General features: G+C 40.4%; 1 protein-coding gene across 2 annotated transcripts; it reads right to left on the reverse strand.

Annotated features, from left to right (window-relative positions):
• Window positions 1-69,217: 69,217 nt before the first annotated feature.
• Window positions 69,218-198,185, reverse strand: VEGFC (vascular endothelial growth factor C). Of its 2 annotated transcripts, none has more exons than XM_050945373.1 (7): window positions 197,471-198,185; window positions 123,756-123,969; window positions 120,216-120,406; window positions 97,616-97,767; window positions 85,022-85,131; window positions 84,432-84,765; window positions 69,218-69,731 (listed from the first exon to the last, which is right to left on the reverse strand). In XM_050945373.1, exons 1-7 carry the CDS (start codon window positions 197,612-197,614, stop codon window positions 69,617-69,619), a joined length of 1,260 nt encoding a protein of 419 aa, XP_050801330.1. In that variant the 5' UTR covers window positions 197,615-198,185; the 3' UTR covers window positions 69,218-69,616. The 2 variants fall into 2 exon arrangements, with proteins under 2 accessions (XP_050801330.1, XP_050801331.1); XM_050945374.1 differs by having other exon boundaries at window positions 197,816-198,179.
• Window positions 198,186-288,358: the final 90,173 nt, after the last annotated feature.

Genomic DNA, 288,358 nt, shown 5'->3' on the forward strand with positions numbered 1-288,358 from the left:
TAGGCTCCCTGGGCTGGGACCCAGAGTAGTGGATGGCCCATGCCCCCCACATTAGTCACTGGGGAAGTGGCCTGAATATTGAGCTGTGATACACCCCCAGAAGATGAACTGTTCAGTGGCCCAGCTGGAGAACTGGGGCCAGAAAGGCCAAGAGGGGTGAAGAGTCTCTGGGGAGGCAGCCATGAGGGCACCACTTCACCACCAGAATGGCTGGGACTGTTTGAAGATTGAGAGACTATTTGAAGACTAGCCCAGAAAGGCTGCATGAAGACCAACTGAGGGGTACTGGGATAGGCCTCCTGTTGGACTTATACCTCAGAAGGAGTTTATCTATTTGTTATTTCACATACAGACTGTGTGAGACTTTGCCAAAGGTTTGAATTGCTGAAGATTCACTACAAGGCAGAGAGAAAGTGCAGGCACCCTCACTCAGCCAAGGGGGCGCTTGTGAGAGTTGAGTGCCACCCCGATGCAGTTAGCATGGTGTCTAACACACTGGGGTTCCTACAAACTTCCATATTATTATTAAATAATAAGCCAGGAGTTCTGGCTTCCATCTGATCTAAAAATTAGACTTTGTATTATCTCAAACTTCTGAAGTGATACTACTAGTTACAACACTCATGGTATTTGTAGTTGCACCTTTTTTTTTCCTTACAGACAAAACATAATTCAACATAATTATGACAGATTAATGTGTCTGTACACATCTGTATCAAATTATACACTCTTTTGTTTTGTGACTGCCATCTTAAGTGTAAACTAATGTGCCTGCACTGTTGTCTTTTTGCCTCCATCTTGGATTGCAATTCAGGGAAGAGTCTCATTTCTCTAAGGGGAGGGGGCGGTGATGGTTGTGGTGGTAGGGGCAGCTAGAAGAAGGATCAGTGGTCCAAGAGTATGCCAAGAGCCAGAGACCTTTCCTAGACTCTGCTCAAATCCAGCCATGCTAAGAGTACATGGGATCCATCTGATAGGTGAGATCCAAGTAAAGCAACCTGGTGAGTGGCAGTGAGGCAGGGCTCATCCAGGTTGTAACACTAACTATAGGGGGTATTAAATCAGTGAACTTTGACAAAATATATAATTATTTATTTTGTAGAGCAGAAATATGTTTTGTCTGTTTTTGAGAAAAAAGAATATATAAGAGCTGCATTCCTTACTTCTGCAAACTGCATATTGACTTTAGTTGGAGTCTTTCAGCTGAATAAAGCTAGAAGATTTGTAGTGCTTATGAACTGTTTAAACTTTGAGCACAGATTTAGTTGATCTGGTAATGGAACTGATATGGGAATGCTCACATAACCAGCATATTTCAAAATTCAATCTCTGTTGATCAGTAGCATGGTAGATCTTATATTTTCATGCTGTAATGAAAACCTCTATCCACCAGAATAAAGTCTGTACAACCATGTTATGTGCTTTTAATTTGAGTCTCAACAAGTATTTAAAAGACATGTATTGAGCTATGAAAATTTATCTTAGATTAGAAACTTGTTGTGCTGTGCAAATTTTTAAATGGTAGGTGAAATGTCAGAAGTGTGCATGCATGTCTGAGCTTGCAAAACAGCAGCATTCAGCAATCAACTGAAGCTTGTGGAAAATATTTTTCTAGGACTAAGATATTTTAGTATTAACTGTATTTAAAAGCGACTTGCACAGTGTTTTTTCAAGCTTGTTCATTTTTTCTGTTTGAGAGTGTCATGGAACAAGAAGATCCACTCCTGCTTTTTTTTTTTTTTTTCCAATTCAGCCTCCCCACTCCCATTTGCTATGATTTTTCATGCTATACAACTGCTCTTTCTCTACTTCGCTAATAAGATAGATTGCATTTGGGATGGCATCTCTGGTGCTATAGAAGTATTTCAAGGTAGAAGGGAATTACCACAGATTCCTTTACTAAGCTTCATCCAGGCCCAGTTAGAGGTTTTATATGTTCTGTGTGAAACTGTCTTGACCAATTACAATTTGGATCCAAGCCTTTTGTGGCTAGTGGAAAAACAGTGGAGAATGTCTGGGCCTGTTGTTAATGGGGATCATAAAAGCTGACACGAGGAAGGGCAACTTGTCAGCAACCCGCAGATAGGTAGTGGTGTAGTTTTTCCTCAAGAAACTGTCTTGCCAGTAAATGTTGTTGGCAGCTATTGCCTATTGCTAATCTATTTTTTCATGGTAAACATGATTGAGAAACATGGTGGCAGGCCAACTCCACCTGACATTCTTTGATTCTTTGGATCCTGATAAATTAGGCTTCAGACGTGGAGGTTACATGGAAATCTCTGGTGTCAGTTTAGTATCCCCTTGTGCAATGAGCAGAGAAATGAAATCTCCTTGCTAGTATATCACTCATAGATGTTTTAGCAGCATTCAATATCATGGGCCAAGAAGTGCTGTTGACATGACTCTAAGACCTGTTGGGGTAGAGATGGGATTATTATAAAGTGGTTCCAGTCATCCTTATCCGAGAGTTCTCAGAAGGTAGTTACGGGCAGTCACTCTTCATCCCCTAAGCCCACAGCTGCAGAGTGGTACCAGGTTCACTCTTATCTCTCCTGTTCAACATGTATCTGAAGCTGCTGCAGAAGATCCATGAACTAGCATAGGTTAGTGTCATTGGTGTATTTCAAGACTTATTTTCATTTGATTCAGATGGAGCTGTTTCCTTTCTTTCCAATTATTTGGTAGAGATAAGGACCTGGAAAAATGCCATCTGGTTTAGTATCTGTCCAGATGGGACTGGTAAGGGCAGTGTATTTTGATCAGTTGTTGAAATCTATGACTGCTCCCTCAGTTGATGTCTGCCTGCAGGTTGTCAAACTGATTTGCAACCTTGGTGTCATACTAGATTAATCTCTCTTTCAGTGGCTCCCAGGTAACAGCAATGGTCAGAAATAACTCACCTCCCTGCCCCCCACCGCTAGCCAGCTCCTTTCAGAGGCAGACAGTGCCACAATCACACTTCTTTGATACCTCTTTGCTAAACTATTACATCGTAGTCTAACTGGAACTAACTGTGAAGCACACTTGGAAGCTTAAATTGGTGCTAAAATTGACTGCCTACCTCTTATGGAAAGTGATCCAGTAAAAACATAATTATACCTGTGTAATGATTTAGGAAATCTATATGTGCAGCTTATGAATTCTGGTTCATATTATGAAGTTGTTACTATAAAAAATTGCTGTATCATGAACCTCTATGTGGATTTCACTATTGCTGACTAGGTTGTGTCATGTCTTCCCCAGACTGAGAACAATGGGGAGTACTTTGCTTTGACCACACAATAGTTATGCTAAGAAAGGTGCCAGAGTCGGAAAACCAATTCAGTCAGCTTGGTCTGTACGAGGTCTAGCAACAGTGGAAAGTTACAGCAGAACAATGGGTGGTGGGACATATAAACTAGAAAAACTTGGAGAGAGGAAATTGGGCTGGAGAAAGGAATGGGATGGACTGGCCAAGTTTAGAGTAGCAGAGTTGGGGGACAAGGTTTAATATTTAAGCACAGAAGTGATGCACTGCAACAGAAAGGTGCTGGTCAGCCCCAGATCCTGACCCCAGCCCAAAATATGCTGTAGAGTACTGTGGAAATTGAGTCAGGGAAATGTATGCAGGATTTATTATTTTTGTGCTAATAACTGAAAGTCCATGCTATTGCACAGGTGTAACTCATAAAGTCATGTGCATTAAAAAGCTAAAAATGGCTGAGAACTTAAAAATTGGATGGTAATAGACTAAAAATCTCAGTGGTGATTGAACCTGTTGATAATCTAGACAAAAAGGACTCTTGGCCATTCTTGTAGCTCTTTCCATGACTTCATACAGACTCATCAGATATTCTAGGCCTCAGAGTAATGTTTGGTGATATTGTGTGCGTGGTTGTGCTGTGCTGGGAGTTCAGTGGATATTGAATGATGGGTGTGTGCCACAGTAAGGGTCTGTTTATGTTCTGGGTTCTTACGTGTTGGTTGTACTTATTGTGTGGAAGGTTCTGAAGAACTGTGGTAGTTGGGCTAAGTAATCCACTTTCTGCAGTGTCCCTCATACAACCTATGAAATTGTTCAATGAAAATTAACTGTAGAATAAGGATGGTGATTGGTTGTTGTTTCTGATACCACAATGCTCTAGAACTCTTGGCATGACATAGATACATGTTTTCTTGGAGCTATATACTGTATGGGTATAATTTGTAAAGTCAAAATGGATATTAACAGACCATGAAACCCAATGAAGATTCAATCTAGTGATATTCTGAACAAAAAGAGCCCCCAACAATGTTGGTGGTGTTTCCATTACTGACTTGGACACTTCAGGCTTCACATACTGACATTTATGTAATGTTATTATATAGATCTGTGTGTTTCTCATGTGATTAAAAAGCAGTGGTGTATTCACGTCCTTTGCAAACTGTCTCTTAGTGGTGTTAGGTGCAAATGCTGAACAGTCTTGAAGATATAAACCAGAAGGCTCACCCCATCACGTGGAGTTCTGGGGGTGGGCTTGTTTAAGCTGTGGGGGAAATCTGAGAGGCTAGTGCTGATTCCAAGTGCTGGGCAGTCGACTGCATGGCGTAAGCTCTCAGGATAGAGTGTCCGATAGAGGACCTGCACTTTGAAAGTGTGCTTGGACTCAAAGACCAGCATGGCACCTAGGCTCTGTTTAGACTCTGAATGCTTAATACATAGTATCCAGCAGCTGGGTCTCCTCTTAGTAGTCTGTTGTCATGACCAGGATGTGGGTGGTGTGACCTAGTGGTCGGCGCAGGAGTTGGGAGTCAGACTGGGTCCTATACCAGGAGGTCAACATCTGAAACAGGCCAAGGGCAAAGTGAGAGTCAGACAGGGTCAGTTTACCAGGAGATCAGCAGCAGGCAGGAGGAACAGGTATCCTAATGGAAGCAGTCCAAAGCAGGGAGAATCCAGCTGCATAGCCAACTTCCTCTTCCTGTGCTTGGATTAAATAGTAGCTGGGGGCCAATCAGGAACCCCAAAATTCCATCAATCAGATTCCAGGACTGCAGAGTTCAGCTGCTATTTTAGCATATGTCATCAGGTCACTGGATGGCAAGTTAAGGCTGCCTAATTCCTAACAGCCTTGTGGACTAGAATTTGAGACCCACAGTCCCTGACATCTGGCAAGTGGCCAAGAAAAGGCTGTCAACAGGAGCTGTGAAAACCTGTGATCTACATACAGACTTAGCTACCATCACCTGATGGGTGAAATTCAAGTTGTTGGTTACCATAGATAGATATGTACGGACCAGATTTTGTGGCTCTGCGATGGGGTGTGTAACCCCTGTCTGGAAGCAGTAGAGCTTGGAGGAGGCAAGGAGTGGCCCAGATGTGATGAGTTGTAATTTCTCTGTGAGGAAGCTCTATTTCAGAGAACAGAGGTTACAAGAGTTGGGAGAAAACTCTTCCTAAGATCCTCAAGGAAGCTGAAGGACCCTGCAATGGGTTGAGTCAGGAACAGAAGATCCTGGACGTGGACAGAACTGCTGACACTTTCACTGGAGAGGACTGACTGGAGAAAGCGAACTCTTTTGGTTACTTTTGCTTTCTTTGAACTGTGCTGCAGAAAGCCCCAATGAATTGCTGCTGGGGTGGGGGTGGGAGGGAAATAGCTATTTGGCTGTGAATCATGTAGAAATAGCAAGTGGGAGAGAATAACACTCTTCACTTTTGAACTTGAAAGAAAGGTTTCTTAAATGGACAGATGCTGTTGAAGGAGACGCCTACTGAGATAGTCCTCTTTTCGTCCTTACTCATGATGAGTAGTACTTTGTGAGTAGTCATTAGTGGGACAGCTCACAAAGTAAAGTTAGTTGTTACTTCACTCGTTCTCAAAAGGTTTTGCTCTCCCAGTTTAATTTGGAGAAAAATAAACCCAAAGACACCGATCCAGCTCACTGAACAGAGAACATGAAGATGACTTAGGAAACACTGTAGTGAACAGGAAATTGCAAATCATATGAAAGTGATAAAACAGATATAGTATACCACCTCTTAGTCCGCTTGAGATAACTGACCTGGAAGACCTATTGCAATCTAGAGTCAGATCCATACTTATTTCTATCCTATACAGCCAGTATGACTTGGGAAGTCATCACTCTACTGTCCCATCTACATTCTACCTATGCCCTCCATCTCATGCAACTCAAGTAACAAGGACTGTTTACATTTTGGGCTAAATACTAATCTGTTTTTCCATTGCTGTATTGCATCCTGTGTGAATGAACAACTTAGAGATACAACAAAGCAAGTAATCATTGGAGTATTGAAGAATATACTGTAGAAGTTACAGTCCTGAACTTACCAGTGTAGCCTCTGAATATCTACTATGTAGTGGTGAATATAAGTTATAGCTAGTAATGATTAAGAGATGCTTATGGAAAAGCTATAGCTCAGAGCAACATGAGATAATTTGGATAAGATACTTTGGATCTCTCTACCTCAGATCCATCTTTTAGCAATGTAGCCAAATACACAGTAAAAAAAATGCATTGATTTAGGGGAAAACATTATGTGGTAAGGGCAGGGAAAAAATAATACCCTTATTGCCAAAATATACTGGTTGGGTGGTTGGCTCGAATGGTCCTGAATGCTTTAATTAAGTGCATTTTTCCTGTAAATTCCCTCTAGTGCTTTATTTTCTTTTGTTGATACCATAGCTAACCTGTCTCTAAGACACTATGCTTGGTTTTATTAACTTGTAAGACAGAAGATCATAAAGCATACATCATCTATATGCAGGAACAAGAGACATCTGTAAGGAATTTGGGCAGTATCCATGGGGCTCTTCATTCCCACCTTTCTCCCAGGTCTCTGCAGTTGCTCATAAGACCTGTTCCTGGAGCTCTCACCCAGATGAGTAGTTCTAGTTGTTGCATGAGTAAATGCTTTAGGGTTAAATAGAAAAGTATACAGTATCCTGCTCGGGAGCGGGGGACATACACAAGAAAATGGACTAAACATCTTAGTTTAGGGGGCTTGATGGCTCATAGGATTAATGGCGGTAACTCGTAGGTTTGAATCCATACCAAGCAGGAATTATCTGGAAACCTACCTCTATATAAGTGCTAAGATCTGGAAGAGTGAAGAAAGTTCTGATAAAACCCATGGACTCCATGAGACCCCCCTCTGAGCTGAATGGGCTTCTGGAACAATAGGTTGGATATTACTGGAGTAAATGGTCAGTTTATGATGAATAACTAGAGGATGGACTCTTAGGTCATTATTCTTCCTGACTTACACTGTGTTCTTCATTTTACTTTACCTAATTTACACCTTGTATAAGTGCAGGCTCAGGCCCTTAAGGTAATAGTCATAATATGTATTTGCACCAGCAGCTAAGTTCTCATACTTTCCCTAATGTGAAAGGACACTCTGGGAGATGGAAAGCAGAATTAGGCTTTATGCTATTTTTTTCGACAGTGCCTGCAGCTTTTCTTCCATTAGTGATCGTACTGTAAAAATGTTTTGCTACTTTTCATTGTGTATCACAGGCACTAGGTCAAGTTGAGAAGTGATGGTTAAATTACATTTTGAATGTGTCTAAAAGAGTCAATGTTAGTGTAACTTATGCACTGAAAGGATTACAAGCTGGTGAGACTCTGTGCTTAACTTGCCTCTGAAGTTGGAGTCCTGTATTTTGTGTGTTAACTCAGGGATTTCTGGTAATAGTTAGCAATGACTGGAAAAACAATGCAGAGTAATGGATTGGCAGTTAAATCAGGTTTTGATTACAATATTTAATGTTGTAATAAAGTTTGCTGCCATGTGATAGTTGCTCTTTATTTCAATGTAATACTAAACTCTGCCTATCTCCTTTCCATTTTAAGAGCTAGTGAGTGGCTCCAGCTATCATTTTTGTGACAAACTGGTATATAATTTGAGGAAAAGTTGAATCCATATGAAAATACTCTTTAATGCTTCCCAAGAAAATACAGTATCACTTGAAACTTTATTTTTAGTCCTTAGGTTGTTAAATTTATTTGGAAGGCAGTGGTTGGATGCACATATATTTCAATGGAAATAGGATCTTGTTATTTAAAGATAAATTATTCATAAAAATGCAATCAAGGCAAATCAAAGAAAATTAAGCTTACAAGAGAAATTTTTGGTTTAGGCTATGATGAAAGATGCCACTACTATAATACTGTGCACTTGGAAACTACCATGCTTGTGAGCTGCCAAGCTGTCTTTGGAGTCATGGCTTTGTGGATAGGTTTTTAAGCCATGCCCGCATGATGACACACAAATAGGAAGGCCAGCTTCCTTGGAGGATAGAAATTCCTTTTAACTTGAGAGACTATTTTAACATGACAATGTCACAGATAACTCTAAATGTTATCTTACACTTGATGTCTGTTTCACTGTTTAAGTTTTCTGTCTTTTTGATAAATATGTTCTCCAGGGCTTATTGTCTGCTTGCATCTCATTTATGCATGATTAAAAATGCTGTTAGATTTAGTTTTGATTACACATTTACTTCAGTTTCCTTTGATTCACTGCCTTTTCTATTTGGTGTCTTGCCACAAGTCAGATATTACTGTAGACATATTTTAAAAAGCTGTTATAGATGATTAGGGTGGGTTTTTCTTTTTAAAGGATTCAGTTGACAGATGCTTCATTTAAATAAACAATTACAGTGCAAGAAAATTATTTTAAAATAATTCATACCATTATTTCATACGCCAAGGAAGGACATCATTCCATGACCTCTCTGTTGTTGCCTGACCAGCTTTGGGCAATGGCCTGTCTAGAATTTGGTATTCCTCCACTTCAAGTAGTTCTACCTAAAAAGTAGTTGAAAATATGTTTCTGTTCTTTCCATGTACAGTATATTGTGTCTTGTTCTTAATTTGTGCTGAAAAAATCATTTTCATATACACTTCAAGAGCCTTATTCTTTCAATATTTTTACACTAATGTAACTCAGTAACTTTAGTGGAGTTATTCCTAATTAATAAAAGTGCAGGTGAAAGAATAACAAGGCCTTTAACATATTTTCATATTCCCTAAGTTACACTTCTAGACATCAGCATTGCATTGTATTAACAAAACAGCTAAACGAGTTAATATAGCATTGTTATGAACCTCTATATTGGTTCACTTAAAACTTTGGAGGGAAGGAGATTTTCAGGGGGAAATTTTGATACACTTTGGTTTCAATTTTAAAGAAATTTTCCCCCTGAGTTTAAATATATTTGGTTCAGAAACATCCGAGTTTTAAGAGCATAATACAAATACATTTTGAAAGTTATAGTTCTTTTTTGTCCTGTGTAACTCAAATTCTGTTTTTTATACCAATGTTGACAACTATTTAGTTCTTATAGTGTAAAATAGACAAGTAAGTGGTTCAGTGTATTGATCTAAATTAGACAAAATGGAGTTTCATGGAGATGTGTTTCTGCTTACAGCTGTCATTATGAATTCAATATTGTATATTTTTGAAGTTTTGGAACAAATGTTGAAGGCAAAAGACAGGAAATACGTTATTCCATATTTTGACTTTTCATTTTGTAGTATGCAAATGGAAGGATAATTGTTATTGTAGCTTTGATAATGGAGAGAGAAGGAAGGAGAGACCAACCTTAAGAGCTTAATGTATAAAGTATACTTATGCAGCCTCACTGGACCTTGTGGCTCGTGATTAGCACTGCTCACCAAATTTGTTCAGTAGCTATAAGCATTTGTAATTCAGATTCAATTAGTGTTTTACTTACCTCAGTCCATGGTCTGTCAAGGTTGGAGCAGTGTAATATCTTGTAAGTATGTCTTATCCCATTCTAATCATTGGCCCATCTGAAGTATAGGAGCCTAATACTGCTACTTGCCAATAGTTAATTTAGTTAAAGGAGTAAATGTTTGTTCTCTGGTGCTGAAAGTAAGGGTTCGGTTCCTGATGACAATGCATGTTGCATGGTGTAGCACGTCCAACTTACTCTGGGCCCAACTCTGCAACCCATTATTCTGACTCACCCAACTTATTCTTGCTGGCAAACTTCTATACTTTTGTGGTTTATTTTTGTTTGTGTTTAACTATTTATACACTAATAATGTCAGTTTTAGAAGTAAAACTTAGCAGATTAGAGGCCTGCCATTGTTCCATGAAGTGATCAGTGCTGAACATGACAGTAAATATAGGTGGAGCTCGCAGTGATGCCTGTAGTTAATTACCCAGAAGTTTCCATTACCAGTTCAGGTTTTCAATTGCTTATGACTTTTCCCTTTAACCATTTGGGCTGAAACTTTTCATGCTACATTTCTGCCTCAGGGTGTTTGTTTTTGCTTTAAAAAAAAAAAGGTTTGTTTCTGGGAGAGACTATACATTCTTTTGCCCATATGTGATGGAGTATACAAACCTTGCACTGGCCAGGAAAGGCTTAATATTCTGCTGTGGGCTCAATCAGCCCTACTCCACTACACCTGCAATAGATATCCAGCTTGGAGGCAGCGAGTAAAAGGGAAGAGCACAACTCCGTTGGAGGCTGGCTGGGAAGGAGAGCAGACTCCAGCTCTCACTTCATGATCAAAGCCTGGCTGGAACTGTTTGAGAATCTGCTGCCTGTCAGAACCTCCGTCAGGGAAGGTAGACCGGATGCAGGACTACTCTTGTGATGTGATGCACTACCAATGACTTGCTTAAGAATCAGTGGCCTGCCAGAGACTCGCTAAGAGCAAGCAATTGGCCATGAGCCCAGGGTGATCTTGTTGCACCATCTTCACAAAAATATTTCACAGGATCTCTAGGGTGCCATTCAGTGCATAGGCTGGGCTGTGTTTACAGGATGAATCAGGATTGTCTAGCTAATGAGAGTTCTGTCTGTAGGGTCTCTGCCTCATTTGTTACTGAAGCTGGAAGATGACTAGTGAATGAGGCAGCAAGCTCCAGGGAAATAATGGAAGGTCTCATGGCTAAGACAGTGGAATAACTGTAGAAGATATGGCAATTCCTGTAATATCTTTGGGAGATCTGAATACAGAAAGCTTATGTACCAATATGGGCTAGGGATGGTAAATATACCCCCTCCAGGAAGTAAGAACCGTGGGGATTGATTTGGCAAATTCACTCAGGTTGTAACACCTTCCTCCTGGGGAGTCTTGGGAGTTTAAACTGGATTCTCTAGAGCCCCACAGACAAAGGACTTTTGAAAAAATTGGGGGCTCTGCAATTCTTAGGGAAGGGTTGGGAGGACTGACACTGACCAGAGCCTTTGTTGGAGATGGCTGACAGCAATCTCTGGTAAGCTTTCTTAGCATAAAAAGCATAGAACATACATACATTCTTTTACTGTTTTTAATAGGTTTTCTCTCTAGTGCATTTACCTGAAGAATATATTTATTTATTTATATTTAATAGCATGGAATGGGCTCTTTCTCTCTAGTGCATTTACCTGAAGAATATATTTATATTTAATTGCATAGAATGGGCTGTGTTGTAGCTTATAAGTGGGGGCAATTACAGCTCTTCATAGACTTTGAAGAGAAAGCAAAGTGGAAACTCTGATTTTTTTGGGTGTCTGGGTTGCTTGGGAATTCAGTGTAGGTAGGGGACTCTGCAGCCTGGAAAAACTCTTGTCAGGAGGGAGATATGCATGTCTGTATCCAAGGGTAGTGAGTGCCCCTGCTGGACCACAGAGGGGGAATATAGGTGGTGTTGCCCTCAACTGTGACAATATCATCCTGTAGAATTGGATTCTATCCCTGCCTCTGCCACAGAGTCCCTATGTGATAATGAGCAAGTTAGTGACACCAAACCTTTTGAAGATGTCACTAATTACGGGTTCTGTATTTTCTGTATTCCCGATCTGAGGCATCTAGGCTTGATTGGCAGAAGTGCTGAACATACCCAATTGCAACTGAAATGAATGGAGTCCATGCTCTGAACATATAACCTGCTATAAACACTAGGCACTCTGAAAAATTAGACATTTCTTGTCTCAAAGTGGGCAGTGGAGCTGGAACAATTTGTATAGTGGGGGTGCTAAGAGCCATTGAATCAAACTGTAAACCCTGGATATGATGGAAACCTCTTCAAGCCAGGGGATGCGGCAGCCCCCCTAGTTACAGCACTTATGAAAGTGGGAACCCAAAATCAGTGGAAATGTCTGACAATTTTGTCCTTAACCTCTCTGACCTGTAATTCCTCATCTATAAAATGGGGATGATGATGATACCAGCTCATTTTACAGGGCTGATAAGATGATAAATTCATTTATGTTTGCTAAGCGCCCGTAGTGACATAGAAAAGCCCCTAGAAAATTTACACAAATAATGTGGGTAAAAAGAAAAACCCATTCAGTGTACACCAGTCATCCTGTGCAATGAATGAGGTCAGGAGCGTTGTGGCAAAAATATGTGGTCATGCGGCTAGAGACTATCAAAATGCATCTGCACAGGAAAGATAAATTGAGATTGTATGGACAACCTTAATTTTGGCATTTCTTAACTTCTGAGTGCTTGAATTGAAAGCAGTATTAAAGTTGTTCTTAATGTACTTTTTGTATGTAATATATAAATATGTTGTGGGATTCTTGGAAGGATCTCGAGCTCCTAATTCTCTTATTACCTCTCACTCTTTTAATTCTTAAAACAAATCGACCAAGTAATAAATCTTTCCAAATACTGAGGTTATTGAGTGGTATAGTTGTGCTTTAAACCCATATGTGTGAGAAAATGCAGGAGCTAGTTTTAGTAACTGTTTTTTCCTTTCCTTTCATTCCACCCCCACTCATCCTTCCCGGTCTACATACAGCATAAATAACCAGCATTCCCTATGCAGCCTGTATGTCTTCTCCCTTGCACATATGACTTTTATGATTAGCGTAAGTGATAAATGCACTCCCAGGTCAATTTACCCACATAGCCCAATGATTAACTACAGTACATTTATAAAGGACTTCTAATAGCCTCCTGATTAAGCCATATATATGGAGAAAAATGTTGCCTGATTTATATCTTATTCCCCAGAGTTGTTATGTAATCACAGTTCACCTTCAGCAGGACACAGATAAGAGAGAAATGGGGATATGGGAGAACGGGGACTACACAAGAATTTTTTTAGCCTGTCACATTCCATGCTTTCCAATTTCTGTAACCTCTCTTTGTCCTTGTGTGAATATGGATAGTAGAAATATTTGTGCACAAATGATGGTACTGCAAAGTGTAGGTCTAGCAATTACAAAGTAGTAATTCTCCTGTGGATTTCTTCTGAAGTAGGGAAACTGAGATTGCTCTGCTACAGCAGAAGTAAAAATTATTGCTGCGAGAACAAAGACAATGACCTGGATACCTCAGATGTCCATTTTAGAACCAAACCCAAGCACAAGGGCACTGGGAAATGAGAGGCTCTTAAACACAGCACAAGACCATACTAAAATACAGTAGGTAGTGTTGTAATCATAAGAGCATCCCTTGAATTGGAAATGCTGTCATTGAGAACCAAACTTAGAAAGTACAACAAAAGCGTATATCTTTCTTTCTCATCACCTGAGAATAGTTTGTTGTCGGTAATGTTGTTACAGGTTGCCCAACACTTTTTCAGTTACAAAATATATTTGCAACCTTTTAGAAGCACTCACACATTCATTATTTGCTGCAGGGACATAGATTATTTGCCCTGGGACTAAAAAGTGCCTTTTATTTCTTCCATGAAATTCTGTTCTGGTTTGGCAAAGATGTGCATTTTTGAAAATCACCAATTTGTGTTGTCAGTGAAGTCTTGGCAGAATGCCAAAATGAGAACTAAATATGAATATTGTAGTCTAAGGCTGGTCAGTAGCATATATCACATTGACTAATCCTAGAACAGATAAGGGGTACTTGTGGCACCTTAGAGACTACACATTTATTGTAGCATAACTCTAGGACAGTTAGACTCTCTACGGGGGAAGACAGCCCCTCTGGGTTCCCCCCTACAGCTCTATGCCCAGCGCACAGACCCAGTGGCCCAACCCTTCTTGGAGATGTGACACAGTCATGCAGGTAGAGGAGAGGGGCTGGAAATGACAGAATGAGGAGAGGGGGAGTCCAGCACCACTATTACACCCCTCTGCAGATGATGTATTATACAGCTCCTTTTCGCAGCCTCCTTAAAGTCTGATTAAAGTACCTATTTAGGCCCATTTTAAAACAATGTGTAGGGAAATTGTGCTTTTTACTAACAGCGAATTGAAGATGGGGCCCCTCAAAGAAAAAAATCATTGCGGGGCTCTCTGAAGATACCGCTGAAATATTGCACAGAGTCCAGTGTATGACTTATTTACTTTATAAACAATAGAGCATTTTCACTGTGGTCCCATTCTATTATCTGTAACAGCTGGAAGCCCTGGCCATTCATGATGTCGGGGGAGGGGAGGGCAGTTCAAGATTCAGACTCAGGGTCCCTGAACAGTTTGAACCCATTCCCTAGTACAAAGGAAAGGAACTATGTGAGTTGATTTATCCTAAGCAAGCCATATGTTGTTATGTATGTTTAAATACATTTCTTCCCTCATTAAATGTTCTGTAATAAATCCTAGTTAGACTCTGACACCTGTTGATAGAAGATCACATTAAGTGTAAACATCCCGCCTAAGATCTTTGCTATGGTTTGTGTTTTCCTAACTACTAACATTTCCAGAATTAAGATCATTACTGGACATATCAGTAAAGCGTCAACACTGAGTACATCCTGCCATGTTCTCCAAGGTTTTCCAGTTAGTAAGATCTGGGCACAATATACAGTTACTAGCCTTCACAGATCAAAACTTTTGTCCCTTTCTTCGCAGCTTTCTAGTTCCCTCCTGTGTGTTCCTTCAGGTCTATGTTGTGGTATCTGTTCTTTCCACCTCCACCCCCAATATCCACTTTGATCCCCATTGTATCTCAATAGGCACATTTTTTTTCTAAATGTCTGAACAGTATCTGTTGAAAGACTGCAAAAATGCAAAGTTGATCACAGTTTAATCACAGTAGGACACACTGAATCCAAAATGTGTCCACACACACAGACTGAATCAATGTAAATAAATAAGGCATGAGTTTGAGTTTAGCTAGTTCCTTCTAGTTTGTGTGTAGACAAGCCCTAAATTGTAAATTGCTTCCTTAAACATTAACAAGTTTAACATAATTTGCAGTTTGAGCTGTTGTTTCTTTTAAATTCCTAATAGAAGAACATTGGAAATGAATAGCGTGGAGCCTCAAAAGCATATTAAAATCTGCTACTATTTGGTAGAGATTATTTAAAAAAAGACAATTTCCAGGCCGGGGGATAGGTGATATTTCAACATTCTGTTTTTATCCTCAATTTGAGACAGGCCCAAACCAAACCAAACCAAAACAAAGAGAATAGCAAAACTTTTTGCAGAGCAAAATGTTTTAATTTCCAACATGGGAACTTTTTGAATATTTTGCTTCAACATTCTGAAACAATGTTTTTGTTTTGAATCAGTTCAACGTTATTCTATGTCTACTGAACTACTACACTATTTCATGAGTTCCAGTTTCTCATGTGGGCCAGGCTCCCTGGCAGGAGCTTGATGCAGCCTGGTCACGGTGTGAGGATAAGTTGGTTTCCTGTATCTATATTGTAAGGCTTGAGGCCTTTTTTTGCAGCCATATTAGAAAAGCATCAGCCATGAGCCGAGAAGCAGAAAGTCACATCTTCATGTTCCATCTAAATTACATTATAATAATGTAATATCGTGCTTTTAAGAAGGCGATCGTGTCCTAATAGCACCCACCATCACCAAATAAAGAAACGGATCTTAAGATGGTTAAAGAAAACTTTGTTAGCATTCTGTCTGGCAAGAAATCACTTAATAGTTGTGGTTGTGAAATCTTTACTTCTTTATGGTTTTGTCTTTATGGTCCCCACTTCTCTATTGTTTATCTGTGGGTCTGTCTGGTTTTTTTGATTGTTTCTGCCTGTTGTATAACTAATTTTGCTAGGTGTAAATCAACTATGGAGGTGGGGTATGATTGGTTAAAGAATTGTTTTACTATACGTTATGATTGGTTGAGAAAATTGTTCAGTAGTATTTCAGTAAAATGATTGGTTAACGTACAACTAAGTAACACTCAAGTTTCTCTATATAAACTGGGGTCCAAAAGGAAGTTCTTTGTAACCAGCTCCAGTACACAGGCCCAAGATCAGAGCTCCCAGGCCTCAGCACCTTGCCAATCATAACTGTGCAGAAGTTGGAGTCCCCAGATGCTGACTGGCCATTAATAAAAGTTAATCTGCCTTATTGGGAGTGGTGAGTATTGTATGCTTAGCGTGTGTGTTCTGTTTTGGTGATTGTTAAATAAATAGAGGTTAAGTACAATATTACTGTGTAAGTCTCTTTCACTGGTAAAAGAAACCCACAGAAGATTAAGCCCTGAGTCAACAGGGAATGGGTGTTTGCCTGAATCCCATGGATGGGTAAAGATAGGTACCTTTCACCTGGAGCACTAGGAACTGGGAAAGGGTGGGGTGCCTAAATCAACTGAGTTATGTCTTGAGCCCTAGGAACTAGGTAGAGGTGGGATGTACTAGAGTGTACGGGCAAGAAATTTAAGGTAAAGTTGAGTGCCTTAGAGTGTGTGTACAAGAGGGAATTTTGTGCGGGTAACAATGGGACTCCCCAGTGGAATGCAGCAAGGAGATTGTGTGGGGAACTCATTGCTCCCACACCACCTAAGAGCAATTGCCAATCTTAAGTATCGGGGACTTTTCTCTTGAAATTGTTTTTTAAATTAAAATTGTACGCCTATAGCACTGAAGAAATAGTCAAAAATCATTTCATGATTTCAGTTCCTTGCAATGAAATGTGGCTAGTTATGGGTAACTTTTCTATGGTGTATATACTGTCTGGCAAGTGAGACTTGTAGATTAAATCAGTGCTTTTGGCCCATCTTTAGTGTTCCCATAAGGATGCTTAGATTTGTTTTTGTTTTAAACAAAGAAAAGAAATCATTAAATGATTAACTATTCAGAAAACTTCCATATGTCAGGAAGAGAGATCCAATCCCCACACTATTTGGGGTCTTAATGGATATTATCCCCAGGTAGTTGTAGATTATCCAATTACTGTATAGTTTTGATTTCTTAATGCATGTCTCCAAGCAGATTTTACCTTAGTGGATGGGGGAAAAAATAGATAATCCAGCCCACCCACATTATTTAAAGTTATTACATTACATAACGTAATATGCCAAAGTGAGGAAATGTAATTAATTTCCTACAGGAAATTAAAACAATGAACACCTATTTTCAGATGAGAAAGATGCTATCAGTTTACACAGATGAAAGATCACATTACATTTTACAGTTTTATGGCTACAGAGTAAATTTAATTAGACAGAAAAGGGCCTAGAAACACTGGACCATGCAATCAAACTTAAGCCATTGTACTGAATAATAGATTTGTGTCAAATATTTATCTAATTTCTTTAAATGATTTTGAAAAATCCATATTGCATACTTTGGTCTGTTCATAAATATTCTCTGTGTAAAAAGAGTCTGCGGAGACCTTTCTTAACTTTAGATGTACTCTAGTTTTTCCATTTGATACAAGGTGCAAGTACTGTAACATTTCTTTCTTTTTATTCCCTTCATAATGATATACTTCAGACTTCAGTCAGGTTTTGTATTTGCTGTGCACACACAAATCTCACTCATTTTCCCACTCAATCTCTGCAGTGGATCTTGGATTGACTGGTTTAGAGAAACTAGCAAACAACCTTCTCAAATGACCCGTTAGATGCTGGAACTCTGGATCCTTCTTAGTCAAGCTTGTTGCGTTGGTGTTTGACCTCCTGCTGTCCCTGACAAGTGAAGTACATCTCAAATCCTCTTGCTGACCTCTCTGCGGCATTTGATGCCATTGAGCACCCAATTGCCCAAGATGCTGCAGGAGTGAACAGAAACACCCTGTAATGGTTCAAGTTCTTCCTCCCAGGCCAAACCCCAAGAGTAGTTATGGGCAACAGTTGCTCCAACTCAAAAGCCCTTTGCTGTAGAGGCTCAGTCCTTTCCGCACATATTTTCTACTACATCTATAGGATGCCCTTGTGAAAGGTGCTGTGGATTGGATGAATGAGCACAGGATTGGCCACCAGGAAGTTTTGAGTTCTAATCCTTGCTCTACCACTGACTAAATTAGTCCACAGATTGTGAATGCTCAATGCCCTAGCAGCAAAATATGCCTGCTGTCTTTGGCTGGTCAGAATTTTGAACATCATCCTATCAGACAAAGTCCTGAGACAGCATTTATGATACCTAGCTTTGATTATTGTCACTCATGTTTTGGTAATGAAGCTCCACTGAAGGAGAAAGATCTGTTTGGTTTTTTTTTAAAGTCTGTTTAGAAACATAGGTTGCTAGATCCCCTTGAGCCTCACTCTACACTACCCCACCCCCCAAATTAAGGAGAGGGTCCAGCTCAAAGTCTCTGTCCTGATTTTCAAGGTCCTGCATTAGAGTAGCTACTTGAAATATTGCTTCTCCCTCTGCAGTCATGACCTCACATGACAGTTGTTGTGTTCCACTGGAACAATAAACTTGTCAGATAACTGGGGGAGGCTTGTGAATGCAGGAAACAGAAATTTCACAGGAGCTGGACCTAGACTGTGGAACGAATGCCTACAAGACAAAACTGTGTCTTCAGAACTAACCACTTTCAGAAGCAAACACAAAATTCATTTCAATAATTTCTTGACATAAATAGACACAAGCCTTGTGCTCAAACCAGGCATAAAGAAGCAAGCAAACCAAAAAGCTATAAACTAACCAAGCAATTTCTCATACAGGCTGAGAATGATAAAAGAAAGATTTTTTTTTTTGATGCCATCTTTGAGATTAGATGTAAAACTGAGGTCCTCAATATTCATCAGTAATTGGCACCTTATTTTTTAATAAGACGTGGGTGTTAAAGTTCCTGGCCAATTTGCAATTTGAGTAATAAAATTCTGAATACTTATAGTCTATATTATTTCAATTGGAGATAATCACTAGCTATCCTAAATTGTTGTTTGTTTGTCACTGTGCCCTGTTAGATGGCTGTGAGATTACCTCTCACAGGTTTTATGGTGGTAGAGATTTTACATGTAAAATCTCTTTATAGTAGTAGATTTTTACATGTAAAATCTCTACCAAAACTCTACCATCAGTCAAATTCTGACAGTATATCTGGAGTAACTCCATGTAAGTCACCTGGATTTTCAGTGGCTTCATGGACGTCAGCTGGTGGAACTGTATTCAGAATCTGGGCCATGACTGAATTTCCAGACCCTTTTGCATGTGTCAGTTATGAAGTGTTGTACAGCACCCGCATATCAAGATTGTCCCAAGTCCAGAGAACTTTTAGAAGATGGGTAAAGAGAGACTAGATGCACTAGGAGAACCAGAGGATGAAATTACCCCCAAATAAGGCTCCAATTCAGTTCTCCTTACTGAGCCCTACAACCTGCTGAAATCATTGAGAGATTTGCACTAGTAAAGCAAGAAGGATTGTGCAAAAATTTTAAATATTTTTAACAAATTTTTTTCTTAATTTGAGTCCCCGCCCCACCTTCCTGTTGCGAGATGTAAAAATCTCAGATGTTGTAAACCTGGGACAAAAAGAGTAAGAGGCATATTTGGGCACCACCCTTTAAAATGGTAAGGGAACCAAAACATACGCTCTGCCAAAAGTGATCACCATTACTATGAAATGCTAAAAGTCAGGCCATGTAATGAGTGTCAATCTTACATCTGTTAAATCAAAAACTAAACAATGGAGAGCAGATTTTACAAAATTACTTCAAATTTATACCAGTGTAACTGAGATCAAAATGTGACTCATAATTCCCACAGAAACCACAACTGAACCCTTTTGACACAAAACTAATCTTCCATTTATAAAGTGAAATATTTATAAATCTCTCAGCCAGAAGGACACCAAACTTTTACAAACTACTAAGTGATTTATAAAAATAAATTTATGACTGGATTAATAAGTCTTTAGTTCTGTGGAACAGTTTTGATCCTTTATAGTCATTCATTTCTTTTTCAGACCACCATGCCTGAGAGTCAACAGCAAAACAGAAATTGCTTAAATTGAATGTTAAGTTTACAGGAGCAATACACTCCTCTCTTCATAACAGAAATCTCATCAAAGCTAAGCAAAGAAGGGTGCAGGAGAAAAGTCCCTTTGAACAAACACTAGTCTTAAACCTTTTCATCCTTCATAAGTCAAGTACATGCCCTCTGACCAATTTAATTCCTAATCCAAACAAAATTTACTGAAGGGGTGGGGAAGTAGATGAGTGAAGCACAAAACATCAGTATTTCAGTTCTTAGCTGTTTTCGGGTGGAAAAAAGTATTCCATTTACAAATAAGGACCTTCAAAAGGGCAGAACTTGACCTGTAATGTTTTCCTAAAAGATGTACTGAGTTGCGTTTTTTGACTTTTTTTTTTGCCATGAATCTCTCAAATGATAGCACCAAATTAGAAGAAAAGCCTGTAGACTGTTTTTGTAAAGTGTCTTCAGGTTTGGGCAATCTAACTGCAATAGATGCTTTTTAAACTAGCAAATAGTTACAATTAACTCTGCTAAATGTCAACAAAGCCCTTGGTAGGAAAGATGCTGCTTTCGTCTTGTGTTCGTCTTCACTCTGTTTACAGCAAACCGACGTGACATTTTTGTCTGTTTACAAAGCAGTGAAGAATGTTTATTCAGCAGTTATCTGGTTCCAACAAAGTTGTGTGTGTTGTTTCACATTCATTTTCTGTTATTCCATGCAATGGGAACAGTTTCATTTTATTTAGGCCTTTATTCCACTTGAGATCAATTGATTTCAGAACTGCCCTGCTTCAGAAGAAGGGGAAAGTGTATATGTCATCTTTAGATTCCTTGTCCTTTTCTTTCCTTCCTTCAACAGATTGGAGAATTGTTAGCTGGTGCATAGTGAGCAAGAGGTTAACAGCTTACCTTCTTCTAATATTTGCACAGGTGTTCAGAGAGAGAGAGAGAGACTTACAAGGTTGCTTGGGGACAGAGAGGGAAAGGCAGGATTCTGCACCAGGGTCATAAACCTGTTCCAATCTAGGGTTGTTTTTAGTTATGCCACCTTTGCATATGTTAACTTGTTTATAATCAGATATTAATGCATTATTCTTTAAAGAAAATTGCTTACTTGACTGCACCTGTTTGTTTCTGCTGAGTCAGTCGATCAGATTACATCTGTTTCTCATTATCAAAAACATTGATGCTGATTTCTCCAATCAGCTTCTCTTATCCACATGTGAAGTCTTCATTACCATAAGTCTGTGACAGTACAATTCTTTCCATATAAACAGACCATAAGAATATACGCAGAAGGATTAGAATTTTTTTTGAAGGATCAAATAAGAGAAAAACAAGTTATATAAAGGAGAAAGCTCTATTCAAAACACATTTTGAATGATTACATGTGGAATACAGAAAATTACTGGTTAAGGAAATTGTCCTTAAGATGAATGTTCTCTTCCTTAGGTTAGCACTAGTGTGAAAATCATTATATAAAGTAACACTTTAAAGTAGATGGTGAAGGGGAAAATCAGAGCAACTTCACTTCACCTGCAAGCTCTCCCCTCTCTTTTCTTTAATTTCCTGCTCCGGAAAACAGACTGCTTTAGCCAGAGAGAACAGGTTGCTTTTTTCACTTACACAGATAGCATTGACACCCTTCTTTAAATGAGACTTAATGGACTACGCTTTAAAAAAAAAATTAAGCCCTTTTAGAAGACACCCTTTGAGTTAAAAATTGAGAGCCAAGGATGGCACCTTTCAGACATACAGTACAGATCCTCTGTTTTGATGTAAAATAATATTCTACAGATGAGTAATTTTTTTATAGTTTACAGAATAGTTTGATCAAAAGATTACAATAAAAAGTAGTGTGTGTTTTGTTGTTTTTTATTTTGCCTTTGTTTTTTTGCTGTGAATGGTGATCAATTGTTCTCCATACTCACTGAGGGTAAGAAGTAATCTGCTTAGTTTATGTCATGAGAAATTTAGGTTAGATATTAGGAAAAAATTCTAACTGTAAAGATAGTTAACCACTGGAATAAGTTACCTAGGTACAGTACTTAATTTGTGATGAAAGAGTTGCCAGGGCTCATACAATTTTTTTTTACATTCATAACTGATGCAGCAAGCGGCAGTGTCAGGGCTATGAACTGACAAGCATAGAGGTGCTGGGGCTTAGCCCTAGCAAGCGCTGGCGCAAATTAAACACTGCCTAGGCAGTTTGTGGAATCCACCCTATTGTTGTTTTTTTAAATTAGACAATCATCTGTTAGGGATGGCCTGGGAATACTTGGCCCTGCCTCAGTGCAGGGGATGGACTAGATGACCTCTTGAGGTCCCTCCTAGCCCTACATTTCTATAATTATGACCTTTTGCTGCTGCTAAAGTCATAATACTGGGTGTCAATTTATTATCATTGCCATGATGATCTGCTATAAAAATATTACATTTTGAAAAGCCATCCTTTAATTTTTACTGTAGTTTTAAAGTGGCAAAGGTCCAAGAATGCACAACTTGTTGGTTCTTTCAAAAGTTGTATGCAACTGACAATCCATTGTGTATCTTGACACTTGTGACTAGGTAGTTACAAGTAGTTCTGATTTCAAAGATGGGTCTGACCTGAAGAGGTAAATTGGACAAATTATTTTAATTTCCAGATAAAATCTCGATTACTGCTTCATGTTCAAATAAAAATAGTAGAATGTTCTGCAGTTATCTAAAAATCTACATTTTATACAATAACGACATGGTAGTGATATGTGGTGGTGTTTTTAGAATACTGTAGTATTTTTATAGGGGCAGGATGTTATAATGCAACTCTTCGGATGTTCTTGATAAATCAATGTAGAACTGTGAAGGGCTGAAAAGCTTTGATAATTGATATTTGTTTATTCCAGCAAGCAGTGTTGTTTTCTTCAATAAAATATAAAGTAATGTTTAACTAGATGCAATTTCAACGTTTTGATTCTTGGTTTTAGGCCTGGAATAAAATAAGCTAAAAGGGTGACTGCAAATTTTGTTTTATTTTTTTAATGCGGAATCTTTTAATCTCTGTATTTGATCACAGATTGTATGATGCCCTTGTTCTCTGGATGACAGTAACAGTAAGCAAGTGCAAAAACCATTCTGTGCTATGAAATTAGGTGATTCTGAGGTCTCAGTTTTGGTGCCCAACTTCAGATACCTTAGAAGTGATGTTCAGAGGGTGGGTATTCAGCACTTTCTGATATATCAGGCCCCTTTAAGAGGAGTCTTGAATTGGCCACACAAAAATGGAGGCATCTAAAATCACTAGTCATTAATTATCAATCAGGTTATCTAAAAAATCCTAGATTACACTTGTTAGTAAAGTGTAGCTCAGCTGGTAAGATTCCACTTCATAAGCTAAAAGACACCAGCTGGATTCAACGAGGCCTTGAGCAGATACTCAGTGTTGACTCTGTAGTACCTTAATAGGGATGTTCTGGTAGTGCAATGCTATTAGAGGTGCATGCTAGTGTGTTCATCTGAAAGCCCTTCCTCTCATTTCAGTCACTATCCAGGTAGAAATTAAAGAATTTATATCACTTTTTGATAAGATTAAAGGGTAACTTCCGCATTGGATAACACTCCCTCTCCCAATAAAACAGATTCTAGTGGTCTAGGTAGTTCATAAATCCAAAGAGTTTTAAGCCTAGAAAGGACCATTATGATTATCTAGTCTCCTATATAGCAGGCCATACAATTTTTACAAATGAATCTCGCTTCAAGCCCATAACTTTTGGTGAGTTAAAGATGTCTAATTTTGATTTAAAGACTTCAATTGATGTCCCACACTCCTAGGTAAGTTGTTCCAATGATTAATAACCTGCACTGCCTTCTTTCTAGTCTATCTAGCTTCCAGCCATTAGATCTTTGTGTGCTAAATTAAAGAGCTCTCTGCTATCAGAAGTCATCTTCTCACCTAGCTACATATGGACTATTACCAAGTTACTTAAACTTTTGGGTGTGAGCTATGGCTGAGTATAGAATGGTTTTTGCACTTGTTTACTGTTACTAGACTACCAGTTTGAAGCAGAGAATTGCAAAGAACTATATTGCAGATGCTTAGACTGGGTGAATCTGGTACCTTGAAAAGTGCTATATAAAACTAAAGGCCAAAACTTTAAAAAATGACTAGTGATTTTAGATGTCTCCATTTTTGGGTGGCCAATTCAAGACTCCTCTTAAAGGGGCCTGATATTTCAGAAAGTGCTGAATACCCACCCTCTGAACATCACTTCTAAGGTATCTGAAGTTGGGCACCCAAAACTGAGACCTCAGAATCGCCTAATTTCATAGCACAGAAAAAATAGCCCTTCTTACATGGTAACTAATGGAAATCTGTCTCTTAATATGTATAGGAGGAATAACTACATGGTAAGTGGTGGTACTGTGTTATATCCAAATAGGTGTTGCCATACTTCTGTCTTCAACACTAGACTGTTGATACTTTGGGATATACTGCATGTAATTACTTAGGGATGTGCACAGTCCTTCCCCCACTAAAATATGCGGAGAGAAGCAAATTAAATCAAACTCAGCAGCTTTTCTTCATGTCACTTGTATGATGCATTGCCTCCCTCTTGTCTGATGAGGCTATCAGGAATGTGGAATGGATGGAAGTGGAAGCAGTAAAAAGATGCTGGTTCTGTAGGGTTTGGGGCAGGATTTACTATGAATCTGTTAGGCAAGAAGAGACTTTCCCCTCTGTAATCTATTCAGGCTCCATATAAAATAAAGTCTGTTTCCTGCTGGGCTGCTAGCTATGCTCTATGCGATAAGTTTGATCTTAGTTACATTGGTGTTACTGAAGTGTAAATCTAGACATGTGGCTCTGTAGGGTTATATAAATTGGAGGATGAATTAATGCTGCTCTCAACAGCACTAACAAATCCCTGATTTTTGTGTGTGTGGATTTTCTCCTTGATGGACTCTGCAAATGATTTCTGTGTGATCTTGGGGAAGTAACTTAGCCTCTGTACCTGTTTCCCCATCTGTCAAAATGAATATTACTTACCCACCTTTGTAAAGTGCTTTAAGATCCTTGGATGAAAGGTGTTAAACATGGTGAGAGCTGCTATAGTATTTACCAAATACAAAATTGTCCATAGTTACTATGTAAATAGAATAGTGATGTGATACCAGTGGCATATAACCATTATTGCGGATACTAAACTACACATTTTCAGTGCATTCTGTTACAGCATGGCAAAGGGCACCTTATGGATTCTTTTGTTCCAAGCTGACAAAAATCCAGTTTGGATCCTCATGATAGAGAACTTTCGGTGCAAAAAAACCTCTTCTCCTAGTGCTCTCTGAAGCATGAAAAGGGATGAGGTCCAGTGCTCTTTCAACAGCCTCAAATGTGCTCAAATACAATTGAAAACTCAAACATAAATGGAGAACTGAAACTTTGTTCACTTTTGCAAGAACAAAAGTTGTAAATTTGGTCCACCTAAACTGTAGACACAGGTTAGTTCACTGAAATACTGTTCAAGAACATTTTATCCTTTAAAAGAAATTACTCCCGCATCACTGCCAACATCAGTGAGTGCTTGCTTTATTTGTGTATGAATCTGATGCATCAAGAGACTTGGCCAGTTGGTGCACCTGACTTTTCTAACTAATTGCAATATTTTTCATTGATGAAAACTTAAACTTTTCTTCATTCCCATCTGTCTTCCCCACTTTTCAGTCTATATAATAGCTAGATCTTCCCTTCATGGATGTGAAATTTTGTAATTGCCATTTGCCTGTTACGTATAGATGTGGAGAACAGAGCTGTAATTAGACATGTTAGCTCCTGGCAAGCTCCTAGCAAGCATATTTGTGTCCCACATTTCTGCATTCCATTTAGCACAGAGGTTTTCAAACTAAGGGGGCAATTTGAAAACCCCTGTGCTAAATGAAAGGCAGAAGTCTGAGGGGGCATGTGACTCTAAGTGCCCCTCCACATATCGCCTCTGTCCTTCCGCCCCATTTTTCCACCCCTGCAGCGGCAGTGTGCCCTGGGCAGCTGCCCTGCTCATCCCACCCTCGTTACAGCCTTGGTGCAAGTTCTGTTCCTTGCAGCAGTTATACACACAAAAAAAGATGACTTCCAGTTTGTGGAAATCAAAAAGAAAACTCCTTTCCATAACTCCTTCCTTGCTCCTTACCTTTATTGGGGAGTGGTTCTCCCTTCTGTCATGGGGAAGATGCAGTCTTTCAGTGGGTCTTGCCTGTCGTTCCTATGCAACATACATGCAGGAGTCATCTTGGGGAATGTTCTGCACACCTTACCCCAATGGCAGCACTATTCTGGAGAGTGAGTAGGTAATCCTTTCACAGCAAGGCAAACTCCCTGCCCTTCTCATTTGCAGTACTTTTTATAGTACGCTAATTGCTGCTGTGTATTTCAATTTCACCTCCGTGCCTTCAAATTTTCATTATGCACAAGGCAGCTGGGAAGCCCCAGATCAGGCGAGATTTGGGGATCATCTAGGAATAACATGCTTTCTGGGGAAATAACAGCATAAAGAAGAGTTCCTGCTAATACAAAAGCTAAGATGTTATAGATTGCCTTGGACTCGTGGTACCTCAGAAAGTGTTTGGTTTGAAGAATGGATGACTGTTAAAGAGGTTTATTTAACCGACCCAGTTAGCCTGTAACTTATTGGAAGGAAATAAAAAATATCCCAGGTCAGAATGAACTGTTATGAAAATCACCACTTAGGTAAGTGTTTTTCTAAGTAGCAGAAAACAAATGAAGAAGAAATAAGCTCAATGCAGCTACTGGACCTTTTGGTTTGTCCTGTTGGAGGGAAACAAACAAAATAAAGCCCCTGACATTGCCACGATCTGTTACATTTTGGAACGTTGGGGAAAAGCCTGCTGCCTATATTCAGAAATGCAGGATTTGGCCTTTTGTGATGATTCTTTGTTTTTAAAGTAGTTAAAACTGTAGGAAAATGAGTTTAGCAGCTGTCAAAATTAGTGCAACCCTGGGGAGTAATAAAAAAATAAAATAAAGTGGAAGTTGACACCTCAAAATAACATCCTTGGGATATGGGACAACACCCAATGTGTGTTTTTGCCTGACACACCAAGGTACGTGTGGTAGCACTTGAGGATGGTAATCAAGTTAAAGAGAGACAAACTGTTTAGGCTCCAAAACCATACAACCTTGAAAGGAGAGTAAATTTGTGTGGTATGGCAGGAGGTGGGAGAGAGGGGTGTGTGTGCGTGTATCTGTTTGTCATTATTTAGAAAATGTGTATTTCAGTTTGGACACACAAAAGGCACCTTTCACAGGTTGTATGCACCTTGACTACATTTATGGCTACAGTGCAAGTGTGTGTATTGTGTTGTGTTGTAGCCATCCTGGTCCCAGGATATTAGAGAGACCAGGTGGGTGAGGTAATATATATAACTGGAAGATCGAATAATGAAAATAGAATGAAGTATTCTTCTCTCATTTACTTATACGGATGTATCTCCACTCACTTCATTGAAGTTACCCCTCATTTACATTGATATATTATTTGAGAGGAGAATGGGGTTCAGAGAGCAAGATTCTCTAGTGCAAACTAGCCACATTATGCTGCAGAGGGCTGGAAAATGTCTAGACCTGACAGGCTAAGAGAACCTCCAGTGTGATGGAGCTCTGTTAGGTACATTGGCTCTGCACCAACTTTTGCATGATCTCAACCTGGCTCCAGTCAAAGGGTATGGTGGAGGTAGACAGAATGTGGCTGGTATTGCCTTAAAATATTTGTACCTATGCTAGAGCAGGAGCCAACACACAGCACAAATCTACTGTGGGAATGACGGAGTCATAACATGCTCCCCTGTCAAAGAGCTGTCCCAAGTGGCATTCTGCTGCACTAAGTAGAAGCTCTGCAGAGCAGAGAATCTGGGCCAGTGTGTCTAGGTACTTCAGGAAATCAAAAGAGAATAACAGATCTCTGTTGATTTTGTATCTATTAATTAATGAAATGATTAAAACAATCATATGAATGTATAATAGCTGCTTGCAGAATTTATCAGTTTTTCTCTGTTTCTCTAAGCCAAATTAAGATCCAGGAAATAATAATTTCATTTTTAAAATAATTTCTTCCAAAGAAGCAGTCTTTGAGATCCAAGTCTCTCTTTCATCCTAGAGCGTCTTTGCAGACATGGGGTACAGTACATGCAGTACAGTGTCATCATTCATTCCTGTCCATTGTTTGTTCCTTCATTAAACCCTGCCTGGTCATGTTCCCGTGTATGATGTCCTGCCATCAAGTCAATGATCAGCCTTTAGGTCAGACTGACTTTGGTTGTGTTTGCATTATTTTATTTAGCATTGTATCATCGGCCTATCTTCTGTAGTGACCCCACCATCTTAATCTTGTTGATTAGAGCCAATCCCATACTCTGACTTCACATCATAGTCTCCTATTTTTTTTCATTTTTCTTTAAATCATTCCACTTTAAACCTGACATCTTTTGAAGTACTCTCATCTCTACTGTCTACAGCCTTCTGATGTTTGTTTCATTTAAGGTGTCTGCTTCTAGACCACAGACTAATACTAGTTTGAAAAATTTTCACTTTGGTACCAAATGTAATGTAATACACATTATGTATATTAATATACATAAGAGTCAATTTCTTCTATGACTTTACTGATGCTATATTTCAATACTTTATCTATTGTTCCTTTTTGAGGATGCAACTACTTGGCATTTACTGTAAGTCCAAGTCAACTACACCAGGTGGCAAGGACTATCATCACTGTTTCAGACATGTCTGCCAGTTGTACAATGTTATCCGTAGTAGTATAAGAGCTTAACTCTAGATCATCAAATATCCTTTCAACTTATCTAACTTTCTAAATGTCCAGCTTAAGAACCTGGGGAAAAATGATGATGCCTCTTGTCTTAAGCCAAACTTTGACTTGAAATAGTTAGTTAATTTTCCACCAATTTTTACAGCACTGCAGCTGTCTTCCTGCTTAGCTTTTACAATTACAATTATCGTATCTGGAATTACATATGATTTTGCAACTTTCCATAATGTTTCTCTCCAAATGCTTTTGGGAAGTCAATGAAATCTGTGAATATCTTTAATCTCCATTCTTACTTTTTTTCCATCAGTTTTCAGAGCATGAATATCTGGTCAATGCAACTTTAGCCTGGTGTGAAGCCATACAATTCCTTGCCTACAACTTCCTCTAAAACTGGCCTTAATTAGTAGACAATTACTTTCATCATTATTTTTCCCAGTTCTGACAAATTTATATGTCTAATTATTTGTTTGGATCAGCAGGATCTCCTTTCTTCAAGACTGGTGCAACTATTGCTTATAGCCAATCATCTGGTACCTCTTCTTGTATATTTTTTCCTAATACTTCGATAACACTTGTCCTGCCAGCTTTTAGCATCTCAGTGCTTATACTGTCTATCCCTGCAGCTTTCCCACTTTTTAAATGCTTCACTGCAGTTTCTATTTCTGCTTCCATTCAGCCTTGCAAGCTGCCCTGGCCATCTAGCATGTCTAAAATATGTGCATCTGGATGAACTGCAGGGTTCAGCATTTTGTCAAAACACTTCCATACTTCCAACACTTATTCAATATTTGTCAGTTCACCAGTAGCCTTTTTACCACTTGCATCATTGTCATGATTGTGTTTCCGTACGACTTACTTTTTTCGTGCCTCCTCTAGTTGTTAAACCTCTTCTTTCCAAATCTTTTGTTTGTCCAGTCTTTGATTTTCAGTGCTTTGCATAATGTTTTTACTGCTTCAGCTTCCCTGACTATTTTAGCTTGTTTAGGTTTCTTCTGTAATGTTCTTTAGCCAGATTTTCCTTGTTTGCTTATGTCTTCCAGTAATTTTCTTCACTATACAGTGTATCACTTGAATATTTCCCATCCAGTCTGTAGTGAGATTTCTTCATCATCATAAATTGGTTGGAGGGCATTTCAGGCCATCCTCACATTGCATGCCTTCCTCAAAGAACTATTCTTACCAAGTTCAGATTTGGCTCCAGTTGCATCCATCTTTTTCTTGGACTTTAATAGTAATCTTTCCAATTAGTAGTTCATAATTACTGCCACATTCAGCACTTCTGTAAACTCAAACATCTAACAGTGGCAGGCCAGCATTTTACTGATGATGATATGGTTAATCTGATTTTTTTTGTTTGACCATGTGGCGAGTTCCATGTAATCTTGTGCATGTCTTTGTGAGGAAACCAAATACCCCCAATAATCGGTTGTGAATCTCACAGAAAACTCTACCATCCATATCCCATTATAATTTGACATCCTGATGCTGTGTAGTCCAACATCTACTCATTTGCTGACCATGTTTGTTACCAACCTTTGCATCCATATCATGATCAGGAATTTTGTCTACAATGCTATCCAGCTGTGGATAAAATCCATCTTTCTCTTCCTTTTCTCCTGCTTTGTCTTCTATGCACCTGTTTATACATAACAGCAGATGACAATTATGCATAGTTTATTGTAGACAATAGTAACGCTTGCTATGTCAGTCTGTTCAGAAACTGGTTTCCAGCTGTTTGTTGAAGTAACCTGTTATCTTGGTCACTGCTACAGCAGCCCCAGTTCTATGCTTTGCTTGTCCACTTGAATGTCTGGAGTAGAGGAAAGTGTAATTTCAAACTGTCAACTCTCCTGTACCCAGCCAATGTGTCTTCTGTGTGGCAGCAATAGAAAGTTGTAACTTCCTTAACTCCTTCTTACAAGCTCAGTCTGTCCTGGAGCAAATAGAATTCCAACATTCCAGTTCACAATATATGTAGCTGTTATCCAAAATCTATGACCACTGCCATTTGTTAGGGCTGGGTCAAAATCCATATAAATCAATTTCGCATACTGTATTGTTTGTATAACAAGTGAGTTTTGGATGAGACCCAAGTACCAATCTTGAAATATGGATATATATTGAAGGCTTTAATACTTTGTTTTCAAACTGATTCTTCCAGAAGCCTCAAAATAGATCTAGTGCATGGAATTAATACTCTGTAAGGAACGTACATTTGTGGCCAAGCAGGATGATAATAAGGGCCCCTTTGATTATTTTGAGGCTGGAGATTTAAACTGATATTTGCCTTGGGTTTTCTGGTTGTCCTCTGGTTTGTAGTTGGTTGGTTCTGTCACTGCCTTGCTTTCCGCATTGGTATTGAATATTTAACTTAATTTAATCCTCTCATTAAATACTGCACAATTAGTCCAAAGGCTTGTTTTTATGAAATGTGTGTTTGTAAGACTAAACTGTGCGCTACTGCCTAGGATTTTCTGAAATTTGCACCAGCTTCTCAAATAAAGTATTTAATCTTTGATTGTATCCCTCTCCCTCACCCTCTTCTCTTTTAACTTGCAAGTTATTTGAGGTAGAGGACATATCTTCTGTATGTTTCTGTAAGACCTGATACAGTGGGGCCCTGATCTGATGGGAGTTATCTCTTGGTGGTATGTCAGTGTGTGTGCGCGTGTGAGCATATGCACCAGTGTGAACTTAGTTATGTAACGTCTTTCAGTGGCTCAGTTTTTATCATCTGTGAGTTAAAAACACAACCTACCTCTTCAGGAAGTTGTGAAGCTTAATTCATGCTAATGAAACATTGTCAAGAATTACGGATGAAAGGCATTGCAACTTATATTCTATCAATCAAAGCATTTTTATATATTTATATAAAAGCATTTCGGAATGATCTTTGAGTTTTCCAGAAACTACAATAAGTGTTCCAAATAGGAAATGTGCCCAATTCTTTGTGGGCTTTTCTGTTCAATTTTCTTTAATGTAAAGTACTGAGGGAGGTTCTGCTTAATCTTATTCCCCCCCACCTCACCACCTTATTTCAGACTCCATCCTGACCAAAACCCTGTCCAGAATCACCAGGATGTCCTGATTCTGAGAGCTACATTAGGGTTCCAGCAACATAGCTTTTGGTTTCTGCAGGTCCTGTGCTTTAATTGATTTGTTTCCTTCTCTGCTGATGTAATGAGAATGTTGGAAGACTTCAGCTTCATATTTAATTACAAATATTATAGGGCCACAGCAGTTAGCTAGGGAAATCTTGTAAATGGGCTCATTTGCCAAAATGTGTGTTTCTGGTGTACAACACACCACAGCTCTGGCTTTCTTTTAAATTGTTTGTTTTTAGAGTCACAGTTTAGCAGTAGGCAGCTCTGCACAGCTAACCAGAGGAAGGACGGTCCTTTGGTAACTATGGACTGGGACTGAAGAGAGGTTTTCAATGCCTGGTTCTACCACATGCTTTGTGACCTTGGGCAAGTCACTTTAGGCCTCACACTAGTGAGGAGTTACAATGACAAGAAGTCACTTTGAGGTCAACTGTTCTGAAATGGGGAAGAATTATTATTCACATTTTACAGATGGGGCCTGAGATACAGAGAGACTGAAGGCTACACTTTGAACCCCTTGCTCACACTGGTGAGTGTGTGCTCACATGAGTTGTCACACTAAGTTCAAAATGCTTGCCATCAACAATAGTACTCCTCTATAGCCCAGGAAGCTCTGAAACAAATTCTTCCTTTCTGAGGCACAATGCCTCTGGATTCTCCAGGGGACACGGGCCAATGCCTGTAAGCCACAATTGAACACTTTGTTTGTCAATACTTAATTTTCACAAGTAAGCAAGCACAAGTAACATTCAGTATAGTCTTCCCTCTCCCCGAAACGCTACCTACTGTAGAATTAATTTATTAAGCAAAGGGAGAGACTACAGCAGTCTGCCACCTTGAGAAATGTCAAATAATTGCTTCCAAAATGTTTAACTAATTAACTTAGATTCTTATAGGCTTCTCCCACAACATTGCTCTCACTCACTTCTCCCACAGCATTCCTCTCACTGTCAAAACAGGGAAAAACCCAGTATCTTCACTGGTTTCCAATTTTCTTTCTTTTTTTAAATTTGAGGCAATTGGCATGGCAAATATTTTTAAAACGACACACACTCTTTCTGAGAAGATCTTTCAGCATATGTGAGTAGATCCAGTTATGTCAATTTGTAGCAAAGCTATTCATCTTCTTCCCATAAATGCTTCAATGACAACAGATCAGCATAATTAATCTTGTTAAAATTAGCTTATAGCCAGTTATGAAAAATCTGTTTGTTACAGCATCAATCAACTATAAAATTATTTATTGTATGATAAGAAATTTTAGAGAGAGATGGAGTTTCTCAGGTGACATATCTGTGTAATTGCAGAGTTGTTTACAACATCTTTTTTTTAAATAAGTGTCTCAAGTATTGATGAAAGGAGCTAGGTAGAAAGCCTCCTAGGTATAACAGAGACAGTGTGACTGCTTCACTGCATTTAAGTGCCTCAACCCTGATGTGCATTAGCAATATCTCCCATAATGTAGTCTCTATCACCATTCATCCCTAAGCCTCTGTTGAGACTTCCAGTTATGCCAATTGTGCTGATGGGCTTTGTCAGGTAGACAACAATCCAAAAGGAACTGAACTATTATTGCCAACTAATTTCACATAGGCCACTGCCCAGCCATGGGATGCTGACTTTAGTCAATACACATGGGTCTGATTCAAACTTGTTTCATATCTATCTAATCACTGTTTAGAATTAAATCATTCATAAATGCAGAATTTTCGCTGTGTTGAATAGCTAAAGAAATAGCCGTGTGTGTGTGTGTGTGTGAGAGAGAGAGAGAGAAAGCATAAACAATCTCCTCCTTCCTAGTGCTGAGGAGAGGGGATAAGGAAAAAAACAGATTCCCCATTCCCCCCCTCGCCACGAGCTTGGAGTAGAGAGAGTAAACAGCACCTTCAACACTGTGTGGAAATTTCACTCTCCCAAAAGTAAATGGTAGGTGGAGAAACCGTGCAGGGCAGGGGCTGAGGGAAGTGAGAGAGAGCATGCAGCCCAAACGGTCAGGAGAATATTTACATCTTCTGCAGATGGAAGACAATTCCATTATAGCTTATTCTGGAAGAAAGGTGTGTGACAATGTAAATTGCACAGTTGGTATGGAGTGTCAAAGAAATGAGCTTAGTTCAGTCTTCATCTGAATAAAAGATTGCAGTGGTTCCATAATAGAATAATTTTGTGTAGGAAAAGTCCAGAGGTTACTGGAATATGGACTGCTCAGTCTTTGACGAGATCTGTTGCCTCGATATCGTGGGAATGAGTTTAAGGGAAGAATGATGTATATAAAGATAGCTATGGTTGTCAGAACATGGTGTGCCTATAAGAATCTTTTTCTTCACAGCCACACTTTATTACTTTTTTTTCCTGTCAGAGGTGTTATGAAATATGTCTTGATCATTTGCTTTCTCCCGGTCGTTTTTCTCACATTAAGTGCTACATCAAATTGGGAAAGAGGCGAGTAGAAAAACACTAGCAAAGTTTATAATGTTCTTGGTGTAGTTTTAAACTGTATCATCAGGACTTCTCTGAGTAACAGATTTTATTATTGTATATGTCAGGCTAGCCTGGGATTGGTTTTGAGATTGTGCAATAGTTTAATTCAGTGTCTGTTCGTTTAACAATGATCCTGTTATGTACTGGTTAACTGGGGTACCATGTGCCTGCTGTGGGGTTAGGAAACAGACAATGGACTGTCTTTTAAAACATTGTTTTAGCTAATATTTTATCTTGTACATGTGTCTAAATTTGGAAACAGCTGTGCTGAGAATTATGCTGACATCTTAGTTGGTTAAATCAAGGCCCTGATAGCTCAAGCTTCTCAGCTAACCTCAGCTGCTGTGGTGATACATAGGCAACAAGGCAGTCACTGGAGGACCCAAAACACGTAGGACTTCATAGACCATCAACATCTCTTCATTGCACCCAGAAACAAACAGCAAGTTGCTGCAACTGTTGGAGAAAAAGTAATGTGATCCCTGTGGTCAATATACTTTTGATTCCTTGACTCAGTAGGATTAAGAAAATCTATCAATCTAAGAATTGGGTAAAACTGCTTGGTTGCATTAGTTCATGCTCTTGTCCCACTAATGGACAAAACTGAAAGGGTGAAATCCTGGCTCCACTGAAATCAATGGTAATTTCAATTGACTTCAATAGAAGCATGATTTCATGCTCAGTGTCTGTCTGTTCTGAGTGTTTTAGATTTGTTCTTAATACTGTAAACTGTAAGATTTTGTTGACTGACTTTCAGTCTCTGACAAAGGTGCATGGAGTGCTCACTTTCTTGTTAAAAGCCAAAAGATAGTTATAAAAAAACTGGTTTTGCGTCATAAAGGTTCTTTCTTGCAAGATACCACAGGATCTATATTGTATCAGGTTGAACAAGAGAGGAAACTTCTGAGAGGTTTGGGAGGAGACATGCACTATAATGATTTCACAGTGTGCCACTAACTCCTAGCACACTCTACCATGTCTGACCCAGCTGGAGCAGAATTGTCCATTGTCCTGGATGTGTGGAAGGAAGACAAGTGATGTGGTTTAATTAGGCCACAACTTTATTAACAAACTCAGCTGGGAATTACCCAGGAATTAATTATTCAGTGGAGGTCATGATTCCTTCCTTAATCACTTCTGTTCAGTGGAGGGCTGCCATCAGACCACCACACCTCCACAACTGGTCCCACCTTGTTACTGGGTTCCACCGCCTTCCCCTCCTATAAGGGTTAAGGGGCTGAGGAAAGGGTGTTGATTCTTCACTGTACCAAACATTTGGAACCCCAAACCCATTCCCCAGTGTCTCTGGAGGTGGGAGTGGATTTTGGAGAAGGCATCAATCCCCTAGTTTATGAGGGAACTGATCTACACCCATGGAATGAATATCTGAACACCTACCCCCTGGAGGGACCAGCAATTAACTTGGCTGCCTTCCCCCATCTCTAAATAGTTATCCATTCCCTCCTTAACACTGGCCAACAATATGTATATGCTCCCTAGGTGGAGAGGTATACTCTCATCATCCCTGAATAATTCAGCTACCCTGTTCAATATTTTTGGTGGGTAAGTATTGATACTCCCTGTTCTAGATAATTCACATATCTTTTGGCCTTGTAGCTCACCACCATACATGTGGCTACAAATTTTGATATATCCCTGGGAAAAGATCCTGGACCTGCCCTAAATATCTGTGCCCTGGCTGTCAAAGATTGTGAGAGGGGCATCAGCTTGCCCCAGAGTATGCCCCTTTTATTATGCCAACTCAGATTTCCCTAGCCACAGAGACCCAGTGTGACCCCAGAAGAGAACTGCCTGCCTGCGGGCCAAATGCCCAGAGTTGCAAACATCATGACTCATTCCCTCTCTTCCCCTAACACACCCCTGCTTGTCCATTTTCCAAAAGAACTTGGACTTGGATGAGAGCTAGCTGGCTGCAACTTTATCCAGACAAAACAGAGTTGGAATGGGCGATACAGCTGGAGGAGTGGTTGAGACATATGTTGGCACTACTCACTGAGGGAAGGTAACCACTATTTGTAAAACAGATGCACAGCTTTGTAGTGTTGTCAAATTCCATGCTGCTTGTGGATACAGGCAGCAGTTGTAGTGAGGTTGTCTTTTTTTCCAATTGCATTTGGTGAGAAGAGGGCAATCTTTTCCCTGTGAAGTGGATCTTGCCACAATTATATCTGCCTTTGTCACTTCAAGATTAACTAGCCATTCAGAAGTTGAAGCTCATGCAGAATGCTGCAGCATGAGTATTAACTTAGGTACTAAGTTGGGAGCATGATAAGCCTTAATTCTTCAACTGTCCATAAAAATAACCCACCAAAGAGCAATAAAAAAAACCAGGCAATAGTGCAGCACATAACCACCTTATCCATTGTGCCAATGTCAGTTGCTATTTGTGTATGTTATATGGAGCAGAGTTTTAAACGGTGAGGGTACTTAACCGTTGCAACAACTTATCTAGGGATGTGGTGGATTCTCCAGAAGTAGAATTCTTCAGATCAGGACTGAATGTCTTTTAGAAAGAAATGTTATAGCCCAAATAGAAGTTACGAGGTTGGTAAAGAAATTACTGGATGTGATATTTTTGACCTGTGTTCTGCAAGAGATCAGATTGGATGATCATAATGGTTCCTTCTGACTTTAGAAGTCTGTGAATTAGATTCTTTTGTTGTTGTTTAAAGCCATTGTCATATGCAAACACACAGTTTTGGTTTTATCTAAATTTTAGTTTAACTTTTTTAAAAAAAAGTTTTGTATGAGTTACCATTCCAGAATAGCACAAGTTTGAATTGCATTGGGTATTCTTATTTCAATCTGTATTCCACCACAAAGGAAAAGTTATATAAAGCTCTGTAAAATAAAGTGATCAAGACATCGAGTAATGATTATTTTGTAGAACATTTAAAAAAAATTATACTGCTTTCAAGGCTGAGGAAATGAAATTTCATTCATGTCTAGCATATCATATGCACATCCCATACAGTTCAAAGTCTTGTTTTAACACTTCAACACTGGGAATCGGGATTTCCCGACACAATGTGGTCACGAAAACTGAATTAGCAGTGACGCAGAGCTCCTGACCTGCTTGGCGCCAAGGGGCTACATTTAGCCAATTTCCTGCAAGGAGCTAGGTCAAGGAAAGTTTCTCATTGATGCCTAGTTTAATTTATATGACCACATTGCTTTTTTTTTCCTTTTACTTTATGGGAGTGACTTAAAAAAATACTTTTAACGCTTACTTGAATACCATTCACTGGCCTAAAGTGAGATTAATCCTATTGCCTTTGTGTGTGCCCTGTTTGCCTGTAAAGTCAGACGTTTGTTATTTCAGCAGCCTTCAAACATGTAATAAATAAATTTTCCACTGGGTTGGCACTTCCTCTTTACTTCCTGATGCAGGGGTTGATTGTTCTTTGCAACTCTCTCGGGATTTTATGAGCTTTTTCAGAATGACTGAATTGACCAGAGATTCAACCAGCATAGTTTTCAGACTATGTTCACACAGAAAATCCAATAGAGGCAATTTATAGAACAATAGTAACTGCTGCATATTGTCTGAGATCAAATGCATTCTTGGGTATATCAGGCAATGCAAATAATGATGGAATGTACTTTAAAGGTTGTTGGGAATGGGATCTTAGAGTCAGTTGCAGAAAGAGCCACCTATCTCAAGGGTTATATGAGAATATGCATAAAATAAGAACTTGCCCCATATTTTAATTCTGTGATAATTTTTTAATATGGTCCCTCAAGTAAGACATTCATATCCCTGGCAATCTGAAAGATAGCTGACACTTTGAAGACTTCACTAAGCTGGGAATATGCTACTATATATTGATCCTAATTAGTATCAGGATATAAATACTTATTAGTCACAATATAAACTAACAAAGTAGTGTAACTGAATAATTGAATAAAGAAAAATGCAATGCTAAGGATGCACAGTTAAAGCACAAAGTAAAGAAATGCAGAAGTTTATTTGGCCACATTGCACATCTTACGCTGTATACTAAAATTACTAAATATTTTTTCATTAAACAGAAAAATAGAATAAAAATAGTGCCTACAGCCACCACAGTGGAGTTGACATTGTTTATCTAAGATCTCTTCCTCCAACCCAACCCTCCCTCACAGAGTGTATCTGTGCTGCAGTCTGGGTGTATGATTGCAGCATATGCAGGCATACCTGAGTTAGCCTAGCTTTACGGGCTCTACAAGCCCGCCCAGAACCTTGGGTACGTGGGTGGCTCATCCACCCTCAAGTTCAGGCTGCCATGGCTTCACCTGTAGTGGTGTATACACTAGCTAGATTAAAGCTAGCTCAGACATGCCTACACGTGCTGCAGTCACACTTCCACTTCCCATGTAGACATACCCTCAACAACTTGCTTCTTCAGCAACTCGTCTCTGCCCTAGCAGATTTTCTTTAGCCCAGCACATGGATGGACTTCCGGAGCTTCAAATTCAGGATGTGATGTTCATCTGGCTCTATGAGGGCACAGGCCCATACCAGAGTCAGTTGTAGGATCAGGGCCTCAGTTTGTTTTGTTATCAAACTTTGTAAGCTTCTTGGACAAACATGGGTGCATTTCACTAGCTGAACATCCATGTTTATGTCCACAAGAGAGGAAAATCTCTATTGCTCATGGTCAGTATGGAGTTTAATGACCACGTTTTACCTTTTAAAATCAAGTTGTTTTCAAACCAAGTAGAGGGTGTCAGTGATGATTATATCTGCGCCAATTTCAGAATCTGATTTGAGCTGGGCTTATGCAAAACAGGGCTGAAAATAGTGTGTGTGTGTGTTGTTTTTTTTAAGCAAAGGACCTGGTCTTAGACTTTCTACCAACCCACCAAACATGGAAAAATTCAGAACAATATTTCAAGTTACAAGGAGATGAAAACCAATTTATAATGAAAACTGGTTTGCAACTTTAGCTAGAGTGGTCACTATTCTAATCTCAGCATAACTTTGTTTACACACTTGCCATTGAATATTAAAGAAGCTGCCAAAATAAATGGAGAACATTATTATTTATCCAAGGATGAATTCCCTAAAATGAACATTAACTTCCACTCTTGAGCCTCTGCTAGCTTGTGACCAAGCTCCAATCCCAAACTGGAATTGCTGTGTGACACTGTTAGGCTGCATTTAATGACTACTAATATGCCAAGAGCCCTTTCTCCCTTCACCTGTGGAGTTCTCCAAATTAGGTTATAATGATTACCACTGTTTTAAATGTCTATGAACTTTTCCGAACACATTTTATTTCATATATACCATATGATAATTAAGGATGAGTTAAAGTCAAATTCAGACCTGATATAAGTGCATGCACCTATAGTGAAGTCAGTCAAATTACAATCAATCTGAATCTTCTCACCTCCTTTCTATTTTACCTGAACCACATTTTAAATACTTCAAGTAGTTTGAATAAGAACTCCACCATCCCAGTCTCCCGCCTTAATTTCTGTCACAGGGAACAAAGTTAGTGAAGGAGGCCCACAATCTTCCAGTGGGTTTTTTACTGGTTCTTGGATATTGTTTGAGACCGCACCTCGTGCAGCTTTTCTGTTTTGCGGTCAGTAAAATGAGTTCCAGTAAAGCCTAGCAGAGAGAGGCTACTGCAGGTACTGGGCCCCACTGTAACTGGAACAGGAACACAGAGAGAACATTGCACAATCACTTTGCCTCAAAGACTCCCAGCTTCTAGGAATGAGAGTGGAGGGTGGGGAGGGGGGAGAGAATCAAGCTAACTGGCCTCTTGCCAGAGAAATGCTGCACTTAAAGTATTTCAGTCCTTATTTCCACATGCTCCCTTTAAGTGTGGGGAAAGGGCCTGCCCCCCAGATCTTTAAAGGTTTAAAGTGCCCTAGGAAGGGTTAGTTTTGGAGAGCGAGATAATAGTGGCCTATGGGCAAGGAGCAGGGTCACCTGTTTGACCTTTAGGGCAATGTTTGGTGCCTGTGGCTGCTTAAAGCTGAAATTTTGTTTCTCAGATGGGGTGGTTCCACATCAATTAAAAAAGAAAAATATATAAATCCACGAACAGTTCACCCCCCCGGAGAGAGGGAGAGAGAAAGAAGGAAAGAATTAAGTGTGATAGATTCTGTAACTTAATGCACTATTGAATGGTGCTCAGATCCTGTGCTGATGGGCAGCAGAACAAAATGCCTGTGGCTTCTCAGCTCAACAGGTTACAAAGAACTTCTGCATGCTCTGCAGCCACTGAAACTGGACCTTCGTTTTGAAGGGTCTCTCTAGTGCGGTCACCCTTACGATGCTGCTGACTTGACTAGTACAGACACCACTTTCTGTCAGTGGCCATCAAATATAAGTATCTTAGAATTAAAAAAAAATGCTCATTATCACAGTGTTCCTAACTAGAAACTGTGCAATAGTAATGCCATGACAGTGCTTAGCTTTGGGTACATAACGTCTTGTAAAGTAAATCACAAAAACCCCAGAATGAAATTTATAGCTGCCTAAAGCCAACACAATTATAAGACATGCCAGAAAATTGTCTTGGTTAAGATGAAGAACCTTGGGGGGAAACGGCATGCTGGCTGCTTAGTGTAATGGATTTTACAACCATATGAAGTGCTGAAAGCATCACATAAAATGCATATGCTATTAAACTATTGACCATACTTGTCTTTTGATACGAAGACAAAAATGTTCTTCAAAAAAATTGTAATTCTCCTACATTTCTGGTGTTTTTATCGGCACATGCATTTTTTTTGTAGCATCCTACTATCTAAGGAAGTCCTATCAAATCAAAATGTACTAAAGGTTCCATCTTACAGAATTTGTCACAGGATGCAAAGACCTTTGCCAAAACTTGGCAAACTCAGGTGCCCCAAATTAGGTATCTGAATCCATATTTAGGTGCTTAATGGTAAACATGGATTTATGTGCTTAACTTAACACACTCAATTTCAAACTATTGGCTCTTATATGGGGTATTTTAACTTGGAAAGGAGGGAAGACATTACTGGGATCATATAAACAGTTCTCTGAGCTAAGGTCTGGATAAAATATTCTATTAAAAAAACCAGAATCTTTACAAGTATTTGAATTGTAACATAAATTATACATTTAAAAGTGAACATGATGCTCATTAGGCTCTTCCAGGCAAAATCTTGATCCCATTGCAGTCAGTGGGAAATCTGCCACTGACTTAAATGGACCATGATCCGGCTGTTAGTGCTTCAAGCAATCGGCTAAAATCTACAGCTACTTCTGAAATGCATAGTTTTCTGAATGTCTGAAACAGTCTCCTTCCATAGATGGAGGGCTTGATTCTTTGCTCCCAATCTGACCCTTTTCCACTGTGGTAGCTGTGGAAGGAGTCAGAAAGCAGCCCTAACTCAGCATCCTGGAACTATCTTGGAATGGGGACAAATCTCCACCATCCCTTCTGGGCTCCTCCCTTGCATAGGATCATGTTTCCAATTGTAGGGGGCATGGTATGTCTTTTGCTCTAGTGAATAGCCCCTGGAGGATCATGAACTGCCAGCATACATTGGAGTAGCCCAGTTCCTAACTAGGATTTAGGGATTACAAAGGTGGTATAAAGCCATTGCTGTCCCTAACTTCTTGGGTCCTACACCAAGACAGGTTGACTGGACTTGAAAAACCTGGTACTTAAAAGTCAAATAAATATGAAAATCTGATGTGTTTTATACTAAAATTAAGAGATAAGCAATCATTTTACCTTTATACTGCTCTGTCACCGCCACTGATACCCAGTCATCATAGAGACTACTTGCTCCTTAGGAACAGTGGAAACTGGGTTTTTTTGGTTCATTGGTCTGATAGATTTCAGCCCTTACCTTACTGGTCACTGGAACTAAACTAGATTCTCAGTACACAGTGCCTCCACTTAGTGTCAAGGGGAATATATTAATATACATTAATTTCCCTACAATCTCTAGGACATTAAGAATTAAAAGCAATCCAGGAGCAACTAGTTTTAAAAAGGAGCAAACACTTCAGTTGAGGAAAGGACAAAGTTTAATTAAAGAAATGGAAAAGCTAGGACTTGAAAGAAAAGGAAGAGGCAGGAGAATCAAGGGGAAAAGATGAATGACCAGTTAAACCCACAATGATAATCAGACTCTCCCTCAAATAAAAATATCCCAGTAACTAAAGGTAATCAAAATGCCACACAGAATAAGGAGGCAAGTGGGTGCAACCCCAGAATTTATTCAGCTCTTGGTTGGTCAGTGGCACACAGATGGTCTGTAGGAACACTGTTTTTTGTGCTGCTCTATACCAGTTTTTAACAGTAAAATGATCAAAAGAACAAGGCAGTCCTGTTGCCAGTGTGCAATGTGATGCCACACATCCCTTCAGTTCTAGGTGAGCCTTCAGCTGGCAGAGGGCCCTCACGGATCAGGACTTTCCTCACCCTAGAGCCATTTCCTAACTAAATGAAGTAACCACAATACTCACTATTAAGGCAGATCTTTCATTTTGTGAAGCAGGTCCCCAAGGTATTCAAATCTTTCCAGAGCACTGAAAACTTAAGAAGTGAGGACAGCACACTGTCCTGTCCATCCCACTATAAACTCTAGGGGCTCCTTCTCCCCCTGTTAGGTCCAGCTTGTGATTGGTGATTGCTTGGATGGGTTGCTGGCTTCTTTCCTAATCCCATCCTTTCAACAGGCTGTCTGCTTTAAGGACTGGTCGCCAACGGGGTTCTGGTCAACCAGGCCCCTTTGGCTGAAAGGCAAAATGGAATTCTCTCCCCTACGCAGCAGAGAACCACTGAGACGCTGTGTCTCTTTATGCTGCTGGAAGCCAATCCTCTAACACTAAGTAAATTACCAAAGGGTAAATATCAGGGTTTTTTTATGATATCCATTATCTACATTAACAAGAGCATATCAGTTACTACAAATGACTCATGGAATAAGTATGTGCTAAATAAGGAGAAATAAACTATAATTGTAAAACTTTTCATTCTGTACCCAAGCCTGGCAAATATTCTTAGGGTGAACCCAAGAAATACAGCATTCCATGCAGCTCATAAATAGTGGCAGACATCCAACATTTACCTCTTTTTTTTTTTTTTTTTTTTTTTAAATACTGGATGAAAAAAATGCTTGTACTTAACTTTGACACTCCAGCTTTGCAGGTGAAATGTGACTCAGGTGGATACAGCTCCACTTCCTTTTACATTGATGTTTTGAAAGACAGGAAAGGAAGCTAAGGCAATTGAGGATAGGGAGAAGCACTGAAAATATGCCGAAACATGAAAAGAAGTCTGAACCTGCTTAAGCTTACTTCATGCTTTGTTTCTTTAATCAGTAAATATGTCAAATCCAGTCCCATAGAAAAGAAATCTAAGTAGTTCTTTTATGACCCCAGCATTAATTCCACGAAAAGATCATACACTTTTCTAGGACATAAGGAAGACTATATATTAAATCACTACATATCATTTTTTTAAATCTTACTGACTTAGCTCCAAGAATCTTTGGGTTTTACAGTTATAATTGAAATAAACCAGCTTTACCTTTCCAGATTTTTGAATTGTAGCGGTAGTTGAATTAATGTCAAGTGTTAGTTCTCAGATTCCTAGCGATTAGGAACCTTGGTAACCTTTATGGGACAGTTTGATACTCTGCCCTTTTGGGCAGGAATACATTAGGAATGCAACTTTAGGTCTAAAGCCTGTAAAGACTTGTCCACATGGTTAACTTTAAGCATGTGAATTGTCCATTGATACAATGCTACTAGTTACATACTTAAAATTAAGCATATGTGTAAGTTCTTACAGGATCATGAACTTAATTACCATATATCAGTGTTCAAGGGAACTATTTTATTGCAACAGAAATTGATAAGGCAGGTCAATTTTTAAAGTAAAGTATCTTCAGTGGCAAGATCATCATCTGGTTTCCCTCAAACCTCTGCGACTGCCTTTTTTTCCTCACTTCAAGAACTGTCTATGAAGTCTGTGAATTAGTTCGGACACTCTGTAGTAGAGCAGCAAAGATGAATAAATTAGGAAATATCTTATGACTAGATTTACTAGATGTCTAATTTAGACTTCCTACTCATTTTGACCTCCTATAACAAATCAGAAGTCCTTGTCTGTAGCTACTTGGCATGTATCTGGCTTTGTCTGAATCACCCAGTCAGGTTTATCATTGTAAGAAGTCAGCATTTGCCAATAATTACCACAATGTGGTATCTGAGATTACACAGTTATTTCCTATTTCAAATATGGGGCAAAACTGTGGTAACTTATTTATGACTGTGCAGTAACTGTTGGCAAATACAGTTTGTGTAATGGCGACCAATGAATGTTTTGAGTAGAGACAGAAGTGAACAAACTCACAAACACCACACCGTCAGTGTTCAGGATGCTAACATTAAGAAATGCTTTTGAGTGCAGCTCTGTGCTAGAGATACAAAACATGCATCTAACGTCAACTTAATAAGAAAGTTAGTGTTAAGCAGATAAAATAATTAGCACATAGCTTTTGACTGTCAACCCCTATGTAATGTATCCATTACATAGCTCCTAATCCAGATTGAATATGTTATACGGTCATTCACTTGGTATTTATTATATAATGCAGAATAGATTTTCCATAAAGGATAATACAACTCCTGTTTATGGGAATAGCACAATAGGACTGTAAACCCTAAGCTTTCAGCTTATTCCTGTTTTGCTTTATATCTGAATTAGTGATTTGAAAAATCTTAATTGAAGACATTAATATTTTTGCATAAGCATCCAGTGCGATTTCAATCACGTGGCACTGCCCTTTGCGCTGATTATATTCAGGTAGGTTGACTACTGCACAAATGTTAGACTAATGAACTAAATCTAATGTCATGTAATTTTCCTACATTTCTACTTTAGAAAGAAAACCAGGGCTTTGATCCAAAGCCATCATGTTTCCTGTTTTGGACAACTAGCTGTGTAGTTTTACAGTGCTACGTGGAAAGATGCAGCTGGGGTGACCGAGTTATATATATTGTATAAGCAAACACTCTACAAGCCTGTACCTGGGGAAGTAAATGAGCAGGGAAACACTTTATGAATTACCTTTTTCTGAAAAGAACTGAAGCTCCTTATCAGGAGAGAAGCAAGGTGGGTGAGGTAATATCTTTTATAGAACCAACTTTGGCATGCTCATGTCCTTGGACCAACACTGCTACAATAGTGAAAACTACTTATCAAGGTCCATTGGTGTATCTGTGTGTGGCCTTCGTGTTCTCAGCAAAAATAGTGTTGGTTACCTAGGGCACAATATTAGATGTGTTTTATTTTTTTACTTTGGTTATAATTAAAACATTGGTGTTCTGCACCTAAAGAGAAATGAAAGAAACTGTATGTTCAGCAGAAGCAGGTTTCCTACCTATCCTACGTGAATTCGGGGGCAGACTTTTTGAGGGCTAAATTGATAGGTATAGGGGTTAACTTTTGTTGCTATTTATTTTCATATTAAATGAAGTTATGTGTAGAAGGGTATTACCTTACGGTAATTGCTACGCAACCTGCATATGCAGATCTTATCTTCACTCTACTAAGGTGAAGTTGTGCCAAGTAATTACCAGAAATGGTAGCTGCATGTTTTGAGAGAATTGTGAATATTTGGAACTTGAAATTTCCTCGCTGAGCTAACTTTCTGAGATAATGCTATTTCACTAACAGGGAAACTTGTGTGACATTACATTCAGACTCTCTTTGGTAGACAGCCTAAAAACACACTCTACTACTGGAAGAGGAAGAAAGACTATGGGTAAATTGCAGGTTGTGGTATCAAGACACAGAGTGGTATAGACAAGTGGCAGTAACAACAGTACAGAGTTAGGGAGAAGTTCAGCTGTGCTAGTGGAGGGGAGGTATGGAGTAGTGAGAGAAGCCTGGATTTTCTAAAAGTTCAGTGCAGACAAGGTAGAAGTTATGACAGTAAGGAGAAGAAAGCATTTGGGCAGAGTGGCAGGTTTTGATGTTCCTATTATAATAATGCTAATTCCAAGTATTCCAAAAAGCATGCAATTAAATAATTGGGTTCTTCTAATTTGCCTTCTGGGTCCTGAGCCTTTAAGGTACACTTGGGTCATCTTTTCAAGATTTTCTCTTCAGACACGATGGCTAGAAGCTGAAATTTGTATAGAATTGAAGTATACCAGGAACTGAAGCATTAAGAAAAACAACAAATGTCACAAGACTCACCATAGACTCATGAGAGTTGCCAGCACTGCTATTATTGAGAGGGTACATCCAGGGGCGGCTCCAGGTACCAGCACGCCAAGCGTGTGCTTGGGGCCGCAAGCCACTGAGGGCACTCTGCCGGTCGCCACGAGGGCAGCAGGCAGATTGCCTTCGGCAGCTTGCCTGCGAAGGGTCCGCTGGTCCTGCAGCTTCGGCGGACCTCCCGCAGGCGTACCCCTGAATCTGCAAGACAAGGGACCTACCGGAGGCAAGCCGCTGAAGGCAGCCTGCCTGCCGTGCTTGGGGTGGCAAAATGCCTAGAGCCGCCCCTGGGTACATTCACCCATTGTGAATATAATATGTGGTTGGCTTCTATACCCCTGACTGTACCTGAACTCCATGGTAGCATTGCTTGATAGAAAGGCTTTTCTATCTCCATTTAGTTATGTAACTGCATATACACTGTCCAATGTGGGTCTTGCCCTGGTAATCCAACTTTTATCATCTCCCAGCGAGATTACTGCTATATGCTCAACATGGGGCCACATTTGATTCCCACTCAGAAATTTCAGCTAATGGTGCTTCTTGCTTGCTTTGCACTGTCAGTTATAGAGAACATATAACCTCTTCAGAAGCTTCACTATCTCCTTGTTTCTGGACACAATTCATTCAAATAGGTTTCGATCCATATATTTCTATCTGGTTTCAGTCCTGGGTACCAGGCATAGTGCCTTTCTTACCATCAACTTGGTCTATGACAGAGCAAAAAAAAAAGTCTGAGAAAGGAAGCAGTGTTCTTGGTAGAGGGTTCTGGACTCTAGAACTCAGGTTCTGATGGCCCAGTCAAGGAGCAGTTCTGGTCATCTTAAAAGCAAGGTGCAAGACGTATCAATGAATTCATGCAGATCTTTCTCTGAGCAGGTCAGGGATGAGACTATGGAAGATGTGGAGTTTGTGAGGAAAGAGTCTCTGTAATCTGCTTGACTTTTTTTTTCTTTCTATTGGGTTTGCTTAAGTTTTTTATTTATTGTAGAGAAGCATATTTTATAAATAAAAAATGAATACACAAATAAATGTGAAGCAGTCCATTATGTTGGGCCAAAATAGAGTATTCCCTTCTCTTTCTCCAGCTTGAAATGCAAATCTTTGAAATTTCCTTTTGATCTGAATCTGTTATGGTCTGCAGCATGTACCCATGTTTTCTTGATTATCCAAACCTTTGTTTATAGGGATGTTCCCTCCAAAACATTTTGGAGAAAATGTTGTACTGCAAGCAACAAAATACGTAAACTTTCCTTTTAGTAAGAACATGATTTTTTAGCCTACTTTTAAATAGTGGTTTTGGTTTGGCATGTCTGGAATTCTTACATTTTCTTATTTTGTGTTCAAAGTAATCAGAATCCTAGGTAAATCTATCCTGAAGAACCCTCGAAATTAGAAATATATCATTTCTAAGTTCTTTTTCCAAAACCGTGACCCTTACCAGTTCATATCATGTTTTGAAATTCTATATGGAGAGGTTCCAGAGTGATGCCTATAGACAGTAATCAGTTACCCTATTCGTCTTGTGAATACATAGCTGCTATCCAGCCTGGAAAAAAGTAGATTGTGGGAAAGGGAGAGAACTGGCTCAAGAGAGACCATACTAAGATTCTACTGCCATTGGTGTGGAGGATCAGACTTTATATTTGTTTCCTAAGAACAGAATTACTGGACTTGGGAATCAGGGCTCCAGGGATGATCTTGCAGGGTACTGAGTGCCCTCAACTCCCTCTGAAGTCTGCTTAAGTCCTTGGCCATTAAGGGCACTCCACATGCTTCAGGAGGTGCTGAACATCCCACAGACTCAAACCCTAAAAGGAGCTGCCTTGAACACAGATCACAATCACCTTTGCTAGTTTGAAAAAAGACTTATGCAAGAGCAAGGAGCCATTTCTTGCTATTGTTTTGCTTTTGAATGTGTCTGTTGTTAAAAATCTGTATTTATGTTCTTTGTTGAAAATTTATGAATAGTATTAGACCTATAATTAATCTTAAGTTATATGAAAACTTTGAAATGTTCTTTGCATAATTAGTGGTTAAAACTCTCTAGAGGATAAGCTTAACCTTGTTTTCTGTAATTTACATTGACATGGGAGGAAGATTAGATCTTTAACATAATTATGCAACGTTTGGCAGATTCTGAGAGTAAATTTTAAGTGATTAGAATAAAGGAATAATTCAAACATAAAAAGAGAAAAAATAATCTAAAGGAAAAATTAGTTAAGTACAGATTTATTTGATGCTTGCCCCCTCTTAGTAAGGTATATGGGGGAAGGGGAAATTCAGCCGAGAAAAGTGAATTCCCTACCTGCCAAATAGTCCTCTGTTCAGCAGAGACAACAACTTGGACAAACTGGTGTTCTTTCCATCTATAGACAGTCAAGCAGAAAGACCATCATTGAATTTATCTCCACCGAGCATCTCTCTTTAGGATCTCTTCTTGGAAGATTCTTCAGCTACTATATACAACAGTTGAAGAAAACTTCAAAACTTTGTTCATAGGAGCAATTAACAGGAATGTACATAAAACAAGCAAAGGGTAACATTCTTATAGGGAAACGACAACGTAGGGCCTTTCAGGAATAGAACAAGCAAAGGCTCTAATAGAAACCAGTTCTGGGAGTGTTCCAGATTATATTTTCTCTATAGAAAACTGTTGAAGGTATAAGGAAGTCCCTTTTTTGTGCAGCATTGGATTCAGTTTCAAAAGACGAGAGACATCAATATTAATTCCCATGTGAACCCTCTGTAGATTGGAAGAAAGGCTTGTTTATGTGCCTGCTGCTGAGACTTTACATCCCAAGACAGCATCAGATGAAGACTGTCCTTTTACCTTGTGAAGGCATCTGTCTAGGTAGATTAGACAGACACATAAATGGGTACCCCAGTAGGGGAGAGGCTGCCCTTGTGTAGGATTTGGAAAAATCTGGAAAATCCTATGTTTAGTTTTGAGAATGTACATCCATTTATGAAATCATCTCTGTGCCATCTAATCTGCATTTTAGAAGCCACAAATGATAACTAGAAAGGTTGGGCATGGATACATGTAATTCAACAACAGAGGCTTTCTTTGTTGGGCTCTTGTAACTGGGCTCCCTTTTATGGGCGCTGATTGATGAGCTATTTTTGAACAATGGCATTTGCAGTGGCCACGTATTTGTCGACTGTTGTAACTGGTCATTATCAGTAAGCATTTTAATTTAATTTTAAATGAAGCTTCTTAAACATTTTAAAAACCTTATTTACTTTATATACAACAATAGTTTAGTTATATATTATATAGACTTATAGAAAGAGACCTTCTAAAAACATTACAATGTATTACTGGCACTCGAAACCTTAAATTAGAGTGAATAAATTAAGACACTGCACACCACTGCTGAAAGGTTGCTGACTCCTGGCCTAAGTGATGACTCTGTCCATTGCCCATGTTCTTCAACTTCCTTCTAGTTTGGGATATTTTGGCAATGGGTTTGATCAATGAAGGCTACAAGAGAGAGAACAAGATAATTAGTTTTATAACATAGCATTTGTGGTGGATACAGTGTTCACCATTAAAGTAATCATTTCCCAAAAAACACAGGTTTCCCATATACCTAATATAGGAGGCAACAACGTGGTTTCATTTGGCAAGCACTGTTTTTTTTAAAATATATCTATTGTGTTGTTTGTGACAGTTTTACTATGGGAGGTGAAAATGTTATGTTGACCAGACATTAGGAAACATAAGGAGATCATCTCACTTCACTGCGGAAAAATAGGTGTCTGCCTGGCTTGTGCTGGGACATCGGCACATCTGGAATATTTTAGCTACTACCTATCCCAATGTAGTGCAGTAGCAACTTTTTAAAAATGACATGACTTCCCTTGGGAAGCCATTCAGGAATGCTTCTACTTGTGAGAATGAAGGAAACAGCCCGCCATATTCAGGTTGACAAATTCTGGATTCTAACCTGTTAGAGGGAAGTAATATGCTGACCTCAAATTACACGTTTAAGTATAATATATGCTATTAATGCTGTTGTATAAATGTTATTTTTTGTACTTGGACTTTATTAAAGCCACATTTAGGTACCAATCCATTGCATCCTTCATATACTATGTCTTGAGGCTAGCCATCGTTAAACAGTTTAAAACAAACTGCCAAGCTGTTCTATGTACAGGGTATTTTGGTGTGAAAATTACAACTCTCTACCTGCATAAACTACCTTTCACTTTAAAAATAAGTTAGATGATGGAAAAAATCTGTTGGCTTTTATACTGTGAGCCCGAAGAAGTGTTATTTATTATATTGTTTTTGTTTGCCAGTTATTTTGGTGAGGAGAATGTTTTCTCACAGCTCTTCTTACCTGGTGACAGCAAACCATCCTTGTTAGTGCACCCCAAGTGTGTGTGTGTTTTCAGATCACCATGTACTTTTCCCTTTTTTTTTCCCCCTTTGACATAGCAAAAGCAAATAAACTTTGAAGAAGCCTTTCAAGGGACTTGTGAACTGTTATAAAATTGACACTTAGATTTTAGCAGTTCTTATTTTTTCAGTGTGGTGTGGAATGACTATCCCTCTGATTACTATCTGCATTTTGTTAAGGAAATTATCTTATCAACTGAACTTTCAGCATATAAATACGTATAAAGCAAAACATGCAGCTTTTCTTAATAAATACTCACTTGTGGTTAAAAACAGGGCCTCTTATTTTAAGTTTTAATAACATGTAATCAAAAGGTATTTTACTGCTATTTGTGTAAGAATATTACTGAAGTTGAAATCAGACATATTGTGACTTTTTTTTTTTTATTCAAAGTAGTTTGCTAACTCCCTCGGGCCTTTACCTTTGACATTTATGTAATATGCATTATGAAACTAATACCAGTTCCTCAGTCAGTCAGGCTTTCAGACTTTTGAAAAGTTCCTTAAATAGCTAACTGATAATTTTGAGCCAGATTTTCATCAATCTTCTACATGAGAGGACTGGAAGTTCCAAATACGTGCAAGATCTGACCTCTCCACTCCAACTAGTTCATCCTTCTTGCACTTTATGATCTCTTTTTGCTTGTCACTTGCTTACAGCTTGAGCTGGAATTTCAACAGGAATATTTTGTTTCTAATTTAATCAGACTTTAGTCCAGCTATCATTTTTCTAGCAGGCCATCCACAGCAGACAGGAAGTACTTAAACAAACCCAATGTCTATATGTCTAGCATGTCAGTCAGCTACGCTTACTTTACTGTGCAAAAGATTATTTAAGTATTCCTCGGAAGGAGGCATTACAGGCAGAGATCTAATGGCGTTTGGGGAAACCGCCCCTCACCAGAAATCCTTGTGCCATTAAAATCAATTGTAAAATTCCTAGTGATTTCAGTGGAACCAGGATTTGCCTCCCTGTCCCCTCCCCCAAGTTTGCCAGCCTTTATTCATTTTTTAAAAATTAGGTAGATAAGCCTGTTTTTTCATATTGATTCAATAGATCCATGTCTAGAATCAAGGCTGAGCATAAAACTGAAGCAATGCTTAGGACATTACTAAATCACCCTCTAGTAGTAGTAACTGAAAGATTGTGAGCATGGTGGGATGCTTATGAGGGCAAGGTAGTGGGAAAGAAACCCATGGGAGCATTGGAGGCCTGTGAAATCAGAAGAGAAACTGAGGCTTAGGGTATCTCTGCACTAGAAACATAAGTTGACCTAATTACTGCGGTGGTGTATGTCCACACTATCCTCTTGGGGTCAGTGGTGAGTGTCCTCACCAGGAGCACTTCCACTGACCTAAGAGGGGCAGTGTGGGGAGCAGAGCACACAATCTCTCAACTATGCTGGCAGCTCCCTGCTGGGAACCTGGCTACCTCACAGGCTAAGGGCTCCAAGAGGGCTGCCCCTTCCCTTTGTTCCCCATTTCCCACCAGAAGTTCGGGAGAACCTGCTTGGGGCTTCTTGTCCCAGGGAGCGGGGTCTGGCTGCTTTGGCTTCTCAAAACTGGCAAGGCTGCCCAGCTCCCAGCAGAGTGTGGGCGGGGAACCATGGCTTCTCTTCCTGGCTCCCAGCTGTGAGTGAGGTCCATTCTCCCTCTGCTTCCAGTTGGGAGCAGGATCCAGCTGCCCAGCTCTCCAGTGGAGCCTGAACAGCTGGGCTCTAGCTGCCCAGCTTTCTTGTCAGTTTCACAGTTCCTTCTGTGACATTGACAAGACAGTCAACAGCTAAAGTAAGGGACACAGTGTCTATGCCAGGGGTTCTCAGACTGGGGGTTGGGACCCCTCTGGGGGTCATGAGGTTATTACATGGGGGGTTATGAGCTGTCAGCCTCCACCCCAAACCCCGCTTCACCTCCAGCATTTATAATAGCATTAAATATAAAAAATAAGTGTTTTTAATTTATAAGGGGGTGGAGGGTCATATTGAAAGGCTTGCTCTGTGAAAGGAGTCACCAGTACAAAAGTTTAAGAACCACTGGTCTACGCAGACATGTCATCGCCCTAACTACATCGAACTAAGCCTTATGCCTCTCGTGGAGGTGGAGTTATTATGCCAGTGTAATAGGGCACTTACATCAGCAGGAGGAATGCTGCAGTGTAGACACTAACATAAGTAGGTTGACATAAGCTGCCTTATATCAACCTAACTGGTCGATAGCATAGACCAGCTTTAAGATTCCCAGCTTGAGGATCAGTCAAAGGCAGACTTGGGCTCTTGTGCACAGCTAAATCCCCAACTCTTGCATAGCATTGGTTTGGAAAGTTTGCATTTTCTATGGTCCTCCCATCAGCTAAATAAATTCTCTTGTATGAACAAAGTGGTTTACTTAATGTTCAAAGAATCAACACTATCCCTAACTGAAGATAGGGAACAACAAAGAATTCCAAGCTAAAAAGATATGGTACACAAATGTTTTTTGTTCAGCAGAGGATGAAAAAAGAGAAAGTGAGAACTTGCATGTTTCTTGTGGAAGTAATCAAATGCTGAGCTACTACAGTGATGGGCGTGATGCAAGAACATGGATGAATAGATAGCCTTAATGTTATAATTGTTCTCCTCGTTGTTTTTAGGTCAGTGTCATTCCATTGACTTCAGTGGAGTTACTCCTGATTTACACCAGCATGAAAGGAGAATTGGGGCCACTGGGCTGCATTCCTCTTAACTTTCCTCTGGGAATGGGAGCAGAATTTGACAATACCATCTTTTTACATTTTGTTTCACGGCCTTAGAAAATGTAAAATAAATTCTTCTATTTAAGAATTTTACTTCTGCAGAAGTTGGCTTTGGTAATATGTGCAGGTAGCTTGACTAATAAGGATTACAGCATTAAATGGGAAACCTCTCAGGTTTCTGCCCTGAGTTTCTACTGTGGAACCAATGACAGTCCTGCAGTTAATGCTAGACAGTCTCTTCATATTGATTTTTATAACACATTGCCATTTAGAACTCCAATTTTTTTCCTGAAAGATTTGAGGAAAAGTCAGAGTTAAGGACATGGAGGCGAATTTATACTGTTACTTTCCTGTCTTTAGGACATTTCACTCCATTTGTGTTTAGGTAATAAGATTGTTCCACTCAAAATGTTTTGCATTCTTGAGTCGTTTTAATTATTATGCATAAACTAAAAATCAAGTAATGCTTTTCTCATGGGAAATGCATTGGTCTCAAGAAAATATATAATATTCAATAATGATTATCTACGTCAACAGCTATAAGATAAACCAACAAAGTGCAGCTAAAGAACAAAGTGCACAGCATGTAAAACTAACAGAATTCCTACTTGATGAATGTAGCTGAGTTCTAACAAATTAAATTTATCCTACAAGTTAATGAAACTATAGCAAATATACAAAAAGTTGTACCTTTGCCTGTAATGCTCTGTGGAGGTCATGAATATCTCATGCAAATAAAATCATTAGTCAAAGGGCCAAGGAACATATCTTATCTATTCTAGTAGAGCACTGTGAAAGTTAACAATGGAACTACTCACATGACGTAGACTAACAGGATTTGTTCTTGGATTTGCCACAGCTCTGGAACTGCTGAACAGTATGAAGTTGTCATCTAGCAACATTCAGGACAATGTCATCTTATTCTAAAAGTTACCCAAGAAATTCTGGTATTTACAAAATCATCTTGAGATCTGAATAGATTATAATTTTACTATTGCTAATTACAGACAGTGTAGATAGCGGTGGTGCAGGTTGGTTAAAATTAAAGTGAACCAAATTTCATTTGGATGGGTGAGGGGGAGATAAATGGGACACTGTCAATTTAAATTTTTTAATTTCATCCAAAATTTAAATTAAAACAAAAAAAAAGTACGAAACCCAAGAGCCATGTTGTAAAGACAGTAGGACAACTATTACAGATGTTTCTGTGAGTTTTTAAATTGATAAGCATTGCATTGCAAGCTCGGGTACACAGACCTTGAAAACCTGAAAGTGAACCTGACTATAAAGTAAAATGAAATTGACTTAATTAACCATACTGAGAGAGCCTGATCCAGCACCTGCAGAAATCATTGGAAAGGGTCTCTGACTGTAATGGGTGTTGGATCAGGCCCACATGACAAAAACAGCTAAAAGTAAATTGGAATTCAAAATTCTTTCCAGTGTAGTAAAATAAAGCACTGTTATCAATATAGATTAAAAAACTACATGTTAAACATATTTATCTATCTATCACCTTTCACCTGGCTCTGCACTTACTGGTTTCAATGAAAATACGAGGAGAGAGGCTAGTCTCTCTCTGAGCTACCTTAAACCAGGAAGGCCTTTTGAATTCTGCTGTTTTCTTTTGCAGCCTCTCATGGCAGGGGAATGGAGCATGGAGCAATTGTTCTGTGAATGAAAAGGGCTGGCTATTGGCATTTCCCATTAGCTTGCTGCTAGGCTACTTTTGGTAGCTTCCGAAGGGATCTGGCAATGTTTATCATAGAGGAAATTACTTCTTTTAAGGTAGGAGAACAAGATCAGAAGCATTAGCTGCTTAAGAAGCTAGTGGGCTTCCGTAGTCCTTTGGGAATGTTTGCACAGTTGTGTAAATGATGGCATATACTATAGGTCCAAAAGCGTCTATTTCAACGGAGCTTCCCAAAAAAGCAAATATGGTGGCCAGCTAATTTTTAAAGTATTCAGTTCAGTAGCTCGTTCAATATGAGTGAGTTCTATCTGCTACATGACCAAGCAGCTAGGGGCATGACGAGGATAGCCTACAATACAACAATACTGGGAAGGCCTGGGTCTTCATTCTGCCCAGGCTTTCACCATTCCTCCATTCTGTAGTTTGACACACTTTATTAGTGCTGCCATCAAAGCCTATGCTGCCAAATATCATTCAGTGAAGTTAAACCACTGCTCCAGATGTGGGAAATATAAAAGACAATCTGAGGGGAAACATAGACCTCAGCCAGACCATTTTAAATGACTCCCATTTACAGTAAAATGTGTTTTATGGTTAGTTAATACTTCAAGTGTGGAAATTTAATTGTGTACTACATCTGAATTAAAAAAAAAATTCCATTGTGTTTTTATCAGCTCCCCATAGGCTCTTAGGGCAGGAAGAACTTTTAAAGAACAGTTTGCTCACCAGCCAGCTTTTTGTAAGCTCTCCCAACTCCCTCTCTCTCTTTTACCTGTAAGTCCTTTCCCACAATGTATGCTTTGAACTCCACCAGCGGGGCTCCTTTTGTTCATCTTCCTGAACAGCGGCCCAGAATTTCAGTAGAGACCAATACATTTCATTTTGTGTAAAAATAGTAGTAAAAATTAAATTCAAAGACGATGCAGATGGATAGTGTCACCCAAGTCAGTTCTTCTGGAGAAATGGCATTTTTCCAGCAGCTGCTGTTTAGGATTAGGTACTTGTGGGTCTAATTCTATAACTGAACTCTATACTGGAGATAATATATTGCTCTTTCTCCCTTCTGATTAATCAAACATGCTGGAACAACCTGTATAGAGTAGGATTGTTGGTGATTTTTGCCAGATCTTGCTGTCATGAACATAGTATACAACTGTATTTAAATGATGCTTGATAAATGTTGGTTAAATCACATTCGAACTGATCCTGGATTATAGATGTGGCAGCAAAATGACTACACATACTCTCATGAAAGTAGAAATGTCTCACAGTGAGTTAGAAATACTGTATGTGGTTTATTTATATATGTTATATTCTAAGCTACCTATGCAACTACATTGACTTCATGGCTGCATACACATCAGTGACTCTCTCCCTCACAACCACTTTTTCACATGCTTAAACCTGCTGGGGAAAATTCTTGCATGTTCACAACTTATCTTATAGGGAAATGGTGTATATGCATAACATAGAAATTGAATGTTGCTTTAAATAAAAACAACAAGCAGTCATGCAAATATAAGGAAAATGTTGGATCCAGAGTTAATTTGTGGGTGGGACTTGCCAGCAGAGATTCTTCTAAGGAGAACATGCTTTACCCTGTTTTGGGTCCAACACTGTGCATGTATATTGGCACTTAGCATATTTTCACTTTTGAAGTACACACATTCACGTCGCTTGCTCTGCTCCCATCTGGCTTCATGTTGGTGGAGGGTTTCCCAAAATACTTTCAAGTACCTGAAACTTATTGGACTGATTTATATCAAGAAAGCTCCTTTGTTTTACTTTTACAGTCTTCACTTGAAGTGTTTTGACGCCATTTTGGTCTCCAATAGCCATTGCTGTAGCCATACATCCTTGCTACTCTTTGCATGGCTAATAGCTGCTCTATTTTGTTTCTCTTCTGCTGGAACCTTCCTTTCTCCAGCACCACTTCTCCTCCTGCAGATTGTGTTACTAGTAAGTATGCATAAATCTCTCTTGTTTACTTGACTTGGGCTCTGCTTGCTGCTCAAAACTGCCAACTACACCATTTCTTCACATTAAATTACAACATCATAAAACAATGAAACTTCAGCAATATACTCCTCACTTCAGAAGGATTAAAGGATACCCTTACATCAGGCTGTCTTCTGCAAAAGATTTTCATGGCATTGAATTGCTTAAGGCTGGACAAATAACTTCACTGTGACTCATGCATGAGGCGTAGCACAGAACTTGCAGCTCCCAGAGTGGGGGTGGGGTTACACTGGTTTTAAGAGATCAGTGTGATCTCTTAACCCTGGGCTTCTTAGGGATTTTCAGAAGGCAGCCTTACACCAGTCTTCCTCAGCCCTGCACTAGGAGAATTGTCTCCCAGCCACAAACAGGGTTTTTAGGACATCTATATGCCACTCCAGCCTCTTTACCTGGGGTACAGTTGCTAGAGCAGGCATGTTTACTAAATATACAATAAGAACATATTTACTTGTGATAAACATGTTTGTTTTCATTTAATCATATGACTGACTTAGTTTTTCATATTTTTCAGTTAGCTTTGAAACAGAAAAAAACCCAACATTCTTTCAAAGGACAAAACGCAAGAAACAATAAATCACACACACGAGAAGTAAATAATATAAATACATCATCTCCTGTTTGAAAAGACCACACAAATGAACACATACAGACAGCTAAGTATATGAAAAACAGTAAGCATCTTGTAGCTAATATGTAGTGTAATTTACAGATTATTGGCATTAAAAATAAAACTAGAAGGATAAACCATCACAAGATGTTATTGATATTCAGGGAGCAAGGATAGAGACAACCTTTCAGCATCCAGCTAATCACTTATACAAAATAAGGTCTTTTATTAATTCTTATTATTAAGTGAAAACAGAGAAAAAATTATACATGCCATTAATTAAAATAAGTGTAGTGGGAAATGATAGTGACCGGGAAACCTAGGCCCAGGTCCTGCAACTAGAAGCATATGAGCATACTTCTGCACTTGCGTGGAGTTTCATTTAAGTCAATAAGAATCCACTAGTGCAGGAGGCCACCTGTGCACTGAATTGCAGGATCAGGACCCATATAATAATTTAGGTGGGCAATGCTAATAATTTTCTAATGGGGATTATGAGTTGTTGTTAAAGATATTATGAAAAAAACTGATATTTTACCAAATTGCATTTCAGTTTTTCTTCTATTATGTTGTGAAAACAACTACAATCCTACAAGTTATAATAGAAGTATTTTGCAAAAGGGTACGGGAGATAGTTCCAGTATATTTAAAGAAACATAGTGAACTTTTAATTAAGAGATTCTCAATAGCAATAGTCTCAGAGGTATCCAAAATCTGAATATTTGTAGATTTAATAAAAAGTTTTCCATAAATTCTAAATTCCATAGTATAAGCATATTGTTTTAAGTGAATCGGTAAGTTTGAATGCTGCTATTCTTTAAAGGGTTGTCATAAACAGATAGCTAAGGGTTAATGTCTCTTCCACCTGAAGCACCTGACCAGAGGACCAATCAGGAAACCGGATTTTTTCAACTCTGGGTGGAGGGAGTTTGTGTCTGAGTCTTTTGTCTGCCTGCCTGCTTTCTCTGAGCTTTGGAGAAGCAGTTTCTACTTTCTAGTCTTCTGTTTCTAAGTGTAAGGACAAAGAGATCAGATAGTAAGTTATATGGTTTCTTTTCTTTGGTATTTGCATGAATATAAGTGCTGGAGTGCTTTGATTTGTATTCTTTTTGAATAAGGCTGTTTATTCAATATTCTTTTAAGCAATTGACCCTGTGTTGTATCATCTTAATACAGAGAGCCCATTTGTATGTATTTTTCTTTCTTTTTATATAAAGCTTTCTTTTAAGACCTGTTGAAGTTTTTCTTTACTTCAGGGAAATTGAGTCTGTACTCACCAGGGAATTGGTGGGAGGAAGAAATCAAGGGGAGATCTGTGTGTTGGAGTGCTAGCCTGATTTTGCATTCCCTCTGGGGAAATAGGAAAGTAGTTTTTGTTTCCAGGATTGGGAACAGAGAGGGAGATTCACTCTGTTTGGATTCACAGAGCTTGTGTCTGTGTATCTCTCCAGGAGCACCTGGAGGGGGGAAGGGAAAAAGGATTATTTCCCTTTGTTGTGAGACTCAAGGGATTTGGGTCTTGGGGTCCCCAGGGAAGGTTTTTCAGGGGGACCAGAGTGCCCCAAAACACTCTAATTTTTTGGGTGGTGGCAGCAGGTACCAGGTCCAAGCTGGTAACGAAGCTTGGAGGTTTTCATGCTAACCCCCATATTTTGGACGCTAAGGTCCAAATGTGGGACTAAGGTTATGATAAGGATAGGCTGTGATCTATCATTAGTCTTACAGTTTTGTTTTTTGTACATCATTAGTATGTTCTAAATGTACAAGGTTTTTTTTTTTTTAATTAGAGTCTGAAATTTGTCAAAATTAGTTTGAGGAACTTTTACTGCAGAGAAAAATAATAGTTAGTGGGATCTAAGGAAGAGAATGTGGTGGAAAAATGAGATCAGATTTCTATTCAGAGGAAAGACAGTCCTGAGGTACTATCCTGCAGTAGCTGGAGAATGAATGGGCTATCAAATCTGCATTTTCAGGGACCTTGAGGTATCTTACTGTCTCATCAAAGTGTGCATAATGTTAATGGAATTTATTTGTGTATCAGGGCAAGGATAAATCTCATCTATTTCTATTTACCTTCAATATTGGTTTTTCTGTTATCACAGTGCTGTCTATAGCCTACTGAAAGTGATCTAATACATGGAAGTATTATAGAAATGTGATTAGAATATCTCCTCATATTTATAATGTCTCCAACATACAGTGATGCTACCCTACACAACTTATTTTCCTTATATAAAATATGCTTTTTTGGGAAATGTTAGTTATTAGCCTTAATATAAAATGCACCCCAGGATGCCTTGTTCTTCTGTTTTTGGTACTTACTCTACTAGGTACCTAAGCTCCATTTAATTCTCCTATTCATTTATTATTCTCACCAGGGAAACCTAATAATAGTACAGGAGACAGTAGTGAAATCAATATTTTACTTCCTAAATTTTATCTTAGTAAAAGTAATTAGCTTGGTTTTATTTCAGAAAAAAATTCAAAATCTGTCTCTTTGTGGAGTTAGCAAAGTTGCACTCTGCAGTTTAGCATGGTAATCTAAGAGGGTTAAACATTGACAAATTTTGCAGGTGTATGCATTTTTAAGCAGCAAAGCAATTTGGTATGGTTTTGCTGTTATGTCTCTTTAAACAGAGAGATTTCTTCAATTTTCTGAAGATAAAAAAAGCATGTGATGTAAGTTATTAAAGACTTATGTTTGGTGTTTTAGAAACACAGATAATTTGCTGCAACAAAAATGTCTGAGTTTAAGGAACTGATTTGAATGACTGAAGTCAGTAGCACTATTTAAGTGCAATCCTGGATTGGCGCCAGAGTGCTCATCACCAAGCAGGATTCAGCTCCCGAACTTCAAAGAGGTCATAAATTGGCCTCTAATATTTCAGAGCCATTTTCCATAGCCATTTTTTGGGCAGGAAGTTTTTGATTGCAAGGTTTGCATAGGCAGAAACTAATTTTTGCATGCAAACTGTATCTGTAGGGGCTGATGGGCTTTGTACATATACAATGCGAGGTTTTGAGCCAGTACTTTTAGATGTTGCTTTTATATACAGTTTAAATTATTACTAATCACTTAAAGCTAGACTGTGCACAGTGTGGGGGTGGCTTATGGCTGCCCAGGTGGTAGCAGGTGGATAGAGTGGATTTTGGTAATAATATGCAGGAAAAAATGACAGGGTGTAGCAAGAGCTTTGATGCAAGGAGAAAAGAAGAATGAGGAGTCAAGACTAAAGCAAATTAGCATTGATATGAGAAAGGCAGAAGGAGAGGAAAGAGGGGCAATTGAAAGGAGACAAGATGCTCTCTTACAGAAAAACTGAATTTGAGACAGTGGCCAGATGTCCAAGAAGAAAGACTTTTAAAGTTGTAAACCCTGGACAAGAGGGAGAGGTCAGGGCTGGAGAGAGAGATTTGGGAATCATCTATAGAGTAGGAATGAGTGAAATCATGGGACAGGATAAATTAATCTAGGATGAAATACACCCGTAGCAGAAGTCCAGCACAAGCTGTTAAAATAGGACTTCAGTGGGATCAGTGCTCCGTATAGAGGTCAACTTCACCCTTATACGAGGAGAGAAGGATGGGGACATGCTGAAGGTGCAGTCAGAAAATTAGGAGTGGAACTTGGAAAGCTCTGGTTATAGAAGCTTAGAGCAGAGAGGAAGTGTAAGAGAAGATTAGTGATTAATGATGGCAAAGGCAGCAGACAGATGAAGAATAGAAACAGATTAGTGTCTTTTCCACATCGCTAGGATGATACAAATGGAAATTTGGCCATCTATATTTATATAAAAAGCCAATCCAACTAGAGAGTCATCTCATTCAAAGGGAAGAGAAGAGAAAAGAGTGGAATTTGTGTGTATGTTGTTTAAAATTAGTTTGTTTGCATGATTTAACACACCCTGAGAAAGTTATCAAGTCAATGTGGCATGGCCATAGATGCTGATCCAAATGTAGAAACTGGAATAGAGATGTTACTGAAATTGAGATGAAAGGTCAGTGTGTGTCGAGAATGGATACAGAACTTTCACCCAGAATAAAAATATGAACATATAAACTGTGGTTTAGATGGGGAGTACTTTGCTGAAACAAGACAATAGCGCAATACTGTATGCTGAAACAAGGTAATAGTGCAATAAAATGACTTACAGAAATTTCCATAGAGGTTTGCCAAATGAATGCTTATGCAAGCAGCAAAGCGTTATGTTTTATGATGTAAAACTTTTCATATACTGTAAACCATTGCAATTCTCTAACATATCCCCAAGCTAAATTTAAGTTCACTTTGTAGCTTCAGGCACTGGATAAAATAATATACATCGTTATTATGACAAATTACTGAAATATTATGAGTCATACCACAATCAGATTGGTAACCACTATTGTTCATATTCCATTTCCTACATTTGGAGGTAGGAATACATATGAAATAAATCACGATACATGATATTATAGAGAAGCTTTAAAAGTTTATCAATGAAATAAATTAGAATTTAAAACTAGAAAACTTGATTTTTATCAGTTTTTTTTTTTAAAGCCCATCCTGCATCTTTAATTAGAGAACCCTAGCTTACAGGGTTGTCAAACTTGAGCCTTTCACATGCACTAAATTTATTTATTTTTATTAGCGTTTTGTGCATCCAAAGAAAGTGATAGAAGTGATTTCTATAGCTAGCCAATCTGATTTTGGCAAATTCAGCTGGGCAGCGGAAGATTCTTTTGGATTATCAGCAGGTTATCCGAGATAGAGGAGAAGAAGATAGGAAATTATTAAGGAACCTCTATGCACTACTGCAATTTTTCAGTTGATTCACTGAGGTCAAGTAGTAAATTACTACAACTAAGAGCTACTTCAGATATATGTACGCTTAATAACAGTCTCAATTGATAGATTTCAAACTTCCCCAGCTAGGAATAACCTCTCCTTCCTCCAAATGCTGCAATATGTCCATAATAGTTTCTAGACAGGAAGACTGGCCAGTCTGTCTGTAGAGTACAGTAGCCACACAAATTATTCAGATTTAGGTACAGGTATGAAAACAGTGGTCCTATATGAACTCTTATATGAATAACTCTGCAAGGGAAAGTGTATTGTAAAGGCTTTGCAAAGAATGTCCCGTTACATGATTTATTGCACTTAATTATACCTGTTTTGGAAACAAAACAAGACAAATCTCCATGAAAATGAGGAAAGGAAAACATGGAGTTGAAGGGCACTTGAAGCTGTCACTAAGATACAGGCTAGAAAAATCATAAAGATCATTTGGAGGGTCAAAAGCCCCCAAAATAAAAGTTATATAAGGAGGGCCAGTCAAAGTAACATAATCCAAGAGGGGAACCAGAAGCTTTTATGCTGCTCTTTGATGTGGAGATAAGGAAATTGATATACCAGTTTGTTCGGTATGAATTTATAAGCATAACAATGTGTAGACAACAAAGGACCTAAGGACACATGATACTGTACAAAATCTGTCTCCTCATGAAGAGAAGTTTATTCACAATTCCAGGTGTCTACACAACATGATGATAGCTGCATTAGGTAGAAACTTATACTCTCATTCTCTGTACATTCCTGATGTAACGTGACATAAGCTTAAACCAAGCTGCATTTTCCCTTAGCATTATTTCCATAAATCAAATTTATCGTTTGGTGCTTGAGCGCCATCACTTTTCTGTCTGCATCACTATTTTAACATTTTCAGTTAGACTATGTTTGACATTAGTGTGGAGACACTTTACATAGATGGTTGTGACCTTTTTGTTTAGGGCTGGAGTTGCCAAAACAGTCTGACCTGTGCTTGATGGTGCTGAACCACTTGGAATAAAATCTGCATTGGCCTACAAACTCATCTCTGTCCACCCCGAACACTGCACATTTCATTTTTAACAATAAGTAGTAAGATTAGAATGTATAGTTTATATTTAAACAACGCTATAAAAAAATGCACCAAAGCCAACTGTAATCCATATATATCACCTTCACACAGCAAGAGGAATATGTCAACTTTTATATAGCTTGCACTGCTCAACTAAAAACAAAAACAAAAACAAAAAAAACACACACTCCAAATTTTGCATCCTTAAGTAAACAGCTACCGTAAACTTCTTGAAACACTGGGATATACGAAATTACATTTTATAAGAAAGAATGGAGATCAGCAGGCTAATGCTAATTCAAGTAATTACTGCAAGCCTATAATTATAGTAAATGAAAAAATATTTTGTTTGAAACAAAAAAACACATTTAGGACCTGACTTCCAAAAGTTGCATTCTGGTGCTAGAACATAGTAATGCTGATTTATCTGCACATATGCATATCTGGGAGAATGGCCACTTATTCATTTGCATATACAAATACCTAATTTGTGTACATAGTAATGCTAATTGCACATGCAAATTAAGCATACATGTATTTAGGTGCCAGATCTTTTAAAAATCAGGCCCTTGCTTTTGTCAAAATTTTAAAAACTGCATTTTAATATTTTTAGTTGAAAAGGAGATTTGGCACTTGCTCACAGATAATGAACCACAATATATTTGAGAAGCTAAACAACTTGAATAATTGCTTGCAATAAATGTTTTATTTTTGACTATTAATGTTTGTTTTAAAGTTCTGTATTCTCATTTTCTCACTTTCCCAATCTGTGAGGACTATGTACTGGAAAATGGTGATCACTGTATATACAGTATGTCCAATTGGAACTCAAAATGTCTGCTTGATTACTATTCTAGTTAAACCTTTTTATCTGGCTTTGACATGTTCACAGTGCTGCACTTGTTCATGTGCAAAATGAGTATTTGTATAGCTATGATTTCAGTTGACCTTCTTTATTGGTATCCCTTAGCAGTGTACAATGGGATTGTTATGACCCATATAGAGTTGATCGTTAGAATTCCTGGCACTGCTTTGTCTTCTTCCGTATTTCCAAGCTTTTGATGATAATCACATTTCACCTCAAGGATAGAATTAAAATCTATTATGTTTTGGCTCACCGCAGCCTCTATTCTAGTTTTTTTGACCTGTATAAGAACTGGGAAATTTATATTGTAACACTGTGTAAAATTTTGTTTTACACAAATCAGTCAAGTAAAATTGTATTTCATCATAATTCGTTTCTAACGATATTTTCTGCCTGTATGACTGATTGCCTGATATTCCTAAATGGGTACCCAGTTCTCTCCAACTTTTTTAGCAATACCTATATTATCAAAATTACATTAGATGTGATTGACTTTGACAAATTAGACCTTGGTGACTTAAAATCACCATTAGTCCAATTGACAGGAAGTTGTGTGTCATACTGGCTCAAGGGTGCACTTTGATGCTGATCTGTCATCAACCGTTCTCCACCCCAATCTGAGATGAGATTCATTGTTTTATTATGTTACTTCATCTCCTTAGTATTTGTATGCTTGATTTCTATCCAATTTGGGTGATTACAGCTGGCCTCGTAGGAAGAACTTTGGGAACACTAGAACTCACAAATTCCACTGCTTATCATTTTTCCAAGAAACATCAACCTATCATCCCTCTTGCCTAAATATTACACTAGCTTCATATTGCCCCATGGATTGAATGAGTACAAGGTGCTTTCATTCCATTTTGTGAACTCTGATATCTGAGCATCCCATGGTCTAGGGAAAGTACAGTAACATTTTAAAAACATGCATTGACTTTCTAAGGAACATGGAGATCGTAATATTAAAATACACAAACAAAACAAAACAACAACAACAAAAGAAACAACCTGAAATGGAGCCATTTAAGTGTAAAATGTATGTATTGCTACATGATAGATTATCATTTCAAGGAGTGCTTGTTCCTATGTGTATTCCATATTTGGTAGCACATGTGGTCAACAAACCTGAGACTGAAAGGTTTTTGGTAGCCGTGTCTGTTGCTGGCCAATTGTCACTCTAGTTCCTTCTCACACCTTTGGCCGAAGACAGTGCGCTCATGTCCACACCTAGCTGTACTCTTGGATAGCTCCTTTTTTCTTGTACGTATTTATGTTATTGTAGTTTACTATAGTTTTAACCTTTTCATAGTTAATTAGAAATAGTTTAGTTTGGTAGAGGGGTCTCAGGTATGGCGGTTATATCCCGTCTCCCTCCTGCTTCCTGCCACCATGAGCCTGTGGATTACACCCAAGACCCCTGGTTTCAAAAACTGTGGGGTCTGTCTGAGGCCACTGCCTTTCAGTGACAACTATGATGCTTGTTTACACTACGTTGGAGAGACTCACATCACCTCCAAGTGCAGCATCTGCCATTCCTTTTAGTGATGGACCAGACAGGAGAGGGAGATCTGTCAGGAGAGGGAGGTCTGTCTGAAAATGTTCCCCGTGGACAGAACCATAAAAGTAAAGGCTGATCCAGACCCAGGGGATCCCCCGCTACATTGGCTTTAGGAGTCCAGGAGTGCCCTACTGAGGTCAGCTTCAGTTGGTTCCAGAGCCTTTAACATCAAGCACTTAGATTCCTGTAAGAAGCTGGGAAAGAGTGAGGAGATGGGATCTAGATATCCCCCCCTCCCAAATATTAAGGATAGATCTCCCACCAAGTCATTGTTGTCTTCAAAGAGAAGAGGACTATCTACATCCCACTCTAAAACTTTGGAGGCCTTGTGTCCCTGGCGATGAGAAGTACAGATGGTACCGCTAAGGGGCCAGCACTCTGTCCAAACTGAAGACACAGATGGTGTCAAATACTACGAGGAAAACCAGCATGCCATCAAGAGAAGGTTCTTATACAAAAGGTGGAATCACTTCCCGACCCAGGAACTACAGAACCAGGCCCCACTCAGCACATCTAGAGAGGCTTCTATTCAAGATAGTTCCTTATCCCAAAGACAAAAGGCTTATCCTGGACCTAAGGCTTCTAAACTCTTACATTCAAAATCTGACCTTCAGGATGGTCATCCACTCTTTAATAATTCCATCCTGGGATCAAGGCAACTGGTTTACAACTCTTGATCTAAAAAATGCTATTTTCATAAAGACATTCATTCAACATACAGGGGATTCTTGATGTTTGTCACAGGTATAAACCATCATCAACACAGAGTGTTTCCATTTGGACAGCACCGAGTGTATTCATAAGGTGTTAATGGTTGTGGTAGCCCATCTATGACCTCAGGGCATTGCAGTCTTGCTTACCTGGACAACTGGCTCATCAATGGTCAATAATACCAGAGTGTACAAGAGGCCACACACATGGTGAGGAGTCTTTCAACATCTCAGCCTCAGATTAACACAAGCAAAAGTCTGTTTTAGCCCTGACACAGAAGATTGAATCTGGTCTCGATTCAACGAATTCCATCACTGCAAGGGAATACTACTACTTCAAGTGATGTCACTGGGGGTGCTCCATTTCAGGTGTCGGTGCATCCCTGGGCTGTTGATCGGAGAGGTCTCATGGTGGATCCACCATATACTGTCTTTCATCATGATAAAGTGTCCTTGAGGCTCAACCCTAAGTTCATTCTGAAGGTTGTCTTTGGGTTCTATTTGAATCAGGTCATTCATCTTCCTGTGTTTTATCCAAAATCACATAAAAACAGACAAGAATTTAAGCTATACTTGTTAAATATATGAAGAGCATTGACTTTCTATCTAGACAAGGCTGAACTGTTCAGACGGTCTCCCAAACTGTTCATTTCTTTTAATGAAAGGTAATGCTGTTTCTACCCAAAGACTGTCCAAATGGATCTCAGGATGCATAACCAAATAAGGTTTCAGTTCTTGTGGAGGCATATTCAAAAAGACTCCAGACAGCATCTGTGGCTGTGCTCGATAATGTCTCCATCCTAGATATCTGCAAAGCTGCAACATAGGGTTCTATAAAATAACTTCTCTCAGCACTACACATTAGTACAAGCATGTGCTTCAAATGATGCTGTGGGTACTCCAAGCACCCATCTCCTGACTGAAATTATTGCTTAGAAGTCACCAGTAGTGGAATTCACATAGGGACAAACACCTGAAGAAAGAAGTTACTTACCTTGTACAGTAACTTGAGTTGTCCATATATTTTACTACCTGCCCTACTTCCCCTCTGCTCAGAGACCCTTTTTCAAGGTTAAGTGGTAGAGAAAGAACTGGAGTGGCAGTTGGCCAGCAGCACCCTTTATACCCTCAGCAGGGAGCATTAAGGTGGGGTAGGGCCTCATATGCAGGCCAGCAGATGCTACCAGTGAAAACTTCTCTATCTCAGACATATTGAGTGCATGCATAACCAGAAGTGGAAATGAAATGATTCCTTGATTACAATTAGACTATCTCATTCATATTATTATTTTATCCAAGTTAAAAGCTTACCTCTTTTTCTAGAGTTTGAAGATGTTAGATTGGAGACTTTCCATGTGAAAATGCTCTGTAACAATTGTTTGTACAGAGATTACCTTGTAAATCCAGACTGGCTTGTTGAAAGTCTTTTCTGGTGCCCAGTGGAAAGAAAAATACCTTATTTTCTCTTAAAAGCATCTGGCATACAAGAGACTTTAGATCACAATAATTTGGCTTACAATATGAAATAGTAAAACATCAAATAATTTTAAACTATTTTGTTTTGAATTTTAGGGCACAATCTTTAAAACTAAATAAAACAGCATAATTGATATTTCCATATGTAAATATTTTAATTTGATTTTAATTATTATACCTGCATAAACACTTACCATTTTAATATTTTGAATATATATTGGCATGCATGTATGTGACTACTAATAGCTGCTGCTCTCCTTTGAACAAGCTTTGTTCCTGTGCAATAGAGAGGACTCATAATAGTTTTTATGAAATATCACCCATGCTTAGCTAGTTGGTCTACATAGTAAAATATCACTGGACATAGATGTTGTAAATATAACTTTTTTTAATAGCTCAGCCTAGATATTTTAAGCAGATACAAAAAGTTCACTGCTGTCTCTCTTACACTTTCTTTCATAAAATCACTTATTTTTATTGGATAGGAATTCTAGCTCTGGATTTCAAGAAACTATTTTAAGAACCACCATTCACATTGTTGAGCTGTGGTTGGTTTGTACAGACTGGGTCATAAAATAATCAATTAAACATTCTCACCAGTATATAATACAATTTTCATTTTATTTAAACATATTTGGCATAATATAAAAATATTGATCACAGTGAGCTTTAACAATTGTTACTGCTATAAACAGGAATGCTGCACAATGTTTTTAGTGGAAATAAATTATATAGTCATTATCTCTTTTAAAAAAAAATCACAAAGAGGAAAACCAAGACTGTTTTGTCATTGGCAGAAAACAAGTCCTTAGTGAGTTCTTTACACAACATGAGCCCCATTATTGTCTACATGTGCTTTCCACATTTCTTGGGGAAAAAGCACAATGTGTTTGTCTCTGTGAATCCCACAGGGTCTCTGGTGCACAGTTAATTCCAATGTTAACGCAGTTGTTTTTTTAATGGAAAAATGTACACCAAAATGAAAAGTAGTGCTTTCTTCACTAATTAATAAGCGGTCTTTTCCAATATGTGGGTACGCAACGACACACTTCTTCACTATAATAAAATCCAGGCTCACAGCGTTTCGTTCTAACTGTACACGGTGGTCTGTAGCAGCTGGAGGAAGGAAACAAAAAAGCCATTGGTAAAATGGGGCAGGCACATGAATCAAAGAGAAATATACATCTGACTATGTACAATTATGCTGCACTTATACCAGTGAACACTTAAATCCTATAAAGATATATAACGTATTACATATGTGCATGAATATTTCTTATCTTCCATTTCTGTGAACTGTCTTGCAATGAAAAGCAAATAAATAGGGTTACAAATACTGCTGAGGTGACTCTGTGGTTTTATTCATATGAATATTCATTAATACTCTCTTGAAATACTTACTAGCTCTCATTACATTCTAAGCTAGAGTACACGTTGGTATATTATTCTGGCAAATACTTCTAACATTTTTTTCTAGTAGGCAACCCTGTTTAGAATGCCACTACTGAATGTCTCCTAGCTTGAGCCAGCATTCCCTAACGAGTTGATGTTACAGGCCAGAATGCTTAATTTTTTTCTGTATATTTATCAGCTATTTGCATAATAGAAAAGATAGATTTTCTATACTATGACCCTGATCCTGCACTGAGAACTGCACAGGGAAAACCCATATACTTCCACAGATCCCCAGTGAGTTCAGTGGGAGTCTGTTTGCCATATTGCACTGTGTGATTTTTATTGTAGGATCCAGGCCCATAAGTGTATGGTAAATTTTAAAGGAGAAGAAAGGGTAACAATAACAATAATATTAACTGAAATAACTTTAATGCAAATAGATCATTAAACTACAGATTACATTTATAAACAAGATGTTCCTCATTAGTGGATATTTGCTTGTACAAGGAGTTGTACAAAGCTAATTCCTTGGCTTCTCTCCCCCCACCTCATTTTTTTTTTAACGGCTTGACCTAAAATAACCTTACAATAACAATGCCAAATAACCTCTGGTGTGTAATGGAGACAAAGTACTAGTCTGTGGCTTTTTCAGACATTGGCAGCGACTCAAGAGGGAAAAGTATATGTTTCAAGTTTCAACAGTTATATTTTAAACTTGTCTTTAAATAATGTGTCTCTGTTTTATGAAACATACTGGTATAATGTTCTATTGTAATAATTCTTGCTATATATTTCTGTTTACAGATACTACACGATATACTATTGAGGTACTTTTAATATTCTCTTCCCCAGGCAATTTTTTTCTGTTTTTAAACTATGCGTACTCTAATTATCATTGCAGATGGTTTAGCACATCGCATGCTTATTTTGGACATTGACTTGCCACTTTACAGTAATGTGTTTATAAAATGAGATCTTGGATTACAGTTACATTATTGCAAGCCAATTAATTAAACCAATGAACATGAATATGAAGAAATCAGTAAAGAATGAGGAAGACCCTGCAGTAATGGTAGTTATTGACTAGCCATATCTTGTTCAGATATTTCAATGTAATTTGTCACAGTGGTCTGATTCATTAGCAGGTTTTATGTAATTCCAAGGTTCATGTTATATCATGTCACTTAGGACAAACTCTAGAGCTATCTTGGAAAAATGTAACAACCTTCATGGAATTTCTGTAAAAGATCACGTTGATCCTTTTGCCTAATGCTAAACATTTTATAAAATATACAACACCTGCAGTTTGGGGTAGGGGTGTTAGTGTTGGAAAGGTGTTGAGGATGCTGAAGCAAGAAAGAGGCAGAGCTGACCCCTAACAAAAATAATGTGGATCTTTGATAGAAATGCACCTATTCTCCTGCATACTATCCCTGATAGTGCCAGCAAAAGAAGAATCAGGAGTAAGTTTGGACTTGGAAAATTAATCTTCTGTGGATACAAAAATGGGGGTGGAGTGGATGTAGAATTTCCTTCGGAGCTGTATGTTACAATGATGTTTGTCCTTCTACAGTGCCTTTCATTTAAAGATTTCAAAGCTTTTGTCTGAATCCCACTAGAAGGTCATACCATTTGAGGCAATGATCTTTAAGGCAAAGCCAAAAAACTTACCTATTTGGATGTTGTATTTCCCAGGATGCCTAACCCTAGCAAAGCAATTAGGCAACATAAATTAAAAAAAGAAGTAGAAAAGGGTTGTCAAACAGACTGGATACTGCCATCTGGATGCTTTCATATGACCCACAGATCTCTCTGCTCTCATCAAAACAATCTGTCATTAGGCCTGGTCTACACTTAAAAGTTAGGCCAACATAGTCAGTCAAGGGTGCGAAAAATCCACAACCGTGACCAATATAGCTATAGTGACCTAACCTCCAATATGGATGGAAGAATTCTTCCATTGGTGTAGCTACTATTGGTTAGGGATGTAGTGTTCCTACCCCAATGGAAAAACCCCTTCCATCTGTCTGTTACAGCTATCCCCCTACTCCATTTTGTTTCTTACAGCTGTCCCCATACTCCATTTTGTTTTTGTTCTCCTCCTGTGGCCGCCCCTCCCTGGCTGTTAAGTTGTTTACCAGGGCCACTGCCTTTCTCAAAGGGAGGGCCCCTTAAGTTGTTTACCAAGAGCCATTGCCCTTCTCAAAGGGATGGCCACTTGTGCTGCGTGCTAAGTGGGACCACTGACCTGTTCAAAGGGTTGGTCCTGTTATCATCTTGTTAAACCTGGGCTTTGTGTAGGGTAGGCAATGTCCAGAGCTGCAAGACCTAATGTGTTTTTAAGATCCTGGGCATGAGTCATAGGCCTCATGTGCTTTTGACACCTATTGTTCAGGACTCTGCCCAGGCACGTCTCTGTGCTCACCTGCAGTTTTTCCCTGTGTCTCCTCCCCTGTGACAGAGGGAGCCTATCAGGATTACTGGCGGGAAACTGCCTGAGTCTGCCTTTAAAAACAGGCATTTTTAAAACAAACATCGGAAAGGTTCCTGCATTGCTGCCTGGTCTGATCAGCCAGGGGCTCTGGGGGGTCCTTTCTCTGCTCTCGTTTTATTTTTAAGCGTACCCTCGTTTTTAAAAAAAAACACTCCCCTCCCACAAAGAACGAATTGCTGCCTGAGAGATCTCCTGATTATCGAGACCGTACCGAGCCCTCCTTGCTTCTTCTGATGTTGCTGCTGCTTCTGCCTTTGCTGCTACCTTGGGGACTGATAAGAAACCCTCTGTGAAACTTTCTATACTTTTATTTTATTATTTTAGCTGCTGGCTCTGTTTCCCCAGCACACAGACTCAAGCTAAACCTTGGTCTGTGTCTTAAAACCTCTCTTAAACTCCATGGCACTTTGCCGCTAAAAATAAGTTTGTGCCGCCGCTAAGCTCTGCTCCTGTGGGCTTTGCTTCGGGGCTCACTGCTTTCAGCCATATCCACTGCTGCAGCCACCATCCCTTGGCTTCCTTGGGAGCTGTATCCTGGGCACATACTACTCTGCCCTCTATGACCTCCCCATAGCATAAGGTGCACCATAGGTTTTGCTTTTTAGTTTAATAAGGCATAGTTTGCTAAGATTGTAGCGCCTGTAAGTTTCACCTGCCTTGCTATAGTTGCTGTTTTGTTGCTCCGTATAGTTGCTTGTTATAGTTTGCTTAGAATTGTGATATTTGTTGTTTTGCCTAGTCGTTGGTTAAGATAGATTTAAAAAAGCCATTGCCTGGTCGTATTCTGTACCTGTTTTGTTACTTTGTATAAGCTGCTTGTCATTTTATATAAATTTGATTAAGTTAGACGATAGATAAGGTTTTTGCTGTTTGAATTCGTCTTCCCACTGTCCCAATCTCTCCCTGAACTTTCCCGTGTCTGTTTTTCCCCTGCTCCAATCTCCCCCTCTGTGTACTTCCCCGTGTCTCCCTGTTGTAACCCCTTGCTGCTTCTCCCCCTGTGTAACCTCCCAAACCCTTTGCCGCTTCTCTCCCTTTTTTTTTTGGGTGTCCCTCCAGCCCTTCCTTACACCTCTCTGCTGCCTCTCCCTGAATCCCCTGTGTTCGTGCTCCCACTTCTCCGCTCCCCTCCCCTACCGAAGATCGCCATCACACTGCTCCGTTTGTCTTCACCCCACTGCTCCGCAACTTCCCTGAAGTGCTCTCCGCTGCTGCAACCTGTTTCTTCCCTCAGCTGTCTCCCCCATTCTCCACGTGCCTTCCCATCGCTTGCACGTTCAACGTCCTCCCCTCTTGCTGCTCCCAGACTCCCCTTAAGTGCGCTCCAGCTGCTCTTGTCTCCCGTACGTCCAGCCTGCAGGCTCCTGAAAACTGCTCTGGGCTTCACTCCGCAGGGCTTCAGAGTCTCTCACTGCTTGCAGCTGCACTCTCCTCTCATCAGTTGCCACTGATCATTCACTCCCCTCCCCACTCCTGTTTCTTGACTCAGCCTTTAGGTACACTCTTGCAGATTATCTGCTATTACAACCTCACAAATTAAGTCATTAATTTTCTTCTATGCTGTTACATTGCATAATTTCACTTATCACCCATATTGTATCATTGCACTGTGATTCACATCTTACTTGTGGTTATAACACCCCATTGGTCGCCTCCACTTTTCTAATATACTTTGTATTTGCATTGATGCCACTGTGTTACCTTATATATATAGCTATTAACCACTTAATACATTCTATCTGAGATTGTTGACCATTTCATATAGAAGCTACCATTTTACTTTGCATTTCTTTTTGGTACATTTTGCATTCCACACTGTATCTAGAGTTGTTCCTATATAAAGTTGAGTTGCTTATTGACTGTACTGTATCCCATTGTGCTGAACCTGACTTACTGCACGAACCCCCTCCATCATTGTCTATTGTAAACACCCTATACATCCCATCCCATCGTATTTCATTGTTAAATTCCCACCACTTCCATTTTCCTTTAATAAAGAAATTAATTGGCACCCCACCTGTGTGGTAATTGCTCCCCAAGATCCCATATACCTGCGGGCAGGGACACCATCATTGTTGGCAGTGTCTAAACTATGTGGTTTCTGGCATAACTACGGGAACCTCGCTATGCTGATACTCTGTATAGGTAAGAGTGTGAGGGAAGAACAGTTAATTATAGATGGGGTTGATACTGTTACCTGTTGTTAAGGTTGAGCAATACTTCTCATTCTAAGATGGTGCTTTCAGTTCCTTATAACTCTGTCAAACTTTAACCATCTGGACTGATTTTATGTGTCAAGTGTCTGCCTCAGCCTGACTCTTTCAGAAAATTTCAGCCAAAATGCTTCAGCCATTTCTGAGAATGAGACTAGAGGCAAAAAACTTTTCCCCATTTAAAAAAAAAAAATTCTGGGGCCTTCTCTTTCAAGCAGCTCTACATATCTCCATGCTTTGGAGCAGGTCCTAGCACATGGGTCGGCAACCTTTCAGAAGTGGTGCGCCGAGTCTTCATTTATTCACTCTAATTTAAGGTTTCACGTGACTGTAATACATTTTAACGTTTTTAGAAGGTCTCTTTCTATAAGTCTATAAACTATTGTTGTATGTAAAGTAAACAAGTTTTTTTAAATGTTTAAGATCTGCATTTTAATTAAATTTTAAATGAAGTTTCTTAATCAGTTTAGTGCAGTGGTTCTTAACCTGGGGTGTACACATCCCCTGGGGCAGGGCTGGTGCAAGGATATTTTGCACCCTAGGCAAAACTTCCACCTTGTGCTCCCTCCCCCCACCTTTGCACCTCGGTTCATTGAGGGGCAAATCCCAGCGAGCCTTTATAGACCTGGGGGCCAGCCATGCCCAGGGCCTGCTTCTCAGACCAGGTTCCCCCTGAACTCCCCTGGAGGGTGCACAGCCCCCCCGTGAGCCCTCCCCACCCCATTCCGGTGGCCCCAAAGGTGGCACGTGTGTCGTAGGTTGCCGACCCGTCCTAGCAATTTGCCGAGGGAATCACCTTGTGTCAAGGATGTGCCTTTTGCCAACCCCATTATATTCTGCCTATATCATTCCAAGTTACAAGCCTTAGAAAAATCATAGCAGACGCATGCCCAGTAGAGTCTTGCCAGAAGAGCACAACTAAAATCTCAGAAGATTCTGTCCTCGTGGAGCATGTTTGGTCCTTTCACAACTTCCAGTGCTGACCAGACTGCTCATGTGCCACCATCCCCACAGAGTGACCAGGCCTGCTCCAGTCTACATTTTTACAAGGGCAAAGCCAGATTTTCCCTGTAAATGCTGCTTCCAGCTTCTCTAAGCCGGGAGATTGGGCCTAAGCTGTGGAATTAAGAGAAGGAAGCCCAAATTTCCTGTACCAGGCAGCATAGAGGAGGGGTCTGGTTAAAGTGCAGAGGGGCCCAAAGCTGAAGCAAGGGGAAGGGAAAGGAGTAAATTGGGACAAGGAATCTCGTGAGACTGGGACTGGAGAGGGGAGGCAAGGTGGGACTGAGTGGGCAAGGAGACTGGAGCTGGGAGGAAGAGGCTGCAAATAGGACTTGGGCAAAGAGGCAGATTAGGAACTGGTGGGGACACAGAGCTGGGAAGGGAAACAGAGTGATACTGGGAGCCAGTTGGCTGGGGGAATACTGAGATTGGGTGAGGGGTAGGAAGACAGATGTGACAAGGAGGTGTAGGGGGGAGAACTGGGACTGATTGGACAAAGAGACTGGGCCAGGGAGTGGAGGTGAGAAAAGAAGTATCAGGTGAGAAGCCAGGAGTGGGGAACTGGGACTAGCTGGGCAAGGTGACTAGGACTGCAGATGTGGAGGAGAGAGACTGGTAATTGGGACTCTGATAGTGCAGGGATACCACCTCCCGCTCCTCTCCTTACAGAAATGTTCAGAAGCACTAGAATACTATAGTGAAGAACACCATAGAAAAGTACATGAGGAAGTGAATAACTGTTTTCAGAGCAGAGTTTGAATGGTATGCAGTAAATAAGGCACTAGACAATGGGAAGAAAACAAAATATTAAATCGCTGCTCATTAACTGAGAACTGTCCAGCTTGTGCACTGAACAAGGCAGGAGTCCTCTGGAAAATACAGTATGTGACTCTACAGTTAAAGACTGTATCATATCATATCACTGTATCATAATGCACATGCACAAAGGGGTTGCACAGGCAAACTTAATTCTGGCATTTTCTAACTTTTGAGTACTTGACTTTGCAACCTTAATCCTTTAATGTTGTTTTCTGGTGCATAACACTACTAAAGAGGCACATTCTGTGGCTGGAGAAGATCACTAAATGTATCTCTTACCAGTGAACATTATTCCTGTGGTGCATGGACCACAACTCAAAAGTGTAATTTGCACTGTACCTCAGAAGGAATTTATACTAGACACTGATGACCTCTAGTCCCCATCCTACAGGGTGCCAAATGCCTGGTGGTAATTGCCCTTATTTCCTATTAAGTCAGGGACGAGAGGTGGCCAGGAGCTGTTGCTGAACATAAAATGGAGGGAGTAGAGATGTACCATGTGAACTGTATTTTAATATGTTTGTCTATATTTGATTGTGTGTCTTGTCATTTTAGATATTAAAATTTTCAGGGCAGGATCCATATTCTGTTCTATGTCCACCAGTGCTGTTTGGGGCCTTTTAGGTGCTGCCAGAATATTTATAAATAAATTACAATGTTAATTTTGTAACCATTTCAATGGTTTTAGGTAGCTGAACAAATATGTATCTCATACTATGAATATTTACTATTATTACTACTATTAATGAACTTTGTGATCTTGTTTCCCCAAGCAGTGTTATCTGAGTTATATCTGCTTAGCTTTACTTAAAAACAAAGACAGTTACCTGTTCCATAACGGGCGTTCTTCGAGATGTGTTGCTTATGTCTATTCCACAGTAGGTGTGCAGGCTCGCCACGTGCACCGCTGCCCAAAGTTTTTCCCTTAGCAGTACCTGTACGGGGGGAGCACCGCTGTGACCCCTGGACTGGTGCCTCTATATCGCACTGTAAGGGGAGCTGTGCGCTCCCCCCAACCCTCGGTTCCTTCTTGCCAGACAACTCCGACAGAGGGGAAGGAGGGCGGAACGTGGAACAGATATGAGCAACACATTTTGAAGAACACCTGTTACAGAACAGGTAACTGTCTTTTCTTCTTCGAGTGATTGCTCATGTGTATTCCACAGTAGGTGATTCCAAGCTATATGTATTGGAGGTGGGCAGGAGTTACGAGTTCCCAGGATGCAGAACCGCCCTGCCGAACCTGGCGTTATTCCTAGTTTGGGAGACCATCGCATAATGCGAAGTAAACGTGTGAACTGAGGCCCAAGTAGCTGCCCTACAGATGTCCTGGATAGGGACATGGGCTACGTAGGCAACCAATGAGGTCTGAGCCCTCATAGAGTGCGCCCTGATGGTCAGTGGTGGGGGGAACCCCTGCCAGATCATAGCACGTGCGAATGCACAAGGTGATCTAGCGGGAAAGACGCTGGATGGAGACTGATTGCACCTTCACACGCTCGGCTGAGGGAACAAAAAGTTGCGAGGATTTCCTGAACGGCTTCGTCCGATTCAGATAAAAGGCCAGAGCCCTATGCACACTGAGCGTGTGAAGGCAATGTTCCTCATTGGAGGAATCAGGCTTAGGACAGAGCGTGGGAAGAAAGATGTTCTGTTCCATATGGAAGGTGGAGACCATCTTCAGGAGAAATGCCGGATGACAGCAAAGCTGGACTTTATCCCCATGGAAGACCGTATATGGGGGTTCCGAGGTCAGGGCCCTGAGTTCCGAGACACGATGGGCCGAAGTGATTGCTACAAGGAAGGCTACCTTCCGTGAGAGATGAGACCAGGAACATGTAGCCCAGGACTCAAAGGGAGGCCCCGTGAGGTGAGACTTCACCAGGTTTAGGTCCCATTGCGGCACAGGGGGTCTAGCATACGGGAATGAATGGCTAAGGCCCCTCAGGAAGCGGGAGGTCATAGAATGAGAGAAAACAGAGTGCCCTTGCACTGGCGGGTGGAAGGCCGATACAGCCACCAGGTGTACCCTGACAGAGGCAGGTGCTAAGCCTTGGGTCCCCAGGGACAGAAGATACTCAAGGTTGAGCTGGAGTGGTGTGGACAATGGGGAATCACCTCAATCCCCCACCCACCTGGAGAATCTGGACCACTTTGCCAGGTATGTCCGGCATGTGGACAGCTTCCTACTTTCCAGGAGGACCCGCCTGACCTCCTCTGAACACCTCACCTCCTCGTCTAGCCACTGAGCAGCCATGCTGTCAGGTGGAGCGTGGCCAGATTGGGATGGAGGAGGTCCGAGTGAAGTGGCAGCCTCCTCAGAGGGGCTGCCAAGAGGTGCAGGAGGGTCCCGTACCAGTGTTGGCGGGACCATGCTGGGGCATAAGGATGACATGCGCTTTGTCTGTCTTTACTTTTTGCAGGACTTTCCTGATGAGGGGAAATGGTGGGAAAACATAAAAAAGCTGTCCCGACCACTGCAGGAGGAAGGCGACTGAGATCACGCCCCTCCCTACTCCTCCCCGGAGAAGAACCGGGGGCAACGCCAGTTCTGGCGGGTTGTGAAGAGGTCAACCTGGGGAGCTCCTCACTCTTGGAAGAGATGGTGAGTGACCTCCGAATGGAGCGACCACTCGTACTGGGGGGAGAAAACCCTGCTGAGGTGATCGGCTGGCGTATTGCGGATGCCTGATAAGTGGAATGCTCTCAGGGAGATATCGTGGGCTATACAAAACTCCCATAGGCTCAGGGCTTCCTGGCAGAGTGCCGAGGAACGAGTCCCACCTCACCTGTTGATGTAGTACATCGCGGCGGTGTTGTCAGTCAGGACTCTGACCACTTTGCTGTGAAGGTGCATGTTGAAGGCAACACATGCCAACCATATCGCCCTGAGCGCCTTGACATTTATGTGGAGGGACAAGTCCGAGGTCGACCACGTCCCCTGGGTTTGCATGTTCCCTGTGTGAGCTCCCCAGCCCAAGGCTGATGCATTGGACACCAGGTCTAAAGATAGGGTCACCTCCCGAAAGGGAATCCCTTGCATCATATTGCGCAGGTAAGACCACTATTGTAGATAGGTAAGTATCGGGGACGGCACTGTGAGAACCTTGTCTAGCCCATCCCGGGCCTGGGAGAACTGGGAGGCTAGACAGAGCCTGGCGGGGCCTCATCCAGAGCCTAGTGTGGCAGACCACATACGTGCATGCCGCCATGTGCCCTAGGATCCAAAGGCACGCTCTTGCCGTTGTCACCGGGAAAGCTGTGACTGAGGTGATGAGATCTTTTAGGGCCTTGAACCTGCTCAGCAGGAGAGAGGCTGTAGCCCTTGAGGAGTTCAGAAACACCCCAGTGAACTCTATGCACTGCACTGGAACTAACCTTGACTTGGTCTCGTTCACCACTAGGCCAAGATCGACACGTGGACAGGAGCAGTTCCACCTGGGACCGAGAGTTGTCATTGAGAGCCAATCATCCAGGTATGGAAAGATCTGTACCCCCTCCCGTCTGAGGTAGGCCGCCACCACAGCCATGAAATTTGTGAAAACCCTGGGCGCTGTGGATAGGCCAAATGGGAGGCCCGTGAACTGGTAGTGTTCTAACTCCACTAGGAAGCAGAGGAAGTGCCTGTGCCCCTCAAAAATATGAATGTGAGAATACACGTCTTGAAAGTCCAGGGCCGAGTACCAATCCCCTGGGTCCAGGGAGAAGATAACAGAGGCCAGGGACACCATGCAAACCTTGGATCGGACCAGAAACTGGTTGAGATCCCGCAGGTCCAGGATGGGCCTGAGGCCCCCTTTTGCCTTTGGGATCAGGAAATATTGGGAGTAAAAACCCTTGCCCTGGAATTCTACTGGTACTCACTCCACCTCCTGCCCTAGGAGGTGGGCATGCTCCGGGTCCCCTGGGCCCATCAGGGAGGGGGGTGGTTGGGTGGGCATGAGCTGAACTGCAGCATGTAGCCCCTGGAAATGGTGTGGAGGACCCATTAGTCCGAAGTTATACAGGACCATGCCATGTGGAAGGCAGACAATTGGTTGCAGAATGCAAATTTTATTAATGGGGAGGGGTCCTCCCCTCTGGTGCCCCCCTGCAAATAGTCAAAACTGCCTCTTTCCCTGCCTCTTGCCCTTTGAGGGTGCTGGCTGCGGGGCAGAATGGGACTGTAACTTCTGGTCTCTTGGCCTCTTGTACCGGGGGTTCATATCTGCTCCTTGCTGGTTGAGCCAACGGTTGTGGTTTTGCCTTGTCCTTAGCTGGAGGGATGTAAAGTGGCACGGGAATCTTTCATCCTGTGCAGCCTGATGTCTATCTGATCTGCGAACAGAGCTTTTCCATCAAATGGCATGTCCTGCATGAGGGACTGGGCCACCGCCGATAGCCCGGACAGGAGGAGCCATGACACCTTGCGCATAGATATTGCGGACGCCACCGAATGGGCGGCCACGTCCGATGCTGCCTGAAGGGCCGCTTTGGCTGCCGTCGCCCCCTCATCCACCAGAGCCTTAAAGTCCTTTCTCTCCCGCTCTGGGAGAAGTGGTTGGGACTTTGGCAGGGAAGCCCATAGGTTAAAGTCATACTAGCTCAGCAAGGCCTGATGATTGGCAACCCTGAGCTGGAAACTTTCAGAGGAATAAAATTTCTTACCAAAGGAGTCCAGTCTTCAGGCGTCTTTGTTCTTGGGAGTGGGTGTGGGCTGACCACGTCACTCTTGGTGGTTCACAGATTCCACCACTAGCGAGTTAGGTGCTGGGTGAGAATAGGCCTTGGTTGGCACGAGGTACTTCCTCTCAGCCTTCTTGGAAATCCGCACCAAGGAGGCGGGAGTTTGCCACAAAGTGTTGGAGATGTTGGCTATCCCCTGGTAGAGGGATAGTGCCATGCGGCCCGGGGCCGAGGAAGACAGTACATTTAAGAAGGAGTTGGATGGGCTCTCCGTCATTTCGGTCTGCAGTTGGAGGCTGGATGCCACCCGCTTTAGCAGGTCTTGATGCGCCTTAAAATCCTCTTGCGAGAGAGAGGGCGGGAGTGCCGTTATGGTGTCAACCGGCACCGGAGAGAGAGCTGACACAGAGCCATGGGCCTCCTTTTGCCCAGGGGATTGACCTCCAGGTCGGAGTCCGGGCACAGAGCTGTCAACTCGTGACCTGCCAATTTGTCCCTAGGCCGAGGTGGGTTCCTGTCTGGGTGGGCATTGGTGGCCACGATGACCTGCCACGGGGCCCCTTGCCACTGTCCAAGTTGAGGGCCCGGTGGCGCTGGCTGGTTTGGCTCAGCCCGGAGATGGGGGGCTGGGTGCCGAGGCTGAGGTCACCATCGAGCCCACGGTCCCATAGGAGCGGTAGGAAAGATGGTGCTTGCGACGCCGTCTTCCACGGGACTGGGACCTCGGCGTCAAGGACCAGTACCCATCAGAAGTGCTGCTTCGGTACTTGCCTCGGCACCGGGAGCTCTGATGCTCCGATGCCGGAGAATCGCAAGGAGACTCCCATGTGCAACGTCTGGCAGAGTGGGAACTTGAGCGGAAGCATCGACGTTGGTCGCGCTGAGATCGGGTATGGTAACTGCGCCGCGAGGAGGAGGAGAAGCAGCGTCACCAGCGCCTGTCTCAGTGCCTGCGCCTACTACTGCATGGCATGGAGGGACCCCAAGAGTCATGCCCGGGCAGCAAACCGGTTAGCCTGGTTAGTGTCGAGGGTGGGCGTGAGTTGATTGGCCGCAGTGTTTCGAACGAGGCAGGGAGCAGTCCTCGGAGTGGGAGCTGTGCAGCGCTGGGGACGTCTGACGATCACCCAGTGGCGGCTTGCCATGGGACCGAGGGCCCATCACTGGCACCACCCTGGGTACTGGTAGGCTCAGAATGTCTCATGCAGCCTGTAGAGCCTCCGGTGTCAATGGCATCCTGGCCGCAGGAGACGCATGTGTGGATGGTGCCGGGCTCCTCCACTCAGCACGAGTCGGAGATTTTGGGCCCGGGGGGACCGAGGGCTGCTCAACGCGGGACCAGCCTCTCCCCTTTCCTTCTCTTGGTGCCACTATGAGGCGGAGCCCCTTCCTTGCTTCTTGGAGGGGGAGCTGTGCTGGGCGCCAAGTCTGCTCAATGCACCGGAGTTGGGGGCCAGTGCTGATTTCATAAGGAGAGCTCGAAGCCTGATGTCCCTCTCCTTCTTAGTCTGTGGTTTGAATGACCTTCAGATCTTGCAGCGTTCATTCACATGAGTTTCGCCCAAGCAGCGGAGACACTCAGCATGCAGATCACTCCTTGGCATGGAATGGCGACAGGAGTTGCAGAACTTGAAACCTGGGGCACGGGGCATGCACCAAGCCCACTCTAACAACTGAAAACAGTTAACTGTAGTGAACAGTAGCTAACTGTAATCAGCTGAAAACAGCTAACTGTAGTGAACGGTACCACTAAGGAATAGAAAGGCTGCAGCAGAGCTGAAGCACAAAATTCTGACCACCTTCACTGGTGGCAAGAAGGAACTGAGGGTGGGGGGGAGCATGCAGCTCCAGGGGTTGCAGTGGTGCTCCCTCAGTATAGGTACTGCTAAGGGAAAAAGTTCCGGTACCGGTGCAAAGGGCAAGCACGCACACCTACTGTGGAATACACATGTGTGTAATCACTCAAAAAAGAAACAAGACTTCACCGTTTTCAACACTGCAGAATTAAGAGTGTTTCAGCAAAGCAGCCAAACAAGATACGATAGTGACAGGTGCCTTATATATACACCTGCAGTAATTAATTACATCAACAAAATTACATGACAGATCACTGCACTTTAATTGATAGTGATGATGTAGGAAGCAGAAGAAAAAATGATTTTCAGAATTGTGAAATATTTCCAAATTTAGTGGTTAGCCAAGAGAAAAATCTTGTATGCAATATGAACATGATCATCATCAAATTTACAGTCTGCTTGCTGACCAGAATCCCATTCTAAAAGATAATTTGGGCAATTAGGTTGGATATTGGCTAGGACACTGTGAATATTCCAGCTCTAGTGAAAAGTACACTGGGATTTTTAAGGACCACAAATAGTCTGGAATTTGGTTTTACAGTATGTCTCAGCCAAAAGACCTACTAAAAGAGTGTCAATTCATGTTGTTTTCTCTACCTGAAATCACAGTGAACATCTATAGGATCCAAGAATCTCAATGTGGTTTTCAAATACTCATTAACCCTCAGACTGTCCTTTTACAGATAGGCAAGCCATAAAGTTCTCAGTCATAACATAATTCCATGGTGTGACAGGGCAGCCCCACCCCGCACTAGCCCCAGCAGTGTCAGGCCTGTAGCTGTGACGGTAGAAGTCCCGCTCCAGCCCTACTGGGCATGCTCCAAATGCTCAGGGAGTATAAAAGGAGGGAACTCGGCTCAGTCTGGGCTGGCAGCCACAGGGGAAGGACCTAACTGGGAAACTCCTGTGGAGAACCAGCCACCAGCCTGGCAGTTGCTGGGAACTGAAGCTTCTCCAGACTGGCGTGAAGCCCTACTCTGGGAGGAGCCCGAGGAGGTGACCCAGAGACCCACGGAGAACCTAGGGACTCATGGGAGACCCCAACTCTCAAGCCGGTAGGAAGTGACCTGGGGTTGGGGGTGACGGACTGGTACTTTGCCCCGGTAAGCCTCAGCGTGTTTCGGTAGGACTCCCCCACTGAGCTAGTGGCAAGGTCCTACGTCGCTGTTAGGGCCGCGGGCCAGGGCCCGGAGGAGTGGGAGACATACTGCCCTGCAACCAGGGGCGAGTCTATAGACTCTGGCCATTAGGCCATACTGCCCTGCTACCGGGGGCGTAAACTCTCACACATGGCAAAGGTAATCCAACATTTTTAGTCCCTGTCCAGTGCTATAACAATTGGATTACAGAATCTTTTAGTCATTTAACTCACCTGCATGTCTGGTGATGAAACCTTTTTCCTTTTAAGAAGCATTTATTTGGAGATTCTATACATTCACAGATACATTTTGCAGAATTTAGTGGCTGATGTTTGGGGCAGGTTCTTCTACATACACACTGGCACTTGTCTTCATCAAATTCTTTGTTGGGACCACAGGAACTAGGCAAAAGTTTGTTTTTACATGTACACTGGCATGATGTTCTATCTAATTCTTTTTGGGGTCCACAGCTTGAAGGCCGTACACCCCCTTTGCAGACACATTGACAGGTTTCTTCATCAAGCTCTTTGTTAGGTCCACAGATATCATGGAATTCGTCAGCAGTGTCTAGGAATACAGCAAACATAAAAAATTCGGAATCCACACATTACTTTTTTATTAAGGAATTATGATAAATCCAATTTTAAAATAGTGAAAATATAATCCAACACTCAGGATGCATATTAATAATCTAAAAGGCCATTCTGTAAACAAAGAATTACAAAGATTCAAACTGTTTAATTTGCATGGTGTATATTGTTTTCTTTTTCTGTGAATCAGCATAGAACAACTACATTTAATCCTATAAAATATAAGTGCTTACCAGTATCTCCATGATGAGAAGAAAAACTGAAGTCATGCTGCGCCAGACATCTGCAAATCTGATTATTCCAGATAAGATTCTTTGGACAAGTTTTGTTTGCCATGTGACACCTATAGATGACATAGACTGTTTGTTTATTGGCATAAAAATACAAAAGATGACAGGTATTCTCCTGTTAGAAATGTAACTGTTGAAAGCTTTGATTTCATTCACATTGTCACCAGCATATTGCACTTTATACGTTATTTTCTTTTCCATATATGAAAAACTGATTATAAAACACACTGGGTTTTGTGATCCAATTTCATCTAAGCATGTATATATTACTACACATATGTTATGATATAGTGCAGTACACGTAATAAAAATGTCATGATGCTCTGCTTCACTAGAAGGCTGCCAATTGGGAAGACAGGTTCAAGGACAAGTACAGTTTGACTCATTTAAAGTATTATAGGTATTAAGAAAGAAAGGTGTGAGTAATTAGCACTGGAATGACTGATGAAAAGTTTTCAGCAAGTCTGGTCCAGCTCTGTCTTTAACAGGTTCAGAATTCACTTAATCCTAGTTGAGGCTGGAAATGTTTTTCTGTTTTGGAAAACTTCCTTGAATTGAAATCCATCCCTGAACTGAAAATACATGACTATTTGTGATATTTTTTTGACATCTCTAATTTCTTTAGAAAACTAGATTTGTTAAGTCAGAAAAGGATGTTTCAAATTGGGAACTGGGCCTCTTAAAATGTAAAAGAGAATATATTCAAGTATTTGAGAATGAAAAACATTTTCTTGGTTTCCTAAACAACAGGCTGCAAAACTGAATTGAAATATTTCACATTCAGTACTTGTCATTAGACCACTAAAGATAAAATGAAGCTCATTCAGCATTTGCTAATGGCTGATATAATTAGAATAGCACAGCTTTTTAAGGAGGCAAAAATGTCAGTCGAGCACTTACAAGTTATAAGATAAGGCAGCACTTCTACGATTACTCAACATAAAGTCCACTTCTGATATAGGGGAAAACAAATTCCAAACACTTTTTACAAAGAGTTGGTCTCTCTGCATAGAAGACTATTCTGATCTTGTGACAAAACAGCAGCAAAAGTATCTGACCTATTGACAAAAAAGATTTGAACATGTTATTGCAGGGCCACCCAGAGGATTCAGGGGGCCTGGGGTCTTCGGCGGCGGGGACCCAGCACTTTGGTGGTGCGTCCCGGGGCAGAAGGACCCCCCCGCCGCAGGTCTTCGGGGCACTTTGGCGGCGAGTCCCAGGGCAGAAGGACCTCCCCGCTGCCGAAGACCCGGAGCGGAAGAAGCTCCGGGGGCCCAGGCCCCACGAGAGTTTTCTAGGGTCCCCGAGCAAGTGAAGGACCCTGCTCCAGGGGCCCCGAAAAACTCTTGTGGGGGCCCCTGCGGGGCCTAGGGCAAATTGCCCCACTTGTCCCCCCCCCGCCCAGGTGGCCCTATGTTACTCCCAGAGAATCCAAACTCTGGGATTATATACACAAATGGTAATATTCTAATATGTTTAAAGGCTAATGTAATTAATGCAAATCAAACTAACTAGACTTTTTTGAGATTACAAGTCTGATGAATAAAAGTTATAGTGTTGATGTAATATACTTAGACTTCTGTAAGGCATTTGACTTAGTACAGCATGACATTTTGATTAAAAGAATAGAATGATATAAATGTCAGTTTTTAATCTATTCAATGTCTGTGCTAACTGAAAGGTTTCAAAATGTAACTGTAAATGGGGAATAGCCATCAAGTGGGTGTGTGTCCAGTGGGGTCTTGCAGGAAACAGTTCTTGGGCCTATACAGTTTAACATTTTTATCAGTGACCTGTAAGAAAACAAAAAAACATCACTGATGAAGATTGCAGAGGATACAAAAATTGAGGAAGTGGTAAATAATGAAGAAGACAGGTCACTACAAGCAAATTTTTTTTAATGACTAAATGTAAATGTACACATTTAGGAACAAAGAATATAGGCCATACTTACAGGATGGGGTACTCTATCCTAGGAAGCAATGACTCTGAAAAAAGATTTTTTTGGGGGGTAGAGGGTGGATAAACAGCAGAACATGAACTCCCAGTGTGGTACTGTGACCAGTAAGAGTTATTGTGAGCTTTGGATGCATATATAGGGGAATCTCAAGTAGGAGTAGAGAGGTTATTTTACCTCTGTATTTAGTATTGCTGTAATTGCTGCTGGAACACTGTCCAATTCTGATGCCCATAATTCAAGAAGAATGTTGATAAGTTGGAGAAGGTTTAGAGAAGAGCCACGAGAATGGGTAAAGTATTTGAAAAACATGCCTGTGAGGGGTGTCTACCTGCCACAAGGCCTGAGTAGGTAAAAAAAAAAAGAGCTAATTAGTCCGATGACAGGCTGCACCTGGAGGGACAGCCAGGCTTAACCAGCCATGAAGTTTAGCTGGGCAGGAGCAGGCTGGTTCGTATAAAGCTTGGAAGTTGAGAGCAGTATAGAGGTGCAGGGAGAGACTGGAGCAGAGAGGTGGTGAAGAGGAAGCCTATAGGGGAGAATGAGCCCTTGGATCCTAGCCCCAAAAAAACGGTCAAGCCAGAGACATGGGGAAATGAAGACCTGAGAAATGGGATAGGAAGAAGCCCAGAAAAACAGCAGAGAAGAGTGGGACTGTGCAGATCTTGGCTGCTGGTTATAGGGTCTCTGGGCTGGAACCCAGTGTAGAAGGAGGGCCTTGGTTCCTTGGCCAGTCACTGGGAAAGTGGCACAGGATCTGGTGAATTGGAATAGAACACAGCATATGGACAGTTTGTCCAGTGGGAATTTGTTACCTCAGAAGGGGAAAACTATATAATGACCTGGAGCATGAGAGGAACTGTGGGGCAAGTGAGTGATAGAGGGGGATGCTAGACCAGATGAGAGCTGATCCCTAGACCCAGCTAGAACCCTGTTACAATGCTTTATAGTGATAGACTCAAAGAGCTCACTCTTATTTTGCTTCACAAAGAGTAGGTTAAAAGGTGACTTGATTACAATCTAGAAATATCTACATGCAGAACTATTTGATAATGGGCTGATCACTCTAGCAGAGAAAGATCCTATGGCTGGATGTTGAAGCTAGACAAATTCAGACTGGAAATAAGGTGTACTTATTTAAATAAGAGTAATTAATCATTGGAACAATTTACCAATGGTCATGGTGGATTCTCCATCACTGACCATTTTAAAATCAAGAGTGGATGTTTTTCTAAAAGATCTGCTCTAGAACTTATTTCATGGAAGTTCTATGGCCTGCATTATATAGGGGGCCCTGACTCGATGATCACAGTGGTCCCTTCTGGCCTTGGAATTTACAAAAGAAATGCTTAAAATGTATAAGAAATCAGAAGGGGATATTCACTTCTCGGATGATGCCTAATGTAGGTTGGAAATGATGTACATGGGTTTGAGTGCCCACACATCAAAGACTTTGGAAAATGGTAAATTCTGGTGACCATTAACTTTGAAAGCCCACAATACAGAATGAATTTCCCCTTTGACATTATTTCAAACTGCCAAGGATGAACTATTAAGATGACTTATCTGATCACTTAAGAGAAAAATGTGATAGCCCACAGATGGAAATGGCCTGCAATGCAGGTGGAATGAGTCCAAAGAACATGGTCTCCAGGGTCATGGACAAATGGATCCCCTTTGCACAGCATTAAGTATCAAGACTATGCTGTAGAGGGGCTTTCATGCCACCAGCTATGTCTACACTGCAATTGGGGGTGTGCCTGCATCTTGGGTACACACACCCACACTGGCACAGTAGTGCAGATGTGGGGGCATGGGCTTCAGTGGAGGCGAGTGATGCGAATGCAGACCCAGGGTGCTCAGCATACATGTACAGCCTGTGCTGAAGCCCAGCCCACCGCATCTACACTATTTAGCAGCTATGTCTGCCTGAGCTACAATCATACTTCAGACTGCAGTGCAGACACACCCACTTATAAGAATGACTAAACTATGAAACTTGGGAAAATCACAGTATGAAGAAAAATGCAGCCTACAGCATAGTTTTTCACAAGAAATATTCACAAAAAGCGTCCTGAAGTAAGTGGCAATTATGGGACAATATGAACCAAATTAGCTAAAGAAATGTTTATACTTGGGGATGAATATCTTGAAAACAGCTTGAAACAGCCAATATAACAAAAGACTTAGGGGATGAGAGTAGAAGTGTCTAAATAAGAATGAGGTTCGGGAAGGTGTCGCTGAATATAAAAACCTACTGCTACTGATGTGTATTATTGTTGTATCTGTTTCAGTAAAATTCAAAACAAAAATAGAAGCTCTGTATACTGGGTGGAAATCTGTTTTTTAAGCTTTAAATAGGAAGTATGAAACAGATTTGAGACTCCAACTCTGACTTCTCCTAAACTTTCATTACCTAGTAAAGAATATTGTTCAAATTGTAAATATTTAGTTAATAATAAAATAATAAAACACCACCTCTGTTCTGAGAAATTAAAACACCCAGGGCTCAATTCTTTGCTGCACCTAAGGCTATTGGCTGACAACATATTCAATAGAAAGTGCTTGAGAGGTCAAGTCCATTCTTTTATTCATACTGAAGTGTACAGTAATGCAAAATTTCCTGAAAATTAGAGTTAAGCCAGTGTATGATTTGCTTCTTCACTGAACATGTGAGATGGAGAATTGACCTACATTTTGGCTGGGAGTTTAGCATCTAACTCCCTTAGACTCCTTTGACAATGTCAGCCTTTGACTATAAATTCCTCCCAAAAAAGCATCTTAATGGTGTCCTGTATAAAATCCCAAAAGGAATCAAGTTCCAGTTCTTGATAATTTAAAGACATTATCCATACATGCTCAGGAGCTGCATTTAGCACATCTTGTTGGACACGGGTGTATGAACAAAGGTTGCAGCTCTAAGTTGCACCAACTTGTAACTAGCTCCTAGGGATCACAGGAGCACATTATGCTCCAGCTAAACCTCTGTATATCCCTGCACACACCAGAGAAATCCTCAGTCAACTGCTTAAGGAAGCTACAAGACCCCTTTGTGCAGGCTGGGATCTGCCCTAATTATCTTCCTTCTTCAACCCATTTAAGTATGTTTACTGATAGTACGACACTTCTCCCAGTGTAGTTCTGGTCATGGCTCTGACTCTCAAATGTACATTACTCCTTATGTAAAAGGGAGCTACAAGGAGTGAGTTCTAATGATTAGCTGCTTGCAGAATGAAACACAGGTGTCATCAATTATAAAATACCATAGACGTTTTGCAACATAATACATGCTTGTTTTTAATAAGGCATATTGCTATCAAAAGATATTTTGATACAAAGCAAATATTATGATAGCTTTAGAGAGAAACATAACTTCAAATATCACAAGACCAGGTTTTCTACTTACAAGCAAGTGCTAAATCAGTCTGATTCTCCCCTCGCCCCCGATCTACCACTCACTTCTCAATCACCATTTTTACATCTAAAGAAGACAGTCCCTTGATGTTATCAGCACTGCTCCTTAATAAACTGCAGAGATCAATGATATGAGACACTTCTAATGGTTCAATAGATAGCCTCTGCTGCTCCCTCAAATATTCGGAGCCTGAGCAAGAGTGAGACAAAGGAAACAGAGCCAGCCAGGCTCTTTGTCATGGTTGACTGAACTCTGCCAGTATGCCTGCAACAAATACAGTCTACAACAGAAAAACAAATCACTCTCAACCACATAATTTGATCTTCCCCTCTCCTGCAATTTCTCTGTCTTTGCAGATTTTCATAGGCACTCTGGGCACCATCTTAGATTTGGCCTCTCTCTACACCCACCTATACAGGTTGTATCAACTATTTGCTGTTTCTACCTATATAATAATTGTAATGTTCCAACTTTTCTAACTATGAAGACTGCCAGGGCCTTTGTTCATGCTCACCATCTTATCCCTCAAATATTTATCTCATTCTTTTTTACCTTGATGCCAACTTCATTGCTCCTGCAAGTCCATTCAGAAATGCTGCTGCTAGGATCATCATCCTAGCTCAGCAATCCTAACACATCACCAGCCTCCAGTGGGCTCATCCTCCTCCACTGCGCTGAACACAAACTCCTTGTCTTTGTCTTTAGGGCCTCCCATCATTTAGCACCACCCTATCACGTCCACTAGTTTATCCAGGTGTGAATCTCCACCTTCAATTTGCCAATACTGCTTGATCAGATGCTTGTCTGCCTCTCCCTCAGGAACCTTTGTACTTTCTTCCATGTCCTCTCTCCCCCACTCATCCTCCACAGCATGAGGAAAAACTCCCATCCAAATTAATAAAAATTGCTATCTTCTTTTTTCAACTGCTTTTTAAAAAGCATTCCAATCTTGTAGGAGCCAGGATGAGTGGATTAGTCAGGAGAGAAATAAACCAATAACAAAAGGAGAGGATGAAAAGGAGGAGCTAATGACCATTCATTTAGAACAAGATCAGGATGTTGATAACAAAATTAATCAAGGCACCAAAAGAAGAGGAAGGGTCCTAGCATGGGCGGATAGGTAATTAAAGATTTTTATTCTTAATAATGAATTCTTACTTACCTATCCACCCATGCTAGGACCCTCAGTAATTAGCAAGAGAAATTTAAATAGATTATTTATGAGCATAAATTCAACCTAGTGGTATCCTCCAGGCTCTGTATTGGGGACCAATCTTATTCAACATATTCATAAATGATCTGGAAAAACGGGTAAACATTGAGGTGGCAAAATTTGCAGATGATACAAAACCACTCAAGATAGTTAAGTCCCAGGCAGACTGTGAAGAGCTACAAAAGGATCTCTCAAAACTGAGTGATTGGTCAACAAAATGGCAGATGAAATTCAGTGTTGATAAATGCAAAGTAATGCACATTGGAAAACAGAATCCCAACTATACATATAAAATGATAGTCTAAATTAGCTGTTACCACTCAAAAAAGCGACCTTGGAATCACTGTGGATAGTTCTCTGGAAACATCCACTCACTCAATGTGAATTCTGGGAATCATTAAGAAAGGGATAGATAATACGACAAAAAATATATTGCCTCTATATAAATCCATGGAACACCCACATCTTGAATACTGCATTCAGATATGGTCGCTCCATCTCAAAAAAGATATATTGGAATTGGAAAGAGTTCAGAAGAGTTCAACAAAATGATTAGGGGTATGGAATGGCTTCTGCATGAAGAGAGATTAATAAGACTGGGACTTTTCAGCTTGGAAAAGAGATGACTAAGGGGGAATATGATTGAGGTCTATAAAATCAAGATTGGTGTGGAGAAAGCAAATAAGGAAGACAAGAATTAAGGGTCACCAAATGAAATTAATAGGCAGCAGGTTTAAAACAAAAGGAAGTATTTCTTCACACAACATACAGTCAACCCGTGGAACCCTTTGCCAAAGGATGTTGTGAAGGCCAAGACTATTACAGGGTTCAAAAAAGAACTAGATAAGTTCATGGACGATAGGTTCATCAGTGGCTATCAGCCAAGATGGGCAGGGATGGTGTCCCTAGCCTCTGTTTGCCAGAAGCTGGGAATGAGTAACAGGGAGTAGATCACCAGATGATTACCTGTTTTGTTCATTCCTTCTGGGGCAACTGGCATTGGCCACTGTCAGAAGACAGGATACTGGGCTAGATGGACCTTTGGTCTGATCCAGTATGGCTATTCTTATGTAACCTAAGTTGGTATTATTGAAACCTAGTGGTGATTTTCATGTTAAAATCAAAAGCTATAACCTCTTTAGGAAAGATCAAGTTGGCAAAATGGGAGGAGGAGGTGTCATTCTGTCAGAAATGATATTACCTGTTTTGAGTTGCAGACAACTCAGAAGCAAATGATCTTGAATACTTCAGTGTTTATCAGACAAAGCACAAGATGAGCACTAGCTGGTGTCTCCTACAGACCACCAACTCATGAGAGGGAACAAGCCCCTATCTATGATGTGTAAAGGAAAAAAAAAGATGTGTTATCATTATGGACTTCATTCTAAGTGATGTGTCTTGGAGATCTCATTCTGCCAACACTAAAATATCCTCTGAATTTCTAAAATGTATAGATAACAATTTCCCATCTCAAAAAGTATTGCACCCATCATGGAGGAATTTTGTATCGGATCTCAGCTGGAGAGACACAGAAATTGATCACAGAACTAACACTTAGTGCTTGCTTAGGTGCAAGTGATCATGACTTTTGATCTGTTTGCACAGAAGAAACGTAATCAAGTCCAAGCTAGTAATCCATCACGCGCGCTCTCTCTCTCTCTCTCATAATTACAACAATTAGGAGCCAAACCAAGTAGGAGAAAGACAATTCCCAACAATCATTCACTTTTTTTCCTGTTTAAATTCTAAGAATATTTTACTAGATACCCAAAAAGCCACAACTAAGAAAGAAGGCTATACTGGTTAAAAAAAAAATCTGACCTGGTTTAGAGGCAAGTAGCTATAGAAATAATATATAACAAGTGGAAAGAAAAGGAAGTTGATAGCGATGAATAAGGCTGTGATTTAGTCACGGAGGTCACAGAAGTCACGGAATCTGTGACTTCCAGCAGCTTCAGTGACTTCAGCCGTGGTGGTCAGGAGTGGCAGGGTCCCCCGCTGCCTTCTAGGGCAGGAAGCTGTGGGGTACCCTTACTGCCTCTGGTGGCTCCCACAGCTCCCTGCTGACGCATTCAGGGAAACCCCTCAATCTCCCTGCCGCTGGGGGAAGTGGGGGACCCCCCCAGCTCCTAGTGAGTGGTGGCAGGGAAACCGCCCCCCAGCTCCCTGCCATCAGGGGTGATGCTGTGGGGGTGAACCAGTGGGAGGCAGTGAGGAAAGCCCCGAGCTCCCTGGTGCTGCAGCGGCTCCTGGCCCCAGTGGGAGGCAGGGAGGGAAGCCCCGAGCTCCCTTGGGCTGCAGCGGCTCCTGACCCCAGTGGGAGGCAGCGAGGGAAGCCCCAAGCTCCCTGGCGCTGCAGCAGCTCCTGGCCCCTGTGGGAGGGGAAAGCCCCAAGCTGCTACAGGAAGCTCCTAGTCTTGCTGCAGCTGCTCCCCTTGAAATACGGTCGGGATCCACAGATCCTCATTTTGTCAGGGATATTTTTAGTAAAAGTTAGGGACAGGTCACAGCTTCTGCGAATTTTTCTGTTTTCCCCGTGAGCTGTCCGCGACTTTTACTAAAAAAATATCCCTGGCAAAATCTTAGCCTTAATGATGAATATAAATTAAGAGAATGCAACTGTAGAAAACTGATCAGAGAAGCAAAAAGATCCAAGGTGAAATCAATGACCATCAGAGTTAAGGACAATAAGAAGGAATTAAAAAAAAAATATATTAGGAACAAAAGTAATCCTAACAATGGTATAGTCCATTACTAGATGGAAATGCTAGAATTGTTAATAAAAATGCAGAAGGGTTCAATATATATTTCTCTTCTGTATTGGAAAGCCAGGTGAAGTATTCATGTGGTGATGATGAAACTCTTTCCATTCCAATAGTAATTCAGAAGGATGTTATACACAGCTGCTGAAGTTAGACAATTTTAAATCAGCAGGTTTAGATAACTTTAATCAGAGCATTAAAAAGAGCTGGCTGAGGAGCTCTCTGAGCCATTAATGTTGATTATCTCTACGTCTTGAGGAAGTTCCAGAAGATTGGAAGAAAGCAACTGCTTCATGGAATATTTAAAAAGGCTAAACAGGATAATCCAGGTAATTACAAGCTCGTCCTTGGCAAAATAATGGAATGTCTGATATGGGACTTGATTAATAAAGAATTAAAGCAATGTAATAATTAATGACAATCAACATGAGTTTATGAAAAACAGATCTGGTGAAGCTAACTTGGTATTTTTATGAGATTACAAGTTTGATTGACAAAGACAACAGTGATGATGTAATATGCTTAAACTTTTGAAAGGCATTTGACTTGGTACCTTGTAACACTTTGAATAAAAAAAACTAGAATGATATAAAATCAACATAACACACATTAAAACTGGCTAACTGATAGCTATCAAAATGCAATTGTGAATGAGGAATCATCATTAGGTTGGTGTAGTTTGGGAGGTCCTGCTGGGATTGGGTCTTAGCCCTGCACTATTTCAGACTTCTAATCAATTACCTGGAAGAAAACAAAATCATTAAGAAGTTTGTAGATGATACAAAGATTGGGGAAGTGATAAATAACGAAGAGGACAAGTGATGTATACAGAGCCATCTGGATCACCTGATATGCTTGGTCCAAGCAAACAATGTGTGTTTCAGTATGGTCAAATATAAAATCATACATCTAGATTGAAAGAATGTAGGCCATACTTACTGGACGGGGGACTATCCTGGGAAGCAATACTGAAAAAGGTTTTGGGCTCAATGTGATCCTTGGATGTATAAACCGGGGAATATCAAGTGAGAGCAGAGCTTATACACCTCTTTATTTGGCAGTAGTGCGATTGCTGCTGGAGCACTGTGTCTAGAATTCAAGAAAGAGGTTGACAAACTGGAGAAGACTTAGAAAAGAGCCACAAGAATGATTAAATAATTGGAAAACACTACAATAAAAGGTGTGATTGCAACTCGGGTGCACCTACCCATGCTAGCTTTACTTTAGCCAACACAGCTAAAAACAGCAGTGGAGCCATGCGGTGTGGACTTCAGCATGGGCTGTACAAGCCCGCTTGGAAGCCTAGGTAAGTGCTTGCATTCCTAGTCTGCATCGGTGTGGCTTCACTGCTATTTTTAGCTATGCTAGCTAGATTAAAGCTAGCGCATATGTCTACCTGAGATGTAATCACTTTCTTCAACTGCAGTGTAGATATACCCCTAGTGAGAGAGCGAAATCTGATTAGTTTATCAAAGAGGAGGTTAAGGGATAATTTGCTCATAGTCTGCAAGTACCTACATAGGGAACAGAAGTTTGATAATAGATGGCTCTTTAATCTAGCAGAGAAAGGTATATAACAAGATCCAATGGTTGGATGTTGAAGCTAAAGAAATTTAGACTGGAAATAACAAGCAATATTTTGAACAGTGAGGGTAATAAGTCACTGGGACAATTTACCAAGCACTGTAGCGGATTCTCTATTACTGCAATTTTTAATTCAAGATTGAACTAGACTCTAGAGCATAATCTTTTACAAAAACATCCAAACAGGAAGTCCTAGGGCCTGTGTTATGCAGGAGGTCAGACTAGATGATCTCAGTGGTCCCTCCTGGCCTTATAATCCACACATTATATAATTAATAATTTGTATTGTCATAGCAACCAAGAGCCTCAATCATGGATCAGGACTCCATTGAGCTCTGTACAAACACAAAACAAAAAGACAGTCCTTGCCCCAAAGAGCTTATGATCTAAGTATAAGCAAGGGATGACAGATGGATACAGCCAGTTGGGGGGATACAAATAAACAATGAGATAGTATTGGTTAGCATAAGAGGCTGTGGTCTCAGCATGCCAGCAGCCTACCCATGGTCAATTTTTTTGTAGGCATCACAGCAAAGGAACATAGACACCAAGAAGTTGTAATAGAAACGTTGACTGGTGCTTATAGAGCTATGTTAAATGGGTGTCTTGGTTTTTGTGTTCTTTTTTATTTAATTCTTCTTAAATAGGCTATTGTATATTCCTTTTATGGTTCAAATCATTTCTGGAGTTGATCAGCATGATACCACTGTTTTCAGGTACAACAATTGTATTCTGCTAAATTCTGAGATCTATGCTCAGTCTACACTTAGACAAACTCTCACTGGAATCAGCAGGAGTTTGCCTGAGAAAAAAGTGAGTGAAATTCATTGTTTTGTTTTTGTTTACCCACCATGTCTGTAATTTTGATGAGGTAGATTGTTCTGTTACTAATGAATGAAAAATAGTTTTGACTGTTGTTCAGCAACCTGACTGCTTTTGCAGCTCAATGCTTTATAAAGAAAATTATAATGATTATTAAAATGAATAAGCAAGTCCATGATTTGGTTGATTAGGAACTAGTCATAACCCAAACTGTGTGGTACAGTACTTTATGATTTGATCATAAACTGTGGTACAGTACTTTATGATTTATGATTTGATCACATCCAGTCATTTTATATACCAGTTTTATTTTAAATATTAATAGCTGCACTACAACACTGCACTGCAATCCTCCTCTCATGGAAGTAGGGTGACCAGACAGCAAATGTGAAAAATCGGGATGAGGGTGGAGGGTAATAGGAGCCTATATAAGAAAAAGACCCAAAATAGGGACCGTCCCTATAAAATCGGGACATCTGGTCACCCTACATGGAAGTCAATGGCAAAACTCCCTTTGATTTGAATGACAATTGGTTCAGCCCCCTAGATTACATCATTGCTTAAATGTACAGTGCTAACACCAATAGGGTTCCTCCCATGTATAACAATGAAGAACAATATATTTTCCTTATTAGTATATTTCCTAAAGCTATTCTTCAGGGAAATGCATATTAGTATTCACAGTTAACCGAGTTCTATTGCCTGAGTTACCACAACAAATAGTAAGCTATTGTACACAGGCTTTATGATAAGGCATAAGGAAATATGCAACTCATATACTTACTGTGGTTGCGTCGCTGGCAAGGAACGTCTAATGATTGAATGAACTTGTCTGTAAACATCCAGTTTAGACATGCATCGGCAGGATGTATGATTAGCAAAACTGACTGTTACAGGTTTAGGGCCATGAGACAGCGGCACAGTAATCTCAAATAACTACAGAAAGGCAAAAGAGAAAAGAACCACTTATAAATCAGAGTATACTTGAAAAGAAAAACTGTGTGTACAAAATGAAATGTAAATGAGATAAAATCTTGATTCTTGTTCTACATCCCTATTCAGTATTAATGACTTAAAATTACCATTATGCACCTGATGAGTATAACAATTAGGTAATTATACCTTCCATTAAAATAGCACTTTTTCCTGCATTACAAAGTTCTTCACGTCTCTATCATTTGCATACTAGAGTATTTGGGAGGTAAGGAGAAAGTTAAAAAGCAGAGAGTGTATAAAGAACACATTGTTCCAGAGAGAATGACTTGCAGACTTGCTATTTTTAAAACCAAAAATAAATATTTGCAAGGTACTAACCTCATCAAAAGGTTGTGTATTAAGAATAGTTTAAAAAGTGGCACTTTTACAATGTGGAATATTGGCTATGCAATTACAAAGACGTGTAAAACAGTAATACTGGATTTCAGTCAAAACACTTCTGTATGAAGGGAGCATATTTATTGTGTTCTGCAGCATGATTTTTTTTTGGTAGTGTTGTTCACTTTGGATCAGTTTTATGGTAACCTTTAAAGTCCCATCTGTATTATTAATATTTGTTATTGTGATTATAGTAATATTGGACACTTAAAATTGATGTCCCACTTGGACACAAAACATTTCTGTTTTTCTGTAAAACAAGCAACAATACTGAGCAAGACTCTTAAAAATGATACAGGGTGGAATGAGTGACGTTGGGATGAATAACAGGAAAGAAGGGAAAATCATTTCAATTACCTAATCCAAGACTTTTCCTCTGGATGCAGAATAAAATCAGGAGAAGTCATTTGGTCCTTAGTTTTTAAACTCCAATAGTTTCCACTGATGGGATTGTGCAATGTAACAATGAATTAACGCTGTGCTGGCATACACTTGCTAACCCTATGATCTTTTACGTTAAACTGTTTTATACTCCTAACATACAAGCAATGTGAAATGTAGTTACCACTTAACATTTACAGGTTTTATTTTAAAGTTTCAAAACACTTAAGACATATGGAGAATAGGGAAAATTTATCAACTAGTTCCAAGCACAGGAAAGGTCTGGTTCAGCTCCTAAATTAACTGCGCTTGATTCCACGGCTTTTATGTTTTATGCTGGCGTAACACCATTGGTGCTACTCCAAAGTACGTAACAATATAATGTAAAATGGGAGTAAAGTTGCAGCAAATAAAACAGCCTGTGCTTTATCTTCACTAATGTTATTAAGTAGCAGTCTAAGGTAAACCTAGAAATATACTGTTTTATTAAATTAATAAGAAAAGCAAAGTTCAGATTTCTACCATTTATTAGACATTTTCAACTTCAAACATCTGTTATAAACAAACACAGTCATTAATTATAGTAACAATGCCATCCTTAAAGTTAGGAATTTTAAAAATTCAGTTTACTACTTATTTCTGGTGCATAATGGTATTTACTTCCTGAATTTCTCTTAGATTGGCTAGTGAAATGCAGTAATGTCAGTTAACCTTTATGTGTATTCAATTTCACTTTCAGGCTGTTAGTGCTGCAGTGTTTATGTTTCAAACACTTCAACGTGATGTTAGTTAATGATTTAAAAATTGTAGAAATAGTACGAGTGATCTCAGGTTTTAAGGAAGTTAGTTTTTACAATGTGAATTTTGTCCAAATTTTGATGACAGTGTCCCTTTAAAGATATTTGGCAGTATTGGGGCCTTTTGTTGGCAGTCTCATCAGAAACCAAGGACAGAATGAGCAAAGGGATTCTTTTTTTCTATTAGAGAAGTGATCATTTGCAACAGAGTTTCTAAAGATTGTAAATAGATTTGTCTACTGTTGTGGATTAAAAATAAACAAACAATCAGAAAGCAGATTCACTGATCGTCCAACCTGACAAAATGGTCATCTATCTAGGGAGCTGCCATAGGAAGAATGATGTCATCTAATTCAGTGCAAACTAGCCAAACTGTATTAACATTTAGACTCTTGCTTCAGTTGGAAAAAATAACTCTAAGATTTGGTTCACACAGGGATTAGCAGAATAGGTCAAGTCAAAGGACAAGTCCATTTTTAGTTTAAAGATTCGTGCTATTAAAATGAATTCTAAACTGATGTCTGCCTCTCTCAAGCATAGTTATCACCATAGAGACCTCCTGTGTCTTCACTAAGAGTTCAACACAGACCCCTAAAAGGAGGCTTCTTATCAACTTTTTATTAGATTTATAATCCCCTTTGCCTTACGATCCACTGCTGGCCCCTTCCTTATCCTGCCTATTATAGCAGTACTGTCAAATTCATGACTACACACATTCTTACCAGTATGTCACATCCAAAAAAAGCATGTAAAAAGTAATTGTAAGTACACAAATAAAGCAGAGATGTAGGTTTTTTAACTAATCTCATTTTTATATGGCTATCGTGCTAAGTGCCTATTTATTTGTCTAAAAGACATTCACCAACCGCAGACCACGGTATTTGTTTTTGCTACAATACACTACATGTGCAAACTAGTTGGAAGATTGTTCATGTTTGGTTTTCATTAGTTTGCTTGCTTTAGTTTAAAAGACACAAAGGAACAAATTTTCAAAAGTGGCTTTTATTTGTGCACATAGAGCCACACGAGAAGACCTATGCATGTGCGTGCACAAACACACATACATACACATATTAGCTCCTCTTTGTGTCTGTGATATAATTCACACATGAAACCCAGTGGGTTTGATGCAAATTCCAGCACTTGTGTACACCAAGTTGTGCACACAAAAAGCAAAGGCCAGGATGAAAATAAGGACGACATAAAAGGATTTACAGATGTGGAAACAGGTTTATCACATTGACTCTCCTATACACGTGAACTTTTGGAATAAGACAAAGGAGGTTTTCTTCATTTTATATTACAATCACACAGACATTTTTCTGTTTTCCCTATTCTCATTTATGAACATGCACACCACCCCCAAGCCCTAAATGAAACAGTGCTATAGGTAGAACTGGCAAAATCTATTATCTGAACACTCTTTAATATCTGATCTCTAATATCTGAGACCAAGTCTCGGCTGCAGCCAAGCTGTGATTCATGCAGGCACAAGGATGAGGGACAAAGTTGGGTTCAACACATTTTTGTACCTCCTGTATTTTTAGGCCATCTGGCTGCCACTTCTACCCATGATGTAAATTAGACTGTTGCCTTGGATTTAAGGGGTGTGCATACCCCAGAATGTAATGAAGCCAATTGCAACCATATTACGTGCATTCAGCCACCCTAAATTAATAAAACAAACACCACAATTGTTAATTTAAAAACAGGCTTTCAGAAGCAAAGGTTCTGAAAACCCTGGGTAACAAGACTACACTCAGGATTGCTAGGGAGAGCAGTACAGGACTATTCTTGCAGCACTAGGCCACCTGCAGAAATCCTCTTTGCCTCAATTATTCCCCAAGAGCTACTTCTGCCCTATTCATGCTGCTAGAACAGAGTAAACACTCTGGAAAAAACACATCTCAGCAAACATCTAAAAGTAGGGTTTAACAACATTTAGCTGAAATGGAGATGAATACAGTTTGTCCTTGTCTACATTTACATTTAAACCATATTTAGTACCAGTTCAGCAGCAAATGTTAACTGTTGTCATTAGTAGTGCCATTTTATCATGTAAACAAGGCCTCAGTTACACCAGTATAAAACTAGACTAAATCCTTTGACTTCTGTGAACTCTTTCGAACGTATACTGCTATTAACTAAACAAAATTTAGCGGAGTATTTCATATTACCTACAAGCAGATGCTATGCATAGGAAAAGTCAAAATACCACAGTATACTAATCTATGTCACAAACTATATTATATTAGTTATTAAATTTCTATTCCTCGTTTTTGTTAAATGCAACAGGCTGTAAAAAAACCAAACACAGAACACCAATTCTCCTGACTGGAAGGGATACCGTCATCTGCCTTACTGAAGATATTTTGTCTTCCTCTCTCTATTTGTGTCAGAATAGGCTACTAAGAGCTCTGAATATACAGGAAGAGTTCATATTTGTACCTATTTCTTCTTCTAGAAGTGTGTCATTCAACCACTTCATTATAATCAAATTTCTGAAGCATAACCTAGTACTACAGGAAATATTACTACAGGTTGAACCCTCTCTAGTCTGGCACCCTTGGGACCTGACTGGTGCCAAACCAGAGAATTTGCTGAACCACGGGAGGTCAATGCAGAGTGCCAGTGGGTCTCCTTAGGCGCAGGAAGTAGAGGTGGAGGTGTGTGTGTGCTGCAGCATCCCCAGGCTTTGTGGCCAGTGTGGCCCCTCACCCTGAGGCCCCACTGCTACCCGGGATCCCAGCCACCAGCTCCAGGTCCTCATCCGTCCTCCCAGAGCTTGAATGCCATGAATCAGCTGTTTGTGGCACTCTAGAAGTGCTGGGAGGGAGGAGGAGGAGATAGTAAGCATGGGGTTGCCAGTGCACAAGAAGTGCGGGGGGAGAGGGGCAGAGAGGGGAGTTTAGCGCCGGTGGATGCTCCCCTCCCACTAATTTTTCCCTGTGGGTGCTCTAGCCCCGGAGCACCCATGGAGTTGGTGCCTGTGGATGTGGCCGGACCAGGGAGTGCCGGATTAGAGAGGTTCAACCTGTACTGGAAATTGTGTTTAATCAAAGAATTATTTTGTGTATTAATTTTTGAAAATTTAAAATAGATCAAGGTCCAAATTCTACTGTCAGCAGCACCAATGAAATCAATGGAGCTGAAGTGGAAGCAGGATTTGGTCTCACATTGTTCTCGCTATGAATCAATTCAATTAAACAAGGTTTGACTCTTATTAATGTCTCCTCTCTTTTGTTTGCATCTTTAATTCATTTCCTGTTAGTCCTTGCACTCCATCTGATCCAGCAATGAACCCAACATCTGTGGCCACTCTGGGGCATGTTTGGCAGTGTAACAGCCAGCTATCAATCTCTAGTATGGATTTTCCAAGCAGAAATGCAGCATATATTTATGACTAGCTTGTTGGCTGGCTTCTTTTCTGGCACTACTGCTGGCTATCTCATGGACATGAAATTACCTCTGGGACCGGCCAGAGGTCAGGCAGCTGATAGACTGTCTGAACTGTCTTGTTTAGCTAAAGGTTACTTTTATTTTATTCACATAAGGCCAAATTGACCGTCCACCCCCACATCAAGACCAAATTTAATATAGTTGGATTCTGCAGGCAAGAATTCCATCCCTTGCACCCAGTCTCTTTGCCCAGCCAGTCCCAGGTTTTGTCCCACTCACTATAATTCCTCACCAGATCTATCTCCCATCCCTGACCAGCCAGTCCCAGTCTCCCCACTCCTACAGACACACAGTCTCTATTGTATTCCTCCTCAGCTCTCAGGCCCAGTTAGGGTGACCAGATATCCCGATTTTATAGGGACAGTCCCGATTTTTGGGTCTTTTTCTTATATAGGCTCCCATTACCCTCCACCTCAGTCCTGATTTTTCACATTTGCTGTCTGGTCACCCTAGGCCCAGTCAGTCCCAGTTTCCTTCCCCGTAACCAACCTTCAGTCCCAGTCTCCACCTGCAAGCTCCTTGTCCTAATCTTGGCAAAGTTGTAACAACAGGCATTGCTACCAGCACCACGTATACTGTATCTTAATGAAATTCATGTACAACTTTATCATAAATGAAATAATTTCCTCATCCCTGATGCCTTGGAGATATCCTGGAGAATGAAAAAAATAGCAAGGTCTCTGATTTGAGTAAAATCCAAACCCTGCTTATAACATTGAAAACATAGTCCAAATTTTGCCTCAATTCCTATGCATGGGGGAGTTGCATAGTATAAGTGAGTTCAAAGTTTAGTTCCATCTGTAAGCTAGAAGGATATATTTTTTCTTTAAAGTTCCTAATGAAGGTCTCCATGACTGACCATTATTTTTTAAATAATAAAAATAATTATTTTCAAATTTATTTTCTCTTTTCAGTCTATATTTAAGGTAGAAGTTTGCTCATTTTCCAGTCCAGATGCTGATAGAGACAAGCATTTTTTTCTGCTCCCAGCTAGAGATCATGTACAATAAACAAATTTATTTTAATTAGAATAAAATGTAACTTGCTGTTTTGTAAAACTACTGATAAATGTGTTTCACCACCAAAATCATATTTGTTCTTCTGGTTGCATTTTCCTATCTTGCATACTTCAGACAGTAAGTGTTATTTTTATATTTTACTTCTCAAAGCATTTAGATAAAATAGTTAATAATAGCAACTAGATATAGTACTTTGAAGCATTCATTATCAGATAGCTGACTTTCTTGGTATGCTAAGTGCATGAAGTTTTACTTTGAAAAGAAGGCTTTGTTTACAGACACATTATTATAATGTGCACTTTGTTGACCTTTATTGTCTAAATATTTCTAAGAAGATTTCTATAAACTAGCTTTTCATGAGTAACCATACACATTCGTCTTTGTAATTTATAATATACGTTAATTATTTTTGGGTGGAAGCAAACAGACTGGCTGATAACCCCTTATCAAAATTGTTTTTTTCAATTGCACACCACTACAAATCAAATATGTGTGTAAGATAACATGTATAGTGTGTCATAATACTTAATTTTTCACCTTTTAAAAATAAAATCCTAATGTTTCAGCACCAGGACTCTTAATTTTTTAAATAGAAAACAAAGCTGTGTATAAAATGTTATCTGGCTGACTATATTAAGATTTCTAGGAAATCAGCTGAATTAGCCATTGATAAATTATTTCATTATCATTATGGAAAGCTTTCAAAAGTGCCAGACAAATGCTCAATATTTATAGCTATATTTACAAGAATTTACAACTAAGATCTGTACAAATGTAGTTTATAGTAAACCCTCATTGTCTCTCGTTTTTACAGTCATTATTGCCAAAAGAACTGGTAGAAGAGTACAAAAATCAACAAAAACTTAGCCAAATATTTTAAAACATATAAACAAACAAAAAAGTGAAACATAGGGACTGTCACACCAGAGCAGATCATTGATTCATTTAATCCAGGACTCTATCAGATAAAGAACAAAGATCTATATTTGGCTGACCAGGGTTGCCGCCCCTACGTACAGGTCTCTGTCAGTACATTGCTGTCTGTGGGAGGTCCGAGGTAGTGGCCAAAGAACACTTCAGTCCTACCTTTTAGAGCATGTTAAGATCCAAGGGAAACCAGGAACTAAAATACCACAATTCAAAACAGGGTGAATCCAAGAAGCTTTTGGTGGGATCCCTTCCTTCTGTTCAGGGCTTGTCTCTACACTCTACATGTTCAGCTGTTCCCCCTGGGCCTGGCTGTCCCTTCTGGCAGGGGTTTACCCTGCTGGCAAGCTAGCTCACACTCTGGCCTGCAATCAGGCTCCTCTCTCATCAAGAGAAGCTGCCGCTGTTCTCCTTCCTTGTCAGCCCTGAACTGCATTAAGTTCTCCTCCTTTCAGCTCCTCTTGCCATGCCTCACATTTACTGTAGGTGTATGTGGTGGGGCCAACTGGGTCCACAGGCTCTCCTTACCATCTTCTTGTCAGCGTGGGACATACCTGAATGTGACATGCTCACGTGAGCCTACGCACACCCCCACCTCCAAATATACCAATAGTTCTTGATTGTAAAAAACTTTAACATGGGGGAATATTTACCAGTCCCAATCTATTCAAGCCTAGAACGTATGCTGTCAAACAGGAGAGAGATTCCTCTTTTTTTGTAGAGGAATGTTCAGATATACAGTAAGTTGATATATCCTGTATGAAAAGCTAAAGGCCATGACAAGGAGGAAAGTACGAATTGGGTTTGTTTCTGCTTTCTTTATTTGTTGGGTTTTTTTTTTTTTTTTGAATCTGGCTTCCTTTGTTTCTGTTTATTAAGTATATCTGAGTCAAGAAATAGGTAACTGGAATGCTGGACTAAGCTGGTACCTAACTTTTCCCTCAATTAAACTGCTGGGTCTCCCTTCTTAGCTGTCTTACATCACTGGAAATACATGCAACAGAAAGGACTGAACAGCACTCATGCTAAAGCTCATAAAAAGCCACCCAATGCTGCTATGAGACGCTGTTAGACATTTTATGTAAATTCAGAAAGGAACCATTTCAATTTTGAGAGGTTTGCCCTATGACATGCTTCAGGAAGCCTTGGAATGTGAGTTCCCTCACTTTTGAAATACTACCCACATCATTGCTAATAAAACAAAAGCGGATAGCACAGAATGGATCCTCTATTTCATAATATTATCCATTTTCCATATTTCTCCATTTTTGTAAATCTGAGATTAAAATCTCCATTTTAATATCTGGGCTCAAAGCGTATGTATAAAAGCATTTAAAGTTAATAGATGGTACAACATATTTATTCTGGTATTTTTGATAGGCTGGTACTTTATGTACAGTTGGACAAAAAATATCTGGCTTAATTATCAATGTTTGTCTTTTGTTATATTATATTCTCATATGCTTATTTTAAAGCCTACAATTAAAGAATATATCATCATAGTAGTGTATATTCAACTGATTGAAATCACTTCCTGTGAATAGTAGGAGTTCTCTAGATGCTGGTCTTTTTCATAGAATATGAGAGTTGGAAGGGACCTCAGGAGGTCATCTAGCCCAACCCCCAGACAAAGATTTGCCCCAGATTCCTAAATGGCCCCCTCAAGGACTGAACTCACAACCCTGGGTTTAACAGACCAATGATCAAACCACTGAGATATCCCTCTCCCCCCTCACTTGATTGAGATCAAGTGAAGAATAAGTTTAATATTTGATACATCTGCTATATCCTGCAATGGCAGTGAATAGATTTGATAGTCTCTTCCATCTTTAACTTCTGTTATCTTATTTACATATGTAAAGAAAATAAACAGAACAGTTGAATATGTCAAACTACACTTTACTTCCAAAGCATAACAACCAGATAAACAAATCAGAGATTTCTTTCAAAGAATTTGGAGATAGCTCTAATTTGAATAGCAAGTATATTTACCTCAAGCATAATTGGTAATGTGTATTCTGTGCCATAACCCAAATGCAATCCTCACAGCCAAAGCTGGCAGCACTGGTTTGCCTTCACCTAACCCATGCACTCCTGGAGTGTAAGCAGTCAAATTATGGCAGATTCTGCTGTGTGTTTTACAGTTGGAAAGAGGATTCTTGCCTCTTCTCCTTTCCTGCACATTTGCATTGGAGAAGCCATAATTGGGCCTATTAACTTTAAAAGATACAAACATAAAAATATGGATGGTTCAATTTAATTTAATTTCAAAGCTCAAATAAGTTCAAAACCAAGGTGTGGCTGAATGATCCTGTACAAAAAGACTCTGAAGAAACTTTTCCAAAGTATAAATTTACACATGAAAGTAAAAACTTTACTATATACTCAAAAGTTTTACCCTCCAGAATTCTCAGACCCTGTAGGTATCTGATATAAATACACTGAAACACTTTTCTCTTTTTAAACCATCATTTTATCAATCATTCAAGATAGTATGGCTTAGTGGATAAAGCGCTGAACTGGGATTCAGGAGACCTAATTTCTATTCCCAGCTCTGCTATTGGCCTGCTAGGGTATGTCTACACTGCAGCAGACATGGGCCTCCCATCCCATACACATGCTAAAAATAGCAGTGTGATGTTCTAGCTTGAGAACTCTAATCTTGGGGATCAGGTGGGCTTCAGAGCCCAAAGCTCCAGCCTAATCTGCAATGTCCACACTGCTATTTTTAGCATGATCGCTTGAGCCCTGCTAACAATAGATCAAGCCCTGCTAGTGAGAGTTTATCTACCCAAGATGGGAGGATCGCTCCCAGCTACAGTGTAGACATACCCCTGGTGACCTTGGACAAGTCACATCACTGCTTTGTGCCTCAGTTTCCTCAACTGTTAAACTGGAATGATGACACTGGTCTCTTTTGTAAAGCATGTGGAGAGCTATGAAAAGACAACATCAAGCCACAACACACACGTCCAGAGTCACCAAATGACATACTATTTTTAATAATACTTAACTCTTGCAGGTCTGAAATTACAATAAAGAACTTTTGGATGAGAACAAGGGTAAGACTATAATCAGAGAGTCTGTATAACTATCCATGTGATTATAACAGAAATGCTTTTCAAGGAACACAGGTTTTACCCCTATCTGTATAGTTTTTGAAATTCTTGAAAACAAGGGAGTAGATTCTGTACCTGCATCTCTTGAGAAGGTGCAGCTGAGGTAGGCAGGGTAAAGTACATTAATAAAAGGAATCCCCAACTCTCCAGAAAAGCTATCAAAATCCAAATAAAGGCAAAGATTAACATATTTTTCACACATCCATCTTTATTTAAATCTTGAATTTCTGAGTCACTGTCTGGTCAATTCTTTATATACAGACTACCTTGAGATAATGCCATTCTGTCTGGTACATACAAATTAACATTATGACCAGTAATTTCTGATACAAACAGATGAGGACCTCACCTTAAGGCAATGCTTTGTGTAAACTTATCCTTTCCCTCTTGCATGAAGCACCATATTTATGTAATTTGCCTCCCCACATCCCAATTTGTATTATCTGTACTATGTTTTTCTGATGTACTGTGGTTTATTTTGGCAGCTTTCATGCCAAGTAATTGACTCTTGGTTTCCATGACTTGTGATCTGTACACTTCCTAAACTGACACTATAGGGTAAAGTACAGGCCAAGTATTCCAGTGTAACCGAGAGTAGAATTTGGCTAGAAAGCTTTCCAGCAAGAGGACAAAAGTTTGTTTGGTTCAAAAAAAGAAAAAAGAAAAAAAAACAACCCAAACCCTTTCTATACTACAAATGAAGAAAATAAATTGTAATTTGATAGCTGGTGAAATATAGTGCATCCTTTTATGATTACCTAAATTGCCTTTAAGTCACATCCCTCTCTTTTGAAAAATTACATTGAATTTTGTGGGTAATATATAAACTGATAACAGTGAAAAAAATCAAGTCAAATGATGCATTTAACTTCTGTTAATATATTAGCTTTCATTATGCCACCTTCTGCAATTTAAATCATCTTACACTGTAAACTAACATTATCAAACATTATCAAAAGAAAACTAACATTACCAAAAGAAAACTTATTGACTGTATTGATACAACAGCCAATATTAACATTACTTCCTAAATCATTATTTTTGTCAGATTAAACAGAAAAAAATACATGGGAAAAACAGGCCCATAGTTCATAAATGACGCAAGCATTCTTCTGACCCATACATCTCCAAACTGTGCATATGAACATAATATAAATCTCAAATATTGCAAGCAATTTTAAGCTGGTAGCATGTTTCCTGTGAGAACAGTTCCTCTAAAACATATTTCAAACTATTTTGAGAAATGTTTTCCCTTGAGAGATTATTACTGTAGTCATGAAATGAACTGATTTAGAACGTTATGCTCACTTCCACTTCAATGATCAGAGAGAAACCAAGAACTGTGGGTCTTGCCAGCAAAGGCACAAAATGGGGAAAGATGTCAGTAAGGCATGGTCTCAACCTTCCTTGAAGAAGTGCCTTTATGAGCATTGTAGCTGAGATGAAGGCAGCATAGAACTAGGAACTGGTTCCTTTTCCACCAGATTCTGCTATCTCAGTCTAGGGAGTACAGCAATTTAATAGCTGTTGCATCACCCAGATGCTATGGAAATAAATACTTTATAAAATGCATAAATTAATACCAAGTCAGTTTCTTCACTGGACAAGCCACCACCACCAAACTTAAGATGTTACTGAAAGACAGAAATCAGAGAAGGAAAAGGTCTGCTGTATTAAGTTACCTAGTCCAGGGGCTCTCACACATTTTCATGTTGTGGACCACATCTGAATAAAAAAATTGTTTTGTGGACAATCTCCCCTCCCATTTGTATAATCTCCCTGTGCCAACTACATCAATTACTTTTGTGGGGAAAGTGATATCAGGAAAGCATATGCATATCTTTAGCTGTCTTTTAGTCTTCAGTGTCCAGTTATTGGCCCTAAACACTGGAATTCATTTTGCATTGGTCTGTATGACTAATCTGTTTTCTCACGCCTTTCCTGAGTGGCAATGCTAGTTTATCCTCAGGAATACCAATGGGGATCTACTATGGCAACTGGTGTGATAGCTTTTATGGAAATCAAACAATGTATAGCAAATAGAAAAAACGGTTACTCATCTTTTTGTAACTGCTATTCTTCGAGATGTGTTGTTCATGTCCATTCCAACCAAGTGTGTGCACGCTGCGTACACGCCAGCCGGCAGATTTCCCCCTAGCAGCACCATAGGGTCGGCCTGTCCTCCCCCTGGAGTGGCACCTCCATGGCGCCCTGTATGGGGGCCCGCCGACCCTCCACCCCCTCAGTTCCTTCTTGCCGGCACTCCAACAGAGGAGCAGGAGAGTGGGTATTGGAATGGACATGAACAACACATCTCGAAGAACAACAGTTACAAAAAGGCGAGTAACCATTTTTTCTTCTTTGAATGATTATTCATGATCATTCCAAGCAGGTGACTCACAAGCCTGAGTTTAGGCGGTGGGGTCGGAGTTCACTGTGGATTGAAGCACTGCACGGCCACAAGCTGCATCATCTCTGGCCTAGTGCGACGTGAATGTATGAATTGAAGACCACATAGCAGCTCTGCATATTTCCTGTGTCAGGACCTGAGCCAGGAACGCCGCGGAGGAGGCCTGTGCCCTTGTGGAGTGGGCTGTGATCGGCGGGGCAGGCACCTTAGCCCGATCGTAGTATTCATGGATGCAGGCCATGATCCATGAGGAGATACGCTGTGATAAGACAGGGAGCCCCTTCATCCTGTCGGCCACAGCAGCAAAGAGTTGGATCGATTTCCTGAACGGTTTGGTTCTTTCAATATAGAATGCCAGGGCCCTGCGAATGTCTAGGGAAGGCAGCCTACGCTCCATACTGGAGGAGTGTGGTTTAGGATAGAACACAGGGAGAAAAATGTCCTGACCCATGTGGAATTAGGAGACTACCTTGGGAAGGAACACGAGGTGTGGCCTGAGTTGGACTTTGTCTTTGTGAAAAACAGCGTATGGAGGTTCTGACATCAGGGCTCTGAGCTCTGATACCCTCCTGGCTGAGGTGATAGCCACAAGGAATGCGACCTTATAGGAGACATACAGTAATGATCACATAGCCCAGGAACTCGAAGGGAAGTCCTGTGAGGGCAGAAAGGACCAAATTAAGGTCTCAGGATGGGACAGGTTGTTGAGTATGCAGGAAAAGCCTATCTAGGCTGTCATAACTTAGTCCCAGATTTGGACCTTAGCGTCCAAAATATGGGGGTTAGCATGAAAACCTCCAAGCTTAGTTACCAGCTTGAACCTGGTACTGCTGCCACCACCCAAAAAATTAGAGTGTTTTGGGGCACTCTGGTCCCCCCAAAAACCTTCCCTGGGGACCCCAAGACCCAAATCCCTTGTGTCTCACAACAAAGGGAAATAAACCTTTTCCCTTCCCCCCCCAGGTGTTCCTGAAGAGATACACAGAAGCAACCTCCGTGAATCTAAACAGAGGGATTCCACCCTCCCCGTTCCCAGCCTGGAGAACAGAATTACCGAGAGTCAATCTCTCTTCCCCCCTCACCCAGAGTGAATGCAAAGTCAGGCTAGTACATCTAACACACACAGGTTTTCCCCTGACTTCTTCCTCCCACCAATTTCCTGGTGAGCTGCAGACCCAATTCCCTGGAGTTCCTCACTAAAGAAAAACTCCAACAGGTCTAAAAAGAAAGCTTTATATAAAAAAGAAAGAAAAATACATACAAATGGTCTCTGTGTATTAAGGTGACAAATACAGGGTCAATTGCTTAAAAGAATATTGAATAAACAGCCTTGTTCAAAAATAATACAATTCAAAGCACTCCAGCAACTATAGACATGTAAATACCAAAGAAAAAACCCACTTTGTACTCACAACTTGGAATCAGAAGATTAGAAAGCAGGAAATAGAAAAATCCTTCTCTAGCTGAGAGAGATTCAGGCAGAAGACCAAGAACAAAAGACTCACACACAAAAAACCCTCCACCCAGAGTTGAAAAAATCCTGTTTCCTGATTGGTCCTCTGGTCAGGTGCTTCAGGTGAAAGAGACATTAACCCTTTGCTATCTGTTTATGACACGCCCCCCAAATTGCAGACAGTGGGGAAGCTCACTGGCGGCAATTTCCTCCTAGAACTTTAAACTAAGCAGATTAATACAACACATGCACCATTACATATACCACTAAGTATATAACTAACAGACTTGTACAGTTTAAGAACACTTTTTAACTACTGGAGAGACTGGAGAACAGAATTACCGAAAGTCAATCTCTCTTCCCCCCTCACCCAGAGTGAATGCAAAGTCAGGCTAGTACATCTAACACACATAGGTTTTCCCCTGACTTCTTCCTCCCACCAATTCCCTGGTGAGCTGCAGACCCAATTCCCTGGAGTTCCTCACTAAAGAAAAACTCCAACAGGTCTTAAAAGAAAGCTTTATATATATAAAAAAGAAAAATACATACAAATGGTCTCTCTGTATTAAGGTAACAAATACAGGGTCAATTGCTTAAAATAATATTAAATAAACAGCCTTATTCAAAAAGAATACAATTCAAAGCACTCCAGCAACTATAAACATGTAAATACCAAAGAAAAAACCCACTTTGTACTCACAACTTGGAAACAGAAAATTAAAAAGCAGGAAATAGAAAAATCCTTCTCTAGCTGACAGAGATTCAGGCAGAAGACCAAGAACAAAAGACTCACACACAAAAAACCCTCCACCCAGAGTTGAAAAAATCCTGTTTCCTAATTGGTCCTCTGGTCAGGTGCTTCAGGTGAAAGAGACATTAACCCTTAGCTATCTGTTTATGACATAGGCCCCTGAGGAAGTGACCAACCAGTGGGTTTGCAAAGACTGAACCTCTGTCAACTCCTGGGTGGAACGCGGAGATGGCCGCCAAGTGGACCCAAACTGAAGACAGGGAAAGACCCTGCTGTTTCAAATGAAGTAGGTAGTCAAGGATGAGTGGGATCGGGGCGAGCAATGGGGCCTGTCCCTGCTGTTCTGCCCAGATGCAAAACTGTTTCCACTTAGCCATGTATGTGGTCCTGGTGGAGGGTTTCCTACTACCAAGGAGGACTTGTCTAACCTGCTGTGAGCATTGCATTTCTACTGGGTTTAGCCATGGAGCATCCAGGCTGCGAGGTGGAGCGACTCCAGGTTCAGGTGCTGGAGATGGCCTAGATCCTGTGTGATCAGGTCCGGGAGCAGGGGAAATGCAAGGGGCGCGTGTATAGACGTCTGCAGTACCGACATGAATCAATGCTGGCACGGCTATGCTGGCATTATCAGTATGACTCGAACGTGATTCCTGCGAATCTTGAGTACCCTGTGGACTATCAGAATCATAGGGAAGGCATAAGGCAGGCCACCTTCCCACGAGAGGAGGAAGGCCTCCGTGAGAGATCCTGGACTGCGCCCCATGAGGGAGCAGAACCGTTGGCACTTCCTGTTGTCCCATGAGGCAAACAGGTCTATCTGGGGATAGCCCCAGAGATGGAAGGTTGAACATGCCACGTCCCAGCGAAGAGACCACTCGTGACCATGGAATGAGTTGCTGAGAGTGTCCGCTAGGCCGCTCTGCATCCCTGGAAGCTGGGTTCCATTAGATGAATTGCATTCTGTATGCAAAAGTCCCATAATGTGAGGGCTTCCTGGCACAGGGGAGAGGAGCGTGCACCCTGTTTGTTGATATAGATCACTGCCGAGGTATTGTCCATGAGGATGTTAGACCCCCAAGTTGGGCCCCAGGGCCAGACAGTGGGTGCTCCGGCCTCCACCCCCCAACGGAATTTTCCCCCAGCCCCCAGAACTGCCACTGATCACGTAGCTGCTCAGAAAGCAGAACTTGTAACAGGAAACAGCACCTTGCGGTCGGCCGACCTGAGGAGGGGAAGTTCCCCCACGACAGTCGCTTCCTGGGTAGAGATGCTGGGGCCCGATTGCCTCCCTTGTATGGGCATGAGCCACTCGCGACCCCGCAATTGGCTTATCATAAATTATGACGAAAAATTCGTTATATATTGCCGGCCCCCTCCCGGGGACGGGTGGAGAGAACACGAATTCCCGTCGAACCGTATCCAGGCCTGATCACCCTGAAGATCTCTCTCTCGGCTCACGCGTTTCCTGAAGCCTGACTACTTGCCGGCCGTAATGAAACTTTCGTGGTTTGTATGTGTAAGTAGAATTAGCTGTTAAGTATAACTGTGCTGCTAGATAAGAGGCAAAGACTGGTTCCAGCCGCCCCAAGGCTCCTGCTAGGGGAAACCCGTTGACCAGGAACCCTTGAAAGCAAAGGGGGCCAGTCAAACCTCACGACCTGTGTTTAGTGAGATTAGTTGCGGCATTTATGGTTACTAATAGTACCAATATCACTTTTATTAACCCCTGGGACGACCTGCATAATTACTGGGACTTAGAAAAATACCAGGGCCAGCTTCTATTTGTAATTGTAGTGTTTGTGTTATTTGTTCTAGTATTATATTGTAAGCCCAAGTTGTAACTAATCGTGTGGTCCCTTATCCTTATCTGTGACTCATTTAATAAATCCTCAATCTTTAACACTACGACTGATTGCTTGCGTTATCCCCGTCGCTACCCTTGGGCACTTGTCACCCCCCCCAGGGCATCCAGTGATCGAACCTCCGCCCTACTCCAACGCTCATTACCCGGTAGATAACGGGCACCTGGTGGCCATATCGGTGGAGCGAGGGGTGAGAGCAATCTGTAATCAACAGAGGACTGCAACACACCTGCCCGCCAAGCGAGATCTGAAGGTCAGGCAGGCAAAACGCACCACCCATAGCTCCCTGACATTGATGTGCAAGGAGAGGTCCTCTGGGGACCAAAGGCCTTGGGTCCTAAGATTCTCCAGATGCGATGGATCGGGGGGGGAGCAGCACGCGTCTGTTACCAAGGATAGGGACGGCTGGGGGCTGGCGAAGGGTACTCCCATGCAGACCTACCACGGGTCGAGCCACCACCGGAGGGAATCTAACTTCGTTAGGGGAAGCATCACCACAGAGTCCAGCACATCCCTGGCTGGTCGGAACACAGTCACTAACCAGGACTGAAGAGAGCGCAGCCTGAGCCTGGCATGGCTTATCACATAAGTGCACGCAGGCATATGCCCCAGCAACTTGAGGCAGTTCCTTGCTGTGGTGGTTGAGAAACGCCAGAGACCGAGAATGATGTCGGGCATGGACCGAAACCTGGACTCTGGCAGGTATGCTCTGCTTGCGTCGAGTCTAGAACTGCCCCTATGAACTCTATCCGCTGGATGGGAGACAGGGTAGACTTGGCCTCGTTCAGCAGGAGGCCGAGCTCGACGAAGGTCGGTCTGATAAAGACCACCTGAGCCTCCACCTGTACCTGGGAGTGGCCCTTGATGAGCCAATCGTCCACCTGAATTTTGTGCTTGTGCAGGAAGGCTGCTATGACTGCCATGCACTTTACGAAGACCCTTTGGGCTGTTGACAGGCCGAAAAGCAAGACTGCGAACTGGAGATGGGTGTTGCCCACTATGAATCTGAAGTAACCTCTGTGTCAAGGGATTGTCACGATATAGAAATACGCGTCCTTCAAGTCAAGGGTGGCGTATCAGTCTCCTGGATCCATGGAGGGAACGATGGAGGACAGGGAGACCATACGGAACTTGAGTTTCTCCACAAACTTGTTTAGATGCCGCAAGTCCAGAATAGGTCTGAGGCCCCCTTTCGCCTTCAGTATTAGGAAATACCGGGAGTAGAACCCCCTGCCCCTGAGTTCCTGAGGAACTTCCTCCACTGCTCCTACAATGAGGAGGAACTGCACTTCCTAAATTAGAAGTTGCTCATGAGAGGGCTCCCTGAAGAAGGATGGGGAGGGGGGAAGGTGGGGTGGGAGGGAGGAGAATTGGATAGAATATCCCCTCTCTACCGTGCAGAGCACCCAACTGTCCGATGTGATTTGGGACCAGGCACAATAGAAAGGGGACAGATGTGATGAAAAAGTAGGATTGGTAGGATCCAAAGTCCTGACTGGTAGGAGGGCTGTTGTTGCCTCCTCCTGCCACTTCTGCTCCACCTATGTGAGGGCTCCGGGTGGTTCTGGGGCTGGTATGGCTGTGGGGCCGGCTGCGCCTGAATTGCCTGCGCTGGGTGGCTGGAGTGTGCAGGCCCAGCGAGCGTAAGGTAGCCCTTGAGTCCTTTAGGCTACGGCTCCTCAAAGGGGAGGTCCTGGATGGTCTGCTGGACCTCATGTGGAGAGACCTGAGACCTGAAGCCAGGACCTCCCGCCGCATCACCAGCTGAGTGGCCAGCAGGCGGGAGGCTGTATCCACCACATTCAGGGCCACTTGCAGGGATGCATGTGAAATCAGTTTCCCCTCCTCCACCCGAGTGGAGAATTCCATTCGCAATTCCTGGGGAAGGAGTTCAGCAAACTTGGACAAAGCTGAGCAAGTGTTATGGCCATACTGGCTCACTATAGCCTGTTGATTGGCTATGCGTATTTGCAGACCCCCTGTTGAATACACCTTTCTACCAAAGAGGTCCAACTTCTTGGCTTCCCTGTTCTTTGGTGTAGAGCCTTGAAACCCCTGACGTTCCCTTTGGTTGGCCACATCTACAACCAGACAGTCCCGGGGAGGGTGAGCGTATAGGTGCTCATGGCCCTTGGAGGGTACAAAGTAGTGCCTCTCTGTCCTTTTGTCCTTAGGGGCCAAAGAAGCTGGTGTCTGCCAAAGGATGCAGGATGTGTCAGCTATTGTTCTGATCAACGGCAGGGCAACCCTAGACGGGCCCGAGGGAGGAAGGATGTCCACTATCGGATCTACATCCACCTCGACCTCCTTCGCCTGGATCGCCAGGCTCTGTGTGGCACATTTAAGTAGTTGCTGAAGCACCCAGTTGTCCTCTAGAGTCGATGCTCCTGAAGTACCCGCGACCGCCTCATCCGGTGAGGAAGAGGAGATTACTTGCAGGGGACCTTCCTCACTATCCTCAGCCTCTGCAGGGTCCTGCAGCACACGGTACTCTGGTTGCGTGGCTGGTGCAGATGTAGGATGTGGTACCACAACTGGTTCCGGGGTCAATGCCGAACGACGAGGTGTGCTGGGCGGTATCTGTGGCTTCGAAAACATGGCCCCCCTAATTGCGAAGTCTGACTAGGCGGTGCTGGATTCTGTTGTGGCACAATCCTGTCAGACGGCGGTGCTGGTGGTGGAGGCATTTGCGCTGGAGCCACCTACATTGAGGAGACAGACGCAGACCTGGAGCGTGGACCGTGCACCTATCCCAGGGACTGATGGTAGGCCCAGGGAGTCCAGAACGGCCACTGGGAGGGCGGTTGCCACTGCTGCTGCCACGGCGCCAGGAAAGGTCGTTGGCTTGCCTGTGAAGCCGACCTCCTGCTCCTTGATCTACTGGAGTGGTAGGATTCCACCTCCGACTCCGAAGTTTCTGAATACGAAGACCGAAGAGGAGCAGTACCCATTGTTGCCAGCGAGCGGTGCTGCAAGGCTGAGGAATGCTCTCTTTGCACTGTTATTGCTTGAGCGGGGCGGGGACTGTGGCATCATCATGGTTGGCTTGCCCCTTGATTGGATTGGGGGTCGGGCCATCCCTGGCGGCTCTTCCCTCCGGCGCGGGGAGGCCGGTACCGGGAGGCTTAATAAGTCTGAGGCCGCCTTGAACGCCTCCGGTGTCGATGAGAGGCACACATCCTTGCTGCGGTCTGGGGACCAAAACTCTGGACTTGACTGCACCCCCACAGGGGCAGGGGACAACGGGACCTTGGGAGGATGTGGCTGTGGCACAGTTTGTTCCATCACACTTGTGGACCCCTCCGGCCTTTTAAGGTCCTGGTGCAGTGATCGGCTCCTCACCGGCCTCTTCTTTTTCGCAGGCACTGGTGATGGTGATCGGTGCCGCATGGAGGCTGATTTTCTACATCCGGATTGTCTCTGATGCCAGGACTTAGAGTTCTTAGACCGGGCATCCTCTCTTGCTAATGGTGCCAGAGCGCTGCGCACCGAGGATGAGGTGCTGGGTGCCAGGTTGGCAGGCTCGGGATCCAAGTGTGGCCGTAAGGCCGCCTCCATCAGGAGCACTCTAAGTCTCTGCTCTCTGTCCTTAAGAGTCCTGGGATGAAACCCCTTGTAGATACTGCACTAGTCCCTTTGGTGGCTTTCCCAGGGCACCTCAAGCAGGAAGACTGCAGGTCACTCTTGAGCATAAACTTCCCGCGGTCCACGCAGAGTTTAAACCCTGGGGACCCAGGCATGCCCCAGGACAGGATGACAATTACAAGGAGAGGGAAGCCCCCCAACAGCTATTAACTATCTTACAACTAACACTAACTCTAAACTATGAGAAAAAACAAACTATATACACTTAATAGAGACACTGCTAGGCTTGCTGCGAGAGCGAGCAAGTTCCAGCTAACCATCACCAGCATTAAGAAGGAAAGAGGAGTGAAAAAAATGAGACTGGCATCTGAAATTTTACAGTGTGGTCCTTTGAAATTAGACCTGACATCCTTTTGTCTGATGTTCTCTTTGCTCATTCCATTGCAATATAACAACAATGTTGAACCACGGCTGCATAGCTTCAATACAATAATTTTCAAGTGCGCAAAAATGAAAAAAAATAAGCTGTGTTAAGGTCTCTCCCTTTAAAAGGAAGTCTTCTGAAACTCGCTGGTTCTGGAAGTCACAGTACCATTTCTAAGGAATTTTGCCAATGACTTCATTCAATAGGAGGAAGATAGGAACCTAAATGAAGATGTTTGTTGGCTTTGTGGAATAGGTAACCAAAAAAAAAAAAAAAGAAAAAGAAAACCCAGGTCCACCTACCACCATATAGTGCTACCTCTTTTGTCTAAGCAAGGCTTTGTTTAGTTCTTGGGAGCCTACCACCCAAGAGCCTTCTGTTTTTAGTTCTGATATTTTCTTAACTGTTCATGTCAGCTCCCTCCAAAGACATTTATCACCTCTTAAAAGACTACTTTCTTAAGATCTTGAAGAATGAGGTCATTACCAGTATCAGAAATATAAATGATGTCAAACTGATGTAGCTCCACTGACATCAATGGACTGGTGCCTATGTATTGCAGCTGAGAATCTGACCGTGAATCTGGAAATCTGAGCTATATGCCATGACTACATCTGCATTAGGCAAGCTCTTATTCAGGTAAGCAGGACTTGACAAAAGTACATATTTGAGATAGTAGCTACTGAAAGAGTGAAGCACATGTTTCTGAAGTTATAGCAAGGTGAAGATATATCACTTGTATCTCTCAACCAGCTAGAAGAACTGTGGCTTTGAAATAACAGTTGTTTTCTTTTTTTAAACTGTTTGACTTGCACCATCCAAGTGTGGCTGTCTAAAACGCTAGAGTAGCTCACATTCTGCATTGGAAATACTTGGCAGAATGCAGTTTCAGATGAGTATGTTTGAAAAATGGCTTTTAGGACTGGATAAGATTATGAACATTTATCTTTTCTTCACTGACTCATCTTCTCTCCCCTTCCCTAATCCTTTCCTTAGCTGGGCGGTACACTAAGCAGTTTCATAGTAAGGAATCCTACTCGCATCAGCTGCCACTGCACAGCTGCTTCTGCTGTGTTGGGGCTCCAATTGTGCAGTATTTCACCAAAAAGGGAACTAGGTGATAAAGGAAATTATACTGACACTAAAATTAGATCATCCTCATTTAGAGCATCCAGCAAGAAAAGAGAGAGGAAAAAACAGACTACCAAAGGAAAAACACAGACAGTGACAATAGTGAATGACTATTTGGGAGGCTGCTTAACTATGCTGCTCAACGACGGAATGTGTGATTGTTATAATTGCACATAACAGTATTTAATTTTAGCTTTTTTTCCTTTAAAAACCCTAGAAATTACAGTAAAAACCCAACTATGTTAAACAAATGTCATTTCTGTTGGAAAGTTAAGCACTTGAAAGTTGTGTCCATGCAATCTCATTTCTGCCCTCTTGCATGTATTGAGATGATCACATACTATTTTTTCTACAGCACTCCTATCTCATACAGGGACACACCTGAGAATAGGATTAATGTTGCATGGACAATTGCAAATCTGGCATTTCAAAACTTTCAAGTGCTTGACTTTGCAACCTAAATTTTTTTTAGCACAGTGTCTCCCCCCTCCTTATGTCTTTAATTATTATTAGCTGCATGGTATATAAAGGTAACACCGTTCTGGAAACAATGTGTGTTCAAATGAATAATAAATTGAAATAGAAGTAGATTCTGGCATATGTTTTTCATGTAGCAATACATTAAAATGCACAACTATTCATTTACTTGAAATGTAAAGACAACTCAGAATATAACTGGAATAAGAACCTACCGTTTTGCTGATGTAACTTGTGCTGATATTCATACATTGCAGCCCCTCACTATTACAGCAACCTCCACATCTGTAGATGGATACACATGGGGGTTTAAAGAAGGTGTTTGTTGTTGCTCCAAACTCTTTCCCCACATCTACACACACCTCACGTGGCATGCACTGAGTTTTCCTCCATTCATTATCAATACCTGCCAAGTTATAGGGAAGTTCATACATTATAATGCAGCTAGTTAAAAGAAGAACAACACCGCACCATAGATTAACAGCAACTTGCTTATGTTTGGAATCAGACTAGCATGTGACTTCGTGTATTTAGATTCGTGATTCAATTAAATACACATTTCTTTAGAGAAACTGAATTCTCTCTGCAGTAACTTTCCAGAATTCCATGGCAGTGCTGCCAGGGAGCAGAGCCGCAGTGGGGACAGAGCTGTAGTGGAACCACTGGGATCCTAGTAAACATCTCCAAAGTCTAGGCAGATCTCAGGATATCCAAAGATTTCAGAGATTTCCATGTAGAGAGTTTCCTATCCCTATGTAGCAATATCTGCAGAGGAGAATCATCTGGCCCTAGGTAACAAACACTTCAGGATTTGGACCACACTGTATGTTAAAAAGCATGTTTGATTTGTGTCCTGTACTATTAAGGTGACAAATATTTAACTGGATGTTCATTTATGTTCGTTAAATATAGGGTGCTCTATCTATGCTTTTCTGATGCAAGCAAAAAAACAAGTTACAGGGCAATATTTTATACCTTCTTCATTAAACTTAAATTCTAATTAGGCTAGGCCCTTAGACATTGATTTTCTGGCTTGGCATTTCTGCTAAATTGCAATTGTGTAGAGCTGAGACCTCATCACTAAAAAGTGATGCAACTTCCCTCACCACAGCCCCGCTCTTCTGTCTTGGAGCCAACTTCTGTTAGGTTGCTTTCTGGCTCAAAGAAGCACTAACATTACACCTGTTATATAATCAATTCCTCCTGTAACAGTTTAATTCAAACCCATCTACTCTATTGTAAATTTTACTCTTCCTCTTATAAGTTCTACATCTTCCCACCAAAAAAAAAAAAAAATCTATAAAGTAGAGCTGTCGATTAATTGCAGTTAACTGATGCGATTACGTCAAAAAATTAATCACAATTAATAACAGTTTTAACTGCACTGTTAAACAATAGGATATCAACTGAAATTTATTAAATATTTTGGATGTTTGTTTACATTTTCATCTATGTTGTAACTGAAATCAAAGTGTATATTATTTTTTATTATAAATATTTGCACTGTAAAATGACAAACTAAATAGTATTTTTCAATTCACCTCATACAAGTACTGTAGTGAAATCTTTGTCATGAAAGTGCAACATACAAATGTACATTTTTTGTTACATAACTGTACTCAAAAATAAAGTAACATAAAATTTTAGCGCCTGCAAGTCCACTCAGCCCTACTTCTTATTCAGCCAATCGCTCAGACAAACAAGTTTGTTTACATTTGTAGGAGATAATGCTGCCTGCTTCTTATTTACAGTGTCTCCTGAAAGTGAGAACAGGCATTCTCATGGCACTATTGTAGTTGGCGTTGCAAGATATTTACAAGTCAGATGCTCTAAAGATTCGTATGTCCCTTTATGCTTCAACCACCATTCCAGGCGACATATGTCCATGCTGATGACTGGTTCTGCTTGATAACAATCCAAAGCAGAGTGAACCTATGCATGTTCATTTCATCATCATGAGTCAGATGCCACCTGCAGATTTTCTTTTTTGGTGGTTCAGGTTCTGTAATTTCCGCATCAGAGGGTTGCTCTTTTAAAGACTTCTGAAAACATGCTCCACACCTCGTCCCTCTCAGATTTTGGAAGGCACTTCACATTCTTAAACTTTGAGTCGAGTGTTGTAGCTATCTTTAGAAATCTCACATTGGAACCTACTTTGTATTTTATCAAATCTGCAGTGAAAGCGTTCATTTTAAGAACACTTTCACAACGTGCTGGGTCATCATCCAGAGACTGCTATAACATGGAAGAATGCAGGTAAAACAGAGCAGGGGACGTACAATTCTCCCGCAAGGAGTTCAGTCACAAATTTAATTTACTCATTTTTTTTTAAATGAGTGTCATCAGTATGGAAGCATGTCCTCTAGAATGATGGCTGAAGCATGAAGGGGCACACAAATGTTTAGCATATCTGGCACATAAAATACCTTGCAGAAGTGTCATGCTACAAAAGTGCCATGCAAATGCCTGTTCTCACTTTCAGGTGACATTGTAAATAAGATGTGGGCAGCATTATCTCCTACAAATGTAAACAAACTTGTTTGTCTGAGCGATTGGCTGAACAAGAAGTAGGACTGAGTGGCCTTCAGGCTCTAAAATTTTACAATGTTTTATTAAAAAATGCAGGGTTTTTTGTACATAATTCGGCATTTGTAAGTTAAACTTACAAGAGATTGCACTACAGTATTTGTATTAGGTGAACTGAAAAATACTATTTCTTTTTTTTTTACAGTGCAAATACTTGTAATCAAAATTAAATATAAAGTGAGCACTATACAGTTTGTACTCTGTGTTGTAATTGAAATCAACATATTTGAAAATATAGAAAACATCCAAAAATATTTAAATAAATGGTATTCTATTATTGCTTCACAGCGGGATTAATTTTTTAAATTGTTTGACAGCCCTACCACGGAGTAATTTATTTTCAGGCAGAATGATAAAAAAATTATGTTAATGTTCATTAATGCTTCAAGTGGTCTGTTGTAATATTATAAACATACTTTACACAATCAAAATAAGCCACACCAAGGTGTGCATTACTTGGCTACTCCAGATGGTTGAAGATCCTTTGCCATGAGCCTCCCAGTGCATCTGAAGCATGCATCAATAGCTGAATAATGCATGCATTATTCTGAGTTATTGCTTAATTGAAGAAAATGGGGGGGGGAAGACAAATATTTTTTTTTTTCCCCCCTCAGTGGGGATATTCTTTGGGAGTCACCTATTACTGCCTTCTTACTTCCTGCAAAGTCTTCAAAGTCCCAGCATAGCAGATATTCTTTCCAGCTAAGGACTTCTGGATTTAATTTCAAATATCTGCTGGTGCAAACACTTCCTTCTGCATCAGTGTACACCTCGTGCATTCCACTGAGTTCACAGAACATATATCAGAAAAAAAAATAGCCATAAGGATTAGTTTCTTTCATTATGGAAGTGTCTAAAGCGGTGCTTAATTTGTGCCAGAGCTTGCCAGGGCTGAGCCTTGGCACCTGTAGTTTTGGCAGTTCATAGCCCTGGCACCTCTGGACTTGCCACGTCAGTTATGAAAATAAGAAAAATTGCTGACCCCTCGCACCTCTTTAATTACAAATTACGCACTGGTTTAAAGGTCCTAACTTATGCATTAATACAAAGCAAAGGCCTTAGCCATTTTTATTTTCAGTGCTTAGATTTTAAAGTGTTTTTGACACAACTGACATTTCTTCAGATTTTGATTTACAGTATTTAGTACATCTTTTATTTCCTGAACTTACTTTTCAAGATCTCTGCATTATAATGTGCTGCTGCAAATTTTACTGAATCATCTGATCTTGTGTCGAAGCTGGAGTGTTCCCTGTTGTGTTGCCAGCCCCCTTTCCTCAACTGACATTTGAACATTTTCCAGTACTCTGGGTAAAGTACTGTCATGAGTTCATCCACACTGGACACAGACCGCAACTGCTCTTCCAGCTCTTTGCTTGCATGAGCCTGTTAAAGAAACATGCAAGATTAATTACTTTCTGCATTGCACAAGTTTTGCTGTAAATTAGTTTGTTGAACCAGCTAAGCTTTTGTAAAAATCAAGTCTCTCACTTAAGAATCTTCTTGCGAAAAAGTCTACACTGATGTTGTTCTGTAACATCTGATACTGCAATGTCTTTCTCTCATCACTAATTCTTACTCAAACATGTTTCTCAAGATAAGTATTACTCATGTGAGAAAAGAGTTGCAGAAGTAAACCCTTGCACGATACAATTTGGAGGTAAAGGCGATGTACTACATTTTGTGTTATGGATAACCGAATGATTTTTAAATAACATTTTTACTTTTTCAAACAAAATCAGACAGTTTATAATTATATGCATATTGCCTAGCATCATGTAACATTAAAAAGGATGAGATCAAGTAAAATTGTGCATGTTTTCCCAAAATTTCATGAAAGCAAAAAATGATGAAAGTGCAAAAATGGGTGAAAATGAAATTAGAGAATTTTTGAAAACTGTTTTTATAATTTTGTTCATTGTTAGGGACCAATCCTGAAGACACTCGCTATAGAGCATAGTGTTTACAATTTAAGCCAATGAAACTATTCATAGTAGTAAGCACTATATTTGGTAATAAGTTATTGTAGGACAAGCCCTATACTGTAGTTCTTTATTTGTTAAATATCAGTTTCTCCCATCTCAAATATAAATGAGATATGAACAGAGGTATTTAAAAAAAAAATCTTGTTTAGGGTCAATCATGACTATGCCACAAGCTCCATGTAGGAGCCAGTGTGGTTTTCCATTGTCTCAAATGCAGATTGTGAAAGAGATGATGACTATAAATTACATTCTGCCTTGTGATTCCCCTGTGTTGCCAGTGGAACATGTACCCCACCACCATACATCACGCAGAAAATACCTGGTTAACACTCCATCCATTCCCTGCCCACTCTTACCCAGATGTGCAGTGATGGTGGAGAAAACCACACATAATTGTTCTCTGGAAGTTGCTGTCTCCCCAGATGCAACTACCCACAGTATGGATATCCAGTGCAGAGAAAGGATACAACTCCTCATGCATGTGCATGCAGGAATGGACACAGTGTGACCTTTCAATGGTAATATTATAGACAACGTAAGCAGTATTCATTAACTATTGCTTCTGTACATATAAACACATACACATACAGTAACTATTGTCTTCTGTATCCCAGAAAGAAATGGCCACATTAAAAAAAATACTGGTGACAAAACAGGTGGTTTAAAAATAATATAGGCTTATCAGAGTCTAACAATTTTAAGCAGGTCAAATTTATTTTTTATCCTAATCTGCACAATAGTGTATTTCTAAATTTTCAAATATTTTGATATGGATGCTTTTAGGTGTCTATGACAAGAAGTAGTATTAATTTTAGCAATGAATATGGCTTACATAAATTGGTTGCAAGATTTAGTCATGAATTAATTTCTATATGTAAACAAAATAAAAACTATTACATAATAAGAAATATTTTATTCTCTGTACAGTTCCAAAATATTGCTCTCAATGTTGCCAACTCTCATGATTTTATTGTCAGTCTTGCAATATTTATTGCTTTACTTAAAACCCCAGGTCCTGGAGCTGACAAACTCATCTTCCATTAAAAATAAAACAGAACCTTCTAGTCTTCCAGGCAGCAGAGAAAACCCTGAAACGAGCACAATCTAAGGGCTCAGAAATCAAGAAGTCAAATAAAAGAAACCTTTTTTAAATCTTATGATTTTTTTGGAGGCCTGACTCATGATTTTTGAATGACTGGAGTTGGCAAGACTGTCCTATACAATTACTACTAGGACAAATACAAATGATACAAAGATTTCATCTATACTGAAAAACCCTTTGTAGCTGAATGAACGATAACATGTTCATCTTATTTATTCTTCATTACAAGAGATATGACGTATTCTCCCCCTTTCTTCCCTCCATCGGGGACACAGCAGCAGGGACCAGCTCTAATTGCTACATGCCACCAGCCCCACAGGAGCAGCAGAGAAGCCTGAGTGCCCTTAAAGGGGCTGGGACCCTGCTTCTCCTATAATGTAGACATTTTGGACCTCGCAGGATCCTAGAGTCCAGGCTCCAGACTGAGCCCAAATGTTTACATAGCAATTAAACAGCTCCTTAGTGTGAGCCCAAGTCAGCTGATGTGGGACAGCCCTGGGTATCTGCAGTATAGACATACCCAAGGTTACCTGAAATAAAATGGATGCTGTTCTGAAGGAACTCAAGTATGAAATTGTAGAACTACTAACAATGAGTGACATGTAACTTTTCAATCAGCTTCTGTACCAGATGACTGAAGGATATCTGGATGATAGCCAGTTCACCGGAAAATGTGATACCAATTTTTAAAGAAGGGTCCATAGGCAATCCTGGCAACTAACGGCCGGTAAGGCTAACTTCAGTACCAGGCAAATTGGTTGAAACTACAGTAAAGAACAGAATTAACAGACACATAGATTAACACTTGTTGGGGAAGAAAGTCAACAAGGCTTTGTAAAGGGAAATCATGCCTCAGGAATCCATTACAATTCTTTGAGGGGGTCCACAAATATGTGGACAAGGGTGATCCACTGGATATAGTGTACTTGGATTTCCCAAAAGCTTTTGACAAGGTCTTTCATCAAAGGCTCTTAAACGAAAGTAAGCAGTCACGGGATAAGAGGAGAAGTCCTCTCATGGATCAGAAACTTTTTAAAAGACAGGAAAAAAAGGATAAGACTAAATGGTCAGTTTTCAGAATGGACAGAGGTAAATAGTGGTGTCCTGCAGAGATCTGTACTGGGACTACTGCTATTCAATATATTCATAAGTGATCTGGAAAGAGGGATAAACAGTGAGGTGGCAAAATTTGCAGATAATACAAAATTATTCAAGATAGTTTAATCCAAAGCAGACTGTGAAGAGTTACAAAGGGATCTTGCAAAACTGCGTGACTGGGAAACAAAATGGCAGATGAAATTCAGTGTTGATAAATGCAAAGTAATGCACATTGGAAAACATAATCCTAACAATACATACAAAAATGATGGTGTCTAAATAAGCTGTTAGCACTCGAGAAAGTGATCTTGGATTCATTGTGGATAGTTGTCTGAAAACATCCATTCAGTGTACAGAAGCAGTCAAAAAAAGCTAACAATGTTGAGAACCATTAGGAAAAGGATAGATAAGAAGACAGAAAATATCATAATGCCACTATATACATTCATGGTATGCCCACACCTATGTGCAGTTCTGTTCACCCCATCTGAAAAAAATATATTAGAATTGGAAAAGGTACACAGAAAGGCAACAAAAATGATTAAGGGTATGGAACAGCTCCATATGAGGAGAGATTAAAAAGACTGGAACTTTTCAGCTTGGAAAAGAAACAACTAAGAAGGCATATGATAGTGGTCTATAAAATCATGAATGGTGTGGAGCAAGTGAATAAGGAACTGTTATTCACTCCTTCACGATAACACCAGAACCAGAGGGCCACTGAAATTAATAGGCAGTAGGTTTAAAACAAAAGGAAGTACTTTATCACACAACACACAGTCAATTTGTGGTATTTGTTGCCAGCGGATGTTGTGAAGGCCAAAACTACAGTGACATTCAAAAAGGAATGAGATAAGTTCATAGACAACATGTCTATCAATGGCTATTACCCAAGATGGTCAGGGATACAACCCCATGTTCTGGGTATCCCTAGCCTCTGATTGTCAGAAGCTGGGAGTGGACAACAGGGGATGGCTCACTCAATGATTGCCTGTTTTGTTCATTCCCGCCAAAGCACCTGGCACTGGTTACTGTCAGAAGACAGGATACTGGGATGAATAGACCATTGGTCTGACCCAGTATGGGCGTTATGATGTTCTCATGATCAGTACAAGATCTGTCACCAACAAACAATCAGTGATGAAGTACCCAAGATGGCCTGCATCCTGGAGACTTGGCTCTATGACACTACAAGCCCTGTGCTAGCCCGCCTCCTCCCTACTTTCTCCCATTACTTCGTCTATCATATACCAAGACGAAACAGGAAGCACTACATCAAACATCAAATCGGAAAAAGTCGCCTCAGGTAATAAAATGTCTTCTAAATTCATTTCTCTAGCCTGGGGTGGGCAAATTTTTTGGCCCAAGGGCCATGTCTAGGTATGGAAATTGTATGGGGGCCATGAATGCTCTTGAAACTGGGGGTTGGGATGTGGGAGGGGGTGAGGGCTTTGGCTGGGGGTGCGGGCTCTGGGGTGGGGCCAGAAATGAGGAGTTCAGGGTGTGGGAAGGGGTTCTGGGCTGGGGCAGGGGTGTGGGTGGGTGTGTATGTGAGGTCTCCTGCTGGGGTTGCGAACTCTGGGGTGGGGATGAGGGGTTGGGAGTGCAAGAGGGTGCTCCAGGCTGGGACTGAAGGGTTCAGAGGGCAGGAGGAGGGATCAGGATTGGGGCAGGGGGTTGGGGCATGGCAGGGGTTCAGGGATGCAGCCTCCGGGTGGCACTTAACTTAAAGCAGCACCTGGAAGAAGCAGCATGTCCCCCCTCCGTCTCCTATGTGGAGGCACAGCCAGGTGACTCTATGCACTGCCCTGTCTGCAGGCACCTCCCCTGCAGCTCCCATTGGCTGTCGTTCATGGCCAATGGAAGATGCCGGGGTGGCACTTGGAGCAGGGACAGCGTGCAGAGCCCCCTGGCTGTCCTTATGCGTAGAAGCCAGAGGGAGGACATGCCGCTGCATCCAGGAGCCACGCAGAGCCATGGCATGTGCAGAGTGGGACAAGCCCCCAACCCCGCTCCCTGGCTGCAGCACTGGAGCGGGGCAGGCCCCAGACTCCGCTTCCTCACGGAAGCTTGAGGGCCAGATTAAAACGTCTGTAGGTCCGGATGCGGCCCCCGGGCCATAGTTTGGCCCACCTCTGGTCTAGCAGCAGAAACCAGAGCCAAAACAGATTATTTTGTTCATTCACAGACCACCAAAGACCAAAGGATTCAAAAAGGAGCTAACTAAAACCTTGTTGTGAAAGGGTGAGGGCTTCAAATTTACCAGACACCTAGTAGCCAGAGGCTGATATGAAAGATGTAGCCAGAAATTAAGGTTCAAGGCCAAGCACCTCAATAGGAATCCTTGCCCTTCCCATCAAAAGAGCTGCTCATCAGAAAGTTGATCCTGGACTATGCTGCTAAGGTTCCCCATCCCTCATCTTCAGTACTGATCTCAAGCTAGTATGTTTAGTCTTCTGGTAACCTACACAAGTGGATTTCCTTAAACTCTACTAAACCGTTTTGCTTATGAGATAAGTCATAAATTAGGCACTTGTATAGCATTTTAGATCTATGTTGCAAATTGAATTTCTTCATGGCCATACCACTGAGTAAAAAGCTTCATCTTCAAATGGGATTGGAGATATTATATTTCAGCTATTCAACACAGTTGAGGAGGTGGCTTTAGAAACAAGTGTTTGGTCATAAATTTTAAAGTGCTGAAGTTTTATTTATTTGTGATAAGATCAGAAGCATTTATAAAAAAGCAATAGTACTAAGAACAGTTAAAAAGTCAAACATATTCTCCTTACATTACATTATTTCTTCATTTCCAAATCTCCTCTATTGTTCTCGTCTTGTAACAGAGCTGCCAGTGAAGCTGAGAGACCGGGCTCTCAGCTTCCCGCAGTGCCCCTCTTAAGTCAGTGGAAGTGCTCCTGGTGAGGACACACACAAATGACCCCAGGAGGGTAGCACAGACATGCACCAGTGCAGTAATTACTGTGGTGGTTGTAAGTCGACCAAATGTAAGTTGACTTAGGATTGTAGCATAGACATACCCTGAGGAAGTCACCTTGGTTCACTTCCATTCAGAAGTTCATCTCATATCCATACTACTGAGAAAAGAACCTGAGGGGGAACCTGATAACAGCCTTTAACATATTTCAAGACTCTTATAAAGAGGATGGTAACCAACTGTTCTCCAAATTCACTGAAGGTAGGACAAGAAGCAATGGACTTAATCTGTGGCAAGGGAATTTACGTTAGATATCAGAGAAAATTTCTAACTATAGGGGTAGTTAAGAACTAGAACAGGCGTCCAAGAGCTGCTACGGAATCCTCTTAATTGTTTTTAAGAGCAGCCATGACAAATACCTGTCAGGGATGTTCTAGGTAACTTGGTCCTGCGGCAGCACAGGTGGCTGGACTAGATGACCTCTTGAGGTCCCTTTCAGCCCTACATTTCTATGATTCTGTCAAGAGCTAGACATGCAATGTGTGTCTGAAGCTTAAAATCTACAGAAATTGATGGCTTAATATTCCAACTCCACTTGCCAGAGAAAGTTGCATATTCACTTCTGATAAGTATAATTTTCAAGTCCTGATCTAAGATAATGTTGTGAAATATTGTTTTAAAAACACATTTCCTCACGGATTTTCCAGAAGGCCATGTGTACTGTTAATATAACAGTGTTTACAATTTAAAGTATTCATTTAGAGGAGAACATAATAAGCATGAACACATTTTTTCAAATGTGGGCAAAAGGAAAACACAATATATTTATAAGATATAGCACATATTTTCTGCAAAATGAAGTCTTGGTGGAGAAGAAGAAACTATCTTGATGTTTTCTAAGGAAGTGCAACAAGATTATTCCATTATAGTTGCTCAAATTCTAGGAGATTGATTAAAATAGATTCACAGGGAGTATTTAAGCATTTTCAGTATAGCAGAGGAAAGTTTTCTAATGCACTATACCTAGTTTATTCTATAAATAACCCATGAAACTAGGCCTATAATTGTCCTAGTTACAAGTGAATAATTGGAATGATCACTAAATCGCAATTTTTGTTCTTAACAATCACTTGCTATTGAGCTTAATTAATAAACACACTTCCCTTAAAAGCAACTGATGTTTTAAGTCAGGTTTATAAGTACAATGCAGGGTGCCTATTCAGTCACTAGAGGGCTTTTGCTATTTCTTCTCTTCAGCCTGACAAGGGAAGAAAGAATGGAAGCAAGGGTGAATAGCAAGGTACACGTAGTACTAAGTATTGCAACTAGGGTGACCAGACAGCAAGCGTGAAAAATCGGGATGGAGGTAGGGGGTAATAGGAGCCTATATAAGAAAAAGACCCAAAAATCAGTACTGTCCCTATAAAATCGGGACATCTGATCACCCTAATTGTAACCAGAGCCCTCCTAAGCACCATTAAAGATTTAGAGGAGAAAGAAAAGGAAAGTTGTCTATTTATTGCCAGTATATGTCTACAAATGTATTTCAAAATGTGTTGACCTCTCCTTGCTGTAGTCATCATTAACCTGTAGGCATGAATTTTCAACTGTAGCAAATTAGGCAAGTATTTATAACTGGTTCAGGTTGAATGAGACAATTAGAGGCATTAGTGACCTATGTAGAAATTTAATTCCAGCGCAGAAATCCAACAGACACTACTGCCAAATTGTCCACACAACTAAATCTTAATTTCCACTTGATTGAATGAGGGCGTTAACTGCATTTCTAACAATAATTGAGTTGGCCAAGGAACCTTGTGCCGGAATAAACTGCCAGCAACATCTGATAAAGGAAAAAGTACTCAGTATAAAAATAAATAAATAAACGAATTCTTTAGAACCAGAACTGTAAAAGCAGTTCTAACTGATGTCTGGATATTTGCAAAAATCTACTACATATAGTGGTTTTGGTTAATTAATCTAATCAAACTATCTTACTCTTTTTTTAATCTAGGCTCTTTGTTCTGCTTTTGGTTGTACATCTGCTTGTAGCATAGTGCATACCAGAAATGATACTTTTAAATCTCTAAGTTGTTTGGCTTCATGAAAATCAACATCATAACAACTGTTCAGAAAAGCATAACATGAAAAAAACAAAAAGAAACCAAACAAGAATAGAAATGTACTGTAAATTAATGAATAGAGCCCTTATATTTAACAGTGTTATGCTAGATCAGATTAACAAGGTTTGGAAGTGATTACGGTTTGAATATTTGATTACTAACACCATGCTAGTTATTCTCAAATGAACTTTTGGATGTAATCCTAAATTTAAAATAAAACCATTGCATTAAACCTGACAACTGTTATGATGCCATAAAACAACATAACATTATCAAGCTATTTAGATAATAGCAATTCTAAAACAATGAGGGCCAGATGGTGACTTCTGATTAATTAAGCAGTCTGCTGATTTCAATGGGAGCCACTTGCATGCAACAGAGGGTAGAGCCCAGCCCTAGCTTCTAGATGGGAGGGAAGAATGCTACCTATATACACCATGCTTTCCTTTCTCGTTCTACTATGTAAATGAGTCAGTTAAGTCCAAGGAAACATTTCACTGACCCGTCCTAAAATACTCAGGCCAACCCTGGACATAGTTGTGTGATCACACTGACTGGGAGTTGGTTACATTTTGGAGGAAAAGCCTGAACAATTCTTTCACTGACCAATCTTTACAAGATTAGGAATGACTGTGTGGAGTGGAACAACTCCTCAAAAGACAGAAGTGTGAGCAGGAAATCCCACAAGAAGACGCTCACTTCATTTCTTTTCATCTACACAGTTTATTGAGGAGCATGGGAGAAAAGGGCCCTAAATGAATCAAGTGACAAATCCTCTCCTTCTAAATAAAGTAACAAGACGTAGTAAATAAACTATTCCACACACTAAATTACTTACAGACCTACCTATCTATATTTCTATAGTTCTTATCACTCTGTTATCTTAGTGGCATTGTGAAACAAGGAAGTATATGGCTTGATTTTCTTATTCCAAAGCTATTATATAATTACATAAATTTTGGAAAACTTTGTTCCGTAAAATAGATGTATTTCATAATGTGGTATTCCAACTCTGTAGTATGTTAAGTATTTCATAAAATTATAGTTAACAGAAAAACAATATCTGGAAGGTTAAAAACTATGGTTAAATCTATGAACAAAATGAAGTTTATAATGTTTCCTTATTCTTTACATTTACAGTTTATTTTAAGTATCCCTTATATCCTTCTCTATTAAAGTCAAAGGTCAACATACTTAATATTTGGCAGAGACTCTTACACATAACTGATGGTTCAATATGCAATAATAATAATTAATGCATTTGCTGTGATTATAGTTGTCAGCACATTAGATTTTAAAGGATTTTCTTAATAGGAAAATTCTGGCTCTAAAGCAATCCATTTTAATGTACTTGTATACCACATTATTGACCAATCGAAATATATTAAAAAATCATGTAATTAATTTAGCATAAGGAAGCAAACATAGGTAGTGTGGAAATATTGCTAAAGAAAGCTGTGAGTAAACATTTTTCTTGCATAATCTTTTAGAATTATTGTGATTTATATGTATCTTCCTCTAGGATACTGATGTGATTAATGTCAATTAAATGAAAATATTATAATTCCAATGAAGAAAAATCTGAACCATATAGTATGATTAAACATCAACTTTGCTATATGCCACTTACATTCAATCTGAATATGATATGCCTGATTTTGATCTCATCTGTTTAGCACTAGTATAATTTAACTGATTTCCAAAATTGTAAAACTCCTTTTTATTAATTTTAAATATTTACAGAACACTGTAATTTTCCATGGTTCTTTACAGAAATCGGAAGATGACACTGACCCTGATTCTGGTCTCATGCTAATTTAAATCAGGAATAACACTACTGAAGTCAATTGGACTATACTGTGCAGCTGATATGAGTGAGATCAGTACCAGACCCACTGTCCCTGCACCAAAAAGCTTTAAACTACACTAGACAAACAAGAAAACAGAAAACAGACAAAGGAAATGATAGAAAAGGAAGTCAAAAAAGGATAAAATAAATACGATATGATATGAATTATACTGCAAATGAGCTTTATACATTCTGATATTGTAAACACTGAGAATGAGGGAGAGAAAAGGGAAATGAATAGAAGTTAAAGGTGGAAAGAAAAGCAAAATAAATGAATTTGAGAAGGGATCTGAAGAAAGAGAGAGTGAAAGTCTGACACACAGGAAGAAGGCTATAACATCATGTAAAGGGAGGATGAAACAAAATGTAAAGGGCTGCAGAAGTTTTATTTCTAAATGAAAAAGTACACAAATGCTTTAATTTAAAACAAACCAAGGAGACAGCTGATAATCCTGCACGAAACTAATCCTATCCTCAGTTATTTAATTTATCCGCATGTTTTACTTATTCTACATAATTAAGTATCTGAAAAATACAGCTGGTTGAGACATAGAATTTTCCTTTCACAGAAAATTCTGATATTTTGACATTTCTTTTGTCCCTAAGAAGAACAAATATTAGAATTTTTTTAATTTACTGCAGAATGGAAGTTCTGAAATATATTGTTTTGGCAACATTGAAATGACCTAAACATTTTGTTTCAATAAGGTTAAATGTTTTGTTTAAATGTAATAATTTTGTCACACACACACACACACGCACACGCATAGAATATCAGGGTTGCAAGGGACCTCAGGAGGTCATCTAGTCCAAGCCCCTGCTCAAAGCACAGGGGCAGCTCCAGGCCGCCAAGCGTGTGCTTGGGGCGGCATGCCGCGAGGGGCGCTCTGCTGGTCGCCTGGAGGGCGGCAGGCGGCTCCGGTGGACTTCTCGCAGGCACGCCTGCGGAGGGTCCGCTGGTCCCGCAGCTCCAGTGGTCCACCAAAGCTGCGGGACCAGCGGACCCTCCACAGGCACGCCTGCGGGAGGTCCATCGGAGCCGCCTGCCGCCCTCCTGGTGACCGGCAGAGTGCCCCCCGCGGCATGCCGCCCTGCTTGGGGTGGCAAAATGTCTAGAGCCGCCCCTGTCAAAGCAGGATCAATCCCCCAGATTTTTCCCCCAGATCCCTAAATGGCGCGCGCGCACCCCCCCCCCCAAAATGATAAAATCAAAACAAAATATTTCAATAATTTCCTACCAACATTTTTGACAAAATAGATATGTCCCCATTAAATATTTCAAATTGGCATTTCCTAAAAGCAAACTGTTCCACTGGAAAATTTTCAGCCATCTCTATGGAAGAGTTATCATAGTCTGTGAATGTTATCAATAATAGCATCCAAATGCCCTTGAAAGATATCTGGTTTATTTTATAGTTATGTATTATTTTCTCATACGGTGCTGTTTTCATCACGATCTAGATGTAGTCTGATTCTGAGGATAGGAAATTATCAATCACCAAAACCAGAATTTGTTTTAAATTTAGCTATATAAGTGATATAAAGAAGTATTAACAAACTGAAGAAGTGTTGTCACAGTGCTTGAATGCAGACTGATCTCAGTTCTCCTCAGAACACTGACCCCCAGTTTATGACCCTGAGACAAATTCTACTCCTATTTACATCAGTGTAAATCTGATCTAAATTTACTGTGCAGTTAAGACTGACTAAATGAGAACTGAATTTGTACTCCTGTATGCAACATTGTAGGTTGAGATTTTACCAAAACCAGATTTATTGAAATCATACTTAAAATACGGCTTTGAAAATGACATATTGTAAGCTTCTTTTGTTTATTTATTATTGACAGTTATGCTTTCTGTCAATATTTACCGATAAATCATTTTATCACCTATAATATTTTAATTTAGGTAATGTCTGAAGTTATAGCTTTCTGTTGCTTCATGTTATTCTAATTATCCAACAGTGCTTTAAGGGTGAATGTTTGGATCAAATAACTTTGACAGAGAAGTATGTATATATCCCACATGCAGGTGTATTAAGTAATCTTGGGCAAGCAACCTAACTTCTCAGTACTTCAGTTTCCCCCCTCCTTTGTGAATCACTTTGAAATCTATCTATTTCAGTTTTTTTCCAATGTAGGACTCATTGCAGCAGCCATCTTTTCCCTCCCCTACTTTAGTAAACAAGAAAAGTTCTGAGAACTTTGAGAATCATTAGTTACCAATACAGATGGATTCACACTAAGTCTTTTATGGGAGACAAACTTGATATTTTATTTATAAGAATAAATTCTCTAGATGAATGTGTTATCAAGATAGAAGGGTGACTGGATAATGTGAACAATGAGAGCAAACAGTGAGTGGAAGAATTTAATCCACTCTTGTAAAATACTGCACAGTATGTGACAGGCTTATAAAAAAAGATAAGAAACCAAATCTGTGTGTGGAAAATACCTAAACCCTTGGAATTCCTACAAAAAAGAAAAGTCCTGAAGCAAATTCCTTCCATATTGATTTGGAAGCACAAGATGAACTGAAGTAGCTAAATTCTATAATAGTCCTGCCAAATGGTCTGCTACACCAGAAAATACAATTACAGTATTGCTACAATTTTAGATTACGGAGACAGAGAGATTCTTAGTTACAGCGAGGGGAAAAAAAAAGGAGACCAAACATTTCAAGGAAACAAAATTTTAATTTTCCTAGATCTTAGCTAAACCGTACATTCTCACGGGAGAAAGCTGGAGGCTATGAGAGGGGATTTCCCATAAGAAAGCAATGATAGTACAATCCTAAGATTTCACGGTTTTATATCATCTCCATTAGTGCAGTATCTGACCATCTCTCATGTAAAACTGATTAGCAGTAGAGAAGTCCCTAGTGGATGTCACAGAATTTCTGTCTCTTCTCCCTTCTCAGGGTAAAAGCTCTGCTTGGGGTAATTTTTTGTTACTGTTAGTTTCTGTTTCGTTGACCGGGTCTATCGGATGGAGGTAGAAGGGGTATCAGTGTTGCGAGTGTCATTCTGGGCATGCTGAAAAGCCTTCATTAAAAAAGGTAGGTTCTGCAGCATTTCCTAAAGATGGTCAGTCTCTGGATTTGTTTCAACTCTCTGGAAGTTCCTCCCATATTGACCCCCCTGACTGAAGCTGTTTCGTCCCAGCTCTTAGGCACTTCTGTCTGGTCTTTGTGATCTGCATTGTTTTAAAGCAATGTAACTGTCAGGGACATTCCATCACCATTCTCAGAGTTCTGCTAGACAGGAAAGATGAGAATCACTGTAGTGCTGTGCTTATAAAATCTTATTCTCTTGTAAATTAAGGGTTTGTCTACATGGTGTGGCATGCTAACTAACATGCTGCACTCTAACCTGGGTAGACCTCCTGGTATGCTCTAAAAGATACCTACTTTGTGTTAATGCAGTCCTATCATAGTCCAGCTACAACTATGTTAATGTGAACTAAGTGCCTTTTAAATCACGCCAGTAGTGTCTACACACAGGGCAATTAGAGTGCAGCACATTAGAGCACTTTGCAAAGCACACCCCTCTAGCGTGCATTGCCAATGCTGTGTAGATAAGCCCTAAGAGAACCTTAGTAATTAGGATTTCCTTTTATTAGTTTAAATTCTGAACACTTTTCAATAACATGCAATGTTATCCAGCTTGTATTTTCTTTACGACTGTCAGAAATGACTAATAGAATCAGCATACAAGAGTAAACTATTATTATTTGTATTCATGTTGCAATATTACCATCTCTAGCTGAATTCCCTTGATACTATCATTATTTCTGTTAGCAATTGCCAGCTGCTCCACAGCTAAAAGCAAACAAATACGGAGACAAATTAATGTTGTGAATAACTATACTCATGAAATGAACCATTAATATGCTGAAAACTGGAGTCACTTATTATCATTTGACCAGCTGCAATACAGGTGACCACAATGCAAGTTGCTTCTTCAGATTCTCCCATAAATGTTCTCAACAGTTAACTCAAGTGTTTGCAATCTCTAAATGTAAGAACTAATTCTGTTATTTCAATCTGCATGCCAGCTCACTCTTGGATATTGTTTCAGGACAGACTACGTACTATGTGAAGATATGCCAGACTGTAATTAGTAGGGTTAAAAATAAAAGTTCTGGCCATCCATCAAAAGATGGATTATGATAGAGCACGACCCATAGTTTAGCTGGTACCTCTCCAAAGTTGAAACTGTAGAGTGTTATATCTATAGTCAGTCAATGTTGCAAAATTATTACATAAAAGCTTATGTAACAGGTGAATTAATTAGTAGTTGCATATTCTGAAAAAAATATTCCTGAAGTGTGTGTCTTTGGTCAAAAATAATAAAATCAAAATTAGGATTTTTAGCTTAATCTGAAAAGCTACACTGAAATATTCTACTTTAAACAACTTGATAACCCTATGTACTGTATAACTATTTACATGATTCTGCAACTAAAGGAAATTTGGTTGAGACTTGAAGGAAAAAACTCAAACAGGTTTATCGTAAGAAAAATTCAGTCCTGGTTTTAGACAACATTTAGTTTTATACTCAACTCAGTTGTTGCATTTTTGATAACTCGGATGTTTTTATGATGGACATTATTATTTAAACACATCTCGCTTATTATTGTTTATAATGTCCCTCATATTGCTAATAAATCTTCTTTTTTGGCAACTGTTTAAGAATTACAGTACTAGTTATAAAATTCTGCACAAACAGAAGTAAGGTACAGTCTAAATATTTAGCAGCAGGTTACAGAAATTACTTCAACTAATTATACATTTAAAGCAATTCTTGAAAAAAAAATCATTTCCATAGACCATGAAATGACAGCAATTGGGTTTCAAGGCAAATGTTGAACTTTATTCCTAAACAAATGTCTGAACATAATAGGGCATTAATTCTGAACTGTTAAACAATCCTTGTATAGTTTACAGATCTGAACTGTAATATTAATTAGAAGACCACCTACCTTGTCACATTGCCTATTCTAACAAATATTTCAATGATAAACATTATTCACCAATTAAAAAAAATTCATAAAAAGCTAAAGAGTAAGTTAATGGTCCAATTATAACACAGTGAATTTATTAACAAAACAGTTGCTTTAAATAATTCTAGGCACTGTTTCCTACAAATGATAATTGAGAATAGAAATGTAAAGACTTATTAAAATCTCAAGAGTGTCTATGGATATTCCAGTAAAAAATGTTATTCTCTGATTCTTTTTGATACAAATGCCCAAGATTGAGTCTACTTGCTAAAAGTCTTATTAAAAAAAAAATCTCTATTGTACTCTTAAGCCGCACACTGGACTGAATAACAAATCACATGACTATACCACTGATACCTCAATTTTTTACTTCTGACTGAAGATTCCATTAAGAAATAAAAAGCTGGAAAAGCTTTAGTATTTGTGATGTCAAAAATTGGGATCTTACCCAAACACTTTATAAAAAGCTTCTTCATTAGTTTAAAATCGGTATAATTAAAAGATATTTTGAATGTAGACAGAATGTGGTGGACACAGAGAGCAGGGTACTTGCCATCCTGCAGTGTTGTTTTTCCTTGGTTAAAAACAAAACAAAAATTTTGGGGGTGGGGTGGGATAATTTGGCCTGCCCTAAATTGTTATGATGAGGAACATTATTTGGATCTCCTTTGACTTTGTAAATCTACCATCTGCTGCAAAGAAATTAAACAAAAAATAAAGACCACTGAGTATACCTTGACCCTGCAGTATTTTTGCTTTATGCTGCAAAGACAGCCAGTCAGTAGAGGAAAAACACAAGTTAACTATCTAACCGTAAACCCAAAACTAGACTAAAGTGGATGACAAGAAAAAAGTGAATAATATAAGCTATGTACTGAAGCAAAAGGAAAAAAAAGTAAGTTTTCCATATACAGTGACGCAACAGGGAAAGAAGTTTTAATTTCAAGCATCTAAGGAGAATATTGCAAATGAAGGGAACACAAAACAAAAGCAGAGGAAATTTGATTAAAGGCAAATTATTAAATGTAACTAATTGCATTAAACTAATGTTCTAAGCACAGTGGAAAAGTCTGAGTTGGAATGATATATTTCAATTTCTCTCTTGGTTGTTTGATTAGTCCAGGGGTGGGTAAACTTTTCGGCCCAAGGGCCACATCTGGGTATAGAAATTGTATGGTAGGCCATGAATGCTCACAAAATTGGGTGTTGGGGTGCAGGAGGGGTATGGGCTCTGGCTGGGAGTGCAGGCTCTGGGGTGGTGCCAGAAATGAGGATTTCAGGGTGTGGGAGGAGGCTCTGGGCTGGGGCAGAGGGGTGGGGTGCGGGGGAGGGCTCCAGCTGGAGGTGTAGGCTCTAGGGTGGGGCTGGGACTGAGGGGTTGGGAGTGCAGAAGGTTGCTCCGGGCTGGGATGGAGGGATTCGGAGGGTGGGAGGGGGATCAGGGCTGGGGAAAGGGCTTGGAGTGGAGGTTTCGGGCGGCGCTTACCTCAAGCAGTCCCCAGAAGCAGCTGTATGTCCCCCCTGGCTCCTACATGGAGTCGCGGCCAGGCGACTCTACACGCCGCCCTGTCCACAGGTGCCATCCCTGCAGCTCCCACTGGCCACAGTTCCTGGCCAATGGGAGCTGTGGGGCAGCATGTGGAGACCCCTGGCTTACCCTATGTGTAACAGCTGGAGGGGGGACATGCCTCTGCTTCTGGGTGCCACACGGAGAAGGACAAGCACCCAACCCTGCTCCCCAGCTGGGGTGCCAGTGGGATCCACACCCTGGATCCCACTGCCTGGCGGGAGCTCGAGGGCCGGATTAAAATGTCTGGAGGGCTGGATACGGCCCCCAGGCCATAGTTTGCCCACCCCTGGATTAGTCTATCTCATCTGTACACATTCAGGAGGGTCAGTCAGTGGTTCATACTATGCACCTGACAGGGAAGTAAGCACCAACCCCTTACTCCATTTGTGTAAGCTATCCACACTGCATGTCGCAACGTGAAGGAGAAAGAAGCTGCCACAGGTCTGCTGTCCCCTTTCTGCACATGTGAATGAGAACTTGGAAGAACCGTCGCTGCCTCCCCAATATACCATCAATACAGCTTAGCCAGTACAAAGAAAAAAATAACTTGTGCCATGTAAAGGGCTGGTACAACTTACTGGATGTAAAGGGAGACTCTTGGAGAAAGGGGGATCCAAGGACCAATTTGCTTTCCGCTGTGCACCTGAGTCAGCATAGCTATATGCTGCATCTTACTCAGAACTCATGGTAACTTCACAAGCTAGCTCATAATTAGCATTCATTAATATAATGTTAATTTTTGAAAAGTGGTTTGGGATAGACTAGTGCGTCAGTGGTATCAGATATAAGATGAATTTCTGCTGACTAGAAGCCAGGAGAAATTGTGAATGGAATCTTTTAGGGAATCTTTGGCTCCTGAGTTACACTGGCAGAACCCAGAGCTGAATCTAGTCCATCATTGTTTTTTTTATCAATTTTGATAATTTATCATTAAAAACTTCAACAAAGCACTTTGTTTTTGATAAAGTCAAGGCACTTTGCTTCCACTTTATTGGTTCTACTATTGTAGTATGTCTTATTATGATGAGTTTTGAGCTGCCTATAATAACGTGTTAATATTATATATCTATTTGTCTGATTGTTGAAAGGATGTTTACTGTATGCATATACTGAGTTAACTTGTCAGAGGGTTGTCAGGAAATGCACCCAGAAAGGAGGGTCGTGCCTTCTATGCATTTCCTAGCAAACACTTAAGTCATAACTCAAGAGCCTTCTGTTTTGAAGGGCCACATCCAAGATCATGCTGAGCTCTCGGAACTGGTTTAACTAGGCTCAGAAAACACAGAACAATAAGACTGGATAAAGAGGACCAGAGAATGGGAACCCAGACTCTAGAGGTTGAAGTTCTGGGGCAAGTTAGACCTATTGAGAGGATGGTTAGACTCCAGATAAGATAGACTTGTGTGTAGGCCTTTTGTTGTGTTTAAAAGCTTTTGTGTCATGCTTTGTTCATGTTGTTATGATTAAACAATACTTTGTTTTAAGAAGGTTGTCTTGTGATTCATCACTGGTCACAAGCTCCCAATGGGAAGAACTGTAGGTATCTAAACCCAGTTAGCCCTGTTGGGGTAAGCCTGGTTGGTACACTAGGTGCTGTATCTTGGCACCTGGTCTAAGAACGGGAGAATGGCAGATTTCTAGGAAAGTAAAGGCACGAGCATGAACCTTGCAAACATTACATATATGATATATTATAAAAATTGAAACAAAGCTCTTCAACCTTAATTAAATGAAGTACTTCAACCTTAACAAAATGAAGCACTTTCATAAGATTGTTTAGATATTTCTGAAACAAAATTGCTCAGAATTTCATTTTGAGGGGAATCTCAAAAGTTAGTCTTTTTGTTCAGATCTGTGACAAAATGAAATTTTGAAATGTTAGCATTTAAATTGCCGCCTGAGGAAGCCGTACCGGGGCGTACTGACTTACTTTCACCTCTGCTTATGCCTCTATTATCCATTTTCAGTAAAGCTGGTCAAGAACTTTGTGATGAAACACTGGAAAGTGCGGTTTGTTGTAACTGAGATGTTTCTCAAAAACATACAAGTTTTGATGAACTTCCGGCAAAAAATAGGCAGGGTTCAGTCAGAAAGCTGCTTGGTTTCCTGCAGCTCACCTGATGGGTTGCTGGGGAGCCAGGGCACCAGGGTCTGCCACTCTGGGGCAGCCCTGCCCAGCAGACTCCCCCAGGGCCCATGACTACAGGGCAGCCCTGCCACTGAGACTACATTGAAGTTGGGGATTCCAAGGCTTCCAGGATCCATAGCTCCAGGACAATCCTGAATGGACCTTAATTATTTTTTCTGCTGGGTGATATGGAAGAGTGTTAACAGGTGAAATAGTTTACAGTAAGAAAGTTAGCCTTTTGCCACTGAAAAAATTTAAAGCAAAATACCAGAAATGTAATGAAAATTGGCCTGGTGAAAAAGCTGAATATTAGCAACTCTCAGACTTTCTCAGCTCCCATGTACCTCTCATCCTCTATCAGCTCTCTAATGTCCACACTTAAGGAATGTTATTAATATCCTATATAATAATATTAAAACACTTTGGTATGAATATATGATGAAAAATGAAAATAATGAAACAATGTAATTACAGACCTATGGAAGCTTGAAAACTGATTTTCAAAAGTGAAAATGTGAGTGTTTAAAAAAAGTATATTTATTATTTACCACCACAAAATTAGTTTGATTTTTTTAAAAAAATGTAAGTTAGACAAGCATACTTCATCTGCACAATGTAGTGTTTTTAAAAAGTTATATTAAAAATGTAGATCAGTAAAACTACTAACTATAAATTGCTTTAAATCATCATTTCAGAGTTAATGTACCATATCATGACTTATCTGATTTCTGTAACACGATCCATTCACAAACACCCGATCATTCATAGAGTGCAACTGTATAAGAATTCCCCTGCTAAAGAACACAGTTGCAGGGTCCTGGCCTTAATTATTATTATATCAGTTCATACTGAAAGAGTTTTGTGAATGATTCAGTCATTTATCAAGAAAAAAGATTTACACCTGAATACTGATTAGGATTTTTATCTTTTGAGATCCTAAAACTGTAAAATACTTTTATGAACGAGGTCTCTTCAATTTTGTGATTTTGCATGTTACATACGATGAAAAGCAGCAGAGAAATATCATATAAAATTGACCATAATTTATCAATAGATAAAAGTATACTATTCCTATCTTTCTCGCTACGGAGCATGTGTATCTCAGTATGCTATAATGGCTGTGCAACCTATTCAGTATTCTGCTGGTTTGTTTGTTTAGGCAGTGTGAAAATCTGGCTGTGAAAAATGTTTCCATATCTGTGCTTCAGGCAGCAAGATAGTATCCAAATGGTGATCAGAGACACTGATATCAATGTACATGAGATAGCAATGATCAGTAAATTTAAACCCATAGAGCTCAAAAGAGGCATCCTGATTACAAAAACAGCCATGACAGAAAAAGATTCTGTACTTGATTTGTATCATATGTAGAATTTCTATTTTGGGGGGGTTATTAATTTCATTTTTCTGAGTTTATTTTGTTAGCAATTTTTGAGTTTTATGTAGTTGTCCAAAACTTGGTCATTTTCAGGGCTCTCTCAAACAGCACTACATTAGGCACACTAGAAAACCTTTGGTGCGAACCAAGCAGGGTCTACACAGAGCAGACCACTTAATGTGTAACATAATAGTGAGTTTCAGAAATCCTCTTCCCCTCACCCCTAAGTCCACATTATTCTGCATGTAGACAAGGCCTTAGATACAAGTAACCCATCTCCCATGTTTTTCAGGTGTTTTCCAGATGAACACCAATTTCACTGTTTTTCCCTATCTGGGTGTTTTATCAGAGTTTACAGTTAAAACAAAAAATTAGAAATCCTAATCATATGGTAATTTAAACAGCAGGTGAATGGATTTTGACAATAGCCCACAGTGGGCTTTTTATTTTCTGTAGTAAATATTGTTTACTAGGAAATCTACCAATGAGAACTCTTGACATGTCTCCAGTCTCCCTCATACCACCGATGGATTAAAACCAGTAGAACTATTACCTGCATATGAACTGTTCTAGGCTTTAAAAAAACAAGTGGGTAAACTAAGATAAACTAAACTCCATATTCCCTAAATGAGAATTGGGAAAACTCCATTTACTCACTTTTACCCTCAATTATACTACTGGGTTGATCTCTGCAGCTTTGGGAGGAGCAGCTGTTTTGACTCACTCTGTGGGAGAACAGGAGGAACAGCAATTTTTTCCCAGTCAACAGGTCCTGACACAGATCCAGAGCCCCCTGCTCCTCTACAGACAGTCCAAGCTCCAAAGAACTGTGGCACAAATAAGGGCTGAAAACTAGTAGAAACCTAGGCCCCCTCAACTGCAAGCCAGGGCTTGATTCTACTGTGGACACCATCCAGCTGGACACAAGAGCTGCCATCTACACCGAGCTGCCTGCCCTACATCCTGACCTCCGGTTCCACTCGGATTAGCTCTGCGTGAGGATAGTGATAGATGTGAGTCCTGGGAAGCGTGAGGAACTCAAAAGACTATATTGGGATGTGCCAGACAGACATGAATTTTTGGGACAGTAAATGTTAAGTGGGGGAATCCCTGGAGAATGGTTAATGCAAATTCCACAACTCTGGTTATGCGAAACAAAACAAAAAAACCCAAAACCTCAATCCTGAAGAAAGAGACTTTGACTGGTGATTATTACCTGTCTGCAGAGACTGAAGATCAAAGACTCATGCCATATAAAGAAATGCTTGAACTATCCAGTTTGGGTTCTTGTTTTTGATCTGAAAATTGCCATGGATTTGTACCAACAGGGTAAACCCAGTTGGGAGGTTTGAAAGTCTGACACCTACCAGAGCCTAAGAATAAATGCAGCTTCTTTGTGAAGGCTGGTTGCTAACTGGTGTACACTATTAGAGCCCCTGGACAGAGGATAATCACAGGTACTGAATCCCAGTCACACCTGCTGAGGAGAGTCAGGTGCAGCAGGACAGTAAACCTAAACCCCTGGTCTGGAATGGGAGAGAGATACGGGTCTCTGCCTGGAAAGGTGAAAGCTAAGGGTGCCCTCAAGGAAGACATGGGGGAGGGAGGTGAGGGGAAGGTGCAGTTAACTCTTGAAACTATGACTCTGAGGAGAGGTGAGAGTTTATTATATTGATTTTGTTGTGGGCTATCAGTTGTTGCAAGATTGGTTGGGGCCTTGTTTAGTTATCATCCCTAAGACCACTGCCTGTTCCTGTTTACTTTTATTTTATCCCTCTCTTGCCCAGGGAATAAACTTTATTTTTATATGGATGCTGTAGCAGTTTGGTAATATCCAAGTGGTAATCGGGTTGTTAGTCCTTTGTACACCCAGTCACTAGCTGGAACGCTGGTCGCTATAAGCACAGGGCTGATTGGTCCTAAAGGTGTCAGGGAGGAGGAAGGAACAAGGATGATGGAGTCCCTTAGGGATCAGAGGTGCCCTTGGAGGGACATGGAAGATACTTACTCAGGATTATCTATTACATTCAGTAGTTCGCATTATTAGCTACTAAGTGACAAGACTGCAAAATAATATGGTTTGAAAAAACATGTTGAATACCCATCTGTGAATCACTGATGCTGTAATATCTTCTCTGTGCATGTCTAGCAAAGGCAATAGCAAAGGCAAGTTATGTGGCCTCTCAGGGTACGTTTACACAGAGGTAAAAGATCTGTGGCAACGGCTGCCCTGGGCGCAGGCTGTGGAGCTAAAAATTGCTGCGCACATATTCAGCCTCGGGCTGGATCCTAAGCTCTTGGACCCTCCACCCTCACAATGTCCGAAAGCTCAGGCTCCAGCTTGAGCCAGAACACCTACAAAGTAACTTCTCAGGCCCGGAGCCTGAGCCCCGCAAGCTTAGCTTTTTTTATCCCTGTGTGGGCATAGCCTTATACATAGCTACTGCTTGTTCACATGGTATAATACAATCCAATGCTTATGCACATGCCTAACTTTAAGCATTAGATTCACATGCTTAAAGTTAAGCACATCCATGGTAGCAGGCGGGGGGTCCAGGTTGGCTCTATTTTTTTGATGTGTGTTTTAGTATTCAAATCATTCCATTATTGAGTTATCATGAACCCGTCTTTCAATATTCAGACACTAGATCATATCACACTGAACTTTACAACAAGACTAATATAATATTAGGACAACATTTCTAACAATGAGATCTACTGACCTCCCTAGAGAAGTTCCCTTGCTGGAGACTTTTGGGGACCAGAAAACGCAATGGAGAACATAGTATAAGGAAAAATTCTGCACTGGCAATTGTGAATATAATTCTATTGATTTTAAAAGAGCTATGACCATTTGTAGCAGCTGAGATCTGGTCCTCCAATTCGAGTTCTGCTCTGACTTTGTCCTGTGCAATTCCATTAACATCAATGGGATTACATGGGGTGTAAACTGGACCCAGAGGCCACTGTAGCCTAAAGTATATTTACATCATAGTAATTTATAAATAACTAATGTCTGATGAAGTGCTGTAAAGCACTTGGCACATTGTTTCATAAGGTCTTTCAATGGTTTTCAGGGCAAAATCCACAGGCACATTTCCAGCAAACCACAAATTTGGAAATGCAATGATGAAGCTTTAGCTCACTTCCAGATGTTGTGAACTGCCTACATCTCTGCCTTGTCACCAGTAGTAGTCTTTTAAAATGAGCAAAAAGATGTATTCTACTTGAAAAAATAAATCAGTAGCTGAACAGACAGTGTACTATGCTTGAAGACACAGTTTAAGCTAACTATGTTCCCTCAAATCCAAAAATATTTTAACTGCTTATTTCTAGGAACTTCAAAACACACTCTACCAGCTAGAAAAGAAAGAGCATTCATTTATTTTTCCATATTGAAAAGAAAAAATGTTGATTGTAAACTTAAAGAACTGTGAAGGGAGCGATATTTAAATAAACCATTAAATCACATTTTCAGGCAAAGACAACTTTTCATTACACAAAGCCTATGTTTTGTTGTTCTTTGCGGCTCACAGTTGATTCTGCAGTTGAGACTTCAGTGGGACTACTCATGTGTAAAGATAAGGCAATAAGCTTTTACAGAATTGGGGCCTAACCTTACTGAAGTGCTGTATTAAGTAAGTTGCTTTGCGATGCATGAACAGAGTAGCCTTGTCCTCCTTTATGAACAGCATTGTGTATGGTTTTGTAGTATGCATAAAAAAAAACAAGTTCAAGAAGCAGATTAAGATATAAGCATGTATAAGAGTATGCCAGCAACAGCATTTTATCCTAACTAAGCGTAAAACCACTGTGAGAATTCCAAACAACCATGAAAAAAAATACCAAAGGTCACCATGCACCAGTTGTTCATTTGGAGGAACAAAAAAGGCAGATAACAGATGTTGATAAATTCTTACTTACTGAATTTATTAACCAGATGCAGAAATATGCTTGTTGCACTGCATGACCCTGCATACTGAATAAGTGGTTCAATTCTGCTTTACTTTCCCTCCATGTTACATAATCCAAACTACTTACATTATGCAAATACATAAGGTTTTAGATCCTGTTAAGCCATGCATGAAATTTAACAGCATAGTTATTTAGGTACTGAAAGTGAAAAGACAATAAGGAAATGAGATACGTTTAAGGGCTAAATAGGGCAGATATAAATCATGATTATGAGACGGAAATGTTTCTAGGATGCAGATCATTAGATTTATAAGGTACTACCATCACATCACTGCTTTTCTGTGCTAGAAACATAAATCCCTTATTTGAGACCTGGAGTCAAACAAGGAGCCCCGAAAACAGGGAGGAGCAGAAAGGAAGAACAAATTGGTCTTTGAGCCATTCAACAGAGTAAAATACCAATAATAACATAGTAGAAGTTGCTGTACTTGCCATATCTGCAGTCTATTTCAGTAGCAGCTGTAGTGTGAAGCCATGAATAAAGTATAGCAAATATGCATTTCTAAACTGGAAACATAAATAAGCAAACATTTACTAATATTAGCTCAAATAAAGCTGATGTTACTGTGTCAGACTGTAGTAAACTTTGGCACCATATAATTATGATGTCTCAATGTGGTCATAATCCATATATTTTTATTACATCATCATAATTGTTTAAAAAGTTCTCTCTTCAAAGAGACACAAGCTGTAATCCTACTAGCAGTGAAATCAAATGGGAATTTTGTTGTTAATTTCAATGGAAGAAGCATCTGGCACATACTATGTTCAAGATATTACAACAATCATTTTGGAAAGAAATGGTTATAAATCTTCCTTGGATTCCTATAATAAAAAAACTTATTGTTAGTCCAATTTTTCAAGTGGATGCAAATTGGTGTGGCTTCAGATCTGGCCTACTTTCTTCTGATCAGCTGAAAAAATTTATATCCCAGAAATACATCCATCTCTACCTTTAAACTGTATTTCCTTTTTCTAATTATGGAGTTCTAAACTAGTTATCCTTACAGGGAAATAGCCATGTTACAACAAAATATTGTTTTTACTAATATTAGCAGTAATTGTATATGTTGACCATTGCCGATATAATAATAAACTCAAATTTGTGAATAACTATAGGTGTTACTCAAACATAGTATGAGTTTATAGCTAAAGTTAACGTACTACAATTTGAATAAAGAGGAAAAACAATACTTTATCATTGACTAATGCCAAATTTATTTTTTAAAAACAGAGCACAAAATGTATGCACTGAAATAACATTAAATACTTGACATAATACCATAAAAATGAGGAAGTTCTATAAACTGTGTGATTGTTTACTCCTTTGAAATGGAAATACGCATATAATAGGAAAGGTACTGTTGTGATTAAGGTGCTAACATAGGACTCACAAGATCCATGTTATATCCATGGATCTGCCACAGACATCTTATGTGATTTTGGGGAACCAGCTAACCTCTCTATACCTTAATACCACCATCTGTAAAATGGAAATAATACTTTCCTAACTCTCAGTTGTTTAATAAGCTCGGATATTATGGTGATGAGTAGAGCTGAGTGAAATTTGGAATTTCCATCCGGTGAGAAATTCTGATGTTTCAACATCTGTTCTGGTTGTGAATTGGGATAAGAAGCTGCAATTTTTCATGACACAAATTTCAATTTGGAAATGGCAAAATGTTTTGTTTAGACATTTTTGATTGAAATTAAACATTTTTATATCCCCAACATCAAAAATGTTTTGTTTCAGTTTGCTGAACTGAACCCAAATGCTTTCTTTAGAATCAGTTCATCATTAAACTGCATTTCCCAATTGTAGCACATAAACTACAACTGTTATGAGTCCCAAGAGCCTGATACCCCAACTCTCTCCTATTCACCAGACTCCCATTTTCCCTGATGCACCACACAGCTTGGTCAGAGGGAAATTCATGTTGCATTCTGGGAGATGTAGTTCTCCAAACAGCCTAGCCCATAAGAAAGCATAGGGGTCCGAACTAGAAATCCCATGAGGCAACATCATGCTAATAGAGAAGTGTGGTTTAATGTTTTGTGGAACGGATATGAAACAAAATGTTTGCCAATTTAACAAACAAAATAGTCTGATTTGGATCAAACTGACCTTAAATAAAATATATCATTTTGATTTTCTGGAGAGAAACATTTAGCAAAATTGAAATTTTCCTGCATAAGATTTTGATTTTGCTAACTACATTTTCTGTCAGAAAATCATTCTAATGGAAAATCCCAAACCAGCTCTAGTGATGAGTGCTAGAGGGAAACCAAGGCATATTGAATGAAGTATCCCAGAGCTAGCTGTACTTCCGACCCTTTCTCTGGTCCCTCTGAGCGTATCTGCACAGGTGGTCCTTGTACCCTTACCTTTTATTGGGTGGAATCCTGTAATTCTCTCATCCTTAGACAGGGTCCGAGGCTCTAGTACCCTGTGTGTCAACTTGTGCTTGCCCAGCAGGTCTGACTGGGTATGATACTGTGATACTTCCCCATCAGGGCTTTTGACAAACAATGAATACAGTGACCCAAAACAGCCTCTTAAAACAAAGTATTGTTTAATCTTAACAGTAGGAAAAAGGATAAATTTGAGAAAAAGTTTTATTTAATAATACTGATAATAGGTCCTCATGCTTGACTATTGTACACCAGAACCCAAACCTGCGGGAATCTTGATCTCAGTCTATTCCCCCGAAGTCTCTCAGACAGCTGTCCTTGAGGAAACCCTTTTCAATCTAGCCAAAGGTCTTTGTTCTCTCAACTGACAAACTTGAAGCCTATGTACACACTAAACCTTACGCTGGTATAAGTGATGTTGCTCAGAGGGGTGACTAAACCACCCTCCTGAGTGATGTAACTTACAGCGACCTAACCGCTGGTGTGGACAGCGCTATGCTGGCAGGAGAGCTTCTCCCACCAACATAACTACGTCTACTCATGGGGGCTGGAATAATTAAGTCGATGGGAGAATCCTCTCCCTTTGGCTTAGAGCGTCTGCACTAGCAGTGCTACAGTGGCAGAGCCGCATCACTTCAACTGTACCACTACATGATCTGTAGCATAGCCATCGCCCTGGATCTGCTGTCCAAAAACAGTTTCGATCACATATGGTATATGGCTTTTAACTAAATTTCCTTGATTTTGAGGCTTAAACCAGATTCACTGGACCCAATTCTGCTTTGAAATATGCAGACAACTCCAACTAACTGGATGGCGTGTCGCACCTGCTACCATAACTGGATAAATATTTCAAACAATTGCTACTTTTTGTCATTTAATTTACTTAGATGTGGTAGGTGTAACAGTTTTATTAAAAAGACAAAAAAGGAAAACGAAACTGCATTTGATATGTATGAGAATAGATACAATAGACTGATTTTTCATTAAATCCACATTAGATATGGCTAGCCAGCATAATCTCCTTTTTAATAATGAGTATTTGTAATCTACAGAAGTCCATAAATATTCTCTAAACCACCAAACATTTTTTTTTGTATTCCAGTAAAAAGTCAGTCTAATAGAGATGCTTGTAGGTTGGTTCAAGACTATTACACTATGTATATAATATTACATTATTTTTACAGCTCTGTTATAAACTCAATTAACAGAGGTAGTCTAAAATCCTTAATTATAGAAGATCACACTCATAATGGATATTTATATAAATTATGAACTTTGTAACATCATACAAATTAAGTTTGCAGAGTTTGTTATTAGAGCCCAAGGCGTGAAATCCCCTCCACACATAAAGCAATATGTATAAGCATGTATATGAGGATGCACATTTGAAGTGGACCACCCATATGGATAAGCAATTGAAGAAGCAGCATAAATGTATTTTGAATCTAAGCAGATGGAGAACAATGCCTAAGCTCAGAATCAAAGTGAGGAGCTGCTGCATAATCCCATCTTCACATTCAGTGGTTTATTTTCCTGTCCATGGGCAGAAAGAGCAGTCAGAACTGATTGCATGGGTGCCCTGGGTCTGCACAAATGCAGACCTGCTGCCTTTCCCTAAAATTATCTTGCATGATGACACTACCTAGACTGGTGCAGAGCTACCAGTTCCCTGTGCAGCAGCTCAGCGAGGTGACCAAGAGCACAGCCCATGTGTGGTAACGCTCCACATCAGGGATGAAAGATGTCCCCAAACAGGGTGTCTTCATGTCATATGTACACCCTGAGATAAGCATGTCTGTCAAAGGATAAGCTAAATAATGTTTAGTGATCTTTCTTAAAGAAAAATTTCTCATTTAAAATGATCTTTAAGCATCTCCTAAGGAAAACCAAAAACATTTGTTCTACAAAATGTGACAAAGATTGACTATAATTTCTTTATTTTCTGTACTGAGCTATATTATTTTATGATAATGTGGTACGTGTGCACTGAAAACCTTGGACTTCTATCAGTTTAAAAAAACAGAAATCTCACTAAAATATGGTTTAGAAGTAGCTGGTTCTCACAAACAACATGAACATCACCACCGAAAAACTTAAACTTTGAGTTTCTACTTTCAGTGTGTGTAGAATATTAATATGTTCATTCACAACTATTAGCAGAAACATTTGGGAAAGACAACATGTGTAAATATTTTCTTACAGGTAGGTCTAGAGATTATAGACATTTATACAATAAAATTTCCTCTTTTCTTTCTGATATTCTGTGTTCCTTTTTGTGTGTGTCTTACGCATAGGCTTGGCAGAATTCAACTTTGAAGATAATTTTTGATGGACAATATTGATATTTATTTTAAGCAACTTTTCTGTTTTCATCTATTAAAATGTTCACAGTTGAGGAAAATAGACATTGAGATATAAAAAGTCAAAGCTTTAACTGTTAAAACAAAAATTGTAAACATCACATCTCAAAACATAAAGTAGTAAATATCCTTAAATCGAACTCTAATAAGTTCTTGAGTAACATTTTTCTTAGTTTCCCTATCTGTACATTTCAGTCATTATCAACGGAAATCATTTTAGTTGGTTTGTGCATGTTTCATGAGATCAATGTTTACCATATTTAACATACAAATGACACAGAAAGGATGATCTCAGGGTAAAGCACTAGTGTGGAACTCGAGAGCTGCTCCAGTTCCCGGCTCCTCTACAGACTTTGTGTGACTTACAAAGTCATTTGACTTCTCGCTATCTCAGTTTCCTACCTGTACAATACTCTCTGCCACACTTTGCCGATCTTGTCCTTTCTGATTGTAAGATCATAGTAGTAGGTGCTCATAGACTCAGACTCCATCATGATATTCTAGTCTGACCTCCTGCACATTGCAGACCACAGAACCTCAACCACTCACTCATGTAACAGACCCATAACCTCTGAGTGAGTTATGAAGTCCTCAAATCATCATCATTTAAAGACTGCAAGTTACAGAGAATCCATCATTTACACTAGTTTAAACCTACAAGTTTAAACCATGCTCCAGGTTGCAGAGGACAGCAAAAACCAGCAGGGTCTCTGCCAATCTGACCTGTGGTAAAAATTCCTTCCTGACCCCAAATATGGTAATAAGTTAGACCGTAAGCATGTGGGCAAGATCCACCAGGCAGATACCTGGGAAAGAATTCTCTGTAGTAATTCAGAGCCCTCCCCAACTAGTGTTCCATCACCAGCCATGAAGATATTTGCTGCTAGCAGTTGCAGATTGGCTACACGCCATTATAGGCAGTCTCATCATATGATCCCCTCCATAAATTTATCAAGCTCAGTTGAAGCCAGTTAGGTTTCTTGGCCCCCTCTGCTCTCCTTGGAAGGCTGTTCCAGAACTTCACTCCTCTGATGTTCTTGCGTCCACACTGGCACTTAACCAACTCCCCTCTGTCCCTGATGTTTCTCCCTGATGTATTTTTAGAGAGCAATCATATCTTTTGGTTAGACAAGCCAAGCACCCTGAGTCTTCCCTCATATAGTCAGTTTTCCATTCCTCAGATCATCTTAGTAGCCCTTCTTTGCACTTGTTAGTTTGAATTAATCTTTTTTAAACATGGGAGACCAGAATTGTGCATAGTATTTCAAATGAATTCTCACTAGTGCTTTGTATAATGGTACCAACACTTCCTTCTCTCTGCTGGAAAAACCTTATCTGCCTCCTCGGACTGCATTAACCTTTTTTCACAACCTCATTACACTGGCGGCTCATAGACATCCTATGATCAACCAATACAGTCAGGTCTTTCTGCTCCTCTGTCACTTCCAAGTGATACATCCCCATCTTATAGCAAAAATTCTTGGGTTAGTCCCTAAATGCATGACCTTGCATTTTACACTATCAGCATTTCATCCCATTTCTATTACTCCAGTTTACAAGATCATCTTGTATGGCATTCCGATCCTCCTCCGTATTGTCTACTATTGTACATCTGCACAGTGTCTAGTAGATAATTGCTATATATATGTGGGGTGGGAGAACAACAGAATCTCACAATTTACAATAGCAATATTCCTCTTCCATCAGTGACCACGAATATAATGTCCTTCAGAGTTCAGTCCTTGGCATGCTCCTCTGTGTCATCCCCAGTGGCCATTTCCTGTCTGAATTCAATCTTCTCACTGCTATGCAGTTGACATGAAAATCTACATCCATTTTACCTTCTTTTTGCCTGGCTTCACCAGGATAATATCATTCATCCACTATTTTGGCCTCCCTTTTTGATTTATCACAACTGGCAGGAACTTAAGTGTTCACATTGACTCTGAACTCTCTTTTGCTTGCTACATGTCCCAGTTCCTAATATCTCCACAACACAGCCCACATCAAATCATGTTTTAACTATTCATCTCCCAAAATATTCCCTTGTTTGTGCTCTCAAATTTAAATTGGTCCAACATGCAGTTGCTTACTTTCTTACATACTGGAAATAAAAAAAACTAAATACATCTCACCCATTTTCCAGAATCTTCATCCACATCCACATCCAGAAAGTTGGTATAAGAAGTGCCTCTTAGGAATCAATATTCTCATCTCCAATACCTCAACAATATTTCAGAGGTTTCTCAGTCTTAGACTTCATTCTTTCCCCAGTATTTATGTCCACAAAGGGAGATAGCTCACACATCAGGGACTAATGCTTACTGGTTAACCGTTTAATATTTTACATCTCTAGTAGGGACTGAGCCTGGGGAGGGCTGCAGGAAGATAGTGTCTCCAGGGAGGAAGCCCTGGAGATATGGCCCCATGCCAGGGCTGGACTGGTTTAAAAAACACAGACACATCCAACCAAAGGGGGCACTCACAAGAGGTGGGTGCTGCCCCCATTACAACGATGCTGTACAAAAATACGTGTTGAAAGTATCACACGGAGTAAAAACCCACACTTTTCATCTATATATTAATTTCATTAAAGCTTCTGAGACAAATCAGAAGACAGAACAAAGCACATTTTACTACATAAAAAGAAATAGTATTGGATTATAGAAACAGATGAGTCTCATGCTGGCCAACAGTTACCCATGATAGGTGACAACAAGCAAAGTTCTGGAGGAGACCAATAGCTCTTTTAGATCAGCTGAAAGCTGTGAACATGCCAAATCTATATATGGAAGCGTACACAGTTCAATTTAAGCACAGGTATCCTTTCTCAGCTACCTCTGTGTTTTATATCTGGAGGTCCCTGCACCAAGAACAACAATACAGCTGGAGACCTATGGAGTCCTATATGGATTAGAGAAGGACTTGCAGTAGAAGAGGTCAGCTAACAATTGAAGAAAAAGGTATTAGATTTTCAGCATATATAATTATGTATACATAATGCATTTTATATAATACTACATACATCAAAACTGAAAAATCCTTTAGTTTGTTGCATGACAACTACTTTCTACAGCGGTTTGGTCTAGGTTTCTAAAAAAAGAAAGCCCACTACAATTATTGACATATGCTAAAAATCAGTAAAACAGCCTTAGGGCTTCCTTAAAATGTTAAAAGATGTTAACCTGAGTTTATTTAAAGTTCAGAGGATGTGGGTATACAAAATATTATAAGCATATTTGCAATTGCTGTTGGTACTTATTCAGGAAATTTAACTATGGGATACTAATAGCATGTTACCGCAGATTATCTCTCTCTATTTTTTTCAAAGGGAAAAACCAAAACTATTGATAAAAAAAATCTTCATTCTGAATATCTATTTAAATTAAGTATAGAAACTGCAGAAGAGAGAGCACAGAGAATCCAAATTTGTGTCTCATCAAGTTTAAAAGCCAGTGCCCATGCCTCTCTTTTATTATAGAAATTCTGCGTGTATGTATGAAATAATGCCACCACTCTCTTGCTGTCAGCTTTAAGTCATGTCTCTTTTTCACACAGACCTTACCATCAACAGAGGAATCCTATCACTGATTTTGAAAATGCTCCTAGTTAAGAAGGTTGACAAAAAAAGAAAACCAAACAAACAGAATTTAGGGACTGATTTAACTCGCGTTGAAATCAACTGAAAAGTTCCCACTGACTTCTATGGAAGTTCTATCAGACCTATACCTATTTTTCCTTTTCAACATCAATGTTCCAGCACACACAAATGATGGGGCATGGGGGGGGGTGTGTGTGAAAGCAGTCAATCACTGAAAGTGAGACTCACCATCAGGCATTTAAATTAACAAATTAACTGTTTACTCCAGATTAGTAGTTTAAAACAGGAATAAAGAAGTCTGGATTTAACAGCTTTCTTTCCCCTCCAATATAAATTCATAATTTTTTTTAAAAAGGATTGAATTAATGTTTAACAATAATGTGTTCATTTTTAGCATTTTAAATCATAGTGTCTGAACCACAGCAAAAGTGTTTCAAGAGTGAGACACACGAGTCCAATTGGAATTTAATTTTATAGTAAGAAAAATGCATTAACATTTTTCTATCATTATTATGACCTATTATAACAAAACATTCTGAAATATCTCAGCTTCATGTTAAGTCTTTGATCTGTAAGATGATTCCTGAACTTAAGTTATGATACTCTATTTGAGCTCTATCACACTTTAACCTTATAATAAACATCTTTAACATAAAGCTTAGAAACACTTGACTTCTGAAGATAATTCGTCCTTATAATAAGGCCAGAGCATCTGTGCAGTTCTGGTTGAGATTAATAAGGTAAAGCAATTGACTTCAATTTTATAAAAATAAATGATTTTCCTTTTATTCAGACTAAACCATAGACCCTAATACCATAAAGCACTTAAGCTCATGCTTAACTTTAGGCACTTACTGAAAGGGGATGAACTTCAGTAAAGCTCTTAAGCACATACTTACATGCTTGGCTGAATTAGAGCCATAATGAATTCAAATGTTAATATTTTAAATGCATGAAAAGAAACAAGCCTCAATACTGCAAAGGTTTACATACATGCCTAATTTTATGCACTGTTAGTTATGTCATAGTTCAGGGCAACTACATCTGTACTTTCCCTCTACGGTCCACCAAGGGCACCTACTGTAGACTCCTGGTTCCTCAACTGTCACCTCCCTTGGGTGGAGACCAAGATCTCTCCCGTTCCTGAGTGATTTTTCCAGGCTTCACAGTTCCTGCCTATGCTGTGATATTCCCAGCCAGCCAGCATGTGCTAAGATTATGTCATGGAAGTCACAGGAACCATGACTTTCAGAGACCTTCGTTACATTTTCCGCTTCAGCCCCGGAACATTGGGGCTGGAGCTGTCAGCCAGCGGGATCTCCACAGCTCCCAACCACCACGGACAGGCCCCGCAGCTCCGAACAGCTGCAGGCAATGCGGGTGAGGGGGACCTCGGTGCTCTCAGCCACCATGGGCAGCAGAGACACCTGGAGCCACAGTTATTTGTTACAGTTATTTTTAGTAAAAGTCGGGGACAGGTCACTGGCTTCCATGAATTTTTGTTTAGTGCCCGTGACCTGTCCATGACTTTTACTAAAAATAACCCTGACAAAATTCTAGCCTTATTTATGAATAGTGTAATTGCCAGCAGTTACCCCACAGCTCTTTATAAGCAAGCACATTTACTCTTAAGGTGAAAGCATTGCAGAGAAAACACAAAACAAAATAAAAAAGGTCCTATGTGAGTGCTAAAAGCTTACCAAAAGTCACCCATCAGAAGGCCTCAAGTGGAAGGTTGAAGTCCTTCCAATCCTTCCCAGGAAGGACTGAAACTCTGCCTTGGACAGAAGGTCATATTCATTCTAGATCAGAAAGCTGACCCCAAGTCAGTTTAAACTCAGGCTACTTACCCAAAATGTCCTCTCTTTTTCCGTTGGTCTCTAGACAATCCACATCCAGTATATGTGAGCCTTTCCAGGCCATGGTATCTCTCAGAAGGTATTTTTAAGGGAATACTCAGTGTGTAAAAATAAGTAACTGTCTAATTGTGTAGTTTTGGGGCTTTAGCCAGCACCAAAAATAATAATAATCAATAAGCTAATTTGAATCCTATTTACATAATCTTTTTATACAATATCAATTATTTTGTTTAAAAGATTCTAGTTCAGTGGATAATGTACTGGAGAGGACTTAGGAGACTTGGATTCCATTCTCGGCTCTGACACTGAACTGCTGTGTCATCTTGAGAAACTTACACGTTGCTCTCTGTCTCTGTTTTACCTCCCAACATTTGTCTATTTGGTCTATTTAGTCTGTAAACCCTTTGAGGCAGGGTCTGTTTCTTACTATATGTTGGTACAGTGTGCACCACAATCTCTGTTGGGGTCTCTAGGCTCTACTGTAATACACATATAAATATTTTTAATTTTAGTAACAAAGTAACAAAGAGATCTTGCAATCATAACAAAAATACAAATTTTAAAAGGGTTAGACTTATTAGTTCTTGGCGTTACTGCGCTTTCTGATACTGTGGGTGCTGAATAAAACACACATACAAAAATATATACATTGAGAAGCTTTAAACATTTGCCAAAATAAAAATTTTTCACACTGAAAATATTTCTCTTTAAAGATCTATATCCATAACCTGCTGACTGACGTGTATTCATCTTTCTTTTTATTGCACTCAAATAGAGACATAACAATACATTTTGACTGCAAAGCAAGGAAATCTCTATTACCAAGAAAACAAATTTGAGTCAACTAGATTATGATTTATGCCACCTCTTTGCTGCCATTTGCTTGGCAGAAGTGATGACTTTTAGACTTTGGAAAATATCATGCCATTAAACTGAAAACCTTGATGCTGTTTTAGTACTCCTCCACAAGTCAGATCAGCACATCAAATTCTGTGGAAATACTTGTTTCTAGGGATATCCTTAGGATGAACTGTTTTAAAAAGCTTGTTTGTGTTGGTGTAAAACTTCAGAAAAATGCATGAAAAATATTTTCACACATTTTCACAATTTCAGTACAAATCTAGAACTTGAGGGCTCTTGGTGTCCCCCTAGGTTCAAGTCCCACTGATGTCTGTAAGAGTTGAAAATGCTCAGCACCTAGCTCAGAAGTTTGATCGAGCCTTTAATGAATAATCTTTATATGATCTTAGTACAAAAATTCTTTAGAGAGATGTAAAGTTGTCAGAATGTTTAAAGACATGTAAAATGCATCTGCACAGTACATTAGTTACAAAATACAGTTAATCTGAAAAAGACAAATGCAAAACAACAAAACACTCAGATACTATGGTGATGGGAGCCATATAAATAACTACAGTAGAACCTGAAAGATACAAATGCCAGAGTTACAGACTTACTGGCCAACCAGACACCCTGTGGAACTGAAAGTAATCAATTAGACAGCAGCGCACACACAAAAAACCACACAGCCCCCCTCAGCAAATACTGTACTGCCTCGAGGCGTTAGCCCTGGAACTCAGGGCTTCAGCCAAAGAGGGGTGAGGCTCCCTTGGGGCTTCTGACCCTCAGAAGCACCGGGTCTCAGGGCTTTAGCCCCATGGCCCCATTCCCGAGCCCCGGTGCCCCCTGCGAGGCTGAAACCAGGAATGGAGCTGAAACCCTGAGCCCCAGCGCTCCCCCAGATCTAAAGCCCTGAGCCCAGGTGCTCCCAAAGGGAAGAAGCCCTGAGCCCCACGCACGGAACCCCCCATCCCCGGAAGCTGCAAACAGCCCTCCCTCCGCGGCTGAAGTCCATAACCTCTTGTTCAGAGTTACAGAACATTTCAGAGATATGGGCAACCTCCATTTCCAAGGTGTCCACAACTTGGAGGTTCTACTGTATGTAGATAAGATGAGACAAAATAGACTGACTCAACGTGGCTTCAGAAAGAGGTGCTCAAAAATCTGAGGATACAAGAATATCTATAACAGAAATGGAAAAAGAGAGAGAAGAGCAAGCAAGAACACTCAGAATCATAATTAGTGTATCCAATTCTCCTCATTTTATTGCAAGTTTTGTGATAGTAGGATGCTCCAGTTTTTAGGATCTTGTTATTACATGAGAATTTCAGCTTTCACTAAACAAAAAAGTAAGTTTCTAACCCTCATGGTCGCAGAGAAAAACTTGATAACTTGAACCCTAAAGGCTCCAATAACAGAAGGCAAATAAAAAGAACTCAACATTTATTATTTTAAAATCTCATCATTTATAAAATCTCATTTTCACACCAATCATGATTTTTTGGGCCTGGCTCATGATATTTGAACACTAGTGGATGGCAAAACTCAAGGTTTGCAGGGATAAGATTAAGATAACATTATTTTGCTTTTTGGCTAACCAATGGAGTTAAGAGGAGCTTTTACAAATTAAGTCTATCGAGAAAAAGTTGTACTGTACAGAAAGTAGGTCCATTAATGAATGAGAAAGCAGATAAAAGTCATGACTGGAAAAAAGGCCACGATACTGAACGTCTTTTAAAAACTTATCTTCAATAAGAAAGGTATGGAAAATAATTTGGAGTTGAACACAGAAGGCAGATTCTGTAACAAAATCAGCTTTGCAACGTTGAACATATACAAACCAATTTGTCTGAATGACCTGCGGAACAAAGGTTTTATCCTGTTCCCTGAATTTTACACACCCTCCACTTTCCAAAGATTTCCTACGACATTAGGAAGATGGATCTCCATCTATATGTTTTTGCATCACTTGTAAGCAGACATTACATTGGCTGCTAAAACAAACCAACCCCCCACAAAACCTTCCATGGTCACATCTCTCTGTATGTGTGCAATGTCTAACAATTTTATTGTATTTTAACCTTTTATTTTCTCTCAGATGTCATGATAAAAGAATTTGCTGGCAGAAATTTTTAATTTTAATTTGTGATTTTTATGTTCTGTTGAAACACACATGTATCCTCTCATTAAAGTTAATCAGAGTTACAAACACACACAGCAGCTAACACAAAGCCCATTGAAGTCAACGGTAGGTTTCCACTAACTTAAGTAGGTTTTGTATCAGGCCAAAAATCCCACAATCTCTATGTACTACATCAACATAGAGAGATCAAAGGATGTACATTTAGACATACTGTGTATTTACATAAACCTTTTTACTGTAATTCTGAAAGTACACATTAGCTATGACCCAAAGCCAAAACATTCAAACCTGCATGCTTAACATTAGGCACCACTAATTATATATATACTTATATTCACAGACTCATGACTTTCATTGGCAATTGCAGGATCAGAGCATATGAGCATATTTCTTCAGTTTATCTATCTAGGTCAGGGATCGGCAACCTTTGGTACGCGGCTTGCCAGGGTAAGCACCCTGGCAGGCCCGGCTGGTTTGTTTACCTGCCGTGTCCACAGGTTTGGCCAATCGCATCTCTCACTGGCCGTGATTCACCGCTCCAGGCCAATGTGGGCTGTGGGAAGTGGCGCGGGCCAAGGGACGTGCTGGTCACTGCTTCCTGCAGCCCCCATTGGCCTGGAGCAGCGAACCGCAGCCAGTGAGAGCAGCGATCAGACGAACCTACAGACATGGCAGGTAAACAAACCAGCCCAGCCCGCCAAGGTGCTTACCCTGGCAGGCTGCATGCCAAAGGTTGCCAATCCCTGATCAGGTCCTCATATGGTACCAATGATCATGGCAGCTAAGTACCTTAAGACACCAGCTCATTTCCACATTGTGATCCTTGTCCAAGCAGCTGTATTGAACTTTCCCAAAATTTACAGAATTGGCTAACTATAGGGGACAGGAAGCTCCATAGTTCAAGATGCATTGTGGCTTCTGTTTAAAATCAATTTTTCATATATACAGAATAGGCCAATGTATGAATTTCTGAGGTATTGAAAATACCCTTCCTTACATGATCAGAATCACAGATTCAAACCACATATTTCTATGTTCTTTCCTCTGAGTTTGTGAATCCTATTTGAATCTATAGCTCCAAACAGCTTAAGAGAAACTCCCTTTTCCTCAATTTCTAACTGTACATTACCAAGTATTTTTGCTCTTTTCATTTGTCAATATATGGCTACACATTCAAACTTATATTAATCATTTATTAACACGGTACTACACTGAAGTCATGCCCAGGCAGTTAAGTACTATTCTAAATGGACATTAATTTGTACAGTATTTCAATTTGCTTGTACAATATTAATCCAGCTGCAGCTGGCTGGTACATATTATTAAAGAATTAGGAATAAAATTTTCAGAAGGGAAAGTCAGTGAGGATTTAGGATCTCAAGACACTTAGGCCATTCTGAAATTTTTAACCTAAATATTAATTTAAAGGTCAAAAATATCTACAAAGTGAAGACAATATTACTCTATTTTAGCCTACAAGATATATGGCTATACATTAAACCATAAATGTTTTTATGATATCTCTATTACAATTTCATACTTCAAAATATTCTGCACATAAAACGTACTGTACAGTTTATATATTTTTACAAAAAAGTGCAAGGAACATTGACATCTTGTTGATTACTACTTAGGCAAATAAAAAATGTTTTTGTGAGCCAAATTTCTGTGGTCATTAACAGTGCTGCATGCACACAACATAACTAAACAAAAGAAAAATATTTAAATTGAATTAACTGAATAAAAAAAAGTTTGTGCTGAATCACATCAGTCTGCTCATGTTTTCTCCTGGCCAGCAATGCTAACTTCTCAGTCTCTAAGTGAATATCCTTTGCAGAGGAAGTTGTGGGTGCTTTGTACTGCTGCAACCTCCTCCATCTGGAAAGTTAGATTCCAGGCCCTGCTCTGGCCTCTTCTATAGACTGCACCAGTGGGGTATAGGTACCATAAAGAAGCCACAACGGCACTAGGGAGAATTCTCCTGTCCTAGCCACAGATAGGGCTGATGCCTCCACCTCTGCACGTTCCTTCCCTCCCTCTATCTTCCTCTGCCCCTCACAGTTTAGGCACATGCCAAAGATGGGAGGGGCAGTGGCCGTAACAGCTACAGCTATTCTGGTGCTCTAACTTATGCTGTAGGTCACACCAACATCCAAAGCAGGCACAGTACAATAGTTTAAAGTCACCTTTCCAGAAGCTGAATCTTCTGTTCTGTCTCTCCTGAGAAACTTAACACTGAATCTATCCCAGACTTTCTGCCACTGCCTGTTTCCTGACCTACAGAGGAAAAAGCTGATACAATTTTAGAGATATTCCTACCCTTATATGTCTGCATTATGCTCCATGTGCAAATATGTACACATCTGGAAATTTTTAATCTATGTGACAAGGTAAAATGAACTTTATCTGTGTTTTTTATACAGTGCCCATCATGGCTAATTGAGTGCTCCTATGCTACTGGAGTGCCTGGTAACCTTAAAGATGGGCAAATCAGTTTGAAAACTTTAAGTAGCTCTAAACTGGAAATCCAAGCTTGCAACCCCAACTGGGTTTACTATATTTAGACCCATTTCCTGTTCCAGCAGGATCAGGCCCTTGATCCTTACCATAAAATAAAGAGCAACAGTTTCCTTTCTGATTATATGTCTGGTACACATTCAACACTACAAGTTAACAGAGTGTGAAACCTATATGTAGACATTAAGGACCAAATTCTGTTTTCATTCTAATGTAAATATGAAGTGACTATTGACTTCAATGGAATTAATCTGGATGTACAATGGAGTGAGAAGAGAATTTGGCCCTAACTGACTAAAAAGCAATGTTTTTCAGAGTTGTGTGTGTCTTTATGTGTCTTTAATACTGTTAGAACAAATCACAAAAATAAGGGATGATGTATTTTTAATATGCAAATTATATTCTGGATTGCTCTGAATTTGAGAAGAATGTTTAGATTCAGAAAACTAAAAACAAAAGTATAGTATACTATGTCTTTTATGCTCCTGTGTTCTGGACTTTGCTGCAAAAATGACTGAACGATGCATTTTACTGTTATTAATGTTGCCAACTCTTGTGATTTTATCTCAAGTCTCAAAACAGTAGTTATTTTACTTAAAGCCCCAGCTCTTGGAGACCGCTGATTTCGTAAGAATCTCAGCTTTCCTTTTTAAAAAACAAGACCAATGTATGTTTCTAACCCACATTTGCAGAGAAAAGCTTTAAAATAGTAACTAAGTTACAGTTATATATTCTAATGCCATAAAGGATAATTATATCATCTAGTCTGACGTCCTGCACACCAGAGGTCATAGGATTTCACTCAGATACCCTTGTATTGAGCTTAATAACTTGTGTTTGACTACAGCACATTGTGGTTAGATGTTGATAGATGTTTGGCTGGGTGAGTGTATTCCCTCTGTGTGCTATTCCAGCCCTGCGCATACAGCTGGCATGGCATAGCTCGAGTGAACCACTCAATGACCCACAAGATCTGTTAAGGGATGAAGGCACCCAAGCCATGTTTAATGTCGACGAAGCACGGTACTAGTATCCCGCAGACTCTACTGGACCGCTAATACATGTATGCCCACAACAATGGACCAGCTCAGTGAATGGCGGGACTTTCCATTCCTCCCTAGGCTGGACAAAGATACTCTCTTTGAGATATATCTTTATACCCTGATACAAACAAGTTAGTAGTGCCGCTCTGACTTAGTTACTGTAGTTACTTCCCCTTGACATGGCTAGTTATTACTCTTTACCTTGTACATGTTGGTTTGATCAAAATATCTCTATTATGTACTGTTATTCTGACCTTATCATTTAGGAAGGGTCAGAGTGTTCCTGTTATCCTTGGGGAATGTTTTTGTACCAGCCTTCATATTGTAATGTTCTGGTACCCACTTGATATTGGGATGTGTTTGCATGAGTGCTCTGTAACTAGCACTTTTTACGAATGTGTATTTTTGCAATATTAGCCCTGTTCTTGCCAGATTCTGTGAGCAGCTCCTGACTCATACCAGGTTTCTAATACAAGGGCTTATGTCTCAGACTTTCTTCCAACTACACACATCTTCTGAAAGGCATCCAGTCTTAAACTGAAGACTTCAAGAGATGGAGAATTCACCATTTTCCTTGGCAGATTAACTACTGAAACTATCACCCTCATTATTAAAAATGTATACCGTATTTCTAATGTGAACGTATCTGGCTTTAACATCCAGCCATTTGTTTTGTTAAGCACCTTTCTCAATTGTATTTAAGAGCCCTTTTGGTAGCTGATATTTTCTTCCCATGAAGATAGTTATACACTGTAATCAAGTCACCTCTTGATCTTTGGGATGAGGTCTGGTGCTCTCTCAAATTTTTCAACAGCCTTTTAAAAATGCACACACCAGAACTTGACACAGTATTCCAGTATCACTCTTACCAGTGCTATACATAGAGGTAAAAATCACTTCCCTGTTCCTACTCACTACTCCGCTCTTCATACATCCACAGCATCACACTGGAAGTTCATGCTGAGTTGTTCACTATGACTCCTAAATCTTTTTCACTCATGGCTTTCCAAGATACTGTTCCCCATTCCGTAGCACGAAGGACATTCAAAATGAGAAGGCAGGCAAACAAAATCCAATGTGTATCTTCTATTCAAAGTTTTGTTCTCTGTTGCCATTATTAGGCCATATTAAATGCTAATGTACTTTATTACAGAGGCCATAAAAGTAAGCATGCTCTGATACTTGGGCTAGTCTCTTTAAAAGGTAACCATCATACCCAGGGTTCTAAGAAGACATTTTACCCAGTCTGATTTCCTCCAATGCCCAGTGAGGATGGGAAATGTGTGGCTTTACAGAAGCAAAATTTTCATCCTTGATCTGGATAATGACACTTATTGATTTACAATCTTAAATCCAGATAAGTATTTTCATTACCTCATTTCAGTTTTGTCTCCTAATAAAGCTGCAGCCTTTTCCCAGAGAAAACAACGAATGTGCCATATTTTCTAGAAAAACAATCTAGAAAAACAAGACTTTTCATTAATTTCTCCTAGAAACTCTAGATCCTAAATACTCCTAAATTCTTACAGAAATTATTCAAATAGGGCCCACTCCTGTTGTACATGTGTCATCTCAAAAGGTACATAGCCACCTAACTTTTCCTCTTCCCCAGGGAATGATGTTTCCTCTGTACCAGAGTATCTGGGAATGATTTCAGAAAGGCAGTTTGCATGCACCTATGGATTAAGGATATTTGCTTACCTACTTCCCAGAAGAAGCGTTTTTAAAGTAATTTGGAAAGGAAAAATGCTATAACAGTGGGGGCTAAATAATGTTCAAAAATATTATCTGAAAGTACATATTATGGAATCATCAATGACAGTGGGTTTCAAACTTTTTTCTGGGGACCCAGTTGAAGAAAATTGTTGATGCCCGTGACTCAACGGAGCTGGGGATGAGGGGCTTGGGGTATGGGAGGGGCTCAGGACTGGGGCAGAGGGTTGGGGTGCGGGAAGGGGTCAAAGCTCTGGGCTTAGGGTGCTGGCTCGGGGGTGGGGCCGGAGATGAGGGGTTTGGAGTGCAGGAAGGGCTCTGAGTTTGGGGGGGCTCAAGGCTGGGGCACGTGATTAGGGTACAGGAGGGGGTCAGGGCTCTGGGCTGGGGGTGCAGGCTCTGGAGTGGGGCCAGGGATGAGGGGGTTTGCGGTGCAGGAAGGGGTTCCAGGTTAGAGGGGGCTCAGGGCTAGAGCAGGGCATTGTGGTGTGGACTTTCCTTCAGTGACTCCCAGTCAGTGGCGCAGCCAGGGTGCAGACACAGCTGCTTCCCACTTGTCCTGGCACTGCGGACCATGCTGTGCCTTGGAAGGGGCCAGCAGCAGGTCTGGCTCCTAGGTGGAGGCACACAAGTGGCTTCGCACGACTCTCGCCCACAGGCACTGCCCCCACAAGCGCCCATTGGCCGGAAACTGGCCAATGGGAGAGCAGAGCCAGTGCTCAGGGCAGGGGCAGCATGCGGAAACCCCGCAGGCCCCCCCGCCCACCTAAAAAAAATCAGACCCGCTGCTGGCCACTTCCTGGGCGCAGCGCGATGTTGGAAAAGGTAGGCACTAGGCTGCCTTAGCTGGGCATTACCACCGACGGGACTTTTAATGTCCCGGTTGGTGGTGCTGACCAGAGCAAAGCGACCCAGTGCCTTACATGCTGCGACCCGGTACTGGGTCATGACCCACATTTGAAAAACACTGATCTATGAGATGTAGATAATATTTTATGAAACATGTAGCAGATGAAGTTTGACCACACATGGACAACTATTTCCTATACTTAGCAAGTAACTATAGCAAACTATCAACAATTTTCTTTGTACAGTACACAGGTAGTGACTGGGTTTAACATTCCTTGGGGTTCTCTCCTTATAAGAGGAAATAGACTTAAGAGGACCCAGACTTCTTTTTGTGTTCCGACACTGATAGAAATCTTAACCGCAGAAAGAGTTAAAATAAGTAGGATGCTGATTTGTCATTTAAACATCTACCATCAACTGCCACTAATTTCTTAGTTAACCTCTGCTTATTGTTCTTGATAATTATATTTGCTGAATCTAAATGCCTGTAATTGATATTTCCTTTAATGAAGCATTTTGAAAGAGTATCCTGAGAGAATGTAGACAATGAAGGACATATATCAGATGTTTAAGTTCCAGGAGTTTCAGGGGCAGGACTGGACCAGTAATAAAAGTAAGGTTAATAAACTATAATGTGTGCAGTTCAGTTTTAATATTAAATACGCACACATACAGGATAAAAGCAAAATAGACAACAGATATGTAAACATTTTACATTAAAATATGATATTTCGTACCCTTAAAATATCTTTACAGATTCATGGGGTTAGACAGGACCTCAAGGGTCATTTACTCTAACTCCTTCCAAGATGCAGGATTTGTCATGTGTAATACTATGTTTTAGTCACAGGTATTTTTAGTAAAAGTCATGGACAGAGCACCGGCAGTAAACAAAAATTCATGGCCCGTGACCTGTCCTTGACTTTTACTAAAAATACCGTGACTAAAACTTGGGCAGGGGCCACGAGTGCTTGGGGGGGGAGGGGGCGGGCGCAGTCCAAGTCATTCAAATTAGTGAGAAGATCTCTAATGTGTTCTTTACTAATACTGCAGTGCAGATTCCACAAGCAATTAAGAGGAACACAGTCAATGTCTGAAGGTCAAAAATCAGTCTATCTTAAAGTTCTTATAATCTAATGGGGAAAGTTTCCTGGATCCTTTTAAAACATATATATTCTTTAAATATCTGCTATTCCATCACCATAAAATTCAATATTAATTTCATAGTCACTAGTTTTTTAGAACAAAAACAAACAAAAAAGACCAAAGAGAAGAGAAGTTGGCCCAATATGTTTTGACTCCTACTTGTTCTGAAATGGAAATTAACTACGAAATGTTACTTCTAGTGATTTGATGATTTTGTGGTAATTGACTTCCCTCACAGAATCAGAAGACAGACCATGTCAGGGGTTTTTTTTGCATATAATTTTTTACTGCAGGGACAACTAGTAAATTGAGCACGGGACTAGCAGTCAGAAGACTTAGTTTCACATCACAGGTCTACTACTTAACGTGTGATCTTGGGCAAGTTAAATGTAACTTTTCTATTTAAGAGTCAATTAAATGAACTCAGTTAATGTTTTGAAGTTTTTAAACAAATATAAAAACTGAAAGACTAGACATGCAACATTGGATGCTCTTGATTGAGTTATTATGGGGGATTTAAATGAGGTAGGGCAGGCATTCTATGCAAAAGGGTCTCCCCCTCTCATTAAAAAGAGTGGAGCCCTTGATATTAAAAAAAAAAGAAAATACAAAGGGAGCATCAAGGCTGGTAACACTGCTGGGGCAAATAGATTAGGGACTTTATCCAATAAGGCCTCAATCCTGCAAAGAATTAAGCATGTGCATAACGTTACATATAAGAGTAATCCCATTGAAGTCTATGGGACTAGTCATGTTTGTAAAATTATGTATGTGCTATAGTCTTTGCAGGATCATGGCACAAAGGACTAGAAAATGGTCTTAGTGCCTGTGGGAGTATGAGAGAGAGGAAACGAAGTTGACACACAAGTTATGAGCCTCGATGACAGGAAGGATGGTGTATTTTTATCAACTCTTCTGATAGTATACATACAAGGATGTTTTCTAAAGGTAAGCTAACACTATATATGCTAAATTTATTAAACAAGAACAGCCACATTAATTTCAGGCAATGTCAGTTCAATGTTCTAGCCATCCAAACCAGCTGATCACCCATGGGACGACAAAGCTAGGAGGAATGCGAATAGGGAGGTGGCCAAATTCATAGATGGCACAGAGGGGCTTGTAATTTCTTATCCAGGGCAGTCCACTTGTCAGACTTGGGAGCGGATATGTTTTTGGCCAATATTAAAGAAGCCATCAGCAGATGTCTGGAACCTGGCTGAGTAAGGGGGAGAGGCAGCCAAGCTAACTGCTGGTGCCTCCTTGGGGTGGATGTCTGGTGTAGGTACTCTGTAAGGAAGGGATACAATGGTCAGATAAAATGGACTTGTAAAGGATTTAAAGGAGGTATTCTCTAAAGCAGGGGTGAGCAAACTTCTTGGTCCGAGGGCCACATCTGGGTAGGGAAATTGTATGCAGGGCCAGGCCAGGGGGTTGGGGTGTGAGAGGGTATGGCAGGGGGCTCAGTGCAGGCAGGGTGTGCAGTGCAAGCAGGGGGCTTAGGCCAGGGAGTTGGGGGGCCGGGTGCAGGAGGGGTTCAGGCTCCAGGGTGGCAGCGGCGCACACCGGGGCCAGAGTGGGCTCCCTGCCTGCCTGCGCCCTCCCCAGCCCTGTGCTGCTCCAGGAAGCACTGCAGCCCCTGGGGGAAAGGAGAAAAAGGGCTCCGCATGTGCTGCCCTTGCCGTGCCTCCACTTACCTTCCCTGAAGCTACCATTGGCCACAGTTCCCCGTTCCCGGCCAATGGGAGTTGCGGGGGGGGCAGTGCCTGGAGGCAAGGGTCTGGGGGCTGCAGGGACGTCGGGCAGGCCACTGCTGAGAGTGGTGCGGGGCCCGTTGCGCCATGGGGGGCAATCCCGCGGGCCGTATCCAAAGCCCTGAGGGTCCAGATCCGGCCTGTGGGCCGTAGTTTTCCCACCCCTGCTCTCAAGGAGTGGAAATGGGGGCGTGGGGACAGATTCAGGGCTCCTGAATGGGTTGGCTGGGGACCAGGCCTTCCTGCACCCCCAGTATATATTATCTGCACTGTACAATTGTATCTGCCAGGTACTCCCAGACATTTAGGAATAAAGTTGTGACCTTTAATTATACCTCATCCTGTGACTCCTATCCTCCTTCCAGCATAGCAGGACAAGAGATACACTGATCTCCTGTCCTCTCACTTTCTTTCTCCTCACTCTTTTCCTTATCCTTTCCATCTCCTCCCTCAAACTGTCCTATTTGTAACTCATCTCTCAGTAATGGGGCTGTAAATTTATGCAGGATTGTAACATTTAACTTCTCATCCTTGGTCTGAGGACACAGGGACATTTTTTATGGTAAGCACAGTCGTTTCAGCAATTTCTAGTTCAGCAGTGGTGACTGCAACTGAACAGAATTGTTGAAGTAATATATATAAAAGTACATTTAAAAAACCCACTAATTAAAAGTTGCAAAATCAAGTACTTATAGTTTAGGAAATGCCCAAACAGCCTGGGAGCAGAACGTCTCCTGAATGAAGTAGGGTCCTGTAGAAAACTTAGCCTCCAAACATATGATCACATGCTATCGTAATACATACACACACACACACATACACACAAGGAAGCTGAATTAAGGTTTGACCTAGATTTTAGCAATTAAATTCCCTGAAGATTCCATTCACAATAAACATGCTCAAGCCTGGGACTAAGCAAGATTTTCTCTGCAATTGCACCTCTGGGATGCTGCAGGCTGTATCAGGTCTGGGCATCTAACTGGAGGCCAGAGTGGAGATAGACAAATAAGATGAAGAGCTGGAAGAGGAGGAAACTGGTACTGGGAATCCACTGTGGTGGAAATAGGACTGGCTGGGCAAGGAGAATGGGACTGGGCTGAAAAGCCACAGAAGCGGAGACTGGGTCTGGCTAAATGAGGAGAATGGGACTGGAATTTTAAAAAGTGTGGAGAAGAGACAGGACTGGGACAGGTTGTAGTGGACAAGGCAGAAGAGGTTACACTTAGAGGGAATGTGTACAACTGTCTGGGCCCACTAGAGTCTGGAATTGAACCCAAGATCCCAGAGTCTCACCATTCTTCTGCTGTCAGCAAATATCTGTGAAACTCACTGGCAAAGTGTGTATCTCATCCCCCGCTGGTCCACACAGAGGATGACAACCTACTATTGTTATCGGTTACTTTGTCAGCTCAAGTGGCAGATATCAGTGTGGTGGATCTAAATGTTCCAACCCTGCTACTGACGCATGTGGGTGTCAATATGCCACCACATGATAGAAACACTGTTTCAGTTTGCTTTTATAAAAATTCTGAAAATTACACACAAAAAGCCCTATGTTAAAAGATGGATAGGAACAAAGCAATGTACACAGATGGTCACTCAACAGCAGCAACAGACAACAATAGTGGAGGATGAGGCTAATGCTATTCCATATGATCATATATATATATATATATATATGTATACTAGATCGGCATTACCGATATTAGAATTTTTGCTTGAATTTGAGAGAAATCCTCAATTCAGACTTATGGCAAGAGAGGACAAAATAAAACATAAATCCAAGTGAGAGTCATCAGACAAACTAAAAAACAAGTAAAAATAAACAACCTCTCACAAACGTCCAAAACAGAACAAGCAGAATACAGAGAAATGCCTTAGACCATCACAACAGCAACTATTTTGAATTTTAATTTACCTGAAAGAATTGCTCCACAGAAGAATGACCCCACAGCATGAAAATTTACACAATCACTTTTTGTTGCTGGACAAAAAATCTGGCGTTATAGCCAGTGCTTTGGAGTGGAGCCCAGAGCTGGAGGACGGAGCAGCTCCGGAGCAGTGGAGCTGCAGGTTTTTGCCTGAAGCTGGAGCAGAGCCGGAGCACAGCTCCAATGCCCTGGTTATAACTACACATAGACAATATCCCCCACCTCCACCTGACATTCTAGGCCTGGCAGGACAGGCCTAATCCACAGCATGCTTTCACTCTGCCCCCCAGTCCTTCATAAGGTCCTCTTGGGAAGTACTCTATCAGACTCTGTAAAGATTACAGGATGGGTGTAGTCAATGAGTTGCCTTTCCTGTGGGCTGCTCCGTTCCAGACACTACAGATACTGATCAAGTTCTGGTCTGTACTAAAAGTTAGGCTGAGCCAGTGTAGGCAGCGTTAGGTCAATGGACAAATTTTTCTGTCAATCTAGCTACCACCTCTTGGGGAGGTGGATTACCTATCCTGACCCCTCCTCTCAGTATCAGTAGTGTCTATACTGAAGCGCTACAGTGCTGAGCTGCAGTGCTGCAGCTGTGAGCATTTCAAGTGAAGATAAACCCCAAGCATTAATGTTGCTCCAAGAAAATTAGCTCACTGCAGCGGCTATTGTGGCAGGACAGAGAGTTACAGGCATCTGATGCACTGCACTGCCAGGGAGGAAGAGAAGGTAGATGTACATGGTGGAGGTATTCTCAGAACCAGAAACTGGTTTAATATATACCAGCACTAGCAATTAGTTTAATATGGAAAAATCTGCCCTATTCATCCTGATGGTGGAATGTTGAGGAAAAAACCTCAACCTCTGCGTGTTGAAACTTATGGACCTTCTTCATTCTCACGCAAGGTATTTTTGTGCAAGGGAGAACTTAGCCCTTGGGACCACATCATCCATGTAAAATGAGGACACAACACAGTTCATAGATCGGAACAGTGTTGAGGGGATTCTCAGCTACTGAATTCACTTAATTGAGAACATGCTTAATTCAAATAGCATGAACAGAGATGAAAATAAAAAGTAACCAATAATTATTATTTTAATAATTTAATGTAGATCACATCCATTTTAGAATTCTTTTCATGCACCAATACTCTTACATAAAACAAACACTTTTTGGCCAATTACCTCCCATCCCATATGTTAAAATAATTAGCAATAATTGCTCAAAGGAAGTGCGTAGTAATTGTCAGCTTATTTTTAGATGTTTACAAACTATGCATGGATTTTGTTACAGTAATTATCCTTGTTTATTAAAAGTATGTCATTAATCAAATCACACACACATACAGTAATACTCACTACAAGGAAGCCAACATGAAGCTTAATAAATTATCATGAATCACTCCTGGAAGCAGGATACCTGATAAGCTAAACCAGAGGTTCCCAAACTTTAACCACCTGTGAACCCCTTTCACTAAAATGTCAAGTCTCGCGAACCCCCTTCTGAAAATGAATATTTCCAGGGATTTTCTCCTTTACCCTAGTATAAATTATAAAAGCAGTGATCTTGGAAATTTGTTTTTATGACTTTTTTTTACACCACTATTTATTATTAATTATTATTTATCATTACAATAATTTTATTACAATATGAAAATGGCAACACTCTTCCAAGTTCTCACTTTCGTAGCTTGTGTCACTTTGAATAAGCCTGTTATAAGACAAGGCTCCTATGTTTCATCAAGGAGTATCAGATGTGAAACAGCATGAAGGTATTAAAGAAGCCAACTCGAAGAGTTCCTCCTACAGAAGCATTCAGGTCTTGAGTAGTCCAGACAAACAACGCACAACGTTACAACAAAGCTTAAACTTGTTCTTCATAATAATTTTAAAAATAATACTAGCTGCTTATTTAATTTTAAACACAGTAAAAAATATCCACCTCCCTTTCCATTTCTTATAAGGAGTCTTAAAGTTTAAATCTCCTCAGTGTGATAGATATGCTTGATTTGACCTGCTTAGCTCTTGGAAGTCCAGGGGCTTCAGCCTGCTGGCCCCGTGCTGCCCAGGGTCCCCAGGGACAGTTCTGTCTGCCATTAAGAATTTCCCCCCCCCCCCAAGATCTCCCTGTAACATTTTGCGAATCCCAGTTTGGGAACCACTGAGGTAAACCAATGGTATGATCTAGTATGGCAGTTACTAGGATCCTGTGATTTATTAACACCAAATTGTATCGGTATATAAGAAGACAAAGGGTAAAGTATAAAGGGAATGCCTCATTACACTGAAATAGGAAGTAAGTGTATATTTGTATGTAAGCCATCTCTCTCTTCCCCTGTCTCTACTTTTATCCATTGTGGCACCTTGCAGAGACCATAAACAATGATAATTCCCAAGGCATATTTGATTTCATATCTTTGGAGGCTACAAAGACTTTTTTATTCAACAAGCAACCCCTATTTTCTCAATAAATCCTATGTGTACATATTAAATAGAAGTGAGAGAATAGAGAAAATTCTATTGGAGAGAATGCTAAAGCACCCAAAGATTCCCAAACATAACATAATTTAGTAAGGGCTTGTCTGCACAAGGAAATTTACTGGCATACTTATTTCACTATAGTTATAACTAGTGTAGACCATCCATTATACTAGAAAAAAATCCACACATCTGAGCAGTGTAATTAAGTCAACCTAAGTCCCTGTGTAGATAGCACTAGGCCATCAGAAGAATTCTTCCATCAACCTAGCTACCGTTATTCAAGGAGGTGGATTACCTACACTGATAGGAGAATCCCTCTTATTGGCGTAGGCAGCGTCTATGCTGTAGTGTTTTAAGAGTATACAAGCCCAAAGTCCCCAGTCTTATTCAAGAATTAGTGCCTTTTTCCAGTTTAGTTTATACCACTTTCAAAGTGACACAAGTTAAACTAAACAAAGCCACACTTATGCTGGAATAAGGATGTCCACATGGGGAGTTACGCCACTATAATATGTATAATTATGTTGGTAAATTTCCATATGCAGACAGCCCCTAAGTAAAACTGGCTGAAACTCAACCAGAGAAAATGTTGCATTTGTTCTTTGCAGACACAGTTATGCGACCACAAGGACCAACAATCTGGTCTTAAGCAGAGTAACCTTATCCAAAATGTAGACTAAATTTCTCACACTGTAAAACATTCAACTCTGTCACTTAATGGAGACAACCAGGATGCTTATCCCCAGAGGTCTGTGCAGCCACTGTGGTGGTTCTGCTCATAGGAATGCTTTTCGATTTCAGAATGGTCATCACAAAATGTGGATTTTTAAAAGGATTTGGCATATTACTAGCTCTGGCTAGTAAGGGGTTTAAAATCTGCTTTGGCAAGTTAATGATTATAAAAATGTTAGTTTGTTATTTTTCTCTCCTTCAAAATTCCTGCACAGCACACAGCCATTGGCTTTAGAATTTCTGCCATAAGATCAGCCATCAAATCAACACGGTAATAAGATTTCATTTTCACATATTAAATCCCTCAACACTGTAAATTTATAAATTGAGAAAGGGAAATCCCCAACCAAATTATACCAGACAGTTAATGAACACACCTTACTAGGCATCACCATTAAAGTCTTTTTTATAGCTCTCTTGTGAGGCAGTTAAGTTAAAACACGTGAACAGATTGTCTAAAAGCATGATAAACCTTTGCATGAGCAACTGCTGAATGAATAGCATGAGAATTTATCAGGAATAAAATGGCAGTTGCGGGGAATTAATTGGAGACATGATGTTCACAGAAAAAATGTTTGAATCCAAAATCCTTGTTCTATGTACAATTTACAAAACTCTAGTACAGAACATTCTAAATAGTGGCACAAATTAATACATTGCCACAAAGACTGAGTTAAAACAAAACCAATTTTTTTTGTCGATCTTAAGAAAATATGGGATACTTTAACTCGTGAGACTAAGATTACCCCCACCGTATCATGTTCATGTTATTACACACAGAGTATAGACCTTTTCAGTGTAAAAGGAACGTGACTAGTTCAAAACCAGCGAAGTCAAGCTGAAGCACCATTTGTTTCAGTATCTACTATACAGTAGTAGCTGTGCTGGATAAAAGCAAAAGCAAAAATCAAAATGTTCAGAATTTGAACGTTTTTTTAACCTGGCAATTGTTTTCTGGTACAGTAACTCCTCGCTTAACATTGTAGTTATGTTCCTGAAAAATGCTACTTTAAGCAAAATGATGTTAAGCAAATCCAATTTCCCCATAAGAATTAATGTAAATAGCGGGGGTTAGGTTCCAGGGAAATTTTTTTTAAACAATTTAATACTGTACACAGCAATGATGATTGTGTAGGTTGGTTGAGGTGGTGGAGTCAGAGGGTAGAATATTTCCCAGGGAATGCCTTACTGCTAAATAATGAACTAGCACTTGGCTGAGTCCTCAAGGGTTAACACGTTGTTAATGGAGCATGGTAAGAAGCACAGGCTCCTGGGCCTGAGCGTCGGGGCGAGGGGGAGACTGCCACCCGTGATGGGGTGACAGGGGGGACGCAGGCCCACCCACGCAGGCGGCCTGCTGCTGTGTCAGTGGGGATCCTGGCCGCAACACACTGACATTGGCTCTGGTTGTGATGCAGCCAGACTAGGGTCAGCTGTCCCCGGGCTACTTCCAGACTCCCCCTCGGGGCTTACCTGGATCCTGGGGTCGTCCTCTGCAGGGTCCAGGTGAATGGGGTCATCCCGGCCAGGGCTGGGTAGCAGGTCCAGCAACTCCTCTGGAAAGTCAGCCCAGGGTAGCTCCAGCGGCTCCTCCAGGTAGCAGGCACTGGGGAGCTCTGGCGGCTCTTCTGGGTAGCAGGCGCAGGGGAGCTCCAGTAGCTCCTCTAGGTAGCGGGCACAGGGGAGCTCGGGCCACTCTGGGTGGCTACCCTGGGTCACAGGGGTCTCCCAGTCCCGAGCTCCCTGGGAGACATCTGCTCACTCCGGCTGCTGGGGCTTGACTGAGCTCTGAGGGCTCACCTTTATAGTTCTGAGTCGGCGCCTGACCCTTTGCGGGGCGGGCTCAGAGCTCTTTAGCTCCTCCCAGTCCGGCCTCCGGCTGGGCTCTTCGTCATCTGGAGCAGCTGGGAGCCAGGCCGCCTCACTACACACCCAAATAAAGTATTGCAGGGCTTGAAACAAATACCAGACACCAACTAGTGAAGGTACTAAACCAATTCTCTAAAGGCTTATATGAAAAACGTGTATCTTCTCTCTTTCTGCCATTAGAGTTTAGGATATAAGCAGTGACCTGATGAGAAATACACTCATTGTCATAACCCCATGTCCTCTGGTATTTCTAATAGGTTGCTTTCCTTCATACCTGCTCAAGGACACCACCTTCTGTGCTATTACTAATACTGTCCAATTAATGTGGGACTCTCCATGCCTTACCTCCTGGCTGCTGTAAGAGATAGCTTCTCTCTTTCTTCCCTTTCTAGGAATGGTCCTGCCTCTACAATCCCTTTCTGATGTGAGCGAGGGGACTCCTCTCTCCCTCCTCCAACCCTGTTCCTCAGGGCTGGCATTACCATGAGGCGAACTGAGACGGCCACCTCAGGTGCCAGACTGGGGGCGGGGGCACCACTAGGACCCAGAGTGTAGAAAATTGTGTCTGCTGCTGGTGCATATGTACTCTCTCTGCTCTAGATGCACAGAGATGGTGGAGTGCTATGCTGGAGGAAGGAGGGCCCAAGAGACATAACAGGCAGGCAGGAGAAAAGGTGAGAGGGAATAACAGAAAGCAACAGGAGCTGCAGGAAGAGAGAGGAGGAGGAGCTTCTTATGTACCTCTCTAGCACCCCCATGAGCCTGGACAGATTAACATCAGCTTCTCAGGGAGCTTCCTGTTTCCTGCTGCTTCTCCGAACCCACTTGAGGAGAAGAGGCAGTCAACTGAAGCAGTAGGAGCCAGTTAGGCTCTTAAGATGCTGATATCTTCCCTCTCTCAGGACCTGCTACCAGCCTGCTTATTTGTCCCCTTCAACTGAGTGTTGAGAGCCACTATAGCTGGCACAGAACAGCAGTCATGAGTGAAAGAAGAAAACGCCCCTCTGGGACAGCATTCAGAAAAAGAAAGCAAGCAAACGAAGCTTTTCTATCTAAGAAGGAAGGAGCTCTCCTGAGATACATAGACATAAATGTTCACAGTGAGCCTTCCAGCCCCAGTGAGGAACTGAGTGGTGAGGAGATGCCAGATCTTCCAGTTAGTCAGAGTGCAGGTGACCTAGCAGCTATTGCAGCATTCATATCTCCATCACAAATGGATGTAACCATGCACATTCCTGAAGAAAAGTGTAGATCAGAGAAGAGTGTGGTGGAAGCGCAAGAATCAGCTGCTGCTGAGATAGTTCCTTAAGTCTAGATGATCCAGGACTGTGGACCCACATGAGCAGTAGCCTGAGGGACTTCCTTGTACTGCATGGGCCACAGCAAGTGAAAAACGTCATGTTCCCCAAAGACAATGAAAATAGAAGTTTCCATCCAACACATTGCTGGCATGAAATCCTCAATGGTGACAGAGTGGAGAGGCCATGGCTTATGTACTCAAAAACCCAGAATGCTGCATACTGTTTTTGTTGCAAACTCTTCCAGTCTAATGTTCCAGCCACATTGGGTTCTACAGGAACAAAGGACTGGAAAAATCTGGCTAGAAATCTGGCATGCCACGAGAAGGCAGCAAATCACCAGAAAGCATTCCATAGGTGAAAAGAGCTTGAGATGAGACTAAGGTTAAAGGCCACCATAGATGATCAGCATCAAGAGAAGATTGCATCAGAGTCTCTTTACTGGCAAAATGTTCTGAAAAGGCTCATTGCCATTGTGAGAATGTTTGCTACTTATAACCTAGCACTGCATGGCACTTCAGATCAGCTGTATGTGCCAAACAATGGAAATTGCCTTAAAATTGTGGAGCTGATGGCTGAACTTGATGCTGTACTCCAGGATGAGTCACTAACCAAGAAATGTACACAAACCACTACCTTGGAAAAACAATTCAAAATGGAGATTATACAGTTACTGGCAACAGAAGTCAAACAGAAGATTGTGGCAGATTTAGAGTCAGCAAGATATTACTTTGTTATTCTGGACTGCACAGTTGACATCAGCCATAGGGATCAAATGACTTTAATGGTGCGTTCTGTAACAACAGAACCTAGTGGAAATGTCCCTGCAATGGTGACTGTCAGAGAGCATTTTCTAGAATTTATTGACATTGATGATACTACAGGAGCTAGTATGACAAATGTGCTTTTTAAAAAGCTGGAAGATACAGGAATTGCGATAGCCAACATGAGAGGTCAGGGCTATAATAATGGTGCCAACATGAGAGGAAAGAACAGAGGAGTGCAGACATGGATCCGAGAGTTAAACCCTTGAGCTTTTTTTGTCCCATGGAGTTCTCATTCATTGAACTTGGTGGTCAGTGATGCAGCATCAGCTTCTAGTGAGGCTGCTGAATTTTTTAATGTAATTCAAAGCATCTATATATTTTTCTCTGTATCAACTTATCAATGGCAAATTTTGAAGCAACATCTGTGAACATCCTCTCCGACACTGAAACCAGTGAGTGCCACACAATGGGAAAGTTGAGTGGATAGGCGATAAAGCCTATCAAACATCAAATTGGGAAGATAGATGATGCCATAGTTGCCATTATGGAGGATAATACTATGACAGGAACTGTTCGTGGGAGAACAGTGGCAGAGGGAAATGGAGTCACCAGAAAAATACATAACTTCCAATTTCTGTGTGGCTTAGTGTTATGGCATGACATACTGTTTGAAATAAATGTTGTAAGCAAGAGACTCCAAGGTGTTGACCTTGATATATCTGGAGCAATGGAACAATTGAACAAAGCAAAGTCACACCTACAGTCTTACCAGTCAGATGAGGGATTTCAAAATGTTTTGAAGAGTGTACAGAAGTTGGCAGAGAAACTTCACACTGAAGCTATTTTCTCACCCATTCAAGAGAGTCACCGAAGAAGATGACATTTTGATTATAAGGCACGGGATAATCCCATAAGAGACCCCAAACAACAATTCAAAGTTGAATTCTTTAACCAGGTGCTAGATTGTGCAATACAGTCAGCTGAAGAAAGTTTCATGCAACTCAAGGAACACAGCAATATATTTGGGATGTTGTATGATATTCCAAAACTCCTCACTATACCTGAAGAAGACCTATACCAGCAATGCAGGGCACTAGAGTCAGTGTTGACACACGTGTGATATTGATGCGAGTGATTTAGGTGATGAACTTAAAGCCCTTTCAAGATACATTTCAGCAGGATCAACTTCAAAGGCTGTTCTGGAATATATGTGCACAAATAAGATGACCCTCTTTCCAAATGCTTTTGTTGCTCTGCGCATACATCTAACACTTTCTGTAACAGTTGCTAGTAGAGAACGCAACTTCTCCAAGCTGAAGTTAATAAAAACACATCTACACTTCCACAATGACACAGGAGAGGCTGGTTGGCCCTGCAACCATCTCAATAGAGCATGAGCTGGCCCAGACTGGTGGGCCTTCAGGAAGCAGTTCAAATCTTTGCAGCCAAGAAGACACGGAAAGCACCACTTTGATTATTCAAACAGTTAAAAATGCCAGTGTTTACTATGCAGACAAGGAAAGTAACATTTGCAGTTCAGGCATCTGAAAGTTAAGTGTTACTTAAAATTTTTGAATAAGGCATTTTAAGTTATTAGTTCTCCTTTATTGGGGTAGGTAGCAGTATCATGAGAGGAACAGGACAGGAAGAAGGCAGAATTGAGACCTTTCAAAGTTTTGTCCCAAGCAAAAGTGTATGGGGGCATCATTTGAGCTCCTCGCCTCAGGCGCCAAAATGTTGTGGGCCGGCCCTAATGTTCCTGTTGCTAAGAGGTTGTTGTGAGCGTCAAGGGAATACTCTCTTACTATCCTACTACTCTGTTCCTGGATGCTTGGGAAAAGAAGGTATTTGCTATTTCACTCTAACCCTTTCCCCCCTTTCACCATTTTTTTTAGGTCCTCCTCTCTTCTGGATCATAAGTGCCTTTATTGCTGGTCAAATCAGCAGCAGAGTGAAACTGACAAGATTCTTATTAGTTGTAATAAAGACCCAGATCATTTCCACAGCTCCTGATCAGAATGATACAGGCTCCTGTCACTAGGTGGTGCATAGAGAAAGCAAAGCCATGATCCCATCTCTCAAGCCACCTCTTCCCATCCCCTTTTTGTCAGCTAGCATCCAAAAAAAGTCCTAGGAAGGAGCAAGACCTACATCCCTCGGCCACTGCTGAGTGGCCGGGGGTGGGTGGGTAGGTTTAGAAACTACTTATCCTTCCCACTCCCGTGCCCATTCAGGGGCAGCTACAACCTGGCTCTTCACATAACTTTAAAATAAACGAAGATTTGGCTGCACAGTAACCAGATATAGACTGAGCTATTCCAGCACACACACAACCTTCTCATGGATAAATTAAGAAATTACCCTTCTTTCAGGAGAAACAATTCTCTTCAGATAGCTTTTACAAAAACTCTGCTTCCATAAACTTATTTCTTCTTTAAAACGACTCTTGTCAAAAGGATTTTCTTTTTAGGCTTGAGATTTTGTTTCTGCATTTTTTCCAAATGATGAACATTAAAATATTAAAAGGATACATTTAATATAAAAGTAATAGGATAATACTGCAAATAAAGTACTATAGAAATAATACTGCAAATGAACATCTAAACCAGGGGTCGGCAACCTCCGGCACGTGGCTCACCAGGGTAAGCACCCTGGCGGGCTGGGCCCATTTGTTTACCTGCCGCATCGGCAGGTTTGGCTGACCATGGCTCCCACTGGCCGTGGTTCGCCATCCCAGGCCAATGGGGACTGCGGGAAGCTTCATTCTGCCCTCAGAAGTACAGGTGTTCATCGTTGATTCTCCTGTGAAATAAGCTACTCAATATGCATTGCAATTATGTTTCAGAAGACATACGGGAACATACAGTCTCATACCAAGACTTGGACAGAGCCATGAACTGCAATCTTTACTCAAACAAAATGTTGGACTAAGTTTTGCTTGAATAAGGGCATTGAATTGGGCCTTCAAAATGTACCTTATACAATACATCCCTAATGCTGATCAGGTCATGCTGACACAAAGCACAAGTTAAGATAAATTTTAAAAATAGCATAAACAAAGACAAGATACAGCTGACAAAAATAAAATCAAATCACAGTCACGAGGAAAATAAAGTTACCTCTATGTGCCTGAAGAAGCACTGGTTTGAATCTGATGACTACAGTCTGGACCAAGAAACCTGGCTAGATCTTTTGAAGTGTAAAGATAAACAATAAAGCAGTTTACAAAAAGAAGTAGCATAGCATATATTGCCACCAAATCTATATTTTTTCCCATAGATTAAAAACCCAGAGAAAGCTGGAGTAGGGCGAGCAGTTGAAATCCACATTGTCCACACTATTTTTAATCCTGACCATGCACTAGAAGTAGTTAAAGCTACTTTGCGTTATATGTAAATTGGCAGCTCTTTAGGATAAGTTGTTATTAGGAAAGATTTGTCTCAACTGGGATTAAAACTAGGACAAGAGAAAGGGAACTCAAGTTTTCCATGGCAAAAAGAGACTTGGGGGGGGGGGGAGAGAGAGAGAGAGAGAGAATGTCCTGTACTTTATCAATCTAATCCTGTCTGAGTAAAGAGATCGTATTGCTACCTTTGAGTATGAACTTTAGAATTGGCAACAAGTGACAAACTTGAATGTATTTATTCCACTCTAAGGATGAAGCTAAGAATTGTTGCGTAACTGTTGTGAAACTTTTTTAAACATTTAAAGGGCAAAATTCATCTCAGAGCTGAGGGACTTGTATCGGTAGATGAACAAATACTGCCCTCGTTACACGCAGGAGTAAGGTATGTACAGGCCCTTAGTGCCATACAGATAACCCTTCTTCCCAACCTGACCAATTCAGTAGTAAGGCCGATTAGGCCAGAGTGGAAGGAGTGCAAAATAGTATGCGGTACCTCCATGGTTACATCCTGTGGATCTGAGGATGGCAGTGGGAAGCTCATGTGTCATAGGAGTGAGAAGGGGGAGAGGCAGGTGAGGGAGAGGACAGTTCAGGCTTCCACATATCCTTTTCTAGATTCTTCCCTGTGAAAGCTCCACAGAGAACTATAGCAATGATGGGGTTACATCACGTGGAGCTACCACACTAGAAAGAGGTTTAATAAGAGATAGGACAAGAGAACATTTCCCTGTGACTGGATGTGAGGGACTTGGGAATAGTAAGAGAGAATGTACCATCATACCTCCCGAGTCAGACTTCTTCGAAGAAAGGGGAACGGTCATATCACTCTTTTGGAACTGTCAACCAACATGGTGGTGGTTGTGGCTGCAGAGCCTTTTGTAAGAACTTTCATTCATGCATAAGGGGATATGCGTAAACAGAAGAAGACATGACTTAAGAGTTTCTAGGAGTGGTTACAATGAAAGGGAGCTAAATATTCACAGGTAAAAGCTAGGACTTAGTTACACGCTTCAAAAGTATGGATGGTTAAGGTGTGTATGATACATATTAGGGTTGTCAAGTGATTAAAAACATTAATCGTGATTAAAAATATTAATCGGGATTATCACACTGTTAAACAATAACAGAATACCATTTATATAAACATTTTGGATGTTTTCCACATTTTCAAATATATTGACTTCAATTACAACACAGAATACAACGTGTACAGTGCTCACATTTATATAAAAATAAAACAATATTTGCACTGAAAAAAATAGTATTTTTCAGTTCACAATGCAAGTACTGTAGTGCAGTCTCTTTATCATTAAAGCTCAACTTACAAATGTAGTGTTATGTACAAAAAATAATTACATTCAAAAATAAAATAAAGTAAAACTTTAGAGCCTACAAATCCACTTCATCCTACTTCTTGTTAGCCAATCTCTCAGACAAACAAGTTTGTTTACATTTGCAGGAGATAATGCTGCCTGCTTCTTGTCTACAATGTCACCTGAAAGTGAGAACAAGTGTTCACATAGCACTGTTGTAGCCGGCATTGCAAGATATTTACATGCCAGATGCGCTAAAGATTAATATATCCATTCATGCTTCAAACCACCATTCCAGAGGACGTGTCCATGCTGATGATGGGTTCTCTGCTCGATAACCATCCAAGCAGGAAACTACAGAACCCAAACCACCAAAAAATAAAATCAACCTTCTGCTTGTGACATCTGACTTAGATGATGAAAATGAACATATGTTGGTCTGCACTGAACACTTTGTATTCTGTGTTGTAATTAAAATCAATACATTTGAAAATGTAGAAAAACATCCACAATATTTACTAAATTTCATATGGTATTCTGTTTAACATTGTGATTAAAACTGTAATTAATCACGATTAATTTTTTTCAATTGCGATTTTTTTTTAGTTAATTGTGTGGGTTAACTGTGATTAATCGACAGCCATAGTACACATTCATTTTAACTTGCTACCAGCTAAATTCAAATTATGTCAACCTACATCATATTTGCAGAAAGTATCCCAAGACCAGCATTAGTAGATTTGGAGTGTTCTCATCACTGGCTGATTCCCAGAAACATACTGTATTATGACACTGCAAGAATGGACAGAGTTTAAAAAGCCTTTTTAAACCTTTTCTTACACAAAGAAAACACCCACATACTGATTTCACCACCTTCGCAGAATCTAATGTTACCAAATATCATAGTGTAGTTTTATGTATTTATGCTCATAGAACACAGTCATAGAGTTCTTGCTTTGAAACTGTAGTATTTCCTGTTTATTTTGCAGATAGAAATGGATTTGAATAGGTATAATTTTAAAGAAGAATTTGGTTCTCTATCCTTCTTCTTGTGTGTATAGTATAGATTCACTGTACATTATGGATTCTTTTGCTATGTACTGAACAGGAGTAATTCCGTAATAAAATTAAAATCACACAAGATCTTCCTGACAGGTGCTATTGTATTCCTTCCTGTAGGAAGCCAAAGTTTCAAGACATTTGATGCTAGTCAACTGTTTCCCCCTCTGCTAAGAAGAGGTCAATTGCTAAAGCTCACATTTGTTTACTTCACTCCTATGGGAAATGGAATGCTTACAGTTTTTTGAAAAAGAAAATCTCTAGTAATATCTGCTGGATTCCATGAGTGCATGGTTGATGGAGAACAAGTCTGTATGTATCAATAGGTTTTGTTTCAGTGAATAGAGTTTACTGTAGGTTTCAGAGAACATATGGGAATAATTTTGTCAGATAAACCTAGAAGCCATAAAATAACGAAAACAGGTGTAACATACAGAGAAGTCGGAAAACACTACAAAAACCGTTCTAGTAAAATCAAGTGCAAATTTTCAAAATTTGCTTTAATGAAAGTAACATTAATATACATGGGTCAAATTTTCCTCTCAGTTACACCACTGCAACTCCAGTGGCTTCAATGGGGTTGCTCTAACGTAAAGAGAATCTGGTCTCATGGGATTTGCAATAAACTAAGTATTATTTTCTTAGGCCTTGTCTACACTGGCAAGTTTCTGTGCAGTAAAGCAGCTTTCTGCAGTGTAACTCCCAAGGTGTACACACTGCCAAGCCACTTAGTGCACAGAAACTGTGTAGTTGCAGCACAGTAAAAGAACCCCACCCCAACAAGAAGCATACAGCTTTCTGTGCTGAGGCTACAACGCTGTGGTGTCAGTGTAGACACTCTAGTCAATTACAGAGCTGCAATTGGCCTCTGGGAGGTGTCCCGTTCTTGCCTCTCTGGTCATCGGTTTGAACTCTACTGCCCTGCCCTCAGGTGATCAACCGTGAGCCCCACCCCTTAAATTCCTTGGGAATTTTGAAAGTCCCCTTCCTGTTTGCTCGGTGATGTGCGCGGTAGTCTCAGTGCATCTTTCCAGGTGACCATGCCTGCTCCATGGACCTGGCAATCCTCTGCTTGGAGCAATGCCAAGCTGCTGGACCTCATCAGCATTTAGTGAGAGGAGGCTGTCCAGTCCCAGCTGTGCTCCAGCTATAGGAAATATGATACCTACAGATAGATTTCACGATACATGACAGAAAGGGGCCATGATTGGGACACACTGCAGTACAGGGTTAAAGTGAAGGAGCTGCAGAATGCCTGTCACAAGGCATGCTGCTCTGGTGCTGTGCCCACGAGCTGGCGGTTCTACAAAGAGCTGGACGTGATACTCAATGGTGACTCCACCTCCACTGAGAATAGTCCACTGTGGATATTTTGGTGGCTCGCATGCCAGTCGAGAGTGGACCGAGCCAGGAGGAGGAAATCTTGGACGAGGATCTGGAGTGGGAGGGGGACCCAGAGGCAAAGGCCAACTCAGAGGTCAGAGATGCATGCAGCCCAGAACTCTTCTCTATCCCAGAGGAGGCTAGCTAGACACAGCTGGCAAAGCTTAGCGAAGCACAAACAGGTGAGGAGGCCCCTGGTAAGTGGTTTTGATTTGGGAATCACTGAAGCAAGTTGTTGGAGGCAGGGGATTGTAGAAAGTAGGCTTGTGTCTGTGTGATGTACATACCACCACATGCCTAATCTGAGCAGTGGAACAGGGTGTTGATTGACTCCCTCACTTCACGGGAATCTACCTCAGCAATCTCCATGAAACTCTCATGGAGATACTGGGCAATCTACTGCAGCAGGTTCTTTGGCAGAGCTGCTTTGTTTCTTGCCCCATTATGGGTAACTTATGGGTCATCGGTTTGAACTCTACTGACCTGCCCTCAGGTGATCAACCTGAGGTGTTGATTGACTCCCTCACTTCACGGGAATCTACCTCAGCAATCTCCATGAAACTCTCATGGAGATACTGGGCAATCTACTGCAGCAGGTTCTTTGGCAGAGCTGCTTTGTTTCTTGCCCCATTATGGGTAACTTTCCTGCACCACTCTGTCATCACGGGGCAGGAGGGGGGAAGGGAGAGGAGAGGCGACCATTGCTGCACATAGGCAAGCCGCATAAGGGCCAAGGTGGAAGCGGCAGTCTTGTAGAAGACCCTCTCTTGATTCCCTGCTCACCCTCTTCAGTGAGATATCTTCCACAATGAACACAGCCTGGGGAAAATGTGGGGACAGTAATGATTATAAGCCCCCACCCCACACACAGTGCTGGCTCTCCCCAAGAACCACGTGCCCAGTGTACAGTATGGTCCTGGAACACTGACGTCCCCTGTCCCTGTGGTTACTCACCATTTTGGGGGTCTCATGGCTCATATGTGCTTGCTTGGGGTCAGCCAGTTAGTGACAGGTATGTGAATAGTGGCTGTGTTTTAAATCACTGAATCAGTGGTCTCTGTGTTGCAAACAATACTGCTTCTGTAAAAAGTTGCATTTTGGCTTTACAGATATGACCTTAGGAGCCCAGCCTCCCTTTTTGTTATTGCCGGCTGAACAGCTGCACAGAATTAGAAAGCGGCCACAAAAAACTAAAGAGGACTTTCTGCATGATGTCATGATGCACTCTGTGGCCGAAAAACAAGAATTGAAGGAGTGACAGAACAGTGAGAAGGACCAAAAGGAGAATGTGGCACGCCAGAACAAAGCCACGGAGAGGCTCTTAAAGTTTCCCATGTGCCATCCAGACATCATCAACAGACTCTTATCAACCTCCCGGCTCCAGTCTGTACCCGCTGCATTCCACTCCTGCCACATCACAATCCAGCCCTGCGGACTCCCAGTACCCACTGCCCTCAACATCCGTCCCTCTACAGTTTAGCCCTGCTGAAGTAAAGTACCCGCTGCACTGTACTCCAAAGGACAAGGTTGCATGAGATACCCGCATATACACAAATCTTTAACCATCCTGGGACCCCACCTCCTCCTGGGATGCTCCCTTCCCCCATGGTGCAGATGTGTTTTTTTGTTTCTCTCTTCCCTCTGGTTGTTGTTTTTAAATAAAAGAATTGTTTTTGTTTGAAAGCAATCTTTATTCCATTAATTGAAAGCAAACAAACAGAGCCCTGCAAAGCAACAGGCAATTTTCTTAAACCTTCACAGCACACCGTTTGCACCAATCACAATCACCGCCTGGCATTATAAGCACTGCACTCCCAAGCATAGCAACAAATATTAGTGGCTTTCAACTTCAAATTGCTGTCTCAAGGCACCCCTGATCCTTATGGCCCCACGCTGCACTCCTCTAATAGTCCTGGTCTCTGGCTGTTCAAATTCAGCCTCTAGGCACTGAGCCTCAGCGGTCCAGCCCTGAGTGAAGATTTCACCCTTCCCTTCACAAATATTATGGAGCGTACAGCACACGACGATAAGCATGGGAATATGGTCATCGATCAGGTCCAGCCTCCCATATAGGCAGTGCCAGCAAGCCTTTAAATGGCCAAAAGTACACTCAGTCATTTTGCACTTGCTCATCCTGTTGTTGAACCGCTCCCTGCTGCTGTCAAGGTTCCCCATGTATGGCTTCATAAGCCATGGCATTAAGGAGTAAGCAGGGTCTCCCAGGATCAGAATGGGCATTTCGACTTCCCCTATAGTGATCTTCTGATCCAGGAAGAAAGTCTCTGTTTACAATTTCCTGAACAGGCTAGCGTTCCAAAAGATATGTGCGTCATGCACCTTTCCAGACCAGCCTGTGGTAATGCCCATGAAACACCCACAGTGATCCATAAGCTTCTGGAAAATCATAGAGAAATACCTCCTTCTGATTAATGTACTTGGTGGCTAAGTGGTCTGGTGCCAGAATTGGAATATGCGTGCCATCTATCACCCCTCCGCAGTTAGGAAAGCCCATTTGTGCAAAGCCAACCACAATGTCATGCACATTGCTCAGAGTCATGGTCTTTCAGAGCAGGATGCAATTAATGGCCCTGCAGACTTCTGTCAACAGGAGTCCAACAGTCGACTTTCCCACTCCAAACTGGTTAGCAACTGATCAGTAGCAGTCTGGGGTAGCCAGCTTCCACAGTGCAATTGCCACGTGCTTCTCCAATGACAGGGGAGCTCTCATTCTTGTGTCCTTGTGCCACAGGGCTGGGGCAAGCTCATCACACAGTCCCATGAATATTGCTTTCCACATCCAAAAGTTCTGCAACCACTGCTAGTCATCCCAGATGTGCATAACGATGTGATCCCACCACACAGTGCTTGTTTCCAGAGCCCAAAAGCGGCGTTCCACTATGGTCAGCCTCTCCATGAATGCCACAATCTCATGTCATAACTACTACGCGTGGCAAGATCAATGCTGAACTCCTCTTGCCTTTGCAGTTTAAGGAATAACTCCACTGCCACTCATGATGTGTTAGTGAGAGCGAGCAGCATATTGGTCAACAGTGCTGGATCCATTCCTGCAGAACGAAGACGCAGAGAGTGCAGTACACAAACCGTTGAAAGGTGGCGCCAAATGTGGACGGAAGCAAAGGGATTGCTGGGATGCGAAGCAATATATCACAGGGCATTGGGACTAGACCCAGGAAGCCCCACAACCCCCTCCGCCTTTCCACAACTCTTAGCGGCAGAAGAGGAAGAGATGCTCTGTGGGATAGCTGCCCAGAGTGCACCGCTCTGAATACCAACGCAAGTACCAGAAGTGCGAATATGCTATTGCAAAGGCAGCTGACAGTGTGAACACAACAGTGGTTTCCCTTCAGTGCTCTCTGAGCAGTGATGTAATTGCCGGCGATGTAACTCTGCCAGTGTAGACATACTTTGAGTCCTGGTCTACACTACAAGTTTAGGTCGAATTTAGCAGCATTAGATCAATTTAACACTGCACCCATCCACATGATGAAGCCATTTTTATTGACATAAAAGGCTCTTAAAATCGAATTCTGTACTCTTCCCTGACGACAGGATTAGCACTGAAATCGACCCTGCTGGGTCAAATTTGGGATAGTGTGGACACAATTTGACAGTATTGGCTTCCGGGAGCTATCCCAGAGTGCTCCATTATGACCGCTCTGGACAGCACTCTCAATTCAGATGCACTGGCCAGGTAAACTGGAAAAGCCCCGCAAACTTTTGAATTTCATTTCCTGTTTGGCTAGCATAGCGAGCTGATCAGCACAGGTGACCATGCAGAGCTCATCAGCTCAGATAACCATGGAGTCCCAGAACTGCAGAAGAGCTCCAGCATGGACCAAATGGGAGGTACTGCATCTCATCGCTGTATGGGGAGATGAATCTGTGCTATCCGAACTCCGTTCCAAAAGACGAATGCCAGAATATTTGACAAAAAATCTCCAAGGGCATGAAGGACAGAGGTTATAATAGGGACCCACAGCAGTGCTGCGTGAAACTTAAGGAGCTCAGGCAAGCCTACCAAAGAACCAGAGAGACCTAAGACCGCTCCGAGTCAGAGCCCCAGACATTCCGCTTCTATGATGAGCTGCATGTCATTCTAGAGGGTGCCCCTACATCTACCCCACTCCTGTGCTTCCCTCCTCCCTCACCCCTCCAGGCTACCTTGGCAGTTATCCCCTCATTTGTGTGATGAATTAAGAATGCATGAATTTGAAACAACAATGACTTTATTGCCTCTGCAAGTGGAGATCAAAGCAGGGAGGTCTCAGTTGCCTTACAGGGAAGTAGAGTGAACCAAGAGAGCGGGTTTTTATCAAGGAGAAACAAACAGAAGTGTCACACCATAGCCTGGCCAGTGATGAAACTGGTTTTCAAAGCTTCTCTGATGCACAGTGCGCCCTGTTGTGCTCTTCTAACCGTCCTGGTGTTGGGCTGCGCGTAATCAGCGGCCAGGCGATTTGTCTCAACCTCCCACCCTGCCATAAACCTCTCCCCCTTACTCTCACAGATATTGTGGAGCACACAGCAAGCAGTAATAACGATGGGAATATTGGTTTTGCTGAGCTCTAACCAAGTCAGTAAACTGCACCAGTGAGCTTTTAAATGTCCAAAGGCACATTCTACCACCATTCTGCACTTGCTCAGCCCATAGTTGAACTGCTCCTTACTACTGTCCAGGCTTCATGAGCCATGGCAGCAAGGCTGGGGTAGGTGCAACCGCACAGTGCTGCCAACTGGGAGAGCAGCCTGAGGCAGAAGCCTCCAGCTGTCATAATATTCCAGGCAGGACTAATCTCCATCAGATGAAATTTAAAGAAGAGAATGACCTGGAGTCATTCCTGTTTTTGTCCAGCTGCCCCCGACCAACCTAACTGAGGTCAGCCAGGAGCACCCATGGGATAACGATGACAGTTAGCAGTCGTATTGCACCGTCTGCCGTCCACAAGGCAAGGCAAGGGGATGCTGCTGTGTAGCACTGCAGTACCGTGTCTGACAGCAGCACCCAGGAGACATACGGTTACAGTGAGCTGAGTGGGCTCCATGCTTGCCGAGGTATGTCGTCTGCATGAGTAACCCAGGAAAAAAGGTGAGAAGCAATTTTTTGCCGTTGCTTTCGGGGGGGGGGGGGTGATGACATGTACCCAGAACTACCCACGACAATGTTTTCTCCCCATCAGCATTGGGAGCTCAACCCAGAATTCCAGTGGGTGGCGGAGACTGCGGGAACTGTAGGATAGCTACTCAGTGCAATGCTCCGAAAGTCAACGCTAGCCTTGATACTCTGGACGTACACTGCCAACTTAACGCGCTTAATGGGGACACAATCGACTATATCAAATCGACATATTATATCAAAACTGACATATTAAATCAACCTAATTTTGTAGTGTAGACACACCCCTAGAGTTCAGTTCTATCAATACCTCTTTCTCTACAGTTTTAGATCATATTTTTCACCAAGAGACTTTTCTTTTTCTTTTTTTAAACTCTCTTTTGCTCCACGGTGTGACACCTGTAGGCCAGGGCCACTTTTGAATATCAAGACTCTAAATTCTGGTCCCTGTGTTAGAAAGAAAATTATTTGATTATGAATTGAAAATATGTTTCCTGAGCCAGAGCCTGTGATTTTCATCGGAAGTACTTGAATCAGCTTGGAAAGTAGTAAGGGGTTCTGACTTCCCAGCAGCCTCCCACCACTTTTTTTGATGTTTCAGGATCAATTCTAACGTAATCTGAAAGGGCTCTGAGCAATAGCTGCCCCTTTCTTGCTACTACTGCTCAGCAGCTCCCCTGTAGACAGCCTGCTGGATCACAGGGGAGTGAGGAGTGGTGCACAGGCTGCTCCACTGTCTGCTTCTCTAAAGGACTGTGGGAGCCCCAGGAGAAGTAGGATAGGAGCAAAACTTGTTTTGTCTTAACCTAGGGCAGCACTTAGCAAAGAATGGTGTGCCTTCCCCACACAGCCCCACAGAAGAGGGAAAGTGGAGAAACTAAGAACCAACCACCAGTTACAGTTCCCTGATTTTCTGCCATTAGAGCAGTCTAGTGGCTGTTCTAGCTTATCCCAGCTGGCAGTGGTTCCCAAGGGACCATGAGTCAGCTGTGGTTTACTTGAAGCATAACATGCCTCAGGCCTGGTCTACAGTATGCGTTTAAACCGAATTTAGCAGCGTTAAACCGATTTAACCCTGCAACCGTCCACACAACAAAGCCCTTTATATCGATATAAAGGGCACTTTAAATCGATTTCCTCCCCGACAAGGGGAGTAGCGCTGAAATTGGTATTGCCATGTCGGATTAGGGTTAGTGTGGCCGCAAATCGACGGTATTGGCCTCCGGGTGGTATCCCACAGTGCACCATTGTGACAGCTCTGGAAAGCAATCTGAACTTGGATGCACTGGCCAGGTAGACAGGAAAAGCCACACGAACTTTTGAATTTCATTTCCTGTTTGCCCAGAGTGGAGCTCTGATCAGGATGGGTGGCGATGCAGTCCCAAATCCAAAAAGAGCTCCAGCATGGACCGTACGGGAGATACTGAATCTGATCACTGTGTGGGGAGACAAATCTGTTCTATCAGAGCTCCGTTACAGAAGACGAAATGCCAAAACATTTGAAAAAATTTCCAGGCTATGATACAGAGTCCACAGCACAGTGCTGTGTGACAAGCATAACGGAAAGTCAAAGAATCAAATGGACGCTCATGGAGGGAGGGAGGGGGTACTGAGGACTCCAGCTATCCCAGTCCCCACAGTCTCCGAAAAGCATTTGCATTCTTGGCTAAGCTCCCAATGCCTGAAGGGTCAAAAACTTTTTCCCAGGTGTTTCAGGGTATATGTCATCAATTTACACCCTCCCCTCCCCGAAAGAAAAGGGAAAAAAAAACGTTTCTCATCTTTTTTCAATGTCACCCTATGTCTACTGCATGCTGCTGGTAGACGCGGTGCTGCAGCGCTGAACACCAGCATCCCCTTCCCGGTGGCAGACGGTACAATATGACTGCTATCCATCATCATCATCATCCCGTGAGTGCTCCTGGCTGGCCTCGGTGAGGTCGGCCGGGGGCGCCTGGGTAAAAATGGGAATGACTCCCGGTCATTCCCAGCAGATGGTATAGAATGGTTGGTAACCATACTCATCATAGCAACTGGAGGCTGAGCTCTATCAGCCCTCTCCTTTCATGTCTAAAGAAAAGATTCTGTACTGCCTGGATTATCATACAGCAGGAGGCTGTGCTCCTCTTCCCCCCTCACCCTTTAATGTCCTGCCTGGACTATCATAGCAGCTGGAGGCTTCCTCCCCCTCATTTTATCTCACTAACAAGTCAGTGTTTCTTATTCCTGCATTCTTTATTACTTCATCATACAAATGGAGGGACACTGCCACGGTAGCCCAGGAGGATTGGGGGAGGAGGAAAGCAATGGGTGGGGTTGTTGCAGGAGCACCCCCTAGAATGGCATGCAGATCATCATTTCTGCGGGATCTCTGGGGCTCTGACTCGGAGCGGCTGTGCTCTCTGTTCTCTAGTACACTTGCCCCATATTCTAGGCAAGACTGACTCCATTTTTAGACAAAACATAAAGAAGGGAATGACCGGTGGAGTTATTCCCATTTTTGTCCATGCGCCCCCAGCCGACCTCAGCGAGGCCAGCCAGGAGCACCCATGACGCCAGCAGATGGTTCAGAACGACTGATAACCGTCATCTCATCGCCAATTTACAATGGCAGATGGTGCAATAGGAATGGTAACCATCTCTGCTACCTTGCAAAGGCAAATGGATGCTGCTATGTAGCACTGCAGTACTGCATCTGTCAGCAGCATCCAGTACACATACAGTGACAATGACAAGGCAAAATGGGCTCCATAGTTGCCATGCTATGGCGTCTGCCAGGGCAATCCAGGGAAAAAGGGTGCGAAATGCTTGTCTGCTATTGCTTTCACGGAGGAAGGATTGAGTGACGGCATTTACCCAGAATCACCCGCCACACTGTTTTTGCATTGGGATCTCAACCCAGAATTCCAATGGACGGGGGGAGAATGCGGGAACTATGGGATAGCTACCCACAGTGCAACACTCCGGAAATCGAAGCTAGCCTCAGTACATGGATGCACACCGCCAAATTAATGTGCTTAGTGTGGCCGCGTGCACACTCAACTTTATACAATCTGTTTTGCAAAACCGATTTATGTAAAATCGGCATAATCCCATAGTGTAGACATACCCTCAGTCGCTCCCCCTGTGCCAGGGATGTGGAGAGGGAAGCACAGAGGCTAGTTACACTAGCTCTACACCTTCGGGGGGAGGGGCGAGGGGAATCCGTAGCAGGGGACTTGCAGGTTGATTCTGTTTTTGTGATGCTAAGAGAATCTGTCTCAAAAGTACAGTCCCCTCAGGCTGAAAAGGTTGGACACTATTGCTCTAGTTTATCAGTGTCTACTTGCTGCACCACATGTGCTTGAGGCAGCAATATATGAAAAATAACTTATTTATCTATAACTGACATTCAGTTAACTGCAAATGTCTAGGACAAGTTCCAACTTTCATTGTCATCTACATAGAAAACAGTATAGACCTCTGTATAGTTTTATATCAATGAGAACAAAACTATCATAGTAAAAGTTTTTGAAAAAGACAGTGTAGTTTATGTGCTCATCTCAACTTCCTATGTAATAGTAAAGGATATGTAATGTAAAATTAAAATGATTTCAGTTAACCCACACAAATCATAGAATCATAGGACTGGAAAGGATCTCGAGAGGTCATCTAGTCCAGTCCCCTGCACTCATGGCAGGACTAAGTATTACCTATGAAGACAAGAGGCAGTCATTTTCCATGAGTTGAGAAAGTTAAAGTAAATAACGCATATGATGACAACATAATCATATTTTCCTTGAAATAATTATGTACAGTTTATTTATCTAATCTTTTTAAATTCCTTCAGATTCACTGAAACCTTCTCTCATCTCACAGGGAGAAACAGTTAATGGGGACCCAATCCTGCAGACTTTCCTCACCAGAGTAGTCCAACTGAAATGAACATGATTACTCATGAGTAAGAACATCTAAGGTGCCTAAAACTTGCCAGATTAAACTCTAAAGATCGAGGCACAAACACAGCATCTATTCCTATACCCCTCACCTCTAGTCAGATACAAAAATCTTTGCTGTTAATATGATCAACCTGACACCTGCTTTCCTACCCGCTTCCCATTTCTGACTCTTTCTTCCTTCAGTTTCCTCATTGCTCCAAGTTTTCCACTAAGCCCTGGTACTTTTGCAAACTGCAGCACAATGGTGACTATTTAAGATTCTGAAATCACTTTAAAACTTGTAAGAAATAGAATGGATAACCTATAAAATGGGCATGTATACATACAGCAATATTCAACTTTCAGGAGTATTTCTTCACTCTTCTACCAGATGTATGTTGCTCCAGCACTTTTAGAAACCAACATGCTTATTTCAGCATTTTCAATGTAACTATGATAAAGTTCTTTCATGGGTTTATCACGGGGTCATCAATTCAACTCTGAGCTAATAACTGGTTTATACTGTTTAACTAGGAAGGACTGCGTTTCCCCAGTATCAAAAAGTTTTAGAAATAGTGTTAGTGATAAAACCAGTTGATTGAATTTGTGTTCATATTACTTGGATTTAAAAATATTTAACAAGCATTTAGCTCATAATAGAGTTTGACTAATTTTTAGGATTTAAAATTAAAAGAATATAAATTTCTAAATTCCAAGGGGTTATAAAAACATCCAGACTTCGTTAAAGTGGTACAGCATGCACAGTAACTTCTTTCATACAGAATTTAGGATATATATTTAGAAATGCAAAACAAAGAATGCATGCAATACATGGAGTCTACAGCTTGAACATAATATTAGTAAGTAACTAATATGCATTATAAACCAAATATACATAACCAAGTTTTTTCTGTGTCAACACTGTAACATGTTTTATAAGCCTGATATGACCTTATTAAACCTGTATAAACAGTATTAGAGTATATGTTCAATAAAGCTAATTGTGTCAAACAGATCAAAAACAACAACAAACTTCAAAGTGAAGATATATATTCTGTATGTTAACTAATATATTTTGGTCTAGTTTTCCACACTGGAATGAATTAAAAATATAGTGTCATTATTGCTATTGATACGTGTGTCACAACTTGAACACTGCACTACTTAAAGGTAATCTAGTAAAAAGTTTAGAAACTGAAGCCTTCATAGCAATGTCACATGCTTACACAATCATATACTGTATGTCCTTTTTCTGCATTGACAGAATGCTGGGAGCTAGCTGCACAAGACATAGAAGACATAATGCTAGTTCCAAGGTACTTACATTCTAAATTAAAGGATCTGAAGATACTAATACAAATGAATACAAATGTAAGATCTTCTGCAGGGGAAACCAAGAATTTCTCTGAAATTTTAACTGTATGTCTGGGCAGACCTTTCATATTCAAGGGTCAAGTTACACCCTCGCAAACCATGTTGTCCTTCAGTAAATCATTACAGATTTCAGAAACTACAAAAAACAGACCTCCAGAAGATAGAAACAATATGAGGTCTTGTTGTTATTCCTAGGTATTTGCCTCCCATCATATGATTCCCAAACACACCAGCTTCTCGAAATGCACCCAAAAAACTTTACTCAGATCCAAATCAGAAAGTTTCAAGAATCCACATGCATCCACTCCAAGGACACAAATCCACATGGCACCCTGCAGCTTTGCCCTTGACGAAGAAACCTCAAATATATCAGCGATCCACCTCACTACCAACACCAAGCCAACTGCATAACAGAAGATTTTGGTTTGCTAGTGACTAAACTAGATTGTCAATTCCTTGGGGGCAAGAAGTGGGGATACTTCTCCGCTGTACAGGACTGAGGACACTGTACAACCCATATACCAAAGCAACAATAAAAAGTGTGATTGCTACATTCACTTATTAAGTGAGCTGAGCCTCTGGGTTTAATTCTTAATATCAGGTGTCGCCATTTATTTTAAAGAGATCTGTTATCACCTGCAACAATCCACCAATTTGTAAATTTCAAACCCTCCCCCGCCCCAAAAAGCCTAGTGAAGAACCACAACATTAGAAGATTTCCCTAAAATATTTTCCCCTCCCGTAAAAGAACTTGCAAACAAAGTGATCCAGGAGTCACATGCCTCAGAAAGGGGTGTCCCATCTGCGGCAAGGGCACAGAAGTTGCACCTACCTTTGCTTCCCCCAAATCGAGCTTCTCCTCGTAGTAGCCCTGCCCGGATTCATAGGCAGCGGCGGTGGCTGGCTCCCTGGGTCCCAGCAGCAGAGCAGCAGCAGCCAGATAGAAAATCAGAGAGAATAATCCCAGCAAGTGCATTGTGCAAGGATGGCAGGGTGGGTGCGTGGCGGGGCGGGGGGAGCTTGAGGAGTGTACGGGGAATCGTGAGGCTCCTTGGCTTTGTTGGTTGCCTCCCCCCAATATCCAAGGCGGCAGAATCCCTGGGATGGAGAAGATGCAGCAGCACCAGCTGCCTGCAAGGGAGCTCGCAACGTGCCCGGACGCTTTGCAATTGCTCACCGAAGTTAGCTGGAGTTTGCCAGGTGAAAAGCCACCAGGAAACCGGACATCCGAGCCGGGCTCGCTCTGGAGCAGGGAGGTGAGGCAGGGCAGAGCGGCGAGGGAGAGCACAGCTGCTCACACCAGCCCCCTGCCTGCACACACGCAGCGCAGCCCCATGGACTAGGCGAAGCCGGGGCGGGGGGAGAGAGCCGCTCTACTCAGTCTCCTGCCTTGGCTCGCAGGACGCCTGTCAGCGGCTGCGGGGTCCGGGGTGCAGGAGCCTCCCCAACGCGTGGAGCTGAGCGGCAGCAGCGGCCGCAGGGGGCGGACATGGCTCAGGCGCCCTCTGCCTGCGCTTCTGAGGCTGAGCGACTGGCTGGCGGCGGGAGGGCGGGGAGGAAAGGGTGTGAGCCCCCCCCGCTTCCCACAAGCAGCCACTCGCCGTGCAACGCCTGTTCCCGAGGCTGAGGAAATGTGAGACGGGAGACGCGCGCCTGCTCCGGGCAAGCCGGCGAGATGGGGCCACACGCTGCGCCGGTCTCTGCCTGGAGCCGGGACCTGCCTCACGCGGCTGGCAGTGTCGCACCTTTCTGATCCGCCTCCGATTTGCAGCCCCGAAAGTTGAAGGAGGCTGCAGACCAAGCCAACTGCATGGGTACAACTGGTGCTAAGTCTCAAACTGATGCCAGCTGCTAAGCCCCGTGCCGGGATCTCAAAGCGCTTTGCAAACACCTATTAAACAGCCCGCACTACTGTAGCCTCAACCCTGCGCTCCCTTTCTTCATAGGCCAAAGTACCACTGGCTGCAGGACCAAACTGTTAGGAAGTTTATGTATTGTATTTTATTCAGCCTTCAGCAGCAGTCATGTCAGTGCATAGAGTTGTTTACATCACAAATTGACAAATCCCGAAGGCCTTAGGTAAAAGTCCCATTGACTTCAGATCCATTATTAGAAAGGAGTCACTGGGCGTTTTTGCCTAAGTAAGATGAGGAGGATTGAGGGTGCTGTTTGTTTTTCTTTTTTTTCTTTTTAAACCAATGGCCCAAGCAAGATTTTGCCACCTTGAGAAGAGGCACTCACCAATATCTTACTTCTGTGCTGTGCTTCTTCAGACACAATTGGAGCAATTCTTGAACTGAAGCTGCCTTCAATGGGAAGGGTATTGGTACTGTATTTCACTGAAGCTGTGGTTAAAAAATAATGTCTTTTTAAAACCACACATTTCTAATGAAAGTAAGGTGATACATACTTTGCTTAAGTCTTGGGTGCGTGAAAGGAAAGGGTTGTATTCCTTACATACTACTTTTCCCTTGATGTCAGCAGTGTTATTGAAGAGCTACTGACATATGACAAGTTTTGAAAATAACTGAAAGGAATATGTTTATGTAAATATAATCCATCTGTAGGTAAAGGATTTTCTAGTAGTGTTCTAGCATCCTTTGTTAATAAAAGCAAATGCCCTCCTCCCTCCCCCCAAGCTGTACCTTAAACTTGAGCTTTAATAATTGGAAAGAGCTGAAATTTACACAGTTAAAAATTCCAGCGTTCCAAATCATAATAACTTATGTGGGAACAGACCAGGCCTTCCATGGTTACCATAAATTTATTTTGTTGACATATATTTAGATCCAGCTATTCCAATCTCTGAGTCTCAGGCAAGGACCAACTCTTAATTCCCTAAAACTAAGTCAGGACACAACACAACCCATGTTATTCTAGGTTCCCAGCTTTAGAATTTTCCCGGCTCCTTTTACAGTCTCATTTTCTGTCTGTACTTTGACTTTGCAATCAGGACTCCAATCCTCCAAAGACATACACTTGTGCTTAAGTTAATTCATGTGAGTAGTACAATTGAGTTAAATGGGATGACTTCAGAGTGTAAAGTTAATCACATGCTTAACTCTGCAAGATAGAGGCCAAAATTCCTGGACCTTGCAGAGTCCACCAGTTCTAAATCTTACATGTCTTCTCATCCCCAACTGTAGATGCTTTGTATCAGGGGTTCTCAACTTTTGTACTGATGACTCCTTTCACACAACAAGCCTCTGAGTGTGACCTCCCCCCCTTAAATATATTAAAAAGTGTTTTTCATTTATAACACCATTATATATGATGGATGCAAAGCGGGTTTGGGGTGGAGGCTGACATCTCGCGACCCCACATGTAATAACCTTGTGACCCCCTAAGGGGTCCCAACCCCCAGTTTGAGAACCCCTGCTTTGTATCCTTTCTGTGCAGATAATGAGATACGCCACAGGTGATTTGGACTGGCTGCTGAACTGTTCTTTCTCAAGACCTTTTTTCAATTCACGCTGTATTTTTTTCAGCTGAACTAGAGACCATTTTCTGTTATTTGTAAGTTAACATACAAACTTTTAAACAGCTAAATTAATAAGAAAATCTTAAAATACTGTCCTTTTTAGCTAACAATTATATACAGTATTATGTACAATCATATATCATGCTATAGCATGAATAAAATAACTGAAAACCATTAAAAAGTTATATTTTCAGCAAACCCAAGGAAATCTTTTCATCTAATCATCTGAGAAGGATGCATTACAACCAAATATCCAGAGATTTCAGAGTCAGTGATCGATATTTGGTTTACTTTGAGCTGGTCAAGAAAGTCAGACTTGGATCTTGGCTATGGGCTTTTTGCCCAAACCTGGCAACAGATATTGATGTCTAGTAAACAACAGAATAACCCTGTTTTTGCCTGGCATTAAATCTGCCGTGAAAATTCACAAAATCTGAAAATATAGAATTGCTCATTTTGAATATTTTTTGTTGCTATTGAGTATTTAAAAGTATTTACTCCTCCCCTCACCCTCAATCAAGCAAAAAAATATTATAACATTAGTAGGATATCTGCATAGTAAGTAAGGATGAATTTCACTCCTATGGAGTGGACCAGTGCAAGGCCAGTAGCTGATTTCTTTTAATGCCTTCAGTTGGACTTAATAGCACATAGGCCTTGTACTGGCCTTCCATACAGAAGTGAGTTTCATATAATATATAGTAAGATATAAATGAAGGTATACATGGCCATTTTTCAGTCTGCCCACCACTACTCTGTAGCTGCAATACTAACTATGATTAGCAAACAAACAGAATCTTATATGAACCAATTTCAAGCAATTTTCTCAATGTGTTGTTTTAAGTATTAAAAACATCCAAATGTCAACCATCTTGGTGTTTTAATATACCAGGTACATCTGTCAAGCACATTCCCTTACTGTGTCTAGACATACCTGATATGTCCACATGTTCCATCTGAATGAATGGAGATAGAAAACAGTTGTGGAAACATATGCACATTTCAGAAGCAGGATGCCTCAATGATAGGAAATGTCATATGGGAACAGCAATAAGGAAACATGAGCTTAAAGGGTGGGATTTGAGGAAGTCTATCTACAACAGTAGCAGTAAAGTCAGTAGCTTGTTATTATAACTTGGTTTTATGCTTGTGGTTCTGGAACTTATAGAACTAAGAATCTTATGTGGTCAAATTTTCTTTTGTGATTTTCATTTTTCCTTGTGTTTAAGTCTCAACTAGTCACTGAGTTTTTATTTAGATTCAAAATTAAATTGCATGCTGTCTCTAAATAGACTCGCATATTTTATAAATTAAGAGGTATTTCCAAGAGATAAAAAAGACAAATAGTGCTGTTTTGCTTTTGTTCTAATACACAAGATCTTTATTTCTCACTAGCAAGTTTCATTTAGTTTATATATAATGTACAGCTCAACAAAAAAACAGACAGTCCAATTCCTGAGCTCTGCAAATCAAAAGAACCTTGGGGTGTTTTTCTGGAGTTGTTCCAAAAGGTGAAAGTGTTTTTGTAAGACTCACTTCTCTTCCCTCGCCCTCCAGCCACTCTTTTCCTTTGTGTCTATGCAAAGGATTTAAAAAAAAAATCTGGATGTTAGCCAAGATTTTCATAAGTCATTAATGATTTTGAGTGCCTCCTTTCTCAGAGGCCTATCTTGAGATGCCTCAAAGAAGCTTGATTTTCAGAAAGTGCTGAGCACCCAACTTCTGAGAGGGGGGGAAGACCTTTTTAAAAAGCACCTCATGTTGTGCGCCACAAAATCAAGACACTGAAAATTACTTGTCGTTTCACAGTATCTTTCCCTTTGTGTTTGAATGCCCAAAAGTGGGCAAAGAAGCACAGAGAAACATGAAATTCTTTCCTTTCATGTTTCTCTGTGCTTCTTTGCCACTTTGAGAAACATACCTATTACACAGGGGAAAACACCTGAGATGCTGTCACAACAGCAAAGTTAAAGGTGCAGTCTGATGTTCAGTGTGTACTTCTTTGTTCCCCCATTATCTCTTTTGTGTATTTTATAGAAAGGAAGTATTTAAACGTACCGCACCATTTTACTGCTTGTGTGCTTAATGCACTCTCTTTCCTTCTTCACGCTCTCTGATTTAAAAGGGTAGTTTTTTTGGCTGGCTCAGTATTTAGTGTTGCCTTGCCTGTTCCAAGTTAGCATCCTGAGCCTAGTCATTTGAGACCTGATCTCAAACCCTTTGAAGTCACTGAGAGTCTTCTACTGACTTCAGTGGGCTTTGGATGAGGATGGTGTGAAGTAAATCATGCCCAGGGAGAAACTGCACTATGCATCTGTGCTAGTCATGGACTCTAGAATGTAGATTTATCCATTACTCTCCTCTAAAGAAGAAATTGCCAGGATGAATGAGCCTTTTAATTCAATGAGAAAGAAAATATTTTGCAGAAGTGGTATCTAAGATATTTAGACTGATGACTTGGTCTATAATATCTGGGAATTTTATTTATTTTTGTTTTCTTTTGGAAACTTGTACTTGTTTAAAATCACCACAGTGATGATCATTAAGGTTCTGATCCTGCAAGCCCTTGATGTAAGTGATGCTTTGAATTACATCATTCTCTTTAGATTCAGTTCTGTCCTAGTTTTCCTCTTTCTGAAGCTGTCAAAACACCTCTTGCAGTGGAAATTCCCAGTGAATGGTGAGGGTCAGAGGACTAAAGGCACCTGAATCCTTGCCTTACTAAAGGACTGGAGCCAGCTGATGCAACCCACAAATAGGCAGCACTGGCCAGCATAGATCATAGATTCTTAGGGTGGGAAGGGACTTCAGGAGATCTAGTCCAACCCCCTGCTCAGAGCAGGACCAATCCCCAAATGGCCCCCTGAAGGATTGAACTCACAACCCTGGATTTAGCAGGCCAATGCTCAAACCACTGAGCTGCATTAAGGGAAGTGCTTATTCAGCAGAACACTTGGGTAGTCTCCACTCATAGGGCCACTACAAATCTTTAAAGTTGTTCCTGAGCTGGAATCCCTGGGGGAGGGCAGCAATGCAGACACTGATACCCATATTTTCCCAGAGCTGTGTCTGGCCTTGGGTTGTCTTCAGTTGTCCCACAATAGGGGTGGAGGCTTCCCTTTAATGTAGCTTCTCTCTAGAGGTGTCATAAGCCTTGCACAAGCATTGGTATGTGGGCAATATTGGGTTGATTTCCTATAAACTGACTATCTCTGCATGTAATGCTGGTTGTAGTCATAATCTTAAGTCTAAGCAATAAATAGTACTGCTCTTGAGTTTGTATTGCTCCTTAGCTGAACATTCTGTACAGTCTGTGTATAATCAAAGCCATGTTGTTATATAAATAACTTCAAAATCAACAGAAAAATATTAGTAGTCAATAGCACATGACTACCGCACACATCACATTACATATCCAACAGTGTGTTACTCTTCAAACTGACAATTTACTGAGAGAGAGAGAATGCATTCAGAATCTTTTTCCTGCTAGCATTTATAAAATGGATTTGGAATGTAACAGAGGAAAACAAGCCCCAGAATAACTGAAAACAAATTCCTGTATAATTGTTCAACAGATGGCCAAATTCAGTCCTGATGTGAGTAGGTGCAACTCTGATTACCTTTGTTTTTTCATTCCACTTTCCTTCTACAGTGTTTCATGGTGCTTGTTTTAACTGTTGGGTTCTCCAATACTGGTTTTTCTTTAGTTTAAGTTTTCTGTTTAATAATTTGGCATCATTTTTGAAAAAATCAGAATGCAGTAAGTTCTCCCTATGACTTTGCCACTTACATCAGAGGGATAAGGTGTAAACATTACTATATGTGAAAATTATTTTCAGTTTTATTATTGTCAAAGGCAGATGTGCGCTAGTCTTGGGAGGCAGTGGGTTGAAATGGTAGTGGATTCTCAGCTGCGTCTGAGCTGCACTCAAGCACAGTGGTGGTAGTGAGGCTGTCATGGAGCTGGTTGAGGCTCACTGATTCTGAATTGTGTGGCCCAGGTGCAAGCTAAAGCTAGAAGAGAGCAGCTCGAACTTACACCACTGGTCTTATGCCAGTGAAGGATTAGGCAGAGTAGAGCTCTACTGCGCTGCATCTTCCCACAGCACACCCCGGACATGTCTTTGAAGTTATACATACGTTATTTACTGTACAGCTCTTTGGAACCACTGTTTTGGGGATAAATTATAGACATGCACAATTTTAAAAATACATAGTAATAAGACACCTCTAACAACTTTGTCCAGCAGTCTTGTGTACAGACCATTCTGTAAGGGGTGTTGTTTAATGTGACAGACTACTGTTTCTTTCAGACTGTTACAGTCCACCATTTAAGTCTAGGATCTTCAAAGCAGCCCAAGGGAGCTAGGCACCTAAATCCCATTGAATTTCAATAGGAGCTGAACACCTAGCTTTCTTAGGCTAGGATATTCAAAGGAACCTAAGTATTAATCAAAGCCCTTTAAACTAAAGAAAATATTGCTTTAAAGTTAAATGTATGCCAGACTGCTCATTTTCTTTCCTTACTTAGGTGTATACCTGTATTTGGAAATTTTCCCCCAAAAGGCAACAATGGAGTCTCTCTCATTACCTAGGAATATACTTTGAAAATTAGTTACTTAGATTATAAGAATGGGATGAAGGAGTCTATTCTCTTTCCTGCCAGACAGGATTTACATTTTAGATATAAAAATGCATAGAAGGCTACAGAACAGAACTTAAAGTATAACAGGTTTTGTGTTTATTAGGGTGTCTTTCACATGACACATTGTCTGGTAAAACCGTGTTGCAGAGGCCTCATTAAAAAACCCTGCTGAATGCCAGTCAAGGAGGCGGGGGGAGAGGGGAAATCAGGACTTCAGTCCATTCGCAGTCAAGGTCAAACAGAGAGCTGCAAGTCAAGTCCCCCCCACTCCCTCATCCTGCACACACACTACTGCAGCGCATACTTGAGGTGAAAGTTTCAGCATTTCAACAGTTAGTCAGCTTCATGTTTTCACAGCACAAGGAGTATTATAACACTGTTCATTCTTTCAGGTTGACTTGAACACTTGACCTTAGATGTAAACTCCTTTTCTAAGGTGCAAAACTAAACATTGTAATTTTAGCTAAATCAGCTTTTGGTTTATCAACCATGACAAAACAAAGAGCTGGCAATTAAATATTTCAGGGCATATTTAACCTTTACCCTTCTTTGAAGGAGTAGGGCAGCTTGTGTTAAAAACAAACAAAGGGCTACAATTACGTGGGTTTTACCATGCATGGATTTGGAAATTCAGAAAGTTTCTGGTCATTGAATTTCTATCCCAGTTCAGTAGTTGGAGCAGTGTTTGTTCCACCCATGGAAATGACAGTGATTCCAGACTCTGAAATCTATGGAAATCCCACAAATGTCAGGATGCTTCCAGAGAGCAGTTGCCTTGATACCCTTCCAAACCCATGTCTGCACGTAGTGCCTCTTGGAGAACCGGAGGGTTGCAACCAGGAAGAATTAAGTATTGTTCCAAGCAGCGGTGACATGTGGGCGGGTTTTCAAATAGATTATCTGCCACACCCATGGAAAGCAAGCCATATCCAGTGTCTGCATCCCGACTTCTCTCCGTTCCACCCACTCCCAGCCACGGAGTCTCAGTGCTGTGAAGGAGTGGTCATGAAATGTGGAGGTCAGGGAAAGAATGTAGCAGAGTCATGGGATTGGCCCCTAGTTTGGCGCATTTTGCTACCATTTGCTTCACACAGTGGAAGCTAGCAGGTAACTTGGTATTAGAAGCTACATTTTTATCCAGGTTCACTTATGCTAGTCATTCCCTTACCCATCAAACAACAGGAACGTCTGATTGTGGCACCCAATCAAAGGTAGCAAATTTTTGGACCTGCTGGTTGAGTTACTTACCCTTTTATAGCTTAGATTTTTCTCTGACTCCATTCTGTTTAGATAGGCATGTTTTTTAGATGTACCTAAAAAACTCAAACAAACCTGAAAATAAAGGCACAATAAACTACAATTCCTATGAAAAAGGCCAAAAGAGAAACTTGATAGATTTTAGTGAAGGAATGACCAAATCAGTGGATGAAGATAATACAGCAAATATACTATACAAAGTTGAAAACTGGCCAATAGATCATAAATAAAGGATTATGATATATTGCAAGTTATCAACCTGGGAGATATCTAGTGAGTTGCTGCAAGGTTCTGGCTCCATTCTAGTTTTATTTACTGTCTTAATCAGTGCTTTGCAATTAAAGTAAACAACATGTTGATTAACTCTAAATTTTGAAAGATTAATATTAAATAGAGGATTTGAGATTCAGTGAGAACAGAGAAATACAAAGGGGTTTATTTCTGATCATTCTGGGGGACTAATAATCATCTTGTTATTTGTAGATTAGAAACACTAAGGACAGAGAAGAGTTCCTTATGGTGGTATAAGAAGATTTCATGGGAAGTAAGACGATCAAATGAAGAAAAGGAAAAATTTTCTGAGAGAGAGAGAGAGAGAGAGAGAGAGAGATGCAGTAGGCTGCAGAATGGGACAATTAAACTAGTCTGGACAAAGCAATAAAAATGCAATCAAGAGACCAAATATGCTTTGACCAGTGAATGGATTAATTTCTGTGATTCATTAATCCTCCTCCATTCTGTGACTGGAAAAAGTCATGGAATCTCTCCTTGTCTACATGATCTGCTACCTCCCATAGAACATGACAATTATAGCAGCAACAAAAAATATAGTCCAAAAGAAATAGTCCAAAATTATAAAAGTTTTTTTCAAATAATTTATGTTTACATTAAAAGCTATATTAACCAGGAACCAGCTTTCAATACCCTTATCCTGGTCTGAAGCATACTTGCCATGAATATTCATAGAAGGGACACTGAAGGTAGATCTCTACTTATTGGCATCATCGTACTCCATTTCTCCAAATCCCCAAAACTTGCAGGGTAAATACAGCTGGGCATTGTACAAATATAACTCATTTTGAATACTAATGAGCAGGTCAGGGCAACCCAGCCAAGGGACAGGAGCTTTGGTGCCACAGATGGGGCACAGGAAGCAGAGCAATGGGAAGGCAGGAGTGGTCCACATGGTTCCTACATTTATGGATCTCTAGGGCTTCCTACCCTGTAAATACCCTGGATATACAGACTTGGAGGGGGGGGTTTATCCTTTTTCTACTCTGCAGTCCCCCAAATCCCTCTTTCTGAGGTGAATATTGGGAGAAAATTCCCGCCTCCTTGATCATTTCCCATTTTTCCAGGCTGCAGCGGTATTTGTTTGTTTTTTTCCTTACATTTAAAATTTCTGGAGGCATTAAAGGGCCAAAACCTCAAAGATGGGCATCCTTTATGTCTGTTACAGCTATCCCCTATTCCATTTTGTTTCTTACAGCTGTCCCCAGACTCCATTTTGTTTTCTGTTCTCCTGTGGCCGCCCTTCCCTGGCTGTTAAGTTGTTTACCAGGGCCACTGCCCTTCTCAAAGGGAGGGCCCCTTAAGTTGTTTAACAAGAGCCATTGCCCTTCTCAAAGGGATGGCCACTTGTGCTGCGTGCTAAGTGGGACCACTGCCCTGTTCAAAGGGTTAGTCCTGTTATCACCTCGTTGAGCCTGGGCTTGGTGTAGGGTAGGCAATGTCCAGAGCTGCAAGACCTAATGTGTTTTTAAGATCCTGGGCATGAGTCATAGGCCTCATGTGCTCTTGAGTCACCTATTGCACAGGACTATGTCCAGGCATGTCTCTGGGCTTACCTTCAGTTTTTTCCCTGTGCCCCTTCCCCTGTGACAGAGGGAGCCTATCAGGATTACTGGCGGGAAACTGCCCAAGTTTGCCTTTAAAACCAGATATTTTTGAAACACACCTCAGAAAGGTTCCTGCATTGCTGCCTGGTCTGATCAGCCAGGGGTCCTGGGGGGTCCTTTCTCCGCTCTCGTTTTATTTTTGAGCGTACCCCCGTTTTTTGAAGGCCCCCCCCCCCGAAGAACGAATTGCTACCTGAGAGATCTCCTGATTATTGAGACTGTACTGAGCCCTCCTTGCCTCTTCTGATGTTGCTGCTGCTTCTGCCTTTGCTGCTGCCTTGGGGACTAGTAAGAATCGCTCTGTAAAACTTTCTATACTTTTATTTTATTATTTTAGCTGCTGGCTCTGTTTCCCCAGCACACAGACTCAAGCTAAACCTTGGTCTGTGTCTTAAAACCTCTCTTAAACTCCAGGGCTCTTTGCCGCTAAAAATAAGTTTGTGCCGCTGCTAAGCTCTGTTCCTATGGGCTTTGCCTTGGGGCTCTCTGCTTTCAGCTGTATCCACCGCTGTAGCCACCATCCCTTGGCTTCCCTGGGAGCTGGGTCCTGGACACATACCACTCTGCCCTCTGTAACCTCCCCATAGCATAAGGTGCACCATAGGTCTTGGTTTTTTTAGTTTAATAAGTCATAGTTTGTTAAGATTGTAGAGCTTGTAAGTTTCAACTGCCTTGTTATAGTTTACTGTTTTGTTGCTCCGTATAGTTGCTTGTTATAGCTTTGCTTAGAATTGTGATATTTGTTGTTTTGCCTAGTCGTTGGTTAAGATAGATAAGGTTTTTTGCTGCTTAAATTTGCCTTCCTGCTGTCCCGATCTCTCCCTGAACTTTCCCGTGTCTGTTTTTCCCCCGCTACAATCTCCCCCTCTGTGTGCTCCTCCGTGTCTCCCTGTTATAACCCTTTGCTGCTTTTCCCCCGCATCTGCACTCTCTCCGAACTTCCCAACTCCTTGCTGCTTCCCACCCCCCGCGTCTGCATCACCCTCCAAACTTCCCAAACCCCTTGCTGCTTCTCCCCCTGTGAAACTTCCCAAACCCTTTGCTGTTTTTTTTACCTTTGTTTTTGGTGTCCGCTTGTTGCTTAAACCTCTCTCTAGCCCTTCTTTACACTTCTCCGCTGCCCCTCCCCTACCGAAGATCACCATCACACTGCTCCGTTGTCCTTGCCCTGCAGGGCTTCAGAGTCTCTCGCTGCTTCCAGCCACTTGTCTGCATACCACTAATCACTCACTCCCCCCCACTCCTGTTTCTTGACCCAGCCTTTATATTGGTATTGTATTGTTGTACTGTAACTCACATTTTACTTGTAATTATAACACCCCATTGGTTGCCTCCACTTTTCTGATATACTTTGTATTTACATTGATGCCACTGTGTTACATTGTGTATCTAGCTATTAACTCATATAGAAGCTACCATTTTATTTTGCATTTCTTTTGGGTACGCTTTGCATTTCCACACTGTATCTAGAGTTGCTTATTGACTGTACTGTATCCCATTGTGCTGAACCCCACTTGCTGTAGCCCACTATTAGAACTCCCTACACTGTTCAATAAGAACCCCTCCCCATCGTTGTCTATTGTAAACACCCTATACACCCCATCCCATCGTGTTTCATTATTAAATTCCCACCACTTCCTTTTTTTCCTTTAATAAAGAAATTAATTGGAATCCCAGCTGTGTGGTAATTGCTCCCCAAGATCCCATATACCTGCAGGCAGGGACACTTTACATCAAGCCCACTGCAACAAATGGTAGTATGGCCTTCCTCATGGACTGAGTGAATACAGTTTCCTCTTTACTTTTCAGTGGGAGCAATTGCACCAGTTTTTAGAGTGGATAACAAGAGAGAGTGAAATCCTGGCCGTACTGAAATTAATGGGAGTTTTGCCATTGATTTCAATAGATCCAGATTTAACCTTGAGTGTACATTCTTCTTGTGTATCCGAATTCAGAGAAATTCCTGGGAATAAAGTATGTACAAAGTCTAGATCATTGTAAACAGGGCAGTTACAAATGTATATCCAAGCGGAGATCTGAACACAACTAGAGCCTAACACTGCTAGCAGTGATGACCATTGCAGTAGTAAAAGATTCCACTAGGTCATTGAGTATTGTATCATGTGAGAATGTTCTGATCTAGTCCCAAACAGGGGAGAGTTCCAGATAGCATCTCCACTTGATGCATCAAATATTCAATCCTGAAGTCTGCACTTCCAGTTTTCCTGCAGCGAATTTCCAGTCTATAGGGTGAATTCTGTTAAATTGCACTGAGTTCTACTAAAAAAAATCACATCCTTCCTACAGGATAGGTAGGATGTTAAAGCTCCAGGACTGTAAATCAAAGTAGGAATGTAAACAACATATCAGTATTTTGAAGCTCAGCTGGATGTATTACTTCTTTTTAACAATATTATCATCTGTTTAAGGAACAATGACCGACAGGGAGGACATTTTTGGCAGTTAATGATGAGTTGGCAGAGGTGAGGTCCTGAGGTGGAGTCTGTTGTTATAAACCTTTGGAAGTGTCAAAGAGTAATAAAGAAAATTAAATAATTACCTTTTAATGGGCTGGAAAGTTAAATAGTGGTCATTGTTATGGATACAGCGTTTTGTTTACAGCACTTCATTTTCCTAGTGGTTAATAACCAGTACAGTCACCAGCAGGAAATGACTTCATTCTGATCAGTTTAACATTTATTAGTAAATTAATACATATTTTACAATGCCCAAAGAGTCACCTGGTCTAACAGGGCATGGTGTCACTCCTGTCTTCTTCCCTCAGAAACTGCACCAACTCCACCAGGTGTGCACTCACTGACCTTTTATTTCAAGTTCTCTCCACCAATATCACTACACTCCCCATGCAACAGCCTATTTACAAGATCTACAGTGCTTTTTGCTCTCTCATCAGGACCTGAGGGGAATCGAATTCTCCCTTGTCTGAGGCATCTCTCCCACTCTGCACTTCCTTTTTTGTGTCTCTTTATCAGCTATGGGTTCATGGGCTAATTGGATCTTTATGCCCACCACCCTGATTAGATAATTACCCCAATCAGCTTCCTCAGGGGAACTAAATAGCATCTAAGTGATCAGAGTGCAGGTTCACCGGTTCACTCCCTGCACTCTGTGACACCTGGTTTACAGAGCTCCCAAAGTTAAATTTTAGATATGACGTGGTACTGATCTAGCATCAGAAGGTGATGGGGCGAGGAAGGATGAGGGATACGTTACCAAAAAATAAATAAATAAAGGAAAGAAAGGACACTGACCTTTGACTGGATTTTTAAAAAAACTTTAAAAAAAACCTCTCTGTTATAATGTATTTATGTGGTCTCAATGATTTATAATTTAAAGAAGTATTATCCAAAATGCTGTTTTTTTGGTTTTTTTGGCCATGGAACATGGATAAGGGTTGAGCATCGTGTAGTAATTTCTCCTAGGGAATCCAACAGTTCATGCTACAGAAAGTGGCCTTAAAGTATAATTATGCTCCAAAAAGTCACTTTAAAAATGTCATCCTGGACCCATGTTTATTGTTTCTCAGTCACTCCAGATCAAAGTTTCTCATTTTACAAGAAAAATATATGCCTTTTCTAACTGCCAGCGCTGTAAACTTAGACTGGAATCTAAAAGTCAAGCTGGGCTACTTCTAGTCCAAGAATCAGTCCTGCTAAAGATTTTGCAAGTGGAACTTTGCTACAATTCTGTTGATGATTCATGACTCTCATAAAAGACCAGTTCATTCTCCCATGGCTCTATCTTCTGCAGGACTAACATGAGTAAAACACAGTAAAAAGGTATTTTTGTCAAAGTGAGCAGCTGTGACTTGCAATACACACAGGGAGCAGTTCTGTCAAGGAAAAAGATGACATTTTTACATGTCTTTTTTTATGGCAGGCAAAGAAACAATTAGTCTTCTTTTCTACTTCATTTTATGGTTTCACTGCCTGCTAAAAGCCCAACCTACAGATACACATAATGTTTAGAACATCCATTTACAATACTTATAATGTGGATGTCTGGCTTATTGGAGTTTGTGGAATCATAAGGGTCTTGAAAGATTTTTGAGTGGGATTTCTATAGAACTACATAAACATTTTATGCAGCATTTAAAATTCCTGGAATACGTTTGCCAAACAGACATCTTTCTATAATATCATATTTACAGTAGAACATACAACATGCTATATTAGATTACATTTAATGTACATGGCCAAAACCCTTGTCAGATAGAAAAGAGAAAAAGCTACATTTCACAACTATGATTTCATTGCAGATATGAAGGGTATTTCAATAAGACTAGTATTTCAATAAGATGACACCAGAGCTGTTAAAAATAGCTGACACAAAAACCACATCATTTTCCCCCGACAGTTGACATTTAGAGTACTGTCCTCTTTAAAGATCTGGGAGCTGCTAATCGCACCTCACTGAAGTTATGGTAGTGATATTTGAAGATCTGTGGAGCAGGATATATTCCACCCATGAATTTATGAACATAACTGAACTTTTTTTTCCACTGAAAGATAACTATGAGCATAACGTTCATATACATCTGTTTCATTGCAAAATTAGATTTTAAATATGAAAACTGGTGGTCATCTTTGGTCTAGATTCTGCAAACACTAACACACATTATTATTATTATTATTATTAATTTGCTCATCACTAAAACAATATTCCATCACTGCCAAAAATATAGCTATAGACCAATTTTCAAACATGGGTACTTTTTTTTTTTAATTATTATTTGTTGAGCACACACAAGCATGTAGACAGGTTGTCTGCCCGAAACAGTTTCCAATCTAAATCTAAAATTTAAACATTTGCAACTATCCTTGCAAATAAGTGGCCTGATTTTTCAGAGGTGCCACAGTTCAAATTTGAAAAGCACATTTGAAAAAAAGTCAGGGCACTTAGCTGCCTAAATATGAATTTAGGTGCCTAACTTTTGACATCCAATTTTGAAAATGTTGGTTATGTTATATTTGCTTCTACATACAGACTTATTGCAAACGTTGAGCTTTTATTTCAATCAGTTTGTGCAACTGGAAAACCAAAGGCTACACCCATCCATCAGGAGACTTTTGTGGGGGGGGGGGGACGGGAAGGTGAAAAAATATGCTTTCAGTACACAACTGTAGAAAAAGAGGAAAACAAGATAGGCTGAAATAAAAGCAGAGTAGAAAAATGAAGGTAATGATACTGTGATATTGTACACCCGAAGCACTGTACGTTTACAGGATACATTTGGAATGCTGAAGTACTTTTGGTCACTAAATCATAGGAAGCAAAATTTCATTGGAGAGGTATTTTTTCTGAATTTAGTTATAAAATCTTGCAGTGAATTCAGTAACCACACTGATATTTTCATCTACTATACTGTGTTTAATTGAGGTCCTCTGCATTACAAAAATGACTAGACACTAACACACACCAGGCTGCTTTTTTTTTATTATCTGCTATAAAGGCACACCAAGTTTTAATTTAAGACAATAATGAAAATCAGTAAAACCAACATTGATGTCTACCATTTTTTCCTGCACATTTTATAACTTTTACATGATGTAGTACTGTAAGATGTTCAAACAACTGAAATGGAGTATGTACTTAAACTGTTTTGTGACAGTGTTTGTCCTACTTCACTGAAACTTTTAAAAAATGTATCATATGCCACATACTATCAATCATAGAGATTTGAGTCTATCCAACAACTACAAGGAGTCTATAGGATTGGCTAGAGAGCCATTATAAAGTGCAGAGCTATTAGTGAAGCCTTAGCTGCTCTATAGAGCTACGTAATAGAAGTTGTCACATGGGAATCAGCTCAACGGAACCAAGCAACAATAAAAGGGCAGCAAAAGCCTATGGCCTCTGCTCTCTGATTCAGTAATGCAAAGAAAAAGTGGAATGCACTAGGACCTGTCAGCTTTGAAACATCTCAGTTCAACTTTATTTCACTAAAGATCAAGTAGAGAAGGCTAATTTTGTTTTCTAGACACTTAAATCCCATTTTCCCAGGCAGCTTTACCCCCTGGTTTGTTTAAATGTATCTTAAATAGAATATCTTATTCTAAAGTGTCTTTTTTTGAAGTGTGACAGGCACAATAGAACTGAATAAATCAGTGCCATAGTTATTGTTTCCAAAAGCTAGATTAAAAAAAAAAGAGACTGTAAGACATCTATTGAAATCCCAGAGGCTGTCATTAATACCCTTACAGGATACTTACACTTTATGAACATTTTTACTCATTTTAATTTTAGAAATTTTCAGTTTCTGACTTTTACATACAGTTAAATGGCTACATATTAACTACATATCCTGAAAGGGGGAAAAAAGCAACAGCCCTTTATTTGGAAGTATTTTGTGATGGTCTACAAGTTATTGTAGCCAACTAAGTTTGGCTTATGTTTAAATATAAGATTGGCAGGGCTGAGTTTCATTAATGTCTGGTGAACATTTTAACTTGTATACAAGTGGTGTCCTGCTGCTCAATCAGTCATAGGCATGCTACCAGAATACTAAAGCTTAAATAAGCAAACCTTATGGTTACAATTAGTTTAGCTGTCAAAAGAGATTATTCTTTTTAAATTGTGGAACTAGCTACTAAATTATGAGAAATATGAACTTTCCAAAAATGCTGGAAGAGATAAGGTTCTTTTTGTGTTAAAGATGAAATATCATTTGCAATAATCAATAGTGTTCAGATATTTAAAATGCAGTGAAAGTAGTCTGAAATATAACTAGGCAAAAATGGCACCATGCTACTCAACAGATCTGCTCTCTGTGTAATTGAGTTTTATCTGATTCCTTTAGTAATCAAAATGAGATATTACTACTTTCACTTCAGAACTAAACAGTTGAAGGTGAATGAGAATCCACATTGTGCATCACTGTTAGGACTACCTTCTATGTTATACTTTATCAAGAGAAATATTTGCTAAGTTTCAATCAATTGGTTACACTTGTGTAAGTCCACTGAAGTCAAGGAGATTGCACATTTTCCACTTGGGGTGTAATTTGAAGACAGCTACACATATTGAGGTTTTTATGGTGTAATCAAAATCAGATTTAAAAAAATTGCAATTGGTGAAATCCTGTCTGTATTGAAAGTCAATGGCAAAACTCCCACTGATTTCAGTAAGGCCAGAATTTCACGATATGTGTTTTGCTTCTTAAGCAAAAAGTGAGGTAATCAAGAATTTTCTTACACTTTGGATATAGATTTTATATAAAGGATTTCTGTTCTGCATGTGATTTTTTTATATTAAATTGTAAATAGCCCATGCAAAACAGCAACAAAGTTCCATCTCGGGTATTACCAAGGAGTGCTCCTGATTCTCCATCAAGTTCAATCCTGTATGGAGAGTAATGGTAATGCTTTTTTATTTCCAAAGTTGGCACAACTCAACACCATGACTTTAAAATTCTTCATTCTATAGGAATGGAAGTTTAATGTAAGGTTACACATGATCAGGCACATTGGAGGTTTGCTCTATTGTTACAAAAAATGCTCTCTTTTATAAATAAAGAATTTGTATTCTGTATTTAGATCAGGACAAACAGAGCCAAGAATTGAGTGAGATGCTGCCAGTATTTCAACAAATGGCTCCCACAAAAATATTTCTCTTAAACGGTGAGAAACCACGGGTGTGTTGGCTCAGGCAGTAAGAGTGGCTAATTAGTCATTTGTTTTCTTACTAAAAGAAAATTAGTGTTTCATAACCACAACCAATGGAAGAGGCTAGGCTCTGGGCAAACCAGCTAATACAAAGCTGCACATTGCTGGAAATTTATACCCGGTTCCTGAAAAGAATATACTGAGTACTATCTGCAAGCCTGTACTATTGCCCGGATATAATCTATAAAGTCATATGAAGCAATAGTAACTGCTGGAAGAAAATATTAAGCAACTAGTATAAAAACAGAACAAATGCAAAACAAGCACATTGTTAAATTTGCAACTTATGTATGTGTCAGCTTTAGCTCATATCACCCTAACTTAAACATACCCATCTTCCTCCCAGTTGTTTGTTAGATTACTTGAGACATTTGTCTATGTTTTCACAAAATTTTGAACCACACACTTTATTAAGGTTGAAAGCATATAGCTATTTGAATTTTGTGGCAGACAGAACTCAACAGCTTGAGTTCCTGACACATCTTTTTGTTTTGAATATGAACCTTATTTATTTCCAAAGCACATTTCACCAATCTCTGTATACCACTGTACTGATAACATACTCATTGCTAAAGTAGGTTTGCACCAGAGTCTGTCTTTGGACTTTTTAATTTCTCTCTGTGAATGTATTTATGATAATTTCAGATTGAAAAGTCAACCTTTAATGCACACAAAAATGCAAATTCTCTCCCTGCCTGCTCAGACCCAGACTTTACTTATTTTTTCTTCACTTCTAAGATAAAAGAGCTGCCATCCATTTCCTGTTACTGTCTTTACCAAGCAGTAACATTTCTCTGCCTCCTGCTGTTCTGAGACTTCTCTACCTGGGGGACCTGTTGTAATAATTGAGCCTACAAATTTACCCAGGCTGTGAGCTCAACTGTAGAAAGTGAGTGTAAGTCCATAAAATATCACAATAACCTAAAACAACAAATGTTGTACCATTTCCAAAGTGAGTTAGACAGACTGAATCAGTACAAACAAAAAGGCCTACAGATATAACTTAAGGACTATATTAAGATCATGCCTGTTAAACAAGAAATATGTGGAACCAGAAATCAGAATTGGTGTATCAGAAACTAGGCCAAATTGGTGGACAGAATAATCAATGGACAGGCTATTCCACCCAACACTCCCTTTTGGGGTCCCTAAGGGAAGAGACTTTTGGGGGGAAAATGGGCTATGAGAGCTAGTTTCATCATCATGCTGACACACCCACCGTTTCCAGAGACCCCAGACCTTTGTCATCCTGATCCTGAGAGATGTTCTGATGAGATCAGTCCACAGGAAGGATGCTGATGATGTTGCCACCCCTACCAACACTGGCTGAATCCAGCCCACTACCTGAGATGTGAGACATTGTTATCGCCCGGCCCTTGTGTGTTCTTTTCCATCCCCACTTATTTTTTCTCTTTTCCATCCTCACTTATTTCTTCTCTTTTCTATCCTTCTGTAAGCCAGTGGCCAGGAAGATGCAGCTAAATGCAAGCCCTAAACAGCTCAATACTGGTACAAATTTGATGAGCAACAACATTAAAGGAACATTAAGGATGCAAAGTCAGGCAAAATGGCCACCTGTGACAATGCTGGTTTCAGGGACTTGACCAGCATCACAAAGAAACTGTGACAGAGGGCAAGGATAAAATCCAACTTTCCAGGTGTCATTCAGCTGACAACCATGAGGTATCTTCTGTCTTCCTGCAGTCCCCTGCCTCATTCGCTACACACTTTCCAACTTCTGCAACAAATGAGGCAAGGATCCTACAGATCACAGCCATCTTTACTATAGAACCCAGAGCAGATCTGTCTTGTACACCAAAAGAGATGAGTTTTGTGGGAAAAAAATAGTATGTAATAAAATGATGGAAGACTGTATCCTAATGCATACACACATAGGGGCCAAATTAAGGTTTCACAGGCAACCTTAATTCTCGCATTTCCTGATTTTTGAGCACTTGATTTGCAACCTTGCATGTTCTTTTAATGTAGCTTTTTTATATATAAATTCTTTTCAATTACACTAGGAAAAGTATAATTTTTTGTCCCTTACAGTTTTAATTTCTTCCAAGTATTTCATTGCGGAAATTAAAATGCCAAACCCAAAATGTTAATGGATCCAATCCTGCATTCCTTAGTCAGGCAAAACCAACAGTGACTTAAAAGGGAATTTCACCTGAGTAATATCTGTAGACTCTGATCAGACATGTAATTTTTTTCTCTTTTGGAACTTAGAGAAAAAAGGGTTAAAGGCCTTCTCTGACAACATTTGAGACCTTGTTATCTTCTATAAAATTGACTCTTTCTTTAACCAAACTTATTCATTTTATAAAAGGATACTACTAGAGAGCTATGGTGGTAAATAAGCTGTAGCTTACTTATCTCAGTGCTGACTAGAGATGGGTTAACTACTAGCAGCAACTTGCAAGCAGTTTATTTAATTTCTCCTGTAACATCTGTAAGATGACATCATAAAGGGGTGACTGAAATATATGAGGTTGAACATTTGAAAACTCTTCTGGTGGGGCGATCTGTGGTGGGGCATTTTATTCCCCTTTATATTATCATATAGGGGAACCCATAAAATCCTGGTATTTAGAGATGGAAAAGATTCAGTAGGGAGCATAAAATTCATCTCCCTGCAAAGCTGGAAATAACTTCCAATAAATATAAGACAAGATTCTCAGCTGGTATAAATCAGCTTAGCTCCACTGACATCCATGGCACTACATTGATTTAGACGTGCTGAGGATCCAAAATACCAGATATTGAAGTGATAATATATTTGATTTGTGCCTTACTACTTCTAAAGAGATATTTAAGTTATACAAGCATATTTTGTTTTTATCTAAAAAAGATTACAATTTGGCCTGCTTTAGTTTCCAGCTTCAACAAGACCAACCCATGCAATGTAAATAATGATTCAATATATACACAAACTGTATGGGAAGATTCAGCTATCTGATTACTTCGGTTAATTTATAAGAAACAATCTTTTTCTTTAAAATGTACAAGTAAGATAGGAAAGGGTGGGATGATTGTCTTCCAAGTCTATGTCACTTTAAACTTAATAGAAATAGTGCTTTTAGGATAGATCTTCCAAGAGCATAATCCTGTTATTTTTCAACTGTTAATATCTGTTCTGAGAAGGTCTTGGAAAATTGTTGCCGACAGTGTTATAGCAGCACAATAGTTAAGTTTGTGTTGGCACCTTCATGTGGGCCACCTTCATGTGGAGATCCACTCCATTTGGAACCAGAGTATCCATTGTCTTTGATTGGGCTCAAATTCCTGTATTTTCCACTTTTAACAATAAACCTGCCAAAGCTGAAAAGGATTCAGCTCAGGAACACCTGTTTTTTTAGCTTAAAAATGCTACTGAATTACAAAATAAGGCCCCATTTAGGCAAACCCTTATAATCACTTGCTTTAAATCATATTACTAGTTTCAGTGAAGTCAATGGGACTACTCAAGTGCTAAAAGTTAAGCTCATGTTTATTTGCAGGACTAGAGTATGTGTGTGTATAATATAAGTATTTCAACTTTTTTTTGTTCTTTCAAAACTCAAACACAATACTTATTAAAATGATATTTTGCAGGGCCTTCATTTATTAGGTGAAACAGACAGTTTTCTAAGTAGAAAACTTCCAGATAATTAATCCAAAAAAAAAGTCTATTCAGCATGATGAGACAGATTTTTGATGCTGTTAAACTGAATTGCGTGGGCCACCATGATTTATGGCTCCCATATTCTTAAAGTTGGCCTACAATAAGTTCTGTAATATATGTTAAGCAAATAGCCATAATATAGTAATGATTCAATTATTCATGTTATAGTTGAGAGGACTTGCAGTCAGAGGGGATAGACCAGAGAATCTCAGCATCACCAGGAAAAGGCAAGTCTACATGACTGGGGACTCCTTATTGAGAAGAATAGACAGGCCTGTAATCAGAGCTGATCTGGAGAACAGAAGGGTGTGCTGTCTGCCGGGTGCTAAGATACGGATGTGAACCTGAGGCTGAAGAGGATCCTAATGGGAGCAGGAAAAAATCCACTGATTGTCCTTCATGTGGGAACAAATGATACAGCTAGATTCTCGCAGGAACATATCAAGGGTGACTATGCCAGGCTGGGGAAGACGCTTAAGGAAATCAAGGCTCAGGTGATCTTTAGTGGTATTCTGCCTGTTTCTAGAGAAGGGCAACAAAGGTGTGACAAGATAATGATGATCAACAGATGGCTCAGGCAGTGGTGCTATAAGGAGGGCTTTGGGATGTGTGGCCACTGGGAAGCATTCATGGACAGAGGACTGTTCTCTCGGGATGGACTTCACCTGAGTAGGGAGGGAAATAGACTTCTAGATTGAAGGCTGGCACAACTGATTAAGAGAGCTTTAAACTAGGAATTTAGGGGAGATGATTGAAGATGTCCAGGTAATCTCCATGCCGGATTTTAACATTGAGAGGGAAGAAAACTAAGTAAGAGAGGATACAGAAGCGGGTAGGACAATGGATATAAGGAGGAAGGGTAGTGTAGATACCAGTCTAATAGGTGATAGTAGTGCTAGAATTTTTGGGCCTAATCAGGTAAAGAATGTGAGCGAAGCCAAACAGCAAAAATTAAGATGTTTGTACACTAATGCGAGGAGCCTAGGCAACAAAATGGAGGATCTAGAGCTACTGGTGCAGGAAGTGAAACCAGTTATTATAGAGATAACAGAAACATGGTGGAATAGTAGTCATGACTGGAGTACAGTTATTGAAGGGTATATGATGTTTAGGAAAGACCGAAATAAAGGCAAAGGTGGTGGAGTAGAATTGTATATCAATGGTGAGGTAGACTGTAAAGAAATATACCTATGTATAAATATAATTTAATATAGCCATAATCATATGTATGTGCAATATTAAACTGTGGTGATTGAGATGTTTGTGGCATCTGTGAATCTATTGCTTCTTGTATAAATTTAGAGAAGGTACAAACCATCAGGGTGATAGGCACCAAGGGCTTCAAAATAAGAAAGAACCTCTGTGCTTATTTCTTCTAGTAGGCGAGCTTGTTAATTTAGTTGGAAGGGCAGGGGAATGGCAAGAATTCCTTATCTTTGGAGCACTGAAGTCTCTTGAGGTTCTATGGTGTAGCAAGAGTAAGAAATCAATTATCTTATTATTATTCAAGACCTATTTCCTGGCTGCTTTTTGGAGGGGAGAGAAGCGGGGAAGCAGAAGCGGAGCCTGTAACTATGAGTCTGCAGGAAAGGAGGTTTATAGCATCTGAAAATTCAATGCTGGGATTTCAGACACTGTTCCATTACCACTAAAAATACTGTCCTGGAAAATATGTTAATAAATCAATAATTTTTGGTAGTATTATATTAATTGATTTCTGCAATTTTTAGGGGGAGAGGACAGGAAGAACACAAGTCAAGCAGGAAAAGGAACTAAAGAAACCTTTAATTTTGGGCTGTTTCTGATTCTTACCTTATACACGTCTGAGGAACAAAACAGAAATCATGGAACTTGACCCTAGTAATTTCAGGACTATTTGAATAATAAAAAATGGTAATATGCAACTAATCCTGAAAGAAGTTTTAAAAAAAGTGTCCACTTCACTTGGAGATGGAGAATATATGTTTTGTGAATTAGATCCCTAAATCTGTATTCGTCAGGGGGGAGGAAATTAACTTTGGTTTTGAAAGATTACATACTATGTCTAATTAGACCTCACACTCCTGCTATTCCTTATTCTGAATAAATGATGCAGTGATTTAACTAACCTCAGAATGGCTTATCATATATGAAGGACATGGTTCAAAAAGCATTACAAAGAAAACAATGATTTTACAATGTGGGTGTTAGGGAAAAATCATCAGAAATAATGTTAGACTGTTATACATCTTAATGATGGTGGGAGGCAGAAATGGCCTAAATTTAAAATACTTGATACTCTTGGATACTGCCCAAACACCTGCTGATAACATGACTCCAGAATTGCAGTCTAGGTGTTTGGAATTCATATTAAATACCTTAGAATGACTTAGTGAGCTTAAATAAAGTTCCATCTGATCAGTTTTCAGTAGTGCACCGGAAATAAAAAGGATATAAAAAGGTTCTCTATTAATTGTGGCATGGAATTGCTTTCCAATAAAACCATTCTCCGCCACCCTCCACCCAAAAACAAACCAACAAAAAACACCACCAAAACCCATGCATTTGATATGTACTCCTACTGCATCCAAAGTATGTGGCAAGTCTACAATTCCAGTGTAAACTCAGAGATGTTTCAGGTCACATATGCCCCTGAGACTTCAGAACTTAACAGGGCAGTTGTGTAATCAGAGCAGATTTTCAAATGAATTCTTAAGGATAAAAGTTAGACACCTGACTGACTGTGATTGCTGTAAGAATTGTTCTTTGGTAGATTGCCAGACCAGCAGTACCTAAGAGGTGCTTTGAGCCACAACTGACATCTCAGTGACTCCTTCAGTTGACAGTCTTATCTGATTCATGCAGACCTTTTATGATTAACATAATCTTCTGGTGATCTAGAGGGACCTCGGACATAATTCAACACCCAATTCCATTCATGAGACAAGGCTCATAAATTTAATTGCGTTCAAAAGCCTTTAGAGAACTAATGCTGCTAGTGCTATGAGAGCCAATGTGGCTTACAGTTCCTTTTTTCCCTACACTTCCTGACTAGACTGAAAGCATTCTGCTTTGACATGCATTCACCTGCTAGAGATGCGAGGGTAAAAAGAGATGATGTGACCTTCAGCATGTCTGAGGAAGTGTTGCCAGGGGAGGCAACCACAACTGACATCTAAACTTATTCAACTGGTGATCTTATCTGGAAGATTAAGTTCATAAGTGAAGGCCTGCATGTGTCAGATAAGACATTCAGTTGCATTTGTTATTGTGATGTCAGTTGTGACTGCCAGTTCTGGCAACATTTCCTCCTTTCATTTTGAGCTGTCCAATATACAGTGGACACTCAAAGCTCATTTTAAGTATTGACTTCAGGGGATCTTAACATGAAACAGGAAGGCTTCACTAGCAGAGCCTGATGCAGGACAGGGACTTCAGTTTTGCTGCATGTCTGGTGTAAATGTTATTCCAGGCATTTATCTCACTAGTTGGAGAGAGCTCCACAATGAATTTGAAAACCAGAAAAAGGCACAACACGAACCAATGGCTGGAAGCTGAAGACAGACAAATTAGAAACAAGTCACTTAAAAAAAAACAAAAAACCACACCAGTGAGGGTAATTAACCATACGAACAAACTATATAGAGATATGGTGGATTCTCCATCTCCTGATATCTTTTTGAAAAACATGTTTTTGTCAAAACACTATTCATTGGGCTTAATATCTGGATGAAATTCTATGGTCCATGTTAAATGGGAGATCAGTCTAGATGGTCTAATGGTCCCTGCTGACCTTAAAATTTATTAATTTATTAAAATGACATTTATGTATCCAGGTTAAGTGGAATGTTTGCACTATATGAATGTAACATGGCTACTGAAATAAAGAATATTCTCATAAGGGGCTAGAGGCCTGTGTCATAAACAGATAGTTAAGGGTTAATGTCCCTTTTACCTGTAAAGGGTTAACAAACAGGGAACCAAAAACACCTGACCAGGGGACCAATCAGGAGACAAGATACTTTCAAATCTCGGTGGAGGGAAGCTTTTGTTTGTGTTTTTTGGGTTTGGCTTTGTTCTCGCTGTGTCCTGGAAGGGACTAGACGTGCAACCAGGTTTCTTGCCAATCTCCCTGCTACAGTCTCTTATATATTCAGAATAGTGAGTATTAAGTAGAACAGGCGGTTATAGTCTTTTAATTGTTTTCTATATTTGCAAATGTGTAGTTTGCTGGAAGTATTTTAAATTGCATATTGCTGGGGGGAGGCTTCTTCCTAGTGTCTTAAGCTGAAAGACCCTGTAACTTTTACTATCTAAATTACAGAGATAACTTTTACTTTTTTTCTTTCTTTTTATTAAAAGTTTTGCTTTTAAGACCTGTCTGATTTTTTTTTCCTTGTTGAGGCTCAAAGGAATTGAGTCTGTACTTAACAGGGAAGGAGAAGGGAGGGGAGAAGGTTGGAATCCCTTTGTTTTAGACAGATTCAAGCTCCGTGAATCTATCTCTCCAGGAGCCCAGGGAGGGAACACCTGGAGGGGAAGAAAAGGGGGAGAACAAACCTGATTTCTCTGTGTTGTGATTCAAGAAGTTTGAATCACGGTAACCCAGGGTAACCCAGGGAGGGGAAGTCTTGGAGAGGCAATGGTGAGGGAAAGAGTTTACTTTCCTTGTGTTAAGATCCAGGGGGTCTGGCTCTTGGGGGTCCCCAGGGAAGGTTTTGGGGGGACCAGAGTGTATCAGGCACTCCAAGACCTGATTGGTGGCAGCTATCAGATCTAAGCTGGTAATTAAGCTTAGGGGAATTCATGCTGGTACTCCAACTTTTGGACTCTAAGGTTCAGATTGGGGAAAGATACCATGACAGCCTGTCAAGGTGTTCTCTACTCAGTGCTGGGGTTCCTCCTTGGGGCTGCATCTGGGGAATAGCACTGTCTGGTCTGATACCCCCTTCTGTTTTGTTCATGCTGCAGCCCCTCTCACTCTCCAGAGAGTTGCAGTGCTTCCTCTTCCTCTAGGGCCAGTTCACAATAGTTTTCCCCTTCCAGGATACTGGACCGTCTGACACTGTATTGTTCCTAACAGTCCTCCAGTTCACCCAGTACCCTGGGTTCCAGCTCAGGGATCCTCGAATCAGCAACAGTCTGCAGTGTCCCAAACTTTGCTGCCATTTCACAGAGCCTTTTCCTACTCCATCTTTATCAGACTTCTGCTCCACCACACCTCTGGGTAAGCTCTTTCTTCAGGGCTAGGATCGCAGGACTACTACTTGCCCCCTGGGTTTTTCCCTTTCCCTCTCTCAGCCTAGAAAATGACTGCAGGCTTCCATGATGCAGCCCCCTTCTGCCCTCACTTCCTGGTCATATACCAGACCTTCCTGCTCCAGCCCAGCTGGACTCCATCCTCCATCAATGCTTACCTATCAAGCCTAACTGTCCTTCAGGTGTGGCTTATCAGGTTATTTAACCCCTTCTGAGCCATGTTAACTCTTTCCAGGCTAGCGTGGGGGTTAACATCCCACCAGAAGCCCTACATCCTCCTCTTTTCTCACCACCATACTCACTATACACAGCAGTATGCTTTCGAATGCAAAGAAAAGGATACTGGAGACAGCAAACAGCCATAGTGGTTTTAACACCACTTTAATAGATTTGAACACAATCATACTTACAAGCTTTGTCTTATTAGCAGCATGCACTGTTGAATCATTTCAGTAAATTGAATTTACTTGAAGATTGTGTTCATGCTAGACAGTCTACATGTGTCAGATAAGACCTTTGGCTGAATTAGTTGTTGAGATGTCAATTGTAGCTTCTCACTCTGGCTCTGTGGCCTCTTCTCTTTCTTGAGCAGTTCATCATACAAGTAGTCAAACACATTTTAAATGCTGCTGGTTTGACACCCATGAGACTTTGCATGGCTTCAGGGATCAAGCTTTGAGGCTACAATGCAGGGTCAGGGCCTAACATGCCTTCTGAAGTGACCATTACAAATGGTAGCTAATTAAATAAATAATAAGAGCTGCCCCTATAATTCACCAGTTCAATATGTCAAGAAGCGGAGAAGGATGTATCTTGGTACTCTTAGATATATCAGGACAGCCCTTGGTTCTTGTTCCTAAACAGGCTACCCTCAGCTTCCCTTCCCTTACCCCATGGCCTTCCTCTCTCATGGACCTTGCAATATTTTAATCAGCATCTGGCTAGCTTTCTCATGCTAACAGGCTTTGATTGTGATATATACAATGCACAATACACAGCTGATCAGATACAGATAAGCATCTTCTAACCCCAGCCTGAACAGAATCTATCGAAAGCCTGTCACTTCCTGGTGACCTACTTTTAACTTCAAGGCTTTAAGAACATAATTTCCAATATAGATAAATAACTCCTTAAATATTACCCGTACATATATTTCACAAGTACTATGATGACCAGTGTGTTACTGGCTTTTGGTAGAGACCTCCCATACCACCCTATGCACGATTATGCAGCCATAAACCTCGGGGGATCCCTGTAATCCCTTAAGACCTCCTCATGCCTTCTGCCAGTTGGCACTAAGGGGTTACTGGGTCTTGTTCTCAGAAATGACCAAACCATTTTGGCTGAAATCCGCCCCGAAAAAAATCAGTTGGCCTGCGGCACACTGCCACTATGGAACGTTTCAGTCCAAATGGTTAAAGTATGGCAGACCTATGAACAACTGAAAGTGGGATCTCATAATGGGAAGTGTCAGGCAGTACTACCAGCCTGTAGCAGACCGTGGACTCACTGGCACGGCGTCTCCTGCTGGTCAGTCCAGGAATTAGCTCTTTCCAGTCTCAGAGCATTTCCTACTGGCCAGTGTCTCTCTACCTCGGGCCCCCAGGTCTGTCCTGGACCCTAGTGCCCCTTACCTTGGTGTTCTGCACTGCAGCTGTACCTCCACACTCTAGATCTCCCCTTCCAGGGGAACCCCCTCCCTCTATGCCCACCTTGCCTCAGTGGCTACTGCCAGTCATCATCTAGCCCCCTCTCGCTGGGGCAAACTGCAGTCTGTAATGGTCACTTATCATTGGCAAGGGGGTTGGACCTGCTGCCTTTCCCTGCAGCCTGAGTACCTCCCCTGGCCTTTAACAAGGCCTCAGCCTGGGTAGTTGCCAGGCTGGAGCTCACCAGCTCCTCTTGCCCTTCCCCAGCACTGCTCTGCTCTGCTCTGCTCTGCTCAAGGTACCCTGTGCTCCCAGGCAGCTAGCTCCTCTCTCCAAATCTAGAGAGAGACTGCCTGCCTTCTGGCCTGGCAGCTCTTTTATAGGGCCCAACCTGGCCCTGTCTGGCTGCCTCCCAGCCTTTTCTTGTTGGCTCTGCCCCAGCCCTCTCCAAGAGCTGGCTTTTAACCCTTGCTGAGCCGGAGTGGGATGACTGCCCTGCTACACAGCTCTGCATAGAATACATACTAATTTTTAAATTAAGGATATGAAACTGATATCATTGTAGCCATTTAAAAAAAATAGCAATGAGTATGAATTTATAAGCTGTGTACACAACATAAGTCACATAAAATATACTACTTGTAATCCTTGCCTGACCTTTCCCTCCAGCTACTTTTGTTGGTTGTTATTCTTTTCTTTGTCTAGTTTAGATACGAAAATCTTTGGGGGAAGGAACAGTGACATCTTGTTTTCTTAAAGCACTATGCATACCTCTGGCACTATAATCAACTTTAGGCCCTGGTTGTACAAGAATGTATGCACTCTGAGTAGTTCCACTGAATTCAGTGAGCTTAAGCACATGCACATCTTTGTAGGATTGGGACTTTATATAATAACTAGGGCTGTAGATTAATTGCAGTTAACTCACGCAATTAACTGAAAAAAAAAACTTAATCACGATTACTCACAATGTTAAACAATAGAATACCAATTGAAATTTATTCAATATTTTTAGATGTTTTTCTACATTTTCAAATATATCAGTTTCAATTACATCACAGAATACAAAGCGTACAGCACTTGCTTTGTTATTTTTTATTACAAATAATTGCACTGTAAACATGATAAATAAAAGAAATAATATTTTCAAATCACCTCATACATGTACCATAGTGCAATCTATTTATCATGAAAGTGCAACTTACAAAAGTAGTTTTTTGTTACATAACTGCACTCAAAAACAAAACAATGTAAAACTTTAGTGCCCATAAGTCCACTCAGTCCTACTTCTTGTTCAGCCAATCGCTAAGAGAAACAAGTTTGTTTACATTTGCAGAAGACAATGCTGCCCGCTTCTTAATTATAATGTCACCTGAAAGTGAGAACGTGCATTCACATGGCACTGTTGCAGCTGGAATCACAAGATATTTATGTGCCAGATGCGCTAAAGATTCGTATGCCTCTTCATGCTTTGGCCATTGTTCCATAGGAAATGCTTCCATGCTTATGACACTTGTTAAAAAAAAAGAGTGTTAATTAAATTTGTATCTGAACTCCTTGGGGGAGAATTGTATGTCTCCTGCTCTGTTTTACCTGCATTCTGACATATATTTCACGTTATAGCAGTCTTGGATGATGACCCAGCACATGTTCGTTTTAAGAACACTTTCACTGCAAATTTGACAAAATGCAAAGAAGATACCAATGTGAGATTTCTAAAGATAGCCACAGCAGTTAACCCAAGATTTAAGAATCTGGAGTGCCTTCCAAAACCTGAGAGGGCTGAATTGTGAAGCATGCTTTCAGAAGTCTTAAAAGAGCAACACTCTGATGCGGAAATTACAGAATTCAAAGCACCAAAAAAGAAAATCAACCTTCTGCTGATTGCATCTGACTTAGATGATGAAAATGAACATGTGTTGGTTTGCACTGCTTTGAATCGTTATCAAGCAGAACCCGTCATAAGCGTGCATGCATGTCCTTTAGAATGATGGTTGAAGCATGAAGGGACATATGAATCTTTATCACATTTGGCATGTAAATAACTCACGACGCCAGCTATAACAGTGCCATGCAAATGCCTGTTCTCACTTTCAGGAGACATTATAAATAAGAAGCAGGCAGCATTAACTTCTGCAAATGTAAACAAATTTGTTTGTCTGAGCGATTGGCTGAACAAGAAGTAGGACTGATTGGACCTGTAGGCTGTAAAGTTTTACATTGTTTTATTTTTGAACTCAGGGTTTTTTTGTACATAATTCTACATTTGTAAGTTCAACACTCATGATAAAGATAGCACTACAGTACTTGTATTAGGTGAACTGAAAAATACTATTTCTTTTGTTTTTTACAGTGCAAATATTTGTAATAAATATAAATATAAAGTGAGCACTGTAAACTTTGTATACTGTATTGTAATTGAAATCACTATATTTTAAAATGTAGGAAACTACCAAAATATTTTAATAAATGGTATTCTATTATTGTTTAACAGCACAATTAATCATGATTAATTTTTTTAAAATCACTTGATAGCCCTTGTCATAACCTAGTCCCAGATTTGGACCTTAGCGTCCAAAATATGGGGGTTAGCATGAAAACCTCCAAGCTTAGTTACCAGCTTGGACCTGGTATTGCTGCCACCACCCAAAAAATTAGAGTGTTTTGGGGCACTCTGGTCCCCCCAAAAAAACCTTTCCTGGGGACCCCAAGACCCAAACCCTTGAGTCTCACAACAAAGGGAAATAAATCTTTCCCTTCCCCCCTCCAGGTGCTCCTGGAGAGATACACAGAAGCAACCTCCGTGAATCCAAGCAGAGGGAGTCCACCCTCTGTAATTCCAGTCCTGGAAACAAAATCACTTTCCTCTTCACCCAGAAGGAATGCAAAATCAGGCTAGCAAATCCAACACACACAGATCTCTCCCTGATTTCTTCCTCCCACCAATTCCCTGGTGAGTACAGACTCAATTTCCCTGAAGTTCCCCACTAAAGAAAAACTCCAACAGGTCTTAAAAGAAAGTTTATATAAAAAAGAAAGAAAAATACATAAAAATGGTCTTTCTGTATTAAGATGACAAATACAGGGTCAATTGCTTAAAAGAATATTGAATAAACAGCCTTATTCAAAAAGAATACAAATCAAAGCACTCCAGCCACTATAGACATGTAAATACAAAAACAACAAAACCATGTTTGGTACTCACAACTTGGAAACAGAAGATTAGAAAACAGAAATCACTTCTCAAAGCTGGGAGAAAAGTAGGCAGACAGACAAAGACTTAGACACAAACTTCCCTCCACCCAGAGTTGAAAAAATCCGGTTTCCTGATTGGTCCTCTGGTCAGGTGCTTCAGGTTACTTTTTTTTCAGGTGAAAGAGACATTAACCCTTAGCTATCTGTTTATGACACGCCCCCCAAATTGCAGACAGTGGGGAAGCTCACTGGCGGCGATTTCCTTCTAGAACTTTAAAATAAACAGATTACTACAACACATGCACCTTTACATATACCACTAAGTATATAAGTAACAGACTTCTACAGTTTAAGAACACTTTTTAACTACTAGAGTCTGGGAAACTCTCATGGGAGAGTGCATCAGCTACTTTGTTAGAAGCTCCTGTGATGTGCTGAATTTTAAAATCAAAATCTTGGAGAGCTAAACTCCAACGAAGAAGTTTCTTGTTGTTCCCCTTGGCAGTATGAAGCCACTTTAGTGCAGCATGGTCAGTTCGTAGTTGGAACCGCCGTCCCCAAACATATGGGCGTAGCTTTTCCAGGGCGTACACAATGGCATAGCATTCCTTTTCACTGACTGACCAGTGACTTTCCCTCTCAGACAGTTTCTTGCTGAGAAACACGACAGGATGGAAGTTGTGATCCGTTGCTTCCTGCATGAGAACTGCTCCTATACCACGCTCAGATGCATCCGTGGTTACTAGGAATGGCTTGTCAAAATCCGGGGCCCTGAGCACAGGGTCAGACATGAGCGTTGCCTTAAGCTGGGTAAAGGCCTTTTGACACTCATCAGTCCACTTAACGGCATTTGGCTGGGTCTTTTTGGTCAGGTCGGTCAGTGGGGCAGCGATTTGGCTGTAGTGTGGTACAAATCGCCTGTAGTACCCGGCCAAGCCTAAGAAGGATTGGACCTGTTTCTTTGACCTTGGGACAGGCCACTTTTGGATAGCATCCACCTTGGCCTGTAGGGGGTTTATGGTTCCTAGACCCACCTGGTGCCCCAGGTAAGTCACTCTGTTTTGGCCTATTTGACACTTTTTGGCCTTAACAGTTAGTCCGGCCTGCCTGATGCGCTCAAAGACCTTTTCCAGGTGTAGCAGGTGTTTGGGCCAGGAGTCTGAAAAAATGGCCACATCATCGAGGTAGGCAACTGCAAATTCTCCCAGTCCTGCTAGTAGACCATCTACCAGCCTCTGGAAGGTGGCGGGTGCATTTCGAAGGCCGAAAGGAAGGACATTGAATTCATACACCCCCGCATGGGTGACGAATGCTGTACACTTTGTATACTGTATTGTAATTGAAATCACTATATTTTAAAATGTAGGAAACTACCAAAATATTTTAATAAATGGTATTCTATTATTGTTTAACAGCACAATTAATCATGATTATTTTTTTTAAAATCACTTGATAGCCCTAATAACAACAAATAATAATAAATATACTGTTGTTAAATGAAATTCATAACAAAAATAATCTTATTGTAAAAGATTATGGGGGTAACTGGAGTGTCAGCTAAGGATTAAGACATTATGTCTAGATGTAAATTATTCGTTACATTCAAAATTACTTGCTCTCTTAAAAGGAAGAACTGACAGGACCTTACAGTCACTGAGATCCTATTGTGGTTTTGTGTTTTACACTGAGGATAAAAACTAAACTGTAGAAAACAATGGTTTTAGTAGCTAGAGCAAAACAACAAAATCCACACAACTTTTTCTTCTTGTGCCTTGACTCTTCTTTCTCTTGTTTCCCTCTCATCAGCAGTCAAATGAGGGACAAGGTAACAAGTGGAGAAGAGAAAGATCCTGCATTACAGGCAGAGTTAGACTACAAGACACCTTTAGTAAACTTTAAAAGAAATAATCTAAATAATTTTAAAGCACTTGAGTGGATTTGTATGTGATTTCCATAGAGTAACATAGATGTGATGTTATCTACAATGGTCTCCATCAAAGACAACGTAGAATGACTTTTGTGAGTGCTGTGATGACACCGGGCCACTTTCTTGCCCTACCTGCTGTGACGTTACAGCCCATATTCTTTATGGAAATATGCTTATGATATGGATATGGCATAACAGATATATTTTATGCAAGATGGGTCTTGTAAGGTATCATTGGAAAGGTTATAATTTACTGAATGTGATTATTCAAATTGTATGCATGTATCATTTCTGTATCTAAAGTTAGGCATATTGACTATGTAACAATTACAACTGTGTGTGTATTTGGGAGATACCCACCGGACAACAGGCCATTAGCCTTTATGTGCCATTAGGAAGAAACAATAAGACTTTGAAGATACTAATCTCTCTCCTTCCTGAGAGGCATCTTGGGATGTAGCTGCTACACTACTAGGTCAGGGGGTCCTGTCATCTGGTATTAAACACCATCTTGGACTTCTAGGACTTGGCTACAGTGGCACTTTATACCGCAATAAAGCCTCCCAGAGCGCTCTACCTTACTCTCCATTCACACTGGCAAGGCACGTAGAGTGCTCTGACTCCCTGGCTACAGCGGTCCTGGTACTCTACCTCCATGAGAGGGATAACAGCTGTTGCGTATTGGCTGAGATGCCCCAGGGCCAGTGTAAAAGGGGAGTTAAGTTACAGCATTCTGACTGACCTCTGGAAACGTCCCATAATCTCCTTAAGTCAAGTGGGCTCTCTTCTCTTTGTTGTGAAATCGGCTGAGGAATGCAGAAGTGCCTTTTCAGAGCTCCGTTTCAGACAGCGGCTGCTTATTTGCAACGGGGCAAAGCAAATGTTTACTGAGTGAGTGAGAGACAGAGAGGCAGAGGGATGGGGATCTTACAAGATAGCATGCTCACACACTCTCTGCACTCCAAAACCCCACTCTCTCTCTCCCCCCACGTACAAACAACACACTCCACACAACCCCCCTCATTTGGAAAGCACATTGCATCCACGTGAATGCTGGGATAGCTGCCCTTAATGCACTGCTCCCAATGCCGCTGCAAATGCCACAAGTGTGGCCATGCCAATGTGGTTGCAGCTGTCAGTGTGGACAGACAGGAGCGCTTTTCGTAGTGCCCTCTACGAAGGCTGGTTTAACTCAAAGCGCTTTACAGCTGGAAGTGTAGCCATGGCCTAGTAATTTTCCACTAAAAGGAAGGGGATGTCAAGACTGGGAAACAAAAGATTCCCCCCTTATGTAAATCTTATTTAAGGCTGGGGAGTAAGGCAAACGGGACTCTTCTCCATTGCCTTCCTGCCCAAGAAGAAAGACCATTGAAAGTACCTGAGGAGACAAAGGAATTGAGCTGAGAGAATGGCAAGGGCTGAGTCCAGACTAAGACAGGAGTCTAATCTGTAAAGAGAAATAACTGGAACTCTAAGCTACTGTCATAAACAGATAGCTAAGGGTTAATGTTCTTTTACCTGGAAAGGAGTAACCTGAAACACCTGACCAGAGGACCAATCAGGAAACAAGATTTTTTCAAATCTGGGTGGAGGGAAGTTTGTGTCTGAATCCTTTGTTCCTTGTCTTGTATCTGTCCCTCTCGGCTATGGGAAGGATTTTTCTGCCTCCTGCTTTTCTAATCTTCTGTTTCCAAGTTGTAAGTACAAAGATAGGAAGACCATAGGTTTGTTTTTTTATATTTACATGTGTGTAGTTGCTGGAATGTGTTAAATTGTATTCTTTGTGGATAAGGCTGTTTATTCATATTTCTTTTAAGCAATTGACTCTGTATTTGTCACCTTAATACACAGAGACCATTTTTATGTATTTTTCTTTCTTTTTACATAAAGCTTTCTTTTTAAGACCTGTTGGAGTTTTTCTTTAGTGGGGAACTCCAGGGAATTGAGTCTGTGCTCACCAGGGACTTGGTGGGTGGAAGAAGTCAGGGGGAAATCTGTGTGTGTTAGATTTACTAGCCTGACTTTGCATTCCCTCTGGGTGAAGAGGGAAGTGCTTGTGTTTCCAGGACTGGAAATAGAGAGGGTGGAGTCCCTCTGTTTAGATTCACGGAGCTTGCTTCTGTGTATCTCTCCAGGAACCCAGGGAGGGAACACCTGGAAGGGAGAGGGAAGGGAAATGGTTTATTCCTCTTTGTTGTGAGACTCAAGGAATTTGGGTCTTGGGGTCCCCAGGGAAGGTTTTGGGGGGGGACCAGAGTGCCCCAAAACACTCTAATTTTTTGGGTGGTGGCAGCTTTACCAGGTCCAAGCTGGTAACTAAGCTTGGAGGTTTTCATGCTAACCCCCATATTTTGGACGCTAAGGTCCAAATCTGGGAATAGGTTATGACTGCTACAGAAACTCTGCAACTTGCCTAAAACAACATTTAGAATGAAAAATTATTTCTTGAAATCAGTCTCTTGAAGAAGCTTAGTATGCAATTTTTGTTTTATTTGCTTGCTAATCTGCTTTGTTCTGTTTGCTATCCCTTATAATCACTTAAAATCTGCCTTTTATAGTTAATAAACTTGTTCTCGTTTATTATTAAAACTAGTTTGTGCAATTTTTAACTGGGTGGGCAAGACGTTGTGCATATCTTCCTCCACATTGAGGGAGGGGGCAAATTTATGAGCTTACATTGTATAGATTTCTCTACAGCACAAGACAATATTATTTTGGGAGTACTTTCCAGAGGGGATCTGCACTTGAGTGCTTGGCAGTTTCCTAGCTGAGTCTTCTCATAGAGAGCTGTTTGCAGACTCTATGTGATTCAACAGCTGGTGCATCCCTACCTGTGTGTGTGTGCTGCCAGAGGCTGGAAAGCCTAATTCAGCAAAACTGGGAGAGGAAGCCCAGGCTAGTGGAGAAGGCAGGGTCAGTGAAATCCCAGTACATCAGGTGGCATCTCAGACAAAGGGTCTAACCGGTCACACCTGCATCTTCAGCATGCATATAGGGTCAGACAGAGTTTCCTTTAAGAACCCAAAGAGAAGGCTGGATCACTACCACCTGAGTGATAGATGGGAAAACTGCATGGGCTGAGCAGTCCAAAGGGAACAATCCTAGATAATAACTATATTAGAGGAGTTACTGTTCAGCCAAACATTTCCCCCATTCCAGGAGGCTGGTGAGGCAGCAGAGGGAGAAGATGATCCTTCAGCAACTCAAAATTAGCCATTTCAGCAAAATAATGTATGAATTTTCCCCATTAGGGCCATGCTCTGTTTCTCTATACTAACCATTTATGATAGACCCTATCTTTAGCAACTGTATAGAGCCAGCTGATGACATGGGATCCTTACACACATTCACATCATCATCCTCAGAATTGCTTGGCCCTGGATGGAGTCAGTGCACATGACACTGAAGAGCTACTGAGCACCTTAATAATGCTTAAACTAGTCATAGGATCTGACCAATAGAGAGATATAGAATGACATCTGAAGCAAGGCAAAGAATCCCCCTAAACAACAAAGGGCCCAGTCCTGCAAGGTGCTGCAAGATGTTGAGCAAGCTTTAATTACAGCCAGTTGGAATTAAACTGGTGCTTAGAAGTTACTCAGCACCATGCAGGACACAATGTTGAGGCATGTGCTCAAAATACTGGCATGTTTTTGTACTGGTATCCTTTGCTGCCTGTCCAAGCAGCTGCAGTGAAGTGATAAACGGCAGAGTTGGCAAAGTCCTTTCCTGCAAGAGGTAACTGAATTAACCAAACCAGTTTTCTGTTCTTTAGTAAAATATATAAATATTTCTACTGCATAAGGTAGGAAGAGATCTTCTGAAATCAAGAAATAGTCTGTGAATCTCATTGTAACCATCATGCTTTTTAGAACATTAAAGTTTTTAAGACAAATACTGCCAGTGAAGTCAGCATGGATTTGAGTACTGTTTATATGATAACCTAACCCACTGAATAATTAATTAAGTATATTTTTCACCTCTTAGAGCTTGATTGTTAAGTGAATGGGATATTTATGATCCACATAAGGAACTCTGGACAGCCTAACTATCTCTGATAGATGCTATTTTTAAAAAGAATTTTTTAAAACAATTATTGAGTTGAATAATCATTTGAGTGCCTGTGTCATGCCCTGGCAGCTTTGTGTGAAAAAGATTCACACAAAGCTGCCAGGGCATGACACAGGCACTCAAATGATTATTCAAAAGGATTTGAAGTGGCCAAACTTTATGTACACAAAAAGACTGAACATTTCTTGTTTCTGGGTCACAGGCTATCAAGACCTTTGACCTACAAGCTATAGATCTCTTACTCGGCAAATTACTTACACTGGACTACTTCATAAACAACAGAAGCTTTAAGTGTCCCACCAGGCATTACAAATAGGGTGGAGTTATCCATTGCTGGATTTTATTTGGATGGAAATGAGCCTTCCTGGGAAGTCTACTTAAACCTTTTAAATAAAGCTTGAGTAGTGACTTTACAACTACTGTATTTAATTTGTGATGAGAAGGAACGGTTCTAAGTGTTATTTGTCTATAACTTCACCTAATGAAACTCCTCTTAATGCCAGCATTTAAGTAGCTCAAGGCATCATTAAAATTTTATTCAACCAGTTGCAGCTATCTGTACTTCAACTTTAACAAATATTACTTGTTGGATGAAAAGGGGCAGCCTGTCAGTCCTGCATCTGTCACTTAGTATTAAGCGATTTTCATTTTAGCGGAGTTCTGTGTTTTTGGAAGGTTTTTTATTCTAGCTCTATAGTCACAATTACAGGTCTGTGGAGCCTGATGCTGAAGCAAGAGAACCACTGAATGAAATAAAAGCGGGTTAGAATTTCACTCTGCTAGGTCTGCTTTATTTATATCCACAGTGTTCTGAAGAATTTTACAAGTGTTATTTACTAAACAGCCTAGAAGAAGATAGCAGTGATTTTAAACGCCATCTAGAAGTTTGCATGTTCATCAATAAATGCTCTCCTAAATGTCTTCATTTTACTCCAGCTATTATAATCTGATACTTAAAATGATAATGGTTTATATATCTCCAGATGTTACAGTAATATTTAACATGGATGTTTGCAATAAATTATATAGTCTCCTTTATTATTTCTCCAACCATCTCAATTATTATTATGAACCATTTTGATAGCACCATATACACAGAGATTTTGATAACACAGAACAATTTATAGTCTAATTTAAATAAAGACAAACATAATCATAGGACAACTAGTGAGGAGCAAGAGGGTCTATGCAGCAGTGTATTATCACCTAGGCTGACAAGGCCTAGGCCTAGGGCAGCAAATTTATAATAGCAGCATTTTTGCAATCACGGCATCAGTGACACCGCGATTCTACCAATCGTAGCGCGTATTGAAGCTACCAATGACGGCACGAAGCCATTTAGTAAACATACTCACAAGAATCCTAAAAGTTAATAATATGACTGGAAGGAAGAAATTATGCAGTTCTCAGTTAAAAAAAAAAAGGCTGTACAAAAGAAAGGAAGGGAAAATGAAATGATAGCAAAAATGTGCAAAATAGATTCCTTTGTTGTATCAGTTAGTGCCAACAGTGAGATAGAAAAAATAGTTGAAAGTAGCAGTGAAGTAAAAAGTGAAAATATTGGTGTTGATAGTGAAAATATTGATGTTTAATAAGTTAATATGGGGCCAAAGGCAGCAATTATTTCAGGGCCTAGAGGTGGCAAAATCATTAATCCATCACTGGTTCTATGGGCTACTAACAATGAGAGTGAAGGGACAAAAAGATGTCCAGAAGAAGGGTGAGAGATGTGAAAAGAAAATTATTTAGACATATTAGAATGGGGATAATTAAGAGGAAGGGAGACAAGATGTGAGAGAGTCAGGAGATGAGCTGGGAATGGACAAGGAATTTAGCAGTGAAGACATTAAAAAAGGGTAAATTTTTGAGATATTTAAACCAGAACATGCTATAAGACACAATCAGGATAAATGGAGAGAAGAATCAAAATTGTAGGTGAAATCCTGGCTTTATTGAAGTCAGCAGCAGTTTTGCCATTCACTTCAATAAGCCCAGAAGTTCGCTGTACAAGTCTGGGAGAGTATGGGTCAGAAGGACAGGAAGGTAGCTGAATTGCCAAAAAGAGACAGAGAAGTGGGAAAAAGAAAAGACATATTAAGTGGGATTAGCAGAAATGAAATTTTGGAGGAATTAAATTTGAGATGGCGGCTAGACAATTGAGAAGAAATATCAGAAAAGCATTAGTGATGCAAGACTGGATGAACAAATGGATATCAGGGGCAGACAGGTAGATTCTGAAATTATCAACATAAAAACTATAACTAAAACTTTCCTCCAATCCAATGCCCTTGACCTTTCTCTACCTTAAACACCCTGTTCAGCCATCTTCCTAGCCCCCTTCTCCTCCATGGCATTCCTCTTTGTCCAGGATATTGCCAACTTCTTTACACCAAAATTCTACAAACATTCCTTCTTCTCCTCTCTCTTTCTTAATCTCCTCTAAGATTAATGAGAGAGAAAGAGAGAGAAGGATGGTGGTGGGGAATCAAGAAGAGAATTCTCAGGGAAATGAAGGGCTTATCTACCTGGAAATATTTTACCAATTATACTGGTATAATTATATTGATAAACTGATATAGTGATACCCATATAATTCCCCAGGTAGAAACTTTTATTCCGGAATAGGAGTGGTTATTTTTGGCTTAGTTTATACCCCTTCCACAGCATCCTAACAAACCAAAGAGGGGAATTATACCAATATAAATAATATTGGTTTAAATTTACACCTTAGCTTAAACTGGTATAAAACTCTCATGTAGACAAGGCCTTACACACATATGAAGAGAGGAAGATGAGGCCCATTTAAAACAGATATTGGAGGAGATATCAGCACAGCAGGAGGAGAAACATGAAAATGCAGAGCAAGAAGTGTCAAGACAAAAGAAAAAGTATAAAAGGTAAGACTGTCAAACATTGGAGACAGATCAAGGAAGAGGATAAAGAACCATATTAGATACATAAATAGGTCAGTCATGTGACTCAGTGAATATTCACTGTCGCTTCCTCCCCCTTCTTTCCCCCGCTGCTCTTGATCAGCCTTCCCCTTTTAGACATTATCACTCATTTGTCGTCTTCTTCCCACAGCTGCTTACTGCCATCACAGATGTACAAATTTGGTATCCTTAAGCAGCTCATTCATTATTTTAAAAGGTAGCAATGTATTGCATGAAAAATTCAGACCATTGGTGATCATCAAGAAGAGGTAAAACAGACCAAACATTGCTTTTAAAAACTGTAAATACTTCGAATTGTTGAAAGAGATTAATGAAGAAAATATTTGGAAATTTGTAATTAGACTGACCAAAATCCACCAGATTTTAATTGGCTTTAACTTTACACTCCTGCTATCCTATTATGCCTTTTAAGACTCAGTTTCATTGTTATTTATTTCAATTAATAATAAAGAATGTAATGCTTCATTGTATAAAACGCCCCTCCTTTTTAGGTTTTAAGATAAACAAAAGATGAAGACTTCAGCCAAAACTACGAACAAGTTTAAATCTGATTTATTTTATTGTTTATAGGATTAAATAAGGAGTTTTGCAAGTTTGAGGTATATTTTCAAACTCTCTCCACAAGTGTCACTTTGTCTCTATACAAATCTAACATGAGGTACTGACTGGAGACCATGCCTGAATCTCCAGTTCTTCCAGTAGTTTACAATAAGTCAAGAAAGGCCATATTTTGTCCTCATTTATACTACTTGCCACTTTGACTTCAGTGAAGAAATGAAGATAGAAGAGTAGGATTCAGTAGGGGTTCAGTGAAGTTAAATGGGTACAAGTAAATGCGGGTTTTATCTTAAATTACCACCATTAAGCAGATGAAATTCTTCTGAGATCTCTCTGAGCAATACCTTATAAAACTCAAAGCAATTAAAGGTATGTGCGTAAATACTTACAAAAAATTTACATCCTTGCTTCTCTATGGTTAACAAAAAGCCTAAGTTTGTTATCTGAGAATTCCTGTCAGGTGAAGGATTCCTTGCCTTCTCTATTGAAAAGAGACTTTACATTTGTTTGGAAAGTCCATCAGACATGCATCTGATTAATCAGAGAATTATAATTATTCTCCTAATGCTCAAAGAAAGTAATCCTTTTTTATATATGTGTGTGTGTGGTAGTAGTGATAAATCTTGTAACATACAGAAATTCTCACACGATATATCTGAGGAAAACTTGACATAAAGGTTGATAATATTCTTAGTAGCTATTCCTAGGAAGAGTAGTGTCATGAATATAAAAAGGAAATACTTGTTTAAATATATGCAAAAAGTCATACAAATAAAAGAAATAATACTTTGTATACAATAATATATATAATACATTACATTTTTAGAGCATCTTCCATTTGAGAATCAGTACAGCCCCAGTTAATCAAAGTGCTCAGATGGGTGATTAACTTTAAGTATCTGTGTAGCCTCACTGAAGTTGCAAGTGCGTACAGCTAGGTATGTGCATAATTGCTTTGCTGGATCAGGGCCTAAGTGCTTTACAAATCAAGCCTCACAGAAGCATTGTGAGTAGGGGTCAAATTGGGGCAAAAGGGTTGATGGAATACTTCCAAGCTCCACTCACGTAAATAATCACAACGAGATGCCATGCTCAGCAGATCAAAAGTTAAAATGTGTGTGCTAACTGGGCTTCTTGAATTTGGATCCCCTTCATGAGATTTGCAAGTGTATGTCTATGCAGCAGTCAGGAAGCGTGTTTGTAGCGTGGGAAGGGACACCCAAGCCAATTTTGATTGAGCTAGCTCTCTAAAAATAGCATTGTAAGCCGCAATGGCTCAAGCAGTAACACAGGCTAGCTGCCCAAATACAATCCCTTCCAGGACTTTAGCTACATACTCGGGTGGCTAGCCTGTGCGGCTATAGCTACACTATTTTCAGTAAGCTAGCTCAATCAACACTAGCTTGGGTATGTCTGTGTGTGCTTACCCAATTGCAGTGTAGACATACCCCTAGCCATCCTGAGCAAGACATCCTCTAGATGAGCGGGGGGTGAGAGGTAGAAATGTCTTCCAAACCTCACCCCCTTGAAGTGAAATGTTACTCACAGTAAGTTGGACACATCTGTGAACATCCCTCTTCTTTCTTACATAAGGAATGATTTATCAGTCTTGACATTTAAATTATCCATCACTGGACATCTGAGTCAACCCCTTCCCAGGGTGAATGGGATAGCACATAATCCTCTGAACTGGCTTTCTGTAGACTCATGTGGACATCTTTGCATCAGTTCATATTTGTGATGTTTTCTTGACAACCATGACAGCTTGAGCCTTATAAATGAAAACTGAGTTTTTTTGAGGGAAAAAAACACCCCACAGCAGCTTTGAGAGGTGCTAATATTACATATCACCTCATAATGGCTGAATTTGACCCTGGTTGTGAGGTAGGGAAAGATTATTACTTGCCTTTTGTAGATGGGAAACTGAGGTACACAGCCTTACCTTCACACTGGAAATATATAGCAAACCCAGGAATAAAACTTAGAACCTCTTGTACTTTAACCACAAGACCAGGCCTCTTCAATAGGAAAGCAATACTGAGTTAGGTTCCTATTTGCCCTATTACTTCCATTTACTCACCCAAAGTTTAGCGTCAGTACTTTCAGGAGTCTATCATAATTATATATGTTGTATGTTAGTATCTTAACGTTACAACAGTGTGAGAAACATGTTTTTATTTTCATTTAGAAAACTTAATCTTTTCATTCTGTATCAGGCATAGAGGTATGCAAAAATTATTTTAAAGGCTTTGAATAAACTTTTCCCTTCCCAAACGTACAATGAGCAGATATACTGGAATTCCAGCAACAGAGAGGAAAATTCCATTTTATGTAATCTTTCTAAATCTGTTAATGATCACAGAAGATCATAAGGTAATTTGCACAAGCATCTTAAATGAGTCCTTTGACTCATGTCTTGGGTGCCTGGTACTTTTTTGGGTTTGTATTATCTAAACTCAGTTATTAAACACTGACCTATAATTTGCTGCTTAGCCCTGATTTCAAACAGATCCAATAAGCTGATAGAAATATTTGATGAATACAAAGGCACAAGCCTAAGAAAAACAGGAAGGATTTGTGAAAATGTTCAGTGGCATTTGTAATGCCCTTTGAAAATAGTATAGCATGTAGCTGCAGGGTTTTAGCTAACAAAACTCCCTCTGATTTCATATAAAATCTGTTAATCTTCAGCTACAGTCTTTAACAGTTGAACAGTCAATACAAATATTTCTGTGTATGTATATGTGTGGAAATTATAATAATTTTTTGATCTGAAGTAAATATTTGAAGCCAAAAATTAACAGGCATTCAGCAGCATGGACCATCAAAGAGTAACACACAAGTTTGCAACATAAAAAGGGAAAAGAAACAAGGTTAGAATAATATTTTCAGATGCAATTTCTTGTTTTTTAATACCAGCTTATGTTTGTGGCATTTTCAGAGTAAAATAAGTTCTCACACTTTTAGGTTTCTTACTTTCGAATTATATTCAGTCTCCAAGCCTGACTTTTCATTGAATACATATTACATTAGGCTCACTGGCAACATGCTAGAAAAGACAACTACATAGATATAGCAAAATTAGATGTCTTACTGATCAGTAATACAAAAGTGTGTTTCTTAAGGTAAATGAGATTTTGTTGCATTCTGCATAATTTTACTTACATGCTTCTGCTTCATTTATTCAGTTTTACATAGTCAAGATAAGCACATAAGACAATTTAAAAACAAGATAATGCCATCTATCATTTAATACTGGTAAAATATGACAGGAAGACTTTATTCTAAAACTGAACCAGGACCTATATTAGGATAAGGAAAACAGTATTATCCATAAAATTATTCCTTCCCTATCTCTGTTTCACTACCAAGTTTTTTCCTAGTTCTAGGCCTCCCTCCCTGTCCTGCCACAGCTTTCAATGGTACACATAATCTCTAACACACAACAGCTCAGACAGGTTCTTATAAAAATATATTTTTGTCCAAACTAGTCTGCTTTTTCCATCATATACTACAATGCCCTTTTCCAAAAATAAGTTTAATTGTTCTTTGAATTCATGTACAATGCTTCAATTGCATTCCCATGTTAATTTAATCTGTTTATCACTTTTAGAATAAAGAACATTTTCTAGAGCTCCCTTATTCATTCTTAGTATTGGGTCAAATTCTGAAATCTTTACACAGATATTTTTTTGGCAGATGTCATTCATTTCAAAGGGGATTTTTGCTTAAAGGAAGTCGATAGAGTACCCTTATTCTGGCAAAATTCCAAAATCAGTGAGTAAGCACTAAATAAAACCGAATTAGGACTTCAAGGTTGGGCCTTTCTAAATTATGGTCACTAATTTTTTTTATCTCAATACATGCTAGTGTAAAAAGTGTCCCTTTCATTATCTTCAAACCAGTTTAACAACTTCAAAAGCCTCTACTATATCACTTCAAAGAGTACTCCCCCCACCCACCATCAACGGAGATCCCAGCTCCCGTAACTTTTCCTTATAAAACAGATTTTTAAGCTCTTCCTTGCTCTGTGCTCCTATCCAAAATATCCTCCTTGCTTTGGTACAGTGACTGATGCTGTGTACAGTATTCCAGAGAAGCTTTAACAAGGTCTTATAAAATAAAACTACCACTGTGACTGAATGCACCCCAGTATTCACACCTTACACATCATTGTAATAATCTTTGTACAAAATATGCCTTGTGTGGTATCATTTGAAAACTAATAACTCACTGGTCAATAATAACATGGAGAAATGCATGTAGCAATATTATATGTAAAGTTATGCAATCTCCCTGTACAATGGTATTAGCACATATTCAAAACCATACAGCCTTACCTAGGCAAAGTTGTCAAACAGCTCTATCCTAAAAAAATGGAATGCGTGTTTTACCTCAATATACATGTAAGTAGTAAACAGGGTCCTCCAGACAGTGGGGGAGGAAATGGCAGAAGACAAAGCAAATTTGCATTTCAGCAAACACAGGTGAGGAGAAAGAGCCTGGAGCCTCCTTTATCACCAGACCCTGTGTGGTTTTCTTCACTGACTGAATAAATCCAGAAGAATCTACTGCATGGTTCCCTGGACTATAAAAGGAGGGGTAGAGAACCCCAAATTCTCTCTCTTTCACCTAAGGAGACAAAAGCACCAGCACTGTTGGGCTGCTGGGGGGATCTTTACCAAGGAAAGGGTCAATCATATATTGCTGGAAGACTGTGGGTGAGAAAGGCCATTTTAAACAAAGCAGTAAACCAAAACTTGTTTAAGTTTTAGACATTTAAATGTGTTTTTCTCTTATTTGCAGCTCACATTGGGAGCTACAACAGCAAAGCATTGTGAGGCACCCAAGGTTACCAGGCAGGTGGTAACACAACCCTTCATTTGTCTGGACTGATCCCAGCATATGACAATCACCTTCTTTGTTTTATAGTTTACTCCTTCCACTAATATATCCTAGCATTCTATTTGCCATTTTTGTTTATCATTTGTACTGCATTAACAGATAGAATATCAGAGTTAGAAAGGACCTCAGGAGGTCATCTAGTCTAACTCCCACCTCAAAGCAAGATCAATCCCCAGATTGCCCCCTCAAGGACTGAACTCACAACCCTAGGTTTAGCAGGCCAATGCTCAAACCACTGAGCTATCCCTCCCCTCCTGTTTCTAGTTTTATGCCAAATGTCCTATATGTTTCTAGTTGCTATTGAGTCAGTGATCCACTGCTTATCAAAATCAATTGGAATCTTTCTATTCAGTAAGCCACACCTATTGTGCATAAGACATATTTCAGTTAAGAATTAGCAAAGATGTCATGGTAAGTTTAGGATGGGGTATAAGAGACTAGAGGAAGTCACCATGTGCAGCAGGTACCTGATGTGCAACATGTCCCAATTCTCATGGTTATCCTTATGAGTCAAAGCTACAGACAAGCAGAACTGCAAATCTACTACTTTTTGTGGTTGCAATATCTCTGGTGCAATTTGTACAATTTGATTGCTTTAACAGGAACAGGAGCTGCTAACAGGAGCTGCTAACAGGGAGTTTTGCAAGGGAGTTCTCCAGGTGAAGGAGGAGCACATACAGCATCTGTGGGCAAAGAGGAGCGGACAGAGAGCTGTAGACGGGAATTTGAGAGTTTGACAGAGGGAGGCTTACAATGGTGAGGAGGACCCGCAACACCTGTGCCAGCACTGCTTCTGTCTCCTCCACCTGCGCCTGTAGCCAGACAGAGCACCAAAGCATGGATGCTTTTACCCAGATTCTGGTGTGGGCTTGCAAAGACTGTAATTTGCAATTTCCACTTACTGATATCCAGGCTGGGGGTGGCATCCAATGTGAAAGGTGCCTACTGGTGGAATCTCTCAGGCAGCAGGTGGGAGAGCTACAGGAGGAGGTGGCCAGGCTGAGGAACATCCATGTCCATGAGCAATTCCTGGACAGTATCCATGTGGAGACAGCTGATGGTGCTGTCCCAGTTGACAGGACTACTGACACTCCAGTGGAAGAGGAGATGCCTCAGGGTGTACCTGACACACCAGTGGAGGAGGAGGCTCAGGTTGGACACAGCCAGCTGGTTACTTCTAGCAGCGGGCAGTGCTCCACCACTGCTGCGAACCGTCCTGTTGTGGTAAAAAATACAGGAGAGAAGAAATCACCCCCAACAGTTAAGGGGGTGAAGCCTCATACCCCTAAGGCTGGGAGGTCTGCTGCCACCACTGATAAGAAACGTAGGGTAGTGGTGGTTGGAGACTCTCTGCTGAGGGGGACGGAGACACCCATCTGTCGCCCTGACCGTTCATCCCGGGAGGTATGCTGCCTGCCAGGGGCCCATATCCGAGATGTTACAGAGGCTTTGTCGAGGATTATCCGGCCTTCTGACTACTATCCCATGCTACTCATCCATGTGGGCACAAATGATACTGCGAGGTGTGACGCTGAGCAGATCAAGAGTGACTACAGGGCTCTGGGAGTACGGGTTAAGGAGTTTGGAGCGCAGGTGGTATTCTCTTCGATTCTTCCTGTTGAAGGTAGGGGTCCGGGCAGAGACAGATGCATCGTGGAGGTGAATGCCTGGCTGCGAAGATGGTGTCGCCAGGAGGGCTTTGGTTTCCTCGACCACGGGATACTACTTGAGGAAGGACTGCTAGGAACAGATGGCGTTCACCTTTCGAAGAGGGGAAAGGCCTTATTTGCGCACAGACTGGCTAACCTGGTAAGGAGGGCTTTAAACTAGGTTCGACGGGGACAGGTGAGCAAAGCCCACAGGTAAGTGGGGAACAAGACCTGGGAGATGGGTTGGAAACAGGAGGGAGCACAGGCTATAATGGCAGAGAGGAAGGAGGGTCAGGGCAAAGCTGGGAGGCAAAATCAAACCAGTATCTTAGATGCCTTTATACAAATGCGAGAAGTATGGGTAATAAGCAGGAAGAACTGGAAGTGCTAATAAATAAATACAACTATGACATTATTGGCATTACTGAAACTTGGTGGGATAATACACACGACTGGAATGTTGGTGTGGATGGGTATAGTTTGCTCAGGAAGGATAGACAGGGGAAAAAGGGAGGAGGTGTTGCCTCATATATTAAAAATGTACACACTTGGACTGAGGTGGAGATGGACATAGGAGACGGAAGGCTGGAGAGTCTCTGGGTTAGGCTAAAAGGGGTAAAAAACACAGGTGATGTCGTGCTGGGAGTCTACTACAGGCCACCTAATCAGGCGGAAGAGGTGGATGAGGCTTTTTTCAAACAACTAACAAAATCATCCAAAGCCCAAGATTTGGTGGTGATGGGGGACTTCAACTATCCAGATATATGTTGGGAAAATAACACCGCGGGGCACAGACTATCCAATAAGTTCCTGGACTGCATTGCAGACAACTTTTTATTTCAGAAAGTTGAAAAAGCTACTAGGGGGGAAGCTGTTCTAGACTTGATTTTAACAAAAAGGGAGGAACTTGTTGAGAATTTGAAAGTAGAAGGAAGCTTGGGTGAAAGTGATCATGAAATCATAGAATTTGCAATTCTAAGTAAGGGTAGAAGGGAGTACAGCAGAATAGAGACAATGGATTTCAGGAAGGCGGATTTTGGTAAGCTCAGAGAGCTGATAGGCAAGGTCCCATGGGAATTAAGACTGAGGGGAAAAACAACTGAGGAAAGTTGGCAGTTTTTCAAAGGGACGCTATTAAGGGCCCAAAAGCAAGTTATTCCGATGGTTAGGAAAGATAGAAAAAGTGGCAAAAGACCACCTTGGCTTACCCTTGAGATCTTGCGTGACCTACAAAATAAAAAGGCGTCATATAAAAAATGGAAACTAGGTCAGATCACGAAGGATGAATATAGGCAAATAACACAGGAATGCAGAGGCAAGATTAGAAAAGCAAAGGCACAAAATGAACTCAAACTAGCTATGGGAATAAAGGGAAACAAGAAGACTTTTTATCAATACATTAGAAGCAAGAGGAAGACTAAGGACAGGGTAGGCCCACTGCTCAATGAGGAGGGGGTAACAGTAACGGGAGACTTGGAAATGGCAGAGATGCTTAATGACTTCTTTGTTTCGGTCTTCACTGAGAAGTCTGAAGGAATGTCTAGTATAGTGAATGCTTACGGGAAGAGGGTAGGTTTAGAAGAGAAAATAAGGAAAGAGCAAGTAAAAAATCACTTAGAAAAGTTAGATGCCTGCAAGTCACCAGGGCCTGATGAAATGCATCCTAGAATACTTAAGGAGTTAATAGAAGAGGTATCTGAGCCTCTAGCTATTATCTTTGGGAAATCATGGGAGACGGGGGAGATTCCAGAAGACTGGAAGGGGGCAAATATAGTGCCCATCTATAAAAAGGGAAATAAAAACAACCCAGGAAACTACAGACCAGTTAGTTTAACTTCTGTGCCAGGGAAGATAATGGAGCAGGTAATCAAAGAAAACATCTGCAAACACTTGGAAGGTGGTAAGGTGATAGGGAATAGCCAGCATGGATTTGTAAAGAACAAATCGTGTCAAACTAATCTGATAACATTCTTTGATAGGATAACGAGCCTTGTGGATAAGGGAGAAGCGGTGGATGTGATATATCTACTGAAGTAAGGCATTTGATACAGTCTCACATGATATTCTTATAGATAAGCTAGGAAAGTACAATTTAGATGGGGCTACTATAAGGTGGGTGCATAACTGGCTGGATAACCGTACTCAGAGAGTAGTTGTTAATGGCTCCCAATCCTGCTGGAAAGGTATAACAAGTGGGGTTCCGCAGGGTTCTGTTTTGGGACCGGTTCTGTTCAATATCTTCATCAACAATTTAGATGTTGGCATAGAAAGTACACTTATTAAGTTTGCGGACGATACCAAACTGGGAGGGATTGCAACTGCTTTGGAGGACAGGGTCAAAATTCAAAATGATCTGGACAAGTTGGAGAAATGGTCTGAGGTAAACAGGATGAAGTTCAATAAAGATAAATGCAAAGTGCTCCACTTAGGAAGGAACAATCAGTTTCACACATACAGAATGGGAAGAGACTGTCTAGGAAGGAGTATGGCAGAAAGAGATCTAGGGGTCATAGTGGACCACAAGCTTAATATGAGTCAACAGTGTGATACTGTTGCAAAAAAAGCAAACGTGATTCTGGGATGCATTAACAGGTGTGTTGTAAACAAGACACGAGAAGTCATTCTTCCGCTTTACTCTGCGCTGGTTAGGCCTCAACTGGAGTATTGTGTCCAGTTCTGGGCACCGCATTTCAAGAAAGATGTGGAGAAATTGGAGAGGGTCCAGAGAAGAGCAACAAGAATGATTAAAGGTCTTGAGAACATGACCTATGAAGGAAGGCTGAAGGAATTGGGTTTGTTTAGTTTGGAAAAGAGAAGACTGAGAGGGGACATGATAGCAGTTTTCAGGTATCTAAAAGGGTGTCATCAGGAGGAGGGAGAAAACTTGTTCACCTTAGCCTCCAATGATAGAACAAGAAGCAATGGGCTTAAACTGCAGCAAGGGAGATTTAGGTTGGACATTAGGAAAAAGTTCCTAACTGTCAGGGTAGTTAAACACTGGAATAGATTGCCTAGGGAAGTTGTGGAATCTCCATCTCTGGAGATATTTAAGAGTAGGTTAGATAAATGTCTATCAGAGATGGTTTAGACAATATTTGGTCCTGCCATGAGGGCAGGGGACTGGACTCGATGACCTCTTGAGGTCCCTTCCAGTCCTAGAGTCTATGAGTCTATGAATCACTGGCTCAAAGCCACTCAGAATTTAGTCCTTTGTGAGGGATTTTTATTGAACATTCATGGTTTTATACCTTGTTTGAGGTACAGATAAGGATCACTCCTCCCATCCCCCCAAATATTAACACAATGGAGCCTATACCAGCTTGAGGTCTAAAAGTGCTAAAATATTTAGTAAAATAATGAATCAAAGGAAAAGAGGAAATGGACATCTGGAAGGCCAACTTAAAGGGAATGTAAGTGTGTCCTTACCTCAGGGGAACCCTCCTAATGCCTGAATCCAGAATTACTGGGGACTTGGCCTCTTGCACACCCCTACTGCTGTGATCACTTAGATGGCCCCATGGTCAGCTGTCCCAGCTAGCATCTTCTTTCAACTTCCTTGCTAGGTCTTCTGTGGCTCAGCCAAGTGACATAATAGTTCCCCTTCCCCTACAAGGATAACTAAAGGCCCATCTTAAAGTTCACACACAATGTCCTAACTTATAATAGTTCTGCCTTTCTCTACTTCAACTCAAATCCTGTTTCTTGGCCCTGCAGAGATTCTCTTGAACCACTTCTACTCCCACAGAATTCAACCCTTTCACCAGGAACTCTAACAGTTTACCTCTGAAGACCTCCCTGCTTTTTGTTGGCCTTAACTCAGGGCTCCCCACACAGGTCCCTGTCCTGCTCTCTGTGGATGACTCAGCCTGACTTTCCTAAGTTCTTCAGAGGAGAACTCCTCTTTTTGTTTAGTTCTTCTCCTATGTTAGCATCTCTGATTTAAGCTAACCCTTGTGACCTAAGGATGGATGAAGAAGCCAACTCAGTACATTCTGGCAGGCTTTATTTTATTTTCCCTTTACTTCTATTTTTAGAAGTACTGTGCTATTTTTCACTAAGTTTCCTCCTTCTGAGTTCCCAGTTCTTTTTAAACATAAAATCCTACTACTACATAAGTAGTGCTTTCCCTGCTTCACCATCATGACAGGGGCCAGTCTTTCTAATTAAGCCCCATTACAGCTAGCTGGGGTCATTAATTAGTCCTCATGTAGCCAGGTTAGTGAGGTTGAGGGATAGCTCCTAAGTCATGGTCAACGCTGATCCCAACTTGCCTCAAATGGCAAGCCAGCCTATGAGAATAAGTTACAGAAAAGGCACAAATACGCTAAAAGCCAAGTTCAAAAGCAGTCCCCCTTGGCTGAATTGATTCAGTATCCTATGCAGTTCACTGAGGAATGTCTCTCTTTAATTAAGGGGCTGAATTATTTTGTCTCTTATCTTCCCTTTCTAGTTCTCTTCTCCCACACAAGAAAACATGAAAACATAAAAGAGAAGACTTGTTGACATAGTCTGGCTTTCAGTGATTTTGCTTAGTTGAATGTTATGCTACATCACAAATTTGAAAATATTTTTAAATGCAAGAGCTGCTATGGATACTAAAATACTGAAGAAGCATCTCAACATATTTAGTTTATCAGTAATTTGTGTATCAAATCTAGGGTATTTTAATATTTTTCCATCAAGCTTTCCATTGGTAAATCATCTTCCCCTCCCACATCCAGTGCTGTGGTACATTCTGTTTTCCATGAGCGGGAACTGATATTTGGAAATGCTAACTAACACCAGACAATTATACTTTTGCAGTATGTTGTGACAAAGAAAGTATCTAGACAGTAGGTACCATGAGAAAATTCTCAGAGAAGCTCTTCCCAAATGTTCATTCTGTATCCCAAGGTCCAGTATGCTTCAGCAGCAGCAGTGGGAACTACAAGCTGTTGCATGTTGGGAAAAGCTTTTCTTGAGCAAGTCCTGCAGGAAGGTGCCCCCTGGCACACTTCACCCCTATCCGCCTCTGACACGCAAGCTAAAACAGTTGCACAATATCCAGCCAGTCCACCTCCAAACCATACCCAGAAAACACCTGTATGCACAATTATAAAGAATGGAGCAAGATAACTGACCTTATGGTTTGCAAAAAAATTGTAATAATCCAGAGTCCAGCTCAAGATTAAGAGAAAGGTAGAAAATTTTCAGATGAGAGAACAAAGCTAATTTTGAACATCAGCCTGCCATGCATCCTGGAGCCTGATCCTCTTCCATTGAAATAAATGAGAGTTTTGCCATTGGCTGTAATCAGATCAGGGCCCACACATGCATCACCTGGGCAGATGGTATATACATGTGTGAAGACATTCCTATTCAAAATATAGCCACACAAATTCCCATTAAAGTGTCCCTAAACTTTTGTCCTATTCATTGCAGCTGGAGTTTTGTTATCAGAAGAAATGTTATCAAAATATAGTTGAGTATGCTTAAAAAACACACATTTCATAGTTAAATCTCTCAGCTGTTTAAAAATCTTTAAATACCAAATGGATGTAGTCTGTTTTATGGAACAACTGGTTACAAATTTTATTTTTGAAAAATTGACTTTTTATTATCCATATTTTTGAATCCATATTTTTGGCAGCACTCTGATAAATGACTTAACAGATTTAAGCCATATTTGGTAACAAAATTTCCCCAACAGGCTGAGAAGTTGAACATTAACTTGATCCATTTTTAAACTGCCAAGATATTAAACCACTGAAATAGGAGCTGATTACAGCAAACCTGATTGTCCGGTTAACTGCTATAGATAAACACAAATCGTAATACATTAAAATAGGTCATCATCGAGTTTGAGTAAACTTGAAAATCTTAATACTTTTAGTGTATCTTTGTGTCAGTGCTGTGTGTCTAAGTAATGCATCACCTATGGGAATATTTTCACACATTACATATGTATACTCAGGCATACGGATGTAGACCCCGTTAAACTTGAAAAATATTATTTCCTACTGTATAAATGCAAAACCAATTTAACCAGTATTGTTGGGTAAAATGATGGTAACATGTTATACAAAGGTTTAATTTCTTAATTTACCACTAAGGACCAAAGGTTCTGCTTGGTTCTTACTTTGGTGTGGGGGGGGGCCAGTGGGGAGACATAATAAGGAACCTTCCCCCAACTTGTGTGGGCTAGTCCCGCAGCCCAGGTGCATTGGAAAGCTCAGGTGTGCTGAATTGCCTGGGATACCAACCAGTGTAACTGCATCACACTATACAACTCAAACAGAAGTGTCTCACAAACAGGAGCATGCAGGTCAGAGCAAGCAGTCCACTTCAGTACCTCATAGGAGTTCAAACAGTGCTCAGTGTTTATACAATGAATGCTCCTCTGTCCCTAGGTCATGGGCAGGAAGAGTGAACCACCTTAATGGTTAGCAGACATTTTGTAGTCCCACTGAAGGCTGAATAAAGCCAGTGACTTCTGGAACCTTATCTTGCTAGAACAGAATGAGAAGTTGGCTGATGCTGGTACGTAGAGCCAGCATGTGAGGCCTTCTTGTGAATCTAGGTGCTCATAAAATCTTTATACCATCAGTGAGACCAGGCAAACCTTCCCAACAGGTACAACAATGCAGAATTTAAAAAAAGAAAAAGAGAGAGAATCAGTCAGTATAGGCAAGATCATTGCCTCTCTCTTTCAAAGTTGCTATGACTTTTCCCCTAAGGTTTAATTTTTTTTTCATTTTACTGTAATAAAAGTATGTCCTGTTCTGCTATTTCAAGCAAAAACAAACAAACAAAAAAAGGGGATATCACAGTCTCTAGTACAGACCCACTTGATGAAAATTAAGGTAACTGGATAGATTTTTTATTACTATTATTATTTTTTAGAGTTCCTGACATTCATCCTTCCTTTTCCAGCATTCGTAAGTCTATAATCTCATGGAGCTCCATCTAAGATATTTATTAGTTTGTTTTGAAGTTGGTCAGATTAGACATATATTCCCACACCCATCATAATTACATTCTTAGTGATTGAAAACAGCAATCACAAGCTGAAGGAAAAAATAAAGATAAATAACAAGTCTAGCAAAATTTTCAGCTAAATATACACAGTTGTGGAAAGAGTAAATATGAACCAGGCTTTCAAAAATAATTCTCATAAGATAACAAAGAAACAAGATTTAAAAAAAAAATTAAATGCAGGAAAAGTAAAACAATATTATCAGCAGTATAACTGGGATTTCCAAGGGAGCCTCAGTCAAGCCTAGATGAATGCTTATTTCCCTAACTGTGTCAGGAGATATTTTTACTAGTGCCACTTGCTTCAACTACCTCTGTAGTCTACTGAGCCAAAGGCGTACAGTCCTCATCTCTTATCTTGCTGGGTTCAAACAGTTGGATTATCCAGCCTTAGACCCAATTCATCCTTTAACTGAGGTGCGCTACTCTCTTTAGAAAACGTAATCCAACTCCCAGAATTCCTAAGCTTGAGTAATCTCTCTCTATACCCTATACAAGTCAGATTCTATCCCCAGACTGGCCTTCCTTTTCATAATTAAAATCAAAAGATACATTCCATGCTTGTATCCTTGGTTGCTATGACAATGCCAGGCACCAGTTAAACATTCTATGGCACCTGCTGGAGTTAACTTCACAGTTAATCAGTATCAGCATTCAAGTGTGTCCTTCACAATATTAAGAGATCTGTTCTGTTTAAGATAAACATTTCACCTCTTTGCTTTACAATATTTGTTCCTTCATTGACTTGTTCAGGCACTTATATCAAATATCTTTATTATTCATATACAAGGTTTTTCCAGTGCATTGAAAGCTAGCTAAGATGGACCTGGCAGTAGAATTGGCCGAATAGTAGAAAAATGATTCATAAATAAAAGCTATATCACTATAGTTCATAAGTTAATATTGTTGATTATTCACAGGTATTCAGAACAATGTTAAAATACACAGCAGTCATTAGTCCTACATTAATAGATTTTCTGTGTAATTGGGACTGTATTATAAAACCCCACACAGCTTTGCTTAATTTTCTCAATTGTTAGTTTTGGTAGAAATTTTGGCAATTCAAACTCACATTCTGCGAAAGTAAGGTTTTTTTCCATTGCTTTTCTGTGTTTCTTAGTTTCCAAATTGCAGAAATGGCTTTGCAAGGCAGAATCCAAGTAAGTTTTATGTTATTTTCAACCTTCATCTCCCATGAAACTGAAGGAAATATTTTCCTGTGTTCAGATGTGAATTTAAATACTTCTTAATTGCCAACTTTTCAACATATTTTTAGCAGCAGTTTTAATCCATTCCACTTACGTTAAATAAAAATCATGATTTGAACAATGTGACAAAATTGATTTTCCTGCCATATGACAGAACTTGACATGGATACATTTTCAAAAAAAGACTGTCTCTCAAACTGATCTAACTATACGTCTTCTAGCCAGACAGATACAACTGCTGCAATAGGGCCCTGATCCAGCAAGACACCTCGGCATGTATGTAACTAAACGAATGATTAATCCTATTTATTTTAAAGGAAGTACTCCCAAGTTTAAAATTATACACGTGCATAAGAATTTTGCAGGACTGGGCCTTTGATTATTTCTGAATATGCTCATCCAGTTCTGATACATTACATTTCCCTGTTCAGAATTGCATGCTTTCACATGCTTGTCTGTCTATTTCTTAAGATTATACAAATAGACTGTATTTCTTTTGAGTACAATATTAATCTTCTTCTAATGCCTCAAAATTTCCATCTGTATGTGGGTTGCTAAGTAATAGCCATTTTGTTCAGAGTAGATCATATAATTTGGTAAATAGGAACACAACCCAACATATTTAATTCACATCTAGAGCAGGGCGGGAAATGGTTTCCCCATCCCATAAATATTTATGAGAGTTTGAAATTTTTTACCATCTCAAAAAGTAGAAATCTCAAAAAATGTTCATGAATTGCAAAACTGAAAACAATTTTGGTTTGGGTTGAAACATTTCATTTAAATAATTTTGAAATGTTTCGTTTTTATTTCAACCTTTTTTTCTTTCTTGTAATCTTTTTTCAATCTAATTAGCTTAAATTTTGAAACAAAGTCGTTTCAAAATGGAAAAAGAATTGTTTTCATTTAGAAAATGTTGAAACATTGACAGTTTTGAAACATTTTTCAAGGCAGAAGATTTTGTTGAAACCATCTCATAATTATATATAAGCAGTCTCATATTTACTAGTAGATAGTTAGCAAACTTGTTCCAACTGTTCTTTTACTGGAAAATATTCTGAGCATTTCTAAAATGTGTCATAGATTAAAAGGACACAAAAGACCATTAGGCCATCTAATCTGACCTCCTGTGTAACTAGGGTATAGAACAGGGGTCAGCAACCTCTGGCACATGGCTCGCCGGGGTAAGCACCCTGGCAGGCTAGGCCAGTTTGTTTACCTGCTGCATTGGCAGGTTTGGCTGATCGCGGCTCCCACTGGCCACGGTTCGCCATTCCAGGCCAATGGGGGTGGTGGGAAGACACGGCCAGCACATCTCTCGGCCCACTCCGCTTCCCGCTGCCCCCATTGGCCTGGGATGGTGAACCGCGACCAGTGGGAGCCACGATCGGCTGAACCTGCTGACATGGCAGGTAAACAAACTGGCCTGCCCACCAGGGTGCTTACCCTGGTGAGCCGCGTACCAGAAGTTGCCAACCCCTGGTATAGAATCTCATCCAGTTACTCCTATACTAAACCCAATAACTGATGACTGCCTAAAGCATATTTTTCAGAAAGCATCTAATCTCAGTTTGAAGAATTCAAGAGCTGAAAAATCAACCACTTCTCTTAGTAATTTATTATAGTGATTAACCACTTTCACTGTTCAAACTGTTTAAAATGTGTGCCTTATTTTTAACTGGAATTTATCTGGCTTTAACTTTCAGCCATTGTTCATTGTTATGCCTTTCTACATTAGATTAAAGACTCTTTTAGTACCCAGTATTTTCTCCCTATGAAGATAGTTATACATCATAGATCACCTCTTGATCTTCTTTTTGATAAGTGATAGCAACTTTATAATATATTTTCCATTGTCTATGTGTCCCCTTTCTTTTGATGGTATGGAGGTGCAATTTTTTTGTTTTGTTTTGGAAAAAAATGTGTGTGAGTATTGTAGAGAGAACATTTAGTAGCAAGAAAGCCTAGTTAAATTAAGCTTATAATCTTGTATAGCTTTCAAAAGGCTTGTTGAGCTCAGTTTGAAAGATATTTTAGATCTCTTGCCCAGCTGTAGAAAAGAAATGGAGAAAATCCTATTTGCCAATGATAATTAACGTTATTTTTAATGAGCTTCCTTAAATGAAGCTTTTAGCTCTGTGTTTGGATATAGTAGGTGTGCACGTGCTTATCAAAAAAGTCTGAGAATCTTCTGCACAGGCTCACAGCAGGGGTAGCTGGCAGAAGAAGCAGAGATTTAGTGCAAACATGATAGATCCCTGCTCAGTCAGGCAGAGTGAGTAGGGAAGCTTCTATGACAAGAGTTCTGTTTACTGTGCTTACATGAACAAGGAGCATTCCCCCTGTTCTTTACAGACAAGCAGCAGGTCAGGAGCTTAGTATAAACAGCTAAAATGGCGTTCTTTTGGGATTGAGTCTTATGTAAGCAGATTACTCCATTCTTCTTCCATATGGGTTTCTTCATACCTGATTTTCTAATGGGGCACGCCACTCTCTTTTTGCAAAGCATGGATCTCTATGCAGCTACACCATCTGCACATGGCTGTGCATAAAATTATATGCACCTAACAAAAAGACACCCATTCAAGCCTCAAGACCTGACATATTAGTGACCTTTAACTATTTAGACTTTTGGCCTAGTTTGCTCTGAAGTATAATAGAAATGCGAGGCATAGTTCCTCTGGCAAAGATTCATTAACCCGTGAATTGGTTACATGGATTTATAGAAAACACTCGAGGAATTTTCCTTACTAGAGGAATATTTTTGAACATTCCAAAGGTTAAGTAGAGGGGTATACCAAGGCTGACTATATAGTCAGTATTATTTAATATATTTATTAATGATTTGGAAAAAAGGGGGAATAGTGAAGTGGCAAAATTTGCGTATCATGCAAAACTATTTAGAGAGGTCAAGACTAGCGAAAACTATGAGGAAGTTGAGAGGGATCTAATGTAGGTAGGCAAATTGGCAGCATGATGGCAGATGAAATTATATATGATGAATGCATTTTGGGTGGAATAATCTGAACTACACATACACATGTGTTCTAAATTAATGAGCCCTTCATGAAAAAGACCAGAGGTAATTGTGGATGATTAGATCAAAACATCTGTTCAATGCAGAGTGGCCACCAAAAAGCAAATAGTGAACACGTAATATTGGCATTCAACAAATTGGTGTTACACCCTAATCAGGAATACCGTGTTCTGTTATGATCACAGGGGTGAGCTGGGCCTGCAAGGGCTTAAGGCACAGCTCTGGCCTGTGCCTGAATCAGTGGACCCAAGGTCATATGATGGCAGCATGGAAGAGGTGCTTTACTCACAGTGCCCACCTCCATTGCCCACTTGTTAAATTTTCAGACAAATTCCTTTGTGCTTTCTCCCATGCTGCCCCTCACACTTAGGAAGAGCTCCCCATAAACATCCTCAATGCTATCTCATTATCCTTCAGATTTCTCCTGAAAACTATCCTTTGCCATGTTGCCTACAAAAACTGGGCAATTGCTAGGCCACTGCTGTGCAAAGACCAATGCCTATCATGCTGATTAATATTATCCTCATTGTTTCCTTGTACTCCCCTGTCTGTCTCTATTCACCTGTCTCTTGTCTTATCCTTAGGTTGTAAGTTCTTGGGAGCATTGATTGTCTTCCTGTTCTGCTCTGGGCATTATGATAATACAAATAAATAACTATAACAGTAGTATTTTTCATCCAGCTACTTTTTCGAAGAGCTTTTCTTGCTCAGGAGAATTGCTTGGTGGTATTATCTCTGTTTGATGTGAAGGAAATATATTAAGGTTTGACTATATTTTTCTGGCACTGAAATTATCCCCAAGGGATTTAACATATATGTTGAATGCTACAGGGAATAAAATTAAGCTTGTAGGACTCCATATGTGAATGTTCCCAAGTCAGAAGAGCAGGTGCCCAATATGACCCTCTGAAATCCAAGTAACTGGAAGGACTGAAGAAAGTACACATCAGGTCTCTCCAACTCCCCAGTAGGTTTCTCAGATAATTTAGTAGTACCCCATTGTCAACTGTGTCAAACACTGATGATAGGTCTGCAGTAGAAGAAGCTATTCTTTTCTTTTTTTTTTTTTAGAGAGAACTCTCCACCCCTGCTGGTACCAGGTCTCTCTCTGAAGAACACATTGATAACACTTGCAAGCAAGAGCTTTTCATTATTCATTAGCAACATATTTTTATTAAAGAGTGAACTTGCCCTATTTAAGACAACAGTGAAAAATTACTTCTTAATTCCCAATGCTTCTCTTAATGTGTCTTGGGTACTTTTTGAGTTTTCAATAATGTGTTCATAAGTTTTATGACATTATGCGTGCCATTAACTGACTGCATTTAATGCAGTATTATTTAGAGTTATGAACTCAACAGATTAATGTTTTTTAATGTTTCCAGAAATGAAAGCTCAAAGAAACGCTAGTCTCAATCATCACCCTCTCATCATTTTTTCTGTGGGAGGAGGGAAAAAAACACATTGGAAACTCATGAGGTTCACCTGGCAGAGTTTCCTCTGTATTCTTTTCTCAAGGGGGATTCTAATCTCCAAACGAAAGAGAGATTCTGACTGGAAATCCTGCAGAGCCCTAGGTTCTCTGTAACAAAGAGTCAGCCTAGCCCTAGCAGACTGGTTCCCTAAGGCCATTGATTCTAGTGATAAAGATGCTTGGAGGACCAGGTGGCTTAGAGGTTAATGCCCCTGACTTTTGGCCCCTTGCTTCTCTGCTAGGGTGGCAGAGGTGCTGAGCACACACCATAGGCCTCCACCCACCTTTGGGTCTCAGTTTTTGAGGAGGTATAGTACTGGAACCCAGGTCCTCCCTCTCCACCCAGTCTCAGTCCAGGGCCTTGTAGGAAGCAACTCTGGCAGGGGCCTCCCAGCAGCAAATGCAAATATGCTACCTTAGGCCACTTCCTACCTATGTTCCTTCAGTCTGAGGCATAGCCCTGAGAGTCCAAACAGTCTATAATGTCCTGCCTGGAGTAGTGCACCCTTGTGGACATTTTGCAGTGTGCTGCTGCAGCCTCAGGTCCCTCTTGGCAGGGCGGATGTAAAACTGGAGATACCTAACCCCACAATGTCCTTACAGTCAAATAATAAAGTTCACTCATTCTTGGGTGCTCCCCATCTCTCTCGGTCACACCGTTCTTCTCCCCGGCAGCTGTCCCAGTGCTCAGGCTTGTCATGATACTCCCTGCACATAGAGGCAGGCTATCTCTTACCTCTTTGCCAATCAGCCCTGAACTGAGCCAGGTTCTCTCCTTTTCTCCCCCCACCAGGCCTGGCATTGGCTGCAGCTATAGCAGGGTAGAGATCTCTGTAACCCCTTCTCTGCTGGCATAGGGTTTCTCTGCTCCATCACAGTTCTCTTCCCAAGTTTGTACTATATTCCCATTGAAGGGATTAGAAAGTGCAGAGAGGAAATTTATGCTGTTTAGAATGGCACTAACCACTGGGCAACTTCCATTTTTAAATCTGCTGGATTAAGAGAGAAGCATGGCACATATAATGGCTATTCTCCCAGTTCCACAGTGTCTTCCTCTCCCACAAGTTTTCTCTCTACTCATACGGCCCAACCCAGCTATGTCTATGGAAAGGCTTGCAGATGTTCAGGGAAAGGAGACACAGATGCTCATGCAACACTGTGAGGGCTCCTTTTCCACACCATCCTGTCCAGTCCTTTTGGTTTCAATTTGGATCCAGAAATACAAAGAGTATCCTGCTGACTTTAGTATAAATAAAAATTGAAAATAGAGATGTAACATCTACATTTAAACTAAGACTTTAATAGTTATAAGTTAAGTGTGTCAAGAAAAATACTCTCTGCACCAAGTTTGAGGATACTTCTTGAGGGGAAGAAAATTGATAAAAGCCCTCTCAGCAGAAGAAAGATTTCTGGTCCTGACTAGACAGCTCCTTTGAGAAAATATGGCTTGCCTAATTACAGTTGTAATGACAGTGTTTTTTCTTCTTTGAGATTATTAACAGGATCAAGCTGCAAGTATAACTGAAGTATTTTAACTCTGGATAATTTGAAAGCCTAAATAGAATGCTTATATTTTATTCAGATACTTTTGTCACAGAAAATAGCAATGTGCAGTTATCTAGAGGATGCACAGATTAGGAGCATGGTGAAGCACTGGAATGGGTTACCTAGGGAGGTGGTGTAATCTCCTTCCTTAGTAGTTTTTAGGTCAGGCTTGACAAAGCCCTGGCTGGGATGATTTAGTTGGGGATTGGTCCTGTTTGAGCAGGAGGTTGGACTAGCTGATGTCCTGAGGTCCCTTCCAACCCTGATATCTTATAATTCTATGATTACCCATGATAGTATAAATCAAATCAACTAGGCTTATAGCTAAATCTTATTGTTTTTTACTTCCTTCTTTCTTTTTGTTGTTTTTCTGTTTAAATATAGCTGTCCTTGGGCAAATCCATCATTGCTGAAGATGGACCTGCTCCAATGGAACTACTGTGATTCCATTCAAATGGGGTGTGGGAGGCAGGATGTTGTGCTCTGTAGGGGCTCTTACTTCATGCTAGTGCACATGGTGTCCTGGCAGGTGTTGAGGCAAGAGGTGTCATCTGCCACCACTGAGAACAGCCTGGCTCCATATCCTCTTTGGCAGGGATGGCTCTATGTTTTTTGCCGTCCCAAGCACTTGGATTTGGCGGCGTTTGTGTGGGTGATCTGCCGATACCGATGCCGTGGCTTTGGTGTACCTGCCGCCGAGTTGCTGCTGAAACCACTGGACCTCCCACAGGCAAGCCGCCAAAGGCAGCCTGACTGCCACCCTCACAGCGACTGGCAGGCCGTCACCGCAACTTGCCGCCCCAGGCATCCGCTTGCTGCACTTGCTTGGAGCCGTCTCTGCTCTTTGGAATCCCCTTTCAGGTAGTTGAAGGCTGCTATCAAATCCCCCCTCCTCACTCTTCTCTTCTGCAGACTAAATAACCTCAGTTCCCTCAGCTGCTTCTCATAAGTCACATGCCCCAGCCCCCTAATCATTTTCATTGCTTTCTTCTGGACTCTCTTCAATTTGTCCACATCCCTTCTGTAGTGGAGGGACCAAAACTGACACAAAACTCCAGGTGTGGCTTCACCAGTGCTGAACAGAGGGGAATAATCCCTTCCCTATCTGCTGGCAATGCTTCTATTAATACAGCCCAATATGCCGTTGGCCTTCTTGGCAATGAGGGCTGACTCATAGCCAGCTTCTCTTCCACTGTAATCCCCAGGTCCTTTTCTGCAGAACTTTCAGCCAAATGGCCAAAGTAAATAATGAATGAAGCATATAATGTGCAATAGTGCAACTGAGAGGAGAATTAAGGCCATTAACTGATTTGCTTTGGCCATTTATGTTGCTTTTTTCTTAAATGGAAAGCAGGGTCCTGTGAGTAATTGTGCGGCTTAGGGAGTTCCCATATTCTAGTTGTGCCTCAGCTCATTGAGCAACATAAGAAAGAGACAGCCTGGGTCACCAAGTCCAGTCTTCTGCTATCACTGGCAACTCAGACATATAACTTGCTCTCCTGCTATCTTTGATGATAAACAAAGAGGTCTGAAGTTCTTGGGAATTGGGGACACTGCAACATGGGAAATGGGAGACTAATTTATATGAGCTTTCATCCTCCTCAGCTGCTCCACAGTTCTCAGAAGTGAGGCAGATTTATTTTAGGATTCTGTGGAAAAATGATCTCTCTTTTGAATAGCTGAGCCCACTGTGGAATTAGGATCTGCAGTCTTACAGGTCTTACATGGCTCTGAAGGTCATGAGTATTTTGTACTTGATCAAGCCCTAAATTGCTAAAGTCAATGACGAAGGAGGGAATAACTGCAGCTGGTATGCATCGCTGGTGTACATGTTTTCAGACTTGTTCCTTCCATACATTCCATAAATGCTTTGTAAATCAGTTCCCATTAAGCAAAACAGCATATGCTTGGGGATTTCAGTAGTTGGTGGAAGAAATAACTTTTAGCCAATCAAGTGAGTTTTAAAGGAGTATGTGTTTTCTATTATAAACATTACTGCTATGCATCAGAAAACAAAGCCTTAGCTTTTCTTTCCCCCCTACTTAAGTATATCCCTGCTCTGGAATGTCTCTAAGGTGCCACAAGTACTCCTGTTCTTTTTAATTCATGGCTTCTTTCATCCTGAAGTTTTCAGTCATGCTATGTTGATGGGAACAGTGAAAGCAGACCTAGTACCATAACTTTCATTTAATAACCAGAACTCGCTAAGGGTGAGGTTATAGACTGCAAGGAGGTGTTTATTGAAACAACCCTTTTTTTCATAATGTAAAGCCCTTATTCTACTTTTACTCACCAGCACTTCCTTTATATGAAAATTCAGTATCTGCTGAAAGCATTCCCTGTGGTACAGTATCTGAACAAAGGACAAATTTTTGATGACTACTGAAATGCTTTCCCTCAGACCCTTTTGCATCCTTTTACACAGAAATGCTACAAAACTATCATTCCATTAAAAAGATTTTCAAGCCATAATCCAGATCCAATAACCTGTTTTGATTTGAAAAGACTGTTTTGATATATTACCTTTATATTTTTGCCTTTCAGCATAAGTCATATTTTGTTATACTTGGAGGCTCTATGACCTATAACAAAGGATACATGTACTCTATATCACTTATCTTTTTGAATTATATATACCTGCACAGCCAAACTAACAGAAGCACTAACACCCCTGATCTCCTGCTATGCTTTTTTCTTGAAGACTGCTGTGGAGGGCTTATATCCTAAATCCTACTGTTACACTGGGAAGCATATGTTACCCTTGATCTTTGTTTTAATATGTTACTTTGATTTTAAATATAATTTCAAATTGTTGACTAGTTTTGTGTTTATATTAAGACTTGTGGAAGGGGTTTGTTCAAGTATGGTAATATTTACTGGGAAGTCAGGAAGAGGTCTTCAAATTAGTATTCTTCTAGGGGCAAAGCAAATTTTACAGTTTTACTTTTTATCTCCTATTTTGGCCATAGTCTCCTATTTTGGGCAAGCAGTGCTGGAACAATTTGCTTGGTGAATACAGTGGGGGGGGGGTACCTAAATAAATGCATAGTCAAACTCCACCATCATCCCTCTACTCTTTATGGGGTAGAGAACAGAAAGATGCACTTTAATAGAACTTCTCTGAGGGTTTTGTTGTTACAGTGATTATATTCACAACTTGTATCCTTAGGCCAAATTGTGAAGTCATTTCTCAGTGTTTACTCAGTATTTCAAGAGAATTTTTTTTTCCTGAAGAAGGACTAAGTAAAGGCTTCAGGATTTGGGCCCTTTCTGAATGATCCCTTATGTCTTGCTTTTGTGGGAGTGTTTAGCTGCTGTGTTTGAATAAAGGCCAAAGATGGAGGAGCTTCTCTTCAACTACTTGTGGCCACTAAAAGAGAAAGGATCGAAGGGATAGGGGTGGAGAGAAAGAGTATTGAACAGAAGGATGAACACAACAGTGCCTGTATAGTTCCGGACCATAAAAACGCAAATAATTTCCTTTTCACATTTTTAGTGCTCTGCACTCTATTAGAAGCCCCAAAGAAACCTTGCTAAGATCATTGAGGTGCACTGTTATTCGCTGGAGTTCAATTCATGGCTTGACAGTTCAAGGACAGATCACACGGTTTACTGCATTAGGGTACCTATTTTATTGCCCATTAAATGGCTGTTAACCAGCATCAGGACAGCAAAGACATATCTTGTATGTGTGCTTTGCCTCAAGTTTATAATTAGAAAAAGTATTTCCTTTTTAAAATTCATAAGATTTTAAAAATACATTTTATGCTTGTAACATAAAAGCAATGTATTTCATTTACAGTACATTCTCATTAAGTGTACAAAACTGAGATAACTTGCTTATTTGTTTCAGATTTTCAGCTCCACAATGTTTTAAATTTTACTTCTTTTGCATGAAAAATATTATTTTATACTCTGATTTATGGCTTTGAATCACATCATTTTGGTAGCTATGCAGATTATTTTTTTAGTGTTTATAGAGTAACATGTTAGCTAAAAAAGAACAGATTATGAAGAACTAAGAAACAAAACCTCTCTGTGACACCCTGTCATAAACAGATAGCTAAGGGTTAACGTCTCTTTCACCTGGAAAGAAGTAATCTGAAACACCTGACCAGAGGACCAATCAGGAAACAAGACTTTTTCAAATCTGGGTGGAGGGAAATTGGTGTGTGGGTCCTTTGTTCTTGGTCTTGTGCCTATCTCCCTCTCGGCTATGGGAAGGATTTCTCTATTTCCTGCTTTCTAATCTTCTGTTTCCCAGTTGTAAGTACAAAAAGATAGGTTTGTTTTTTTGTAGTTACATGTGTATAGTTGCTGGAGTGTTTTGAATTGTATTCTTTTTGAATAAGGCTGTTTATTCATATTTCTTTTAAGCAAATGACCTTGTATTTGTCACCTTAATACAGAGAGACCATTTTTATGTATTTTTCTTTCTTTTTACATAAAGCTTTCTTTTTAAGACCTGTTGGAGTTTTTCTTTAGTGGGGAACTCCAGGGAATTGAGTCTGTGCTCACCAGGGGATTGGTGGGTGGAAGAAGTCAGGGGGAAATCTGTGTGTATTAGATTTACTAGCCTGACTTTGCATTCCCTCTGGGTGAGGGTGGAAGAGAGATTAGCTCTCGGTACTTCTGTTTTCCAAGGCTGGAAACGGGGAGGGTGGAATCCCTCTGTTTAGATTCACGGAGTTTGCTTCTGTTTATCTCTCCAGGAACCCAGGGAGGGAGTACCTGGAAGGGAGAAGGGAAGGGAAATGGTTTATTCCCCTTTGTTGTGAGACTCAAGGAATTTGGGTCTTGGGGTCCCCAGGGAAGGTTTTTGGGGGGACCAGAGTGCCCCAAAACACTCTAATTTTTTGGGTGGTGGCAGCTTTACCAGGTCCAAGCTGGTAACTAAGCTTGGAGGTTTTCATGCTAACCCCCATATTTTGGACGCTAAGGTCCAAATCTGGGACTAGGTTATAATACACCCCTTCTACAAGAATCCAGTACTCCTCCCTTACTGGTTAGAGGAAGACTCATCTCTCCTTTGTGCTGCAGCCTTTATATAGGGCTCAGCCTGGTCCTGACTGGCTGCCCACAGGCCCTTTCTGATTGGCTGCCCATCTGTGCAGCCTCTCTGGCCTACTTTAATCCATTTTCTCCTGGAGTGGGGCAGCCGTCCCACTATAGGGGAAAAATGATTAGATATGACCTACCTGTCACCTCCTACTGATTATAATGCAAAATTAAAAAATGAAATTGCAGCTTTGTTTTTTCCAGTCAATCATGCATGCCCATGTGATTTATGGCATGTCATTAGCAAATCCTATTACCTCAGAAAATGACTCGGTGTATTAATTTTTTTTAAATGATGTCTATTTCAGCTAAGAAAGACGACAACAGCAAATTCAATAAGTGAGAGCATCACATAGCATGAAGTGCAATCACATAAAAGTGTTTTGATACATAGAACAAACGAGTAACATTTTATTTATGCTTCTCTTTCTTATATGGAACGTTGAAACTTGCTTATATGTGGCTACATACATAGAGAGAAGCACCCAGGAAAAGTAAAACATTTTGTCTGTAGGTTCACAGAGAATTGCAGTTTCCCCATTTCATTCATATAACTTTTTAGCAGGCATCATCCAGAAAGTATTTTGGCAAGATAGCAGAGTTTTACAACTCTGGTGAAAATAATCCCACTATTGCTCTGATTATTCCCTAGATACTTTCATAAAAATGTTAGACCAAACAGAATCTCTTCAGGAAATTCCTAAACTCTAACCTTTCGGGGTCAGAGAATGCAGTAGACAGTTTGTTGTCTTGAAAAGTGACCTCAGTGCTGTTCTACTCCAAACAAACTTTCAGATGTTATCTATGTATTGTCCCAAGGGACTTGAGTGCTAACCATTGGAGATCAACAGTAGCACTTTTTGTACCACTTTCTAGAAAGAGTGGCATTTATAAGGAAGTGACCCTTATATCTAATCTTTTTTTAAACATTGTAATTTATTGATCTGTTTAGAGCTGCAACTGACTGTACAAAATATTTCCATTACCAAATATGTCTGCAAACTTAAATTGTGCAGCATGAAGTGCAGTCACATAAGTGTTACGATACATCTTTAAAATTTGAATAATTTCAGACTATCAATGTTTCTTCTATACATCTAGCTATGCAGCAAATTATTAAAATACAGTAAGAATGCCATAGACTAAACTTTTTGCTAGAATCTACTGCTGTTATTGATCTTTATGTAAACAAAATTATAGGAAAAATGCACTTTTTATTGTGTCAGGAAATGTATTTCTGAGATTTCAAATTCTGCCTGTACATACGCTCATATATCTCTTATTGACTTCTATGGGAGTATCATGCCTGGATCTGAGGGGAAAAATTATCTGTATGTTTATTAGTCAAAATAATCCATTCAAAGCTGTAACAAAAATAAATTCTGAAAAGGCTCTCTAGGAAAGACACATTCATTCAATGTGTCTATTTAATCTAAAGAGTCTATTAAATTAATATCATGTATTGGTGGGATCATGTATCAGAACAACTGCTACCCACAAGGTTTTACTCTCTTTGGCGTATTATGGGTTTTTGGGAGAAGTTTAGCTTTTTTGCTAACGCATAAAAGTATTGCTGCTTTGGAGAAACTCTTGTGAATTCTTGAGGCTTCTTAGGAAAACACACTACCTAACTTCTGTCATTTTGTGTTAGAAAAAGCTACTCAGTGGAATTCCTTGCTGTTTTATACATTATTTTCCTCCCAGAAGGCCAAAACTTAAAGATCCTCAATGCAGTTCCAGCTGTAAAAGCACATCTGTCAGTTTAAATTAGATTGACAGGTTCCTATAGTCAAGGGGCAGACTAATGCCATTAACCTTCAAGCCTTTCAGGAACTTTTTGGCATTTAGTTTTCAAACATGCCACATACCAAATTCATGTAAAGATGGTAAATGCTATGCGCTGTGCATGAGGGAGTAAAAAAATGTAAAATACAAATGAAAAAAAAATCATAGAAAGGGTTGCTGGGGGGAGTTTCTGACAACATACAAATTTCATTTGGTGTAGCAGACATATAGAATTCAGAAAATTTGTCTAGAAAGTGGTAGTTTTTATATTTCAAGGAATATAGAAATAGTAGGCTATTCAATAGTTTGGTATTCAATCTTCTACAGCATACCTTTGATATGGCATTTATCTGGGGCTTCTTTGTGCCTTATAGTCACTGGCGTGGGTTGGGAGCTGGGTGGAGTTAATCAGAGAAGTAGGATTTCTCCTAGCTGGGAGGTCTCCTGGTTAGGGGCAGAGGAGGGGCACTTGTCCATGGCCATGTCCCTTCCTGGGTGCAGCATGCTCACACAGTGCACTTGGTGTTAAAGGGTGGACTGGAGCCATGTTCCCACCTCCTTCTTCCTCTCCATCTCTATCATCTGAAGATATGTCCTGCACACAAAGGGAGCAATGCTGACACCCCCAGGAGCACAGAAAGTACTAAAGTATGTGGCTGTCACAAGGGAGCGGATAGTGTTATTGTGACCTCCCACACCTTTGTGTATGTGCAGAGCAAAGTAAAAATAGAGTAAAATTCACCCTTTCATGCAACAATGCCAGAGTAATCAGGTCAATGAAGGGCAGCAACACTGGTAGAATCCCAGCTCCGCTGTGCATCTTGATAGCATAGCCATGATAGGGTGGAAATAGGTCATTAAGGGCAATTAAAATGAAAACAAGTAGTTTATGCTTGATGTGGTGGAGAACTGGGAGTCAATTAGGGTAGGATACAAAGAGTAGGGAGACATGGAATATGAGAAGCAGCAGTGTTCTGAATGGATACCATGGGGACAAATAGGGGATTTGTCAAAGCCAGAAGGGAGGAGAATGAGATGATTAGTATCTATATGAGAGTTTTAGCTGTGTTGACAAAGAGGAAATTCCAGAGCTTGAGATTCTGGCAAGATATAGACACAACCTGAATGTGTAGGTGCAGGGAAGAAGTCAAAGATGATGTCCTGGATGATATGGAGGATAGTGATGTTGTCCACAGTGACTGAGAAAGGGAGATAAGGGAGAAATTATGAAGAAGCTCAAGAACTCAGCTATGGACATGCTGAGCTTGAGTTGACAGTTGGACATCCACGAGGAGATTCTGCAAAGGCAGGCCAAGATATTGGTTTGGATGGAAGAAGAGAGGTCTGGAGTCATCAGCATAAATATGATAATTAAAGCCAATTTTATGAATTAGGTCACCAAGAGAGATGAAATGAGCGGGTCAAGAATGGAGCCCTATTATTTGTAGCCAATCCTTGATTTAAAGATAGAAAGAGAAGTCAAGGCTTCTAAACAAATATATTGCGTATGCACATTCTTCTGTATTCCATTCTAGTTGGTCCTTATTTTGGATGTAATAAATACTGAAAGCAAAAAAGCAAACTAAACAATGCTGTTTACAAGGTGCTGAGAACTTGCAGGACTCAACACTAGGGCAAAGGGAAAATATGGAGGATAAAATAACTTGCTTTTGACATTCTACATTGTTCATTATTCTAACTTAGCATGACACTCAATAAGAATCTCTCAGATGTGTCAATGAATTACTAGTATAATTTGTAGTTTTATGGATCAAATACAGAGTTCAATACTGTGGAGCATCCTTTGTAATTCAAAATTAAATTCTTAAATTAGGCTTCTAAAGGAAGAATCATCAGGCACTTTCCCAGAAATAGTTGCCAAAATTTTCAGCATCTTACATAAACTTAAGACTACTCCCATGTTCCTAATGAAGCATTAATAATATCATACTGTTTAACTGACAGATTAGTCAGCTGTTTGCAGCTACAAAGCTTTGACCTACTGGAGCATATTAGTTACCAATGCTATGTGAGTGAGCACTGATTGAACAATATCAGTAGTAGCAATAGTTGAAAAACACAGTGGTGTTTAGCTGGGGCAGCAGGAATCAGTGTAATGTGATTAAGACAATCTTTTGCAAGCACTTGTGGGTGATGTATAGTAAGAAATACCCTGTTTCTGAAATCAAAGGACATTTTTTTTCTATTCAACAATCAGTAAAACTCACACCTTTTGATCTTTAAATATGCCTGTACAATTTCATTTATACTTTTCTCTACGTCTTCATTTTTTCCCCCCTCTCCTTGAAAGAATATTGGTGTGCATGCCATCTCTTTGTGTAGCATACATTTAAGCCAGCAATAACTTTTTGGTAAGCATTCAGACTGAAGCCTGCCAGAAGAGTTTTGTTCCAGTAAGGTTTACAAACTGTCACCTCTTTTCAAATTGTTATCACAAATCTAGTTTCTATTTCTCAAAGTTATGCTTGGGACTTTCTAGATAGCATGCTTGAGACTGAAAAGTTAAATAGCTAGCTTTAATTAAACACCTAATTCCATTAAACTTAGGGCAGGCCCATTCTTGGAGTGTCAAATAGCATTGCTAATGAATTAATTTCCAATGTTATTTAGGATTGCCAGCAATTATAGTACAAACATGTCGAAAAGATAGCCCCAGTCCTGAAATTCACTCCTTGAATTAGTATGAAAAATCAGATTTTGACTCCCTTAATGTAGATGCAGAATGAGAAACAGGGTGACCAGATAGCAAGTGTGCAAAATCAGGACATTTTGGGAGGGGTGGGAGGGAAGAGGGTATACAGGACAAAGTCCCATAATATTGGCATAAGCCTGATAATATTCAGATGTCTGGTCACCTTAGTGGGAAAGCCACAGGGGAACCCTCGTGCAGAGACAGACAGTGTCCATGGACTTACAATTTGTGGATGTGATCCAATTCCCATTGAAACTAATGGAAAAATTCCCAGTGACTCTACTGGGAATGGCGGATCTACTGGACCTCTGAGTCTAAGCACCTAGGAAATTGAGTAGGACTGGACACCATAAGGGCAGGCATCCCCTCTTTCTTAAACCTATCTTCTGGGACTGAGGGGGGGGAGACAGTTTGGGAGGGAGCACACACTGCACTTCCAAAATAGAGGAGTCTTTTTCAGTGCACCTTCATCTTGGAGTAAAAAAGAAAGGGTATTTTGCAGGCTACAGGTCTGATTCTCCACTGCCTTGCACTTTGTGCAATCATTTATATCTGTGAATGTAAAACACTAGCACTGTGGTCTTGCACTGCTTTAAAATACTTTTCACTGATGTTAAATGGCTGCGCAAGGTGCAAGGCCCCAAATGCCTTAGGGAACTACCATTCTTACAGTGCCTTTCTATACAATCTGGTTCCCACAGCTGTGGCTTCTGTACCCATAATGTTATCCATAGTAGTGCCTGTAATTAATAGAGAATGTTGAGTTTAATGAAATCGGTGAAGAAATGCTCTTCCTAAGGCTGCTTCAAAGTATATCATATTTGACTAAAATGCTAAATATTTTTGCAAAATTGTTCGAATATGAAGGATATTATTCAGCAATTCGTGACCACCATACATATTTCAAAATATTAATACCTTCCAGTTATACATATACAGTGTACACAATCAATTCTGTAAGTAGTTGCCATAGGAATATAAATTCTGTACAAGTTTAAAATAAATGCATGTGTATGCTTTGAAATATACAAAAATTCTAGTTAGCTCAAAAACCCAAATAACAGAAACTTTACAGGATTTTTGAAGAAGGCAATATCAGGAATGACTCATGGAAGATTCATGTCAGTAGTTGTTAAGCAAAAAATAACAAACAAAAACGACAGCAACAAGAATGGGGAATTCTGCTTGCAAACTCATGGGATGACAGTATCCTTCTAGTATTTTACATAAAAATCCATTAAGAAAGACCTTACCAAGGATTATTTTTTTTCCTAATGCACCATCAAAGTAAACACTGTCCAGACATCTTACAAATTCTGTGTGTCAGGGGCTATTCTTTACTAGCATAATAGACAAAACAAAAAAAGAAGGAATCATACTTATTTTAGAGATAGAGAATCGATACACAGAGATTATGACACAACATTACACAGGAAATCTATAGTAGACCCAGATATTGAACCCATATCTGCAGAGTCTTAGCTCACTTCCATAACCATAAGGCCTACCTTCCTCACAAAGAACTCCAGCAGATGTGAGTCACTCTGATTGTGGTTTTGCACAGCTAATATTTTACTTCTAATTTGTCACATTATATTCATTTTAATTTGTACTTGGGAATAATGTGTTATTTTTGGCTCATCATTCCTCCCCTACGTCATGTGCTTAAGGGAATTTTCTAAATCATCAGTAATTCAAAAGAAATTATTTATATAAAGAACTTGTTCTGAAGAACTAATATATGAAATAAAAAATTCCATAAGCACACAATGCGGTTTCCTGTTCAACATTGCTTACATTGGCCTCCGGGCTTATTATGAAAGATCAGCTATTTATATTAGAACCATATTTACAAGTATTTACACACAACAATTTTATGATCCCATGATTATTGCTTATGTTTTTGATATAATTTTGTTTATAACTGTTACTGCAGATACATATCAATTATTGTAAACCATTTCAAAGGAAAAAAAAGAAAACATGAAAGCAAATATATGGGAAGAATATTAATTAAAGATGCATTTCTTCAGCTGAATATAATGAAGGAAATAGCCAATAGCCTTGAAAATCTAAACATTGACAAAATGAGGACTGCATTTGCAACTTGTAAAGACTGTACCTAGTTGTTTAAAGTAGAGAAGACTGTAGCCACTATCATCATTAATACAATTTTTCATCCTACAGAGTCTATAGGGACTAACATGCAATGTTTTATCTTGATCCAAGCAGCCAACTTAGAACATATAGTCTTTCTCATTTGTACTTCTCTATTAAAGGTGATAGCAAAACTATTCAGTAGCATTACATTGGGAAAATTTATGGACCAATGTGTTCAATATTAAACAGCTGAAACCAAAGATACATCTTTGATTCCTTTATTTAATATTTAATCAGTTTAATATTTAGACAGCTGAATTGGATAAATGATGGGCTAGGCCTTAAAAGTCTACATTTACCAAATTACTACACACTGGTGCGTGAAATAACGACAGGAAAAATGTCAGTATCTAGAGTCTGGTCTACACTACAGGGTTAGGTCAATGCAACGCAGCTTACGTCAATTCAACTATGGAAGTGTCTACACTTTCATTTCATTCCCGCTGAGGTAACAGCCCCCCTACAACTGACTTAATAACTCCACCTCCACAAGTGGTGTAGAGTCAAGGTCAATGTAGTTAGGGTTGCGCAGTGTCAGTGTAGACACTGCATTGCTTATGTCAACTGTTACTAGCTTTCAGGAGCTCCTTGACAATGCCCCACACTGACAGTACAATCCATACAAGTGCTCCTGGTGAGGATGTGCACCGCTGGCACAAGGAGCAAAGTGTAGACGTGCACAAGCAATGTAATTACTGGGCCAGCTGTATGCTAGTAAGTTAGGTCAACAATTTTGTAGCCTATGAGTCCACTGTGAAGGAACACTGAGATTTTAAGTATGCAGTGTTGTTGTAGCCATGTTGGTCCCAGGATATTAGAGAGAGAAGGTGGGTGAGGTAATCTCTTTTATTGGACCAATTTCTGTCAGGAGAGAGACAAGCTTTTGAGCTTACACAGAACTCTTTTTCAGGTCTGGGAGACTAACTCAGAGTGTCACAGCTAAATACAAGGTGGCACAGATTGTTTAGTATAAGTAGTTAACACATATATCAAGGGACCATTCAAGGTGAAGTGACCTGTTTACACCCCTCCAGTCACAGAAAGGAAAGGAAGTGGGGAGAGGAAGCAGCTGAAGGATGTAAGTGGGTTATATATTTTTGTAATAAGCCATAAATCCAAGGTCTCTATTTGGTCCAGGATTTTCAGTGTCAAGCAAAGCTATTAATTTAAGCTCCCAGGCTCATACTTTGGCAGTGTTGTACAGGTTTTCTGCAGGATGAGGACTGATAAGTCAGCTATAGAGTGATTGGTTTAGTTCATGTGGAAAATACACTCTGCTGAGTTGACTGAATCTGCCTGTCTGGAATCTGAGGAAGTTAGGATCTGTGATTCTCTTGCTACCTGGAGCAGGAATTTTGTGTGTGTCTTTCTTAGACTTTATCAGTGATCTTTAATGGAATGTCATTGCAGCCACATAATCTACAAAAATTGCCAAGAAAGGTTGTCCTTTGCCCTCTTATTTATACTTGGTTGCTTTAGAATCATTAACACAGCTAATGAGACCAGACACAAGAAGTGATATGTGGAGGTAGCTAGTATCTTTTTAAAACACTACTCACTGATTAGTCTCGAATCCCTCAATTTCTTCTAGTAAACAACGTACATATTTGGCCATATTGAAATTACAGAAAAACTGGACCAGATAAAAACCTTGTCTGGTTAATCTTAGAACTCTCTTCAAGAATTTGCAACTAAATGATACAAATTTCAAATATCTGTTCATTTATCCAGAAGGAAATGCTGATGAAGTCATTGAAATGGAAAGCTGATTTGTATTTAGAAGGCTGTTATTTATTTATTTATTTGTATTTCTGTTGTGCCCAGTCAGGATTGAGGTCTCATTATTCTAAGTACAAAAAATAAAAGGTGGTCTCTACCTGAGAGTTTAAAGGTCGTATGTTAGTAAAATTGTGTATCAGCTCTGAAAAAAATATTTTGTACAATGTCATAGCCCATGGAAATGTATTATAAAATTAAATACAGGACATATCAGCCACATCTCTTCCATAGGACGGGCTCCCTGAATTTTTTCTGCCTTCAATATCACTCTTTTTACTGTTTCTGATCATTTTTTCTCTTATTTTGCCTTCAGATAGAGGTTTTTCCTCCATCCTAATTCCTTATTAAGATACTATTTTATTATAATGTTTACTTAGTGTTATGCTTCTGTATTATACAAAAAGATGATAAACCAGAACCCTACTAATTGATTATTAAAGGTCACAGAATATCACAAAGGCCAACACTGCACAAAAAAAAACTATCAAGTCAAAATCCCACACATTCCAAGCCCTCAAATGCTTTCCTTCTTTAGGAGACATGAGAACAGGCAATCTGGTTTACAATTCATTATGTTATCTGTTTGTAGTTCAGTGGTTATGCTGCAATATACAATGGTAAAAGAAAACTTCTGAGTGACCAGTACTGCACTCTAAATTAAACTCTAGCCTCCTCAAAGATAATCTACATATTTCAGTGTAGAAATGTTTGACTCTGCACTAAATGCAAAAGAATTTGGATTGGATCATAGTCAGCTGAATTAATCGTGCTTGCTTCATCTGAACGTGCATTTTCTTTACAAATATATTTGTAATTTTTCATTTCATGTAACAAGATAATGTAGTACGTGGCATGACCAAGCCTCAGATTACGTGATAATATCACTTCATATCATGTCACGTTCTGACACATCTAAGCTAGATGGGGTGACCCATAGTTCATGTTTGCGTATATTTCACAAAAAGGAGGAGGAAGTTTATATGTTACAACAGTCTCATTAATTCAGCTGTGAAAACTATGACACACAGTGAAGTGGTTTTTCCCAGCTGAACAGCTGCATATGGTAACTATATATTTTTAGTAGGGGGAACGGATGCACCATTAGGGCATATTGTGTAAGTAAACCTTTGAAGTCATATACATATTCAGGTACTAGGGCCTGATCCAAAGCTTATTGAAATATGCTTTAAGGGGCTTTGAACCAAGCCTTTAATGAAATAACAGGGCCCTTAGCTAGCACTTATTGATTCAAGAGTGAATAAATAAAAGATCATGAGAAGGGCTTTAAAGGTCAAGAACAGCACTCCAAAATTAATATGGGCTCTGACTGGTCAGCAACAGAATGGAACCCTAACTGGAGTTTTCTGTGTTCAGTTTATTGCTGGTACCCAAAGTCCAAGCAGCGGCAATTTATACAAGATGTGTATGTACATAGATGAGCAAAATGGCATTAAACCATAGTGCAAATGGGAAGGTATAAAGCCATGAACAAGGATCTACACTACAGTCACAAAACAAAGTAGGGACATAACGTTGTCAGTCAAAAGTCAGACTGGAAAAGAAAAGGTAGTATTCAAACTCTGCTCATAGTCACAGAATAGACAGTTGTTTCTGCTAAACTGATCAGCAGTGAAATACATAATGTTTACATTTAAACTATCTTTACTGGGCTTCAGAGATAAAAACCAAGGGAGTACTGATGCCTGGTGCCCAAAATAAACAGTGAGAGTGGAGCTAGCAGTTAGATCCCCCACACTAAACACATGCAAAGTCATTTCTGATCTCCCCAACAAACTGTCTAGCAATCTGGGGCTCTCCTTGTATTAATAAGTTCTGACTCCCCCAGTAACTTCTCTGCTTTAAATCCCACGATTGCTTTTGAAAATGAACAAGCTGCTCCGTTTTCTCCCTGGATTACAGGCTCCCCCTGTCAAACCTCTCCTCCAGGCACCAGCCCTTATCTGCTGCCTCCTTGAAACCACACTATGACCAGCTCCTCTGCCTTAGTTTGGGACCTTAGTGCTGCTCCTGAGGTGGAGCCTGAAATAAGATTGCACCTGTGTTCACATCTTTTGGGACAAATCTGCTTTAGTCCCATAGGGGACTAAAAAGGCAGCTTGTGAGCATGCTCTGCTCTCTGTGCTGTTTCATAGTTTCAGCGGAGGAACAAACTCCCTTAGGGGCTAGGGACCTACCAGCACTGTGTGCCCATCCCTCCCTTGACTGGGCTCACTGGTGCTGCCCTGTAGAACTAGCATCTATTGTCCCCATACACCCTGTGCTGGTCTCTCTTCTTTGTGGTGCTGGAGAGAAGTCATAAAAGAAAGAGATCTGGCACAATGTACTGACTTGTTGGAAGGCAGTGTGGCTCAGTGGTTCATACAGTAGCCTAGGATTTGCAAGACCTTGGTTCTCAGCCGAGCTCTGCTACAGGTTTGCTGTGTGGCCTTAGACATGTTGCTTTCCTGTGCCTTAGTTTCTCTATCTGTAAACCTGGGATAATAATACTAATCTTCTTTGTAAAGTGATTTGAAATCTACTGCTGAAAAGTGGTATAGAAGAGAGAAAGAGATGAGTATCATTTGTTTAAAGGGGAAGGGACTTAAAAGGCAGGGCTTAGTTCCTGTAGCCCCTCATTACCAGCTGCCACTGAGAGAGATGAATGGCAGCTGAAGTCTCAGGAAGCCAGTAGTATATCAGTTCACATTTGGAAAGTGAATCATCACAATAATTTTTTGTTGTATTTTGCTTTTTAATGAACTTTTAAACTGATGAGGAGGCCAGCAGAGAAATGTGACTTATGGGGGTCTCAATGAGTACTGGCTCCCTCTGGTTCCTTCTGGAAAGAGCCCCAAACCAGCCCCAGGCAATCATGCAACTCAAGTGCTAGAGTAGCATAACCTTTTTTATAGCCTGTTTTATAGATCATATATTATTGTTAAACATGGGGCAATAAACCAAAGGCTATATCTTCTGAGGAAGAATTGGTAATAAATCCTAGTCGTTAGCTGCAAGTGCTAATATCATGGCTCTCATTCGTTTAGATTCTGTCATCCTGGGTTTAGTGGACAGTATATTCTGTTTACTTTTGAATAAAATATATTCAACAAACAAATGTAACAGAATATTGTTACACTACTTGTCACCAACTAACTAAATCACTGTAGAGACTGCAGTGAAGAATGGTCTGTCTGGGATGCTCATATAAGTCTGTTACATTTCTGCTGTTTGTCAGTTATAGAACTGTCCCTAGCACTTATGAATTCAACCCTCTCCTAACATGAGGGATATCTTTTTAACACTTGGGGTATGTCTACACTATGGGATTATTCCGATTTTACATAAACCGGTTTTGTAAAACAGATTGTATAAAGTCGAGTGTGCACACGGCCACACTAAGCACATTAATTTGGCAGTGTGCGTCCATGTACCGAGGCTAGCGTCGATTTCCGGAGCGTTGCACTGTGGGTAGCTATCCCGTAGCTATCCCATAGTTCCCACAGTCTCCTCCGCCCATTGGAATTCTGGGTTGAGATCCCAGTGACTGATGATGCAAAAACAGTGTCGCGGGTGATTCTGGGTAAATGTCGTCACTCATTCCTTCCTCTGTGGAAGCAACAGCAGACAATCATTTTGCGCCCTTTTTCCCTGGATTGCCCTGGCAGACGCCATAGCATGGCAACCATCGAGCCCATTTTGCCTTGTCACTGTCACCGTATGTGTACTGGATGCTGCTGACAGACGTGGTACTGCAGCGCTACACAGCTGCATTCATTTGCCATTGCAAGGTAGCAGAGATGCTTACGAGTCGTTCTGTACTGTCTGCTGTGCCATGGTAAATTGGCGCTGAGATGAGAGTTATCAGTTGTTATGTACCATCTGCTGCTGTCATGGGTGCTCCAGGCTGGCCTTAGCTGAGGTCGGCCGGGGATGCAAAGACAAAAATGGGAATGACTCCCCGAGTCAATCCCTCCTTTATGGTTTATCTAAAAATAGAGTCAGTCCTGCCTAGAATATGGGGCAAGTGTACTAGAGAACCAATGTATCAGAGAATCAGAGAGCACAGCCGCTCCGTGTCAGATCCCGCAGAAATGATGAGCTGCATGCCATTCATGGAGGGTGACCCTGCAACAACCCCATCAGTTGATTCCCTTCTCCCCCAACCTTTCTGGGCTACCGTGGCAGTGTCCCCCATTTGTGTGATGAAGTAATAAAGAATGCAGGAATAAGAAACACTGACTTTTTAGTGAGATAAAATGAGGGAGAGGTAGCCTCCAGCTGCTATGATAGTCCAGGCAGGACATTAAACGGTGGGGGGAGAGCAGCCCAGCATCCCGCTGCTATGTTAGTCCAGGCAGTACAGAATCTTTTCTTTAGACATGAAAGGGGAGGAGCTGATGGAACTCAGCCCCCAGTTGCTATGATGAGGATGGTTACCAGCCGTTCTGTACCATCTACTGGGAATTACCGGGAGTCATTCCTATTTTTACCCAGGCGCCCCTGGCCAACCTCATCTGAGGCCAGCCAGGAGCACTCACAGGCTGATGATGATAATGGATAGCAGTCATATTGTACCATCTGCCACCGGGGAGGGGAGGGGAGAGGATGATGCTATTCATTGCCGAAGCACCACATCTACCAGCACCATTCAGTAGACATAGGGTGACATATAAAAAAGTCAAGAAACAATTTTTTTCCCTTTTCTTTCACGGGGAGGGAGGGGGGGTAAATTGACGACATATACCCTGAACCACCCCGGACAATGTGTTTGACCCTACAGGCATTGGGAGCTCAGCCAAGAATGCAAATGCTTTTCGGAGACTGATAGGACTGTGGGATAGCTGGAGTCCTCAGTACCCCCTCCCTCCATGAGCGTCCATTTGATTCTTTGGCTTTCCATTACGCTTGTCACACAGCAGTGTGCTGTGGCCTCTGTCTATCATAGCCTGGAGATTTTTTCAAATGCTTTCTCATTTCAGCTTCTGTAACGGAGCTGTGATAGAACAGATTTGTCTCCTCATACAGCGATCAGATCCAGTATCTCCTGTACGGCCCATGCTGGAGCTCTTTTTGGATTTGGGACTGCATCACCACCCATACTGATCAGAGCTCCACACTGAGCAAACAGGAAATGAAATTCAAAAGTTCGCAGGGCTTTTCCTGTTTACCGGGCCAGTGCATCCGAGTTCGGACTGCAGTCCAGAACAGTCACAATGGTGCACTGTGGAATACCGCCCGGAGGCCAATACTGTTGATTTGCGGCCACACTAACCCTAATCTGATATGGTAATACCTATTTCAGCGCTAATCCCCTTGTCGGGGAGGATTACAGAAACCAGTTTAAAGAGCCCTTTATATCGATATAAAGGGCCTTGTTGTGTGGACGGGTGCAGCGTTAAATCAGTTTAACGCTGCTAAACTCGGTTTAAACGCGTAGTGTAGACCAAGCCTAAGTTATATGTATCACCCTTTTGGATGTTGTGTACAATAGATCAGTCATTTATTTCTTAGCAACTGCATTTTTAAGAGCCTTCTTATCATATAGGTACTGTCAAAGCTCTTAACAGTATGAATATTTTTATTTGTACAACCAATTGTAGAAGGTTTTCAAAGCAAATGAGTCAAGAAAGCAGTTTTTTTTTGGGTCTGTGGCAGACATCTGCCCAGGTCACTTTATATGGGACATCTCAATATTAAATACATTGTTTTGATCCATAATTAGCATTGACACTTGAAGTTTTCTAAACGTTCACTAGGAATTTATGGCCTCTTTTTCACTGCCATTCAATATATTGACCTGTTAACACTGAAGTGGTGATCATATACCAGTCAAAAATAAAAATATTTGAAGATAAGTGTAATGAAAGGAAAAGTTATTTTAGAAGATGATACTAAGTAAGTGCTAATCAAACATTCAGTGCATGAAACCTTGAGCTTTTTTACTTTAAATAGTATTTCAGACTACTTTCCTGGGAATGGGAGAGGTGAATAATTCTCTGTTCTTAATTTCATTGTAATAATTGGAGTAAAGACTGCTGGATTTGGCTCATTATCCATAATAGTATTATTGACTATGGGAGATGATATCATCTGTGGGTACATTTTTTAATAGTGCTTAAGTGACTTCAGAGCCAAATGCCAGGTCTACCCTTAAATTTTATTGGCATAGCTAGAGCAGTTGGGGAGTGGGTGTGATTTTTTTTTTTAAATTGACATAGCTATGCTGGTAAATGCAGAACCAGCCTAAGCTGTACCAATATAAGCATTTATACTGATATAGCAGCATCCACACAAGAGGGTTGTGCTGGTTTAAATATACTGGTATAATTATATAATTATAGGCAAACCTTTATATTATAGACCAGGCCCTAAATTTTGCTGGCTCTTTATGGCATTTAGGGGCTTCTGAAAATGTTACTCTGCAACTAGTGACAGTCCTTGGTACCAAGTCAGAAAGTATTTTGTCAACTTTGGTGTCCAAAGTAAATGTTTCTGGAGTCACGACATCAATACTAACAAGAGCACATTTAAAATATTATTTTAACAGGATTTTTTTGCCCACTCGCCAACTTCAGATCTTCATTGAAGACTAGTGGCACATGATTGTAGCCACAATACTCACTGGGAAAAAATACACAATCATACCACTGGAAGGGACCTAGAGAGGTCCCTCTCTCACTTCTACACTCATGGCAAGACTAAATATTATCTAGACCATCCCTGACAGGTGTTTGTCTAACCCGCTCTTAAAAATCTCCAGTGATGGAGGTTCCACAACCTCCCTGGCAATTTATTCCAGTGCTAAATCACCCTGACAGGAAGTTTTTTCTAGTGTCCAGCCTAATCTGCCCTGGTTAGGGAGAACAATTTTTCTCCCTTCTCCTTGTAACAACCTTTTATGTACTTGAAAACTGTTATGTCCCTTCTCAGTCTTCTCTTCTTTAGTCTAAACAAACCCATTTTTTCAATCTTCCCTCATAGGTCATGTTTTCTAGACCTTTACACATTTTTGTTGCTCTCCTCTGGACTTTCTCCAATTTGTCCATATCTTTCCTGATATGTGGTGCTCACAGCTGAACACAATACTCCAGCTGAAGCCTAATCAGCGAGGCATAGAGTGGAAGAATTACTTCTTGTATCTTGTTTACAACATCCCTGCTAATACATCCCAGAATGATGTTGGCTTTTTTGTTTGCAACAGAGTTACACTGTTGACTCATATTTATCTTGTGATCTACCATGACCCCCATATCTGTTGCTGCAGTCATTTCCCATTTTGAATGTGTGCAACTGATTGTTCCTTCCTAAGTGGAGTACTTTGTATTTGTCCTTATTGAATTTTATCTTATTTACTTCAGACCATTTCTTAAGTTTGTCCAGATCATTTTGAATTTTAATCATTCTCCAAAGCACTTGCAACCCCTTCCAGATTGGTATTGTCCAAAAACTTTATAAGTGTACTCTCTGTGCCACTATCTAAATCATTGATGAAGATATTGAACAGAACTGGACCCAGAACTGATCCCTGTAAGAGCCCACTCGATATGACCTTAGAGCTTGACTGTGAACCACTGATAACTACTCTCTCGAGAGTGGTTTTCTAACCAGTTATCCACCCACCTTATAGTAGTAGCTTGTATAGTAGTTTGTATTTCCATAGTTTGTTTATGAGACGGTCATGCGAGACAGTATCAAAAGCTTTATTAAAGTCAAGATATACCACATTTACCACATAAACCATCCACAAGTCTTGTTACCCTGTCAAAGAAAGCTATTACATTGGTCTGACAATTTGTTCTTGACAAATCCATGTTTATTGTTACTTATCACCTTATTTTAGGGGTTTGCAAATTGATTGCTTAATTATTTGCTTCATTATCTTTCTGGATAGTGACGTTAAACTGACTGCTCTGTGATTCCCCAGATTGTCCTTATTTCCCTTTTTATAGATTGGCACTATTTTTGCCCTTTTCCAGTCCCTCTTGCAACTCTCCCATCTTCCATGACTTTTTGAAGATAATTTCTAATGGCTCAGATATCTCCCCAGTCAGTTTCTTAAGTATTCTAGGATGTATTCATCAGACCCTGGTGACTTGAAGACATCGAACTTGTCTAAATAACTTTTAACTTGTTCTTTCCCTCTGAGCCTCTCTCATTTTCACTGGCATTCAGACGTCCAATAGCCAGTAACCTTTTCGTGAAAACTGAAACAAAAAAAAGTCATTTAGCAGTTCTGCCATTTCCACATTTTCTGTTAGTGTTTGTTTTTTCCCCCCTTTACTCCCAAGGATAATGGGCCTACCCTGTTCTTGGTCTTCCTCTTGCTCCTAATGTAATTGTAGAATGTTTTCATGTTACTCTTTATGTCTCTAGCTGATTTAATCTTGTTTTGTACCTTGGCCTTTCTAATTTTGTTCCTACATACTTATGTTATTTGTTTATATTCATCCTTTGTCTTTTGACTCAGTTTCCATTTTTCATTGGACTCTTTTTTTGGAGTTTCAGATAATTGAAGATTTCTTGTTAAGCCAGGGTGGTCTCTTGATATACTGTCTATCTTTCCTACGCAGTGATATAGTTTGCTCTTATGCCATTAATAATGTCTCTTTGAGAAACTGCCATGTCTCTCAAACTGTTTTCCCCTAAGACTTGTTTCCCATGAGATCTTGCCTACCAACTTCTTGAGTTTGCTACAGTCTGCCTTCTTGAAATCCATTAGCTGTTTTCCTTCCTACCATTCCCTTAGAATCATGAATTCTACCATTTCATGATCACTTTTACCTAAGCTGCCTTCCACTTTCAAACTCTCAACCAGTTCCTCCTTATATGTCAAAATCAAATCTAGAACAGCCTCTCCCCTTTAAGCTTTCTCCACTTTCTGAAATAAAAAATGGTCTCTAGTCCATTCCAAGTACAAAATACATTGTCTGGAGGTAAGATGAATTCTCTCATACCCTTAGGAGCAGAAAACTGCAATAAGCTCTTTGGATACCATAGTATAGAGCTGGGGTAGGCAACCTATGGCACGTGTGCCGAAGGCGGCATGCGAGCTGATTTTCAGTGGCACTCACACTACCCGGGTCCTGGCCACCAGTCTGGAGGGCTCTGCATTTTAATTTAATTTTAAATGAAGCTTCTTAAACATTTAAAAAAATCTTATTACTTTATATACAACAATAATTTAGTTATATATTATAGACTTATAGAAAGAGACCTTCTAAAAACATTAAAATGTATTACTGGCACACGAGACCTTAAATTACAGTGAATAAATGAAGACTCGGCACACCACTTCTGAAAGGTTGATGACCCCTGGTATAGAGTATAATTGGTATAAATTGTTTATGGGTTAATATGACAGTTCTTGCACAGGGTAGAACTCAGTTGTAATTTTATTACTGCTAAGGACTGGGATACAAACAGCTGGCTGAATACAGACTTAACTATAAATATTTTTTAAACCATCTATGTGAGAACTACTATTCCAGGTGGAATATCTATTTTACTGTTGTTCAACAGTACTGAATGAAAAAGGCTTGTTCTCAGGAACAATCAGGCTGGCCACAGTGGTGCTGCTAGTTGGATGAACCTGGGAGATCCAAGAGGCATTGCTGTTGTAACACCAAGAGACCCCTGTCATCATCAGGTGGGATTGAAGCTGGGACCTCAGTGCCTGAGACTCTGCTACATGAGCTAATGGCCAACTGGCTGTTAACTAAGGCTGAAAAGTTGTCTTTCTGTCTGTCTCTTACTACATGTTCAGTAGGGACAAGCAGCTACTTCCAAGTGACAGGAATGAAAAGGACAATGAAGATCCAGTCCTGCTGCCTTTAGGAAAAGCTCCCATTGACATAAAGAAGTTGTCTCTCAGTAAAGCTGCAGGATCAAGTCCTAATACTGTATAGTGAACAATTTAAAACATAGTTGTGACTACTGGTGCATTGCTTAAATATCAGAAATGTGGCAGTTGATTGTGGAAAAATAGCAGTGTGAGTTGCTTGTAACCTTTCAAATAATGTAAGTTCATTGTACAGTAGCTACTGGAATATCATATATCAATATCTCCATACAACAGCTTGTCATTAGCAAATCTTGCTCTCTCTCTGAGACTTCCAATGATCATTGCAAGTCATATGTGTCCAACACTCATTTATTATGTCCATAGAAATGGACTTTTTAAAATTGAATCTGAAACACTTTACAATATATTTCTGGGAAGCAACTAGCAAGGTAATGTTCAGCATGATGGATAGGAAACCAGATGTGTAAAGAACAACAGGAGTTGCTCTTAGGGTCTGCTCCAAAGCCCATTCAAGTCAATAGAAAGACCCCATTGATTGTAACGGGTTTAGGATTAGGACCTTAATGGCCTTGCAAATGCACTGACAATGTGCCTCTGAGCATTCCCACCTGCTCAAAAGCCAGGACCATCAATATGTTTATATATTCTTCATAAAGTATCCTGTTTTGAAGATTACAGATGGCAGAACAAATAAAATATAAAGCATTGTTAAAAAAATTGAATACTTTTAGGTAGATCTAATTAAATTTCATGCCATTTTACAGATTCATTTGAAATGAATGAACCAGAAATATCAATTTAAAAGATCAGTAGAATGAAGTTGTGATGAAAAATGAGAATGTAAAATAGGATGAGGCATAGGGTGACCAGATGTTCCGATTTTACGAAAAGAGCTTTTAAAAAAATGCGACAAAGAGTCCTGTGGCACCTTATAGACTAACAGATATTTTGGAGCATAAGCTTTCACCGGTAAATACTCACTTCGTCAGATGCATGTAATGGAAATTTCCAGAGGCAGGTATAAATATGCAGGGAAGAATCAGTCTAGAGATAATGAGGTTAGTTCAGTCAGGGAGGATGAGACCCTCTTCTAGCAGTTGAGGTGTGAACACCAAGGGAGGAGAAACTGCTTTTGTAGTTGGCTAGCCATTGACAGTCTTTGTTTAATCCTGAGCTGAACTAACCTCGTTATCTCTAGACTGATTCTTGCCTGCATATTTATACCTGCCTCTGGAAATATAGTGGACCATTAGGATAATGAAGTAAACATTAGACTATTAGAATTTGTAATATGCAAGAGGAGTCAGAGGAAGAGAGCTTATTCTATAATTTTGTAATTTTGCTACAAAGATCCTTGCTCAATATCAACCTAAAAATATAGTTCTGAGATAAGATGGTCGAGTAGTGAAAGTAAAATCTAGAATCCATAAGAATCCAAGTGTCTATTCCTGGCTAAGCCATTGTATCACTGTTTGACATTAGGCAAGTAATTTGACCTTTATGTGCCAAAATTAATTCAGCAGTTTAACTAGATGAGAAGGACTGCACTGAGAACCATCTGTTTAGTCTGGACGTAGCTTTCTCTTGAGATATTTCTTTAGCATGTCAAAAAACAGTAAAGCAATGCTAACTACTGAGTAAGTGAAAGGCTGGCTCATGATGCTGAACGTGTTGTACTGGAGAATGAAAATAATTTAAATTTGAGCAACTGTCACCTGATATACTCTCTTTGGCCTGAACTATACTAATAAACATTCTAAGGTACTTATAGGCCCCTACCACTACTGTAATATCTGAGCACCTCATAATATTTAATATATTTATCCTCTATACCTTGTGGGATAGGGAATTATTATTCCCACTTTACAGATGGGGAGCTGAGGCACAGAGAGGCTAAGTGTCAGATTTTTAAAGGTATCTAGGTGTCTAAAGATCCAGATAGGTCCCAAGTGAGATTTGCAAAAGTACCTAAACCACCTACTTCCCATTGAAATCAATCAAGTTATGTGTCTAGGTGTTTTTGAAAAGCCCACTTAGTTGTCCACCTGCATTTTAGGTACCTGAATACCTTTAAAAATCTGGCCCTTAGTGAATTGGCCAAGGTCATGCAAAGTAAATGGCAGAACGGATACTTAGACTCATAAGAACATAAAAATGGCTATATTGGGTCAAAGGTCCATCTAGCCCAGTATCCTGTCTTCCAACAGTTGCTAATGCCAGGGGCCCCAGAGGGAATGAACAGCACAAGTAATCATCAAGTGATCCATCCTGTCACACATTCTCAGCTTCTGGCAAACAGATGCTAGGGACACCATCCCTGCCCATCCTGGCTAATAGCAATTATAGACCTATCCTCAATGAATTTATCTAGTTCTTTTTTGAATCCTGTTATAATCTTGGCCTTCACAACATCCTCTGGCAAAGTGTTACACAGGTTGACTGTGCGTTGTGTGAAGAAATATTTCCCTGTTTGTTTTAAACCAGCTGCCTATTAATTTCATTTGTTGACTCCTAGTTTTTGTGTTATGAGACGAAATAAATAACACTTCCTTATTTAGTTTCTCCACACCTGTCATGATTTTGTAGATCTCTATCATATCTCTCCCTGCCTCAGTTGTCTCTTTTCCAAACTGAAAAGTCCCAGTCTTTTTAATCTCTCTTCTTACGGAAGCTGTTCCATACCTCTAATAATTTTTGTTGCCCTTTTCTGAACCTTTTCCAATTCCAATACACCTTTTCTGAGATGGGGCGACCTCATCTGCATGCAGTATTCCAAATGTGGGCATATCATGGATTCATGTAGAGGCAATACAATATTTTCTGTCTTATTATTTATCCCTTTCTTAATGATTCCCAACATTCTGTTTGCTTTTTGACTGACACTGCACATTGAGTGGATGTTTTCAAATAACCATCCCCAATGACTCCAAGATCTCTCTCTTGAGTGGTAACAGCTAATTTAGACACCATCATTTTATATGTATAGTTGGGATAATGTTTTCCAATGTGCATTACTTTGCATTTATCAATATTGAATTTCATCTGCTGTTTAGTTGCCCAGTCACCCAGTTTGGAGAAATCCCTTTGTAGCTCTTCAGAGTCTGCGTTGGACCTGAATATCTTGAGTAGCATTGTATCATCTGCAAATGTTGCCATTTCACTGTTTACCCTCTTTTCCAGATCATTTATGAATATGTTGAATAGGACTGGGCCAAGTCCAGACCCCTGGGAGACTCCACTATTTACCTCTCCCCATTCTGAAAAACCTGCCATTTATTCCCATCCTTTGTTTCCTAGCTTTTAACCAGTTACCAGTCCATGAGAAGACCTTCTCTCTTATGCCATGACTGCTTACTTTGCTTAAGAGCCTTTTATGAGGGACCTTGTCAAAGGCTTTCTGAAAATCTAAGAACACTATATTCACTGGATCCTCCTTGTCCACATGCTTGTTGCTCCACTCAGATAATTCTAGTAGATTGGTGAGACATGATTTTGCTTTACAAAAACCACATTGACTCTTCCCCAACAAATTATGTTCATCTATGTGTCTGACAGTTTTGTCCTTTACTATAGTTTCAGACAATTTGCCCAGTGCTGCAGTCAAACTTACTGGCCTGTAATTGCCAGGATCACCTCTGGAACCCTTTTTAAAAATTGGTGTCACATTAGCTATCCTCCAGTCATTTTGTACAGAAACTAATTTAAATGACTCTGGTCTATGCTAACACCTTGACCAGCAGACTAGGTCATTCATTCAATAAATAAGTGTTCATTTGGAACTGATGCCTCATGAAACAGGATTAAAATAAAAATTTTAAGGAATAATTTGAGAACATCATTTGAGATGTGAGACCATTTCTTCTTTCTTTACGACAGCAATAACCAGGAAAAGAAAATTGCAAGTGGAAAAGCATCAGATTTGGATAAGCTATTTGAGCCTGATATCATAGCATTTAAAACACAGTATAAGAAATCACCCAATGTTCCAAGGAGTAGTGAGATGAGTTAAAAAGCTAAACCTCACTCTTATCTCTGAATGTACTTGTTTTGTGGCCTTTAACATTACTGAGACAAAGGTTGTGATTTAACATACTGGAGACTCTGTGATTCACTTACCATTGTATTTTCAGACACATTTGCTTTCCTTCCCACTGTTTCTCCCCTCTCCCCATATTGTCTCAGCCCATGGAAGTCTGAGAAAATCATCCATTCTCAGCCCCAAAAGTCTCATGACTTTCTCAGTGTTATCTTCATTTAAAGTGGGTTTACAGTTGGTGTTGCAGAGGGGGGTTGTGTTTTTTAATTTATACACCCCATAAGGTTTTTTTATGGACTCATCATTTTGGCTGATATATCAACAGAGAAATTAGATTTTTAATAATGGGTCTAGGATTTGTTGGCTGCTAGAGAAGTTAAGGTGGAACTTCTGTTTCCATGTAACAAGACATGTAAAAGGGAAGAGGTCCCTTACAATAAGAATTGTACATAGAAAATCCTCCCCAGTTAATATGAGATCCTGTCTTTTTAAGCTAGTCTCCTAAAAAAGAAGCTCTAAATTATCTTTCTAAAACATATCTAATGACACCTTGTTAATAAGAAATTGGAATTGACTAACATGGGGATATATGAATTATCTGAATTCTACCTTTGCTGTTAATTATAAGCCATTTTCAATACGCTCACTGTACACTGAATTCCAGTTGACATAAATGAGATTTCTGCATATGAAACATATGTAGAATATTCCTCTATTTGTACAGCTTTGGCTGGCATGCTTTGAAATGAAGCAGTTGTCTTGTCAAACTCTGTGACTACCAGCCGAATTTTTCAATATCTCCCTCGGTCAGGACATACTTTTCTAATCTTTATAAATGTTGTCTTCCTTGACCAGATATTAGAACATCTGAAAAAGTTGTCTTTGCTGGCCTCCTAATTAACTTAAAATGGAGGATCTGTAGTTGCCAATGAATTGGTGAAATTTCAGGCTTATATTTGCAGCATACCTCTCAAACGTCTTTCGTTATACATTTTAGCTCCAAAATTAACTGTCCCACATAAATTTGGGGTCCTCTCACTTCTTTTGTTGAAAATGATTTGTCAGAAATAAAAAATCATGAATGTTAGGTTATGAAAAGAAAAGGAATAGATCCTGGGTCATTTTAAATTTGCTGCAGAAACAACTTTTTATGTCCCTCATTTTAGGTCTTTGTAACACATTGTGTCCCATATTTGGACACTGTCAAGCTGAGAGGCATAGTTTAGAGTTTAAATGAAACTAGGACAGATCCATTGGAATTAAACTTAGACCCTGAACTTTCTTTTGCTCATTCTACCATATCTCTTTACAGTTTATTACCACACCTCAT

The sequence above is a fragment of the Gopherus flavomarginatus genome, chromosome 3, assembly GCF_025201925.1.
Source record: "Gopherus flavomarginatus isolate rGopFla2 chromosome 3, rGopFla2.mat.asm, whole genome shotgun sequence".
Classification (NCBI taxonomy): domain Eukaryota; kingdom Metazoa; phylum Chordata; order Testudines; family Testudinidae; genus Gopherus; species Gopherus flavomarginatus.

Coding starts and splice junctions, on each gene's coding strand:
- VEGFC (XM_050945373.1), bottom strand. CDS start 197,614: ATGCACTTGCTGGGATTATTCTCTCTGATTTTCTATCTGGCTGCTGCT. Junction 120,407..123,755: donor TAATGCAGAGATCTTGAAAA/GTAAGTTCAGGA, acceptor ATAACTTGGCAG/GTATTGATAATGAATGGAGG. Junction 97,768..120,215: donor CAAGTTACATCAGCAAAACG/GTAGGTTCTTAT, acceptor GCCTTTCTGTAG/TTATTTGAGATTACTGTGCC.